This window comes from Prinia subflava, chromosome 24, assembly GCF_021018805.1.
Source record: "Prinia subflava isolate CZ2003 ecotype Zambia chromosome 24, Cam_Psub_1.2, whole genome shotgun sequence".
NCBI classification, from domain to species: domain Eukaryota; kingdom Metazoa; phylum Chordata; class Aves; order Passeriformes; family Cisticolidae; genus Prinia; species Prinia subflava.
The window spans coordinates 3,023,131-3,296,447 of NC_086270.1; the positions used below are offsets into that span (position 1 = coordinate 3,023,131).

The 273,317-nt window shown below is 53.0% G+C and overlaps 17 protein-coding genes across 29 annotated transcripts in view; 9 read left to right on the forward strand and 8 right to left on the reverse strand.

The window, feature by feature from the left end:
* Window positions 1-14,536: 14,536 nt before the first annotated feature.
* C24H1orf216 (chromosome 24 C1orf216 homolog) lies at window positions 14,537-18,208 on the reverse strand. The gene is made up of 2 exons (XM_063418959.1): window positions 18,081-18,208; window positions 14,537-16,759 (listed from the first exon to the last, which is right to left on the reverse strand). Exon 2 carries the CDS (start codon window positions 16,741-16,743, stop codon window positions 15,925-15,927), a length of 819 nt encoding a protein of 272 aa, XP_063275029.1. The 5' UTR covers window positions 16,744-16,759; window positions 18,081-18,208; the 3' UTR covers window positions 14,537-15,924.
* Window positions 18,209-32,446: 14,238 nt separating this feature from the next.
* CLSPN (claspin) lies at window positions 32,447-46,198 on the reverse strand. 2 transcript variants are annotated; one of them, XM_063418989.1, is made up of 25 exons: window positions 45,903-46,198; window positions 45,038-45,167; window positions 44,084-44,538; window positions 43,615-43,779; window positions 42,912-43,001; window positions 42,631-42,703; window positions 42,269-42,377; window positions 41,345-41,889; window positions 40,698-40,889; window positions 40,091-40,284; window positions 39,510-39,712; window positions 39,275-39,339; window positions 38,673-38,878; window positions 37,930-38,090; window positions 37,608-37,834; window positions 37,298-37,412; window positions 36,535-36,616; window positions 36,137-36,231; window positions 35,416-35,580; window positions 35,201-35,322; window positions 34,811-34,938; window positions 34,416-34,518; window positions 34,252-34,334; window positions 33,903-34,064; window positions 32,447-33,721 (listed from the first exon to the last, which is right to left on the reverse strand). In XM_063418989.1, the coding sequence occupies exons 1-25, from the start codon at window positions 45,939-45,941 to the stop codon at window positions 33,608-33,610; spliced, it is 4,023 nt and encodes a 1,340-aa protein (XP_063275059.1). In that variant the 5' UTR covers window positions 45,942-46,198; the 3' UTR covers window positions 32,447-33,607. The 2 variants fall into 2 exon arrangements, with proteins under 2 accessions (XP_063275059.1, XP_063275058.1); XM_063418988.1 differs by having other exon boundaries at window positions 43,615-43,782.
* Window positions 46,199-50,522: 4,324 nt separating this feature from the next.
* AGO4 (argonaute RISC component 4) lies at window positions 50,523-66,071 on the forward strand. Its single transcript, XM_063419172.1, has 18 exons — window positions 50,523-51,040; window positions 53,540-53,705; window positions 54,368-54,488; window positions 55,448-55,629; window positions 56,035-56,171; window positions 56,251-56,385; window positions 56,551-56,638; window positions 57,067-57,214; window positions 57,290-57,409; window positions 57,630-57,758; window positions 57,909-58,042; window positions 58,515-58,699; window positions 58,950-59,109; window positions 60,121-60,436; window positions 60,977-61,111; window positions 61,863-61,964; window positions 62,145-62,344; window positions 62,437-66,071. The coding sequence occupies exons 1-18, from the start codon at window positions 51,022-51,024 to the stop codon at window positions 62,543-62,545; spliced, it is 2,586 nt and encodes an 861-aa protein (XP_063275242.1). The 5' UTR covers window positions 50,523-51,021; the 3' UTR covers window positions 62,546-66,071.
* A 1,247-nt stretch (window positions 66,072-67,318) lies between these two features.
* On the forward strand, window positions 67,319-90,430 carry LOC134561840 (protein argonaute-1). The gene is made up of 19 exons (XM_063419174.1): window positions 67,319-67,491; window positions 74,404-74,587; window positions 75,300-75,420; window positions 75,551-75,732; window positions 75,982-76,118; window positions 76,220-76,354; window positions 76,622-76,709; window positions 77,811-77,958; window positions 78,061-78,180; window positions 78,985-79,107; window positions 79,516-79,649; window positions 80,853-81,037; window positions 81,187-81,346; window positions 81,633-81,723; window positions 83,365-83,559; window positions 83,684-83,818; window positions 84,700-84,801; window positions 85,655-85,854; window positions 86,272-90,430. The coding sequence occupies exons 1-19, from the start codon at window positions 67,467-67,469 to the stop codon at window positions 86,378-86,380; spliced, it is 2,574 nt and encodes an 857-aa protein (XP_063275244.1). The 5' UTR covers window positions 67,319-67,466; the 3' UTR covers window positions 86,381-90,430.
* A 2,433-nt stretch (window positions 90,431-92,863) lies between these two features.
* Window positions 92,864-126,888, forward strand: AGO3 (argonaute RISC catalytic component 3). The gene is made up of 19 exons (XM_063419173.1): window positions 92,864-93,173; window positions 99,692-99,863; window positions 100,863-100,983; window positions 101,497-101,705; window positions 102,821-102,957; window positions 105,025-105,159; window positions 107,266-107,353; window positions 107,470-107,617; window positions 107,883-108,002; window positions 108,459-108,581; window positions 108,757-108,890; window positions 109,321-109,505; window positions 109,773-109,932; window positions 110,555-110,645; window positions 111,447-111,641; window positions 111,975-112,109; window positions 112,666-112,767; window positions 114,167-114,366; window positions 115,355-126,888. Exons 1-19 carry the CDS (start codon window positions 93,155-93,157, stop codon window positions 115,461-115,463), a joined length of 2,583 nt encoding a protein of 860 aa, XP_063275243.1. The 5' UTR covers window positions 92,864-93,154; the 3' UTR covers window positions 115,464-126,888.
* A 166-nt stretch (window positions 126,889-127,054) lies between these two features.
* TEKT2 (tektin 2) lies at window positions 127,055-133,654 on the forward strand. 3 transcript variants are annotated; one of them, XM_063419177.1, is made up of 10 exons: window positions 127,055-127,382; window positions 128,606-128,777; window positions 129,155-129,280; window positions 129,916-130,121; window positions 130,591-130,734; window positions 131,233-131,347; window positions 131,679-131,786; window positions 132,158-132,301; window positions 132,495-132,574; window positions 133,260-133,654. In XM_063419177.1, exons 2-10 carry the CDS (start codon window positions 128,622-128,624, stop codon window positions 133,459-133,461), a joined length of 1,281 nt encoding a protein of 426 aa, XP_063275247.1. In that variant the 5' UTR covers window positions 127,055-127,382; window positions 128,606-128,621; the 3' UTR covers window positions 133,462-133,654. The 3 variants fall into 3 exon arrangements, with proteins under 3 accessions (XP_063275247.1, XP_063275248.1, XP_063275249.1); XM_063419178.1 differs by lacking the exon at window positions 127,055-127,382 and adding an exon at window positions 127,423-127,488; XM_063419179.1 differs by lacking the exon at window positions 127,055-127,382 and adding an exon at window positions 127,644-127,697.
* Window positions 133,655-133,786: 132 nt separating this feature from the next.
* On the forward strand, window positions 133,787-139,257 carry ADPRS (ADP-ribosylserine hydrolase). The gene is made up of 6 exons (XM_063419180.1): window positions 133,787-134,064; window positions 135,379-135,475; window positions 136,225-136,432; window positions 136,504-136,688; window positions 136,780-136,880; window positions 137,393-139,257. The coding sequence occupies exons 1-6, from the start codon at window positions 133,836-133,838 to the stop codon at window positions 137,683-137,685; spliced, it is 1,113 nt and encodes a 370-aa protein (XP_063275250.1). The 5' UTR covers window positions 133,787-133,835; the 3' UTR covers window positions 137,686-139,257.
* A 320-nt stretch (window positions 139,258-139,577) lies between these two features.
* COL8A2 (collagen type VIII alpha 2 chain) lies at window positions 139,578-169,759 on the reverse strand. 2 transcript variants are annotated; one of them, XM_063419176.1, is made up of 3 exons: window positions 169,658-169,759; window positions 149,170-149,360; window positions 139,578-144,809 (listed from the first exon to the last, which is right to left on the reverse strand). In XM_063419176.1, the coding sequence occupies exons 2-3, from the start codon at window positions 149,342-149,344 to the stop codon at window positions 142,888-142,890; spliced, it is 2,097 nt and encodes a 698-aa protein (XP_063275246.1). In that variant the 5' UTR covers window positions 149,345-149,360; window positions 169,658-169,759; the 3' UTR covers window positions 139,578-142,887. The 2 variants fall into 2 exon arrangements, with proteins under 2 accessions (XP_063275246.1, XP_063275245.1); XM_063419175.1 differs by lacking the exon at window positions 169,658-169,759 and adding an exon at window positions 152,581-152,803.
* A 13,883-nt stretch (window positions 169,760-183,642) lies between these two features.
* TRAPPC3 (trafficking protein particle complex subunit 3) lies at window positions 183,643-189,672 on the reverse strand. The gene is made up of 5 exons (XM_063418853.1): window positions 189,517-189,672; window positions 186,982-187,079; window positions 186,130-186,229; window positions 185,690-185,872; window positions 183,643-185,234 (listed from the first exon to the last, which is right to left on the reverse strand). Exons 1-5 carry the CDS (start codon window positions 189,556-189,558, stop codon window positions 185,115-185,117), a joined length of 543 nt encoding a protein of 180 aa, XP_063274923.1. The 5' UTR covers window positions 189,559-189,672; the 3' UTR covers window positions 183,643-185,114.
* Window positions 189,673-191,580: 1,908 nt separating this feature from the next.
* On the forward strand, window positions 191,581-195,769 carry LOC134561664 (uncharacterized). Its single transcript, XM_063418852.1, is given in 16 exon segments — window positions 191,581-191,635; window positions 191,638-191,864; window positions 191,866-192,129; window positions 192,197-192,357; window positions 192,454-192,613; window positions 192,760-192,930; window positions 193,011-193,102; window positions 193,179-193,336; window positions 193,420-193,523; window positions 193,618-193,842; window positions 193,944-194,029; window positions 194,216-194,352; window positions 194,513-194,602; window positions 194,706-194,914; window positions 195,048-195,254; window positions 195,371-195,769. Coding segments are annotated over 16 exon segments (2,619 nt in total). The 5' UTR covers window positions 191,581-191,595; the 3' UTR covers window positions 195,659-195,769.
* A 3,191-nt stretch (window positions 195,770-198,960) lies between these two features.
* Window positions 198,961-213,506, forward strand: MAP7D1 (MAP7 domain containing 1). Of its 2 annotated transcripts, XM_063419092.1 has the most exons (18): window positions 198,961-199,111; window positions 204,772-205,428; window positions 205,534-205,602; window positions 206,216-206,379; window positions 206,719-206,833; window positions 208,710-208,820; window positions 210,209-210,331; window positions 210,450-210,592; window positions 210,711-210,844; window positions 210,929-211,278; window positions 211,355-211,529; window positions 211,594-211,753; window positions 212,005-212,109; window positions 212,233-212,286; window positions 212,389-212,446; window positions 212,529-212,646; window positions 212,719-212,909; window positions 212,985-213,506. In XM_063419092.1, exons 1-18 carry the CDS (start codon window positions 199,054-199,056, stop codon window positions 212,993-212,995), a joined length of 2,796 nt encoding a protein of 931 aa, XP_063275162.1. In that variant the 5' UTR covers window positions 198,961-199,053; the 3' UTR covers window positions 212,996-213,506. The 2 variants fall into 2 exon arrangements, with proteins under 2 accessions (XP_063275162.1, XP_063275163.1); XM_063419093.1 differs by lacking the exon at window positions 208,710-208,820.
* Window positions 213,507-214,062: 556 nt separating this feature from the next.
* Window positions 214,063-240,417, forward strand: THRAP3 (thyroid hormone receptor associated protein 3). Of its 5 annotated transcripts, none has more exons than XM_063419088.1 (13): window positions 214,063-214,179; window positions 219,178-219,236; window positions 223,247-223,329; window positions 226,727-226,887; window positions 230,076-230,984; window positions 232,357-233,097; window positions 233,640-233,812; window positions 234,258-234,369; window positions 234,620-234,704; window positions 236,961-237,145; window positions 237,740-237,932; window positions 238,524-238,673; window positions 238,835-238,974. In XM_063419088.1, the coding sequence occupies exons 4-13, from the start codon at window positions 226,751-226,753 to the stop codon at window positions 238,847-238,849; spliced, it is 2,700 nt and encodes an 899-aa protein (XP_063275158.1). In that variant the 5' UTR covers window positions 214,063-214,179; window positions 219,178-219,236; window positions 223,247-223,329; window positions 226,727-226,750; the 3' UTR covers window positions 238,850-238,974. The 5 variants fall into 5 exon arrangements, with proteins under 5 accessions (XP_063275158.1, XP_063275157.1, XP_063275155.1 ...); XM_063419087.1 differs by lacking the exon at window positions 238,835-238,974 and adding an exon at window positions 239,301-240,417 and having other exon boundaries at window positions 214,064-214,179; XM_063419085.1 differs by having other exon boundaries at window positions 214,083-214,179; window positions 223,247-223,356; window positions 238,933-240,417.
* A 151-nt stretch (window positions 240,418-240,568) lies between these two features.
* Window positions 240,569-244,307, forward strand: LOC134561801 (uncharacterized). 3 transcript variants are annotated; one of them, XM_063419099.1, is made up of 5 exons: window positions 240,569-242,039; window positions 242,968-243,079; window positions 243,213-243,274; window positions 243,361-243,679; window positions 243,770-244,307. In XM_063419099.1, the coding sequence occupies exons 1-5, from the start codon at window positions 241,817-241,819 to the stop codon at window positions 244,092-244,094; spliced, it is 1,041 nt and encodes a 346-aa protein (XP_063275169.1). In that variant the 5' UTR covers window positions 240,569-241,816; the 3' UTR covers window positions 244,095-244,307. The 3 variants fall into 3 exon arrangements, with proteins under 3 accessions (XP_063275169.1, XP_063275171.1, XP_063275170.1); XM_063419100.1 differs by lacking the exon at window positions 240,569-242,039 and having other exon boundaries at window positions 242,699-243,274; window positions 243,770-243,833; window positions 243,907-244,083; XM_063419101.1 differs by lacking the exon at window positions 240,569-242,039 and having other exon boundaries at window positions 242,581-243,274.
* An 11-nt stretch (window positions 244,308-244,318) lies between these two features.
* Window positions 244,319-247,758, reverse strand: EVA1B (eva-1 homolog B). The gene is made up of 3 exons (XM_063419103.1): window positions 247,099-247,758; window positions 245,650-245,766; window positions 244,319-245,566 (listed from the first exon to the last, which is right to left on the reverse strand). Exons 1-3 carry the CDS (start codon window positions 247,175-247,177, stop codon window positions 245,154-245,156), a joined length of 609 nt encoding a protein of 202 aa, XP_063275173.1. The 5' UTR covers window positions 247,178-247,758; the 3' UTR covers window positions 244,319-245,153.
* An 86-nt stretch (window positions 247,759-247,844) lies between these two features.
* On the reverse strand, window positions 247,845-269,877 carry STK40 (serine/threonine kinase 40). Of its 2 annotated transcripts, none has more exons than XM_063419096.1 (12): window positions 269,763-269,877; window positions 263,628-263,740; window positions 261,594-261,713; window positions 260,520-260,605; window positions 259,908-260,051; window positions 258,549-258,776; window positions 257,699-257,751; window positions 254,739-254,854; window positions 251,449-251,593; window positions 251,064-251,183; window positions 250,707-250,791; window positions 247,845-250,061 (listed from the first exon to the last, which is right to left on the reverse strand). In XM_063419096.1, the coding sequence occupies exons 3-12, from the start codon at window positions 261,703-261,705 to the stop codon at window positions 249,843-249,845; spliced, it is 1,308 nt and encodes a 435-aa protein (XP_063275166.1). In that variant the 5' UTR covers window positions 261,706-261,713; window positions 263,628-263,740; window positions 269,763-269,877; the 3' UTR covers window positions 247,845-249,842. The 2 variants fall into 2 exon arrangements, with proteins under 2 accessions (XP_063275166.1, XP_063275167.1); XM_063419097.1 differs by lacking the exon at window positions 269,763-269,877 and adding an exon at window positions 266,818-266,970.
* A 1,016-nt stretch (window positions 269,878-270,893) lies between these two features.
* LSM10 (LSM10, U7 small nuclear RNA associated) lies at window positions 270,894-272,476 on the reverse strand. Its single transcript, XM_063419104.1, has 2 exons — window positions 272,382-272,476; window positions 270,894-271,500 (listed from the first exon to the last, which is right to left on the reverse strand). Exon 2 carries the CDS (start codon window positions 271,493-271,495, stop codon window positions 271,106-271,108), a length of 390 nt encoding a protein of 129 aa, XP_063275174.1. The 5' UTR covers window positions 271,496-271,500; window positions 272,382-272,476; the 3' UTR covers window positions 270,894-271,105.
* A 762-nt stretch (window positions 272,477-273,238) lies between these two features.
* OSCP1 (organic solute carrier partner 1) overlaps window positions 273,239-273,317 on the reverse strand; it is a 10,695-nt gene continuing 10,616 nt past the window's right edge. The window contains exon 10 of the mRNA XM_063419098.1: window positions 273,239-273,317. This exon is cut by the window's right edge and continues 271 nt beyond it. The gene's annotated coding sequence lies outside the window, so the exon portion shown is untranslated.

Sequence of the window (273,317 nt, forward strand, 5' to 3'; positions counted from 1 at the left end):
TATGGAATAGGAAAGGAATGGGTGCATGAGGGTGAGCCCTGGGAAGATTTGGGGAGCCCAGGGGGGCCTGGGGAGCAGGGAAGGCATTCCTGCATGGAGTAACAGGATTTAGTGGGACTGAGGACAGCGGAGCGAGCCAAGCCCTTGGCTGCCGGCCGCAGCCCTGGGGCGCTGGCTGGGTGCAGGCTGTGCTCTCACCATGCTCATGTCCCTCTGTGCCACCCCAGTGCCAGTGGTGGCACCTCACAGTGCCCTGGTGCTCCCTGTTCATGAGCAGGGACAGCGGGTGCCCCCAGCACCCTCCCCAAAATCGGCCACTCAGCACCTCACCAGCAGAGCTGTGCTTCGTTAACGATTCTGCAGCTCACTCTCGCTGCGTTAGTGTGCTGATCAGGCGGGCTCGGAGATGGGGAACAGCAAAAAAACATGGAAAGAAAAGAGAAAGAGCAGCCCAGGGCTCCAAAGCAGCTGAGGTGTCAAAGACAGAGATTTAATGAATGTGCCTGCGGTTCACCTGAACAGATGAGCATGAGCTAGAAGGAGAGAAGGAAGAAAATGGAAAAAAGGAAGGATCATTTTTCAGATTGGCAGCTCCCCTCCCAGACATCTTTTAACAAGAGAGGGGGAAAAAAGGCTTTAAAGGGCCAGCCAGCTGCTTCCCTGTGTTGTGGTGGGGACCCGGGTGCTCTGCACCCATTACAGGGGTCAGGCTGGGTTGGGGCTGTGACTCCCAGCCCCCCATGTCCCCTCAGGTGCTGTGGCACCTGGGTGCTGTGGGACCATGGCAGAGAGAAGGATGGGGAGCAACTGCTGAAAAAGGAGAGGAGGCAAAGCTGCTAGCTCACCCATCCCTGCCCCATGGAAAGGCAGCAGTGTCTGCCTGCACAGCCTCTCTGTGCCCTGAACAGGGCAATAAATGGGGGGTTGGCAAGGGCCAGCCCAGGACAGCGGCTCTCCCATGCCCAGAGCATCCAGCACACCTGGGCATCCCTTGGGCCCCAACACTCAATGGCTGGAGTTCCCTCTGCTCCATTGCTTCTTCCAGAAGTTGCTCTGGGAGCCTGGGAGAGCCTCAGTTCCAGAGTTTCTTCACAGTTTGGCAAAAGAGAGACTTTTGCTCCAGCTCCTTTTCTGTAACTATTTGCCGTGCATAAACCAACAGTGTGTCCAAGCAGTTGGCCATCAGTTGATCCAATGCCTCTCTGTCTAGTGGGAACAGTATTAATAAAATACTGTATTTATATAATAAATATTAATGCAATTTTATTTAATACAATTGTATTAAGTGCAATGTGTGATGTGTCCCAAGCCAGCAGCTTCCCTCTGCTCCTTCACATGAGGACCCACACCACGAGTCTCATTCAGACATCACTGCTGAGCTACATGGGTCTGTGGGAGCAGGGACAGGAGTAGTTCAAAAATAAAACCAGCAAGGCCAGCATTTCCCCATTGTGTTCCTGTCCCTCCCAGCTGGGTGCTGGGACCTCTGTGTCCCCCCCAGCCCGTCCCCCACTCCAGCACTGTGCCAAGCACTGCGCTTGGCTGCCGCAATTAGGGCGATCTGGGTTTCTTCGTAGCTGCAGGACAATGTTTTTGGAGGCAGGACTTTGATCTTATTTCCTAAGAGTTTCTCTTTCCCTTCCTTTTCATGTGTATTTTCCCTGGGTTTTGTCTCATTACTCAGGTGAAGGCTGATGTTCCCCACGGCGGCCGTGCCGGAGCCGCGGTCCCCGTTCACCCCCCGCCGTGGGGACCCGCAGGCTCGGGGACGGGGCATCCTCACGTCCTGGAGCAAGTTTGTCCACGGGCCTCTCCTGGGCAGAGGCTGCCAATTACGCTCAGCACGCCGAGCTCTGTCACATCGAGTTCTTGTCAGGGAAAACATGGCACTGGGGTCCTCCCTTCCTCTGTTTTTTTGTCTGTTGTTGCTTTTTTCTTGGTATTTTTAATGATTTCGCAAAGGAGCCCTAACGACAGAGATGAGGGCACTGCCCAAGTGCTGCTCTGGAGAGTCTGGGACTGTCACCCCCTGGCAGGAGAGGATGGGGACAGGGACAGCCCTGCAGGAAGTGCCACCCAAGTCCAGGCAGCCACAGGGCGCTGTCAGTCTCTTGAGATGTGCTGTTGGCTCAGGCCTGAATATCAAAGTCATCCTGGATAAATAAATAAGTAAATCTTGTCCCCTGAATATCAGCATTTCTTCTTAGAGCAGGCCCAGCCTTCTTGCAGCCGTAATCCTGCCCAACACCAATCTCCGATTAAAACTCCAGTGCTGAGTGAGTCGTAATTCTCAACACCTCAGGGCCATTTTATTATTATCATTATTTTTTTTTTTACCCATTAAAACCTGTTTTCTCTAAATGAAATAAAATAGGGGCAGAGATAACAAAACTCATTGCTTTTTCATATATATATATACATATATATATATATATAAAAGAAAGAAACATTTTGCATTTAAAAAAAAAGTTAATAAATGGCCGAGCCCCAACAGATGGGGGTGTGTGTGGAATTTGCATTTTTCAGATTAACATGCACGAGCGAAGATAGAAAACGCACTTGCCTGGGGGAAATAATTTGAGAAATCTTTGCATATTTTATTTAAAAGCATGCCACGTTAGGCAGGGTAATAATGCAGAGCGATGGTGATTAGGTTAGGCCTGGAGGGATTGCAGCCTGGGACCCTCCCTCCTCTTGATCCGGCTCATCCTTTCGCCGAGCCCCCCTCAAACCTTTGGTGTTACAGCCCAGACACCCATCCCAAAATCCAGCCCTGCTGGGGTGTTGGTGGGTTTAACCCCATGGATCCATGAGCTGCTTCTCTCCTCACTTCCAGGTGACAAAAGGATGCTGGTTTAATTTCACCCCAAGCTCCCGAGCCATGGGATCCCCACACGTGTTGGTAGAGGGAGGGAATCCCCGCTCTGGGTTCAGCCCTCTCACAGGTGAGGTGTCTCCCTGGGGCTCTGCAGATCCCCTGGGATTTACAGCACTCCTCAGGAGCAGTCAGGGGTCCCAACACCCCAATCCCACAGGATGCTTGGGACATCACAGAGGTGGAGTTCAGGTGTGGCAGCACCGAGGTCCCGCTTCTGCCAAATCATTTGTGCCATCTCCTGTTTGATGCCAGGGAGCAAATCAGGGCTCATCCCTAAAAGTGCTGGGGACACTGCACATGGAATGTGCTTTAAAAATTCATGGACTTTCCTGAGGGGTTCAGACAGCTTGGGAGAAATTGGGTGATCTCTCATAACCGCTAACAGCCTGTTCATGGCATTTATAGAGCTCCAGTCCTCTGAGCTGAAAGGTGGATTTTCTCTCATCCCACAGTGAGGAAGAGGAAGGTGAAACAAGCCCAGCGCTGGGTGCCAGTGGTCCTTCAAGACACACTTCTCCCAGACAGCAGAAATGGGCAGCCTGTGCCCTACTCCAGGGTCACAACCCCACAGCCATCAGCTCTCAGGGACTGTGTTGCTCTTCAATTCCACCTAAAACACCAACACCAGGGCAAGGATGCTGCTCTGGCCTTGAAAATATTATTCTCCTTTTTAATGTCAGCCTCTACAGTGTTTAAAACTTAAGATCTTGTTTGTCAGATCTCTTTCAAGCTGAGATCTTGCCACCATTCAAGAAATTCTTCATCTGGGGGTTTCAGGGAAGACAGTGCAGTGGAGCAGAGCTTGGAGCAGATCCCGAGCAGCCAAACCAGTGGTGGGCACTGCCCATCCCTTCCCAGCCATATCTGGGGGGGGTCCCAGGTGCTCAGCAGCCCCAGTGCTCCTCAGAGCCACCACCAGCACCTCCAGACCCAGCTGGAAATACGGCAAAAACCCTGGCAAAACCAGGCCCTTGGAAAGCTCCTGCCACTTCCCTGGCTTTGAAATCTGACCCAGAGCCTGACTCTCTCCCTGTCTGCTCCCATTATTAATAAACTTTGAAGGGCTCCCTTCTGTCCTTAATGAGATTAGTGTTATTTTCATGCATTGCTGCAGGGCAAAGGACTGAAAAAGTGGCTGATCTGTAAACTAAAGGGTGCTAATCTATAGAGGGTGGGTCCCCCATTCTCATGGCCTCGGGGGCTGGGTGAGAGTAATCAATTAAAAGAGGGGATTAGAGGTGCCGTGGTCACCTACTTTATTGAGGTCACCCTGACACCCTCCCAGCTCAGGCACACGAGGGTCCAGCTCAGTCATTGAGGCTCTTAGAATTAAAAAAGCCTTAATCACCAGCCCCTGTTCAGGCTCCGGACCCAAAGGAGCAGTAGGGAAAATCTGTTGTTAATATATTAATGGGCACAATTTGCTTAGTGGGTCTGTCTGGGCTTTGTAAATTAATGCTAATTCAAAGCTCAACCTCACTGTCTTGTGGTTTGTTTTTTGTTTTTTTTCAACTTTATTCAAGTGCCTTCTTTTTGCCAGGAACTTGGGGAGGAAAAAATACTCGACCTGGCCAAATAGGGAGTTGTTTCTGCTGTGGTTTCATAGATGTTTTAAAGGCAGATTGCTTAAGGAAGAAAAGGATGGCCTTGTGCAGACTGTGTCCAAACACAGCTCCAGTGGCCATAATTGTGGAGATAAGAGATTTTCTCTCTGAGGATTTCCTTACCAGAAATGCCTTGGGCAGCTCTGGGCAGGGATTGAGTCGCTGCCCCTGTGTCCTGTTAGCTGTTGGTTAAAAACCAGCTGCACCGTGCATGTTGTACTCCTGGGATTTCTGTCCTTCCCTTTGGATCACAAATCTGTGCCTGAAAATGGCCCAAAGCCCTGACCTGCCCCTGGCCCATCTTTGGGGACAGGAAAGAGCAGTTTGCTACAGGACCGGGGCTCTGACAGTAATTAAAAGCCTCTTTGCAGCAAGCAGGAGCCTCAGAGCATCCAGCGAGGACTGCAGCACACCTGAGCCCTGGGGGATGCAGCTCACACCTCACCTGTCCTCCAATGTCCTTCCCCTGGGGTGTCCCAGCCACCCATGGGACATCCCACCCGCCTTGGGGACACCCCAGGCATCTCCCAGCACTGAGCCCAGCAATTCTCCCCGCAGCCAAGCTGTGCCCCAGCAGCAGCCTGTGCGTGGTGGGCGTGGGAAGCCACGGTGGCAGTCAGGGGTGCCACTGTTGTCACCCGCAGACGTGGCTGGGTGGCACCGTGCTGACACTCATTCGCCCTGAGCCCGTGGGACTTGTCGCTGCCACCGTGACACGTCCCCCGACACCCGCGGGGTCCCAGCCCGCCCTGCTCCCTGGCAGGGACCCTCTGATGCGCCTGTCCTCGCCTCCACGTGCGAAAGAGATGTCACTTTGGGTTTATCCCCAGCCCCGTTGCTGTCTGGGTGATAGTTCTGGAGTGCTAAAGGGATTAGCAGCCGTCTGCTGAGCCGGGCACGGCGCCGGGCTCGGGCTCATAACGCACAGAGTGTGAAAATAATTGCCTTAATTTCAAGACCAACTTTAGACAGAGGAGGAAACATGCTGTGGGGGAGATGGTTCCTTTTCTGGGTGCTGGGGGAATGTCAGGCCCACAGGAAGGAGTTTTCCATAAATTGAGGATGGGCAGCACGTGCAAGGAGCCAAGACTGTCCTGGATGCCTCCAGGAATTTGGGGTGCGTGGGACAAAGAGGTGTCCTGTCCAGTCACTGGTTCTGGTGATTATAAGACCACTGGTTTTGTATGGAGGCTTGTGGCTCACCCCATCCCTGCCCCAGAGGGGAGATTCCCCCTGCACAGGGCCTTATACTGGGAATGTGGGCACCTGCTCCTGGCACGGAGCTGAGCTGGGAGCTTGGAGGCAGCAGCCATTAGGGAAAAGCAGCTGGTCCAGTGACTCATGGCACAGCCTTGGAAGGCCTCAGGCTGGGCAATTTAGGAGCTGTCATTTGCTGTGAACACTTTCTGGAATTTTGTGTAGAAACAGGAGAAAGAAAGAGTTTCTTTGGGCTGGAGATGCCACTGGGGACACAGAGGCTCTTGCTCCACCCTCAGCATCTCTGCTGAGCCCAACATCAATCAGCTCCCAACATCCCACCTCTTCCACAGCAGTCACACCAGCCCGAGGACCGGCGCTGCTCCCTGGGATGAGGGACAAGGATGAGGGACAAGGATGAGGGACAAGGTCTCTGCCTCACTGCCTCCACCCCACCTCCTGCTCCATCCCCTGGAGGGCCGGATGCCCCGGAGGGCTCTGGTGGGCCGGGAAGGGGGGACAGCCCTGGGCACCCCCAGCCCTGCCGCTAAAGCCCGGCGTTGGCAGCGGGTTTAATCCGCGCAGCGCCGCTCGGGGCTGCATTGCCATGGGCAATGCTGGATTAGGGACCGGCCGCCTCACGCCTTTGTCCTCCCTTTGTGCAGCATTTTGCTCGCCTCTGCCTTAAACCTTGTAACCATTTTGCTGCCTTTTAAAACCAGCTTGAATAGGGGGTGGGATGCAGAGGGGGTGCTGGGGAGAGGGGCCGAGGCTTTGAGGTTGAAGAGAGGCATTCAGGCTGCAGCTGCCCCGTCTCAGCACATTCCCCGTGACCCCCACGGGCACCGCCGCGGCCACCGAGCAGCATTGGCAACGCGGCCGCTCCGGGACAATCCACCTGCTTGCTCGGGACAAGCACTTTCATGCCTATTGGGATTAGAGATTTTAAGTGTCGTTCCAAATTGTGCGGATAAACAGTCTTGTGAAAACTTGTTATCGTGGGGAGACGGCCCCGCCGCCACCCTCCGTCCCCGGCCTTTTGTTCGGGCAATTTTTATTGCCGGATTGGATTTGATGAGGTTTAAGGTTTATTCTTAGGACTCCATTGAAGAGCTGATCCTTTGTCTCCCGCCGTGGAGCGTGAAGAATATGAAACGTAGGCAAAAATAAATCTGCTTTTCACACATATTAGCCCCTGGTACACGCGGGGACCACCAAATGCAGCTGAGAGCAGCAGTACCCCCAGCCCTCCGCCCCAGCCCCCGGCTGCACGAGGTCACTCTGGCCTCCACACCCTCTCCCCAATTTCTGTGGTCCCCTCTGAGCAGGGACAGACCTGGGTGGTCACTTGTGACCTTCTCCCAGCACAGTTCTCACTGCAAGAGCCACCCAGGGCTGCTCTGCTGACATGGATTTAGGAGGTGTAAAGATCCCAAATGGTTGTGCGGGGGAACATCCCTCCCTGCCCACCCCCCCAAAACTCCAGCCCCACAGGCAGGTCAGTCCCTTAATCGCTTCATTTGTCACCGGTGACTTCAGGAGAGATTAATCAGCAGGGTAATTCCTGAGGAAAGGTTGCTCCAGAGGTTGCTTTCATTTCAGAGGAGCTCCCTGCAAATTTCACCTTTACTGCAGGAGCCTGCCCCGACACGCTCCCAGCAGCTCCGGGATGAGCCCATGCCCCGGGCTCCATCCCCACCTTGTCCCCTCAGCCCAGGCTGCTGCCGGGCACTGGGTAAGGCTCGTGCCTGGGCTTTGAGCTGGCGACTCCTGAGCAGCCTCCAGGGCAGTTTTGGCAGCACCAGGAGCCAGCAGCAGGCGTCTGGCACGAGCTGAGAGGTTGAGTTTCTGGAAAGTCTGGAGCTGGAGGCAGAAAATCATGCAAAATTTGGTGCATTGGGCTTGTTCCAAGAAAAAAAAAACAAACTCAGGGCATGGAAAACTTGCGCAGAGCTGAACCAGAGCAGGGCTGGCCTGGAGGAACTTGGCTGGTTTTAATCCACATCTTTCCTGGTGGTTTCCAGTCCCTGGAGGTCTCTGGACCCAACTTCCCCATCTGCCAGGTCCCACAGCTGCCACAGCCTCGTCCTCCACTCATGAGGGAGGTGCAGGCTCTGGCGTGGCAGCACCAGCAGGGATGCAGCCTCCTCTGACAGGACTCGGAAAGAGCTGGCAAATGAGCAGGATGGGATTTAGGATGCTTGGAGATGGATATCCACTGTCTGGATGGTTGTCCCACCATGATATATCGTGGAAGGGGTGGCAGAGGAGGAGCTTGGCTGGGATGCCCACACTGGGGTCATGTCCTCAGGACATTTATTGTCCCCCTGTCCCACCAGACAGCCCTGGGCAGGGTCTACATCAGCCTGTCCCCCATCCACCACATCGTTTCCTGCTTTGCATCTAGTGAGATGATTCCCCAGATACCCAGGGATGTTCCAGCTCCTCCTGTTTGGATAAAATATCGGTAATTACACGCATGCCTAATTTGAATTATTTCCACAGCGCAATCCTGGCGCTTTGGACCCCACTGAGTAACGTGGCAGGAGACTCCTTCCTCAACAAGGAGATGTGGGGTGGTGGCGCTTCTGCTTCTGGCCTGGGTGACCCGTGTGGCCATCAGGTGACCCCCATGGGGTGCCAACAGCTCATTCCCAGCACCCAGAGAGGGTCCTCCCTCTTGAATGTACTTCAGGTGTCCATAAAGATGAGTGGAGAGGGGGATTTGACATCTGCTCTCAGACCTGCCGTGGGTGTCCCCCTATTGAGGGTGTGGGGAGTTAATTGCTGTGCCCATGGCCTCGTTTGTTGCCACAGAGCTGACAGATGCTTTCCCAGCCGCCACGCTGCTGTCACAAACTGTGGGGCTGGTGGAGAAGGTTCTGGGTGAGTTTCTTTGGCCCAGGCTGGGTAAAATGTCAAATTTGATTCGTGTCATGGTTCCTTCTGGCCCCGCAGTCGATGAGTGCAAAACTGGGGCTGGATGGGGAACAACAACTGGTTCATCAACTGTTCAAGGTTTTAAAACTTGGTTTTCTTCCAGCGTGCAACCAACCCGAGTCCTTCAGAAAGTTTTCCATGGCAAGCTGCCTGCATGTCCCGAGGAGCTGGGGACAGAGCATAAATCTCCCCCAGCAGGTGGAAGTTTTTGGGGTGCATATCTCAACCATGAGCATCTCCAGCCCCCCATTTCCTCTCTGCTGCCTGCCCACGCTGATCCCTGCTCTGGCAGGTCCCTGCCCATGCTGCAGGGCACATTCTCTCTGCATGGTGGGTTTTCCTCAATGCAGGGGTCTCTGCAGCCCCTCGCAGCCCCTCGCAGCCCCTCGCAGCCCCTCGCTGTCACATTGTGTTATTTGCTCATGAGAAGTGACTGGTGAACCTTCTCCTGCCATTCCCCTGTCTGCAAAATTCCCAGTGGCCACCCAGCACTGCCAGGGCACCAGAGGGGGGTGCTGGAAAGGGGACCCCAGAGCTCAGCACCCATTGCTGCCTCCCACCCACCAGCATCTGCAGCGGGTGGCTCCAGGATTGGAGAGGGGCATTATTTGGGGATTAGGCAGTGACACCTCAGGTGGGATTCATGCTCTGATGCCCTCCTGGGCACCGCCCCCCCAGGTTCCTGCCCATTCCTGCCTTTGTGGGCACGGGTCTGGGCAGGGCTGAGCCCCTTGTCCGGGGCATAGCAGCTCCCCCCCCTCACTGTTTCCTCCAATTCTTAATTCGTTCTCCATCATTTTTGTCTCCCCCTCCTCCCCCTCTCTGTCTCAGCTGCCTGATGAATGAAGGATGGGTTTTTAAGCCTTTTTTGCCCCCAAGGCCTGCAGCTCTGGCTCGGCTGCTATCGCTGGGATAAATGCAGCTTTTGGGCCCGGAGCAGCATCCGTCGGAGCCGCGGCCCCCCGCGCCGGGTTATCAATCCCCACTCAGCATCGCCAGCGCCGGGCTGGGTCCTCTCCACTGGGAGCCCTTTTCCTACCCTCTGGCCACAAGAAAGACCAGTCTGACTTAATTCTGCACAGTATCAACACCAAACAGACTCAGCCCAGCACTACTGGCTTTCCTAATTCGGCTTTGTATTCCTCGCTTTTCATGAATTTTTAAAAAGTTTCCATTTCTCCTGGGTTTTGGCAGGTTTGTTGGGGTGTGTGTGCCCCAGTGCTGGTCCTGCAGCCTCCTCCTCACTCTCCTGGAACAAACAAAGGAGGCAGAAAATCAGTTTGGGTCTCCTCACCCTGGGAAGTTTTTGGATGGGTTGAGAAACCAAGTGTGCCACGGCTCAGGAGATGAAAGGGCCGGCGTGGTGATCGCATCCAGAGCTTGGGTCCTGGCACAGCCGGTGCCACAGTGCCACTCCTCCCTCCAGCAGCACTCAAACGTGAAAATACAGATGGCGCCACTTGCAGGGCAGGGCTGGAGCCATGGGGGAAGGAGGTTTGGGAAGGGAAAACGAGCCAAGCCCTCAAACAACTTAAAAAACCCAAATGTGTTTCTTTGTTGTTTCGCTCTGTTGTTGGTGTGAAATGCAGCCTCCATCCGTGACTGGGAGCTGGAAGCTGTCTTCTCCCCTCTGGCCCTGTCCAGAGCAGAGAAATTAAGGCAGGACAGAGGAAAATGGAGATTCCAAGATGGAAAACATAGATAGGGTCTGCGAATGGAGCCAAGCCAGGCACTTCAGTTTAAGTCTAAGCCTCACTCCACCACACCAACTTGAACTTTTGTCCACTCCCAGTGGTCCACAGAGAGCTTGGAGACCAGTCTGGCCATCCCAGAGGCTGAAACCTGGGCCCAGTCTGCACCCCAGGGGTTCCTGTGTGCAGAGGCTGGCAGTGGTGACACTGCAGTCCCACCCATGTCACAGAGCTGGAGCCCGTCCTTGGCAGCCCCCAGCCCCACCCCAATGTGCAGCAGCCTGTGGGGAATTTTGTGCCCCCATCCTGGCCAGGAGGAGCCAGCAGCCTCCCCCAGTGAGCCCCTGGGGCTGCACAGGGCTCGTTGTCTGTCCAGGCAGAACCTTTGTTTTTAGCCCTCAATCAAACACCCATGGACAGACCGTGTGTGCAGCACTCGCATTATTATCCTCTTGAAGGAATAGAATGCAGCACTGGGGCTTTTGGGATTCAACCCGATGCTTCCAGGGCTCCAGATATTCCAGTGCTGATGCTGAAAGCTGGGAAGGCATTCCCTCCAGCGAGACAGCCACTACATCACCCGGGACCGTGCGAGGAAATAATGATGTACTGCTGGCCTTGGGGCACTCTTTGCAGCTCGATTGGCCTCCCTGGCAGAAGAATAACCGAGAGTTTATTGCCTCTCTTCCAGTGATCTTTACTCCCAGCTGTTTTCTCAGGGAGGCCTGGATCCCCATACCTCATCTGAAGAGCTGCTGGTGAGGCACTGAGTGGGTTCCTGGGCTGGTTTCTGGGGTGGGGCTCTGCTCTCACAGGGGAAATCCTGCCCCACCTCTGTCCAAAGCAGAGGATGATGTCTGGGACCCCTTTTCCCCTCCTCCTGCATGTGCAGTGAGCTCCTGGAGCAGCAGCAGCCTCAGCCTCATCCCAAATGGACAGCATCCATGTGCTTGCTCCTTCACACCATGTCCCCTTCCCCAGCACCAAAACACCCAGTGCATCTGGGCAAAGCCCCTGCAAGGGCTCCAAGAGCCCATTTCTGACTTAAATCCCACCTTCCTGGGCAGGAGAAAGGGAAAAGGAGCCCCTTCATGCCAAAAGTTGGTGATTCCTAGCTCCTGGTGCTGTTTACAGAGGGCAGAGGTGAGGTGGTGGCAGGTGATTTTTTCCCCCTTTCCCTGGCCCTGATGCAAACAGCCCTATTGCTACGATTCCTCTGTCATTAAAATGTAAATGAAAACAGACACAAAAACAATCTGAATTTCCAGCCGAGTTGCTCTTGCTTAATATTCTACCCCGAAGGGGGATGTGCGGAAGCAACAACATTTCAAAGGGAATCATTAAAGAAGGGAGGCTCAAACTGCGTTTCCATCAGATACCGCGGCTGAGCCCGGCACTCCGGGTCCCGCCCATCCCAACGCCGCTGGAAAGGACGGGCTGGAAAAGGAACCATCCAAGCCAGGGGGAGGAGGATGCTCACACTGAGCGGGGCTGTGCTGGTCACACCCCAGCGTGGCCCAGTTCTGGCTGTGGATGGGCAGCGGTGCTCCAGGTTCGTGTTTCTGGCTGCGGTGATCAGGCTGGGATGATGCCCAGATTTTAAAGCATTCCAAGGTTTTAGAAATAGCCTGGAAGGGTATCAGGGTTTGCAATGTGTCCTGACGCCTCAGCAAGGTGGGGGGAAGGTCCTGGTATTCCAAATCCTGCCTCCCACCTTGGCCACACCAAGCTCTCTTGGCACTGGTGTGGCTTTGCTCTGTTTCAGGCAGGAGGTGACTGTGTTCCTTCTGTATTTTACTCTGCCAGTGTGAGGCAGTTAAATATAAAACATCAGGGAGTGAGAATAGCCTGAAAAATCCTGTGAATGGTGGTTTTGTCCCAGTGGCTGCTGCTGGAACAGGAGGGATGCACCAAGGCTCAGGGCCAAATGTGAAATCCCAGAATCTGCCTCCAACCCTCCAATTCCCACTCCAGTGCCACTTACCCAGGAGAAAGAACCCTGGATGGTCAAGGAGGATCTCTGTGGAGAGACTGGAGCAGCAGGACAGAGCCCCCCTGCTCCCCCCCATCCTCCTGGATGTCCCAGGCAGTGGCAGGTGCTCCCAGCACGGTGGCACACTATGGATCCTATAAGGGCTGAGCTCATCTCTCTGGGCAGCCTCACTCCTCCATGCCCCAGGGAGCAGCCTGGGAAGGACGGTGACAGTGGGACAAGGGGTGCCCAGGGGAGTGGGAACCCTCACCACACTGGGTGCTGCCTGGATGTGACATTTGGGCTGAGGGGAGCAGCTCTGGCTGTGCTCATCGTCCCAGCTGGGAGCAAGCAAAGCCCTTTTCCCACTGCAAACCAAACATGTGGGATCTGGAAGTCTTCGAGACACAATAATCAAGGGATCCTGGGATGCTTTAAGTGTGTCCCAGTCTGGATCTCTTCATAATGGCCTGAGATGATTAATTTTCTTTTGTACTTGCATTGCAGCAGTTATCACATCATTCGATTTTATTTTTAAAGACTTTTTTTTAAGCCCAAAAAACACTGGAAAGGGTTAGAGCGGATTCCAATTACAAGGTAAAATATTTCCCTCCAAAGCTTCATAAATACTTGATTTTGGTTTAGTGCCATTCTTTTAACTTTCAAAGCAAGGCAACATTTGCCAAACCTTGCTTTGTGCAATAAAACCGGCCCAGCATCACAGGGATTTGATATAACAGTAATAATAAACTTTCAGAGGAGGCCTAAAAACCAGAGGGGCCGTGGGGAGCCCCAAGCCCCAGGTTTCTGCTCAGACCAGTTGCAGGATCCAGATCCTGCTGGTGGCATTCCCACCGACCTGGGGGTGTTTAGGGCTGGAGCATTTCCCTAAAAGCCAAGTTAATCCCTGTGTGAGGAGAGAGTTCAGCTCCTTTACAGAGGCTTGGAAATCCCTGAAAATGGAGAAATCCCTGCCATGGAGTCCTGGGTGAGATCCCTGTCCCAGCCCTGTGCTGGTGCCTGCCTGTGGCACCCATCCCACCTGACTGGCACCCAGAGGGGCTGAGCACGGGGTGCAGGGTCAGAGTGTCCCGGGGGGTCAGCCCTGCCCCCTCCAAGCAGGCCTGCACTCAACCCTGCAGCATTTTGTGCTTTTATTGTTTTTCCCCCTGCAATTGGTCGGGTTTTTAATTAATTCCCAAATCTCGTTTGGGGCACGGGAGCTGGGGGTGGGAAAGCTCTGTCTGAAGTTGATTTTGCAAATCAGTTCTGGCCATCTCCAGCCAGGACCTGGGGCAGGAGCATCGGGCTCCCAATAACCAGGGAGGAAGCCTCTTGTTGCCAGAGCAGATCCACCTCTTTGATGTGCTCCCGCAGTTATTCTTTCATTTCTTGAGCAAATAATCTGGATTTTCACAATATTTACCTTGGAAATAATTATTTGTGTAAAGCATTTGACCAAGATAAACAGAGAATCTCTCAGCCTCGCTGCGGGGCTGGGAGGGCTCATGTTCCCCCAAACCTGACAGAGCATGGGCTCCATGGAAAGTGGATGAAAAATGGGCTCAGACAGGAGCACCCCACATCCTATGGAACCCCTGAGGGCTCAGACAAACCTCCTGGCAGCTCCAGCTGTAGGCCACGGATGAGGATGGAAAAATGTGGCCACTCTGCCCTTCATGCCTTGCTGTGTGTGCACATGGATCCCTGAATTGCATCCCTGGATTCCCACAGATTCAGAGGCTGGAAAGGAGAAGCAGGAAGGCGTGGGGGGAAAGGTGAGGGAGGGTTCAAAGGGCTGCTCCAGCCTTGGTTTTTCATCTCTAGTTAATCTCTGTGAGGCCTGAGGCAAAGTCACCTTTGGGTCAACACTCAGGTGTTGTTATCTGCCAGCCCCATCACCCGGAGCTGCCCCCAGCCCTCCCCACCAGCAGGGCCGCAGGGCAGGGTGCCAGGAATTTGGGAATCCAGTCCCCCCAGTTCCAGCCACATTCTCCTAGGGCAGAAAGTAAATCCTGCACTCAGACTGCACCCCTGCTGCCCCTGGGAGAGAGGGGAGGAGCAACACACACCGGTGTTTGAAAAAACCTTAAAAATTGAGCCTGGATGAACTGCCAGAGCTGGCACAGCATGCCCAGGGATGCAGGGATGGGAGGAAGGTGCCAAGACCTGTGCCTTCGACCTGCCCACAGTCCCAGCTGCGCTCACTCCAGCCTGGCAGGCTTGGGAAGGGAAAGGAAGAAACAAATCCAGCTGGGGCTCAGCTCCTTCAGCTCCAAGGCTTTTATTAAGGTGTGCAACATGCCCACGATCACAGGTCTGGGATAGGACAGAGGCAGCAGGCGTTGGACACGAGCGAGCAGAAGGGAGGGGAGGGCAGCACGAGCCTTGGGAGAAGCTGCCAGAATCCTCCAGAGCTGGCACAGGTTGTTTTGATTTGAGTGCACCCTTCGCCACCAAAATGTCCTTTTGGGAAGAGGATTTTCGTGGATCTCCTCAGTTCATCCCTGGGAGCAGCCCCAGGGGGAGCAGAGCCTGGCTGTGCCCCATGGGGGTCACGGGTGGGCTTGGCCATGGTTGTTTATCCACAGTCCAGGGGCACCTGGTGGGTGGTGGGTGCCAGGATCTGAGCAGGCTGCAGGCTCTGCTGTTTGCTGGGCTCCTGGTGGAGCAGCTCCTCTGATGGGAGGGAGCAGCTTGGCTGGGAGGATGGAATCCCTCATCACCCTCCTCTGCAGATGAGAAATGGAATCAGTGCCTGGCTTTGCTTGGCAACAGGGCAGGATGGGGAGTGCAGACCCCTCTGGCTCAGCCCTCACTGCCCACTGCTGCTCCTCCATGTCAGCACTGGAATGGAATATGTGTCCTATGGATGCACAGCAAAGCACAGCAAACACACAGCAGCTCCTTTTCCATCTCTAGTTAAGACAATTGTTCTTTGGGTTCTGTGTACAGCTCTTGCTGGATAAAATGCAGATTCAAAAAAAAATATTCTCTTTGCTCTCAAACGATAAATTAATATAAACACCAACACCACAAGTTCATGAATAGCTTTGGGATCATGCACTGAGTGAGAGCATCGCCCACAGCAGACAGACGTGCACACACACATAGACCTAAATTAACTTTTCTCTAATACTGACATTAAAAACATGTATTGGTGTTGGACCATTTGACTCAAATTTACTTTTCGGCATTCTGAGGTCACTTTTCAGAATGATTTTTTTTTTCTCTCTCATGGCCCAGGACACCTCACTCTCACCAACAAGCAGAAATTACCAGGGCTGGGCTGTGGCTGCACCAGTGCAGGTGGGATGTGGGGATGAAGCCATCCCAGCACTGGTGTGGCTAAGCCAGGCTCAACAATGGACTAGACTAGGTTTAAAGATGAGCCTGGTCACCTCGGGCTCTGCAAACCCCACGGTCCTGAGGTCAGCTCAGCCCAGTGCCACCCCAGACCTGAGTGCAGGACAAAACAAATTCCAGCGCAGAGGGGTAATGGAGATGAACACTTTGGGGACTCCTGGCTGGCTTGGAGAGAGATGGGAAGGGCAGGGTGGGCACCCAGGGGCCCGGTGAGTGCTTGGCACAGGATGGAGATGCCACCAGCCAATGCCACACCATCCAGGGGCCATCCACGCCTCAGGGGCCAGGGGCAGCCGCGGCAGCGAGGCAGGCTGGGCCCTGCTGCATGCAGCGGATCAGCTCCTTGCGATTATCCAGGATGGTGTCAAAACTCTCCTGCAAGCGGTTCTGCTGGTCCACGACTCTCTGCTGCAGGCTGTGGATCCAGCGCAGCAGGGCCAGGCGCCGGTACATCACCAGCTGGATGTGGTGCTTCTCCTTCTCCTGCTCCTTGAAGCGCTCCTTGTCCTGGAGGTGCTGCACGGCCTCTGCCAGAGCCGGGAAGAGGGTCCCCAGCTCAGGCGCAGCCAGCCCTGCCTCAGGGGGGCTCCTGGCTTGGGGGGCAGAGGCGGGAGGGTCCCAGGTGGTGCTGCAGGTGCTCTCGGGGCTGTCGATGCTGAGGGAGCTGCTGGCGTAGCCGTTGTCCTCTGCAGGGGAGCTCGGGGGCTTGATGCATCCCCCGGCCTCCTCCTCAGCAGGGTTTTGTCCCCCTGCCCCGCTGACCTCTGCTCCCTCGGGGGGGCTGCGCACCCCCTGCTCGGGGCACACGTCCCCCAGGCCCGGGGCGGTGTCCCTGAGCCGGCCCTGGACCATCTGTCTCTGCATTAATAACAGCAGATTATCAGACGGATTTGCGGTGTTTTCACTCCGGCTGGAGCCCTCCTCGGGCGGGGACCCCGGCGCTGGCTGGCTCCAGTTCTCGTTGCTGTCACACACCTCTCCCACGAAGTTGGAGTTGGAGTCGGGCCCGTGTCCGGCCCCTGGGATGGCCGTGCCCGGCCCTGGGCCCCCCCGGCCCTGCTGGAATGGGGGGTTTGCTGGGCACACAGCAAACATCTCGCCGGTGTCCTGCCTGCAAGAGAGACACGGAGCCGTGACACGCCTGAGGGCACCTGGGCTGGCACAACCAGAGCTCAGGGTAGCTACAGCAGGGGAAAACATGCTCTTAAATTTATTTACTTCTTTAAAGGTCCTGGACCTATCGTGGGGTCAGCATTCCTGGGTGTTTGACTGCTGCTCTCAGCATGTCCCCATGCAACATCATAGAATCATGGAAGGGACTGGGTTGGAAGAGACCTTAAAGCTCATTTAGTTCCCATCCCTTGCCATAGGCAGGGATGCCACTCATCCAAGGGCATCCTCCCACCTGATGCAGAAGCTCAAGGAGCCACCTCCCATCCCATCTGTCTCCCCTGAGAGCTGCAGTCCAAGCCCATGTTCCTGCAGCATCCCTTGGGGATGCCAAGGGGCATCACGGGGCACAGGCACGTGCTGCTTGCTGCCAGCATTTGGGCTGTGGCAGATGCAATTAATTCCATGCTGGTAAAGGTGTGTTTGGAAGGAGATGCTTTCCCAACAGCAATAAATTGTCTTTCAGCAGCTGAGACTGCCCGGACTCCTCTGCACAACCTCTGTCTCCAGCCCTGCATCAGGATGTGGGGCTGACCTCCACCTGCGCCCAAACCAGGTGACCCCACTGGCCTTCCTTCTCTGCAGGACTGGGAACAGACTGGCCCAGAAAAGGAAAGGTTATCCCACCTCCCCTGCCGGGTCACGGGCAGCGAGAGGCGCTCTCGGAGCCCTCTCCGACAAGGACGCGCCCACAGGAATGGCAGGAAGGAACGCATCGGGTGTCCCGGGCTGACCCCGGACAGCGGCGGGGCAGCAGGAGGGGCGCAGGAGGAGCCCGTGCCCAGCTCAGGGTGCTGCCAGAGGCCTGGAACCCCGGGCCCCCCGCACTGACACCTGCTCGGTGCAGGGCTGGGTGACACCCCCAGAAAACCCCGCACAAGAGCCGCAGCCCATGGGAGCGCTTCCCCCGCGGGCTGCTCTGCCGGGGGGCCGAGCCGGGGAGCATCTCTGCCCCGCAGAGCCCCGCAGAGCCCCGCAGAGCCCCGCAGAGCCCCGCAGAGCCTCCTGCGCCCCAGCCCCGCCGGGGATCCCGCTGCCCCCGCAGAGCCTCCGCAGAGCCCCCCAGAACCGCAGCCCGGCCAGGGGCGGGCCGCGACCCCCGGGAGCCGCGACCCCCGGGAGCCGCGACCCCCGGGAGCCGCGACCCCCGGGAGCCGCGACCCCCGGGAGCCGCGACCCCCGGGAGCCGCGACCCCCGGGAGCCGCGACCCCCGGGAGCCGCCGCCGCGCTCCGCTCGCACCGCCCGGCCCCGAGCACTCACCGCCCCGGTGCAGCCCCGCTCCGGCCCCGGTCCCGGTTCCAGCCCGGGCTCCGTGCGCTGCCGCCGCCGCCGCCGCGGGTGGGAGCGGGAGCGGAAGCGGCCCCGCGTGGGGAGGTGTCACGGCCGCACTTCCGACGGCGCCGGCGGGGCGGCTGGGGGGGGACGGGGATGCTGGGAGGGGATGGGGATGCGGGGGAGGACAGGGATGTTTTGGGGGGCAGGGATGTTGAGGGGGGACGGCAGGGATGCTCGGGGCCAGCGGGATGCTTGGGGAAAACGAGGATGCCCGGTCCTGCCCGGTGCCCCGCGCTGCTGCCCGCTCCCGCTGCCGTGACTCTGTATCCCTATGGGTCCATGGTCACCCACAGCATCCCTAGAGAAACTCCCTCCGTTGTCCTCCAGGGGAAAGGGGAAAACTCCCAGCCGTGTCAGGGAGAAGGAGCTGGAGCCCCCCGGTGCTGGGTGGGTGCTGGTGGGTGCTCCCGACACGGGCAGGGTGGCTGAGTTGGGACACTCTGGCTCCTTCCCACCGGCCCGAGGGTCCCGTGAGCCTCAGCAGGTCCCCGTGGGGATGGGGATGGCGCTGAGCGCTCAGTGGGTTCTTTATTCCCCTCGCCCGGAGCCGGGGTGTCCTCACTGGGAAAGAAAAAGGCTCAGGAACATCAAACGCTTCCCACGAGCCCCCGCCCGGCGCGGGGGTCACATGAAGCACCGGGAGCGTCTCCGGAGATAAAAAGAGGCTTTGTGGGGCTGGGAACCGCGGTGGGGGCAGCCACACACTCCCCAGTCACCCCCAGAGCTGCCCCGGGCAGGGATGGTCCCATCTCCTGCCGGATCACCCGATGGGCCCTTCCCTGTCCTCCCGTGAGAGCTCCGGGATAGACCCGGCACCGGCATCCCGAGAACTCCACAGCTCAGACCCAGGCTCGGTGCCTCTCAACTGCCCCGGGAGAGGGAAGGAGGAATGGAGGTGCTTGCAGGGTGGACTAAGATCTTTTTGAAAGCTCTGGGTTGTTGGAGGTGGGATGTAGGAGTGGGAGAAACCCTGAGAGCAGAGGTTCCCCCATGACATTGTGAGAGTTTAGAGCAGTGGAATATGTGAGTGATAAATATGTTGTTTTGATTTCTCTGCCTGACAGGCCCCTTGACAGCTTCTCCTGCTCCTGGCTGCTCCAAAGGCTTCAACAGCTCCATGGAGGAGCAGTCAGAGGGGCAGGACCAAGAGCTGTAACTGGGACACTTGGGCTGCAGCTCCAGGGGAAACCTGGGATTAAAGGAACAAACCCTTCCCGTCACACAGGAAAGGCAGGAGCTGACTCAGGCATCTGGGAATGGGCAGGACACAAACAGGAGTTTGGGCTTAGTTCAGCCTTTGCCATCAGCCCAGCCTTTGCTTTGTGCTACTCTGGGCTTCACTCCCATCGTGGCCTGAACTCAAACAGTGAAATTTTCATCACTGAGAGCACAGAGGGAATTTTGATCCTTTCAGGGACCTTCTCCCCTGGTTTACCAAGAGGCACATCCCAAACAGGCCTTTCCCATCTCCAGTTTAGATTTCAATAGCACAGAAAACCATGAGTGCCACTGGAGTTTGGCTTCAGGGCAGAACAGGGTTTGCTCGTCTCTCAGCTTTGCTTGTCCCCACCCCAGGAATCCCCGCAGGCCAACAGGAGCTGGAGCCTGCTGCAAACCTGCTGCCCTGGCTCTGGCTCCACTGGATTGGGGGGTTTGGGGTTCTTCCCCCAAATGCCAACCACAGTGAAAGCCAGGTAAGTTCTGGGCTCACAGAGGGATCCAGGAGTTTTTAGGGGTCTGTCTCACTGGGATTTTGCACTGGTGCAGCTCAGGTTCAGCCCAGCTCCTGGGATTGCCTGTATCTGATGGAGACCATCAGGATTTGCTGCTTCCTGCTGTGAAAACAGTTCCGTTCCTCTGCGAGCCAGTGTCCCCTCAGCCACAGTTGTCTCTTGCTGCAAGGACCTGCCTGTGGGGACACTCTGGGGAACCCCAGAGCAGGGAACCCCAGCTTGGGGCACAGCACAGAGGGGACATGGGGACACAGGGAGGGCTGGTCTGGTCCTTTTGGGGACAGTTGGAAAGGGCAGGTTTGGAAGTGGAGGGGGCTCAATGATGGACTTCAGAGTAATCTTCCCCTCCCCTTCCCCCACTTTGTTCCAGAAATAAATTAAAAGCTTTCTCTCCAGGAAATTAAAAATTATTTAAGAACGCTGAGCACAGGACTTGATGCGCTGGGGTTTTGGAGCTGGGGACGCTGGGCTTGGAAGGGAGAAGGGTGCTGGGTGACCCACTGGAGCTGCTCCAGAAGGCACTGGCACAGATTACTCCACCAGGGCCATTCCCTGGGGCTCTGATGCCGTGGCCTTCCCTGGCCTCAGGGCCTGTCCTGGCTGGGGGAGCCTCTGTGACCTCGCACCAGCAGAGACCTGGCGCCATCACAGGGACGTGCCAGAGATGGGAGCGTGGCACTGGCCATGGAAATCATCCTTCAATCCCACTGCCTGTGCTCACCCTGCTCAGGGCAGCCGCCGTCTGCTTCTCATCTGCCGCGCGTCCTGCTGCAGCGTGCCACGGGCCACGAACCAAATTGGTCCCAGAAGGAGCCCTGGCACTTGGCCCCGTGCCTGCATGACATCAGCCCCTGTCGTGACCACAGCCAGTCCTGACCCCTCTGCTGGGAGGGAGGCACCAGAGCTCAAACCTGCCCTGGGCTGCAAGGTGGGCTGGGGATGCCTTGCTGGGAGCCGGGGGTGCAGGAGCAGGCCAGTGCTGGGGCTGCTGCTCCTCAGGTTCTGCCTGCAGCCCCCCTGCCCTCTGCACAGAAACACCCCGAGGATCCCATCACATCCCTGAGAGCATTTTCCAAATGCTTCTGGAGTTCTGGCAGCCTTGGGGCTGTGACCATTCCCTGGGAAGCCTGGTCAGTGCTCCACCACCTTCTGGGGATAGAACTTTTTCCTGCTAGCCAACCTAAACCTCTCAGTGATGCTCGGATGGGCTCATGCTGGCATCTTCAAGCCTTGAGCACTCCAGCACCAGCCCAGGTCACAGCTCATCCAGAAGCCACCATCCCACCCATGGGCTCATCAGTGCTGAGATGGGCAGCTTGTACCGAAAGAGTTAAGGGCAAAACATTGCAAATACAAAAAAAAAAAAAAAAAAAAAAAAAAAATTACAAAAGAAAAAAGTGCCCTGAACCACATGCGACCTAACCTCCCCAGCGGCTCATCTGAGTTTAATAATGGAGGAGGGAAATCTCCCAAAAAGCTCTCAGAGAAATTAAAGTAAACAGTGTGCTGACCTCCAGCCCGCACTGCCCCGACGCTGACTCGCTGGCCACGGCGCTCTGCCTGCCCTGGCATTCCCTGTAATTGTAAACACATTCGGGTAAATACAAGGGGAGGGGAGTGAGGGGGCTCTGGGGAAGAAGCTCTCCCCACTGCCAGCTGAAATTGGGGCTGAGCATTGGGTCAGAGCCAGGGGTGACGTCTCTGGGCAAGGTGGCCATGGATGAACCTGGCTGTGAGGGGCTTCACAAGGACTGAGGATTCAGGTCCAGCATTGCCAGTGGGATCAGGAACCACTGGGACCACCATGCTGCCCTTTAAATTTTAAAAAAATTAAATTTTTTTTATATTTGTGACTGCAGAGCTGGGGCTGGAAAACCTCGAGTTGGGAGCAGTAGCAGGTCCTGCAGATGGAGAGAGGAAGAGGAGGAGGATGCTTTTAACAGGTTTGTTCCCTTGGCCTCACAAAATTTAAAAACAACGCTCTTATTTTCATAGCTCCATAGGTCATTTTTTTTAGGCTGAGGAAATGAAAAGCAACCCCAGGCTGTACAAGTGCTGGTGTTCCTCTCTGGAGAGGGCCGGAAAAGCTCTCTGGAGGGAAGAAGCATCACTGCCAGCCCAGCCCCATTCCTGGCCTTGCTCCATCCTCATCCCCAGCCCCAGCTCTCACGCACAGCATTCCACGGCCTGCATTTCTCACAGGTTTTTCTGGGGAAAACACCACTTGAAGGCTGGGGAAACGGCAGAGGGGGCTGGATCCAGGTGACCCTGGTCCCCATTCCCCAGCCCCTCTTGGTCCAGCTGCCTGATGTCTACCTGTAACTCGAATTCCTTTTCAATCAGAATCAAAAGCAGTGGCAGATGCGCTGTATTTGGTGAAAAATGCCAGGAATCTGCAGCCAGATTGGATTTCAGAGGAGCTGTGAATCCCAGGGAGGCCAGCCTGGAGGTCAGAGCCTGCTCACTGCAGCAGCTCCCAGCCCCAAAAATCAGCCCGTGGGTAGCACCGGAGGAGGAGGAGGAGGAGGAGGAGGAGGAGGAGGAGGAGGAGGAGGAAAGGGCTGCAGGGCCAGGGAGCCCAGCGGAGGTGTGATGAGCCACCAGGGATGGGGACATTGGGACACGCAGCAATGTCACCCAGCGGGGACAGAGATCCCCCTTGCCAAAGCACTCATACTGAGGAAGAATCCTCCTCACTCTTTGCTTTCCTAAAACCGCCCCAAAAATGGATTTCTCTTGGCAGGGCTGTGCCAGGGGAGCGGGGCTGGCTCCCGCTGACGTTTCCTCTGCCGAGCCACAAAAGGGGAATATCGCTGCCGACTCCACCCCTCCCATCAGAGCGGGACCCAAAAATCACCATTTCCTCTTGGCCTGTGAATCACTAATAAACTCCAGACAGAAAGGTCCGATGAGGAAATTGTTTGGGAAATGGGAAGGACGGGGGAGGGACGGGCGCTCGCCGCAGCCGGTGCCTCCGGGTGGCTTTGCCCCTCGGCGTCACCTCCCAGAGCCGCGGGCGGGTCCCCGCCTTGGGCTCCTCAAATCTGCTCCAGCCACGCTCCCAACCCCGCCTGGCTGCAGGCAGAGCTCTCCAGGGAAGGATTCGGGGATGAAAACCTCGAAGCATATATTTTTTATTTGTGTCCCCTGGCTGTTCCGAGCCCGCGGCGCGCAGGGAAACATTCCCGCGGGATCCTGGCTGTGTGTCCCTGGAAGGGACATTAATTGGTCATTAATTGGGGAGGGGATGTGCAATTTGTGCTGCAGTCCCGACCCCTCGGAGCCGCGGGATCGTCCCCTCCCTCCCTGCCCATGGAGCGGTGATGCCCCCGCAGCTCCCAGCACCCCCCAAGGGCTGCACACTTGCTCTGACTCAGAAAGGCTCCACATTTGGACCTCATAACGCAGAAAAAACGTCAGGATTTTGAAATTTCAGCCTTGGACCCAAATCTGATACATTCCAGAAATGCTTTAATTTATCCCTTTGTCACAACATTCAATAAAAGGTTTCATTTCAGCTGCGCCGCTTTGATTAATAACTGTAACAGATTCTAACCTGAAGGAATCCTCTGATATTGTGTCCATGGAAATTAAATGTTTGATTGCACATAGTCAGGATTTTCTGATGTGGAAACAGCTCCACTAGAAAACATTGAACAAGCTCTAATCAAGAAACACTTTGAGTTATTTTTCCTTCACCTATAACAAGTCAAAACATCTGTTAAAAATTAAATCAGAGCACAACTGGCTAAGAAAAAAAATTAAAATTTGGGGTGTAAAATGAAATGACTGTCCATGTTGAAGCCAGGTGGGATGGCTGGATGTTGGCTCAGCACTGGTGCAAGGAACAGGGTCCCCATGGGGGTCCCACAGCCCATCCCCTCCTGCCCTGGCATTGTCCAGGTGCCACTGTGCTTGTCCCTGTGTCCCTGTGAGCTCCACACCACCAGCACCTGCCACAGCTACCTGGGGATGGTCACTGAGGCAGCAGAAGCCACTTGGCATCCCCATAACAAAAAAAAAAAAAAGGAGCAGAAGGTGAATTTTGGGCTGACAAGGATGTTTTCCATATGCTTGAAATCCTCTGTGCTTGAGTAAAAATGGAAATACTGGGATTTCCATTCTCTGGGTATATTTTCCTTTCTCTTTCTTCCACTTCCACTTGGCATGGCAAGGGCTTCACATCTCCTTAAGCCATGAGAGAAGGCAGACGGATGGGAAGGAAGAGGGAAAACCAAAATCCCATAAGAATTTGGGAACTTTTCCACGGGGATCATGGCTGGCAACCGCTGCTATCCCAGCTGTGCCGTGCCACAGGTGCCCCCGTGCCAGACGGGGAGCGGTGGCACATTTTTGAGGTCAGAAAGCAGAGTTTTCACAATTAGAGCGGCATGCCAAGATAAACCCTCACTTCCTGGCAGATCCATTCCCAGCAGCCGCTGTCCCAGCGAGACGGACCCCGGCGAGGGGCTCTGCTGGCGGGAACAGCCCGGCAAATTCTCTCTGCATGGGTGAAATTCCCTCTGCTACCGAGGTTATTATCTCCCAACAGGAACCAACAATATCCTTTCATTTAGGCACTAATTCGAACAATGTGCGCCGGCCGGGGGAGGAAGGGCGCTCGCTGCTCCGGAGCCTTTGAAAAATCCAGGCAGGAGCCAAAGCAGAGGGAAAACAAAACCCTGGGATGATGTGAATGGCTCAGCAAGGCAGGGCAGGGAGCAGAGCTGGTGCTGGTGCCACAGGATCCAGCCGTGATGCTGGAAATATGGTGCTGCCAGTGCAGGGCATGGCACAGGGGCACACAGGGCACCAGGCACCTTTGTGCCAGCTGCATCCAGGGAATGTCATCCTTCAGGATGTGCTGGAGCCAGGAACTCCATCAATGGGGATTTTGCCCTCCTGCTAAAGTCACCTTCTTCACTAAACCAGTGTGTTCAGCCTCACGATTCCAATTCCTGTTGGGCAAAAGGGTGCAGTAAAAGACTTCTAAACTTTTTGTACCACAAAGCTCACAGGAGGCATCAGGAAAAGCTGGAGCATGTAACAGAATGGTGAAAACATCCCAATTTCTGTTTCTCAGGAGCAAACACAGCAGGGGAAGGGAGCCCCCACCAAGTCACCAAGTGGAGTTTTTCTACCTCACTCCAGCACCCCGGAGCTGGTGGCCATGTCCCACGGGCTGTGCCCACCTCACTCCCTGTGGTTTGTGATGGGATCAGTGTGGTTTGGAACTGCTCTTCAACAGGCATCTCTGCTGGCATTGTCTGGCAGAAATATCCCCATCCTCATTCTCATCCCCACTCCCATTTTATTCCATCCCATTCTCATCTCCAGCCTCGTTCCTGACCTTATCCCCACCTCCATCCCTATCCAGGTGCCTGCAGGGATGCAGCCTCCCATTCCCCCTGGCTGTCTCAGTGCTGATCCCTCCTGGGCACACCTCACGGGGGTTTCCAGGGGAATATGGGGGGATTCTCCCCTATTTACTCTTGGAGTGCTGCTGTTAGGAATATTTGCTCCCGTGTGGGGACAGCAGGCGCGTTCCTGACAGGGATATCAGGAACATCATCTAATTGATTACATGGGAATCGCTGCTGGTGGAAAGGGAAGCCCTTGCCTTGCTCTCAGTGAATTAATTTTGCTTTTGCCATTCTTGGCTGTGCTCAATTAATCTTGTAAAAGTGATAAAATTTTAGCTCACACTTCACTCACGGGGTACCAGGGAGGTTGGTTAATCACATGAATCATGGAATATCCTGAGTTGGAAAGGATCCACAAGGATCATTGAGTCCAGCTCTTAGCCCTGCACAGGACACCCCAACAATCCCACCCTGTGCCTGAGATGGTGCCCGAAGGTTCTGGAGCTCTTAGCCCTGCACAGGACACCCCAACAATCCCACCCTGTGCCTGAGATGGTGCCAGAAGGTTCTGGAGCTCTTAGCCCTGCACAGGACACCCCAACAATCCCATCCTGTGCCTGAGATGGTGCCAGAAGGTTCTGGAGCTCTGGCAGCCCTGGAGCTGTGACCATTCCCATGCCCAGCACTCTCTGGGGGAAGAACCTTCTCCTGATATCCCACCTAATTCTCCCAGCGATGATGGGATGAGCTCCACAAGGAGTTTTCACGGCCACCCAGCACTCAGGCCACGCAGGAGCCACCATCCCACCGGGATCACCCCGGCGCTGAGCGGGACTCGGGGGTGCTGTCCCCGCCGGAGGGACCGCGGCCACCAGGATGCAGGATGCTGCTCCGGGAGCTCCGGGAGCCTGGGCTGTGCCCAGACAAAGAGCGGCGGCCCCCGGCAGCTGGCGAGGGGGGACGTAATCCCACAAAAGTCCTGCTCCGGGGGGCTCAGCGGGAGAGGAGAGGGACACGCCGCCGAGCCCCCGCCGCCCAGCCCCGCTATTGACTGCCTAAACAGTTCTTTGGTGATTACAATGTAAATATAGCTTTTCATGGAGTAAAGGCCTTTTATGGGATCCACACACACTTAACCACTTAACCCCGGCGACAAAAAGAGCAGTGAATGAGCTGTTTAGAGGCTGCTCGTGCAGAAAAGAGGGGCCTGAATAGGATTTGGGGATCTCTGTGTATCAATTGCTATGCTCTGGGGGCCCTCAATGGGGCTTCAGCGTTCGAGCATGTGCCAAAGGGCTCCGTGGGTACGGGTGGGGTGTCAAAAAAGAAAAAAAAATAGAAAGAGACGAAAAAAAGCAGCTGCTTCTCTTTAATAAAACAATGATTTATTCATAGCAACTTAGGGAAGGGGCAGGGGGACACAAGGACGTGCCAAATTGATGCTCATCCTGCTCCACACTCCAGAGGGGCTGGGAGGATGAGCCTGCCTGGGGAGCAGGAGGGTGGAAACTCCCGGAGCAGCCCCTGGGGACCTCTGGGGCAGCCCACAGGGACCCCAGAGCAGCCCAGGTGGCAGAACCAGGTCCCGCCGCAGCCCCAGGCAGCTGATAGCAGTGTCCCCGTGGCTCCCCTTCCTCACCCCAGGCACTTTTGGGGACTACATGAGCTGGAGGGTTGGGGACACCTCTCTGCTTTCCCTCTGCCACAAGGACGCCTTTGAGGTTGGTGTCATCCCCAGCCCAGGTGCTGCAGTGGGGCCAGGCAGGGCTGGCAGGAGGCTCAGCCTGAGATCCCCCATGCCCAGGATTGAGCATTTTGGGCTGGGAGCAGGGAACAGTGCCCAGGGCAAAAGTCAGGGGTGCAGGCACCCCTGAACAGCCACTTGGCATCTGTGGCAGGAAAGTGGCATCTGAGGGACACTGGTGGGTCCTGTCCCCACTTTGTGGGGCCACAAACGGGATCATACCAACAGGCTGATGAGGCACAGACCGAGTCTGGCCACGGCCCTATTTTTAGGCCTGTGCAGATGGAGGGATGAAAGCGGAGGGGGAGGCAGGGCAGGAATGGGAATGAAAGACAAACAAACGCCAAGCAGATGTTGGGAGCAGGGCTCTTCCCCTTGCAGGATGTGGCTCCCGGCAACAGCGGCTCAGCCAGCCCCAGCCCCAGAGCTGGGGACTGTGGGGGACCAGGGCAGAGCAGAGGGGGCAATGTCCCCTTCTGGCCATCCCCCATTGCTGGGGGTCATGTTGGTCCTCCAGGGCAGTGGGACACCATCAGCCCCGTGCCCTCAAGAGAGGCCTTGCCAAAATTTGTGTGAGGATTTTGCTGTAAGGTCCTGCACTTTCAATTAAAATCACCCCTTGGCCACCGTGGCTTTAGGGAGTGGATCCAATGCCTGGCTCACATGCCAGCCCGCCAGCACCAGCCTTGCCAGCCTGGGGTCACCACCAGCACCACGATGGGATTTGGTTTGGCATCTCCAGTTTCCATTCAAGCTGTGTCACTCACAGCCTTTCAGCAGGAGCCATGGGCAAGGCCCAGCCACTGGGACATGTCCTAACCCTCAAGACTTGAGCTGGGTGCTGGCTGAGGGGCTCCAAACCCAGCTCCTCCAGCCCTGCCTTTACCCCTGCAGATGTTCAGGGGTCTTTGCCAACCACCCTGATGCCATTTAATCTTCTTCTCCCTTTGGAGCGTAGGGGAGGGACAGAGCGACCGCTGTGGGTGGGGCTGGGGCTGGTTGCAGTCACACCTCAGGAGATGTAACCATTCTTTGGGGCTGGTGTCACCCCAGCTCTGAAGATCACACACCTCAGCAAATCTGCAGGTGGAGCAAAGGACACCCAAAGCAGCCCAGTGCTGCTGTGAGCTCATCCTGAGTGCAAAATTTGGAGATTTGCACCGCCAGCATCGCCCTCACATCACGCAAAATGGGGACCACATGGAGGGTTTAATTGAGTTAATTATCTTCTTACAGCAGTGGCCAGATGGGTTGGTGTTGCCCTTGGCTGGAGGGTCTGTGCTGGCACTGGAGGAGCTGGGATGTGCATCCTGCTGGGAATGCTGGCTGTGGTCACCACGGCTCTGCCACAGGGATTGGGATGGGATGGGATGGGATGGGATGGGATGGGATGGGATGGGATGGGATGGGATGGGATGGGATGGGATGGGATGGGATGGGATGGGATGGGATGGGATGGGATGGGATGGGATGGGATGGATGTCTTGGATGCCAAAGCCTCTCTGTGGATCCTTGACTGGGAGGCTGCTGAGAGGGGCTCATTGAGGCACCCCAGTGCTGCCAGCCAGGGGGCTCAGGGTGTCTCAGTGACCCCCAGCCATTTCCCTTTCCAGCACAGTGCCAACCTGGAGCTGGCACTGGGAAAAAGCCAGCCCAAGTGGCAGCTCCTGAACTTCACATTCCCAGGCACAATTAGGCCCCTCTGCCCCATCCAGGCTTACTGAGGAGGAGGTGGAAGGAAGGAAAAGTCATTTTTTTTCTCTAATGTGGTGGTTATTTGGGAAAGGTTGAGGGTTTCCTTCAGGCTTCATGTAAAGCAGGACTGTGGAAATGCCACCTCTGGATCCTGAGCTGTTGGAAAGGCGGCATTAAAGCCTTGGTGGTTAATTATTCTTCCTGCACAGAAACGAGTGTCTGTGAAGTGGTAGCTGGAAACTGCTGGGCAGTGCAGGACGATGCTGCAGGGCAGGGCTGTGTGCCCCTACAGGCTGAACCTGGCCTGTCACAGCAGCCACAGCCCTGCCAGGGTGGAGTGTGAGCTCTGGGCTCTGTGCAGCATCCCCATGGCAAAGGTGAGGCCTGGGGTACCACAGGTGGCTTTCAGGCTGTGAGGACACACGTGGACTTGCCCCTCAGATACTGATCCCCTGTAGCCAAGTGCATAAACACCATCAAATATTGAAAATCAATGGGCCACTGCAAGGGAAGCAGCACAGAACGTGTTGCATGAAAACAGCCCTGAGGAGCAGAGAAAAATATTAGCTAAAAATAAAATTAATCTCTTGCAAAGCTGTAAGATTTTACTGATTCCCCCTCCCCCCACACACACCCTGCAATCTTTTATGTCGTTTTCTTTAATTACAGCTGGTTTAGATCTCTGCTGCCTGGAGAAGCAGAGCTGGAGTCAGCCCTAAATTGGGCTTCTGGATGATACAAGAGAAAATAACAACCCCCAAGGACTGAACGTCTGTCTGCACGGAGCACGCGCGGAGCTGGAATTAATATTAATGACTAATAGTTAATACAGAATGAAACTTCTGCCTTACAGGTCACCCACTAAACCCTGCAGGTGCCACAGAGCTTTTTCTGTGCCATGAGCTTGTCTGGGCTGTGCACAGGCAGGAGCAGCCCTGGTCCTGCCCTGGGGCACAGGGAGGGTCACTGGTGGGGGCTGCTCCAGGTTCAGCTCTTGGCAATCAGCAGCAATCAGTGTCCAACCCATTAGTAACAGAGGGCTCTCGCTTTTAGTGCATTTCTTTTCTATTTCTGTATGTCTTTGCATTATCTGTCCCCTTTCAGCCATCCGTGCTGCTCTCCATCTCCTGTTTTTCCAACAAGAAGATCCAAAGGAGAAAAAACCAGACACCGAAAAGAGTTACCTGCTCTGCTCCTAAACCCAACTAAAACATTTATTTAGGCCCAAAACCCCACCCCACCCATCCCTGGGGAAGGGATGCTCCAGTCAGTGAGCAGAGTGAAAGCCAGGGAGGGTAAATAATTGTGACATGGCTGCTCTGGAAGACACCCCCGTGGGTGCCTGGGGCTCTTTTTGTCCTTTAACCCTCATAATGGGTCTGGGACAACTGATGAGAGGCCCGGGACAGATGAGGTGCAGAGCTCACATGGTGAGTGCTCACCAAACCTGCTCCACGCTGCTTTTCATGTGTCCACTCCAACATAATTTTTCACACGTTGGAAATACAGATGATTTTAGCCTGGGTCCATCTGGTTTCCCAAATAACCTGTCTATTTGATAAATAACATAAATTAAATTAGACAAGACAAACAAATAGTTTTTTTTCTCTCCCCTTTTCAGTCTCTCGGCAAAAAAGGGAAAGAAAACATAATTCAGTGAGTGCCTTGAGCCCTGAGGAGCCGTGCAGTGGCGGGAGCTGGGATTATAAACGTGTCTGCAATGTCAACCTTTACCACTCACCTAAGGCCACTCCTCCCTCTGCTTTTAAGTCCTTTTTTAAAAATTCCCCATTATTATTTAGGTTCCCAAAAGCTCATTCTCTCTGCAAACTCAGCAGATAATGCTGTGTATTAGCAGCACTGCTCTTATCAAGGCTCCCGTGGTCCAGTCAAGGATCAGGAACTCAGAGCCTGTGGGTTTTATTCCTCCTGTCCCCTGTGTGGGAAAGGGAAACTGAGGCACAGAGAGGTGCTGTTATTAGAGTTATCCAACTCAAATAAAAATTTTGGGCTGCAGCCACTTCTGCATCAGAGTCAAACCCAAACATCACTGATCACAGCTCTCAGCTGTAAATCCTCTGAGCCATCCCAAGGCAGTTAGGGGAGAAAAAAGGGAGGGAAGTGGAAAAAGGGGAATCAGCTCTTCTTTCCGCCCAGGACAGCCCTGCAGACAGCATTTCACAGAATCACTGAGGTTGGAAAAGACCTCCAGGATCATCGAGTCCAAGCTTTGAGCAGCCTCTGCTCACGCTGAGCTGCAGCAGTGCCTGGATGCAGGAGCCTCATCCCTCAGCACCCTGAGCCGTTCCCTCCTTCCCAGCCCACTCCTGGCACTTCTAGAGCAACCAGGAGGATTTTCCTCCCCGTTAGCACAGCAGCCTCACGTCCATGCCAGGAGAGGGGAGCTGAATCAATACCTGAAAATGAGAAGGCAAAGCTGAGTTAATGTGCCCGACAGGAGCAGGGGGCAGCCCTGGAAAAGCTGGAGGCAGGAGATGGGAGCAGGGCAGGAGCACAGGGGAGGGTCAGGCTCAAGCCCCCAGCTCTGGGCATGGTCTGGCACAAAAAGAGCAGCAGCATCTCAGCACAAGGCTCCACTCTGGCTTTGATATTCCAGCTCCCACAGGACCTGTGCCCAGCCTCCTCCCACTGCTGCCTGGCATGGAATATGGAATTTTTAGGGTGCAATGCAGAGCTTCCAGCAGCAACTCACAAACTCTGAAGTACTGCAAAGGTGTTGTGGGGGAAATGCAATCAGAAACTTTCCCATTCCGTGTATTTCAATTTATAAGGCTTTTCAGGCTCAATGGAATTTTTTTACCCTTGGCTCTGGAGCAAGGAAAATGTATTTTAAAGGGAAAATTCTACAGGGAAAGCAAAATAAAAGCCATAATTATGGCTAGTAGTATGTGCTGAGAAGCCAGGAAACCACCAGGACTCAGTCAACCCTCTAAAAATGCTCTTCAAGCTACCACTTTCTAATGCAAAAATGTAGCAATTATAGGTCTCTATAAATTTAATCCCTTGCAACGCCAGAGCATGGAAAACTGCAAGAATTTCCCCTGGAGTCAAGACACAGTTTAAGCTTTAATGATTTTGCCTTGCCCCTGTGCCACAGCAAGCACATTCTCTTGCTGCGCTCTAGTGGCAGAGCAGGAGCAAAATTCAGGGAAAATGCTCAAGTTTAGGGCTTGAAAGTTTTTACCCAACAAATCTGTGTTGAATTAGTTCAACTTTCATATCAGTGAAACATTGATAAAGAATTAAGTGGATGTTCAGAAATCTTTTAGCTACATGGTCCTTCAAGGAAAGTCTGATAATGGAGGAAATGTCATTCCTCTTCCCTAAACCTCCCATCCCAAATCCAGGTACAATAATCATTAGAATTATTATTCTAATTATTTCAGTGAACTGAAAGACACTTCTTAAGACAAGGACAAAGTTTTGTCTAGGAACTAAAAAATCCAAAACCATTGAAGCAGGAAAAAACCGTATTCCTCAGGCCAAGGATTTTATGCAAACCCAAGTGGAAGACTTGAGGAATTGAAAATCCACACTCCAATAAACACAAGGGGTTGTTTTTGTTGTATTCCAATATTATTGCAGCTGTTCCTAGTGAAGGGCTGAGTTGTGGCTACAAAAAACCAAGGCAGCAATGAAAAAATGGACATAGAAATAAAAAACACTGGGAAAAAAAAAACCCAAGACATGTATACAACTGAGTGAAACCCTATAAATGAATTCTGACTCCAAAATTAAAACCATGTTTTATTGTAAAGTTGCACTTGGATTAGTACCATAATTCTTTATAACATACTGTACAATAAAATATTTTACACACAGCACACTTGGGTGTGTGCTCAAGATGTTACAAAATTTACAGCTCAGACACTTCAAAGGAGTTGCACATCAAGTTTGTGACAGTCCAGAGATGTTTAGTCCTAGAGCAGGACCCTGTGGCACCATTATCTGCTCTCCAACGTGTTCAATTTGTCATCACAAATATCAGGAATGCTGGACACTGGCTCAAGTTTCTCTCATTGTTTAGAATAGTTGAGAATGATGGTTCCTTACACATTCCCTCATTCTAGAGCAGCCCTTTCCTCAGTGGCTGCTCAGCAATGGTTTCTCTTGGATGAGAGCAGCTTCCATGAAAACAGAATGGATGGTTAAAGATAACCTGAGGCAGCCCCAGCAACTTCCCCCACCAATGCAAATAAAACCCCCCAAAACTCCTTTTCCTCCCCCACACGTTACTCACATTTTTCCCTCTCCACACACACATCCATCTGCAAGTTTAAGGACATCAACAGTAATAAAAACTTGGAAAGAATCCCTTCTCATATTGCCTCAGAAGAGACTGGTACCCTTTCCACCAAGTAAACATTTCAAGGATAAATTAGAGCTTCTTAAAAGGCAAAGCTTAATAAATGCTCAACGTGAAAGAAAATAAGACACTGGAGGGAGCCACAGCTAAAGCTTTGTGCTGCAAGTGTAAACAAATGTCCTGCCATGGCCAACACTGCTTCATTCTTCTCCCAGAGCTGTAGAAATTCCTCTTTTATTGTGCTTTCAGCTACCTGAGGTATTTTCTTGTCACATAAATGGCATTTCCAGGTGGAACTGATACCTCTGCAGCACCTGTGAGGACAGCCCACAGCAGTGGGAGTTTCCTTAATGCTTGGGAAAGACCAAATCAGCATTTCATTCCAAACCAGGAATGGATTTTGTGCTCTCATTTGCCACAGAAGACTGAGAAAATCCAAAGCACAAAACCACTGCCTGGAAATTACTGGAACTACTTGTGAAAGAGGCAGCACCCAATTTGCTTCCCTGCCTGGTGATTTTTGGCAGATTGGCAAAATAAACTGCAGCTGGTAAAGAGAAGACAGAACCTTTGGCTCCAAACAGGAATATTCAGCTCTCCAAGTACTGGAAAATGCTTCTGCTTTGACTGGTTTCCTCTGAGCTTTCCACCCTGGGCCGCTTTGCTGCTGATGATATTGCTGCAGAAGGGCCTCTCTTCTTCACCTAAGGGCAGTCAAATATATTAGAATACACAACATGTCAAAAAAAAGTCTAAAATCTGAGTTATGAGAGAAATATTTGGTGTGAGAGCACATAGGGGATATTTAAACCAGCAGTGCTCTTGGCAGATTTCAGTGCCTGTATATTCAAATAATCTGGCAGCACTTGCTACCCAAATCTTTACCTGAGGTTTTGATTTCTCCTTTGCCTCTTCACTCTTCTCTGGTGAAAGTGTATGAAAGACAAAGTTCCTTGAATTTCGAGGGGCATTTGGATTAAGATCTGACATTGCTGCCAGCTTCTGAAGGACAGCTTTAGGTCTGTTCAAGAGTGACCCATTTTTTATCTGAAAGGCAAAGAAAAGCTGCATTAAACCACTCTCAGGAAAGAAGGCAGGTTGCTTAGTAAGTTACTCTTCAAAGAAAACATTCTTTACTCACACATTACAACAACACAAACCAGGAGTGCTCAGAATTCAGGGGCAGCTGACTTGGCTGTGTTGGGAAATGCCATTTTTGAGGATTGGTACCCACCTGGATGTCACTGGCAGGTTTGAAAGCCTCAAACGGGTTCCTGGGTAACAGGGTTGTGTCTTGTACCACCACTGCTGGGCTGGCTGGCAGAGACATGGGGGAAAGATCAGTTTTTGAACTCTTTCTTTCTCTTCTATTGTCACTCCAATAAAAATCAAGCTCACCTTTCCTCTGCAGGGACTTGGCAGTCACTTTTTTTGCCAGCTTCATGAATGCGCTGTCTCCACCAATTTCTTCCTCCTCTTCCTGCTCTTTATTTTTTTCCTTCTGTAGCAGAGAGAAGACAATTGAAAAAAATTAGTATTAAAAACGGACATTTCATTCAGTATTTTAAGTAGAGTAATTCTTTTCTTTATGTAAATTAATTTTTATTTACTTTCTACTGTAAGAGGTTATTGTAATTTCTTAGATACTTCATCATCCTTGTTCTATTAATGAACAGCATCATGTTCAGCTGAGAAATCTGACCTCATACTGAAGTTTAACTTGAGGAATGAACAATTTCACATCCAGCAATGATACAGAGACTGAGCAAGCCTTTCTAACAGCTCACCAGTACCTGCTCACGAAGCCACTGCTCTCGCTCAAATCGCTCCTTCCTCCACTTCACTTCTGTCTCATCAAACTCTTCATTCTCCTCCTCGTTATCTGAATCTCTCTGAAACAAGTCCATCTGGGAAGCAAAATCTAGGCAACAAAACAAGGTGGTCAGCTCAAAACAAGGTGGTCAGCTACCAATTTTGAAAATGGAGGCTGGTAAAAAACAACAAAAAAGAAACAAAAAACCCAAAATCAATCAAACAAACAAGGCAAAAAATCCCCAACCAAACAAAAAACCAGAATCATACCCCCTCCCAGTATTGAGGACCAGTAAATGCTACTTCACACACACACACAAGCTCTGTTTTCAATCCTTGTCCCCCTCTATTAACTCTGGAGCACAGGTCACCTATGTTTTTCCATCTGAACCTCCTGGTCCTGCCCGGGCCGTCGCTGTGCAGGTCCCCATCCAGCAGGTACCGCTCCTGGTACAGGCGCAGCTGCCGCTTGTCATCGTCCAGCATCGCCTTCCTGCCAGCACAGCACACAGGGACACCTTAATCCAGGGTCTGTCCCACAGCCAGGGCCCCACACACCCCCAGATCTGCTGATAAAGGCACTGACATGTGGAATTTCTGGATTTGGTTTCCTAATTCCGCCTCGTTTGGGAGCTCCTCGTCGATGATCTCCTCTTCGTATTCGTTCAGGTCTTCGCCGTCGTACTCGTCCTCGCTGCCCACATCACTCCCTGACAGCTCTGCCTCCTCCTCCATGAAATCCTGCAGCTTTCTGTGAAAAAAAATGAAAGAGTTCAGTTTGGGAGCATAACAGCCATCACACAAATCTTCTGAAAGCAAGATTTAGCTTTTGACATGAAACACACACATTTCCTAAGGATGCATCGTAATTTCTCATGTAATTTTTGGAAACACCAAGCTTTGAGTTCTTGCACATTTACACAAAAGGCCTGACACCGTGCACCACCCCAAATCATTGTCACCCACCAGATTCCAAAGATGATGCCAATAATTGCCAGCTCTGTGTTTTACTTGCTAGAACAAATAAGATCTTAAGACATAAAGAATAACAACAATATTCTTGCATCCCTTTTTTTAGTCAAAAAAATGTTGCACTGCTTTTATTGTGACTTTTTGATTTCCATCTATAATGAAAATTATTATGGAAATCATAAGCAACACAGTTAAATTCATGCAACATAATAGCACCAAAGTAAAAAAATCAGACCATATAAACATCTGCTGGAGAGGGAATGATTCCAAACTAAATTTCTAGTGCTATTAGTATTCTATTCTCTCTGGTAATTAAGATTTTAAAAAATAATTACAGTTTTTTCTTCAAGCCCGGTCTATGTCTCAGAATTTCTTCTTCTTCATCACTCATTTCTGCCTCTTCAGCAGCACTATCTTCACTTTTTTCATCCTGTCAAACAAAGTTTTCAGAAATAAGGATTTTCTGAGAGTGGATTGCTTTGTAATGACAGATTTGTCTATTCTTCAATTAATAGGACACTAAAATATCAGGTCTATTCCAGTGGATTTGCATTTTTCACTGCATCATTATGTTAAAGAAATCTTTAAATGATCCAAAGTTTGCACTGAAAAATGTTTCAGTAGCTTGTTATGGAAGTTGTGGTACTTTGCATTGCTGGATACATTAAAAACCCAGAAGATAAATGGAATTATCCCTTTTATCCAGCAGCTGCCTCGCTCCCTCACTTCACACCTCTTCACTTGCAAAGGCCTCATCATCTGTTACAAGCTGAAAACCACCAAGTTCTTCTTGTTCCTCCTCTTCTTCCTCTTCCCTAGGGAAAACATAAATGGGAGAAAGGAGTTTTCAATTTACCTCCAGTAAATCAAGGCAAAATTTCAATGGACATTCAGCTGCTGTTAGGCAATTCCCTGTGAGTGCTCAGAGGTACAATCTGCCAGCAGCATTCAGCTATAAATGCCCTAAATCCCCATTAGAGTTGATGTTTTAAGACTTCAGGCCTTCAATTGCAGAAACCATGGGACAAACATTAATTTCCATTGTTTTTTACCCCCTCTCAAATTCCTCTTGCATCCCCTTAACTTTCCCACTTATTAAGCCCCACTATGCTTTTTTCAGGCAGCCATTTCACTTTCCAATTTACTCAATAAAAAACTCCAAGTATCCAACTTGACATTTGGTTACAGCAGCCCAGAATAGACTCCAGAAGTCCCACTTTTAATCATCTTTTCTCAGTTTAATAAAAGTTCTTCACTGTTTCTTTCACTATCAGTGAAAGACAAAGATTTCCTCTCACAGTAGCTGTGGGAAACAGTTTATGCTGCCAATTAAAGAGTAATTGCTGAGCAATTTGCAATATTCCTCCCCTTCACCTCCAAAGCAAAGCACACTTTCACTGACAGCAAATTGATGCTAAACAAGAAAACATTTCTAAGAGTAAAACAAGAGAGTTACTAGAATTAACTTCAGTAAATTTTAGGAAAGCAATGCTAACCTGTCTGTGGGAAAGGAGCCTGAACAGAGCTCCAGAGCCTCAGCCATTGGATCTTCTATGTCACTGTATTTTTCTGCCTTGGAAGACACTGAAGAAGCCCATGTTGGAGAGCCTGCTACAGAAAGAAATAAGAACCCAACTTATTTCTGCTCTTAGAGTGTCAGAGAACACCCTAGAAATAAAACTGCATATCCTCCCAACAAAGACAAAATTCCACACATGGCATCAGTGCCACAGACCTGAAGTTACCTCAGCTAAAAATTTTTACATCAAGTAAGCAGCAGAGCTGAAAAGAGAATTCAGGACATACTCTGAGACACGAATTTTCCTGAACAAAGATTGAGCAGTTCCTCCATGTTCTGCTTTTTGATGCTGCTGGTGTTTGGCACGTGCTGGACTTGGCTGCTGAACTGTCCAGAACACAGGTCCAGTAACTCATCCATGTTGGCATCCATGGCATTCTCATCCATGCTGGCCAGTGGCAGCTGATGCTTTGAGGACTGGTATTTATTCCTGTGTTGTCCAACGTTCAAGAACCTGAAAGAAAGGCTGGAGTTAGGAAACTCTTGCTGGTCTGCACATCCTATTTCTGTGAACAGGCACAGGACACCATCCCTTACCCCATCACTCACCCATCTGCATCGAGCAGCTGGCTCTGAGTGTCATCTTCCAGGGAAAATTGAAATCTTGACTCCCCAGCCCCTGGAAATAAACTCTTGGGCTCAGGAGAGGCATTATACAGGTCCTGGGAATCTTCTATGGGAAGAGAAGGCTCAGAGGTCTTTCCCGAGCTCTAGTCAAGGAATACAAAAATACATAAGTTTTTTAGCAAGCTTAAATTTAAATGCAAGGGGCACTGGAACAGACTTCTCAGAGGAGCTGGGGATGGATGCTCCATCCCTTAAAGTGTTCCTGGCCAGGCTGGATGGGGCTGGGAGCACCCTGGGACAGTGGGAGGTGTCCCTGTCCATGGCAGGGGATGGGATGAGAGGAGCTTTGAGATTCCTTCCAACCCAAACCATGCAGGAGTCAAATTGTGTCCATGCTGCTCCAGTATACCACAGGAATTCACAGATATCACATATTGTGTAGCCCATGTAACCATTCTTAAAAACTATTTTTATGATGCATATATTTTATATATAAATGCCAGATAATAGTATCTTTTCTTTGATGCTTTAGAATATAAGTTCTGTAATGTGATTTTTATCCATTCCAATGTGGACACAAACCCAAGGGGCAGTTTGCCCTTCTGAAATCTTACTGATACCAAAGTCTGGTTTGATTCTTTTGATAGATCTGACCATCAGGATAAAATACATTTATTTACTTCCCACTGGTCGGTATAACACACAGCCAGGACTGAGAACCTCACCTTGGAAGTAGAGCTGATAAAACTTGTTTTGAAGGAAGCTGGGGAGGGTGACCTGAACCCCCCTGCTGCAGGTAAGAAGCTCCCTCCCCTGGAGGCCTGTTTGTTACAGGGCTGGTAGGAAGGGATCATGGAGCCAATGAACTCAAAGCTGCTGTTGTGGCTGTTCTCCTTTGCCAGTGTTGGGAGAGAAAATGAATCATCATCCTCTGGAAATAAAAAAAAAATAGTGCTTAACTTTTTGTGTGTGTGTAATCCAGTAAAACCTCAATGTAGTATTTTTCAACACTGACACCTTGCAAAAAACTTATTTTGTGGGCATGTTGGATTTCCTTCTTCTCACAGGATGCATATTCCACTTTTTTACTTATCTTAATGATTTCTGACATTTCATACCTCTTCCAGGATTATTTTGAACAGTATTTTTTCCCTCTGGTTTTTTCAAGCCCACCCATTTTTCATCAATCTAAACTTTTAACATCATACTCTATAACTATATACAGGTGACGAAATAACAGAAATACTGAATACAAATCTTTAATAGAAAATTTTATATGCACTAAGTTAAAAAAAGGCAATTATCTAGGGCAATAATTCTACTTTACCTAACTTAGTAGGTCCTTTGTCTACAGTTTCTTCCATTTCCAGTTTTTCATCAGGAAGAGAATATCTGCAATTCATAAAAATTTTTTGCTAATAAATTTAGGATGAATTGCAAAAAACACAAGGTAAAACAAAAATACTAATAAAAGGCATTTTAAATAAAACATGCTGTTTTACACACAGGCTGTTCCAATTTAAAATTTCTCAGTCACCACTTCTAAGGCTTGAATTACTTACCCCATTTTTGAGGAGCTGTCCTTAAAAAGCATCAATGTAGACTCTGTTGAAGGATGTTTTAGAACAGAATCACCATGTTCAGACTTCTCCAGCTTTTCTCCATCAATTGATTCTTTGTCGGTTTCTTTATCATCATCTCCAGTGTGTTTCTCTTCTGTATCTTCATTATCTTCCTCTGCTTCATCAAGCAGGAATTCTGATTTCTAAAAAACATCCCCAAACACAGCAGAGATATAATGATTATTGTCATGGCAAACCCTACCCCAAGTGAGGCCCAGCCAGCAAGGAGGCAAGGATTTATAAAAAGAGGAAGAGACATCAAAATCTTTTAAATATTTCTATTTGGTTTTAACAGTGTTTAGACAAATAAAGAAAACACTCATGAATTCAAGGTTAGACAATCCAAACCCTGAATATGCCAATTATAGCATTTTTTTAGCTTCTAGAGGAAGAATTCTTAGCAATTTCCCCAATTAGTTGTGTACAAAAGTCACATTCCATTGGGAAGAGGAAGAACAGAGAAGCTGATGAGGTTATGGAAAAATAGAAATATTAGGTTATAGGAAAAATTGCATACAGACCTCGTGATCACCTTCTTCTTCTTCTTCCTCCTCCTCCTCCTCAGACTCATCTGTCATCTCTTCCTCCTCCTCCTCTTCCTCCAGCATTTCCTCATTGTCCAGCTTAAACAGCGCGTGCCGCTTCTGGCGCTCCTCGGTCCTGCGGATCTTCATGGCCTCCTGCAGCTTGGCCTTCAGGGCCTGGAGCTTCTCACCTGCACAGGAAAGGATTCAGGGAAGGGTTTGGGTTGGAAAAGACCTTAAAGTTTACCCAGTTCCACCACTGCCATGGGCAGGGACACCCTCTACTAAACCAGGCTGCTCTAACCTGGGCTCGGACACTTCCAGGGATGGGGCAGCCACAGTTTCTCATGGAAGCATGAAAAATTTAAGGAACCAATCACAAAGATCTGATTGAGGCTGTCCTACACAGGCCACTGCTATTTAAATAGTCTACCAATTCTTTTTTATTAAAGCAGGGCTATCCATTAGGGGGAACATACACAGTACTCTTACATACAGAGATCCCTTCCCTCTGTATTTTGTAGGGCAGCATTGGGAAACAGAGCATGAGAGAGGAAAATAAAAACAAAAGTGTTGTCCAATTCAATCCTTCTCCCTCACCAACCTGGCTTTGTGTGAACTGTTTCCTCCAGGCTGTCTGCAGCCAAAACTGCTGGCACCACGTCTGCTCTCAGCTCCTCTTTGCCATCAGGTGTGGTTTCCTTACGGATAATGTTCATGTTTATGGCCCGTTCTGCTTTGCATTTCGATGTCTGGAGAGTGTGCTTCAAGAAACGTGCTTTCAGGGCTTCTAGTTCTTTAAATACATATTAATCAAATCAATGTGATAGTGTGTAAAAGCACTGATTGTTAAAAGTTGTAGTAAGAGTAGGTCTTGAGCTTTTTTTGCCCCCAAAGTTTAAAAAAAGGATAATTTAAAAGCTAGTTTAAAAGCTAAATCTTGAATACCAAAATATTTGCAAACCCATTCTATTTGACTAATAATAAACCACCACAAAATATTTTTGCTGTAGCTTGCATTTAATTAATGCTAGCTAATATTAAATTATCTTACCATTGACTACCATTTGTCCACAAGACCTCAATTCACTTCCAGCCCAGCCTCCCAGGCAATTCTAAATTTCTGTTAACATGTCTTAAAGAATCCACACTAGTAAGTGAATGTGCCTGACTGTTCCATCACCTATAAATTTCTGAATTTACCAGCCAAGCTCAGATCAACACTGCTTAGGGCTACAACACAAGTGATACCTTTATTGGAATCAGCTTCATCGAGGTTTATGAAGGATTCCTTGTCAGAGCAGATTCTTGGCTGGATGGACAGGTCTATTCCCAGTTCACGAAGTTTATCCAGCTTGGATTTCCTCACTTTTTCAGGTTGTGCCACCAGTCCAGGGCCCATTTGTTGACTGCTTGTTTCACCTTGTACATGTGGTGCTGTTTCCTCTCTTTCCATGAGGGCATCTCCAGATGCTGGAGGAATTTCCCTCTCCTTTTGCTCATCCCCATCAGTGCTCAGGCAGTTGGAGAGCTGCTGTTCCTCTGTGTTATCATCACTTACAGTCCCTTTAACTGCATGAGAGTCCTCCCTGTCCTGCTCAGCACAGTCCTCTGGCACGTTCTTCCTCTCAGCAGCAAGAGGCTCAGTCACAGCAGCATCAACATCTCTGCCCAGGTTCATTTCTGGTTCAGCAGCTGCTGATTGATCACCTTGAACTGGCCCATCTTTGCAATCCTTGCTCAAGTTCCCAGTGGCTGCAGATTCTTTGTTTAGGGGCAGCTGGTACTTAGAGGACCTAACAAAGGCAGAAAGAAACCACCCATGGTTAGTGTGAAAGGGCTGAGGACAAACTGAGAGCAAGAAACCATTTCCTAATTATTCTCATTAATGTGTAGGAGGAGGTGAAGGACAGATTATTTGGGTTCAGCTTAAATCCCATTAAAGTAACTCTGCATCAGCAAGTTCCTTCCTATGAGTTCCTCCTGGCCCTGATCACTTCAATAGTATGACTCTGTCAGGAGAGCAGTATTGCCTGATGTTAGCAATTATATTCTCCTAATTTCCTACTTTTATGGATTTAAAAGAGCCTAAGAAAGTCTAGTTATCCTCAAAAGAAAAGATAGAGATGCTTAAAGTTTATGAAAAAAATGGATGAGGAAGGTTTAAGTCCTTACTTCAGAAGGGCCATGGCATTTCCTTGACATGCTGGTCGAGGTCTGTTCTTGAAGAATTCATGAACACTTTTGGCCTCAGGCACATGATATGGGAGAGACACAGATGATTCTGCCAGAGAAAGATGGTGAGAGAAGATTTAAAACATCATCTGAGACCTTTATCTGATAACAAGTATCTTTATTTTCATTAGTTACAAAAGTACCCTTAGCAGATCCTTCAATAAAAATGGTCTTGTACCCTTCAAACCTCAGCAAGTCATGTTAGGTCAAAGAAGGCTCTAACCTGGGTAAATTCTTTAAATTTGTCCTCTGAATTTCTGAACAGTTTATACCCCTTTACACATAAAGAATTTAAGTTTTACCTCTAATAAGTCGTTGGGTCTCACTGTGCAGTTGTTTAATGGCTTCTTTACTTAACCTTGCTGCTTTCCGCTCCTTAAGGGGAAAAAAGAAAAAAGGCTTCTGAAGCCAGGAAACAAAACATGGGGTTCTTTGTCTGCTTCTTAAATAGCTTATTTTTCCCTTCCAAACAGAAAGGAGTTAGGATCCAGTTTAAAAAACAAAACAAAACAATACTGTGCATACAAAAACATTTTAGTCATGACAAACAACAATACAGAGCTTTAAAAAGATGAAGACTCACCTTCCTTTTTGGCTCCTTTAATACAGGCTCCTCATTCTCCTCATCAAATACATGTTTGTAGCCTTCATCATCAGGAAAACGTTCTTTGTTCTGTGGAGCACAAGAAAAAAATTCAACGATTTCTATCGATACAGTGGCACTTTCAAGGGCAAACACATCACAAATAACTGTACAGAACTACCACTGGTCAGCAAAGCCAGCAAGTGTATTCATAAATCAGCACAAACCCCACACAAGGGCGGATTAAAAAGCTCCTACTCCAGCATTATCTTTTTAACTTGCCAGGACAACATTCCTCCATCATTAAAAACAAAAAAAACCCAGGAGGATCTCCTCTCTTCTGCCACAGCAGTACAACTCCACCATGGTTAAAGAGAGTTTTAGAACCTGCTCAGGTACAAATTCCTACTAAATCCAGTAATCATGGAATGATTTGGGTTGCAAAAGACCTTAAAGATCATCCCATTCCATCCCTGCCATGGGCAGGGACACCTTCCACTGTCCCAGGGTGCTCCAAGCCCTGTCCAAGCTGGCCTTGGGCACTTCCAGGGATCCTGGGGCTGCCACAGCTTCTCTGGGCACGCTGTGCCAGGGCCTTCCCACCCTCACAGGGAACAATTCCTTCCCAATATCTAATCTAAACCTATTCTCTATCAGTTTGAGAGTTCATTTACAATAATTTTGCATCACAGTCAGCTGGTACCTTGTACTGTTTTATTTTGTTTTTCACAGATGCTCGTATGGATTCCAGGGACTCTTCATCCTCAAGGGGTTGATCATTCTCCTCTTCCAAGCCATTATCAAAGAGGTCCTTGTCATCCAGAAGACATCCACTGTCATTGAAGGGAACCCTCTCACCACCATCCACCTGCTTCCAGAAGAATAAAATATTCATGTGATTCCCTTCAGAAGATCCCTTTGGTTCTTTGACATTAACTTAAAATGGCATTAAATCATCAAGGGTTAGGTTTTGTACTTCCTTGAACTGCAAATTTAATGTATTGAACTGAAATGAACCTGCAGACTCTGCAGGTTAGACTTGCATGGTGTTCCATGGATCCCAAACCTGCTGCAGGAACACAACACTGAAGCTTTGGAACAGAATAACCACAAGCAATAATAAATTGAGTTTAGTTGAGAAATTATCTGAGGTTTTCTGCCAAAATACTCACCTCTGCCACAGGTTTCTTTGCTTTTCTCAGCTGTTTAATGGACTCCATTATTTTCTCCTTCTCCTTCCTTCTTCTGGATTTTGCTACAGCTTCTTTTGCTGGCTCCTCTCCAACATCATGCTTATGTTTATGCTTTCTGTACTTTTTCACAGATTTTAGAGGTCTCTCCTCTTCTAGGTCACCCTCAGGCAAGCCAGATGTCCTGCCTGTTTCAAGGTTTTCAATCTGGTCACCAGTGTCACTGTCATCACTGTCCAGCAGAGCAGGGCGGACCCGGTGGGATTTCTTGTTCTTTTCAGCAGCAATATTCTCCTTTTCCTCCCCATTTTCCTTGTCTCCACCCAAAGCATCTTCCTGCACAGATGAGCCTCCATCCTCCCCCTCTTCACTCTCACTGTCCTGAAGCACCTTCTGGTTTTTTGCTTTTTTACGCACAAAAATTTCCTCTTCTGAATCTGGCAAAACACGTGGAAATAAAAAAAAAGGAAGGTGCCACAAGTTAATTAACAAACAACCAAATTTACATCGGTTAAATGTGGTATATGTCATCACCTACAGCAAATGAGCTTGAGCTCGACTTTTCAAAATCCACTTCTCCCCAGAGAACAGCATTTAATTAACCCAAATTGATGTAAAAGGTTTCTAACCTTTAAAAAAAAAGAGAAGGCTGAAAACCCTTCACTGTAGTGTCTTGCCTTGAAATAGTAATGAAAATTACACTAAATAGATTAAACAAAACAGGAAAGAAAGTGAATAAATAATTAAGACATATCCCATTCAGTCCTTTTCTTTCTGTAGCTCAAAAAACACTTCAGAGGTTTAAAGATGCTTGCTCCCATTCCAAGCAACAGAAGTTTGGATTCCTACAGGTCAAGCAGTGACAACCTCCTAAAAGGTATTTATGAAACAAAAAATGTAATGTTGGAGAAAAACAATCCATGGAGTGTTACAGACCTCTGTCCTCAAAGGACACTGCGCCCTTGCCAAGGGGACCAGGGGAGGTTGTCTCACAGCTGCCCTGGCCACTGTCAGAGTCGCTGTCCAGGGGTTTCTGCAGGTCTGGGTTTAAATCCACCAGTGAAAGCTACAAAGCAAAATATGATTTTTCTTAATGGGGTAAATATTGTTTATGGAGTCCTGATTGCTGCCATCCAAATTCATTCCAAAGCCTTGGCTAAACCCTCACACACGATGAAATCCACATTCATTCTCCTTATAGTCTAACTATCAATGCTGGTATTTACATGCTTATTAATATTTATTATTATTGACATTTACCATGTTTATCAATACAAATGACTATTCATACTAATACGTGCGAGTTTGCACATCAAAAGCACAACTGACATTGCCTGATGTGACTGTATTCAGAATGACCGAGCTTAATTCGTTATTTTATTATTTATTTATTTTTAGTGAGAGCCGTCACCGCGGCCCCAGCAGCCCTCCCAGCATGCACCGCGCCCGCGGAGACCGGCGGAGTGCGGCCTTCCCAGCGTGCCCCGCGGCCGGCAGGGCGGAAAAAGGGGCATGCTGGGAGTTGTAGTCTGCAAAGAGGGGCGAGACCGGGGACGGCGCGGGACCGCCCGTGAACAAGGGCGGCGGGCAGGAGTGGCTGATGGCTTACTGGCATCGCCACCGGCACTGCCACCCGAAAAGACACCGTACCAGAACGGTTACTGGAACCGCCACCTCCCTCGCTGTCCCTCACGGGCCTTCCACCTCGCCGAGGAGCCGCAAGGCCGCAGGCACTCACGAGCTGCCTCCGCCGTCAGCAGCCGGCCGGCCATGCCGAACAGAGGAGAGCAGCAGGACTCACCTCAACAGGGCCCTCCGTTGTTACCGGTAGCGCCGCCATGGCCCGCCCGCGCTCCCGCCGCCCGGGGACCGCTTCGAGCCTTCGCGCGCTGCCCTGGCCCCGCCTCCGCCCGGGATCATCCAATGATTGCCCAGAACAGCTCCGCGAGCCCCGCCCCTACCGCCTTGATGGGCGGGGTTCCGTGAAGCCCCGCCCCTCCGCATGAACCAATCGCGGCTCCGCTCTCAGGCCGCCCGCGCGCACTATTGCGCCGCCTGGCGGTGGGGGTGCCCCGGCGCCCGGGCTGAGGCGGGACCGTGAGGGGACATGGGGGAACGTGAGGGGACATGGGGGACCGTGAGGGGACATGGGGGACCGTGAGGGGACATAGGGGAACGTGAGGGGACATAGGGGAACGTGAGGGGACATGAGGGGACATGGGGGAACGTGAAGGAACATGAGGGAACGTGAGGGGACATGGGGGACCGTGAGGGGACATGGGGGACCGTGAGGGGACATGGGGGACCGTGAGGGGACATGAGGGAACGTGAGGGGACATGGGGGACCGTGAGGGGACATGGGGGACCGTGAGGGGACATGGGGGAACGTGAGGGGACATGAGGGAACGTGAGGGGACATGGGGGACCCTGAGGGGACATGGGGGAACGTGAGGGGACATGGGGGAACGTGAGGGAACATGAGGGGACATGGGGGAACGTGAGGGGACATAGGGGAACGTGAGGGGACATGAGGGGACATGGGGGAACGTGAGGGAACATGAGGGAACGTGAGGGGACATGGGGGAACGTGAGGGGACATGAGGGAACATGAGGGGACATGGGGGAACGTGAGGGGCTGAAAAGGACTGTGAGGGACCGAGACGGTACGAGAAGAGACGCGAGGGGACGTTGGGGGCGGAGGAGGGCGTGGGGGACTGAGAGGAGTCGTGAGGGCACCAGAGTGGTGAAGGACCAAGAGGACTCGTGAGGGACCGAGAGAGGACGTGAGGAGAAGTGAGGGCTGGAAGGGGCCATGAAGGGCCCAGGGATTTACAGCTCTGTCAATTACCGACATTGTGGGGACGGAGCTCTGCTGCCAAAACATTTCACGTTGTTTCATGGGTTAAACAGAGCCTGTGTTTCGTTTTGATCTTCGGGATATGCTACATGTCGTGTCTCTGGGTGACCGTGCGGGTGAGAGCACACTAGTCGAGCTCATGGATATTAGATACACACAGCTATTACTGTCAGCAGTGTCCTATTTACAGAATAAAATACACGCATTTTCCATTGGCTGCTCTACAGACATACTCTGAGCCAACCCCACTCATGATAGATGAATGAAGGCTCGAACCTTTTGGGTAAATTCTTTCAATTTCTTTCAATTTCTCCCTTGAATTTCAGAGGATTTAAGATTTACCTCTCATAAACCATCAAGTCTTATTATGTAGTTGTTTAACAACTCCTTTACTTAACCTTGCTGCTTAACGCTCCTTAAGGGAAGAAAAGAAATGCTTGTGAAACAAGAAAAAATTACTGAAAATACCTAAATCAATGAAGAACTACTCAACAGATGCAAATCACTTCATACTTCACAGATTTCACAGAATATTCTAAGTTGGAAGGGACCCACAAGAATCATCAAGTCCAACTGGAAGGTGAATGGCCCACACAGGGATATTCTAGAACAGAGTCAATCCAAGTATGAAAATATTCTACTTTATCCTTTTTTGCTACATTTAATTCTGTAGTTCTTTTGCAAGTAGCTGGAGTGGGAGCCCTAAACTGGGGTGAGCATCAGGGACCCTGATCTACAATTGGGGTATTTGGCAGTTTTTTCATTATTATAGTTATTTTGTAGAATATACTGCTACAGTCAGGTACGAGTATTGACCTTCCAAGTCACCCAGTGGGAATCTGCTATCTCTGAAGGTATGTTCAGGGGAAAAAAAGTGTTTGGGTGTGTTTTGGTCAGTTTTTGGGGTGTTTGCTACCAGCCATGGTTTTGTCAGGGACAAGAAGCAGAGGGACTGATCTACCATGACAGTTCACATGGAGCCAACAAGCCTGAGAACAGAGGAAGTGAGAAAAGCAAATATCCATGAAAGCCACCACAAACACCACAGTTCTGCTTTCTTCTAGCTGCTGCAGGAACTACAGTAATTATTTTAATAATTGGTGTTTAGTAACAGGGCGACAGATGCTGGCTCTGCACAAACCTCCTCAGGGCTGGGCTTTCATTGCTGCAGCAGGAGGAGAGTCAGAGTCAGCTGGCAAGAAAAAGGTGGCAGAAAGATTGGCCTTATTAGGTAATTTCTGATCCTGGGTTGTTGCTCATACCTGGCACACAGAGGCAGGCATGGAACAGGTAAAATGTTTGCTGTTAAGGAGGTTCTAAATGTAATAAAGACTTTTAGCACTGGATCAAGCCTCATAGTAAGACATTTATATTATAAAAGCTAGTTTAGGAATCTGGTTTTTTTACTAAACAATATACTCCTTTCCCAACTTGTAGCAGATGAGGTGTTTAGAAGGAAATCCTCAGAACTAATCCTGTCATGACTCTGATCTGTCATTCCCAAATCCAGTCTTGTCCCTGGAAATGTGGCTGTCTTCAATGTAAGGGTGGGTTAACATAGAGAAATAGAGTTCTGACTGCTGTAGCAGTTGGGATTTCTCAATATGTGTGTAATATTTAGCAAGTTAATTGAATCTATAATGCAGTGAGTAAAGGCTTTAGTTATCACACTCAACATCTTACAGGACTGAGCCTTTGTGTTGCACATTTCTTGAGACAGAGATTGTATCTTTGGTGGGAGGTTTTTTTAAAGTACTATTTTTGTAGCCCCACATACGTGTTTTTTATACATAGATACGCTGAATAATAGCATGGAAGGGTTGCCAGACGCTGTGGAGTTTGTTGCTCGTCTGGTAAAACTGTTTTTTTTCTCAGGTGTTCATCAGTTCCTATCAGGGAATTATGAGAAAATCTCAGATCTATATAAGAATCCCAGATTTCATTTCATTTTTAAATAGATTTTGATGTTTCAACTTGGAAAAGATCAGCCCCACAGGTTAAAAAAGGCAAATAAAGTGGACTCAGCATATATTATTTATAAAATGTTTTGACTTCTGATTTTCTGGTGAGTCAGCAGAGAGCTGTTGGTTAAACAGAACCCAGTGGGTGCACAAGGGAGCAGCTCTCTAAAACAGCATAAACTGCTTAAAAAGGCAAAAAGCCCCTGGGCTCTTTATTTAATGGCACATGGCTGGAATTGTTGTCCCTTTAAAAGAGGAGAAATTTATTTCTGTGAAATTTATTTATTTATTGTCTGTGGGGGTAGGGGGATATGGCCTGGTCAGCTCCTGGGTGATGCCCGTGATTGTGCCTGCACTCGTGGATGTCCAGGCCTCACAGACCATCAGCCATGCTGTGCCTCACCTGACTTGTACAAATCCTGTTTTGTCATGTGTTTTAAACCCACTGAGGCTGTTTAGCTGGTACGGGGAGTTATTGAGGGTGTCAGTAATTGAGCAGAGAGAATTCCCTGGTTTTGGGGAGCAGTGGAGGAGTGGTAAAGCTGGAGAAGTACCACTGTGGGCAGGCAGGCAGCATCAGGGTAGCTGTCACAGAGTGAGCATGGTGGAGTTCTGGGTTAATTATTCAACCTGCACAGAGGTGTTGGGTTTGGGGACAGAACAGGAGAGGTACAGACAATCCCCTCCTTCCTGGGGGGGCAGCAGCTCTCACCTCTACTGAGGCAGCTCTGGAAGGGCCACATGTGTGAGATGGACCCTGGGAAGAGCCAGCAGATCAGGGAGGGAATCCTGACACTCAGCCCTAGTGAGGGACATCTGAAATGCTGTGTCCAGTTCTGGGCTCCTCAGGACAAGAAAGACAAGGAGATACTGGGGGGGGTCCAGCAGAGGCCACAAAGATGATGGGGGGTCTGGAGCATCTCTGTGTTAAGGAGAGACTGTAGGAGCTGGGCCTGGTTATTCTGGAGAATGGACAGCTGAGAGGGGATCCCATCAATCCATACCAACATCTCAAAGGCAGGTGCCAAGAGAATAGTGCCAGACTCTTTTCACCAAATCACAAAATTGTTGGGGTTGGCGGGGGCCTCTGCAGATCATCCAATCCAATGCCCCTGCCAAGGCAGGGTCACCTAGAGCAGGTGACACAGGAATGCGTCCAGGTGACTTTGGAATCTCTCTGGACAGGGAGACTCCATAATCTCCCTGGGCATCCTGTGCCAGTGCTCGGCCACTCTCATGGAAAGTTCATCCTTATGCTAAGGAAGCGTTTCAGTTTATGGCCATTGCTCCTCACCCTGTTGCTGGGCACCACTGAAAAGGATCTTTTCGCTGGTGCCCAGCAACAGGATGAGGAGCAATGGCCATAAACAAAACCACAACATTTCACCTTAACATGAGGAAGAACTTCTTTATGTTGAGGGTGGCCGAGCACTGGAACAGGTGTCCAGGGAGGGCGTGGAGTCTCCCTACCCGGAGACATTCCGAGCCCACCTGGACGCGTTCCTGTCACCTGCTCCGGTGACCCTCCCTTGGCAGGGGGTTGGACTGGGTGATGTCCAGAGGTCCCTCCGAACCCTCCATATCCCGGGATTCCGCGATTCGCAGCCGTCACCTGTTGCGGCCGCGGGGTCGCGCGGGCGGCGTGCGCGCTCCCGCGGGCGGGGGGGGGCGGCGCGCGTGCGCGAGCCGGCGGCGCCGGGCAGCGCGGAGCGGCCTCTTCCTCCCTCCCTTCTCCTCCTCCTTTTCCTCCTCTTCCTCCTCCTCCTCCTCATCCCCGTCCCGGGAGCGCGCTCGGGCGCGTGCTGGCGGCGGCGGGGGCGCGCGCGGGCTCGGCGGGGGCGCAGCGCGGGGATTGTTCGCGCCGCCGCTCGGGGAAGCGGAACGCGGGGAGCGCTCCCCGCCGCGCCCCCGCTGCCTCCTCCTCATCCTCCTCCTCGGCCGCCGCCGCCTCCCGCCCCGCCGCCCCCGTGTCCGCGCCGGACCCCCACCCCGCCGCCAATATTCCCGAGATCAAGCGCTACGCGGCGGCGGCGGGGCCGGCGGCGGGGCCCGGGGCGGGCGGCGGGGCCGGCGGCGAGAGCAGCGAGGCCGCCACCGCCGCCATGGAGGCGCTGGGACCCGGTGAGAGCCGCGGGGGGGGCGCGGGGGCCGCGGCCTGTCGGGCCGTGACAGCGGGGGAAGGAGGCCGCGGGCCCGGCGGGGCTCCCCGGCAGCGCCGGGGCCCGCTGCGAGCGCTGCCCGGTGCGGAGGAGCCGCCGCGGGTCGCGAAACTTTGCGCGGGTGTTGCGGATGCCCTCACGGCCCCGCTGCTGCCGGGGCTACCGGGGAACGCGCCTCGCCCTCCCCGGGGCGAACGGGACGGGGCTGGGAGCGGGACAGAGCCCGCGAGGGGACGGGGACCGGCAGGGCTGTAGTGTCACAGCGATGCGCGCCCTGCAACCTGTGCAGTGCTAAGTTTTATATTTGACATTGAGCTATTGCTGAGAGTTTAAGGTGATACTGTCTGAAAATAAGGCTGTTTATTTCTTTAACAAACTTCGCTTAAATATTTTTTGCATGTGGTGCTTTCCATGCTTATTCCATGATTATTCTCTCATTAAATGCCTGCAGAATGTATTTCTAGCCCTCAGTGGCCTGTACACCTCACCCATCAAGTTCCCATTCAAACGATTGGTATAAGCAAAGTGATGTTAATTTTGGTGTGATAGGAGACGTTTATTGACACAAAGGTGCAATTCCAGAAGAATCCAGAGTTTGAGGTAGTGAGGGCTGACTCAGAGCCTGCTGTATGTGTGTGATGTATCGTGGCCTCCCTGAGTTCCAGCTGGAGAAGCAGATCCTCTTTCAGTTTTGAAAAGTGCTTCCTGTCTGAAGCAATTCTGTTGAGGTGCTTAATACATAATGGTTGTGGGGTAAGAGAAATTAAAATATAACAGCACATACAACCCTTGTCAGACTGATCAGATAAAAATCCTGTGATGCCAGGGCAGCCTGGCTTCAAATGGGAAAACAGTTTTTAGCTGATTCTCTAGAATCCTTTGAGAAATAACTTTAGGAGGGAGAAGATGTAAGTTTTATCTCCTTTGGTCAGAACAGAGGGCAGCCTTGCTGTGCGCGTTTGCAGAACTTGTCAATACCAAGGGAGGAAAATGGGTAAATATAGTTGTCATTTAATCTCTTGCAGGAGGTCAGTGCCTGCACTTCCTTCAGACTAATTAGCATGGGATTAATGGATCATCTCTCGTATCCAAATAAGCACAGCAAACTTTGATTGCCCTCAATGATTCATGCTTGTCAAGGCAGCTGTAGTTTTTTTAAACACTAACTGTGCCCCACAACTGGTGTGACCGTGACGGAGCATGATCCGTTCAGACGGGTGCAGAGCCAGGAATGTGTCCTGTGGGCTGTCTGTCCCCAGCAGCCCCCTGCCACTGCAGGACAGTGAGCTTCAGCTGCCTACATGCTCTGTCTTCCTTCTGCTTAAAAATATTCCACACCTGGTGTCCTCAGGTTGGTAATTTTATTTGGTAGTGCAGTTGCCAGTGGATGGCTTTTAAATCCAGTGTGGAATCTCCTGGGATTTGGTCCTGGGTTTAGTTTATGGTTGTGTTAAAGTTTATTGCTGCACCCTGAAGTGTACCCAAATAGGAGTCACCTGCCTTTCCTCTCTCCTGGTACAAACTCTGAGACTTTGAGTTACATGGATGCTGTGAAGTTATAATGCTAAATTTGCCCTAAGTTTTATGATAGGTTTATTATTGCATTCTAGTGAGGCTGCTTGCCCGCTCCTTTGCTACTCTACAACAGAGGGAAGACACTTTGATCACACTGAGCCCTGCTCAGATATAGACAAACCCATGAAAATATACCAATGTCATTTGCTTTATGTGCAGTGTCAGCTGAGGCTCTGATCGATTTAAAAAATAGTCAGTTTAATCTCGTTAACATGGTATCTCAGATCTTAACACTTTGAGGAGGGTAACTAAAGGCTTCCCTAGTGACTAGCTTGCATGTGAGTAATGCTTCCAGGCCTCTAATAATTTCCTCCTTAGATCTGTTCCTGAAGATCTTCTTTTGTCCCAACAAAATATCACTTCCATGTCTGTAGGAGTCCATAGCTGTCTAATGCTTTCTCCCTTATCCCTCTACTTAGAGAAAAGCCTAAACCTTTCCTCACTTCTGTCTTTACATTGGAATTTTAAATTGGATCGTTGACATCTGAACTTTAGGTCTGTAATGAAAACAATGACAAAATGTGGCTTTTGTGGCTGTTGGTTTGTTTTAGACATGGAGGTAGGGATGTATTTATTTTTGCATTACATGAAAATACATAATATCTGTATGGTTGCATTCCCTCTCAGGACTCTGTGAAGTTCTTAACCACGGTCATGAATAAATGCCACTAAAATTAAAAGAATGATTTATGGCACCTACCTATACATGCTTTAGGGAACATGTTTTTTACCTTGAAGTTCTGAGCAGCTGGAAGGCTGAGCCTCTTTGAACGCCTCAGAAAATTTAAGAATTCTTCCTGCCCATTCAAACAGTCACCCATAGCACACCTGAGGGGTGCATGGAGTGGGCTATCACATCTCATACATATTTATTTGACTTTCCCAGGGCCCCCTACAAGCCTTTTCCAGCCACCCCGGCGCCCAGGCCTGGGCACTGTTGGGAAACCCATCCGGCTCCTGGCCAACCACTTCCAGGTGCAGATCCCCAAGATTGATGTTTATCACTATGATGTAGATATCAAACCAGAGAAACGCCCCCGAAGAGTCAACAGGTAGGAGTTACTTAATAAAAGTTTATTGATTTAAAAGTGTATATTTAAGTGTATGTTCCTGAATGTAAGGAAGCTGTGCATCCTAGGAGTTCTCCATCTGCTAAAGGCCTGTTTGTGTTTGTACTGTGGTCAGCAGTTGCTTTTCAGTGAACTATAATATTCTTGCAATTGGCCTGTAATCTGGAAGGCTCTGGGAAATGTACTGAGCATTGACCTCCAGCTGGTTTTATTTTACAGTCTACAAGTCAATGTCCCTGGTAATTGTTCCACAGTCTGTTACACAAACGTGTAGCAGCTGAGGGGAGCATTTCAGCTTGTAGATTTTGGAGTCCACACGTGGATCAATCCACAGAGCGTTCCCACCCACCCCAAGGCAGATGCTTGTGTCTGCTCCTGTGTGTGAACATCTCTCCAGGTTCCTCTGCTTGTTTGAGCTGTAGCTGTCAGCACAGACACCTGTACAGACACCTGTGTGTGCCAGTCAGGTGTCTTAACCTGGAGGTGACATTCACAGCTTCTGCTGTGACCTGGGGGTGCTTTTGTGCATTATTGTTTTTCATATCTTGCTCCTTTAAGAAAAAGTGAAAAAAATAATTTGAAATTGTGTAAGCCCATTACTGAATTTTCTGTTTTTCCACTTAACTCAATGAATCACTGCCTAGGGAGGTGGTGGATACGATGGTGAGGCACTTCAAGATGCAGATATTTGGGGATCGGCAGCCTGGCTACGATGGCAAGCGGAACATGTACACGGCACACCCCTTACCCATTGGCAGGGACAGGGTAAGTGTTGCTTTAAGTTTCTACAGGAAAACTGTTACAGTGTCATTTGAAAAGTGGTCTTTTATTGACATAAACCCAAAATACTGTCACACCTATTAGTGTAGTCTTGGAAATGACAGACATGAGCAGTCAGGGTCTCTAGGAGCTCACCGGTGTTTTACTGAAGTTTGTGTCTTTGGGTTTCTTAATTCCCAGTTCTTCAGCTACAGAATATCACAAGACATGACAACTATGTTGTGCTCTTATAGCTGCAAGGAGACTTTTTTCTTTCACCCTGATGGGAACTTCCCTTTTCCCTGTTCTGACCCTCATTCTGTTGCTGCATGATCAAGTCATTTTAGCTGATGATGACTCCAGTTGGGTTTGGTTGTGCTGTGGAGATGCGATCTCCTGTTCCGTGGGAACAACCAGATGAATTGTTCCTTGAGTTTGGACCCCAGCTCTAAAATTTCACCCCATCTACTGATCTCCCAAGGGATCTGGTCATTGCTGTGCCTTGGGATTGTCCAGGATGAGTTCACAGTTTTTCTCTGTGCTGTGGGGTGTGAGAATCATCCCATGAGCTGTGCCAGAACTCTGAGATTTGTGTTTCCCAGCAAGTCTCCTTTTTGACCAAAAGGTTTTCTTGCCTACCCATTTGGTTCACAAAACATCTTGTTATTAATTGGCTGACTTAAAAAAATGACTCACCGTTCTCCAGAGCTTTGATGTCACCATACTAATTACTGCTTTAAATTTACATTTAAAGATGCTTCAGTGCAGTTTCTCAGATGAATAAATGACAAACTTTCAAAGTCCTGAGGGAACCAATTGTAATATTTTAAGGTCATTACACAAACTAATAATCAAAAATACAGATTCAAAGGACACCTAGGAGAAAACTGTACCATTGCTGAGTGTTGTGTCTGTCTGCAATCCATAATAAAAGCCTGTGCTTAATTTTCTTGTGCCCATGGCAGGTGGATATGGAGGTTACACTTCCAGGAGAAGGGAAGGACCAGACATTTAAGGTTTCCATTCAGTGGGTGTCAGTTGTCAGCCTTCAGATGCTGCTGGAAGCTCTGGCAGGGCACTTGAATGAAGTCCCTGAAGATTCTGTGCAGGCACTGGATGTAATCACACGGCACCTTCCCTCCATGAGGTGGGTACTTGTGGGGCTTTCCTGACTGGATGTGCCTTCTATCCATCTTAACATTTGTGTTTGTTACCCCTTGCTGCTGCTCTGCTGCTCTGCTGCCCATTACACTCCTGTGGTGGAAGGGATGAGGGATACAGCCATGTAATTCAACACCTGCCTTACAAATTTGCACTAGAATAGGGAAATGTGATCTGAACTGAGGCCTTGTGTCTGCTGGTCATGTTTCTAACAGGAATTTGCTGTACCCTTTCCAGCTGCACTGTCAGAAAAGGCTTTGTGTGCCTGCTATAAGTCAGCTCTGACAGTTATAACATGCTGTAGAAATATGTTTTAAACACCATAGTGTGAACGTAAAAAGTATATTGGGAAGAAATGATCAGAATATTCATTTTCTTTCTTTTTTTTCAGGTACACCCCTGTGGGTCGCTCCTTTTTCTCCCCTCCTGAAGGTTATTACCACCCCCTGGGAGGGGGCAGGGAGGTCTGGTTTGGCTTCCACCAGTCGGTCCGTCCTGCCATGTGGAACATGATGCTCAACATCGATGGTGTGTAGGAGATCCTGTCTCACTCATGTAACAGAGTTCTTTGTGCCTCCCAGTTAATTGTCCTGTCTTATTATCTTAGTGTCAGCGACTGCTTTCTATCGTGCCCAGCCTATCATTGAGTTCATGTGCGAGGTCTTGGACATCCAGAACATCAGTGAACAAAGCAAACCTCTGACAGACTCCCAGCGTGTCAAGTTTACCAAAGAAATCAGAGGTAAAAGCTTGTCCTAAAGCTGCTGCAAGAAAATACTGAAACCTGCTCATGCTATGTTATAATGAAATTTTGCAAGGCACATGGAGAACTGGGCTGTTCCTTTTTGTTTTCATCCTCTTCAAAGGTGATTCCTGTCCCTGAATTTATTTTCTGTTGGGTTTTCAGGTCTAAAAGTAGAGGTTACCCACTGTGGCCAGATGAAGAGAAAATACCGAGTTTGCAACGTTACCCGGCGACCAGCCAGTCACCAGACGTACGTATCAAGCACTGCCTGACAGTTCTTAAAATCTTCAACCTATTAAATATATCTGGAATATATTTGGTATATTGTTTATGCAGGAATAGTTGATTCTGGAGGTGAGGCAGCTGTGTGGCTTTACAGGAATGTTTAGTCCTAGTGGAGATGAATAGTGTGGGTTTTGACTACTGTTTTATTTCCTTCAGCCCAGGAAAACTGAGCTATATCCTGGCTTTTACATGCAGTTATCAAAAGCTCCTATTTTTAAAAATAGCTGAAATACAAGAAATTTAGTATATAGTCTAAAATCTTTTCATAGAGAAGAGATTCAGTAACTAAGGAAAACAGAGATTTGCTAAAGGTAGCACGGAATAGTTTTTTCATACCATTTTTTCCTTTAAAAACATCTGCCAAAATCTAACCAGAACAAATGTCATTTCTAGGTTCCCTCTGCAGCTGGAGAATGGGCAGGCCATGGAGTGCACAGTAGCTCAGTATTTTAAACAGAAGTACAGTCTGCAGCTGAAATACCCTCACCTGCCCTGTCTCCAAGTGGGACAGGAGCAGAAACACACGTACCTGCCACTGGAGGTAAGGATCCAAGTCCTGCACTGGGGGTGTCCTCTGTTAAACGGTGTCACAGCACCTCTCCCTGCTCCTGTGCAGGTGTGTAACATTGTGGCTGGCCAGAGGTGCATCAAGAAGCTCACAGACAATCAGACCTCGACCATGATCAAAGCAACAGCCAGGTCTGCCCCAGACAGGCAGGAGGAGATCAGCAGACTGGTGAGTATTTTTCCAGCTGCACATTCTGTGTGTGTCACTTCTCATGGCTTTTCCAAAGCATTGGAGCAGATGATTTGTTCAGCAGCATGACCAAGAGAGAAGTTTAAAAATCTGTCTTTATTGAAACAAATCCTTCTCAACAGAAAGGCTGTTGATGACAAAGAGGGCAGAGTTACCTGAAGCTTTAGTGTAGTGACATCAGTACTTGTCTTGTCCCCAGGTGAAGAGTAACAGTATGGTTGGTGGGCCTGATCCCTATCTGAAGGAGTTTGGAATTGTTGTCCATAATGAAATGACAGAGCTGACAGGCAGAGTTCTGCCAGCCCCAATGCTGCAATATGGAGGCAGGGTGAGTTTCCATGTCTTGTAAAACTCCTTATCCTGAGGTTATTGAAATTCATGAGGTGTTTCGTGTATCTTCTCATGAGGCTTTCTCTGGTGGGCTACAGTCAAAATGGAGCAGCACTTGATTTCTAATTTGCCTTTGGTTTTTACCTAGAACAAGACTGTGGCCACACCAAACCAAGGCGTGTGGGACATGAGAGGGAAGCAGTTCTATGCTGGCATTGAGATTAAAGTTTGGGCTGTTGCCTGTTTTGCTCCTCAAAAACAATGCAGGGAAGACTTGCTAAAGTAAGTATTTTCCTATTTATTCAGGATTCTATTTCAAGGTGTATTTTTCTTGTGTTTCTGAAAGGTGATGTGTGGTATGAATTGATTTTCCCCTGCTCTTCAAATTACACCACAGAATCCTAAAGGAAGAGGTTCTGTGAACCACTGATTGGTAAAAATCATGGTTGCAATAATGCTCAGATAAATTAGGTGGATAAGTAAAAATTTACCAGAGCATCAGTATTAGTTTGGGTGTCTGCCTCAGGATGTTCATCTCTGTATATCTATTTCTGTAAGGCTTGTAAAATTACAGAAGCTGATGACCTTCCTCAGAGAGGATTAAAATCGTACTAGTGAGTTCCTGATGGGGGTAGAATTGCTAAAAAATAATTACTGTAGTACTGTGAAATAGCAGAAACAGCGTAGATCTGGTTGATAAAACTGATGAGTGAACCATAGTGAAAAGGCCAGAAAAAATCCACTTCTATTTCAGGAGTTTCACAGACCAGCTGCGCAAGATCTCCAAGGACGCCGGCATGCCCATCCAGGGCCAGCCCTGCTTCTGCAAGTATGCCCAGGGTGCAGACAGCGTGGAGCCCATGTTCAAACATTTAAAGCTGACTTATGTTGGCCTGCAGCTCATCGTGGTGATTCTGCCTGGGAAGACGCCTGTGTATGGTATGGAGAAGGGGCTGTAAAGTGATCAGGAGTTGTACTGCAAGTGGGTGGTAGGAAGGAGGCAGAGGAGGCAATGGGTTCTCTTCAAAAGGGTGTTTTGGAGCTGGCTTGTCAGGCCTGGTTGGAGAAGTTGTATATTACCAAATAGCAAACTGAACCTTTGTTAGTGAAGTTTCAAGGATCTGAATTACAGTAACATTTGAAAAAAAATAAGAGCAAGCAGGAACCACTGCCTTATTTTCTGTCACAGCTGAAGTCAAGCGGGTTGGAGATACTCTTCTAGGCATGGCCACACAGTGTGTTCAGGTAAAGAACGTGGTCAAAACCTCACCACAAACCCTGTCCAACCTGTGTCTGAAGATCAACGCCAAGCTCGGAGGAATCAACAATGTTCTGGTACCTCATCAAAGGTGAGATCCAATCAAAAGCTCTTCGTAATGTCTGCATTGTCAAGGAAAATGGTGTTGTTTTGTTATATTTGCTAAAAAGATACTTTTCAAAATAATACATGGTTTAGAAATTCCCACAGTTTGGAGTGGACAGTGGAGGATATATCTGCATTTGGAGTGTTCCCAGTTAGCTCTGAGCCAAGGGGAGTCAAAGCCAGCCAACACTCAGACACACCAAACTCACCGAGTTTTTTCCCTGTCTCTTTCCTGCCTTTGGATTCACTCAATGTACCTTTTCCTCTTGCAACCTCCAAAAGCATCCTGTGTTTGCGTCCAAATTGAAAGAGAAGGAGTGAGGAGGAGTGACTTGGAATCAATGCTTGTAACTCAGTCTGCCTTTGATCCTGTCCTTGTCACTTTCTGTTCTTTCTGGACTGTAAGTGCTGTAGGTACAGAATTTTGCCCTTAAAGACTCAGAGGTTTTAATTCTTAATTTAATTCTGTTCAGTGCTTTGGATGCACCTTCTTCAGCTGTAATTTTTCTTTTATTCCTGGCCCTCTTTCTTTTTGCTGTTCTTATTTATTATTATGAGTTGGTAAGAAGCCACCTCTCCTCTCAAGTCAGGGTGAGGAAGTTGGGTTTATTTAGCCTGGAGAAGAGAAGATTTTGTGAAAACCTCGCAGCACCTTGCAATAGCTGAAGGGGCCAACAAGGAGGCCAGAGAGGAACTTCAGTAATGGCTTCAAACTGAAAGAGGGCACATCTAGATTAGAGATTAGGGAGAAATTGTTCCCTGTGAGGGTGGTGAGGCCCTGAGGCCCTGGCACAGGTTGCCCAGAGAAGCTGTGGCTGCCCCATCCCTGGAAGTGTTCAAAGCCAGGCTGGACAGGGCTTGGAGCAACCTGAGATAGTGGAAGGTGTCCTTGCCCAGGGCAGGGAGTGGACCTGGCTGGGCTTTAAGCTCTTTTTCCAACCCAAACCTTTCTAGAATTCCATGATTCTAACTAACAAACCTCAATCTTACCAAACAGGCCCTCGGTGTTCCAGCAGCCAGTGATCTTTTTGGGAGCAGACGTCACTCACCCTCCGGCCGGGGACGGGAAGAAGCCGTCCATCGCGGCCGTGGTGGGCAGCATGGACGGGCACCCCAGCCGCTACTGTGCCACGGTGCGCGTGCAGACCTCGCGCCAGGAGACCTCCCAGGAGCTGCTCTACAGCCAGGAGGTGATCCAGGACCTCACCAACATGGTGAGGGAGCTCTTGATCCAGTTCTACAAATCCACTCGCTTCAAGCCCACGAGGATCATTTACTACAGAGGGGGAGTGTCGGAAGGACAGATGAAACAGGTATTGAGTGATAATTTCTTGTTGCTTGTGGAAAGGGATTGATATATAGTTATGTGGATTATAAGGGATTGGATCTTGGAAAAACACATTTATTTATATGGATTATCACAGAATCACTGGGTTGGAAGAGACCTTCAAGATTGAGTCCAACCCAGCCCTAACACCTCAACTAAACCATGGCACCAGTGCCACATCCAATCTTTCTTTAAACACATCCAGGGATGGTGACTCCACCACCTCCCTGGCAAACCATTCCAGTCCTTTATCACTCTTTCTGTACAAAACCTTTTCCTAATATCCAACCTCTATTTCCCTTGGTGCAGCTTCAGACTGTGTCCTCTTGTTCTGTCAGTTGCTGCCTGGAGAGTTATTATACTTGTTATTGGAAAAATAAAGTTTCCTTGAATTGTCCTGGGCAAGCACAATGTACATTTACCAGTCTGATTGTGTCCCTTACGATATGGCATTTGTACACAGGTTAAAAAAAGAATCAAATATCTACTGAATTCATCACATAATAGTTAAATCTTCTGCTTGTAGGTAGCTTGGCCAGAGCTGATTGCCATCCGGAAGGCCTGCATTAGTTTGGAAGAAGATTACAGACCTGGAATAACCTACATTGTTGTGCAGAAAAGGCATCACACCAGGCTGTTCTGTGCTGACAAAACTGAAAGGGCAAGTACTGACTCCATGAGGGGGAGGAAAGTGGGATTGTTTGATTCAGTGGCGTGGGATTTGTCTTGCCCACTAAAGCTGTAAAGCAGCAGCAGTACTGGGTGGTAACAGGCTTTCTCTGCCAAAATAACCAGTTCCTCACTTTTTTGTTGCTTTACATCAGATGGAACAGCTTGTTAACTCTTTTGGAATAGGTATGCTTGGTATTCCAGTATTTGTGTACCTGGATGTGTGTCCTGGGTTTTTATAGTCCAGGATTGCTGATGATGAGCTGACCTGGCTGTTGACTCTGTTCCCTGTTTTGTCTCCAGAGGCATCTAAGATGTGCTTGTAGCACAAACCCACAGGCCAGCTGAGGAACCTTCTTTAGGGAAGCACTTGATCTGAGGTTTGCTTAAAAACCCAGATCTCTGGGGTGTGAGAGCAAACAAGGATACGAAATAAATTTATCTCAGGAACCTGCATTTTCAGATCCTGAATTACTTGTGTAGGCTTTATCCCACTCTGCAGTTTTAATAGTGCTGGCAAGGGTTTTATTTTCTTCTGATGACACACCAGTCGGATTTGGCGAAGTTTCTAAAAATGAATTCACAGAGAACATTTTCATTCCTCCTGTGTAAACGGCCTTTATATTTTTTCACCTTTTCGAGCAGTAAATTCTCCAGCAGCTTTCAATAGAGCCTACCTTTGAAAGCATTTTGGGGTCACTTCCAAAAAAGCCCACGGACTAATAATAAACCTTTCTCACTAGGTGGGTAAAAGTGGCAACGTACCAGCAGGCACTACAGTGGACAGCACCATCACACATCCCTCTGAATTTGACTTTTACCTCTGTAGCCATGCAGGAATTCAGGTAATGTCAGCTCTACTGTGCTCAGGCTGTGCAGCTAAATCCTTGTAGTTGTCCCCATGGGAAATGTCACTTGTTTTTGTCACTTGGCAGAGTCAGAGTGTGTCAGTGCCTGCTGGAAGGTGCAGCCTGCAGGTACCACCTCTGTTGCTGTCCAGCTGACTGCTCACCTGTTCTCTGCAGGGAACCAGCCGTCCCTCCCACTACCAGGTGCTGTGGGATGACAACTGCTTCACAGCAGACGAGCTGCAGCTGCTGACGTACCAGCTGTGCCACACGTACGTGCGCTGCACCCGCTCCGTCTCCATCCCCGCGCCCGCCTACTACGCCCGCCTGGTGGCATTCCGGGCCAGGTACCACCTTGTGGACAAGGATCACGACAGGTAAGGAGTGTCCCCATCGTCCTGGTAAGCAAATAGGGAAGCTGAGCTGTGCTGTTTGTGCCGGGTGTTGATGGGTGTGTGTCTGCCCACAGCGCTGAGGGCAGCCACGTGTCGGGGCAGAGCAACGGCCGCGATCCGCAGGCGCTGGCCAAGGCCGTGCAGATCCACCACGACACCCAGCACACCATGTATTTCGCTTGAGAGCACCTGGGAAGATGAGGCAAAACAACAACCCATGCAGTCCTGAAGCGTTTGGAAGCCTCCTGCTCTCTCCAGGGCAGGGGGATTTCGGACTGCCCACTACCAGCAGCTCCGGACAGTCGCACTGAATCTGTTCTTCACTGCAACGTCTGATGCACCAACACAATTGAGCCATTTGTTTCATTGTTTTCTGTACTAGAAATCCATAGACTTGTCTTTTCTGATGCATTGGACTGAATTTTTACCTCAAAAGCGCAAAGGCCGATCATCCTGAAATTTTTCAAGGACTTGGCACGAAAGGTTTCTATCAAATCTTTTGCTAGCTGTGGTTTTTCAGTTCTCCTCATCCCATGAGCTGACGGTGACTGCTGCTCTGTCTCCGTGCCCTGCTTCGTGAGTATGATGTGATGGCAAAATGTTTTATCCAGCTCGCTGTAATCCTTCTGTCGTGTGGGGCCATAGATTTTTTAATGGAGATTTTAGACTTCACTACTGTAAATGCCTTTTAACGAACATAACTTTCACAGGTATTGCAGTTTTTTGTCAGTTTTACTAATTATCTTTTTAATCTCTGCAGACTTGGGCTGCAAAGCAATTGCACTATACTGCGAGTTAATAGGTGGTTCTTGTTCTGTGAATGTGTAATATAACCAATAGTGATGCCTGTCAGTAGATTTTAATGATAATGGTTATAAATAATACTGCCATGGTATCGTAACAAGTACTGAACCATCATTTCCCCCCTCTAAAAATGATAAAACAAAAAAAAAAATTTAGCTTTTAGGTATTTTGCAAACTTTTACAAAAGTGCCCACTTTATGCTGCTGTGTGGTTTGATAAATCTAAGTGATTTTAAAACTTTTTTCTCATAGAAGGTTTAACTTTGGCAATAAATCTTTGTTTTTTAAGCCCCCCCAAACAGTGTAATTTTCTAGCTGAGGATTGTGCATGAGTTTAACCAACATTCTCGTGTCGTTTTCTGAACACACAATTTGGCAGTTTCTGAAACAAATTAGAAAAGACGCATTTCCATGCTTTTTTTAAGAATTATTTTTAACTGTTTTATATTCACTGTTGGTGTCCTGTCTACAACATTTTTTATAAGCTTGGAAACTGGGTGTTCCATGTAGGAAAGGCCAATGTGTGCAGTTGAAATGTATTGTGTGCCAGGCAACCTGAGGACTTGTACCAGCATTTTGAACTGTTTTTTTTTCCTGGGAATCTGGGTTGCCCACACAACTGCATTTACAGCATGTTGAACCCGTGTGAGTCTCAAATGCTGATTCTGTCCCAGCCTAGAAATTAGGGTTTTTAATCTGCTTGGCTTTTTTCAGCTGCAACCTGTCATCCACAACAGGGACCTGGTTTCCCTGGTACTCCTGTAATCCACGAACGTAGTAATTTAAGATTAGATTCCTTACTGTATACCTGAGTTAGTGCAGATTAAAGCTTATTCCTAAACTGAGGAGGAGTTTGAGAAGCCCAAGGATTGCACTGTGGTCTCTGATACTCGTGTGGGGTTTGCTGCTAAGTTGTCTGCTGTCCCAAAGCTTAGGAACCAGCCCCCTCCAAATTTCAGCAATAGGAAATGCTGTTTCCTTCAGTCTTTAAGCTTGTAAATAAATGAAAGTTTACATTTCTAAATGCTGTTGTTTTCAGTTGTACCAGAGTACACTGAACATCTTCAAACAGTTTTATAACCTTCTTGCCAGTAGTACGTCTCATAAATTAAGTTTAACCTCTTTTTATTTCTGTTGAAAATGGGACTGAAGTGAACCCTGCTCCTGGCACATGCCAAGACAGGTTTAGATTGAAAAAAACAAAAAGCTTCTTTTAAGTTTTTTAACTTTTTTTTTAAAGAATACCTCACTTGTGTAATAAAATCAGGACATGTGGGTGGGAGACTGACCGCTGCTTTTCTCAGTACTCGTTCAGGGAGAAGACACAAAAACCCTTTTTAGAGTGAACTCTTGACTGACCCAACACACACGGAGAGAACTTTGGCACCTTGAAAAGCACCTGAGCACCTGTCGGAGGTGGTAGGATCCAAGATCCCTGATTTGAGTTTGTGCACTAGGAATGGGGCTGGTTTAACAAGGGTGCATAAAAAATGAACTTTATCACCAATTCGTTGTCCAGTGCCAAGCACTCCTGGTTGAGACTGAGGGAAGGGAGAGCCTCTCCTTGGTTTGCCTGTGGCTGGATATTTGACCTCAGACCAGGCGGAGCATCAGCCCCTGGTGAGCCCTGGGCCAGCACCCGAGCAGGGCTGGTGTGAGCCCACCCTGGGCACAGGGCTGGAGTTTAGGGGGAAAAGCACTGAAGTTCAGGATGCAAGTTGCAGCAGTGCTGCCCTAGGCAGGTCTGAGCCCAAGTCTGGAGGACTTGAGGACCTGGGTGAGCCCTGTGGGCCTGAGTGACTCGTTCTGCATGTGTCAATCAATGGGAAGATGTGCATTCTGTAGCTGTAGTTTTAGGGTGTTTTGATTTTTGTTTTTTTGGGTTTTTTTTATAAATAAAGCCTGTTGGCCACTGTTTAGCTCTGTGGTGTGAAAGATTTTAAATGTAGCAAAGTTCAAAGAGTTGGGGAAGGGGATGGTTGATATATATTAAATATATATATATAAAAAAAATGGGGGGAGGGGGCAGAAATCCTGTTTTCCACCCGGTTCTGCTTGCTTTGTCCCTGCTGAGTTCTGGACAAGCTCTGGCAATCCCTGGTTAGCCTGTCTCCACAGTCTGGCTCTTGAATTGCTGTGAGTTCCCCAGGGCCGTGCCCGGAGCCCCACCCAAAGGGCAGAGGTGGGTGCACAGTGGGTGCCCACCCTCGCTCGGCCCTTCGGGTGGGGAAGGGCCCTGGTTCAGAGCTGGGTCTGACACCCCCGACCCCTTTGTGGATGTGCTGTAGGAGTTTTTCTTGCTCAATAGCGAGGGAGTGACTCTGCTTTCATTTTCAGAAGGCAGGGCCAGAGGGCATTGGATCCATCCTGATCCTGATCCACTGCGAGGCTCTTTCCCTGTGCACTGGAGGAAAGATCTTGCACTAAATATCACTTACAGATTTTCTTAGACCTTGCTATTGACATTTTCATATTTCTATGTCTAGAGGCTGCAACTTCAATGTAAAATGTTTGCATTTGTTCAGTTTGACTTCTGATGTAATTTTTTGGTTTCTATATTGTTAGACTTGTAATGTTTCAAATGGTATTTTATTAACTTTGGACTGGATGTATGTCTCTAGCAATACGAGGTACTTTCTAAACTGTCCTGGGGCTCACAGCCCCGTGTCGAGATAAGATGCTGGTCGTGTACAATTGCAATGTATTTTTTTTTTTAGCCTGCAGGGATATTTTGTGTTCATGTGTCCAAAATTAATAATAATAATAAATGGCATTCTCGTGCCAAATGTTCTGTTTTTCCTTATTGCTGTCCAATAAATGCAATGTACAGAGTGAGCAACCAATACTGTTGCCTGTAAACAAATGTCTTAAACTATTTAACTTTTAATTAAAACTTGTACACAATGTGTCACCTGTGGAACTCATTACCACAATATAGCTATTTCATTTGCATTAAAAGTTTGCAAGTAAAAGAAATATGTATGGGTGACATCTCCCAGGATCCTTAAGGAAGCCGAAATTTCAAACCCCAGGGGCAGGGTTCAGAATGGGCCTGTTTTTATAATGTTTGGGAAATTACAGAGAAAATTTGGTGTTCATGGACTGTACCTGCCTGGACAGGGGATTCTATATCAGAGACATGGAATTAATAAATACAAGAGCTGTTAGCTCTTTCACCTTCTCTATGTGAGGTGAGGATTTGTCTCCTCAGACAGCTGCACTGCACTATAAATACTGCAGGAAGGACTGGAAGAGCTTTTGGAGGAGGCCAGAGTGTGGGAGCTGGGACTGAAAGCAGGACAGGGCTGTCTGAAATGCCCAGCACCTCCTGCAGCCCCGCGTTAGGTGTCAGTTCTGTTTGCAGGGCACATCCTGGGGCTTTGGGCACGGAAACCTGAGCTCAAGCCCCGAGGTTTGCTCATCCTGGTGTCTTCCAAACATGATGTAAAGACCTCTTGGACCAAACGGGAAGCCAGGACTGAGTGATGCGTGGGATTCTGTGCTGTCTGTGCAGCTCTGACTCCAAAATCCCATCTGGGTTCTGCTCCAGCCATTCTCTCAGGACAGCAGGAGCTGCTGCTCCTGCTTCGGGAGAACAACACGAGGCGGGAATGCTTTGACAGCCTCAATTCCTGTGGCTTTCCCAGCCAGGAACACACACCTGGGCCCGTTGTGGGAATGATGCTCCAGGGGTTTATGATGTTATTAACAAAGTCCAGACACAGGGTCGGGATTTGCGCTTCCCGGGAAGGACAGGTCAGGGAGGGAAACGGGATGGAAAAGGGATGCTCTGCCCGGTTCTGTGGATTTAGAGCAGGGCCAGGGGTAATTCCTGCCCTGCTCCTGCCTGGCGACACTCGGGGCACTCCAGCAATGACCGTACAGCGGCCGACACACGAACTGGCGCTTCCTCCTCGGCCCAGCCGCACAAAATGAGTTAAAAAACAAAACAAAACCAAAAACAAAACAACGTCGACGAAATAAATATTTATGGCATCGGCGCGGCGGGAGGCCGGGGCGCTGGCGGGCGGGCAGCGCTCTGTGCCGCTCCCCGGCTGCAGCGAGGCCCCGGCCGGGCCCCCCCCGCCTCCCTCAGGTCCCGCTGTCCCCGCGGGCCCCAAGATGGCGGCGGGGCCGGCGGGCGCCGCCTTTGTTGCGCGCGGGGCCGGGCGGCGGCGGCGCGTGCGCGCGGCGTGAGGGGCGTGAGGCGGCTGCGGCACCGGCCCCGGCCCTGCCCGGCCCCGGCCCCCGGCACGGCCCTGCCCCGGCCCCCGGCTCGGAGCGGCGCCCGCGTGGATGGGATGGAAGCGGGACCCTCGGGCGCAGGTACCGCCGGCGGGGATGGAAGGGGGGGGGTCGGAGCGCTGCGCGCCGGGGAGCGCCGAGGGGGCGATGGGGGGTGAAAGGGATGAGGCCGGTGGAACGGGGGGCGGGTGTGCGGCGGGGGCCAGGGGGCCTCGACCGGGTGGGGATCGGGGCGGGGGCTGGGGGAGCGCGGTGGAGGGGTGTGCGGAGGGGACCGCGGCGGGTGGCGATGGATGTGGCGGCGGCGCGGGATGTGCGGGGGCGATGCCGGGGATCGGGGGGTCTGAGCAGCGGGGCTGCGGGAGGGGCTGCGGGGCCGCCGGGCAGACGCGTCCCCCGGGTGCCCCCAGAGCAGCGGCGGTGCGGGCGCAGGGGAAGGGGCGATGGAGGGACCCGCAGAACCTCGCAGGAGGGGGCACAGGGCCGGGGTCACGTCCAGCCGCAGGTCCCCACAGCGCAGACGGAGCCTTGCTGAGGGGCCTGTTTTGCACAAAGCAGCAGCAGCATCCCCTAGATCCTCATCCTTTTCCCCCAGCTCCCATTCTATTCCCCCTACCTCCCACTCCCATCCATCCCCCCGTCTGCCATTCCACCCCCCTCCCTGCCATTCCATCCCCCCAGCTACCATTTTATCCCCCTCCAGCTCCCATTTCATCGCCCTGCTCCCCATCCATCCCCCAGCTGCCCGTTCCCCGAGTTCAGGGAGCGGGGCGCAGGCTGGAGCTGGCGCGGGGCCGGCGGCGCCGTGTGCCGTGACAGCACGAAGCGTCTCCTCTGCCGTGCCAGGGCATGCGCGGAGCCGGGGCTCCGCGGGGCCCCGTGGGGCCGAGCTCCGGAGCCACCCTGGGTCCCCTGCCCCAACCTCCGCACGGCCGGCTGCGGGGACGGGAGCAGCTGGCAGTGCCCTTCGTGCCCGGCAGCTCCGCGGGGGTTTGGAGAGCTGTGCCCTAGGCCATGGCATCGGCTGCTGCTCGCTCCTGTGCCTGGTGTGAGCATCGCCAACTTGCGCTGCTGAGGGATTTTGGTGCCTAAAATAAGGCAGAAGGAAGGACGGGGTGATGGAGGCGCGGCTCACTGCCCTGCTGAGGCACGGGGTGATGGGAATGGGGAGCTGCTGCCCTTCCGAGGGACAGGGCAATGAGATCGGCAGTCACTGCCCTGCCACCTCTCTTGTGCTGGTGGGTTTGCCACTCGCCATAACAAATCAGCCTGGTGAGATTTTGACATAAACCTGCTGAGTGTTTGTAAACTTCAGTCCTTTCCTACGATATTTACTTTAAGTGTGGCAGAGAAATCTCCCTGTTTCTGTGTTACCTTCTGGCTGCTGGTGCTTTGTGTTTGGGCTGATTTATGGCCTGTGAAAGCCGTGATTTGGCGGCACCGAGGGCTTTGCCGGCGCCTTGGGGCGATAGCAGCGCTGCTGCCTCAGGGCCATGCAGATAACGCTGCGGGCACCCTCCCACCCCAGCCTGAAATGATGCTCTTAAGGTGCTTTAAAAGAATCTCTTATGTTGGGATGGGGATGCACTCAGTGGACAGGTTTGGATTTCAGTCTCTGGGCCTGTGAGGGCTGCACAGGGAGCAGGGCTCTGCTACTGCACCCTTGGGAGTTTCCTCTTGTATCGCCAAATTTGTCTGGGGGATATCTGCCCCCACCCAGGTTCACCCCGTGGGCAGGGGACTCATGAACTCCATGTCATCAGAGCTGCTGTGAATCCTACCCTGCTGTGGCACTCCTTTGCTTGTGCCAGACCCTGAGAATGGGCTGAGCTTTGCATGCGAGCTCTGATGAGGCTGTGGCTTACCAGGGTAATAAAGCAGAAACTGGTGTGTAAATGGGCCCTGGATGTGCCCAACATGAAGATGACTGGAAAGGCAGTGGGAAAACTCAGGACATTTGACCTACAGGCAGCACTCAGGGAGGCACACACATGCACTGGTTCTAAAAACTATTTTCCCACAACTTTTAGTTTTCTTTATTCCTTGCAAACTTCCTAAAGGCTGTTAATCTCAACCGTTGTCTTCCTGTGCTGAACCTTGCAAAAACCCCAAAGCTGCTCCGTCTGTTGGGGCTCTTTATCTTCAGGAAACACGAAATTGCGTATGCCTGGTTCTGGGACGGGATTAGACTGAGAAACAAAGCCAGGAGAAGCACCTTGCCTGGAGACACAGCACGGATGGTTTATCTCTAAACACTCTTTGCAGCCTCTCCCTAAACCCTGGGAAGAACAAAACACAGGCAAGTTATTAAGATGGCAGACACGAGGAGGAAGCCAAATCAGGCAGAGAAGCTGCTCCTTGGGCAGGGTGATCCGTGCAGAGCCACGGGCGGGTTCAACCTCCGCTCTGGGAGCCGGTGGCACTGCAGGGCTGCCGTGGGACATGGAGAGGAGCTGGCGTCGCTTTTGTCCTGTCCCTCCGGCACTGGGGGCTGCCTTTGTCTGCGACTCCTGGTTCTGCACGTCCCTGGCTGCTGCCTGGGCAGTGCAGGAGCAGCAGGAGACCTCACAGGGCTGGGCAGGGGGTGTCAGCCTCCACCCGGCCCAGGCACCATTAGCGGGGACCCCGGGGTCACTGTGCAGAGTCACACAGCCTGGATGTGCCACCTGGTGTGTTCAGCAGAGGTGCTGGCATTTGCTGTGCCCGTGCTTCTCAAACCCCATCAGAGGGATGGAAAAGAGAACTGCTGGACAGCTGAGGCCAGCTTAGCAGGACCCTCACAGGTCAGCTCATGATTGAGCCGTGTCCACACTGCCAGCATCACCACACCGCTGGCATCACCACGCTGCTCTCCAGAGCCAGAGCAGCTGGGGTACAGTCCCTGCATGCAGGTGTGATGGAGTTGGCACCACTCTTGCTGCTGTTCCTTATGCTCTGTTGCAGCTCCTGCAGGTTCACACTCCTGCCCGACACAGCCTGCAGGACTGCACATCCCAGGGTGTAGGGACACCTATTTGGACAGGCAGGTTTATAGCTTGCACTTTAGGGTGTCACCCGTGATTTCCAAATGGGAAGCACAGCAGTGTCCTTTGCAATGTTTAGTGTAAGGTTACAAAGAACTCAGCAGCTTTCCGATGTCAGTCCTGTAGTATAACAATTTAGAGCCCGTTTTTGGCTCATTTTTTAATGTGCAGCCACTCCAGTGTAGGACAGGAGCAGCTCAGCCTCTACCCTCAGCAGCCAGGCTCTGGTGCACAGACAGGTATAATGCCAAGCTCTGACGCCTGCAGATGCTGCCTCTGTCCCGTGTGTGCATCGCCTGCTGAAACTCAGTTTGGTGTCAAACCAAAAAGCACCCACAGCTGCATGACCCTGGCAGGGCTCAGGTCACTCGGGAGCGAACAGGCGGTCTGGATTGGCAGAGCTGAGATGGGGCTTTCTGAAGTCTGGGCTGCGTGGAATGTGTTGGTCTCTGCTTGACGCTTGGTTTTGAAGGTGTCGAGCTTGGAGATTCGGGAATGCCAATTGCTCACCCTCCCCAGCAGCTGCCTTTCCCACTGGTGCTGCCCCTTGCTTTACTCCCTGACAGGGATTTCACTTCCCGGGGGGGCTCTGGGGTGGTTTAGGATGGGAGATGTCTCAGGTGTGGAAGGACCATCCGCTGGCATATGTTGTGCCCCGTCTGCAGCTCTCTGATTCCCGGCGGTATTTTGGCGGGTGGGTGTGCGGAGCGGGGCCGGCGAGGACCCGCCGCCGCCGCCGCAATAAAACTCCCTTTTGTCTGGGCCCCGTTCCCGCGGCCCCTCGGCTGAATGCGGCTCTGGAGAGGATTTCAATGACATGGTAATTTCATGCCGTCCCACCGGCGGCTTCGCCCGGCGCAGGCAGCTGTTGGGTAGCGGGTCATGTTCCCCAGCTGTTACAATAAATAACAGAAACAAAGCGTATTCCAGCGCTAATTACCTCAAACTTGCTTTCACTTCGGTGGCTCTGCCCTCGCCGCCGTCTCTGCCCACGGTACCCGGTGCAAGGGCGTCGATGCTCCGCCGCCGGCGCGTCCCCAGGGCACGGCTTTGTGTGCGAAAGTCTGTGATTCCTCCCGGGCCGCGGAATTTCTAATGGCAGCGGATTTCATCCCGCTCACTGGCCGCATTGTGCTGCAGGAACAACACTCACCCTGCAGCCCCCGGCCCCGGCGCCCGCATTTACATGACAAAGTGGGAGCCTGTGCAGCTTCGCCATGGAGAGTCGAGGTATGCAGGAGCCAACCCCCCCATGCAGGAGCCCCCCTGTGTGCTGGAGCCCCCCTGTTTCCTTGCACTTTAGGTAGTTTTTTAACGAGGCTTCTTCTTGCTGGCTCCTTTTCTGGTGCCCTGAGCCGGCTTCAGGCAAGAGGTGCCTGGGGATGACAGTGGAGCTGTCTGGGATTCCTTGGCAGCATCCTCTGAGCCAGGAGAAGGGTGGATTTCACTGAGGCAAATCATGGAGGGAGCGTGAGTGGTCCAGAGCAGGAATGTGGCATGTGAAAGGATGAGCCCAAGCCTGCATGTTCACCAAAGGGTTTTGGGGTCTCTCCCACCTGGGCTGAAGCAGCCAAGGCTGGGTGGGAGCCTGGCTCACATGCTGGAGGTGCTGCCTGGGCAGCTGCTTTGGCTTGTCACATTCAGGGACTGTGTGTTGTGGTCACCGAAATAAAACTCTCTGAGTCAGCCCAGGGGTGAACTTGCCCATCCTCGATGCTGGTTATGGTCCTGTCCTGGTCTTTGCAGAGATCTCCTGTACCATCAGGTGCTGCTCCCTCTGGCCACTCTGCCCGTTTATCTTACCCTGCATTTGCTGTATTTTCTGTGTTCCATCAAAATTCTGAGCCAACTTTTGTGTTGCTGGAGGCTGGCTCCTTCCCTCACCCGTGATTCATGAGCCTAATTGTGGGGTGTTATGTTCATGAAGCATCTGGGGATCCTCTGGCAAAAGGGTTTGCATGGTACAGCCTTAGTTTTGGAGTGACTGAAGCAGTGCCAAGTGTGGGGCGAATTGGTCACACCTCTGCAACTCCTGCCAGCCCCTAACTGGCTTCAGCTCCTCTTGGGCACCCAAGTGCCACTGAGCAGCTGTCAAGCTGTGGCCACTGCCCTGTGTTCCCTGTGGGGAATCCGTGGGGTTACCGTGGGCACATGGAGATGCGCGTGGTCCTGCTCACATGCAGCTGCCAGGATTGTCTGGGGGTGAGGTGATCCAGAGGAGGAGAAGCTGTGGGTGCTGCCCTTGACATGACTGCAGGAAAGGCGGCAGAGAGCTGCTGTCCCCTGACAGATCTTGCAGGTGGGCGGTGTGGTTCCTCACTCAAACTCAGGAACTGGAGGCTCCAGCAGCACTGGCAAATACCTCTCTGCTTGTGAGCCATGATTTAAAAATGCATCAGCTCGCAGCCAGGGAGCTGGCCACTGCCAAGAAATGTTAATCATGTGGAGACATGACTTACACTGGGAGCAGCTCATCTGAAAATCAGTTCCTTCAAACGAGCTGCTTCCGAAGTGCAGCGCAGATGTTTTCGGGGGTGGCTGGCAGTCACCCCCTCCTGGGGAAGCTGTGGGTGCCTGCAGGGTCTGAGCTCTGCAGTGGACTCGGGGATCCTCACCTTGCTCCAAGTCCTGTGCTGGCTTGTCCGAGGAGGTGCTGGGGCCAGGTGAGCCCAGGTTTGGGACTCCCAGCAGATTTTGTGTCTCTTGAGCTCCTGTTGCAGGGCAGAAGCAGGAGCAGAGGTTGGCTTTGGAGAATTAACTTCAGCAGTTCAGCCCTTGAACGCTCACAAGAGTTTTCCAATCCCCTCAGTGTCCTGCAGGACTGGTGGCTTTCCATGGGCAGGAAAAGTCTTGCAAAGTTTGGGTGCAAAAGTAAAAGGCAAAATTGAAGCTTAGTTTGCTGCTCTGCTGTTTATCTGCTTCTGATATTTTTAGCCTGGAATGGAAATTTGGATTTAAAAAGGAAGTGGATGGGAGAAAGGGGTGCTAAAAGCACCATGTGTTCAGGAGCTTGAATTGGAGCTGGGTTGCTGTCTGTGGGCCGATGGGGACAGTTGGCCGCGCAGATGGAGCGCTCTCAATACCCCCACACTCCATCCCTGCACTGGCCTGGCTGGCTCGGACCTCACGGTGTTTGAGGAACAAATAAAAGGTGCAGACTGGGAGAGGTGAAGATGGGCAAAGTGGGAATGGGGCAGGAAGGGCAAGGCTCACCTCAGACAGCAGCGGGGTGGAATAACTCCTTGGCAATACTTTAAGATACATTTGAGTCTGAGGGTGCTGTTGATTTAGAAATGCAGCTCAGTCCTGTAGCCATGTGCTAGTGCCATCCTGCAACTCCACAACTTCATAAGTGAGTCTGTGTAATGGGAATTGTGGAAAAACTGGTATTTCCCTCTGTAGAGGTCCCCACACTGCTTCAAGTGGGGATTTGGGATTGGTTTGGATTTGGGTTTTTTTGGTTTTTTGCAAAACCCAGCAGTTCAACAATTGTGCAGTGCAGATGGAACAATGCGTTTCCTGTTTCTTGTGGCATCCTCCCTCCAGCAGTTGGAATTTGCTGGGGAATGGAGGGGAAACGCATGTGTCTGTATGTCCCTGCTGACAGAGTATCCAGGGAATTGCATCCCCTTGGAAAGGGGCACCATGACAATGGAGCTGGTGCTGCTCTCCCATAGCAGGTGGCAGTGCTGGAGCCTGTGCCAAGGGAGTTGGTAGGGCCATTGTGTCCTGGCACTGCCCTTCAACAGCTCGGCTGGCACCAGGGCTCCCCAGATGGTGCCCAGGGAAGCTGCTTCCTGGTGTGCTGCTCTGAATCCTGCCACTGCCACCTCCTGCCAGGAGGAGGGGTAGTGGGAGACCTTCCAGTTCAGGGTGTGGTGTTGGAGAGCGCTGTGACTCTGTGAGATCTGTCTGTCTGTCTGAGTGTGGGGTCCCTGGCAGCCCTCCTGACCTGTGCTCTTTCCCACAGCTGCAGGCGCATACCTGCCCCCCTTGCAGCAGGTGTTTCAAGCACCACGTCGGCCTGGGATAGGAACTGTCGGGAAGCCCATCAAGCTCCTGGCCAACTACTTTGAAGTGGACATTCCCAAGATCGATGTGTATCATTATGAAGTGGATATCAAACCCGATAAATGTCCACGCAGAGTCAACAGGTAAGGCAAGTATTAGAGGTTTGGCACTTGTTCCCTGCTTCCAGTTTCCTAGTGGAGGCTCTATAAGTGCCTGTCTGTGTCTTTGCAGTAGAAGCCAGTTGAGCATTATAACAAGGGTCACAGCAGTGGCAGGGGTTATGGCACAGCGTGATGCCCACAGGTGGCTGGACCCCCCAGCCGTGTTTGTGCAGCAGTGCTGCTTCCTGGCCTGGGAGCGTCAGGGGTCCAGAGCCTCAGCACAGTCCCTGCTGCTCTGAAGCAGCTGTGCTATTTTGGCAATAATCCCTGATTTAAAAATAGCAAGGCCAGACCTCAGGCCATCGTGTACTTTTCTTTGTTTTTCTTTTTGATGTGCTCTTTGCTGCCTGTCCCCTCCTGCCCTCGCAGCCTGGGGAGCTCTGTACCCCGAGGGCCGGCGAGCAGATGCTGCATGTGCTTTCAGCATCGAGTCACACTGTGCCATGAACACTCCTCCTTCCCCCCAGTGCCAGGTACACTCCTTCTGCCAAAGCCAGTGTACTGAGCTGTGGGACAAGGCATGTGGCTGCTTGTCCAGGGGCTTTCCTGCCCCAGGGGTCCCATCTCTGCTCTCAGTTGCCCCAGGGAGAGAGGCTGGGGTGGCCTGGGCAGGTTGCAGAAGGTATCAGGCTGTAAAGAAAGCAACAAAACAAACTTCTCCCTTCTCTTCTGCCCCTCTACCTTGCCCGCGTAGGGAAGTCGTGGAGTACATGGTGCAGCACTTCAAACCACAGATCTTTGGTGACCGAAAACCAGTCTATGATGGGAAGAAGAACATCTACACTGTCACAGCCTTACCCATTGGGAATGAGCGGGTAAGAGGGGGCAGCAAGCTTCATGTGGGCACTGTGACCTTCCTCCTGCCTGGGAAAGACCACCAGAAAACGATCCCACCTCATCCCTGTGGGGATGCCATGGTCACTGTCCCTTCCCTCCTGCACCCAGGTTGACTTTGAGGTGACGATCCCGGGGGAAGGCAAGGACAGGATATTTAAGGTCTCTATCAAATGGATGGCCATCGTGAGCTGGCGCATGCTGCACGAGGCCCTGGTCAGCGGGCAGATCCCCGTCCCACTGGAGTCTGTCCAGGCGCTGGACGTTGCCATGAGGCACCTGGCTTCCATGAGGTACCTGCTGAGGGACAATGGGGCTGTGCCAGGGAGGGGAGGGGACTGCTGCCCTTGGCAGCCTGCTGTGGCTGGGACTGGCCTTGACAGTCATTGGAGGAGGCAGCTGTGCCAGTCGTGTCCTTGGGTGCTCCTGCAAAGGAAATAGAAGGGGTGATGCAGCTGGCAGGGGGAGTGCCAGCTCGGAGGTCTGGGGATGCTGGCATGGCCCCAGTGTGTGCCACTGACATGGTTTGTCCTGGTTCACAGGTACACTCCCGTCGGCCGCTCCTTCTTCTCCCCCCCTGAGGGCTACTACCACCCCCTGGGAGGGGGCAGGGAGGTCTGGTTTGGCTTCCACCAGTCAGTCCGGCCTGCCATGTGGAAGATGATGCTCAACATCGATGGTGACGTTATTTCTCATGCTGGGGAGCTGCAGTGGGAGGGCTGGGTGTGTTTGGGAAGGCTGGTTGAGAGCAGAGACACATCCGTGGTGTCTGTCCCACAGTGTCAGCCACTGCCTTCTACAAAGCCCAGCCAGTCATCGAGTTCATGTGTGAGGTGCTGGACATCCGGAACATCGACGAGCAGCCCAAGCCCCTGACGGACTCACAGAGAGTGCGTTTCACCAAGGAGATCAAAGGTAGAGTCCCCAGGGAGCCGTGGAACCTGTCCCCGACACTGGCTGTGGCTTGTGTCCCACCCAGCCCCTGCAGTGAGATTGGGGTACAGGGCTTGCACATTTTAAATGTCTTCTGGGGCACCACTGCCTCCCTCATGCTATTGGTGGGGTATCTGCAAGCAGCAGGTTAGTTAAGCAAGCTGTTGGCAGTGTCCCGGGGAAAGTGGGCAAAGGGAAATTGCTCCCATCTTCACCATGACTGTGCTGTGTCTCCCTGTCTCATATCAGGTCTGAAGGTGGAGGTGACCCACTGTGGGCAGATGAAGAGGAAATACCGTGTGTGTAACGTTACCCGACGGCCAGCCAGCCACCAGACGTAAGGCGGGTGGGCAGATGCCCTTGCAAAAATTCACGCTCTTCTCCTTGTTAACAGCTGCTGGTGTCGTTAGGGAGAGCTGCACAGGAAGCTCCAGTCTTTGATGGCAAAAGGAGACGTGTCTGGGGCTCTGCAGCCCTGTGCCATGTGTGGAGTGGGATGCAGGGAGATGGGAGTGCAGAGGATGCTGTGTCTGGCAGGCGGAGTGCGGCGGCGGGCGGGAGCTGACACGCCAGGAATTGTCCTAGTTTTTACCTCCGGGTTTGGTTTTCTTCATTCTTAAAATAGTCACTGCCAGAGCAGAGATTTTGTCAGGGGCTAACATGAGTGTCTGCCTTGGAATTTTTTGTGTGTGTGCCTGGGAGCAGGCTGGGCCTGAGCACCTCTCAGTGTCTGCTCTGCACCAGCATCCTTGGGTTGCAGCCTTGGGGCTTGGCGAGTGCAGGAGGAATGTGGCACCTCGCTGATGTAGTCAGCCTGGCTCTCCTGTAATTTTGGTTCTCTACAGAATATCAATTCTGTAGGGTCAATTCTGCATTTTCATGGAGCTCTTTATGGAGCTGGCAGCAGCTGGTGCTGGCTGAGGATGGGTATTGTGCTCCAGCTGTGGGTGTTGTGGCACATCTCAGCCCTGCAGACAGGAAGTTTGATTTTTTTCTTCCCCTGTTTTTGAAGGGAAATGTTCCCCTCCTACCTCCCTCTGCCCACCCTGCAACTGCTGCCCTGTACCTGGAGAGGCCAGTTAGCCTTTCCCTGGAGCTCAGTTCAGCTCCCAGGGAGGCACAGAAGCCCTCCTGACTGCCACTGTGCTGTATTTTTGTGCCCAATGATGGCATGCGTGGCATGTCCTGCAATGAACAGTTGCCCTGATTAACTGGATTAGTGAGGGAGAGCTTTATTTAGGCACCTCAGTCCCACACTGGGGTAAGAGTATTCCTGAATCCATTTCTGAAAATACCACTGTTGTGCTTTTTATTTTGTTGTATGGCAGCTCAGGGTGGGAGCCTGGCAGCTCCCTCTTCCCAGCCACAGTACATGGTGCCTGGGGTGTGGAAGTGTCTGTTCTGAGTAGGTGCATCCCTCGTGTCCTGCCTCTGCCAGGTTCCCGCTGCAGCTGGAGAGTGGTCAGACAGTGGAGTGCACAGTGGCTCAGTACTTCAAGCAGAAATACAACCTGCAGCTGAAATACCCTCACCTGCCCTGTCTCCAGGTTGGCCAGGAACAGAAACACACGTACCTTCCCTTGGAGGTGAGTGTTGGCACCTGTGGTTTGGGGCTATACTTAGCTGTGGTCCCCTCGTGTCTTACCTGTCCCCAACACATGGCTGCTGTCTGTCCCCTCCCTGTGCAGGTGTGTAACATCGTGGCAGGCCAGCGGTGCATCAAGAAGCTCACGGACAATCAAACATCAACCATGATAAAAGCAACAGCCAGGTCTGCCCCAGACAGGCAGGAGGAGATCAGCAGACTGGTACGTGACTCAGGCCCCGTGGGGAGTGGGGTTAGGGCTTGGCACCAGTGGCAGGTTGTGGCATTGTGTCCTAACCTGCCTGTAGGCTTTGCCATGGTCCTGCCCCTCAGCTGCTCTCTGGTGGAGAGCTGTGACCTGCTGAGAAAGTGTTAGTGAGGTTAATGGTGGGGTTTTATCCCTCTCTTCCCACTGAGTCCTTGTGCACAGGTGCGTGTGTGTATGGGATGGACACTGGCACAGGGGAGCCTGGCTCAGAGGAACCATGCACATGCACATGCAGCAAATTCAGGCCCTTGCACTGATGGAACCTGACCCAAAGGGAGCTGGAACTAAAAATGGGAAACAGAGACATGCTCTTGGTGTACCTGGGCTGCAGTACAGGAACTCTGTCTGTGCCTGGCCACTGTTCAATGGGGCTGTCATTCTCCAAACGCTTACATCTGTGCTTTTAAAGCCAGGGACATTTGGTATTCCTTCTGAGACTCTTGATAAGTTTCTTGCCAGTCTGAACCTTCCTGTTGAAATCTTAAATCTCAGGAGCAGGCCTGTGCTGTTAGTTGCACTGGTTAGTGTGTTTCAAAATCAGTTTCCCGTGTGTGTCAGTTTGCAGGAGAGGGTTTGGGCCTCAGTGTTGATCTGCTCACCTTGCCCTGTCAGAGCTGCTCCACCTGCAGCTCTGTGGAGAACAGGGCTTCGGGTGCCCACATTTCCAAAGGGCATGGAAAGCCCTTTGAAGGGCTGAAGCTGCCTGGGATGCAGCAGTTGGTCTTACTCCCTCCCCATGGCCTTTCCTTCCCTTTGCAGATGAAGAATGCCAGCTACAACCTGGATCCATATATTCAGGAGTTTGGGATCAAGGTGAAGGATGATATGACGGAGGTGACAGGGCGGGTCCTGCCAGCTCCCATCCTGCAGTATGGAGGCCGGGTAAGTGGGGCTGCCTGGGCTGGGCTGCACTGTGCAGGAGATGCTGTCACACCCAGAAACACTGTTTCTGAGCAAAAGTTGTGTTACCTTCATGTTAGAGCTGGAATGTTTTATCAAAGTACCTCGGCTTTGTGTTTTTTGAGTTTTTTGCAATATAACTGGTTCTGAAAGTTGTAGCCAAGAGTCATTGGTGATGAGATGAAGAGGAGAGGGGTGCTCAGCATAGGGCAACTCGGGTGAATTTTCTGTCACTGCTGAGGAGCTGAGGCTGTGGATTTCCCATTGCCAGGGAGTCAGCTCCAGCTCCAGCAGTGGGCCAGGGAGCACAGCCCCAGCCCAGGCGGGGGCTCTGGGGCTGCGGGGCCGGGCAGGCTGCGGCCACGCTCTGACCCTCTGTTTGCCTTGCAGAACCGGGCCATTGCAACTCCCAACCAGGGCGTGTGGGACATGCGAGGGAAGCAGTTCTACAACGGCATTGAGATCAAAGTCTGGGCCATTGCCTGCTTTGCCCCGCAGAAGCAGTGTCGAGAGGAGGTGCTGAAGTAAGGAAAGGGGCAGCCCATGTGGGTGGGGGAAGCCAGAGGGGCTGTGGCTCCAGAGGTGGCCACACTGCTGCTCGCAGCTGGGGACTGTCCAGCATCATCAGTGCTGGAGCTGCAGGGAGCTCCACTGCTTGTGGTACCAGTCTGATGTGGGGTGTCCAGTTCCTGTTGCTCTTGGTTTATCCAGAGAGCCTAACTGTTTGTTCCAGCTGCAAATGGTCCCTAAGCCAGGCTGGAGTGAGTACCTGTGAGCTGTCAGTAGCTGTCAGTCAGGCTCTCCTCGATCTGTTCTTTGCATCAGGGAGCTGCAGCATTGGGAGATGAAAGTGCAAGCTTTAAAGCTGTATTGAACTCTTCTAGTCTGAATCTCCCCAGAAAAAAGGGGTTCTGAGGATTAAAAGTTTCCCCAATAATCTGAAATTATGTAATTCATGTAGGAAGCATCCTAATTTCCCATAGTTATTACAGAGAAGTTTTGGGCTTTCAGAAAAGCTTTAGTGGTTTAGAGAATATGTTTCTGTGACAAAGTGATACAGAGAAGGAACAATTTTTTTGGTTTAGGGAAATGGTCACTTTGATTTTGGATTGTTCTGGGGCCTCAGGTTTCTCCTGACTGAGAGTGGATGCAGTGAGGTGGGCGTTTGGACGTCTCTTCTGGATGTTTGGCATGGTCATTGTCTGGGGTTTGGAAGAGCTCAGAGTGTCCATGTCTGCAGTGCCTGGGTGCAGGTGGGAGTGACACTGCATTCCTCCCATGATCCCTTTGCAGCAGAGCTGTGAGCCCTGTGTTCCCTCTGGCTGTCACTGCATCAAATCAATCCTTGGCATTCCAAAAATCCAGAGTGTGGCTGAGTTGTGGTGAGTGCAGGCTGGCATCAGCTTTGCAGTCACCTGGAAATCAGCTGTTGCAGGCAGCAGCTTTGTTCCCCACTGCTCCAGCTTCCTAAGGGAGAAGAGCTCAGCTCCACTGCATTAGAAAGAGTCAGTACGTGGGTGAGAGGGCACCCAGAGGGGACAGTTCAGCCCTGACACGTGCTGGTCTTGTGTTTCCTGTGCCATACATGGGTGCCCTAGAGCCACCAACAGGTGATGTGATGGCCCTGTCTGTGTCCCATGGTGCAGCACTCGGCCATGGGCTCCGTGCTCAGTGGCACAGCTGGCGTGCAGGGGGCTCGGGGCTCACGGCTTCTCCTCCTGCCACAGGAACTTCACAGACCAGCTACGCAAGATCTCCAAGGACGCCGGCATGCCCATCCAGGGCCAGCCCTGCTTCTGCAAGTATGCCCAGGGTGCAGACAGCGTGGAGCCCATGTTCAGACACCTCAAAAACACCTATTCAGGGCTCCAGCTCATCATTGTCATCCTGCCAGGGAAGACGCCGGTGTACGGTGCGTCTGGGGCGGGCACAGAGAGAAGGGCTTTGGGCTGGCTCAGCAGGGCTGGCTGCTGCAGGGCTCTCTCTCCCCATTCCCGAGGGTGCTGCTGGAAGTGGTGCAGGCTGATTGCCTGTGTGCTCACCTGCTCCCTCTGCCCGCAGCCGAAGTGAAGCGTGTTGGGGACACTCTCCTGGGAATGGCCACACAGTGCGTCCAGGTCAAGAACGTGGTGAAAACCTCCCCACAGACCCTTTCCAACCTCTGCCTCAAGATCAACGTCAAGCTTGGCGGGATCAACAACATCCTTGTGCCTCACCAGCGGTTCGTATGGCCACTGCCTCCCATGGTTTTGGGGTTGTACCTCAAGTTCCTTGTGGTGCTGCCTGCCTGGCTTTACATGGAGAAGAGGGGGCCTTCATAAAGTAGCTCACTGAAATGGGGGTTTGTAACTTGTTTCACCTTGTTGATAACAAGCTGTTGATGTGTCCAGGCCAGAGCTGGAGGTCAGGAGATATCCTTGATATCCTCTGCTCATCTCCATTGGGTTGTACATCACCCTGAGATGGCCCCAAAGGCTGATTGCTCGTTTTCTCTCCTCTCCCACCAGCTCTGCTGTCTTTCAGCAGCCAGTGATCTTCCTCGGGGCTGATGTCACTCACCCGCCAGCAGGAGATGGGAAGAAACCCTCCATAACAGCTGTAAGTTCACAGCTTGGTGCCCAAAAACCCTGCAGGATGCAAGAGCTCGAATGGGACTCAAGTGTCCATGTGTTAGTGCTGTCCCCATGATGACACTTCTCGGGGTGGGCCCCTCGTACCCTGTCAGTCCTGGGAAGTTGTGTCCAGTTCCCCTCCTGCCTCTCAGCAGCTTTTGGGAGCCGCGGGGACACTGGCAGCTGCCACCAGATGGGGCTCGTGATGTGCCGGTCCCGAGCATGGCCCTGAGACTGCGGGGAGCTTGGTGCTGCATGGAGTCATCCTGGGACATCCCTGTCCAGCTGCAGCCCTGCAAGGACCTTCCCCCTGCTGGAGAGCTGGGGTTTGGGACATGGCAGAAACTGGGAGCCCTTTGTGGAGGAGAATCTGCCTTCTTAATAATGAGCATCCATGGAGCAAAGTGCTGCTCAGTACCAGCGGGGCCAGGGACAGCTTGTGCCCTCCGTTGGGCTGGGAGACGCTGCCCTGTGCTCGTTGCCATGCAGGATAGGCATGTCAGCATTTTCCTATTAAGTTCTTAACTTTCCAGGACTCACAGCTCAGGTTTTCCTTGGCATGCGTCTTTGGAGGAGTGTTTTTCTTCTTAATTAGAAGGGGTTGGGAAAGGCTTTGGGCTGTTTGCTGTAGGTGTGGGTGGGACAGAACAGTCTGTTTCCTGGCGGCAGAGCTTCCCCTCTGAAAATATCTTTTGTGGTTTGTGCAGGACCACGGGGGCTTTTTTCTTAATTTTTGTGAAAGCTTTTTTGAAGCTGCAGGGGAGGAGAAGGGTAGAGCCTTTGGAGCAACTTGACCTTGTCCTTGGTGTGTTGCTGATTAGACAATAGCAATGGGTCTGTGGCTGAAACTAAAGCAACAGTTTCTATTGTACTCAGGGGCTCCAGTGGGGGAGCCCCAGCCTCAGAACTCTGTTTGCAAAGTGAAAGTGTTGGGGAGGGCAGGGGCAGCAGATTCACGCTGCTGAGGATGTGGAGTCTGTGGTGCTTCCCCTCTGCTCAGGGGATGGCACACGGTGCAGTCAGGGGATGGCACATGGTGCAGCCACTGCTGAGCGTGGGGGGTGAGGCAGCTGGGTGGGTGTCTGCTCTCCAGCATGGGCCAGCACTTGAGTCACTCTGTGTCCCCAGCCCTGTGTCACAGCCAAGCCCAGCTGCCCTGATCTGTTGCTCTGATGTGTCTGAGCTCTGCCTGTGCTACAGTGGGAACTCCCTGCTTGATGGCTGCCACGCAGTGACTCAGCCCACCCTGGCCTTGGGCAGCCCATGGTTGTCTGGGGCAGCCCCCTTCGCTCTCACTGCCGGGCAGAAGTGAAGCAGGGGCAGAGCAGGAGCAGTCCCCCACAGCCACAGCATTCAGTAGCACCAACCAAAGTTGTCTCTGGAAATTCCCACAAGTGTTTAAAAAGGGCATGGCAGAGTGTGACATCAGGATGTGGCCATGACCAAGGATGTCCCTTTTGGGCACTGATTGCCTGTACAGTATTTGCTGTCCCATCTGATCTGTGAGTTCAGGTGCTCTGCCCATGGCCAGCTGTGCGTGTGGGAAGCAGGTGGAGGCTGGGAATGTCCCACATCCCCTCTGTCATTCCTGGTGTAAGGCATGGGCTGGGCCTGTCTGTCACTGCAGGTCGTGGGCAGCATGGATGCCCACCCGAGCCGGTACTGTGCCACGGTGCGCGTGCAGCGTCCTCGCCAAGAGATCATCGAGGACTTGTCCTACATGGTGAGGGAGCTTCTCATCCAGTTCTACAAATCCACACGCTTCAAACCCACCAGGATCATCTTCTACCGCGATGGTGTTCCTGAGGGGCAGCTCCCACAGGTGAGCAACCCTCAGATCCCTGTAGGCCAGCAGGGCTGCACCAGCTCTGTGAGGTTCCTTAGGGTGCCCAGGGACAACTGGGTGCTGGTGTGTCCCCTCATTCTGTGTGTCCTGGCCTCTCCAGATCCTTCACTATGAGCTCCTGGCAATCCGAGACGCCTGCATCAAACTGGAAAAGGATTACCAGCCTGGCATCACCTACATCGTCGTCCAGAAGAGGCATCACACCCGTCTCTTCTGTGCAGACAAGAACGAGAGGGTGAGTGCTGCAGGGTGCCAGGGCTGGAGGTGGCTGATTCATCCCTGTCTGATGGAAGAGCCAGCCCTGGCTTTGCCGAGGGGAAATCTCACCACTGGCAGGGAGAGCTCGTTCTGAATGAAACATGCTGCTCAGTGGGCTCCTGCAGCCACATGGATTAGTCTGCTTCTAGAACTCCAGCCAGCTGTTTGCTGTTATTATGAGTTACTGGGTGCTGATGATCCTAGTGACTCTTGAAATAGCCTCTGTCAGCTTGAAAACATCTGTTGTTTTGGTGATAGCTGGAGTTGCTGACATGACAGGCTGAATAACCCTTGCTTGCTCACAGCTTGCTCATGTGTGCTCTGCAGTAACAGTGATTGCTGTCACTGTTCCTAGAATTCATCTGAATTTAATAGTCAGATTGAGTCTAACCAGACGGCTCCACACGAGCAGGAAGATTTAATCTTGGGAACTAAGGACAGTTTTTGATCAGGATGTAAAAGCCCCAGTATCTTTGTGGCACAGACTCCAGCACATGCTCTAAAGAGATCCCTGGAGTTTTGCTAATTTAATCCTCATCTCTGTAGTAGGATGGGCCCCTGCCCAACCCTCACCCTGCTGCTCTCTTTCCCATGCTGTTGGCTATGTCTCCGTGTCATGTCTGGTGTTGATGCCCGCAAAAAATGCCAGCAGGTCAATTTGGGCAGGAAGCAGAGTGGGATGAGCTGCTGCTGCTTCTGTCCCCCCTGAATGGGCACTTGTCTGTCTCTACATCTCAAATGGAGATGGGGACCCTCCACCATGGTTCTGAGGTAGGGCAGCTGTGGTAAGGACAGTGCTCTTGGCAACTGGAAATAACCAAACTCTGCAGTGCTTGGATCTCTTTCTATTCCCTGCAGATTGGAAAGAGTGGGAACATCCCAGCAGGAACAACAGTGGATACCAACATCACCCACCCCTTTGAGTTTGATTTCTACCTGTGCAGTCATGCAGGCATTCAGGTACTGTGCTCCAGTGCTGGCTCTTGGGATGCTGCTGGGTTTTTGGCTGCTGTTGCAGACTGTGCTTTGTGCATTTGTCCTGGCCCTGTCACAGCCTCCCTTTAGCATGGAGATGTGAGCAGTTGGATTTGAGGATAGTTGGATCTGAGCTGCCACTGCGGTGGTTTGGCAAGCAGGTGCCGGGTCCGTGCTGCTGCTGCATTGTGTGGCACGTACTCAGTTTCTCTCTCGGAGCCAAGGGTCTCTGCTAAGAGATTTTCCTCCTTCAGAGCAGCCAATTCAGCAGCTTGTCAGCTGGTGTCTGAGCGTGCCGGGCTTGCCAGGGCGCCGGGTTGTCAGCAGGGACCTGCAGCCTGGCCGTGGGTGGGAGAGCCAGGCCAGCCGTCCCTGCCTGCTCTGCAGCTGCCTGGCTGCAGGCAGCCAAGATTAGTCACAAACTGGACTGGAAAAACTGCACTCGTGTAATCTGCAGCTGCTTCCAGAAGGGAGGCTGCTCAGCTTCCCTTCCCCAGTGCAGACAGTGGGAGCTGGCCCGGGTTGGTGGGGATGCAGTGGGGGATGCAGTGGGGGATGCAGTGGGGGATGCAGTGGGGGATGCAGCAGGGGATGCAGGGGCCTGTGTGGCACAGAGGGAGCAGGCGCCAGGCAGCAGCATTAGTACTGCTTTGCACCTTGATGCCAGTGGCTTTCCTGCCTCGCTGCCGTGTAGGGTTCTCACAGCAGGGAAGCACAGGCATCCCGCCTGCCTGGGCTGGCTGGCAGATCATTTGGAGCAGGGAGGGGCTGATGGGGATGCAAGGCAGCTGCATCGGGGTGCAAGCAGCATCTCTCACACCGGCCCCCTCCTCCCCAGGGCACGAGCCGGCCGTCCCACTACTACGTGCTGTGGGATGACAACCGGTTCACGGCGGACGAGCTGCAGATCCTCACGTACCAGCTGTGCCACACCTACGTGCGCTGCACCCGCTCCGTCTCCATCCCAGCCCCAGCCTACTACGCCCGGCTGGTGGCGTTCCGGGCGCGGTACCACCTCGTGGATAAGGAGCACGACAGGTGAGGGGCATAGCCCGTGGCCTTCCGAGGGCAGAGCCAGGCATGGGCAGGGGACCTTGGTGTTTGAAAGAGTCCCAGAGTGCTGCACCAGAGCCTTTTTAGGGGAAGGCCTGCATGTAGCTGCATCCTCGTAAGGCCCAGCAGAGGGGGAACGGGGATTAAGGAGGGTTAAATCCTACCCTGAGCTCATCTCAGGCTTGTGGGAGCATTCCTGGGGTGTCTGAGCATTTCCAGCTGCCTCAAGGTGCTGGAATCTGCAGTACAGTCATGGTCACCAGCATGCACAGCATCCCTGTGCCCTGCAGTGAGGTGGTCTGTGCTGCCTGCACTCCATGGATCCCCATCTCCAGGGGAGTTTCTCAGTGTTTCTGGGGGGAAAATATGAAATAATTACGCAGTGATTTCCTTGATTTTCAGTGGCGAGGGCAGCCATATATCTGGACAGAGCAACGGCAGAGACCCCCAGGCCTTGGCGAAGGCTGTGCAGGTTCATCAGGACACTTTACGTACCATGTACTTTGCTTGAAAGCCTAACTTTTGTTACCTCACTCAAGAAAGCTTTCAGATTTGTAGGAGCCATACAAAAAAGGAAGCATTGGGACACCTTGTTTTTTTTTTCCAATGAGAAATCACTGCAGGGCAGGCAGTGTCGACTCGAGGCAGGAGACCAGCACCACAGGACAGAAAGATCCAACACCTTTGTAGGATTGGAAGAGACTGATGATGATTATTTTTTTAATTTTTTTCTGGCTTTGCAAAATTTTGACCTGACCAAACACATGAAGGCATTCAAGGGAAGGGATAAAACTCCCGGGAGGCAGAAGCAGGTTTTCATTTTTAAGATGCAATACTAGAGACTCCTGACTGTGAACTGGCGGCTTTGGTCCTCCGTTGCCCACCAGGCGCTGGTAGGTATTTTTTGTGGGTGTTGGGGGGAGGGGATTTTTAGAGCCTTAAAACAGAAGACTAGATTTATAAAACTAATATTTTAGATTATGAGATGCTTTAATGGGTTGAGGGAAAAAAAAACAAACAGACAACTAGTTTATAGGAGAATTGTAACACTAACAGTTCCCTGCCCCCGAGTAATTCCCCCCGGATAATGTAAGGCACCCTAGCACTTAGCTCAGAACTGAAAACTGTCTTCCTCGTGTTACAAGCTAGTCAGCTGCTGCTGCTCGAAGCAACAGTCACAGACTTTTCCATGGGTGAGTGCCTTACTATGATGCTGCAAAATTTCAATGTTTTTAATCTTGTAAGGAAACTAGTAATCTTGTCTTGATGGTGGTCCATATTTCCATCGGAAGGAGTTAATTTCTATGGTCCTCAGTTGCAGTTTGTGTCAGATCACGACCTCACGGTGGTTAAACCCCATTGAAAGATGTGCACTTTCATACAGGACACGTTTAATGGCTGCTGACCCATTTTTGTTTCCAATGTACTACTTGTTATTTAAAACTGTTTCTGACAAATGGGGGCATCTCCATCCCATGAGGATAGAAAGTGCTATCCATATTTTTCTTTCTTTTTATTTTTCCCCCCTGAATTTTTATGATGGACACCGGGATTTTTTTACTAAACATTATTTTTATACGATATCGAGTCTGTTGCCAAAATCCACAAGTCATTAACATTCTCAGAGTTTACATCCCCGCACTTCCTGAGGCTGTGTGCTCACGCCACAGCTCTCCAATGTTTCTGTCCGATGAGTGCAGCCTGTGCTGTGCTGGGTGCTCCACAGTGCCCATTGCCCCTGTGCATTTGGCACGTGTCTGCCTGGGCCGGCTGCTTTCCCACCTACCACATCCCCACCTCCAGCACCTCCAGGCTCTCACCCTCTCTGCTGCTAGGTTTTGCTGCTCTCTGTGTCATGGTATCACTGCTCTCATGCCCAGGGTTTTTATTCTGAAAGCACACCAGATTGTTCCTTAGAATGATGAAATCCCTGTTGTTGTCATGGGGGAAACTCCTGATTTGTGCTTGTACCAGGAAAACAGCTTTTTTCCCCACAGGAACCTGGTCACTGCTTTTCAGAGCCGTTTTGCTGCACAGTGACCGTACGCACGGTGCCGGGGCCATGGTGGCAGCTCAGTACCAATATCATCCGGGCACATTATCTGGGGTTTTTTCTATGAAAGTGTTCACAGCGCTTCCTTCGAGAGACAAACGAGGCACACGCTCCTGCCACGCTCTGAGGGGAAGAGCTCTGGTATCATTTTCCTGCCGAACGCGTTTCCCAGGCACTGCCCCTGGCCCGCGCGCGGACAGAAGCACATCTACACCTCTTTGGTTTGTACTTTCTGACGTTGAAACTTGCCTTGCCTTCATGAAAACCACACCGCTCGTGTTGGCCCATTGAGCTGTCCTAACCCCGGGAATTCACTCTTCCCGTTTTCTTTTGGGGCAACGTGTTTGTGAACAGTGACAACATCACTATGCTATGCAAACTAAGTGCTGAGCCCACTGATGTCACATTTGGTGAAGATCCTACGTTAGAACAGTCCTGTTTTCCTCAAGACCACAGTGTTTGGTTCATATCCTCCTTTGCACCTTGTGTCAACCTCCACTGCTGTATATCCTCAAGGTGACGGGGAGGAGACCAGGAACTATCTGTGGTCAGTAGGTAGGGAACTCTTAGGAAGGCTTTTAGAGCGTAGGGAACACATCAACACTAAGTGTCAACATGAGAAGCCTACATTCCTCTACACAAGTGCCTGCATAGTGACACCAATCAGCACCTCCATCTCATCCTCCGAACTCTGGCTTGTGTTCATTGAAAGCAAAACAATCTCAGAGGGGCTGTTCCCGCTCACCTGGTGTTAGAAAGCTCCTCATTAAGAATAAAATCGGGGTCAAGGTCAAGGTTCTCTCTGCAAATCAGTTTGTTCACCAGCATTACACCGGAACGCACCTGGCTGCTGCTCTGCAGTGAGGGGCAAAGGTATTTTGGTTCCTTGTTTTTATTTTAGTGTTTTAGTTGGGTCTAGAATTCTGAAATGTCTTTTAGTAGCTGTGGCATAGCACGTGCCATTTTTAACCATTTGAAAAGAGATAGTGTGGGCATTTACAGAAACAGCTTGTTGCTCTGTAACAATTTTTTTTAACCTTGAGACTTGAAATGTAAAATGGACCTTTAAGATTTGCACTCATTTGTAAGGTGGCTGTTCATAGAAAACTATGAATGAAGACTTGCTGATGTAGCACCTACTTCTAACAGCAATTTTAACTACACAAAAGCTTCACAGCTTCTGAAACTCTCAGCTGTTGACTTGCAGATCGTGTTCTGCCCTTATTTCACCCTCTGCGTTGGGTTTTCATGGTTTTGGATAAACAAAAAAGCCAAACTCAGTAGCTGCTGTGCCCTTTAAACCCTGTTTCCACTTTGAAGAAGTTTAGAGAGGTTGGAGTGCCCCGCATGTTTTCTATACCGGACTATGCACCGTACCCTCTCTGCGCTCTGGCATCGGCATTTCTCCCCCTCTCTTGTCCGAGATGCAAACGAGTAGCTGCATGTTGAGGTGCGTTTTGCTGCCTGTAGCAGATAGGTGTTACCCCAGGCACAAATCAGGATCTGTAGTTAGCCACAAACCCCACACGGGCATCCCGATCAGCTCCGAGTCTCTGCCTTCTCCACGCGCACGAGTTCCACCTGCGGCTGGACGCGCCGCAGCGTGCACGCGGTTCTGTGGGAAGAGGAGTAGCTTTCATTTACCTGTTGAATGCTGTTGTTTCCCTTATCTCATATCTGAACAGAGTGGGGCGGGAGGGCTGCTGTGCCCTCTCCCCGCAGCTTCCAGGGCAGTCTGGGGTGTTCTGGGATCGCACACGATGTCTCAAACAGCCCAAGCATCCAGCGTTGCCTCGCGGAAGGTTTTCTTCTTGGAAAATCAGTGTGAAAGAAAAGAATGTGATTGTTTCAGGAAGGGAAGCCAGACAGCAGGAGAGCAATAAACAAGTGAAATTCATATCTTGCCTGAGTGATTTGCACTTCAATAGTTGTGAAAGAAAATTTCCAGGACTCCAGTGCTTTTGTGTTCGATTTCCAGCCCCTTTCGTACCTCCTTTCTATGAGCAAGTGTGGGACTGTACATAGGGTGTTTACAGGACGCTCCATTTGGGTTGTTATTTTTCTTGTGGGTTTTTTTTTGCTCTAGCTTGAACTCTGTATGGTCCATTTGTTAAATAGCCGTGAACAGTTGATGTACAGTACTTACTAAACAAGCAGCAGCACAAAACTTATTTTATTAAGAAAATATGGCTTATATTTTAAAGGTTGAATATCAATTTTTTTTTGTATGTGTGGAATTAAGACTGGTGAAGAGTAACAAAATCCTTGGATTAGGCCAAAAGAAAATACTGTAAGATCCTAACCACCTCTTTATTAAAGAAAGCAGTATGATTAAAGAGCTCCAGAACATTGTATTTATATTGGATTTGATTTAATTGCTTTTGTGGATTTCTTTTTTTTTTTTTTTGCCTTGGTCCTGATTTTTGCTTGCAAGTTCGACTTTGCAGTCCCAAGTGTCTGTTACCCTGTAACTGTTGGCAGAAGACCTAAATAAAAGCAATGTGAATATGTTGGGGTGACACTCCTGAGTCACATCGCGTGGGGAAGGGACATCCCCTCGGGAAAGGCTGGGGACAAACAGGGAAACGTGACTGGAGCTGAGCTGAATTGCAGCAGACACTGCAGAGGATCCAGCACCTCTCACTGCCCAGATCTCAGTTCAATGACAGAAACACTTGAGCAAACAAATGTGCTTAAAACATCTGGGAATACAGTACGATTCCACTTTTTATTAAAATGTCACCTGAGAACTGATTTTGAGCTCCTGGGTTATTAGAGAACAGAAATGTACATTAAATTCTGCTGTTCCTCCAGCCTCACCAAGTGCTTCAGGGGCTCTTGGCTCTGAGGTGCTTTAAGGACACATTTCAGACTCCTTTTGGATTGAGGTTAAACTTGATCCTCTGGGTTTGTGCACTGCCTGTTTTGCATTTCCCATCATGTTTTACATTTCCCAGCTTTGCAATTCTTGCAAACATCCCAGTCTTCTCCAATGCCAGCAGCTTATGGTTGAGTTTTAGGGTCCAAAACTGGAGGTTGTTTGTCATCCTCTGAGTTCTTTGTTGGAGGAGTTCTTTGTTTTACCTTACAAAGGTGCAGGGGCAGACCTTAAGCCAATGAATGATTTAGCAGTTGAGCTGTAACTGGGTTTTTGAATAATGCCAAGGAATCTTAAGGAAGTGCTTGTTAATGGCATGCAGGCACTCGTTAGTTAATTTACCTAACTGCAGCACCAGAAAGTTCTGTCCTGACCTGGGCACCTGGACAGATGCTGCACACATCCAGCTGCTTTATGGGTTTTATCACCTATTTTAAATGATTCCTACTGCATAACAATCTTTAGCAGTTTTAAAGGGGCTTTTTTCTGTGTGAGGTGCAACAACAAATCGTGCCTTATGCAGCTGGGTCTGGAGTGCTGGAAAACAGGTCAGAAAACTGGTTTCAAGTGTTAGATTGGTATTTGAGCCCCAGCCTGGTGCTGATTACAGTGCCCGAGCTGTGGGACCAGATGTGCTGCCCCTGAGGGATGTGAGTTTGCAGAGGTGCCTCTCTCCCACGTATCTGCTTCATCCTGGAGATCACATTTCCCACTCCCGATTTCAGTTAAGGAAATATTCTCTATGTTACCTTTAATTTGCATGGGTTTAAAATCCTTACTGTCACCTGAAAACTAAATTTATGCTTTTAAAGATTAATTCAGCGGGGAATCTTCAAGATGGTAATTCTTAATAATGACCCTGAAATTTAGATAATGGATCTTTAACTTCTGTTGGTCCAACAATTCCAGTTCTTCAGTACCTTCCCAGTTGTTCCCCAGGGGAGGGGCCCCTCTCAGTACCAGAAAAAGTGACGTTGTTTCTTCACGAGTAGCAGGCTCAAACCCACTTGGGTGAGTCCCAATATACTGTTCTTACCAAAAAATGATCTTTTGAGGGCCAAGAAAATAAAGCTGTCACTGCCTGACCCAGCACTGAGCCTGTTGTGTCTGTCACATTCTAATCTCTTCCCCGCATGCCATTTGCCCCTTTCACTCCTCTGCTTGTTTGGTGCCAGTTTGTGTAACAAACCCGTAATGGAGTGGTACTGAACATCGCTCAAAAAGTCTCAAAATATGAGAACAGGGCAAGCATAAGCTCTGAATTTGTGTTGATACAGTGATTCATCGAATCGTGAATCATGGAATATCCTTAAATTGGAAGGGATCCACGAGGATCATCCAGTGCAATGCCCGGCCCTGCACAGATACCCCAACAATCCCCCCCTGTGCTGAGAGCGCTGTCCAAACGCTCTGTGAGTTCTGGCAGGCTCGGGGCCGTGGCCTTTCCCTGGGGAGCCCGCTCAGGGCCCGACCGCGCTCCGGCCCCGCAGCGCTGCCCTGGCCGGGCTCGTTCCGCGTGTCCCGGGTCCCGAGCGGGCCGTGCCGGCGGCTCCCGGCGCTCCCACCCGGCGTGTCCGTGACCCCGCATGGGAACACGCGGGCGCCCCCGGGGCCAGGGCGCGGGGGCTCCTCTGGAGGGTTTAGTGAGGATTAAGCAGACATCAGCTGAGTCCATTGGGGATCGGGCTGGAAGCGCCCTCGAAGCCGCCGCACAAGGCAGCAGCAAGGAGAAAACGCCGCAGACATAACGCGTTCTACTGAAACACCACAACACTGCGGGGTCGGGAGTAACCCCCCGGTGCTTCCGCAATGACTCCCGATGGGCTCATGCTGTGCTATCCCGGCGCAGGCGGGCGGGGCCGGTGTCCCTGCCCCGTCCTTCCCGCTCCAGGACAGCGGCCGGTGCCTGCGGGGCTCCCCCCGCGCTCCCCCGGCCCTCAGGGCCCCTCAGGGCCCCGCCGGCTCCCGCCGCCTTTCCCGCCTCCCCCGGGCTGTTGCCGTGGCAACCGCGCCGGCTCGCGCCCCGCCCGCTTCCGGCGGCGCTTCCCCTTCCCCCGGAAAGGAAGGGGCGCGCGCGGGGGCAGGGGAAGCGCGGGCGGGATTTCCGGCGTGCGGGGCGCGCGCGCGGCGGGGCGGGAGCGGCCGCGCGAGCCGGGGCTGCGGGACGGCCACGCCACTTCCGCCTCCGCCGCCGCGTGAGGGGCCGGGACCGCCGGGAGCGGCTCCGGGAGCGCCGGGAATTCCAGGAGCAGCGCCGGGAGCGGCCCAGCCGGGAGCGCGGCGGAGGAACCGCCGCCCAGCGCAGCCCCGCGCCGGCCGCCGCAGCCCCGAGCGGCTGCGCCCCAGCTCCATGAATGGAAATCGGCAGCGCAGGTGAGCGCGGGCCCGGCGGGGCCCGGCGGGGTCGGGGAACGCGCCCCCCGCGCCATCCCCCTCAACTCCCGGTGTCCGCCCCGGTGCCGCGGGGCAGCGGCCGGGCCGAGCCCATCCCGTGCGGGATCGGGCGGGAGGAGCTGAGCCCCGCGGGCAGGGCCCCGGTACCGGGCAGAACCGGAGCAGAACCGGGGCCGAGCCTCTCCGTGCCGGAGGTGGAGGAGGAATTGTCGGTATTTCATAACCGGTGTGCCCGGCTTGCGTAACCCGCGCCGTGCCGGTGCCCGAGGGACGGAGCCGCAGAGCCCGGCGGGACCGGGCAGCGCTCCCTCAGCAGCTCCTGCCGGGCGCACTCCGGCGTTCGGCCCTGGCTGTCCGCACGCTGAGTTCCAGCGCTGATTCCTTTGCGGGAGCTGCTCCACAGCATCATCCCGGGGTGCTTGGTGCTCGGAGAAGCTGCGGCTGCCCCGGCCCTGGGTCGTGTCCAAGGCCAGGCTGGACGGAGCTTGGAGCAACCTGGGCTGGTGGAAGGTGTCCCTGCCCATGGTAGGGGTGGAATTAGGGTGGGCTTTAAGGTCCCTTCCAACCCAAATCGTTCTGTGATTCTATGAAAATCTTCACATTTTGGCTGTTTGATCCTTTCGCCAGAAAGCACATGCTCGGTATTTATCAACTTTGTGGTTTAAATGGATTTTGAGGGTCGGAGAAGGAAGTTCTGTTTCAGTTTTTCAAGATAATTTATTCCAAGTCCGGCAGAACAGCAGAGGAGGGTTGGGCAGTGTTTAATCAGCAGTTCCCTCGTTGTACCTCAGTGGCAAAGGGAACATCCAAAGCCACCTGGAGTTCCATGTCTGTCACTTAAATAGGTACCACAGGAGGTAAAAATACAAGACTGAGACTGAAGGTGTCAACACAAAACGTGCTTTCCCATCTCCAGATGGAGATCCTTTTCTAACATACTTGGAGATTTAAGGACAATAATGGATTTGGCTGGAAAAGCTCCCTACCTTAGCTGTTGCCTGGCTTGAGGTTGTGCTGGGTTGAGAATACTTTAAGATGCAGGATTTTAACAATCTGGTGGAATTCATATGATGCTCTCTTACACGGTGTTAAATAAACTCTAATTATAACCTGGTGTGGTTGTAGTTGTCTCCTGATAAGCAGATTTGCAAGAGGAATCTGTAAAAAAACCTAAACCTGTTTAGTTTTCCTTTGGAGTGAATTTACCTATTCTTAGGCTGCATTATGCTGGATTTTAGCAAAGCTGCTGCAGAGTATTCCTTGTGGACTTGGGCAGTGTCCAGCATGATGGATGGTTCTCACCGTGTCTGCTCTGTGATGAGGGAAGTGTTAAGTGCAGTGTTCACATTCCAAGTCTTGGGGCATTGGAACAGGAGGACACAATCCATCCTTGGTGGAACAAATGAGGATTAAAGCTCTGTCTTAAAAGACACTGAGATTGTGCTTTGTTTTCTGTGCATGAAGGGAAAACATGAGATAAAACAAGCAGAGAGGGGAGCAAAGATTGATGTGTGAATATCCCTGGAGTAAATGTGGAAGTGCCAGGACATCTTGGGTGAAGCAGTGCTGCAGGTGATGTCCTGTTTGTGTGAGAGGCTTAGGCTAAGGAATCTGGGAAGTGTTATGGCTCTGCTGCTCCATAGAATTTGAACATCACTGAAAACAGGAGCAGGATGTGAAGGTGGCTGCTCAGGGCATGGGTTGTGGTGAGACCAAACTGAAGAACAGCAATAAAATGTTCAGTGGGGAAAAGGACGTGAAGGAAAAGCTGCTCTTGGCACAGGTCAGGCATTGTGCTTCCATCAGGAGAATGTTCAGTAAACTTCCAAAAGGCAGGGAGATTGAACCAACAGGGGATGTTTCGAGGTGTAACCAAATCGTGTCAGTGCTGATTGTCTTCTTTCCACGTCCTACATTGTTCTTTCAAAGCTCACAGCTTTTTGTGTTAAAAGTGTTAAATTGTGTTGGATTGGGGTTTTTTTTAATTTCAGTTTTTAATGAAGTAGTGCAGGCATCTTTAATGTTCTGTTTATTTTCCATACAAACTCTGGCAGAGAAAATCCAGAGAAGTGGCTTTACTCTCTCTTATTCAGAGTAGTGATTTGGGAGGCCCATTAAAATCCCGTTTTTGTGGGTGTGGTAGAGCAGGGAAGGGGGTGATTCATAGTTGCCTTCAAAAGTTCTTCTACTCTGAGATACAGTGGCAGATTTCCTCTGGAGTTGCTGTGGAAGTTGTTTGACTCACAGTATGAACTTTACAAATTGTTTCATCCTCAGAGCTTTACTTCCTGAGGGATGAAGGTATTAGAGTATTTCTTGAGCTAATTTTTACCTTCCTGATTTTGGTCTGTGGAAATACCTTCCAGGGAAAACTCTTGCAGGGTTTGTGTGGGCTGGCACATTCTCCTCTCCCAGAGCAATTGGGTATTAACTTCACTATGTGCTTTTTTGGGCTTAAAGCTTCTTGCATTTAGATTTTTTAATGGTTCGGAAGCATTGATTGTCTTTTAAATTCTCCCAAAACACTTCAGTGTGTTCTCTGTAAATCCATTAGGCCAGAATGAGTTACCACACCAGTATTTGCCTGTACAGTTGGCAGTCGCAGAGCACAACATCAAAATGTTGGCTTTTGATGAGTTTAAACATGACTGAGTATCCGAAACCTTGAAAAACCCAAACCCTAAATTGCAAGGAGGAATGTTTAGAAAACATGGATTGCATTACTCATAAATAATGTAATGCCACCCAGCAAGGCCGAGTGACAGAAATGAGGCAATTCATGATTTCTGGCAGACGGAGCTCGATCACTGAGGCCGACTTTTGAATCAAATGTTCCTAAGTATTTTTTTAATCCAGAATTAGGTTATTTTTTGCCAGTGATCAGAGTTTCTTAGAGCCCTACAGGCTGGGCCTCTCAGTAGAGGCAAGGGGGCCTGTGAAAGGGAATCTTTTATTTTTCCCCCTCCGTGGAGAGCTCTGGCTCTCCCCAGTGCAGCTCCAGCCTGAGGCAGGGATCGGTTCCACAAATCTGCCTCGTGTTCCTCAGTTGTATTTACCTGCTCAGGCCTTGATGATGTGTTTTGGGCTTTTCCAGCACCTATCCAGTTGAATTAGAATTGTTGTATAAACAAAAATAAAACCACGAAGTTATCTCTGTTGATACAGTTTGGCTGAAGCCACAGTGGGGAAGAGGATAATTTTTTTCTGGAAGCTTGGTGCAAATGGCCCTTTCTGTGAGGAAATCTGCATTTCCTATTAGCATCCTGCTGGAGATCAGGGCTTTTCTTCATTCTGTAAAAACGTGGCGTGTGCCAGAAGCTGCAGTTTTTCGTACAATGGTGTGTTGGAAGCATTTGCAGGTTTCTGAGCTCCTGCTCGTTGTGTTCAGGCTTTATTCCGACAGGGCTTCTCTGGTTGCTAGGTAGGTGCAGCCAGGGTTTGGATGCAGGCCAGACATGTCCGTGTGCTGGCTGGGCTGCCGAGGAATCGCTGTCCCTTTTGGCTGTGTTTAAGCTTGATTGGAACATCGATACTTCCATGGAAGAAAAGATCCTCACTCAGAGCTCATTGGAGCTCTTAGAGGAACTTCCACAGTGGAACTGGGGGAGCTTTAAGGTCCCTTCCAAGTCAAACCATTCCATGATCTTGAGATGTGCTCCCTTGCTGTGCAAAAGCCTTCCAAGAATGTCTGAGACACCAGTCTTAGCTCCTGTTTGTGTGTTCATTGTTTTTTGTTATAAATCAGTTGAGTTTTAGTGCTGGGAACTGAGCTGGTTTTATGACTTGAGCTCTGCTCCATCACACTGAACAGACTTGGTTTGGGGATTTTCCTTGGATTTTTAGGAACATCCTAGGCATATCTCTGAAGGAAGGCTACAAGAAAGATGGAGAAGGACTATTTACAAGGCCTGGAGTGACAGGGGAAGGGTTTCCCACTGCCAGAGGGCAGGGATAGGTGGGATATTGGGAAAAAATTCTTCCCTGTGAGGGTGGAGAGACCCTGGCACAGTTTGCCCAGAGAAGCTGTGGCTGTCCCATCCCTGGGTAGTGTCCAAGGCCAGGTTGGACAGGGCTTGGAGTGACTTGGGCTAGTGGAACTGTCCCTGCCCATGGCAGGGAATGGGAATGAGATGGGCTTTAAGGTCCCTTCCAACCCAAACCATTCCATGATTCTTTGGTATGTACATACCTGGGGCTGTAATGGCAGAGTATATTGGTTTCTTTAACACAAAGAAGTTTCTCCTCTCAAACCCGTGGGCAGCTGAGCACTGCAGAACTCTCTGGAAGCACCGAGGAACTGCTCCATCCCCTGTGGAGGAGGTCTCAGTGCTGCTGCATTGGGAAAGGGTTTTGAGCCTTGACCCACTTTGTTTTTGCAATGGTTTAAAAGGACTCAAAGGAAAGGATCTGCCACTTGGGCATCCTGCACTCGGTAGAATAACAGTATTTTGAATATTTTTGGTTTGTGTGTTTATTTCCATGGGCTTGACACAGGACTTAGGCATGAGGTTGGGTGAGTCACCGATGGATTGGCGGCGGAACCGTCCCCAGAGCGTCGCTGGTTCTTTGTGTTTTATTGGGGTTTGACTCACAGCTTTGAAGCCACTGACACAAGACTTCCACAACAGAATCTGGCAAGTCAGTGTCTCTTGAAAGCAGCGACTTCTGAGTGGGTGCTCCTGTATTTGGGCAGCACTGGCATACTCATGTTTTTAACTTCAATTGTCCAGGGGAGCGTATGATTCACACAATAACAGCAAAATAACTGAATTTTTAAAAATTACACCTGAACAGTGTGTATACCTGCATTTCTGATTCATTTATTGGTCCCTTAATTCCTGTTTGCCAGAATCTGGGTTCTAACTTCTTCCAGGGGGAGCGGGACACACAAGGCTGACCAGACTATAAGAACCTTTTTAACGTTATCTTTATTTCAGCAGTTTTGTTAGTCTTTGCAACAGATAGGAATTAAATATAAACTGTGCTGTGTATGTCTTCAGAATATTAAAATGAGCTGTTGACTTGTTTATGCCACTCAAATGTTTAGTAGTAACTTCTTTTTGCTTATGCTTATATTCTGCAAATATAGCTGGAGTAAATTCTAGGGCTGCTTTTACTCATGTGAGAGTATTAAAATGAAGAAGAAGTTGAAGAGAGCAGATGCTTGGAACAAGTTTTGCATAAGCAGAGTCTGTGAGCGGGTTTTAAATGATGCTTCTTGGTTTCTGTTTTGTTTTATCTTGTGGCTCCAAGCCAGCCCCACTCAGAATTTTTCAGCAGTTTTCTGGGGAGAGCCAGACAAATGTTACAGAGGAACTTGGCTTTGATGTTCACCTGTTCTCAGGACATGATTTCCTTCGAGATAATACAGGGTTTTTTACAGAAATTATGGAGATTAATCAAAAGCAAAATAAAAAACATTTTTCCCAGCACTTGACATTTTAACTCTGCTATGAAAACGAGTGGGCTGGAATCGCTGCCTGCGTCACCGAGTGGGAGGAGAGGGGAGAACTTTGCACTACCTTGCTCAAATGCTCTGTAAATCAGGACATTTGTACCACGAGTAACTTCTTAGAACTCAGACTACCAAGCATTTTGGGTTTGTTGTTGTTCCTTAACTGGAAAGAGGTATTTTGAAGTGGAAATACCAGTAGAAATTCTGGGAAATGGGCTGTGTTTACTACTGCGTTTGGTTTGTAAGGCATGAGTAATGCAAATGTTGAGTGCAGGGTTCTCACCTAAATGACGCAAAGCAGATTAAATAGATGAGAATGGAACAAATCTGGGCAGGCATTTTAGCTATTTTTCAAAATTCCCATCAGTGCAGATTTGGATGTTTCTCTGAGCAGTTCTTCTCTAGCCTACAAGTAATCAAAGGTTTTACAACCCTGTCTTAATCTGAGTCTTTACTCTTCTGGCAAATTGGCTTTATGGGGGCAGTTAGATGGAGGTAATGGTCTTACTCTTCATCCATTTTCAGCCAGTAAAGTTCAAGAATAATCTGTCTTCCAAGACTAAGCTGATATTGGCACTTACATGAAGAATTTATCTCAAATCCTGTGCATCAGTCCAGAGCTACCTCTGTATTTTTGTACTCTGCAGCCACTTGGTTATTACCAGGGTGTTCAGAAAACTTGTAAAACTCTCTGCATTATTTTTGGGGTAGTTTTTGTTTAAGGGGGGGTTTTTTGTTTGTTTTTGTTTTGGATTTTTGGTTGGGTTTTTTTAGGAAATCTCCTAAATAAAGCCTCCTGATTTTATTCATGCTGATCACTGAAGCTTATGAATAAGAGAACAATCTAGATGTAAACGGAGGCTTAAGGATTAATAATGGGCAAGCATTTGTTTGGAATTCCATGGGCAGCATGCTGTTGGAGACAGCTGATTTCCTTTCCTTGCATGTGCTGGCTCTGGTGCCCTCGTGGTTGTCCTGGGAGCTGTTTCAGGGGATTGTCTGTGGTGCTTTTCTCCTAACCCATGGGATTTTTCCTTCACAGGACCCGTGGGGGCACAGCCCCTGCTCATGGTGCCCAGACGTCCCGGCTATGGCACCATGGGCAAACCCATTAAACTGCTGGCCAACTGCTTCCAAGTTGAAATCCCAAAGATTGATGTCTACCTCTATGAGGTGGATATCAAACCAGATAAGTGTCCTCGGAGGGTGAACAGGTGAGAAGATGCTTTTTGTTTTGTAAATTATGTCAGTGGGAATGTTGAGTAACACCAAGAGCTGTAAAAGGGAGAATTTCTTTTCTTTTCCCCACTGGGAAGTGAAAGTGCTGCTGCTCATTCAGCTTTTAGAGGAAGTCAATGTTTCCTATCTTCCTGAAGTATTTTGGGTTAATATTGCCTGGCCAGGACAGGGTACCTGGAAGCTGCTGCTTTGCAGGAAGGCTGGTAAATTAAAGTGTTTCCAACACCAAGACCTCCCAAAGAATTCAAATCCCAAAAGCTTGTTACAGTTGGAGGTGTTCCAAAAGTCTCGTTTTATCTACTGCTTGCATTGAGAAGCATTTTTGTATCAGGTGAAAATTTCATGATGGTTTTTCAAGCATAATTTCAGTGCTTGTATCATGTTAGTCTTAATTGCTATCAATTTATAATAAAACAAGGGAGGCGAATCTATAATTGTATGCAAATTGTATCAGGGTTTTACATGATTTTGTAGAAACTCAGATTATTAGGGACTTAAAGCCAAGCCTTTTTTGTTTGGGCATCTCATATTTTTAACCAGTGTAGGCAGAATTCAGAACTCTCATCAGCTGAGGAGCAGATAAACATCACTGCAGACAGTACAATGAACTGACAGAGCTTCCAGCTGGGGGTTGTGCTGGTTTTTCTCATTACCACTTGGTGGGTTTTTTCCAAGGTAACAGTGTTCTTATTATCCATAATAAAGACAATGCAAAGGCCTTGGGCATTTCTAGGATTTTGTGAAATTATTTCAGTACCAATATTCCTCAATATTTGAGCATTTGCGTTTATTCTGTAGTGTTTATTTATTTGGTTAAAGTATGTGAAGCACCTTTTGAAATAGCAGTGGGTGTTTATAATTCACTCAAATATTGTTTATTGCAACTACTTCAGCAAAACTCCAGGGAGTGGGAGCCAGCTCAGGTCTGATCCTTCTTGAGAAACATCTCCAATGTAAATATTCCCCTTTTCCAGGGACGTGGTGGACTCTATGGTGCAGCATTTTAAAGTGACAATATTTGGGGACCGTAGACCAGTTTATGATGGGAAAAGAAGCCTCTATACAGCCAATCCACTTCCTGTGGCCACTACTGGGGTAAGATAACTGGGTAGCAGCTTCATAGGAAAGGAGAAAACCCAACTTAAAATATTCCTGATTTCAGAAAAGCTGGAAGTATCTCACAGTTTCTGTACTGAAACTGAGTCCTTCTGATATATTTCCTGCAAATTCCAGTGTGTGTAAATGTTCATGTAACAGTTGCATTCAGAACTTCCTGTAGAATTTAGTAGCTGCTTTCTACAGCAATATCTATTAAAACATTTCATTTTACAGACTGTAACACATGATCTTGTGATGAATTGAAAAAACAAGCCAGAGTTTTTCTAGAATGTATTGCTTTATGATTTGAGGTAACAAAAAGTTATTTTATCCTCTTCTGCTTGATCAGGACCCAGTTCTCTTCACTTTGTGCATTTGATAATGTACTTTCATCAAATGTGCTGCATCTTCAATATATGAGTTTTTGAGTCTCTGGCCCAGTTATGGGGAGGAGTGGAATCTCAAGATGAAAAAGCTGCTTTTTATTTCTTTCTTTTCTCCCCTGCCCAGGTGGATTTGGATGTGACACTACCTGGAGAAGGTGGAAAAGATCGTCCCTTCAAAGTGTCAATAAAGTTTGTTTCTCGGGTGAGCTGGCACTTGCTGCATGAAGTTTTGACAGGAAGAACCTTGCCTGAGCCTCTGGAACTAGACAAACCTATCAGCACTAACCCTGTTCATGCTGTCGATGTGGTGCTACGACACCTCCCTTCCATGAAGTAGGTTCACTGTCTTCCTGCAGTCTGTCTTTACCTGAAGTATCCCCACTGGGAGATCTTCATCCCAATTTCTTCACAGGTTGAAAGAGAAAAACTCCTCATTCCCCTTTGGTGAGCTGAACGGGGAGCTTGTAGCCAGTCCTGTACAAGTGTTTCTGTAGGCAAAGCAGGTGATGTGTGCCTTGGAAAAGATCAAGAAGCAGCAGGCATTTATAACAGAACCTTCATTGAAATGCAGAGAGGGTCCAGTGAGCTGCAGCACTGCTGTCCTGGCTCTGCTCAGCTTGAGCCAAGTGATGCAGTGCTGTGAAAAGCATGAGTTTCTTTAATCCATTGATACACTGGCACCAGCGCACACTTCTCATGTCTGAAATACATGGCTGGGACCTGTCCTAACAAAGCCTCGTATTTCTTATTTCATCTCAGAATCCTGAAATTTAGAGAAGGCTGATTTAGCTTGATTTGGTCAATGAAAGTTATTTTTGAAGTTTGTTGGCTTTAGGCAGCTCTGATGGATTTCACTGCGTGTAGCTGACTCCTAAAAAATGTGGTTTTGTGGAACCCAGTGTTCCTCAGCCTCCCCAGATGTGAAGATGTTAACCTCTGTACTAATGCCTAAAGCAGTTGGAGGCTCAGGAGCAGCTGTTTTCTACCTGTGAGAGAAACATCATTTCCTCTAGTTCTTTATTTCCCCTATAGTTTTTGCTTCTCTCAATGTATCTTGTATTCAGAAGTTCCCTATGAAATAGGAAAAAATGGTATTAAAGGGTCAGGCCAGTATAGACAAGGCTGTTGAAAAGACTCTGCTCTGGTGGAAATTCCACTTTCTTGAAGCAGAAGATCAGGAAGGGTAAGTTAACTTAGTTCTTGATTTGTTGTAAAAACTGAAAGTGGTTTGTGCATTGCTAAAAATAGTAAATGTTTTTGTCTAAATTTGAAAGCACTGCAATAGCAATAGAAGCATTCAGGGTATTTTGTTTGTACTTGCTTCTTGGCACAGATTGCTGGTGCACAAAATGCCAAAAAATAATAATGCTGTGTGTTACAATCTTTGTTCCATGAATTTTATGTTTGGAAAGCAAGAACATAAATGTTTGGCCCACCTGTTTCACCAGGTACACCCCTGTGGGCCGCTCCTTCTTCTCAGCTCCAGAAGGCTACGACCACCCCCTGGGAGGGGGCAGGGAGGTCTGGTTTGGCTTCCATCAGTCAGTCCGACCTGCCATGTGGAAAATGATGCTCAACATCGATGGTGAGTGGAGATCCAGGGCTGAAATTCAGATATATATGGCAAAGAATGCCTAGAAATTCTAGTCTTTTTTTCCTTGTGTTTGTCATTGTGTCAATGTTTGAGCAGAAATATAGCTGCTGTATCAAAACCAATATCCCTGCATAAGAAGGAATTGCACAGGGCTTGTTTTCCTGCTTAATTTCAGTCCTGGTGCATCCTCAGTGACAGAGGCAGGTTGCCTGTGTCTCTGTGCAGCTGTACACAGCGAGTGGTGCTCAGTACTTCCAAGAAAACTCTGTAAAACATACCCCAGCCACTTCTCTGAATAGGGCTGATTGGGATGGCCTTTCTTATGCAAAAGCAAAAGCTGTGCAGCACTGTTGAGTCCCTGATGAATGGAGCTGAGATCCTCTGGTGCCTGTGTCAGACTCTGCGTCCTGTGAGCGCTCTTGACTCTCCTTAGTTGTAAAACCCTCATTGAAAAGTGTCAGTGGTGGAGGTGCAGGTGCTGCCTGAGGTTTTTTCTGATTCACATTCAGTTCTCACTGTCTTTGAAATGCTTTATAAATCCAAGGTAAATTGTCTTGCTCTACACTGAGCACTCCAAGTCAGGTTGTGTTTAGCATCTGTCTTGGAGCATAATAAAATATTGCAGATGTTCAGCTGTCTTGCTGAAAATTTGCAAGTCCACATGTTCTGGTTGACGTAAATTGTGGGTGATTCTTGTGTGACTGAAGTCACACAGTTTGTTCTTGTAAAATTGCCTTTCTAACAGCAGCTGTGGTTTAAAAAAATGAATTAAAAAATCTCAACCTGTCCCAGAAAGAACCAGTGCTGTATCTATATGCAAGGTGCTGGGAGAACTGCAGTTCAGGTAGAGGAGGATGAATTTACACCAACTGATGATGTTACTTTGTGAGGGAAGTTTTTCTTACCACCATTAGCAAGTGTAGTAGTAACTACTGGAGCAGAAGTTTTTCACTCCTTTCTGTGAATGAGAAACTTTAAGCCCTTTGTAAGTGGTGATTCAAAAAGCTGTTGTTCTGTTTCCTGATTTGAGGCTGGGAAATTATCTTCAAATCCCATCACTGGAGGTTTTTCAGTTGTTTAGTTGGATGAGATTCTCCATGAAAGTGTTGCCATGGGAGACAACCCAGACACTGCCAGGGTGGGGACAGTGAGGACTTGGGGTCACTCAGAAATCTGGAGCAATCTCAGGCATCCAGAGGTGTTGGCTGATGCATCGTGTGAGGCTGCTCAAGTGACACATGTCTGAAGAATGTTGGGTTGTATGAGCACAGATGTGTGGCAGGTTTGGTACATGAGATCTGGAAAACTGAGAAATGCTTGTTGAGTATTTCTTTTCTGTTGTTGCCATTGAAAGTTTTAAATGTGTGGAACAGTTTGTTGGAGCTCTATCTCATCTCACCTCACCTTTCCTGCCAAAGGTGTTGTTTCAGTTGCTTATAACTTTGTCAAGAAGGTAATTTATGACCTTCCTTGGATGAAATAAGTCAGCTGTTCTGCTTAAAACCAGTATATTTATTGTCCCTTAAAGTAATTGTATCATGAGCATATGGGGAGGGTAAGAGATTTGAATAGATCAAGGGTTACACCCCCCACTACACCAACACAATTTGTGTGCAGTCAAAATAGCGCTCAGGTCTACACCAGATATTATTTCAGTAATTGAGCAGATTGTGTAATTGACAAAATTATATTGCGTGTTGAATTATGTTAGCTTTTAATATTCAAAAGTCTTCGCTAGAGAGGTATTAGTCCTGTCTCTGCAGCTTCATACAGAGGTGAAAGAAAATGTCTCTCTGGGGCATTGCAGCTCTCTAGAAATAAATGTTCTCTGGGGGAAAAACCCTTTCAAACTCCTGAAATTCCAGGTAGTAGCAGGATGACTGTGCTGGGCACAGATGTGTCACTGCTGGCTTTTCGATATTTTGTTCTTGTAGAACTCTCTGTTCTGTTTCTAAATGTGCCTGAGGTTTACGTGGAATTCTAAGAAATATTGATGTGTGAACTGCTTCACAATACCTTGACTGGGGTTTTTTACACTTAATATTTTGCTCTTTGTAGTTTCTGCCACTGCCTTCTACAAAGCACAACCCGTAATTCAGTTCATGTGTGAAGTCCTTGACATTCATAATATTGATGAACAACCAAGACCTCTGACTGATTCTCATCGGGTAAAATTCACCAAAGAGATAAAGGGTGAGTAGAAATGGGTTGGTTTTGTCCCAGGCAACACAGTAAAGGTAATTCTAAGGGAATTGTTTTAACTGGAAGCCTGGTTAACATGCATCAGAAGGGCCTGGCACTGCCAAGAGAATTGTAGTTTCCATGTGTGTAGCTCTAATCCTGGGAGAAACAATGTGGCTCTGCAGAAATGGGAGCTGAAAAACATTCCCAGTGGCTTAGAGGGAAAGAGGGGACACGTTGTTCATTGCCTGGGCAGAGGTAAGTGGTTGGTGCCAACCTCTGCTAACCCAGGGTCTCTGAGGCCACCTAGAATTGTGTGTGGGCTCCTGCTTTTCAAAGTGAATTGAAGCCTAAAATTGATTCTTTGAAAGAGTGTTGTTACAGTGAATTCTAATAGCTGATTGCTTTGTGGAAAAACAAGTACCACTTGCAGCTGAAGGCCAAATTCCATTCCAAAGGAATTGCATAAGCTGCTGGTTTGAGTGGTTTCACTCCATATATGCTACTTGGGTTTGTATTTTCCCATATCCTTCATTCCAGTGTAATTTGCAGAGAGAAAAGCCATGAAGGAGCTCAGCTCTTAGACACTTGATGCAAGAGTAGACTCTACTGAAATACTGGGCAGCTAAAAAGTAAATTCGAACTGTAGTCATAAAGGGATGTGCTCACAGAAGAGTCATTACTGAAAAAAGACTTACAGGAATTATTTTGCACTAGTCCTAACATGCCCCCTTTTACATCTGCCTGTCTTTATTCTGTAGGGCTCTGGAGATTAAGAAACTGCCTCTGCTTGATCTCAGGTGCCTCAGAGGCTCTGCTACTGTAGTCAGAAAATATGGAAAGCTGTCCCTTTGCTCTCAGACTTGTCTTTGCTGCTGTAGAGTCTGAGAGCTCGAGCCAGGACGTGACCATGAACAGCAAAACAAGCCCTGCATTAGAGCTGGCTGTGTTTGAGCAGCTCTGGGGGAGGGCACTGCCTTGGTGTGTCACAGCAGAGTAATGACAGAGCAGGGAATGGGTTCCAGGTATTCTGTTCATCAGCCCTTGCCTGTGGTCACAATGCCCCATGGTTTCTTTTCTCTGTTTTCTCTTAATGCCGTCTCAGGGCAGTGGTTGTTTATTTTTGACTGTGCCATCCTCTGAGTAATACTGATTTTCTTGATGCAATTACTGTTGTCAGGGAGCAGGGAGGTACAGTTAGTGCTGCTTTGTGATGTCTGTGTCCCCAGTAAAATAAACACTGTCTGCTACCTGGGGCCCTGATTTTGAGTGTTCAGTTGTCCACAAGCCACAGGAAGCTCAACAGGATGAGCCATCCAATTGCTCTCTCAAAGGCTTTACTACTAGACCTCACTAGTATTAGACTTTACTACTGGAGGTGAATCCTTTGAGTACCAAGGCTCTGTTTTTAGCTGCTTTCTGTCCTGTGGGGCTGGGGAAAGACAGCAGCGTGTGGATGCTGTGCAGCCCTCGTGTGATAAGCTCAGTGCTCCCAGCAGATGTTGAGGCTGCTCTGTGTGAACAGCACAGTCACAGCAACAGCCCCCAGAGCCTCTTGGAGCTGCCACTGTCATGATTATCGTGGGCAGAGAGAAGTCTGGAGAGGCTCTGGTGTGTGGGCTGGGTGCTTTGAGACAGGATGCTCAAAATGCAAAGTTAAACTTGGTCAGTGAAATTAAAGAAAATTGCAGGCTGAATGTGGACACAAAGCTGGGGGGAAAGATGATGAAGTAAAAACCTGGTTTTGTCCTTTTAATTTCAATTACATTGGAACTGGTAGTTTGGAGAGATGTACAAGATTGAGAATGAGAACATGAGGATATGGTGAAAACTGCAGTCCAGGTTCAGTCACTGCTTTTTAAATGAAGCTGCGAAGTGAAATTCAGAAGACACTGAACATTAAATATTCTACATCATGATTTCTTTCTGAGGATAGTAATCAGGATTAGTCAGAACTCAAATTATAATGGAAGTAAAAATGTTTAGAGAATAATAATTTCTTATTATTATTCTCTAAGCAAAGACCCCAAAGCTTTTATGTTCTATCATTTGAAACTTTGTGTCTCCTGTATATATGTTTGTAGTTACAGCATCATTTTTTTTGATGCTTTTATGCAGGTCTAAAGGTAGAAGTGACTCACTGTGGGACAATGAGAAGGAAGTACCGTGTCTGTAACGTAACGAGACGGCCTGCAAGTCATCAAACGTAAGAGCATGAAATGTGTGATGGTTTCACACTGACTAACAGGACCTGATAGTTCATTCATTTTGGGGTGATGCTGTTTGACAGCTAATATTTTACTAAAATGTCTGTCTTCTCAGCTTTCCTTTACAGCTAGAAAATGGCCAGACTGTGGAGAGGACAGTAGCACAGTATTTCAGAGAGAAATACAACCTCCAGCTGAAATACCCTCACCTTCCTTGTCTGCAAGTGGGACAGGAACAAAAACACACCTACCTGCCTTTAGAAGTAAGAGCCTTACTCTGATAGATCAGCTGGGTTTGGGTGGGTTCTGTGTTTGCAGAACATTAGCAATCTATGCTCTTTGCAATACAAGTGTATTTACAGTTTTACATGTTCATCACTCTTTAATTGCACTAAAGTTTGTCTGCATCCTAAAGTGCTTTGAAGTGTAGAAATGTGAGAAAGAGCAGGCTGTTGCTCAAACACATTGGTGGTTTATAGTGATCTGAGTGCTTCTGGTGTGAGTGAATGCTCCTGGTTTCCCCTGCAGGTGTGTAACATCGTGGCTGGCCAGAGGTGCATCAAGAAGCTCACAGACAATCAGACCTCGACCATGATCAAAGCAACAGCCAGGTCTGCCCCAGACAGGCAGGAGGAGATCAGCAGACTGGTGAGTGCTCCAGTCCAGCTCTGTGGGACACTGGGCTGGATTACATCCATGCAAAACTTCCCAGTCTTTTCATTCCTTCTGTCCTTTGAAAGATCTTAACTACTTTTTTTAACAGGATTTATTTAAAATGGCTTGCAACAATAGCATGAGTACAGGCTCTTGCATTATCATCTCTACACTTAATTTACTGTGAGGAAATGCTCAAAAAAATGCTTTTGCATGAACAAATTGCAAATGAGCACTTGAGTAATGAAGGGAACAGAAACCATCTCGTCCAGTATATCTCATCGTAGTAATTGTTTTCATTGGGGATGGGTTGAGAGTGTTGAGCAGTCAAGTCTGAGCCTTTTTCAATGAAACTGTTGTAAGAACACTTCTGCAACATTCCTATTAGCCTATGCTTTGTTATATGGATTATAATCAGATACTTCTGTAACATGGAAACATCTCTCCTAGGTGAGAAGCGCAAATTATGATGCAGATCCATTTGTGCAAGAGTTCCAGTTCAAAGTGAGGGATGAGATGGCCCATGTGACAGGACGTGTGCTCCCAGCCCCGATGCTGCAGTACGGAGGACGGGTGAGGCTTTGGCTTTTCCTCTGCTTTCCATTTTGAGGAGCAATTTCCTGTACACTTTGACCCTGCAGGGATCAGATTTCGAATAATAAACTCTTCTTTGTTATCCTGAAACTGCAAATAGCACCAGCTGCTTCTTTTTCAGTCACTTGAGTGTCTGTTGCTTTTGTTTCCCCAGAATCGAACCGTGGCAACACCAAGCCACGGCGTGTGGGACATGCGAGGGAAGCAGTTCCACACTGGGGTGGAGATCAAGATGTGGGCCATAGCTTGCTTTGCAACACAGAGACAGTGCAGAGAAGAAATTCTGAAGTAAGGCATGTCGTGGTTCAGGCTTTGGACTGTTCTCCTAATGGAGTGAAACATGAATGTAGGATTAAAATGAGCATTTTGTCTGGGTTTAATGTGAGATGTTAGGGTGAGAATCCAGGCCGGTTTGCTTCCATGCTGGAAGCTACAGTCAAAACACTGTACTGGGTACTCTGTGAGATGTCTGTCCTGTGACATCACTGTATATAGTCCCTTCTGACATCGTGAGCAAAGTACTGAAGGTGTCTAGACTGTTTTTTAGCCCATTCTGGCCTGTGGTGTTTCACAGCTGTACAGCCTTCCTATAACAAACGTTTTAAAATGCTGCTTTAAAATCTGTTTGGGATCATCCTTTGACAGTTCTGTCCCTTTATGCTTTGGTTATTGTGTACTGTTGCTGCTGCAAAAATCAAAAAAATCTCCTCCTCTGCAGGGGTTTCACAGACCAGCTGCGCAAGATCTCCAAGGACGCCGGCATGCCCATCCAGGGCCAGCCCTGCTTCTGCAAGTATGCCCAGGGTGCAGACAGCGTGGAGCCCATGTTCAGACACCTCAAGAACACCTATTCAGGGCTCCAGCTCATCATTGTCATCCTGCCAGGGAAGACGCCTGTGTATGGTAAGGGCACACCTCTGTTTTTACCTGTTTAGTCAGATATCTTGGGAGAAATATGCTGCCAGCATATGTTAAAAATTACTCAGAACGTTCCTTTAGGCGTTAGAAACAACTGTTTTGTGTCTGAAGGTAAATTGGAAGCATATCTGAGTATGCAGATAGGTTAGAAGTTACTGCAGAGTATGTACACTGAAATTATTACTTACCTAAGATGGAAATGCAGCAGTAACCTCAAATGGACTCAAGCTGTCTCCTTGTATTTGCTCCCAGCGGAGGTGAAGCGCGTGGGAGATACGCTGTTGGGGATGGCCACACAGTGTGTTCAGGTCAAGAACGTCATTAAAACATCTCCACAGACCCTCTCAAATCTGTGCCTGAAGATTAATGTTAAACTAGGAGGAATCAACAACATCCTTGTACCTCATCAACGGTAAGAATAAGGAGACTGCATTGTGTTTTCTTTTAACAGATGTGGTTACATTTGCTACTTAGCACCCAAAATTTAAATGTAGCCAAGTTAAAATATTCTTCTGATAATAGTACGTGGTATTTGAAGTAGAATTAAATTCCTTCCAGCACAGGTTCAGAATGGTGGTTGGCCTGTGCATTAGGTCTTTAGCCAAGGTTCTTGTGAAATGTTTGATCACTGTCAAAGTTGAAATGAGGAACAGTTGTGTGAGGAAGAATATTTTAAAGGCAGTGTAAGACCATCCTGCTGCTCAGGTCCTGGAGAGCAGTATAATGTGTGTGCTGGTGCTGTAGCTCAGTGGTGCCCAGGGGACCCCCTGAAGCCCCCAGCAGTCCTGCTGTGCTGAAGCCCTGGGGCTGCTCCCCACCAGAATCACGCCCCAGTTCTGGCAGTGTGTTTGCAGTGTGTTTTGGGCTCTGCAGGAGAGGGTTCCAAGTTCACCTCTTGTTCACAAAGATGCCGTTGTTGAGCCTTGGCCCGGGTACCTGATAAGGCTGAGACAGAAACAACCCCCACGGTGAGCAATGACCTTGTGGCAGCTCTTCAGCTATGAGTGTGACTTAGCACTTTTTTCTTTTTGAAGACCTTCTGTGTTCCAGCAGCCAGTGATCTTTTTGGGAGCTGATGTCACTCACCCTCCAGCTGGAGATGGAAAGAAGCCTTCCATTGCTGCTGTAAGTTTTATTAAATTTATGTGGTGTTTTTTTTCATCTTGGGTAAATGTTAGAATAGTAAATGCGATTCATGGACTATGTCTGTATCAAATATCTTTCAGGGCTTATGCCAGTTCTTTGTTCACATTCCCAATGATATTAAAAATCATGTATTTAAAAGAAAAAAACTGCTTGATACTTCAGAGTGGCTCCTTAGCTCTTTAATTTTTAAATCAAGGTAAAATGGCATTGTTAAATAATATATTTCTGCAGAAATAGCCTCAAGGAAATAACACAGCTTAGTGACATTAGCTAGTAACATTTTTTGTCTTTTTTAAAGGAGAAAAGTGTAATTAAAGGCCTGGTTTTGCAGAAATGTTTTTGATATTTCTTACCTTTTGTGTTGGTACAGTCCAGGAACTCAAGGTGGTGATTGGAGGCTTGGTCAGTCCTCTCCTACCTCGTCCCCTTGGTATTTTAGTTGTCATTGATTGCAGTTATGGAAACTGCATCTGTGTTTAAAGTAACTAAGGGAAGCTGAGGTTTTCCTCAGTGTAAAAGGTGAGAAAACATCACAGAAAAATATCTATCTGGATTATAAAAATATGCCTTAGTGAGAAGCCAAAATCTGCAGGTGCATTTCAGGATGCTTGGGGGCAAAAGGTGTTAAACCTGTACCAAGTACAAGTTCCTGTTGAAAGTGTTACTCTGGTTGTTGTTTAGCACAAACACCTTGTACTTGCCACACTTGGCTTTTTTGTTTTTAATTATTTTGGTGTAGATCTGAGCTCTGAAGCCTTCCCTGCTGCCCTCTCCCTGCAGGTTGTAGGCAGCATGGATGCCCATCCCAGCCGGTACTGTGCCACGGTGAGGGTCCAGCGGCCCCGGCAGGAGATCATCCAGGACCTGGCCTCCATGGTCAGGGAGCTGCTCATCCAATTCTACAAATCAACACGCTTCAAACCCACCAGGATCATCTTCTACAGGGACGGGGTCTCGGAGGGACAGTTCCGACAGGTTTGTTCAGTTGTGGGTTTCTTGAAAGATTCTGTTACTCTGTAGTAGCTGCAGGTCTTGTTTTGTGCTGTTTGAGTTGCTTACATTTACACAAAATAACTGAGACTTCAGGAGAAAATTTCTTCATCTTGTTGGGTAAGAAGAGTTGCAGCTGTTTTCCTGTCTGGGAAGGAGAACTCTTCAAATTTGGGAAATCACACACCTCTGTGTATTTTCCAAGATTACCAGTTCTGTGCTAAAGCTGTACCTACGGTTAGCTACACTGAGTTGGTGGCATTGTGTGTAGAATAAAGTGGAAGGAAAACCTAAATCCCTCTGTTCTTGTGCTTGTAGGTTTTGTATTATGAACTGCTGGCCATTAGAGAAGCCTGCATCAGTTTGGAGAAGGATTACCAGCCTGGAATAACCTACATTGTGGTGCAGAAGCGACATCATACACGGCTATTCTGTGCTGACAGAACAGAAAGGGTAATCACTGCCCTCTGAGGAGCCTTCTGGGAAAGCTTTTAGGCTGCTGGGGAAAATATTAGCGTGGGCTTTTGTCCATCTGGTTGAATGTGCATGCAGGGAAGTGCTGATTTGATAAAATGGGGCCCCAAATTGAAAAATCATTGACCTTAAGTATGTTAAAATCCCCCACAACATCACATTTGAGCTGAAGTCCATGTGACTGCTCGGGACCGATCTCCAGCAGTTGTAACAGAAGTACAAAATGGTGGAGCCTTTTTTTCCTGAATTAGTCAATCCAAACTGAAGCTGACAATTCTAAACACAAATGTCTGTGCAGCTCTTCAGTCTGAGCCACAAAGTTCTGGTGTGCTGGAGGTGCAGTGCTGTGTAAGGTGCTGGAGAGCCATCCAGTGTCCTTGTGAAACCTCCAAGGCTGATGTTGTGGCACATTCCAAACAGTTCTGTGGCACTTCATGTGCTGAAACCTTGCCAGTGGTGAATAGAAACTTGTATTTTTCATTACAGTCGAGCTGTGTAAACAGCTGAGGCTGCACTTACCAAACCTCTTCTCTAGGTTGGACGAAGTGGCAATATTCCAGCTGGGACAACTGTAGATACAGACATTACACACCCCTACGAGTTTGATTTTTACCTCTGTAGCCATGCTGGAATACAGGTATGGTTGCTTTGTGTAAGTAAATGTGACTTTAGAACACGTTGTTTTTCTCCTTTTTGTGACACCTGTTTACAAAGAGTTATTCAGCAGGGAAATGTTCTTTTAGCTCTGTTTTATCTGAGATAAAACGTTATTGTGGGACTTTGAGAATGATTTGCTTAAGAGGTGGTCTATGCTGCACATTTAAATTTGCACTGATAGTAAGTGGTGCTTTTTAAAGTTTGATTTTTAAAGAGGTCATTTTATTTTGTAACATTGTGAAAAAAATATTTCAGCTTCTATCAGGTTATTGCTTAAAATGTAAAAAAAAATTTTGCTCTTTAAATTTTTATCATGTGAGTCTGACCACATTGTCATCAGTTTTGTTTAGGTTGGCTGGGCATGACTTCTTTTCCACTTTTGAATAATTTCAATGGGTTTTTTGTCAGCCTTCACACTGTGTCTGAGCAAGCTGGTTTTTGGCCCCTTGGAAGAAAAATTGTATCAAAGTTGAAGCAGAAATGCTGGGTGTAGTTGCAGCTCATTGTGCTTAATATTACAAGGCATAAAGAACCTCAACTAAAGTGATACTTCAGATATATTTGTTTTAAAAAGAGAGACTTGTAGCTTGGCTAAAGCACAACTATTTACCCAATTCAGGTGTACTGTGAGATTTGAGTTTCTAGAGTTTATATTTGCAGTTGGGGAGCTCAGGAACTGGGAGGATGTAAAAGCACTGGTTATTTCTGTGGGATCTTTCTCTGTGAGAAAGAGTTTAATTGAAGATAAGTAAAAGGTGCAGTAATTGTGGTTTAGTCATTTTGGAAGCACATGTTGACCACTGAGGGTTATGTAGAAGGGATTTTAACCAAGCAAGAACATTTAGAGCAATATAATCATGTCGCAGACAAGAACAGGCACTGCGGAAGATTTTGGAATGTAACAGAAAGGCAACTGGGACTCTTCCTCCCCCTCATCCACAGAAATAAGCAAAAAAGTCCCTCTAAAGTATGCAACTCCTCCTAACTTCAATAGCTTTCCATCTCCCTACTAACTCTAACTAAACCCACCACCCCTTTGTGATGTAGCAAAACCCCTTCAAATATTTAACTCCAAAATACAAGCTAATAAAATGCCATTTTAACATTAGGGTCAATGTTTGTCTATAGCCCAAACAGCTAAAGTAAAGCTCAGCCACCGTGCTGTCCTTTGAAACCAAGTCGCCTCGCCTTCTAACTAAAAGCAACATAATCATGTGTTAGATTCATCTTTAAATATATTTAAGCCTGACATAAAACTGAGCTCATTTGGCTGCTGTTCCGAAGGAGTCCACACTAGATACCCTGACCCTTTCTGACCATCCAAACCTGTCTTGTTCATGGAAACCCAGAGCAGTGACCCTCCATCCCTCTCTCTGCAGGGAACCAGCCGTCCCTCCCACTACCACGTGCTGTGGGATGACAACTGCTTCACAGCAGACGAGCTGCAGCTGCTGACGTACCAGCTGTGCCACACGTACGTGCGCTGCACCCGCTCCGTCTCCATCCCAGCCCCAGCCTACTACGCTCACCTGGTGGCATTCAGAGCACGCTACCACCTCGTGGACAAGGAACACGACAGGTAAATCACAGGCTGTGCTCAGGGTTTGGTCCCCACTGCTCTCCTCTGCTAAAGTCACCTGACTGTGGGTGATTCCTGCTGGTCCCTGGCTTAGTTTTTGTTGGCTCTAGGGCTGATGTTAAGATCGTCGCTCCTGGCAGCTGCTGCTCTACATCAGACCAGAGTGGGTTGGTGGATTCTACTGAGTAACACTCAGATTAAAAGAATTCAGTTACTGAAGTATTTTGTTATGGCTTCGACGTGGTCTGAGGGAATCAAGCCACGGATTTAATTTTTTTGCTTTAGGATCGGAGTAGTCATGAATGAACCAAATGTTAAGTGCTTCCACTTATCTAGCTCTGTACGTCAGAAGTATTTTCTAACCTTCAAGCCATCAATGTATTTATAAAAGGCTTATTTTTAGATGAACAAGCTGAGCAGCCATGGTGATTTGTCAAAAGCCTCAAGGTTGCTGGGTGAATACGAGAGTTGATATTTCTCAGTGTCCAGTTCTGTCACTGGTGCTGTGTTGGTGAAGGGTGTGGAGAGTCAGTCCTATGGGTGGCAGCTGGGGGGCTCAGCCTGGAGAAGAGGAGGCTCAGGTGGGACCTTCTCAGTCTCTACAGCTCCCTGACAGGAGGGTGCAGCCAGGGCTGGTTGGGCTTCCAGGGAGCAATGGACAAGTCAAGGGGAACCAGCCTCATGCTGTGCCAGGGGAGGGTCGGGTTGGACATCAGGAGGAATTTCTCTGTGGAAAGGATGGTGAGGCATTGGAAGGGGCTGCCCAGGGAGGTGGTGGAGTCCCCATCCTTGCAGGTGTTCAAGAACAAGTGGACATGGCACTCAATGCTCTGGGCTGGGTGATGAGGCTGGGATCGGTCACAGGTTGGACTCGACCTTAGAGGTCATTTCCAACCTCAGCAATTCTATCCAAGGGATACAAAAGCAGCTTTTTGATCCAAATTAATACAATTCACAGCCCTGCCTGTCTCTCCCTCGTTCCCTGCAGTGCTGAAGGGAGCCACGTGTCAGGACAGAGCAACGGGCGAGACCCGCAGGCCCTGGCGAAGGCTGTACAGATTCACCAAGACACCTTACGCACGATGTACTTCGCTTAAGTCAATGACCCGGGAGACACTCACCGAGAGGAGAACTGAGAATTAAGCCACATACAATGTATGTTTCCAGGGGGTTGGTTTAGGGGCTGTGCCTCCCATCGTGCTGGAGCTGACGCTGTGCAGGGGCGAGAGGCTCACCCTTAAATTGACACGAGGAAGATTGTTTACTTCATCCAGGAACACAGCACTATTATGCAATATGAAACCAGCCAACTGCTTTTTTGGGGCGGGCTCCCGTGGGAAGCACCGCCATCATTTTTTTTTTAATTATTATTTCTCGTAGTTTAACCCTCTTCTGCCTTTACCTCAAGTTGCTCGGCAGCACAACTATTGTTGCAAAAAAAAAAAAAATAGTAATAATAAACTAAAATCTATTGTGTAATTTAAAACAAAAAAACAAACCACCTTTTAAGAACAATCACAGTGATTGTTTGGAGAAGGGAAGTGTGCAAAAAAGAAAATAAGTTTTTAACCCCCGTGCATTGAGGAATCTTTCAGTATTGCCATCGAGCATTCGAATGTGAACATATCCAAGTGCATTGGAATGTACAGCACTAGCTAGGAAGCAGTGAGGGGGGGAAGATGTTTTGCACACTAATCCAATAATTTGAACCTAATTTAGCCAACGGCTGCCTTTGTGTCTTTTCTCACAGCTTTGGAGTTCTCAGCTCCAAGAGTTCCCTTTCAAAAGCAATCCAAGAAGCTCGTGGTTCATGTGCAGGCAGTAGTGACCCAACTCTTCTTGCTCCCTGGGGGAATTTACTAAAGCTGCTGTTTTACCTAGTCCAAAAGTTTCAATTTTTTCCTATCTGGCAAATCAAATCTGTTGAAGCTTCACGTGAGATCTGATGTCCCAGGATTTCTGGGATGACATACAGTAACCACCAGAACTGAAACTTTAGAGCTAAGGTCTTTTTGGAAAAAAAAAAAGAAACCTGCTACTTTACTTGCTGCCTCTCACACCTTAATGTGATTCATATGTATGTGTGTTTGAAGTTTAGCTTCCTTTTGTTTCTTTTATATTTATTAGAGTAATAATAATGCTTTAATTTAATTATTACAGAACATATGGTCAACATCAACTTTTATTTTTTAGAAATGTAATCATGTTTATTTTTAAAAAAAAAAGAAACTGACAACTTGTTTTGCTATCTTTTAGTGCAATAAGCATTCTAAAGAAAAACTGTGTCCATTGAGCTGTACTGAAGCAGTGTCTGTACCACGGACTGTGGGAGAATGGACACCTCCAGGATTTTAAAAGGACAAAGTAAAAGCCTTAATTTTGAAAGGAAAGTTTTATAGTCAGAAGGAATCTTGAATTTTCCTTTTTTAAATCAAAAAAATATATAAAAAATGCTTCTAGACTTCTGCAAGCTTTAATTGTCGCTGCAGTCTTTTGATTTAACAAAGGAATTGGCCTTATTTTTGGCTTTGAAATGTGGAGCATATTTGAATTAAATGGACAGGGTTTTGTATTAAGATCTCAGTTTTTACATGCTTAGTTAAACCTATTTGACATCAGTAAAATGTCTGGGATTAATAAAAGTTTTTAGGCTTTTTTCCTCTTTGATAGTGACTTTCCTTTTAAAATTAAGTTATTGGTAACTTCATTTCACTTTGCAAATAAAGAGGGCTGGGATAGTTCTAACATGTTAAATCACCGAAATGTGAAACAAACCAATGGGACTCTTTCATTCCACTTTAAAACCAATGTTTAAGATGTCAGAGACGAGCGTTTATTCAACGAGGGGACTGGGGAGTTTTGCACTTTGTAAACTCGTGAACTGCATTTTTGACTGTTTTTATTTGCACTGGTTCATAGTATATTTACTGCAGCTGTTTGTATGGGCATTGCTGTGATCCCAGCCCTCCCGACCTCCACCTGCTCTCACATGAAAACCTGGTTGGTCTAAGTAGCTTCTCTCCTCATCCTCACCAAATCCGCTGTTTTTGCCAATATACTGTATTTTGAGCCTAAAATCTGAGCCCATTTTGCTTCACCAGGCATGAACCCCTCTTTTTTCTGCCAGAAAAACCAAGTACTGTATTTTGTGCGTTTTGTATATTGTATGGAAATGTCCGTAGTGCTGTTCACAACACTGTCTGCAAGAGCTTTACTAACAGCTGGTGTAGATACCTATCTTATCTCTTCAAATCAAGGAAAATAATGTAAAATACTAACTTAGGAAAGCTAAAAATGCACTGGAAACAGTGGTGGGGGTTGGGCATGGCTGGGGGTGCTCAGAGGGGAGCTGGGGGTGGCTGGGGACCCCTGGAGCCTGGGGGTCCCAGCTCAGAGTCCCTGTGAGTGCCTTTGGACACGCCTGGTGCAGGGAGGGGGCTGCAACAGAGTCCTTTGAGCAAGGTGATTTCTCAGTGAGTCTTTCAGATGTTTTTTCCCAGTCTGTGACCTGACACTTTTCTCCTAAAGCTCTCTAAAGTAGCAGTGTGCCGTTTGTAAAAGGTTCAGCTTAAGCTTTATACAGAAATTTCTTTTGAAACTGAGAACTTTTTTTTTTTTTTTTTTGAACAAAAACTATTTTACAAAGAGTTCTTGTGGACTTCTGGCATTTAGCTGAAAATTCCTTTTTACAAAGCCTTCTAACTCTCCTTTCAAAGCCGCTTCTCATACTGCCCACGCTCGGTGACTTGGATTTGAGAAGCTTTTTTTGCTCACTACTTTCACCAAAAAACTAAAGAAACTTCATTGGCAAAGTGACTTCAGTTGTCAAGGTAACATTGTACCTGGTTTTCATGTGAAGAGTATTTGGAAGTTTTAATCTCTCTTCTTGGTTTTGCAAATATCTACGTCAAGTGCCGATACTTCTTTGTATTACGATATCAAGTTACTGACGTTGTGAGGGCCACACATTTATGATGCTGTAGCTGCTATATTTATTTAAATGGAGATGGACAATTACTGCACTAAGGAATGAGGAGAAAAGCAAGGAATCAAGGTTAGTTAGATATCTTGGTTTTTTTTTTCAAAAGAGAATTAATGGTGTGAAATATCAAGTGTAACAAAGGGTGCTGTCATTTTAACTGAGATTAAATAGCCAGATATTCTTCTTTTGTTTAAAAACATATATATTTTGATGTTTGCAGTTTGGGGGTGGGGGGTCGGGATAAATGGTACCTCATCTGTGGTGGCAGTTTCCAGTATATTTTCAGAGTATATGGATTTCTTTTATTTTTGTACCTGCTCTCCTTGAAAAAGAAAAAAAAAAAAATTCTCAAATTTTATGTGCTGTTTGAGGAAATCTTGAGTGGCACAGCAGATCCCCCTCTCCGGCCAGGAGCTGGCTGTGGATAGTCCAAAGAGGGACGTGGGCACAGGCTGATGGCTTTTCTTGCTTTGCAGACACTCGGGTTTCTGCCTGTGGAGAAAAGCAATTTCTGTCTCCTCAGACACTGCACCGAGACCTCACTTGTACTGAACAAGTGCCACTAAGTGCTCCCGTGGTGGGGACACCCCCAGGGCATCACCGAGCCCCTCCTCACCCAGCCAGCCCTGCCCAAACCTCCCCACCTGGCCACTGCTAGATCCAGAGCTGGAGAGAATCACAGAATGTTTGTGGTTGAGGCGTTAAACTCGCGACATTTGCCAACAGGAGGAGTGACTCCACTGTAAGTCGCCTTTTTTTCCCTTTCTAGGGATTTGAGCCGTGGCCATTTGACTCAGGATCGCTGTGTCACTGTTCCATGTGTCATCTGGTTACACGTGTCCAAAAAGTTATTTTTATAGGATTCATTCCGGTGTTCTTTTAGGAGTTTGGCCACAGAAATGGTTTTTCAGGAGTAAAATGGGTTTCTGGAAGTTGTCAGTCAAATTATTTCAAGATGCTCTTGGTCCTTAATGAATTTCACTTCTTTATGTAGAAATACTTGTCCTGTAAAATGCTCAACATGAGATACCATGTAGTCTGCTGTAAAAATTCCAGCTACAAGTACTGGTTTTCTACTAGTCTTAAAGTTCACTCTGATGAAATTCCAAGCTCAAGCTTGAGGCCTTTTTTTTTTCCCCTTTTTCTTACACCTTCTTCATATCTTGTCCACTTTTGGTATTTTCTCTGTTTTGTGAACTGAGGGTTCAGAACCTTACTCAAAGCACTTTTATAACCAAGGAATCAAAAGCTCAGATTATGTGTGTTGGACCTGTAAATTCAGTTTTCAAAGGTGGTTGTTTCTAAATGGCCATCGTGGTCTCTTGTCAGGCCAGGCAGATGCTCTGTCCCTTTCAGTGCTGTGGAGTTTCATGACTGCTACTGGCAGGTTGATTGGATTTAGTGAAAAATTCCATAGGGGTGTCAAAGGGAAAGATTTCTGTCTGTCTTTTCTACCCAAAGATGGTACTTTAGGTTGATGCTGTGTGTTTGGAATATAATTTTTGGTTTGGCACATGTTGAAATCAAACTTCACTTAGCCAACTCACTCCTTGTTTTTGTAAAATATCGTGGTTAGAGCTTGAGCTCTTTGATGCTTTCTGCTGGTAGAAGATTTTGTACTTTCTGTAGTTGAGGTATGAGCAAGACGGATACAGGATCCTACATCTTACCTCCCAAGCAGAATCTTAAAAATCCTGATCCCCGTGACACTAAAACCCAAATTGTTGTCCCCTGAGTAGACAAAGGTGCATATGGAGGGGAAGGAGTTGGAAGGGAGAGGCGTGCGAGGGAAAATATCAAAGCATTGGTTTGGCAGGAATGAGGGTGTTGGGGAGGCTCCATCCACTTTCCATCCCACATGCCCTGGCCTTTCACATCCTGTCTGAGGTACCCCCTCACCTGACACGGGTTGTTACCGTAGGGTCCTTTTCAAACAAAGCAGTTCCACTGTTTAAAACTTGGAGTGACTTTTATTTTTTTTAAGCAAGACAGTCCTCAGAAAGTGCCTTTTTAGAAGATGGTGCTGTAGATTTTTATTTTCCAGTTGTACGTGGCTGCAAATTTAAGATAAATTGTTGAAAATGCCAAGCGTTTGATGGTATCTTTTAGGTACTTTCAAACATCAGCTTCTCTGAGTCAGGACCAAGAATAACCAGGAAGGTGTTTTCCTTTGGAGGGAGAGGCATTGAGGAGCGATCACCAAATTCAGCTGCTGGGCTGGGGTTAGGTTGGGTTTGGTCAGTGGGATTTACCTCTTCATATTGAGGGGGGCTGGGGGTTTGGGGTGTGGGAGGAGCCGTGGGGACCGGACTGGTGCCGAAAGGAATCTGTAAATCCATCTTCTCTTAGGGGAAACACGATCCTAAAGATGGAGACAAACTGAAGAGGGGTGTCTTAGGAGGATGTGTTAAGGGTGGCCTGGGAGATGGTTGGTCCTCACATGGCTTGTGTGTGTTTGGGATGGATCTCGGGGTGTTCTGGTTGCCAGCTGGGAGCTGGATGCTCTGGATGGGAGCTGGATGCTCTCTGGATGGGAGCTGGATGCTCTCTGGATGGGAGCTGGATGCTCTGGATGGGAGCTGGATGCTCTCTGGATGGGAGCTGGATGCTCTGGTTGGGAGCTGGATGCTCTCTGGGTGGGAGCTGGATGCTCTCTGGGTGGGAGCTGGATGCTCTCTGGGTGGGAGCTGGATGCTCTCTGGGTGGGAGCTGGATGCTCTCTGGGTGGGAGCTGGATGCTCTCTGGATGGGAGCTGGATGCTCTGGATGGGAGCAGTTTGGTAGCTGGGCGTGGAGGGGATGGGTCCATGGTGGGTTTGGTGAGCGTTCCTGCAGTCAGGAAAAGCTGTAGACTAGACTATTAAACACTGCACCTCAGTAACCTTGTAATGCTGCATAAAGTAATAATAATAGCAAAGTTGTGCTTTGATGACACTGTAATGTGCTTGCACATGCCTGCAAAAAACACTTCCCTTTCCTTTGGTATCAGTCTGAGTAGCAGTTATGGGACTTTTCTTTTATGATGAGCCTTGTCCTTTGCTGTGGTGTTCCTGTATATTTATTGGTGGTCTGTGTGCAGCTCATAGGTTTGTGTGTCTGCTCTGTGTGTTGCTTTTAACACTTATTTTTAGGCAGGAGAAGTTTCTGAATGTTTTGGTTTTCTTCTCCAAAGAAAGTTGGCTTAACCAGTCGTGTTTGAGAGGAGACAATTAACCCGCTTGCCATAGACAAGTGCTTCACTGGTACCTTGTTTCTCTACAACTAAAATGATTTTGTGCATTTTATTACTGTTTATAGCGTTGGGCATTCAAGATGTGAAATAACTTGATGTCAGGATATTTTTGAATATCAGGAGCTTAACCACAGAACTCACTGAGTAATTCCAAGTGGTCTCTTTGCAGGAATCTGTTCATGCCCAGACTTTTTCTGGGAGTAAGCAGAGCTTCTGGACATCATCAATGAAATCCGTGGGGTTCAGAGTCCCAGCACTGGGCAGTGCCCGTGCTGAGTTGCCCACACCTCGTTGTTGAGGGGATGCTGCAGCTCCCCAGGCACAAGTTGATTCTCTTTGCTCTGTAATTTCTTCTGATTCAAGTTTGAGACATGATCCAATGTCTCTTGTAGCTTGTACCAACTTTCTTGTCTTATTACAGTGCCCAATGCCACTGTGTTGGTATTTAAGCTTGCCGTGATGTTCAATTATTTTATATTTCCAATTTCTCAATGTTACTAGGCTGGGGTTTAGAAAGCATTTTTCAGTCTAAATTCTGAGCCAAAACTGTGTCTCCTGACCCTTTTAGTAGTAGCTGTTTCTATCTTTTAGACTAAAAAGGGCCAAAAATCTTGCACCATCAGCTTGTTTGCAGCAATACTCTCCATCTCCTCCCCTGCCTGTCAACCAACTGCTTTGTTTCTCTCTACATTTAGCTCGTACTGAACCTGTTGAGTTTAGAAGTTGCTGCCTCTTCTTTCTGTCGAAAGGAATGAACTTGCACCTGATGAAGCAGTTTTCTGTTGGACACAAATCTCTTGCCTTGGTGTCCCTGAGCTGCTACATGCAAGGTTTAATTCCAGTAGAAATATTTCTGTTGCAGTCATTGGAGGGTGCATGATGGTTTAAAGTATCCAAATTAGATAAGAGCTAGCAAACCACTGAAAAAAGACATCCTTAAAATACTTTAAATTTAAAAAAAAAACAAAAAACAAAAACAAAGCAAACAGCAAACCAAAATACCAAAAGCAGCAGCTGCAGATGGACAGGGAGGACCTCCTGAAGGAGATGGAGAACCTGTGGGACATCAGGATCTGTTGGGACAGATCTACAAGGGAAAGAAAAAAGTGGAAGAGACAGAAAGGGCAGACTCAAAGTAACAGAGTGCAGTAGAAGTTATTCAAACTCCTTTAAAAATTATCAAGTGGGAAAATCAAAACAGAATATTGATGCTAATGAAGAAGCAGCAGAGCCTCCTTTGCCTCCTGTAGCAAATAAAAAAGCAAAACCTGACAGCTGGTGTTTTCCTTCAGTACCTTTCAGTACTTGAAAAGGCCTATAAGAACAAGGGGGGTGAACTTTTAGGAGGGCCTGTTGCCACAGGATATGGGGTGATGGTTTTAAACTGAGGGAGGTTGGTTTGAATTAGTGTTAAGAAGTTTTTTACTATGTGTATGATGAAACACTGGTTGCCCAGAGAAGCTGTGGCTGCCCCATCCCTGAAAATATCCAAGGTGTCAGGTTGGACGGGGCTTGGAGCAGCCTGGTCTAGAGGTCCCAGGTCACAGCAGGGGGATTTGTCTGGGTGAGCTTTAAAAGATCCCTTCAAAACCAGACTACTCTGTTATTCTGTGACTGCTAATTCAAAAACTAATATATATATAAGGGGAAAAAGCATGTTGTGTGTATTTTTAGGGGTGCCTGTTGTTCTCCAGGACTGTGTTGTGAGCAGGTGGCAGTGCCTGTGACAGCCGCCCCCTGAAATGAAACTCTGGTTTTGTCCAAACCTTGGAATCCTTGGGTGAAACAGATGCAGCTTCCAGTGGATCCTCTGGTTCAGACAGCACCAACCCAAGGGGTTTTGTGAGCAATATGTGGCCCTTCTGTAGAACACAGATGTCCTGGGAGATTGCTGGGTGCCTGGGGGTGTGCCTGGCTCCCAGGAGCAGCAGCAGGCAGGTGTAGAGGTCATTTTAGCACTGTAGCACTGCAGTTGCCCTGCTCTTACTCAGCTCTTACCTACCTCCCCATTCCTGACCAGTCCCTCTCCCTCCACTCCTGTATGGAACTGGCCATGCTGAGGATGCTGTGGCTGCCTGCAGCACAGCTCAGCTGTGCATGTGAGGGTGGGATGGTGACAAAAACCTGTAGAAACAAAGGACTGGGTAGGAGGTGGGTGGGTGTCAGGGGAGCTGTGATCAGCTCACGCCTTTCAGGGACATTGATGGGGACATCAGACATGAGCTTGGGTATCCTGAACTGTTTGTGTTGGACTTGAACTCACTGAGAGCAAGTATGTGCCTTTTTCTGACCAGGAACAGAGCTGGAGAAACCTGTATTTGCATTGCTAGGATGGTTAGTATTTTTCTTGAACTATTTTTAAGGCTCAAAGTCCTTGGTCAGAATTGGTTTTGTGTTGAATTACTTAATCAAAGTGAGCCCTGAATTATTTGTGAATTAGAACTACCCAGAGAGGAGAAGCTTTTAAAATAAGTGGTTTCTGGAGAGTAATGTCATCAAATAAACCTACTTCCTGGTAGACTTGCAATTTTTTAAAATAAAATTTAACCTTGATATGTTTATCTAATGAGAATCATTATTTCTGCCTTTATTTGAATGTTGCCTGTCCAGTGATGTCCTCGCTCTTTACTGTGCTCCTGCAGCTTTCCATACACTCCATTGCCTCTCCCCTCTCCATTTGGAGGTTGCAGGGACATGTGGAATGTTGTCCAGTGAACGTGGGGAGCAGTGCAAAGCTCTGACTCAGTGGGAACGTGAGGATTAAGCATCACAGATAAGTTCAAAAAGCAGTTTGCCAGCAGTGAGGGGTGGTGATGTCTGGGAACAGAATCGTGTGGTCTCTTGGGTGTGGAAAAAGGAACAATCCCCCATCCTCTGACACCAGGTCCCCGCTGTAGACACTGCACTGTGCAGAAGTAGGCACCTGTGTGCTTAGATGCCAGTTTGGGCTTTAAGCTGCTAGAAAAAAAATGGATTTTCAGACCAAAATGGAAGAGGTTTTCCAACAGGTTCTATTTGAAGCTGTTTTAGACATTGGCAAGCTGTCCAGCCAGGAGCTCTGGAACCAGCTGGTCTGAAGCAGGTTCCCTTTCTGACCTGGGGGAAATGATTCTGCCTCATTTCTCATCTAGAAAACGTTTGTGATGATTCATGTCGCCTTATGAGAGTGAGTTACGGGGTGATCTGAGGGTGAGCCTTGTTGTGACAGTGGTAACCTCATGATACAAACACGTGCACTTGTTGCACGTTTGCATCTTCCAGTGAATCCAGCTGGTTTGGAGCTCATCCCTGCTGGGAGCTGAAGCTCTTCCCTCCCATCCTATTGCAGCTCTGACCGAGGCTGAAGCGGGGTCAGTCCCGTGTTTGCCATCTTGCTTTCTTTAAACTAACCCATTTGTTGTAAAACAGATGCTCAGAGGGCAAGTTTATTTAAGAGAAAGGGTTTTTTGGTCTTTTTTCATTGCTGAGAATTACACAGGTCTTTCAAATGCATTTGGCAGTTGGAAAATTAATGCTATAACACTATCTAGCAACACAAAAATATGGCTGTATATTGAGTTTAGGGCCATGCTTTGCCCATAAATTATAGATCCACAACCCATTTCAGTACAGGTGTGCAAAATTAGCTTTTAAAATAGTTACTAATAAACTTCCATTCTGCTTACACTTGCAAATCTCTTAAATATCTTCAAAACCAGTTTCTTTGATAGAAAATACATGTCTTGGTAGGTAGTGTCCACTCAGATGTAATAGCAAAGTGATGCCCACTGGAGCAATGCTGAATTTAAAGAACTTTTTGAAGTTTTGGAACCTGATGTACCAGCAGAGTGAAAACTTGATTATTGCTCCTGAAGTAGTGAAGATAATTGAACGCCAACAAAACTTGGTGAAAGGAAGAATGCCAGAGATGGAGTTTGGCTTCTGGCAATTTTGCAGTGCAGAATGGCTTCTTCTGGGTACTCGCTTTTGTGCATCACTTCTCTCCTGTGGCTATAGTGTTTACTTTTTTTTTGAATTTGATTTCTGTTTTTCAGTGAAATCTTCTCATTTTTGCAGTTTTCAGTGTTGAATCTCACCTAGAGACACCTACATGTTATTTTCCTGTAGAAAAACCTGCTTCTAGCTCGTTGTGTTTGGTGTCTGTTTGCAGGCAGGTGTGAAAAGTGAGCTGCAGCACAGCAGTGGGGCGGGCAGAGCGAGTTTTGGGTCAGAAATGTTGGTTTTACAGACACTGGTGTACAGATCAGCATTCCAGGGGAGCAGTGACACTTTGGGCTCACGGGGTAAGGACCTTCCCAGCTGCTGTTCTTGTCTCCTCCCTTGGTATAAGCAGTTCAGCTCCCCAGGTAGCCTCATGGTGGATAAACGGTGCTTGATGGGGAAAAACTGCTCTGTTCACGTGGCTGGAGGTGTGTGATTGTGGACAAGGACATTGTCTGGCAGCAGGTGTTACTTCAGAGCTTTCACAGTAATTGGTAGTATTTGGTTATGAGCCAATATTAAAGGATTTTCAGAAGAAGGTGGCTCAGGTGGCATTGTGTGTGCAATAAACACCACTGGCCAGTGAGCTGTGTTAGTTTTGGAGACTGCTGGAAGCAATGTCACACATAGAAATTTTGCGTATTTAATGCCATGTGTTTAAATTGTTCAAAAAAAAGAAATAGTCATGCTGTTTGGGATTCTTTTTCTGAATAAAATTCTAAGAAACCAGTCTGGTGGATTGATCCCCTCCCGTGTGTCTGCTCTTTCTCATATGCTGGTAACTGCTCCCCTGTTCTGGTCTCCCATTGCTTCGGCAGGAGCGTGAATGTGTTCCCACCGTGAAGGTCCTGGGGGCTTTCGAAGCAAAAGGGAAATGTTTCAAGAGTAAAACAGAGCTGAGACGTTGCACAAATAGATTGTAGATGGATGGCAAACAAACTGGTAAAAGCCTTTATTTTTACTTAACCATCTTGACCATGTGTGCCTCTTTGTACCGTGGGCTGCAGCCGTGCGGGGTGGGAGGGAACGTGTCGGTGTTTGAGATGTACTTGCTAAGCAGAAGCCGTGTCCTCTGCCCCTTCTCCCTTTCCGGACAAATTGTTCTTGCCAAAATTTTCTACCTGTTGCAAGAGTTGCTTTCCTTCCAGCACAGTAAAATGTCGACTTCTTTCACTGTTCCTTCCCTCTCGTAGGCATCTGTAACCTCTGTACGACTGTGTATAGGACACAGCAGTCATCGATCTCTGCTGGCTATAGATACCATCAACTTGAGTGTATTGTAAACGAACTGTATTCATTTGAAAAATAAAATTTTTTTTGAAATGCACAGGTGTGAGACTATTTATACTTGCACCGTTTGGATTTATTCCCAAAGCAAGGAGCACATGGAGGTGTTGGTGTGGGTGGTGGGATGTGGAGGGAGGCACCAGGCACATCCACGGACAGAAAACCATTTACTTTTGGGTTTTTTTTTTTAATTTTAATGCCATTTACCTAATTTGGAAAAATAATTTTTAAAAGTCAAGAGCTTGTTGAAGTGCCCACAGCCATCTTGGGGCTGGATGGCTGCTGTGGAAGTGGGAAAGGGCTCTGGAAGTGGGCACCCCCGGCTCTCTCCTGTTTTGTGGGTCGTTCCGTGGGATTTTTTAAACAATATTATTTGAAACATTATTCGTCGCTGCTTTGGACGCTGCTCTGCTGCGGTTTTGGTGTCCCTGTCACCGATACCCGCCCAGGAGCCGCCGCCGCGCCCGCCGGCAACGGCCCCGCGCGAGGAGAGCGGGGAACGGCGGGGAGACAGCGAGGGGACAGCGGGGATCGGTGAGAGAACGGTGAGGGGAGAGCGGGGATCGGTGAGAGAACGGTGAGGGGACAGCGGGGATGGGCCGGGATCGGTGAGGGGACAGGGAGGGGACAGCGGGGATCGGTGAGAGAACGGCGAGGGGAGAGCGGGGATCGGCCCGGAACAGTGCGGGGACAGCGGGGATCGGCGGGAGCGGTGAGGGGACAGCGAGGGGAGAGGGGGAATCGGCCGGGAACGGCGAGGGGACAGCGAGGGGACAGGGAGGGGACAGTGGGGATCGGTTGGGAACGGCGAGGACACAGCGAGGGGAGAGCGGGGATCAACCGGACAAGGTGAGAGGCGAGTGGAGGCCAGCTGGGAACGGTGAGTGGTGAGGGAGGGAATACCAGCGGGAATCGGCCGGTAACGGCGAGGGGAGAGAGCGGGCCCGGGCCTGAGGCGGGTCGGGGGCACGGCCGGTCCGGAGGAGCCGAGTGCCCTGACACGGGCCGGGGTGAGGCCCCTTCCGAGCTGGCGGCTGAGCCCTTTCCCTCCTTCTCCCCTTTCCCTCTCTCCTCTCCACCTGTGGTCGGGCCCCTGTGCCCCGCGGCGCTTCGTGCCCTCCCTCCGGGCTTCCTTCCCTTGAGGAGTTCCTGGGCTGCGCATCCCCGTCAGCCCTCGGTGTCCGGGGCTGTGCTCCAGCGGGGCTGGGGCAGACACGGGATATCCTCAGGCCAAGGGATTCTGTCCCAGAACTGCCCCTGACCGGGGGTTTGGGCACCTGCAGCCCCCTCGGGAGCTCCTCGGACCTTCTGGAGTGGTGTCTGCCCGTCGTGCTGGGTAAAAATGGAGAAGCCAAAACACTCTGCTGTTCCTTCAAAGCTTTGGAGTCCCCTGGGGTCACAGCCCTGGCTTGAGCCTTCAGCGGCAGCACAACAGAATCAGTCACGTCCTCGGCAGTTTTTGTCCAAGCTCAGTGAATACCATATGGAAGCCGGTGCTGTGAGCAGCACCTTGTCCCTGCAAACAATTCCATTCCTAGGGAGGGACAGGTGGGACAGGTGTGGAGGGGTTTTCCCTCTTGGTCTGGGGCAGAGGACGGCTCCCATCACCTGCCCTTGTTCTCCCCTATTTTAAGGACATGTGTCTGCATTAGGCCAGGTTGCAGCTTGCTGCTGCTTTTCTCCTGTAGTTTTTGGCTGCAGCTCCATTTTGGGTGTATTTCCATGAATAAACACATAAATCTTCCTCTCCCTTTCAGTCACCTGTTGAGCGAGATGGCCTCGCTGAGTGTAAAGCCGGGCCAGCGCTACACCTTGCCGGACTGGCAGAACAACTCCCTCCTCATCTCAGCCAACGCCGAACAGCAGCGTTACAATTCCCACCAAGTCCGGCAGGGAGGACGAGTTCTCCGCAATGAAACCGGCAACCAGGTGAGCCCTCGGGCACGGGGGCTGCTCCCGGCTTTGTCAGCGTGGTGGGCTGAGGAGAGGGTCTAGATTTGGGTGTATGGATGAGGGAATAAAGGGCTTTATGTGTACAGAACATGCTAAATGTGGATATTTACTCTCTGTAAACCCACCTGCAATGATGTACCTCTACTGTCACAAAATCCCCGAGTGTGTTTCTCACATTCACTGCCACTCACGTTGTTCTCTGTGCTCTCCATTTGTGTAAATGACTGTGATTGCAAATGGGAACGTGTTGTATTCCTATGAGAGGCTCAGTCAGTCCTGAAAACAGGGTAAGGCTTCAGCAAGATTCACAACTACAATTATTAAAAAAGTAATGGCATTTTTTCTAATTCCAGGCAAAATGGGATGAGCACAAAAGCCGAACCCAGCTCAAGGATCGCATCGCCAGTGTGGACAAATGGAGAGAGGCCCTGGCCAGATGCCTCACAGAGATAGATTCGGAAATTGATGCCTTAATCAAAGTATGTTGGGAAGGCAGATGGCTGGAAATCTGCCTACACCCTCAACATGGGATGTGAAATAATTGAGGCTTGTCTTGTGCAATGGGCAAGTCCATCTGGAGTTCAAGGGGGGCTTCTCACTAGATATATTTATATATATATATGTATATTTTATACTGAGATCCATATTCGATGGAATGGCTTCCTGGAAAACAAACCACTGTGTTCTTGGCTGAGCCAAGCCATGTCATGCAGCTGTATATTGCACGCTCCTGTTTGGATTTCTGGGTGGATTTTGTCATTTGGACTTTTTATAAAGCTCTGAAGGATAATAAGAAATATGTTAACACCATATTTTAAAAATGTTTGGGTTTAAATAGAGAAGAGCAGTGAGAGATCTCTGATACTGTGATTTCTAAACTCAGAGGCTGCTGCTGCTTCTGGAGTTGTAAACCCCCAGCAAGGTGTGATTCCCAATGCAAATGCCAGGTGTAGAGGACTAAGGCTCTGGCAATTTTTATTCCAAACTTGATAAAAGGTTTCAGAACTGTAAAGACATTGCGAGTCCCTCTTAATGATGGCATGGGTGGGTTCCCTTCCTTTCTCTCTCCCATCCCTAAAAGATCCCCCCCACACCTCTTGATTGCTTCTTCCAGGTGAAACAAGCAGCAGAAAATGCCCTCCAGGCAAAGAACTTGTGTTTGGATGTTGCCATTGAGTGCCTGACGCTCCGTGAGAGCCGTCGTGACATCGATGTTGTGAGGGATCCTGTGGAAGAGGAGCTACTCAACGAGGTGAAGGTGATTGAGAAAACCAAGAAAGAGCTGCAGCAGAGAGTGGAGGATGCCTTCAGACAGCTCTGGTGAGGAGTGACAGCTTTTGGTCCATGACTCTGCTCTGCTTGCTTGGCCCCAGATACTTAATGTGCCTCTAATGCCACACTGAGATGGTTGGGCAGGCAGGGAACCACAGAGGAACCTTGGATGATTTTCAGGGTGTGGGGTTTGGCAGGGAAGGGGGTGTCAAGGACAACTTCACAAGCACCCGTTGGAAATTTTGTCCCAGATCTCTTGTGCTGCCTGCCTTAGTTCAGGAATCAGTGGCTATGAGGTGTTAAAGCTCCCAGCCCTGATTCTCTGTGGGAATCCTTCGCAGCTCCATTCTCCAGCCAGGCAGGCAGTGCTGGGCAGGTCGGGCCCAGTTCCCAGGGAGGGTGGGAGTTCATCATTCATTTCACAAAGGTGACTGACGTGGTGATGAAGGCTTGGGGAACAGTGAGCTGCTCCTGCCCTGGGCCTGCTCCCTGCTGACTCCAGCCTGGCTCTCTGCAGCCTCTTAAAGGAAGCTCGTCAGCTGCTGGACATGGACCACCGGCACAAGGTGGAAGCGATAGAACTTGATCAGCAGTGCATTTCCTTCAATCCCACCTCTGGCAACATCTCCTTCAAGGTCAACCCAACACGGATCCCATACGGGTAAGGAAAGAATCTGTCCTGGCATGGCCAGATCTGCCCCCAGCCCTGGGATGCTTTTTCCTTTCATGCTCTGTCCTTCCAGGCTTGATGGGAACAGTTTGGAGAGAGCTCAGAACAGAGGTTGGCTGTGGCATGGGGAAGCCACAGACTTTTGGAAGATAGCTAAATTGTCACCACAAACCCAGCAGGGGGCAGGTGCCCTGCCTTCCTCCTGCCTGGCTGTAGGTGACACTCAGCAGTGTGGTGTCACCTCTGGCACAGTTCAGGGGGACCTGCTGCTCATTTTCACTTGCCTGGCATTCCCTTCCATGGTTTGGATGTGACCCTGGGTGGAGCAGATGTTGGGCCTGGTGGGGTTCAGTCTCTGAGGAGATCAGGCAAGATGTGACATCCAGCTTTCCAGAATCATTTTGTGCTGCCATCCTGGCCTGCAGCAGGTGGTTCCTTTAAAATGTCTTGCAAACATTCAATTTATTTTTGTAACTGATTTGTTCACAGAACAACTGCACTTAGTGAGTGGGAACAGAACAGCCGTTGCAACAAGGAAAATGGTGAGAGAGAAATAAAAGCCTCAATTGATCTCCGAGGAGCAATCCTACTTTCCATTGCCCAGGTAAACTGCTCCCTTGGTCCAGAATCTGTGGTGCCATGCTGGATCTGGTGTGGGAGAGTGGCAGGCACATCTCTGGATCTGTCTGCCCTCCTGGGTTAAGCAGGAGCTTGGTTATGCTGCAGAACTTGCAGCAGTCTCAGCAGGCTGGAGGACACGTCCCTGCCCATCGATCCCTGCCTTTTGGCTGCTGGGGGAGTGTGACCTGTACACACGTGGCAGCAGCCAAACCCGGCTGGTTTTGCTCCTGGGCTTGTCCCAACCTTCCAGGCACGGCCTGGGGTGGACACAGACACCTTTCAACCACGTGTGACTGGAGCTGTTCTCTCCTCAGACAAACAATGAGCTGGATGCTCAGCGTACAGCTACAGAGTTTGCACTGAGGAAGAGGATGAGAGACATGGAAGCAGCCCTTAATGAGCTGAGATGGCAGGAGGAGAATGTAAGTGTTGTTTCTTTGGTCATGGACTACAAGCCTGGCTGGGAATGGAATCCCAAAGGTTGTTTGTTACATGGAAAATGACTCGGCCTGAGTGTAGATTTTATATGTTTGCTGCTCAGTGGCACACAGACAATCCCAGCAGTCTCCCACCTCTCACCAGTGCTTCTCTGGCAATGCTAGGCAGCACTGCCAGGTTTTGGCCTTTTTATTTCACCCCTTTTCTCAGCTGCACCATCCTGGTCCATTTGGAAGCGGTGGATTCAGTCTTCAGAAGCCCTTGAGTAAAATCTATCTAGCAAAATTCCCAGACACATGGGGGCAGTTTCCCAGTGTGAATCCCAGGCTGTCCCTCATGACACATCTATCCTTAGACCTTGGAGGAGATTGCTGAAATGGAGGAGGAGATCCGGCAGCTGGAGGAAGACATCCGGAAGAGAACGCTGGACCTGAAGGTGGCTCACACCCGCCTGGAGACGCGCACGTACCGGCCCCACATTGAGCTCTGCCGGGATCAGGTACCTCACCTGGCAGGGAACTACCCGGGAAGGGGGCTCGGAAAAACGTGGATGAGTTTTGGAGCAGCTGAGCAATTGATCTTACAGTGACACAGCAAAGCAAGGAAATCATGTCAGAGCTGGGGGAGAGGGAAATGAGGGAAGTGTGGCCTTTGTCCAAGCCCTGTTAAGCGCTGTCCCCTCCTCCCTGCAGGCTCAGTTTGGACTGACAGACGAGGTGCAGCAGCTGGAGCGGGCGATCCGTGCGCTCCAGCAGAAGCGGACAGAGTCACAGTGAGTGTCCTGCTGTCCAGGAGCAGCAGGGCCCAGCGCTGCCCTGAGGGGACGTGGCTCTGGTGTCCCTGCTCTGGGCACACCTCCAGCACCTCCCTGTTGGTGCTCGTGGTCCTTGGACTCATAAGGGCAGCAGTGTTTGGGCTTGGTGGGCGTGGGGTGCAGGCACAGGGGGTCTGTGCTGGGAGGGGAATGGGGCTCCCATGGCCCCTGCTCGACTCGGAATTCATCCAGGCTCTGACTGTTCCAAAAGGGACAAAAAAGAGAGTGACAAGGAAGGAACAGAAGTGCTGCTGTGGGCTGACAGCTCCCCGGGTGCACATCTCTTGCTGCCCTCCCAGAGCAGTGTGTGGGCTCGCTATTCACTGCCCAAAACAATGAGTATCTGATGAGTTTGCTCTTTGTACAGGGCCAAATGCTGCCAGAAAGGGGGAAACTGGGCGTTTCCTGTCCAGTTTAAAATCATGGAATATCCTGACTTGGGGAGAGACACGCAAGAGTCACTGAGATCAACTCCTGGCCCTGCACAGGACACCCCCAACAATCCCACCCTGTGCTTGAGAGCATTTTCCAAATGTTCCTTGAGCTCTGGCAGGGTTAGGGCTGTGACCATTCCTGGGGAGCCCGTTCCTGGGAAGCAATGCAGCATTTGATGCCAACTCCTGTCCCCTCTGCTCATTCCCAGGGATGCCTTGGACGCTCTTTACCGACAACTTCACCGCATTCGGACCGATATTGGCTACAAAACCAATTCTCTGCAGCTGGACAACAAGTGCATGGACACCCGGAGAAAACTCGTGGTCTCCGTGGAGAAGTTTGAGCCAGAGGTCGACGCTGTCAACCGCACCAGGGACCTGCCGAGGAAAAGTCAGCTGGAGCTGGCTTAGCGCGCCGGGAATTGTGCAAGCGCGGGGGGAAAGCTCCCGGTGATTCAGTTCCGTAGCGAGGACAAGCGACATCTGCGTCGCGTTTGGGGAGAATGGAATTCTCCTCCTAGTTTATTTTATAACTGTCTGGCCCTTGGATGATGTTTACAGCCTCCCGCGCTCTGAGGAGATTTATAAACAATAAAGGGCCTGTCCCCAGTTGTCATCCGCGGTGATTAAATCCAGCTGGATTCCAGGAGGGATGAAGGGAACAGCCGGGAGTGCTGTGGGCACCTGGGTCCTCCGGGCCGCTAGGGGGCGCCGCAGCCCCCTCGGCCCTTCCGCACACGCCGCCCCCTGGCGGCCCGGGGGAAGAAGGCGCCGCGCGCGGCAAGATGGCGGCGGCGGGCCCGGCCTCAGCCCCCGGGCGGCTCCCGGCACGTCCCCGGCCCGGCCCCGCTCGGTTCCGCGGCTGCTTGGCCGGGGCGTTGTTGGGGGATTGCCTGGGAGCTGTTTTCGAAGGCAGGAGCGTCGTGAAGCTGCCGGAGCTGCTGAGTTTCCTCAAAGGGCTGGAACCGGCGCCGCCTGAGGAGGGAGGGGAGGCGGCGGGGAGCGCACGTGGAGGTGCGTGTGGGGAGCGCGGCGGGGAGCGGGGGATGTGCCCTGGTCCCTCCTTCACACACCCCGCTGTGCACGGCATTCTGCACCCCGGAGAGTCGGGTTGGACCCCGGCACTCCCCAGAACCGGGCTGTGTTTGTGTCCCACTCGCTCGGCATCCCCGGGACCGGGCTTTGCCGTGTGCCCAACCTGCAGAATCCCCAACCCCTCTGCTGCCCGAAACGTGGGTGCCCCCAGCCCTTACCCCTCACCGGGCTGTGGAGCATCCCGCTGTGACTGCCCTGGCTGCCCCGTGCCCTGCTCTGTCCTGTTCCCCTGTGCTGAGGGGGTCCAACACCCATTCCTGATTCCCTGGGGATTCCTCAGGGACATCGCTAATGCAGAGGGATCCGTGGTTTGCTCTGCTCAGCCCGTCCTGCTCCTGCTGCACTGAGCTGAGGTGGAGTGTGCTGTGAATGGGTGTGGCAGTGCTGGAGCGTCAGCAGGGAGCAGAGGTACCAAAACTTGAGCAGGAGAAGAGTGAGAGAAGCACAGAGCTGTTTTTTAACTCTCAGGAAATGATTGCAGCCTTCCGGTGCATGAGGGGAGTCTGCAGGAACGATGGAGGCTATTAACAAAGGCCTGGAGTGACAGGACATGGGGAATGGTTCCCCCTGCCAGAGAGCAGGGTTAGATGTGATATTGGGAAGGAATTCTTCCCCTTGAGGGTGGCAAGGCCTGGCACAGATTGCCCAGAGAAGCTGTGGCTGCTCCATCCCTGGAAGTGTCCAGGGCCAGGTTGGACAGGGCTTGGAGCGACCTGGGATAGTGGAAGGTGTCCCTGCCCATGGCAGGGAGTGGAACAGGATGGGATTTAAGGTCCCTTCCAACCCAAACCATCCTGGAAATCTGTGATTCTGTGTTGGCCTGACTATCTTGTCCATATATGCCTCTGGATGTCAGACTTCTCCTGGCTGTTACTAATCTTGGAGTATATTCTGTGTCATTATAGCTGTGGATGCAGCTCCCTGGCTGTGTCTCCTTACTCTGACAACCATGGCAGTGTCAACTGCAGAGTGCCAGGGAACTTAAATCCCAGACAGGTTTGGGTTGGAAGGCACCTTAAAAAATCATCCAGTGCCACCCCCTGCCATGGGCAGGGACACCTTCCACTGTCCCAGGCTGCTCCAAGCCTGGCTTTGGACACTTCCAGGGATCCAGGGGCAGCCACAGCTGTACCAGGCAACTTGTGAGAGGCCTTGGAGACGAGGGTGGTGCTGGCAGAGGGCAGGAGCAGTCTGTCCCTGGCTCTGGTGTCACCGTGTCCCCTCCCGTTGCAGAGTCGCTGCCGTACACGGACGACACGGCCATGAGCAGGTCGGTGGTGCAGTCACTGCTGGCCAAGAGGGAGTTCGATGAGGTTGACATGGCCAAGAGGTGAGGATGAGGCTTCCTGAGGGGGTAACCACCACTGAGACTGTCTGTGGAAGGGGACAGGGGCTGAGGCAGACTAATTCTAATTCTAATTACTAATTTTTGAAAGGGAAGAAGTTAGGAAAGAAGTGGTTAATCCTTTAGTCTGTTGTTGCTTTGCCGTGCCTTGGACTGTGCAGCAGCATCAGCTGCAGTGTGGAGTCCAGAGCTGCCTTGACAGGGTGTCAGCCTTGTGTGCGTTCACCTTTGGGGAGGATAATGCTTGGAGATTCCAGAAACATTTTGTTTCATGTTTATTTGTGGCTATTTATGTTTGTACTGCCTTTAATTCAGCGAGGGAATGGGAGTGAGCTCAGCTTGACTCTGTTTATGATCCGTTTCCCTGATGAATCCGCAGCCCTGAGAGCATTTGGTTCCACTTAAGGGAAAGCATTTCTTTGTTTAGAAAACTCTTCCATTGAACTTGAACAAAAGACTTTCCTTGTGGCTGTGACCCACGGAAATGTTTCTAGTTTGCTTCTATTTTGAGGCAGAGTTGAGAGAGAAACAAGTGGGTTATGGAAGGTGATGTTTATACATCCTTCTTTCACACTGTTCTTTGGGAATTGTTTCCCTGCAGAACTGAACCACTGAGCCCTGACTGTCACTGATTTACATGTGTGTTATTAATTCACTTTGGCAAGAGGCTTCATCCTGTCACAAACCCCAGTAACAGAGCGAACCCCCGGCTGTTTCCCCCCTGCCCACACCAGGTTTGCTGAGGAGTACAAGAAGGAGCCCAACAGGGGCTATGGGATGGCCGTGGTCAACGTCTTCAAGAAGCTGCTGAGCCCCAAGTGCAGCGACGTGTTTGAGCCCGCCAGAGCCCAGTTCAACGGGAAGGGCTCCTACGGGAACGGCGGGGCCATGAGGGTGGCCGGCATCTCCCTCGTCTACTCCGACATCCAGGATGTCAAGAAGGTAAAATGGAACATTCTGGGCTTCTCTGGGTGTCCCAGGAAGCTTTGCTGACCCCGGGGTTTCCCTGGCAGTTTGCGAAGCTGAGCGCGGAGCTGACCCACGCCAACTCCCTGGGCTACAACGGGGCCATCCTGCAGGCCCTGGCTGTGCACCTGGCGCTGCAGGAGGGGCTCAGCAGGGAAACCTTCCTGGAGCAGCTCATCAGCCACATGGAGCACGTGGAGGCGGATGACAAGTCCCTCAGTGATGCCCGAGCGTGAGTAGCTCAGGGAAAGCCCCAACCCTGCTGTGGTGGTTTGTTCTGGCTCTTCACCTTCTCCCCTTTTCACTGCACTCTCTGTTTGCAGGCTGGGATTTGAGGATTTACCATTTTCCAGGCGTCTAAAGAAAATCAAGGAATTTTTGGAGCTCAGCAATGTTCCCAAAGCAGATGTATTGTTTGAGTTGGGTGAGTACCTTTCTTAGTACAAGCATTAGGAAAGCTGGAAGGCAGACTAACTCAGCAAGCCTGGTAGATATGTGTTCCTCCAGATTCCTCTTCAGTCTGTGCTGCCTGTCAGGCACAGAACATGCTGGAAAAGCAGCCTGTGCTCACCAGTCAGTAATTCTGAATTTCCACCCAGTGATTTCCTCTATGTATTGATAGATAAAAACATCTTGCTAAGGGAAATTTACCTTGCATAATGTTTCTTAACATTCCAAGATCTCTTAAAGGCTTTTGGGTCATCCTGTTCAATGGGAATGAGTAGATGTGTTTGGCCAGGCTGTACTGGGGTAACTGGGAATTGCTCTGTGGGATGTGAGTGGTACTGGGGAACTGGGGGGTTTCTGAGGGACAAACTTTCGCACCTTTTCCTGGTAAAATCCATGACATGGCTATGGAAATACACTGGCAACAGCGAGTTGCAGTAGGAAGGGAAAAGGAAGGAAGCACAGAGGTGCTGACGGGGTGTGTTCCAGGCAACGGCATCGCTGCGCTGCGCTCCGTCCCCACTGCCATTTACTCCTTCCTGCGCTGCATGGACGCTGATCCCGACATTCCTGAGCACTACAACGCCCTGCAGAGAACCCTCATCTACTGCATCTCCCTGGGGGGGGACACGGACACCATCGCCACCATGGCGGGGGCCATCGCCGGCGCCTACTACGGGGAGGAGCAGGTGCCGCCGAGCTGGGAGCAGAGCTGTGAGGCTTTCCAGGAGACCCAGAGGATGGCCAAGGGCCTCTATGAACTCTACTGCCAGCGGCTCTGAGCTCTGGAGCAGCTCCAGGCTCTCCTGAAGGCGAAGGGAAGGTCAGCTCTGCTCCTCTGTCAGACCCAGCGCTGGGCCCGTGCCATCGGCCAACGCCAGCGAGCCTCAGCTGGGAAGGGTTCCTGCTGCTGGGAGCCAGAGCCAGCTTGGAAAAGAGGGGACATCCTCTTCAGCCATGGATCAGCAGGGAAGTGGCTGCACTTGGACAGTGGGTGCAGCTCCCCACGTGTGTGACTCATTTTCCATAGGATTCTGCTGCTTGCTTTGTCAACCATTGTGCCATTTGTCATTGCAGTTACTGGTGGGTGTCTGAATCCATGGACTTTCTCAGTTTTCCTCTGCTCCTGTGTCCATGGGCTGTGTTTTGCTGGTCAGTGGCTTTGGGAGTCTCCACACCCCTGGTACAGCAGCAGGTCATTCTCAGCTGGCCAGATAAGGGATGTCACAGGAGTCACCAGAGAGACCTGGTGGCCCAGGTTGTCACCCATGCTGAGTTGGGATAAATGAAGCACAGATTTCCAGGGCCTTAAAGGCACAATGAGAAGGGCCAGAGAAGGAAGAAAGCATTTCTTTGCATTGCTGATGGCTCTGTGAGACCTTTGATGTCTGCAGACAATCCCAACTGGCTCATTGTCCCTGCTGGGAAAGGGTGTCACTGCTTGCTGCTCCTCCTGTGTCCTTGGCCCTGTGATCCAACAGGCACCTGCTGCACTTTGTGCCCTCTTACACAGTTGCTGTCACACTGCTGCAGCCACTCTGTCTGCTCCTGTGCTCCTAATCCATCCTGTATTTTTAAAGTCCTGTATATGCCCAAAGCACCAAGTGAGATTCCTGTTTAATTCACAGAATACCCCAAAATGAAAGGGACCCACAAGGACCATGAGAGTCCAGCTCCTGTGGAGTGCAGGTGGTACAGGGGTAAAATGCCTGGTTCTGCTGCACTCAGTCACAAAAGTGACTTAAGCAGCATGCAGGAGTTAATTAATCCCAGTCACAGCCTCTATACTTGGTAAAAGTTGCCCTAAAATTAAATGGAAAGGTGGGTTAATTGGGGACATCAATATTTAAAGAAGGTGTTGCTGGTGGCCAAGAATATTCTAGCACAGCTGTGTTCCAGAATTTTACATTTAAAACCTTTTCCTAGCGGAGCTGGTCAAAAAGGGAGAAACAGCTTGGGAATGGCACGTCTAGAAAGGGTTGGGAGCTTTTTAATAATTGAAAACAAAAAGTCATCATATGGAAATGTTTATAAACTTCAATGTGACAGTGTAACTCTTGTTATTTCTCCAGTATGTCTTGTGACACCAGGAAGTGGCCGTGGTGCCAGCACGTGGTGGCTGTGTCAGGCTGCATGCACATGTGGGAATCTGGCTGCCACAGGTCCTTCCAGCTTTCCCTGTAGTCTGCTTCCTTCAAGTGCCAATCTTTTGTGTGATGCTATAATGAGTTTTCCTTGTATAAATGGATTCTTGTCCTGGGAACATGTGGAATTTTGGTCTGTTGTATATTTTTGTATTGTGCTGCAGATCTGAGCTGTAAAATACCAGGTTTTCCATATTATTCTGCCAGAGAGGCAACCAGATTCATGTAATTATTTAAAAGAGGTATTTTTCTTTTAAAGCAACTTTATAATTTTAAATGTTTGGCACTCCTGACAAGCAAAGAGCTCCTGTTTAAAGACTAGATCTCTTTGGGCCTGAATTCAGATGTGTACTAAACCTTTCAGTTTCCTTGGAAAGAAGTAAAATCCCTGAGTTATCTTTGTTAACCTTGGAATGAGCTTTTGAAGGTGCCTGTGTGTCAGCCAAGCTTCCCTGGAAATTTTGGCTCTGCCAGGTGAGATCAGGTGGGAAAACACATTTTCTTCTCTTTGTGAGCCTGTGAAGGTGCTTTACAGGTGATTCACCAGCCCTGAGTGTTCCTGACTCGCTCAGGCTGGAGGCTGGCTGTGCACAAGGTGTGTGACGGAGGATGAAAAAATAATAATAAAAAAAAAAACCAAAAAAACCCCCCAAAAAACCCCAAAAAAACCACTCAAGGGAAAAGGAATTCCTAAGATTTCAACTTGAGTCCCTCAAGTTAATAATCACCAGGCTGAAAGGATCTGGGTTTCAACCTTTTCTAAAACTGGATTTCTGGAGACAGGAGTCTTTTCCATAATCACAAGAAACATGCAGTAACTTTTTGCATAAGGATGTTAATTAGGGAATCTGCTGGTAATGAGTGAGATTATTTGAGGTGGAAATAAACTGCAGGAGAAGAATATGAGACAGGGCATGTCCCAGGACAAAGCACAGCTGAGCCCACCTCTATACAATAAGTTTTATTGATGTTTGTCAATACAATCAAGTACTGCAGTTTTAGTTGTGAAGAGCAGGTCAGTTTTGGGTCACAAAGAGTGCATTTTAAACCAACTTTTACTAGGACAGTGCATGTAATAAGTATTTACAAAACTAAAAACCTCTATATACTAGGTTAGAAATGAAGATACTAGAGGCAAATTTAAAAAAAATAGTAAGAATTTGTATATAAAAATGCACATTGTAATGCAGTTTTCAGCATTAAAAATAGACATACCTCATCCAACCCAACCTTTTCTATTCTTGTGATTGAAACCAAAATCCCACGCGCTCACACACACGACAGAAAATAATCCTTTCTGCTGGCTAATATGTACTCAGTATTCCAGAAAAAAAAAATCCTTCTGGAGAGTGAACAGCCTCCCTCATCCTGTGCATCGTTTTTTTTTTTTTTAGCCTAACTATGTGCGTGTAATATCTTTGCTTTCCATTAGTGTGTAAATGTAAGAGGTTAAATAGCTGCGAGGGGTGATTATTGGTTCGCTCTGCACGTGAAGGGAAAGTGGAATTACAAAACAGTATCTACAGCACAAACCTAATCTGGGGGTGGTTACAGTGAGGAGTTTGGTCGTTGCTTTTTGCCAGCTCAAACAAGAAGTTTGGAATGAAGCAGAACAGAACAAGAAGAGATGGGCTGTAGATTAGGCACAGTATAAATAAGTTGCTTTGAGGAGCAGGATGAAGCTCCCACCAGGTGTGGCAGCTCCTGGCCCTGCATGAGGCTGGACCAGCTCAAATCCCTCTGTTCTCCACAGGAAAGGAGACAAGTCCCCTCCCAGCACCCTCCCGTACCAAACCTGGGCTTGGAGAAATCATCTGAGCTTCCACTTTTTATTTTAGGGACTGTTCTTGCTGGGAAATGCTCCTGTTCCTGCTGGGAAATGGCCTGTTAGGATCACAACCCAAATGGTCCTGACCCTGCCCTCAGGAGTTAAAAACGTCCAGTGGGATCAGACACCTTTCAGCTTGAAGAGTTTCATCTCTGCATGAAACCTGCAGCTTTAAGGGGAGAAATTCACAGGGAGAAGATCCCAGGGAGGGGATACACAGCCCCAACAGGCAGGGCCCAGAGCACTGGCCTCCAACTGCAAATTTCCTTCTTGTGTTTCTTAATATCAGGGATAGGCAAGTTTTTAAAAGGAAGGCCTGAATGGCAAGAGGCAGAAACACAGGACATGCTTGAGGACAAAACAAACAAGCAAAACAGAAATAGGAAAAGAAAAGTTGTTTAAATATCTCATAGAGTCCATCTGGAAAACAAGCCCAGTCCCAGTCTTGCTACGTTTCTTTGGCCATCAAACAGGCTTTAGGAAAATGCAAAGGTCAGAGCTGGTGACCAAATTGTTGCTGTTTCTCAGGGATGTGCCTTTGCAGAGGGACATGCAGTGGGATATGACACGGATTGACTTCAGCAGCAAGCTCCTGGCCTGGGATGAGCAGCATCCCCGTCCTGGAAGTGGCAGTCACTGTCCTACTGTGAGAAAACCTGCAGAGCTGCAGGATCTGTGTTGGGCAGTGCCATCATGCCTAGCCCTGAGCCCTGCAGCTCATGATCAGTAACGCTCCAAGCATTAGAGAGACAAAGTGGTAACAACAGGGAAATGTTGATTTCTTTAACCTAAGTCACAGAGTGGCTCTGGGGCTGGTGCCCTGTCACAGGTACATATTGCACTACACTTGTAAGTGATGTTCTTCAATGGGTCATAGCACCGTGGTGAAATCACTGCGTGGAAGGTTAGAACCAGCACTATTTTTTCTTAATTCCAAGATCCCCAGAGAAAGGGGGGGACACCAATTCAAGAGTTCACACATCCCGAAATAGTGAGACAGGAGAAGCAAGTTGTCCATCAGTGGCACTTCCTTATGTCACACCAGCTGGCAGCACCATGAGCTGGGCTCACAGTGCTATCCTTGTGTGGGCAGAGATGCTCCTGAGGCCAAGCAAGTCTTTGGGCTGCAGAGACAGACGGGACAGGACCAGCCCTTGGACTTCCCAGCAGGTGAATGGAGAGAGCAGATCGTTGTTCATCGTGAGGGTCCCAGCTTCCCTCACCGCCTTTGGAACCAGTCGTGGCATCCTCCCAGGTACCAGTGCCTGGATGATTTTATTCCTAAAGGTGCTGGGGGAGGGGAGGGTTAAAAATAATATTTACTTCTTAGAAGAAGGTGCTTATGCAAAGTGTTCCACTCTTTAGGATTATAAATCCAACCACACTGAATCCGGAGTGAATCGGAGAGACTGCCCCAAAGCACAGTCTGGAAAAACAGGCATCAGCATGCCTGGAACTTGGGCATCTGATGGTTTGGAAGGGAATTTCTCAATCCAGCGTGGATCCCTGCTGCTGTACGGGTTTGTGTAAGTGCCTGGGACCCTGTGTTGGTTGCCAAACACGCCAGCCATGACACAGCTGGATTTATTTATCTAGCATTCCAAATGGGATATGAGGGCACGTGATAGAGACCACGGGGCTATGGTCTTCCAGCTGACCCTCTCTGGATCACAGAGCCAGATCCTTGCCATCCCAAGCGTGTTCCTGTGTTTGATGTCCAGTCACTGGGGTATTTATTCCAAATATGCTTTGTTGAGGAGGTCGGTCCCCTCCCTCCCTTCTCCCTCCCCCCAAAAAAGAAAGATAGATGGATAGATGTCTCTTTCCCAATTACCCTCTTGACTCATGGATCAAACAGCGTGAAGCAAGGTCCCATGACAATGTCTTGCGCGTTCTTCCCAGTGATTCTTCTTTTTTGTATTAATTTTAAAACACTTTTTTATCAAAAAAAAAAAAAAAAAAAAGACAGTTTATGGCTAAAGTGGGTGAAAAGGAAACGTGCCCAACAGCCGTTATGTGGGGCAGAGCAGGAACCCGGAGAAGGAGGAGTGGATGTATTCCGTGGAGTACAGCCCGTTGGCCTGGTCCGATGGCATTTGTACCCACACCTGGTCGTTCTCCTTGAGTTCAAGCACGGCACTGCCCGAGGCCTGGTCCAGGTACCCCTTTTTGTACTCATCGTAGGTGTAGGTGGCCGGCACGTTGTTCTTATACAGGGCCACCCAAACGTTGGTCCCTTTGACGTGCACGTGGTAGGCAAAGTAGTAGATTCCGGACACCGGGCAGGTGAAGATCCCGGTGACCGGGTTGTAGCCGTTGTGCCCGTTATACAAGGTCCGGTCAAACTTGACGGGCATGCCGGACGCGGGGAAGGGCGAGGTGAGGATGGCAGTGAAGGCGGGCGCGATGCGGGCAGCGAGCTCTCCTCGGCCGTACTGCGGCTTGCCCGGCTTCCCGTTGCCCAGCACGGCCCCCTCCACGCCGCCGTCCGGCAGGTGCAGCCCCGCGATGCCCGTCTCGTCCAGCACTCCTGGCGCTCCCGGTGGCCCAGGTGGCCCCGGTGGACCCGGTGGCCCGTTCAGCCCCGGCGTTCCTGGCAATCCCGGTGGGCCGATGGGTCCGGCCATGCCAGGCTCGCCGGTCTTCCCCTCGCCGGGAATGCCAGGGAGCCCAGGCTCCCCTTTCAGGCCCGGTAATCCCTGCGGCCCCATGGGACCGGCAGGTCCTTGCAATCCCGGGATGCCGGAGGGACCCCTCAGCCCCGGCTGCCCCGGGATCCCACCGTCCCCTTTGGGCCCGGGGCCGCCCGTTAGTCCAGGCACCCCCGGAAGGCCGATGAACCCCGGTTCACCTTTGGGGCCCGTTGGGCCCGGAGGTCCCAGTGACCCGGGCAGGCCCCTTTCCCCCGGCACCCCCGGCTTCCCCGCGAAGCCGTTCGGGCCCTGGTCACCCCGCATCCCCGGCATCCCCGGGGGCCCGCTCGGCCCCACGTCCCCCTTGGGCCCGGGCAGCCCGTGCTTGCCCGGCAGCCCCATGGAGCCCGGCGGGCCCGGCGGGCCGATGATGCCAGCAGGGCCGGGCTCGCCCGGCTCCCCATCAATGCCGGGCTCCCCCTTATCGCCGATGGCTCCCTGTGCCCCGGGCTGCCCGCGGTCTCCTTTCAGGCCGGGCATGCCTGGCTTCCCATAGCCCGTGGGGCCCGGCAGGCCAGGGAGCCCGCGGATCCCGGGCTCTCCCTTCGGTCCCATGGGGCCCTGGATCCCCGGCACCCCCGCCACGCCCGGGACACCGATCCCATCGATGCCGGGGGGTCCCCGCGGCCCCACGGGGCCGGGCTCCCCGGTGACCCCCGGCCCGCCCGGGGGACCCATGTCCCCCTTGTCCCCGGGCGCGCCCGGCCGCCCATCGAGGCCAGGCTTGCCAACGCCGGCGGGCCCCGGCGGCCCCGCGGGGCCGGGAGGGCCCCCGTTCCCCCGGGGCCCCGGTAAGCCTGGCTTCCCCACGCCGTTCTCACCCTTCATCCCTCGTTCTCCGCGGGGACCCGGCTCTCCTTTAGGGCCAGGCTCTCCCCGAAACCCGGGCAGGCCGGGGCCGCCCTGGGGACCCGGCTTCCCATTGACAGAGAGGCCGGCCGGCCCGGGCAGCCCCGGCGGGCCGGGAAGTCCCCTCGGCCCTTGCTCCCCACGCATGCCGGGCTCGCCCTTGGCTCCGGGCATCCCTTTCATACCCGCCTTCCCGGGGAGCCCGGGGATGCCGGGTTTGCCAATGCCCGAGAAGCCGGGGGGGCCGGCGGGCCCGGGCTGGCCGTGCATCCCCGGCTTCCCCGTGCCCGGTTTTCCTGGGTAGCCGGGGGGCCCGGGGGGTCCACGCGGGCCAGGCTTCCCCGGCGGTCCTGGCTCCCCTTTGAGGTCCATGGGCAGCATGGGTGGCATGTCTGTGGAGAGAGGAGACACAGAGTCACTAGAGCTGGTGGTGTCAAGGAGTGTCCCTGGGATGTTGGAGCCAAGGGTCTCTGAGTGGGCTGAGCTTGAAGGGGGACCCTTCCTCTTAAACATGACCACAGCATCTTCCTGAGCTCCCACATCAGCTGTCCTGAAGCAAAGCCAAAGCCCAGAGTTCTCATTCCAGCTGCACATCCCTCCATGACATCAGGTGACACCATGGAAGGTGCCAGTGCCTGCTGTCAGCTGTGGCAGGGTTATTTTGTGATGAGTTACTGCAGGGTGTTTTTGGAGCTGGATTCAAACCTCCTGCTGCCTCACTTCCCAGCGGCCTCGAAAGCACCGTGGGATTCAGTCACTCCTGCCCGGGCTCGACTGAGAGGACGGCGACAGAGCGAGTGAAGACTGAGGATAATCCCTCACCCCATCCTGCAAGTCCAGGGCCTTGGGAGACCTTTAATCCTTTTGGATTAAAAAGAAAACTCTTGGACATGCACTCAAGAGCCTGAGGAGGCAATGGGTGTATGGGTTAGGCCATGCCCACAGTGCTTGCTGGCACAGCTCCCGAGTCCAGCAAAGCAGAGAAAAACCAAAAAGCAAAAAAGCTCTGGGGATGGAGGAGAAGCCAAGAGCTGGGAGGGAAGTGCAGCCTCAGCTCCGTCCAAATGAGTCAGCCCAGCTGGGAATAGGCCGCAACCACTTGACATTTCAAGAATTTATTGAGGTCTTTTGCAAACGGATATAAGAAAGAAACTAATGGGCTGAGAGACTCCAAAGGCAAGGAGAGGCAGATGACATGGCCACCACAGCTCAGCATGGAAAGCACAGACGTGAGCATAAATAACTCCTCCAGGCTGGCCCAGGCAGGGTGTCACCTCCCACGTGACACCAGAAAAGGGTGAGAAACAATAAATCTGACAAACTCTTTTTTGGGCAGTTTGAAATGAAGGAAATACTCGACAGTCACATGTACACAGGACCATGATGAGAAATACGAAAGGCAGAGGAAAGAGTTGTGACATCTTGGGTGAATTTAAATCAAATCTGCCCAAGGGAGATCATTCCAATTGGGAAGAGATTTATGAAAAGTTCCTGGGATAGGGATGGATGCTGCCTGGGGTGGGAGCATGCCACAGTGCCCAAGGTCTGCCAGTCTGGCCCCCTCAGTGAGACCAGCTGGGCTTTGGGAGCACGGACACACGTGGTGCTGGGATCCGCCAGCACAGAGATTTCCTCAGTCAACGGGAAAAGCTTATGGGAGATTTGAGACACGTGAAAAGAATAACTGTGGCAGCAGCAGGCACAGCTCCCGGAGCATCAGAGGTGGCTTTGCCTGCCCTAAACACAGCGATTAGCTCTGGCCCTTCCCAGCCCGGTGCTGCTGTGTTTTTCTTTGGGTAATGGAAACATTTTTAGAGCTTATCTAAAAATCAAAGCCTGGCCCATATCCTCAGCTGTAGCTGCTGTCACTTGGCTCTCTTGATGAAGGAAATACTTGTCTGTCATGACACTGCCACTGGATTTCTGCAAACTTCTGCTCCTCACCCCAGAAAACAGGGTGGGAAAGAGGGCAAGGGAGCTATGCAGTGCTGCACTATTTCTGGGGTTTGGATTATTCTGGAAAAAAAATTCTCCAGAAAATTATTTCAATGTGTTTTCTCCCCCCACTTTTTAATTTTTTTTCTTGCAATGGTTTGAAATGAATTAGTTTTCTAGGTCATTTTGCATGGAATCAGAACAAGGATCTACATCTGAGCCCACGAAGGAAGGAAAAAGCACACACACACTCTCTCACACAAGGCAGTGGAGAGAAACGCCAGGCGGGAGCTGCCAGCTTGCAGGCGGCCAGAAAAGCAGACGGGAAAACCAAACCGGGGCCGTCAGCGGAGAGAAACTGGGACACTGCAGCCCCACTGGTGTCCGATTTCAAAAGCCCATGTCTCACCACAGACACATGTCTCGGAGCTCTGTGCTTCGGAGCACCAGCGTGGGGTTCTGTGTTCCCCTCGAAGCATGAGCTGAGCTGCCCTGAATGTTAACGTGGGGCAGCGGGAAGGGGACGGGGCAGGAATGACCCCTGGGAGCTCCCACCACGGATTGTTTCACCTCCTGAAGAGCAGGGACACGGCAGGGAGGGTGCTGCAGCCCCTCTGGAGCTGTGTTCATCCCAGTAAGGACCGCTCCTGCCTGCAGAAGGGACCCAGCAGCACAGACCGGCCGGCAGAGGAATAATCCAGCAGGATGGGAAGTGGTTCCCAGCCACGAGCAGCCAGCAGCGGGTCTGGCCAGATGACACTGCAGGAAGGGGAGGTTGGCTGCTCTGTGGCGGAGCCCAGCCGAGCTTGTTCCAGAGCTGCTGCCAAGCCCTGTCTCGTGAGAGAGTTTCGCAGGCTCACAGGGATGCTGCGTGGGATCAGTGTTTTAGCACCTCTCATGCTGTCTCCCAGCAGCGGGTGCCCCAGCACAGCACTCACTCGTGGGTTTACCTGGCTGTATGGCAATCGACATGGTCTAAATTAAGCCAAAATAAACCCCAATGTGCAAATCTCTGCTTCAATGTTCTCAGCATTTCAGCATTTAGCAGCATCTCCTCCCCTGAGCTCCCTTCTGTGCTCTGGGGGCAGCTATTTTTGGGCGAGAAAAGGTGTCTGGCACCACGAGGAAACCTCACCAGATGGCACCTGGAGGAAGGAGGGAACCCCCTGCCCCCCAGGCGGGGTTGCAGCCCCGCGGCCAGGCTGGGGCAGCCCGGGGGCCCCGGCAGCTCCCGGGGGTCGGGGTAACCCGCGGGGGCACGGCACAGCCCCGCGCCGTCGCGGCGAGTCAGCTGAGCTCCCCGAGCAGGGCAGAAGGCCAGCAGGGATTTTCCTTGCCAAATTAGAGGTTAAGCAGAGATGGGAGCTCGGTGGGATCCAGGAGGCACCGGCTTCCCCAGCTGCCTCTGTGCGGCCCCAAAGCCGGTGGCTCGGGCTGCAGCTGTCCCTGCGTCCCCCTGTCCTGTCTCCCACCTGTCCTCTCCTTCCCAAGGGTTTTAGAGGGGTAATATCCAGGGGACTTCTGTGCTCTGCCCTGCCTCAGTGTCCCCTCTGCCTGGTCTAACCTGGCAGAGCTTGTCCAAACCCCTCCTTGCCCCAGCCTGGCACACTCGCTGCTCTCCCTGCTACAGGCAGCATTGCTCAGAGGCAGTGCAAGCCGCTCCCATGCATAGGAAGAAGGAAAAAAAAGGAAGGGAGAACAGCAGGGAGAGATTTGAATCCAGTCCCACCAGCAGCTGAAGTGTTCCTGTGCTACGCTGGAAGGTTTTGGCTCTGGCTGGGATTCAGGGAGCAGCTTTACAACAGCTGGGAAGGGGGCAGGGAGGGGGGGCTTGTAGCACACTTGGGCTCCAGGTTTTGCTGTGTGTTTTCTGACACATGTGCTGAGCTGAGCTGCTGATAAGCCATTCAGCCCTCCAGTAAATCAGCCACCGGTGGCCCAGCCTTCTCCAGTTTCTCCTCCCAGAGCCAAAACTTCAGCTCCTGGGAGGGTCCAGGTCTGTGACAACCCGTGGGGAGGCTCTGGTGGCTCTTCTCAGGGGCCAAGCACCAACCTGGCAGGTTGGATACCTGAGCCCATCCCGTGGTGGTGCCAGCACTGGGGTGGGTGCAGGCAGAGCAGCTGGGGACAGGAGAATACAGAAGGCTGGGGGTGCTGCAGCCCCAGCTGTGCAGAGCAATGACCCTGGTGCCTCGGCCCCTCGGGGTGCACGTCACTCAGTGGGGAGCGATTTAACACGTGTGGAGTTTCTGGTCGCTCTCTCTCTGAGGGAGGAAATGTCTCTCTCCTGCTCTTCCCTCGCCAGGCTGGGTCTCAGCTCCAGCCTTGGCACTCTCTCCTTTCCCAGCTGGTGCAAAATGCAGACAGGGAAATGGAATAGGTGGAGGAGTGGAAAAAGCCTTGCCAGGAAAGCTCAGGTTTAACAGCAGGGAGAGGCAGAGACGGCGAGCGCTGGGGTTTCTGTGCCTCCTGCTGCTGGGGGTGGGCAGGACAGTAGGATCCAGAGGCTGCAGGGTCCCCTGTGTCCTCTGGCTCCCTGACCAAGGTGCCCTCCCAACCACAGCAAAGGACTTCACGTCTCTGCTGAACCTCTATCCATGTCCATCCTGTCCTTTTGCAGTGGGTTAAAGACCCAAATGGTCCCCCCATGCTTGGCCAAAAGTGTTTGGGACAGCAGCACCCTCAGCTGTGCCAGGCAGCTCCCAGGAGCTCTGACCCTGAGGGTAGAGGGTGACAAATGCCCAATGGCTGTGAGGTGCCACGTCCCCTCCCCACTGCCCCGTGTTCTCCCACAGCCCCACAGAGTGCGTCCCTTACCCAGGTACTGCCCTTTGCCTTCACGGAACGGGGGTCCCAGGGGTCCCTTCACCATGGGCTGCATGTACTTGACTTGAGCGTAGCCGCCCACGCCGCCTCCCGCGGCCGAGCGAGGGCCCATCACCGTCACCAGCGTCCCCAGCGTCACCAGCAGCGCCGCGGCGTCGGGCAGCATCCTGCTCCCACAGCTCCTGCAGGCAAAGCAACAGGGACAGAGGTTGGGCACGCACCCTTGCCTCAGGAGGGCCAGCTGGGAGCCTGAGAATGATCCCCGTGGCAGCGGGACTCCCTTAAATTTGCCTTTTTGTGGGTCAGAGATATCCCGAACGTGTTGCCCTTCCCGACACACCACAGCTGGAAGATGTGTGGTAAATACAGTTTATGGAATAGAATCCCAGAATCACTGAGGTTGGAAAAGACCTCCAAGACCATTGAGGCAAACCTGTGACTGATCCCCACCTTGTCACTAGCCCAGAGGACTGAGTGCCATGTCCAGTTGTTTCTTAGACACTTCCAGGGATTGGGACTCCATCACTTCCCTGGGCAGCCCCTTCCAATGCCTGACAGCCCTTTCCACAGAGAAATTCTTTCTGATGTCCAACCTGAACCTCCCCTGGCACAGCTTGAGACTCTTCCCTCCTCTTGCACCACAACCAGACATGGGGGTGCCCAGTAGAGTCTTACAGAATCTGCCCTGAGTGTCTGTGGTAACTCTCACATCCCTTATACATTTTTAACAAACATAAGAAGAGGAAAAAAGGCAGATGAGACCTGCAGCCCACTAAGCCCAGCATTGCTGTCACATCCCTCAAGTGTGACAAGCTCCTCTCACAAGACCCATGGCCCCTGTGGGAGGCGCAGGCTGCCACTGCCAAGCCCTGCCTTCCCTGGGGGCAGCTGGTGGGTGCTGAGCTCCCCAAGTGGGTGCTGAGCCCCCCAAGTGGGTGCTGAGCCCCCCAAGTGGGTGCTGGGCCAAGCCCACGGCGTGGGAGGCAGAGACTCGCGGCGTTTGTGGCTCAACTGCGGCGCTTCGCGGGCAGCGCTGGGAACTCGCGCGGAGAACGAGGGATGGGACATGGGAGCAGCAGCCTCAGCCTTAAGTGCCTGTTTATTTAAAATAAACCCCCTTTATAAATACCCTCTTCCTGCAGCAACTCTCCCTGTCAGCTCCACGTGCGGAGCTGCAAACAGATTGATTTGCAAAGAACATTTATTTTCGGAAGCTTAACAAACACGTGACGCCAAAGAGCTTTTTGCTGCTTTTCCTCCTTCTCGCAATAATTGACCTGTGGTGGTTATTAATGAGAATTAAGCTCCTGGCCTGTCCTGCCAGGGAGCAGGGGCAGGGCTGCTGCATGCCGGGATTTCATCGGAATTTCCTGAATCGCTTTTGCTGAAGCAGCAGTGAAAAAAAAAAAAAAAAAAAAAAAAAAAAAAAAAAAAAAAAAAGCTGCAGCCTAGAGAAAAAACAACCCAAATTAAAACGAAATTAAAGCAAATTAAGTCAAGGGAGCAGGGAGTCCTGGCATGGGATTGTTCCTGATGCCACAAGGGCTTGGCAGGTTTTTGGAGTCTCCAGGGACCATAACAGCTGCTCTTGTGCCTGGAAAATGGTCTGGGAGTCAGCTGAGGGCTGGAGGGGACAGGGCTGGCCCTGTGAGGATGCAGGTGGCTGTGGCAGATGCTGGAAGAGGAGCTCTGCTCTGCCCCTCTGACCAGAGCTGCAGGCCCAGAGGGGTCTCATCCTCACTGAGACACCCAGAGCCGTGGCTGTGGGTCGGGTGGCACTGCCAGGGACACGGGTGACAGCCACCCCTGGCCTCCTTGGCAGCACGGCCGGGGCCTCGCCGGCATTATTGTTTTTCTGTCTTCAGGGTCGAGGAGAGGAACGCTTCTTTTTATGAAGCATTATTTTACAAGGATTTGTTTAAGGGGAAAAGAATCCCATTTTAAGGGATTGCAGCTGTAAAAATACAGTTTCTGTTAAATAAAAGAGGAGAACAAACCCCTGAATCAGCTATTTACTTGTTTTCCTTACCTGGTATGACCTCTGTGCCTTCATCTCTACCTCCCTCCCTTCCTAGCTCTCTCCTCTCCCACCTGGGCTGGGTTCTCCCCTGCTCCTCCCCTCCACTGGGCTGTTTTCTCAGGATGCTGCAATGGGAGCAGCACCCTGGGGTGGTTCAGAGTTACTGCTGGGTGCTGCATCCTCCTTCTCTGAGACCTCAGCCCTCGGAGAGGTGTGGGATGCAGGGAAAACAGCCAGAGGGAAGGGAGAGGGAGGATAAAAGAATCTGACCACGGTTTTGTTGTGTATTGGATGTGAAACTGAGTTCCCTGCTCTGTGTCCTGTCACCTTCTTGATCCAGACAGATCATTCCAACTGCCCCAGTCTCTGCAGAGCAACGGGGGGAGCCTGGCCTGAGCCCCCCAGGTACACATCCCTCAATAAAAGGGGTCTCTGGTGCTCTGCTGTCCCCCCCAAATGTGCCAAGCATGGGGCAGGAGGCCTCCTGCTACCCGCACTCTCCAGGCAGTGATTTAATAACAATAAAATGGAAACATCTGGAGCCTCATATGATGGATAAAGTGTGCACAACGTGCTTGTGGAGAGGCTCTTTCATGCTTGAAATCTCCTGTGTTATGAACTGATAATTAATCACACGGAGCAGCCACACGACGCTCCCATCTCGCCTGGCAGGTCGCTGATCCATCATGTGTGGCTACAGACAGACAGACAGATAGACAGACAGGGGTCACCTGCCCGTCCTCCTGGGGGTCACCTGCCTGTCCTGAGCATCACCTGCTCATCCTCCTGGGTCACCTGCCTGTCCTCTTGGAGTCTGGGGTCAAGAACTTGCTCCTGTGTGGCCAACAGAAATCCCACGAGATTCATTTTTTTTCCCACTTGGAGCAGGGGAGGTGCTTTGGGGGTCACAATTGTAGCCCCTTCTGGCTCACTCCCCTCTACCTGGGCACTGCAGCCACCAGGCTGGGCACTGTCCAGCCAGGCTGCTGTCCTTCAGAGGCAGCTCCAGCCCCCCCAGCGCACTCCAGTACGACCAAAACCATTCCTTGACGCAAAGCCAAGCCCAGCAGGAGCTGCTGAGCCAGGGGGGTTCATACAGGGGCAGCACTTGAGGGGTCCATGCTGTTCTCTGGGGATGCTGGAGCAGGATGGGGCCCAGCAACACCCCACAGCTCAGTTCTGGGGGGAGCAGGGCCCCGACCCAGCACCGAGACCCCTGGCACGGCTTCAGAGCCGCCGCCGCCACGCTGACGGTGCGAGTGTCAGCTCCCCTGGCAGGCGGCGAGCAGACGTGTTAAAAACCCCTGGCACGCCATGAAAGCACTGGGAACAGGGAAAAAATCTCACACTTCAACCATGAGAAAAGAGACAAGAAATGTCACCTTGTTCTCGCAGGAAAACAACCAGCCCGTGCCGCCTCCGTCGCTCCAGAGCTGCTCGTGGCTTGTGCTGGGCAGCCTGGTGGGCTCCCAGCATGTTCCTGGCATGGTCCTGGTCATTCCCAGTGGGAGAGGGCTGCTGCCCCCCGCACTGCCCCACTCTCCCCCCAGAGCCCATGTCAGCACTCCCATGCCTGTGGACTGGGCAATGTTCCTGTGAACACCATGGCCCCGCTTCCCCACGGACACGGCCAGGGCTGTTGGCTGAGCTGCAGCTGATTTATGGCCCCTGTTACTTAAATATTAATGAAGGGCCTGGCCGGCCCCGCGCCTGCTCCCTTTGAGGCTAATTATTTTTTAAGTCAATATATGTGATCCACGGGGGATCTGCCATTGTGACTGAAGGTCGGCACAACGGGGAACTTGGATAAAGCCGGCAGTCAAAGCGTGGTCAGTTTGGGGCACAGCGTGTGCCTGCTGGCACTCACCCCAGCTCCGGCCCCACATCCATCCCAGGGCCACGCCAGCCCCACAGAGGGCTCAGGGATGAGGCAGGATGGGGAATTTGATGCCCAGGCCCACTGATGAGGCCTCATCCCATCCTGGTCCCTGTCCCCATACCCATTTGCTGTCCCCATACACATTTGCTGTCCCCATCCTCTTCCCCATGCCCAAGCCTGTACCCATCACAGACCCCATTCTGTGCTCTGGGATCACAAGGCACAGCCACCTCCTCTAGAAGCCGTGGCAGAAGCTGGCCCTGGGCTGGGGGAGAGCAGTGGGAAGCTTCTCGCACTCTCCCGGGGTAGGGGGGATGCAGGGGAAGGGAAGCACCGGGAGCAGCCGCCGCGTGTGGGTGGGCTGGAGCAGGCGGGCTTGGCCGCCGCCGTGTCCCATCGAGCCGCTCCATCCTCCGGTCATTTACAACAAAAAATAAAGCAGGGAGGATTTCCAAGCCCAACACGGGGCTGGCCCGGCTCCAGCGGGAGGTCGATGATTTGCTTTGCGCTACACATGCTTTAAAAATAATAATAAACCGAGTCAAAAACGAAAAGTGAGCTATGAAGAGAGAGAGCAGCACGTTGTTTCCGCAGGCCAGGCTGCGAAAGCCAAAGGCATCAGGGAGCAGCAGCTCGGCTGAGCAGCGCCGGGGCGCGGGGGAGACTTGGCACCAGCCTGTCCTTAACTGCATGACACCTGATCCCATCCAAGGCTGCTGTACGCGCTGCCGGACCCGGAGCCGGAGCCGGAGCCTCGCCCGCCAGCAGCCCAGGGAACAAGAAAACATTTTCCTTGACGAAGAAAAAACACCCCACCCCATCTGCAGGGACCTGCTCCCCGTGCGGTGCCCGCGCCTGGCTCTGAATGGAGTGGGACAGGCATGGCATGGCATGGCATGGCATGGCATGGTATGGCACGGCATGGCACGGCACGGCACGGCACGGCACGGCACGGCATGGCACGGCACGGCACGGCATGGCATGGCATGGCATGGCATGGCATGGCATGGCGCGGCCGTGGCTCACGCTGCCCGCAGCCGGGGATCCGGGGGTCCCGCGGCGATGCCACCACCAGGGGCGGTGGCACCACTTGATCCCGCGGCCGCCGGGTCGGGGCTCAGCTCAAGCGGATTAGTGACCCCGGGCGTGTGTGCCGGGAGCGCAGCCGCAGGTCACGGCTCAGGGCTTAATCCCTCACCTCCAGCTGTCAAAACTCCTCGGGAGAGCCGCAGAACCCCCGCGATCGCTGCCGGGGGCGTGCGCGGGGCTGAGGCCATCCCTGAGGAAGGGTGGGCACAGCGAGACTCAGGCAGAGACCCCCGGGTCACCACTGGGGCCAAGATCTGGGTGGAAAACTCTGGCTCGGAGCTGCAGGAGCACCAGGATCCTGCCCGGGGCATCCCTGAGCTGCTGCTGCTGCACAGATTCCCTCACAGATAAACAGCTGGGAAGTGACCCAGGGAGGTGAGTGAGACCCAAGGGACATGTCCCCCCTCGCCCTGGCCCCAGCTGAGCGTTTCTGCACCCCAGATCCCCGGTCCCACTCCCCCGCCAGCCTCCACTCCACCGAAATACCAGAGCTGCAGCATTAATAGCAGGGTTCCCTGCCAGGTGCATAGTTTGACCAGTCGAATCACACATGCCAAACCACAGGTATTTTATGAGACGTTTCCTGTTATGAAGACATTTTTGTGGGGATTCATTTTTTTCCTTCCCTTCTTCTTCCCCTCTCCTCCTCCTCCTCCTCTTCCCAGAGGGATGGTGGCCTGTCCAGGGGGCAGCTGTGATGCTGTCCCTGAGGGCTGGAGGAGCAAAGCAGTAGCCAAGTGCCAGAGCTGGGCTGCAGCAGGGATGAGGGTGCTGAGGATGCTGGAGGGTTCCATCCCCTCGGCTGGAACCCCTTTCCAGGGGACTGCACAGGGGCTGTGCAGGGTCCAAACTGCTCTGTGAACCCAGGCTGATGCCATGACCAAGCACAGACACTTGTGCCCGGATCCTGGTGTGGGATGTGGAACATTTTCCCCGACACCATGGGGAGGGACAGGGGCTGTGAGCTCTCCAAGGACCCTCTGCTGGCTGTGCCAGCCCTGCCCTGGGGGACGCATCAGTCCTGGTGGGAGCAGTGGGAAGCAGTTGGAGTTTTCCTGAGGGCTGCAGCTCAGACCCACCTTGCTCTCTCAGCTCCTGTGCAGAAACGTTTTCTAAGGCAAGGGGTGTTTTGCAAAGAAATCTGCTAAGCCCGGAGGGTCCCGCAGGGAGCGATTCTCGTCTCAGGGAATTTGCAGGCAAGTGGCCATCAACCGCAGACATTTAAACTTCCAGCCTCGTACTGGGGTCACCAGCTTCATCATAATGAGCCCTCTGGGGCAGGGTCCTCAGGGCAGCTCCCTTTGGGGGGCTGCAGGCTGGGACATGTGGGGCAGCAACGCTGTGGCTGTCCCAGCCCTGCCCACCCATCCCACAGGAAGGGGACTCCTGCTAAGGGGGATGCAGTGGGAGCCCATAACAACATGGGTGGCTCTGGGTGCAACAAGGAGCCTCAGCAGCAGCACCTCAGCAGCAGCACCTGTTCTCCCAAAGGAAAAACCTGCTGGCCTCACACCACAGTAAATACAAGCTCCAGAGAAGTTAGAGCTGGCAGCCCCCAAGGTGGCACCCAGTGTCCCAGGACAACTGGTCAGCAGCTCGGTTCCTGGCAGCCCCACCACGGTATCCCCACCGTGTGGTTTTCCCTCTTGAGCTCTCCACTCCTCCCACAGCACCTGCCCAGGTATGACAGCAAATGTGTGAATTGCTGTGAAAACATCCCCTCCTGTCTAAAACACCAGGAACATCCTCCATCCCTGCCCCAGCTGCTCGGACAGGAACCTGCCTCGCAGTGTTTATCCTAACAGTAACTTTATTTTAACGTCAGAGTTTGAAATCCTGTCTCCTTGGTTTTGTTGGGTCCTTTGATCTCCATTTCCTCTCCTTTTCCAGCTTTTTAGCAACCCCCCAGGTGAGCCTGGCTGGTGCCAGCACTGCTGCCTGTGCCTGCCTGTCCAGGCAGCTTCTGAGCATCCTCTCCGCATTTATCCTCCACAAAACCCCTCTGGCAAAACACCCGGTGAGACCCCCTTCACCTCGGAGCTGCACCCCCTCGGGGGAGACTCCTGACCCCCAACAAGACCCCGGTTGGGGACCCCCGGCTACACCAGCCCCTCCCCAGCCGCTGTGACCCTCCCGGTGTGACCTCTCCCCTGCTGCCACTGCTCGCTGTCCCGCCGGGTCGGTCACAGCCCCTGGGGACAACGGCGTGGCCGCAGGTGAGGGGACCTGCCCGGAGCGGTGCTGGGGCTCCCCTGCCTGGGGTCAGCCCGGGCAGGTGCCGTGTGGCCGGGCAGGGACGGTGTCCCCCCGCCGCCGTGTCACCGAGCCGGCCCCTGCGCCGCTCCTGGGGTTAACGGGGGAAAAATATTGTTTATGCTTCTCTAATATCGGCCTTCTGTTTTGCATTTGCCGTTTCTTCAAAGATAGGGAGCCGCCTCTGCCAAGATTCCAGAGGAGATATCCTCAGCAATGCCGACCGCGCTCCCCACCGCACTCAAAGAAAACAAATGTCAGGCCAAGGATTGATATGAAATAGTTTAAAAATGAGAAAAAGCTGCCTTACAGCTAGGTTTACATTAAAATAAATTTCAGGAGCGGGAGCCTCGGCTGTGTCTCTCCCTGGCGGGCGGTGCTGGGGGATGGGGTTACCTGCCGGGGCGGTGTCTCGGCCCTGCCTTCGCCTCGGTGACTCCCAGCCCCGAGCCAGCATTGGCTTCCCCATCCCCTCACCACACCCATCCATTCACCGTTTCTATCCCCTCACCATCCCCATCCCATCCCCATCCCCATTCCTATCCCCATCCCCATCCCATCCCCATCCCCATCCCCATCCCCATCCCCATCCCCATCCCCATCCCCATCCCCATCCCCATCCCCATCCCCATCCCCATCCCCATCCCCATCCCCATCCCATCCCCATCCCCTGCTGCCCCCAAGGCCATGCACCATAAAGGAGCACTCCTGGCACGGCAGCCGTGTGCAGCTGCTTCCCCCTTTCCACACCCAGGGAAGGGGATGGAGTGCACTTTTCAGGCAGTATTTATGTTACTTAATTTAATTTAATTTCTGTGAGCTGATGTGAGACCCCAGCCAACCCGAGGTGTTCAGTGGAAACTCTCACAAGACACTCCCATATCCCACGCTCCTGTCCTGCACAGCCTGATGCTCCTGGCTGGATTTCAGATTTCCCCTGTGCCCATTTTAGGGGCATCCTCTCTGCCAGGCTGCATTCCTGGTGCCCCACAGCACCGTGGGGCTCCATGCCCTCATCCCAATGGACAACCCCCATCTGTCTTTCCATTGGGACTGTTGTGGGTTGTGCAAAATCAAGCTGATTTTTCCATGGAATTTTGTTTGGAAAAAATTTGCCTGATGCTGTCACAAGATGTTTCACCATTGCTGAATCAGCTGCTTTGATTTTTCAACTTGCAATTTTTAATTTTTTTTTTTTAGTTTCCACATTTCCTTTGTCTTGGAGCTGACAGCCTCACAGGGAATTCCAGTGGCCCTGCTTTCCTGGGGATTATGCCAAACCCCCATGCCCCAGGATCCCGTGCAGAAGCAGCAGAGTCCCACAGGACAGCTGGGTGACATGTCCTGGGGAACATGAGGTGCCACTCAGTGTCCCCATCTCTCTCATTAACCATCATTCAACATCACTTAGTCCCAACGTGCCACCACCCAAAGCCACACTCTCATTTCCAGGCTCCAAACTTCCAGTTCAATTGAACATCCCACTGATTTTGCTTCAAAAGGTTGCAGAGCACCCCCCTTGCCTGGACCTCTGCACCCAAAAATGTGTTTATCTCCCACTGCCCTTCTCCTCCCAATGTGACACCAGCAGGCAGCTCTGCCCTGCCCAGGTCACACAGAGTCTGCAGAGCAACCAGACCTGCCCAGGGCAGCCTAGAGGGAAATGGTATGGATTTCATGTGCCCCACATCACCCCAGAGGAAAAACCTCTTCTGGACACACAGGATGGAGAAAGGAGAAGCTGGGACAGTGCTGGGAACTGACTAAGAGAGGCCCAGAGGAGCCAGTGACCTTCACAGCTCCAGAGCATCTGCCTTGGGCGTCGCTGTTACCATTGACCCTTTGCCAAGCAAAACTGGGGACTTGGAGCTCCAGCGCCAGCGGAAAGCAGTGCAGAATATATGGAATATTTTCTCAGTAGGACTCATTTGTTTCTGTTAGAGACGCTGGCCCTGGATGGACACGCAGCCAGTGGTGCTCAGGGCTGGCTCCATGTCCCTGCAGCTTCCCAGGGGACTGAGGATGGGATGGAATCCGGTCCCTCGGGGTCAGTCCCTGGTTTTGCACCCCTGTGCTCCCATCTGGTACATTCAGATGCTCACATTCGGAAGCACTGGGGCACAAAACTGGACACTGAACCCGGGGACAGGGAGACACTTATTACAAAACCTTTTGTTTTGGCTTCAAGCTGGAAAAACACTCAGCTCACTCCAAGTTCTCCTCTGGGCTGTGTCATGTGGGAATCTCCCTCGGTCTCTGCTCGGGACCCACTGCCCAGAGGGTCTCCTCCTGCCAGTGGCACGCTGCTGAGCCTGGCCAGAGCCCCCTTCCTTGGCAAGGGGGCACCTCCTTTTTTGGGCACAGGTGCCAGGAGGCTGCCAAGGTGCTCAGGAGGGAGCTGGCAAGGTTAGTTTGCCCAGGGAACCCCAATTGTTATACCAATCATTTCCCCATGTTAGTAGCAGACCCAGACCCTGGGAAGAGACCCAGACCTGGGAATAGATCCAAACCTTGTGATCAGACCTGATCCAGGGATCAGACCCAACCTGGGGCATGTTGTTGCCTTTAGGAAGTGGTGGGTGCATGGCAGCCCCAGTTTGGGCAGGTGCTGGGCATCTGCTGTAGGTGTCACACTGCCACTCTGGCCTGGCATTGCTGAGCAATGAAACACGGGGAGAAAATTAAATTGACCTATTCAGCCCATTTTTCTAGAGGAAATTATTAAACAAACCCCAAAAAACAGAAGAGAAAAGATGCCCAAGGAACCCTTCAGCCTGGGGTTGGTGTGGGAAGAGGGCAGGGAAAAGCTCTGGAGCAGAGATGGCAGGAGGCAATTCCTGGGGAGGGTGAGGTGACAGCCCCTGCCGTGCCTCGAGTGGCTGCAGAACCCACCTGGGACAGGCAGCCCCAGCCTCACCCCTGCTACAGCAATAACCGGGATAAGCAGAGCTGGCAGCGATTGCAGGGGTGTCTCAGAGAGACCTGGGGCTCCGCAGGATCCCAGCCCATCCCAGCTGCCCTGGCAGGGCTCAGCCAGCACCAGGCACGCCCACGGCGTGGCCGGCTCCCGGGAGCTTTCCTGCACAAGCCCACGGACATTTTCCACCGCTTTTACAGCGAGAGCATTAAAATCCTGTTTTCCGAAGGCTCGGCACGTCGAAATGTCAGGCCCTGGGTGGAATGCGGCGGGGGCGCGGTGGGAGGAGGGCTCTGGTTGCGGCTGGGCGCCAGGAACCCCCATCTGTGCCGGCCTTTGCCCCCACGGGAGGCAGCGGGGGCAGCGGTGAGCGGAGGCGGCTGCCTCGAGGAGCCCCAGACAGGGTCCTGCCCCTGCACTTGGCTCCCGGCACTGTCTCCTGCCCACTGCCGGGCTCCTTTTGTTGGGAAGTTACGGCTGCCCCTTCCCACGGCCCCCGCTGGGCTCTGCCAGGGCCTGACCGTGGCCCTGATGAGCCAAGGGAAAGCAAATTCCGTGCCAGGCCAGTGTCCCACGGCCTGCGGCCACTCCTGCCCGCACCAGCCCAGCGCCACGGCGCCAGCACCGTGTGCGGCCGGGCAGGGCGGGTGGTCAAGCGGCGAGGCCAGCACTGTCCTGCCGGTTCTTCAGCATCCCGAGATGACCAAGGGGCCACTTGGTGGCTGCCAGTGTCCCCTCTGTGCAGTGCCAGCACACACCATGCCCTAGGGATGCTCCCACACCCAGCCCCTGTGGCAAACTCATCTTCGGGCGTGGTTGGTGTGTGCTGCCTGCTTCTGGACACCCCTGCTCGCTGTGGGACAGCCAGGCCTGGGGAACATGTCCCCTTAGGGGGTTGGTGGGAGCAGGGACACAGCCCAGCTGGCCAGGGCAGCGTGTCAGGAGTGGTGGGTGCTAGTGGGGCTGGGGAGGGGGACACAGGGACTCTGTGCAAGAGTGGCCAGGATGGGGCTGGAAAAGTGGGGAGAGCCCCGGGGGTCTCCCGGACACAGCAGCCACTGTGTCAGGGTGGTGAGGCGAATTCAGGAGCTTCCAGCACCACCCAGAGAGGTGTCCGACGCTGTTATTTATAAACCCACTGGCTCCTGCGCAACTCCAGCCTCTCACATGCAGGAAAAGCCCGTCGGAGCCAAGACAAACAGAGCCAGCAGCATCCCCGCACAGTGGGGGCAGCACCGAGCGGGACAAGGATGCTCCAGTGGGACTGCCCGGCCCTGGTGGCCAGAGATGGCCGTGCCCTGGCACCACGGCCCCGGGGCCGGGCTCCAACAGCACAGGCTGCATCATCCAGGCAGCTGCCCTTTGTGTGCTGGCTGTGCAGGGGCCCTTTGGAGCAGGTGGGGGATGCCCAATGGGATCCCCAATTCTGCCCCCAGTGCTGGGGATGCTGCATGAGCCCAAGGGCAGAGAGGGATGTGAATTCCCACAGCTCCCATCAAGCATGAGGGTGAGATCCAGCCCTGTGTGAGGGGCCAGAAGGGCTGCCCCTGGATGGATTGCCCCAGCCCTGGCTCCAGGGTTATTGTCAGTGTGTGCCAGGGATCTAAGTGTGACAGGGAATTCAACAAACCCAGAGCTTTGCTGGTCCCAGCCCAGGCTAATCCCATAAGATGCCCCGTCAGCACAGCCAGCAAGGAAGGACAGCAGCTCCTGCCCCTGCCATCTCCCCCAAGCACCTTCCAGGGGCAAAGCAGAGCCATGGCCCCAGTGCTCCTGGAGGGCCCAAGGTGGATGCAGACAAAGGCTCTGCAAGCGCCAGCCCCAGCTCCAGCTGCTCTGGGGACTCGGCTAATGGGGTCCATTTGCTGGGTAGTTCTTGGAATAACAAATTGTATCATCCAAAAAAGCAAAACCACAAAAGGGGATCAGCTTGCAGCTCAGCTCACAAAAGCCCCTTGTCTGGAGGCCCCCTGCGCCCCCCAATCTCCCAGAGAAAACTCAATTGAACCAAAATAAACAGCACACCCCGCCCTGTGCTCCCACGCCCCACGGCAAACTGAGGATCAACCCGACCCTGCGGCTGGCAAACGCCATCAGCCGGGCACCCGGCTGTGCCACCCGGAGCTGGGGCTGCTGGCCACTCCTCTGGAGTGACATCCAGCCAAAACCGAGCTGCCTGGTGCTCGGAGGGCTCTGGCCACAGTGCAGACCCCAGAGCTGTTCCATCTCCCAGTACATCCCAGTTAGCAGCGAACACATGGAGGGAAAGGGCAGGGCTCGTGCAGGCACAGGGAAGATGAAGCCATGGATTTCCCTGCAGCAGGATGAAAGATGAGGGTTGACACCTGCTAAACCCTCGAATCCCCCTACTCACCCCTGCCAGCTTCCTGGCAGGCTGGAGACCACTGACCTGGTGGGAAGTGGAAGTTTGGGGCAAACAAGGCTCCCAGCACGGCAGGGATGATCCCAGCTTGCAGAGGGACCAGCTGGACTGACCCATTGGCTCCCTCTGGTTTCTAACTCCTACAGGGATGTCCCCTGTGTCCTCTCATTCTCCAGGGTCACCCAAGGTCACAAGCTCCTGTTTGCATCCTAAGAGGACACAGTGGCTGAGATGCTCATCTGGGTCCTGTCCTGGGAGGCTGCAAGAGGGGGAAGGTTGAAGGGAGGGGAGTTACACCCGTCCCCAGTGGGCAGGTCTCCAGAATTATGAGGTTTTTTGAGCTATTTCTCCAGTTGGGATTGGACCCCAAGGACTAAACTCCATCCCAAGCCAAGAGCCCTCTAGCAGCAGCCCTGAAGAGATCCTGCCTTTGGGAAGGTGCCCTTGCCATGCTCCAGTGGACAGAGGTTTGCTTCTCCCACAGCTCTGGTCTTCACACCTTCTCCTGCACAGCAGGAGCACCAGCTCCCAACCCTTGTCCCCACACTGCTTCAGCCCCCAGCCCCAATCAGGTATCCCTAGCCCCAAAAATCACTTGAATTATCGGCAATCTGAGCAGTTTTGCTCAACTTTTGGGCCAGGTTCCACCCCTGGGCCAGCTGCTACCAACCAGGGGACTCAAGCAGACAACCTGTGATGCCCACAGCGTGCAGGGACAGCACCGGGCACCGGGATGGGGACGGTCATGGCCACAACCACACCCTTCACAGAGCTTTGGGGACAAACCTGGCCTCCCACAGCTCCTGGGAGCACAGGGCAGGGTGGGACTGCTGGAGCCCATGCCTGGCTGTTTCCCAGACGGTCACTCCAGCCTCTCTTCCCAGCCGGATGCCTCCGGGAAGCCGAGGGCGACCCCGCCGTCACGGCCCATCTGCCGCGGGTAATTCGCCGCCGGCCCGGCAGCGCTCTGGCTGCATTCCTGCCCTAAGTACCGCGGATTTGCTGTGCTTTATGAAAAACGAGAAGAATGTTTTAAATGAAATTAATTCTGACGAACCCAAGATTTCATAAAAGCACTGCCCGGGCATGGTTTGGCACAGGCCTGCTCTTGTTCGCTCTAGTGCCTCCCTGGGGGGAGGAAAATACCAGGCTTGGCATAAAATAATTACAGACTCCTTGTACAGCTCAATTTATGGCTGCTTGAGGAGTGCAGGGGTCTTGTCCTGGCCCGTAGCTGATGGTTGGCAGTGACATCACGTGTGGTCTTTAATGGATGGCTATGGGAGGTGTCATGGAAAGGACCATCAGCACCAACTGTGCCGGAGCAGTGCCAGACACCTGAGTGTCCCACACCAGGCCTTGAGGGGTCACCCACACTGCCACATGAGCTGCCACTTCCCAGCACGGCGCAGTGTTGGCACGGACAGGGTCCATTTGTGGAGTGGACGTGTCTGTGCCGGCGGTGGGAAGGAGCAAGCGGACGATCGGGAAGCGGGCACGGAGCCACCGGTGCTCGGTGCGGCCCCACCAGCTTCCTTTGGATGCAGACAGAGGAACTGCTGCGGCCCTGCCCGGCTCTCCCTTTCATCTTGACTTTAAAAAGCCACTAAATTAAAACCATAAAGGCACCCAAGCCCTGGAGCGACTCTGCTGTCCCGCTGGCCCCCGCGCCGGGGGATGCTCGGCAGGACGCGGCGCTCGCGCGCAGCAGGAGCGGCTCGCAGGGCCCTGACCTTGTTATTTATGTAACGCAAAGCTCTGTTCCTCTGTTCATGCACTGCCATGAGCCACATGCTGAGACCCCCACAATGTGACCCTCAGGGGTCTGTGGGTCCATGGCAATCACTGAGCTTTGTGTTCCTTGAGCTGCTGTGAGGGGCGGGGGGTTGGCCCAGCTCCACTCTGGAGCAGGCTCCCTGGGGATGTGATGGAGTCAGAATCCCTGGAAGCATTCAGAAAACAGACGTGGCACTTCACAGCACAGATTAGTGGGCATGGGGTTTGTGGCTGAAGGTTGGGCTTGAAGGTCTTTCCCAGCTTTAATGGTTCTGTGTGTGCCCAGGGAGGGCAAGGTTTGGGGTCTGCCCTTGACCCAGGCTGCCCACCCTGGAGCTGTGAGCTCTGCTCCCCAGGGTTATCAGCTCAGCCCCAGGGGGCCCAAAGCATCTGAAATTAAAGGCAAAGCAAAGACAAAGGTATCACCACTGTAATCCAAACCCAGGCCCAGGTCAGGATCTGCCTGTGGGTTGTGAGTGCCAGACTGGCAATATCAGGAAATATGAAGAAATAGCAATAAAAGTCGTCTTGTTCTTGTCCGCTGGCTCACAGCACATGGAGCAGTGAGAAATACCTCTCTGCAGTTGTTGACAATGCATGTTTGAGGCTGGAAATATGCTTCTCTGGCAAAAGCCCACATATTTAACCCCGGTGGGCACCGGCAGCTCACCCTGTGAGTCCAGAGCAGGGCTTCAGGGAGGGCAGTGGAACTTCCCAACCTGCCTGGGCACAGCAGCTCAGGAGATGCTGCTCTGGCCGCTGACACGGAGCAGGATGTGAGGGTGATAAGTGTTGAGTGTTGAAATGAAAGCTACAGTGAGAGCAAAGGACCTGCTGCAGCTCTGTGCTGTGCCAAGGCTCCCGCCGCGTTATCAGTGCTTCCCTGAGAACGATGCCTGTGTTGTCCTGACATTAAATATTCTCCTTGTGGTGATCCATATCTCCTCCATTTCAGTCGCAGCACCCGGACGCTCCAGCCCTGATGCACACCCTGGATTCACACTCTCAGCCCTGGAGCAGAGCCAAAATCTCCAAAGGAAAAAATGCAGCCAGAGCTTCCAAGTTTTGTGGTGAAACCACATGATTTTGATGGGAAGCCATAAATCAGTCCCAGGCTCTCTCAGCCTCCGGTAACTTCTTAAAACAAACCTAGGCTGAATTCTGGGTCTTGTAATGAAATCTGAAAGCAGGTGAATTGGCCACAGGGTTTGTGCATCACCACAAGTGAGTGCACGGAGCAGCCTCGGCTGCTCTGGACAGCCCTGACTCCTAAGTAGGTTCAACTATCCCACAATTGTGGGGCACAACCAAAGCATCTTCCACCTTCTGGTAATCCAGGACAGAAGTCCTTGAGTGCTGCCCAATCCCTGCAGCACTGCTGAGACCTTCCCAGCCCTGGGGGCAGGGACACCACTACAGCAGGGACAGGGAACATCCCAGCAATGAGATGGGCAGGACCTGCTGCCCTGCCCTGCCAGGAGAATGGGCATGGGGAAAGGGGTAAATCCTCGTGTGGCTGCAGGGCTGGGGGCACTTCCCTGAGGTGGTCTGGCCTCAAGGCCGTAGGTTTCGGCACAAAACAAAGTGAAGGCTCTTATTTGGCTAATGTGCCTCCGAAGAAAGGCTCTATCCTTGTTTGCTCCCACTGCTGCATTGTCTGTGGATAAAGACAGGGATAGCTCTCATCTGATACGGCAATATCATCTCGCCCATCTGGACAGGGCTCTTTACAAGACCCTGCTTTAGAATTTAGATCCCTGGGAACTTGGAAGGCAGCAGTGAAACAAAACCCTCCACCAGAACAATAAAGAGGCTCTCAGCGACAGCCAGAGCTCTGTGGGGCAGGCACAGGAGCGCTGCAAGGTCCCAGGGGTCCAGCATTGCCAGGCTGCTCCTGTGTGCAGCAGGTTTGCAGAAATCTGCTGGTTTGGGGCAATTTCTGAGGCTACATCCTGCCCGGGGAAGGCAGAACTTGGGCTGAGAGTGCTGTGAGAAATAAGGACTCAGGTTTTTGGTGCAAAACAGCCAAGCTGGGCAAGGCGTTGCATCAGCCACTGCAGCCACAGCAGGTGGAGGTTGAAGTCGTTGTCCTCCTCCCTGACTGCTCCTTGCCAAGCCCTGTCCTGGATGGAGGCGCCTGGAAGAGCCTCTGAGGACAAACATCCCCAGATGGGCCAGCGGGATGGGCTTGGCCCCAGGGAAGGTCACAGAGACCAGACCTGGCTGCTCTGCAGGTTTTGGCTGCGTTTGCTGCCTGTGATCTGGAGCTTAGCTTCATGAACTCGGCTGACACTGGGGCCAGAGGCCATGGGAGCAGTCTGTGGCCACTGGGCTGAGGGAACAGCAGACACCCTCACACTGACACCTTTGGCTCCTTTCCAATCTCATCCCACTTTTGGTGGCACCCATCTCCCACCTGCAGCCCCCAGCCAAGCTTGGGAGGCAGCAGCCATTGGGAGCTGTGGGGTCCCTGCTGCTGGGATGCTCCGGTGAGAACATGGGAGAAAAGTGGCTTTGGTGAAGAGTCCAGCTCCTGCAGCTCTCTGGGGCAGACAAGCAATGCCCAGGGGTGAGCCAGGCTTTTGGGGAGCAGAGCATCACATCCCACCAGCCGCGCCAGCCCCTGAGCCCCCCCTGCCCCGTGCAGATGTTTCCCGGAGCGCTGCCATCCCTCCAGCCCTTCCCGGCCGGGATGGATCCCATCGCTTTGAAGTCTGCAGCCGATGTGCAGGGTTATGCAGCCAGAGCAGACAGCCCTGGGGAAGAGCCAGGCAGCCAGGGATGTGACTCAGGAACGGCTCCGGTGACAGGGGGAAAAGGAAAAGCGGTTTATTATGTCTGTGCCGGCGTCCAAGTCGCCAACGCAAGGAAGCAAAGTGCAGCTGAGCCCTGAGCAGGAGGGGAGAGCTGGGGGGTTGGTGGTGTGGGGTGTCACCCCTGCCCCACCAGCCACCCTGAGGGTCCCAATCCCGCTGGATTACTGCAGGACACAGCCAGGTTCCAGCAGCACCCTGCCCTGTTCCCCAAATGTGCAGCACAGGGAACCCCTGAGTGCAAAAGAGGGAATGGGCATGCGTCAATGTCATCTCTCCCCACCTTTGTTAAGGCAGTTAATTACCCTCTCTAATTAGCTGTGACAGAGTGCAGGGGGGACTGGGGATGCTCAGAGTCCAGCACGTGCCCAACAGACTCAATGGCCTGCACCCTCTCCCACAGGGAAAAAGGTGGGCCTGGGAAACTGAGGGAAGACAAATGCAATTTGGAGTCTTTTTATCCCTCCCTCTTGTGAACTATGAGATTTTACTGTCAGAGATATTTTCTTTACTGCAGAGGAATGGAAACACTGCTCCTTCCGGGGCTGTGGACAAGATGAAATAGGAGAGAATGACAGAGGGGTGTGTGGGGACAGGCAGGACCAGCCCCACTCCCTCCCCAGGGGGTTAATGCCTTTTGCAGGTGCCACTGCCCAAACCCCCTCGATCCACCATTGTCACAGAGTGTGAGGAGCCCAGCTACTGCCAGCCATGGTGCCCAGGGCACGTGGAGGAGGTTTTGTCCCTCACATCCCAGATCCAGAGAGCAGACAGAGCATTAAAACCAGGCGGTTTCATCTCCACCTTCCCTGGAGAGGCTGCACCGCCCGCCAGCAGCCGAGCGCTTGGATGCACCACGCAGCGCCGGCGTCCCGTGATGGATCAGCACTGAAAACAACACCCTGCTAATCTGCCTCCCCAGCAGCCATAAAACTGTCTTCCCAGTTCCTTCGGAGAGGATTTACAGTGGTTCAAAGCATCCTGGAGCAGCGGGCAGAGGTGAGAGCTCCCTGCGGGTGCTGCCCCCTCACCTGGGGCACCGTGTGGCATTGGGGTGATGCCCCCATATCTTGGCCCCCAGCCACTCCACTTGATTGCCCCCAAATTAACGCTGCTCATTAGGGACATGGCAGCTCCCCTGAGCGGGTCAGTGACCCCAGGGTTATGCCTGACCCCAGGAGCCCCTCACTCCCCAAAAAGGCCCTCTCTGGGCTGTTCCTATGCCCTATGCTGAGGGCAAACAGGGCAGGCTCTGCCCCGATGGGGACAGCTGGTCCTGCAGCTATGGTCACAGCCTTGCTGACCATCACTCGAGGGACAGCACCTCGCCCAGCCATAGGCTCACCAAGAGGTGGCTGCTCACCCGCCCTGGGGCTTTCTGAGGTGTGACCCTGAGGGCTCTGAGCTGCAGCCCCCGGGCACAGCCCATCCCGGGCCCCTCTGGCACCAGGAAATCTTCCAGCACTGGGCACAGGGAATGGGAGTGCTGCCCCTCTGCTCCCCCTGCTCCCTATCCAAGTGGGAAACCGAAAACCCAACGCAAGGCGAGCTGTGCTGAGCCCCTGCCAAGAGCCACGGACAGAAATATCCTTGATTTCACCAAGGTGTGAATAACTTTTGACACTTCTAGGGCTTATTGCCTTAAAAAAATCCCCCCGCAGTCCCCATTCACACTCGGCAGGACTGTGTTTCATATGAATGGAATATATGAATCACTGCAAAGAATTTAAATGCTTCCCTGTACAAAGAAATGCTCCCTCCCCGCCTCTGTGGCCGGGCTCTGCACAGCCTAAAACAAAGGCATGGCAGGAGACGGGACAAATCCCGATCACCAAACTGCTGCCTCCGTGGACAAGGGCAGCCTGGCCTCTCAGTTTGTCCCAATGCAGTGGGGCAGAGACTCCACCACTCATTTCAACCCACAACCAACAGCCCTGGCCACAGCACTTGTGGTTTCCGAAATCCCAATGAGCCCCTGACAGCTGCTGGATTCACATCTCTGTGTGCTGTTTGCCTCTGCTCCTGTTTCTAAACCCCCAGTTTTCACATTGGAACAGGCAAAGCAAATTGCTTTATTGCCATTCCTCTGCCCAGTCTGGATCTGGGACAATCCACCGCCCCACTGCTGGGACATGGGGTCAGCTGGGCTGATGGAAACCAGGCGAGTCTTCCTGCAAGAACCTCTCCCATTTTTTAGCAGTTCGGGTTATGCTGCTTCTTTTCCCTTTCGACAACAGGGCAAGGAGGAAAAATGTAACTGGAAGCCTGGTGCAGCCCCGCTGCCTTTCCAGCTGTGATGTTTCCCCTGGCATTGCTGCCTCGGCTCCACACACACGGTTGTGTCCAGAGCCCCAGAGGAGTGAGGAAAGCCAAGATGGGGCTTCAGGCACCTGGGTTACACTGGTCCCTAAAAGAGCAGGCACAGGACAGCCCCTGTGCCCCACCACAGCACTGCCCCTGCCCTGGGGGCTCGCAGCCACCAGCCCTGCTGCCAGGTCCGTGTCCTAAATTCGTAGGATCCGGCTCTGAAAGGAGCCGCTTTGTTTCCCAGTATCCCTCGCAGACGGATCAAAACTGCATTTTTACAGAAGCAATAAAAATCCCAGGAATTCACCGGCCTTATGATTTATTAAACATGTTCCTTATAGCAAAGCTGCCCATAGATGAGAAATATCTCCGGTAGGTTATTGCCTGGCCTGGGGCTACCGTACAGGGGGGATCTCTCCTGGCTTATTGGGAATGTTCAAAGCTGGAGAACCTGGTAGCTCAGGAGTCAATTAACGGCAACACTCTTCAAAAAAAATCAGCACCTTGTGTTTCCCAAGGTTTTTGTGGAAGTGCCAGTATCCGGGAATGGTGCCGGTACCCCGGTGCAGATGTTGGGAGCTGCGGGAGGGGACAAGACTCCAGGCAGGGCTGGAGCAGTGAGTGCCAGCAGTGGCCGTTCCAAAGGTCACGGCACTTTCCCCAAAACACTTTTGTTCTCACAAACATATTTCCGAACAGCAGAAAGAAAGGGCTGGGCACTGGGAGACGGCAGAGGCTCTGGGGAGGATTCCCTGGGAATGGGACGTGACCGAGGTGGGTCAGAGGAGGGAGAAAGGATGAGAAAAGGTAAAGCAGAGGAAAGAGGGCTCAGACCTGCCCGAGGAGGGATGGCTGGAGCGTCCTGCGGTGTTCCTCGGGGAAAAGGCACCAGAACAGCGGGACTCGTGACTGGGAAATCCACGGGATCAACTCCCGCCCAAGCCCGGCGCAACCCGCGGGATGCGCAGGGGAGCGGGACCAGGAGCGGGACCGGGAGCGGCGGAGCCCTGAGCCCATCCCGGCGGAGCGGCGCGGACCTTACCTCACCTCCCCTCGGCGCGGCGGAGCGGAGCGGCGGGCACGGGCGGCCGCTGGCGGGAGCGGCGGGCCGGGCCGGGCCGGGCCGGGCACCCCGCGGGGCGGAGCGGGGCGGGCGGGAGGGCGGAGCGGGGCCGGGGGCGCGGGAGGTGCGGGGGATGCGGAGAGAGGGATGATGAGCGGGATCAGAGGTGCGGGGGATGCAGAGCGGGACCAAAGGTGCGGGGAGTGCGGAGTGGGGCCGCGTCGGGGCGGCTGCTGCGATTTCTCTCTTTTCCCTCTTTTTTTCCTCTCTCCCCTTGGCGGTCCCAGCCCGGCCGCGCCGCTCGTTCCTCCGGCGCAGGAGGAGACTGCGCGCACCGCACCCCCGAGAGCGCGGCCCCTGCCCCCGCCCCCCCGGCCCCTCCTCGCCACCCCACGCGGGACAGGGGCCCGTGGGCTCGGCCCCCCCAGACCCGCCTGCCTTTCCCGGAGCAGGGATGCCCTGCGCAACGGGGATGCTGATGTCAGCAATAGCAGGCACAAGGTGGGAAAAGAGCCCCCTACATCTGCAGAGCCCCCAGGCCAGGGTGCTGCCTGCCCCTGGGATGGGGTGCAATGGGAACCAGCCTTCTTTCCCCTTCTTGGCCCGTTTGGCAGCCCAGGCCCGGAGCAGCGTTGCCCCCATGCTCACCCAAAACCATCACCCACTTCCTTTGTGGACGCAGGGTCGCAGCACCTGATGATCCCCATTTCTGTGGATGGGGGAAACTTCACCACCCTGAAAATCCCATTGCCCTGGGCAGAACAATTTGGAAATGTGATGCCAGTGCTGCCGCATCCTGCTGCCTCGCGTCTTTGCACAGTTTTAAATCACACCCCACGACAGAGGTGCCCCAAACCCCAGCAGAGCAGGATGCCTGCAGCCTCCACCTCCCACCTTTCCCAGGCACCGTGTGCTGCCCACGGGCGAGGCGGGGGAGCCGCGGTGTCCCGCTGGCAGCCGCGTGCCTGGCACAGCCGGGACAGCGCCGGCACCGCCGCGGCTGCGGGCGCGGGGGCGCGGGGCTGCAGGGCCCCGGTGTGCCCCGGGAGGCAGATTAGGGTTGCTCAGGCAACGGGCACGGAGAAAGCCCGTCGGGATGGAGGCCGCTGGGTGCACAAGGGTGTTTGTTTTCTGTATTAAGCGCCTGAGCAAGGGGGGCATCAGACAGCTAATCCCCCCTCAATGCCTTCCCCCGGAGAGCAGCCGCCGTGGGGCCGGACCCTGCTCCCAGGAATGCTGATGTGCTGTGCCCTGCGCGGGCGGATGGGGCTGGGATCCCCTCCGTGCCCTGAGCGGGGCAGAGCAGCCCCAGGGCTGCTCCAGGTCAGGGCTGAGCCGGGCTGAAGCACGGCACACGGTGACTGCTTGGGGACACAGCCCCGGCGGGGTGGCTGCTGGCAGCACCACCAGTTCCTGCAGTATCAGCTCTCCTGCCCACGCCCTTGTCCCACCTGCAGCACCCGGGCACAGGGCAGAGCGTGGAGGGGCCTCCGCTGGCAAAGCAGTTCCCACAGAAATGAACCAGCCTTGTTTAACCAGAGCTCTCACTGGCAAAGCATTTCCTCTGCTCAGAGACACATTTGCCAGCACAGACATTCCTCTGTCCCACAGAGCAAACCATCGGCTGCAGCCTTGCTCCGTGCTGGCCTCTGCTCCCTGTCACTGCTCCTGTGCTGGCTCGTTCCTCCTCAGGCCTGTCCCTTCACCAGGCTGGAGCCTGGGCTGCAGCCATGGCACCCTGGCCATGCCACCTTGGCTGTGCCACTCTGGCTGCTCCTGGCCAAGCACAGGCTTCTTCCTGCTGCCCAGCAATGCTCATTTTTGCTCTGGGGTCCTCTAACCCCTCACTGGGTTCTTTCTTTTCTTTCCTTTTCTATCTTGTGGAGTTACAGCTGCTTCTGACTGCAGCCCTCAGATCCTCTGGTTTGGGTGCTGGTGCACCTGCCCACTGGCAGAGAACAAGGAACTGAGAATATGAAGGACTTGAATAAACATTACCAAGCAACACTTGACCCGTCAGTGTGTTATCAGTATTGTTATACTAAAGGCAAAACCCAGCTCTGTACCAGCTGTTGGGAAAATGACTATGAAATTAAGTCTATTCCAGCCCAAAAGGTATCCAGATGTGAGCTCACATCTCGCAGCCCAAGGCTGCAGCAATCCCAGCTCCTCGTGCTGAGCAAGAGAACAGCATCCCAACTCACCCAGTGCCATAACTCTAAGTAATTCATCCTGCTTAAAATTTATTTACTTGAGCTAAACAACTGATACCTCTCAGCGCTGTGCTGAGCCACTGCTGATGGATCTCCATCCCAGTGGGAGAGGGAAGCCGGGCTTAGAGCGGGATTTAGCGGCTCTGCTGCCTGTATCCCCTGGCAGCTCTGCTGTGCCAGGGCTCCACGGTGTCCCCTGCATTGTGCTGGCCCTGCCAGGGCCACACGTGCACCGCTGAGAGCTCCAGTGCCACAGCAGCCCTGGGCACTGCTGCACCTCAGGGTCCCAGGCTCGCTGCCTCCCAAAATCCCCGTCCCAGCCATGCCGCTGCTCCACACAGGAGTAACGAGAGAGAGGGAGGAGACATAATTCAATCTAGGGCTGAAAAATGCCTTAACTTAATTTTGGTGGGTCACGGACATAATCGAATCAGCCCCGTGCATTGGAATATCGTTTCCATGTTTCCACAAAGAGGGATAATTGTGCTCGGAAAACCAGCCCTTGGTGCTCTGCTGGCAAAATGTGCCATGGGGGTGGGAGGGGGCCAGGAGCTGGGCTGGCAGTGCCGAGCTGAGCCGGGGTGTGCTGCTGTGCCCACTCAGGGTACTGGCATGGGGTGACAAGGGCAGATGAGAGGCTGGGGCATCACCCTGGCTGTGCCAGCAGTGACATGCAGGTGAGAGGTGGCCGGGGCAGGAGGACACCGGGCAGGGAGTGGCAGTGTCGGCGCAGTGCGGGGCGAGCCCCAGCTCCGTGTGCAGCGTGGTGCCAGATCCCAGCCTTCGGGAACATTCAGTGATGGATTAAATGCAATCTGACTACCACTGTGGGAGGTTGGAGAGAATTACTTCATACAAATGCACTTCGGAAAGTATTTAGAGTCAAATTTTCAAAAGCCCCTGAACGATTTAAGAGCCAAAATCCCATTTTCCAAAGTCACTTAAATGAGCAAGAAAAGATCAGTTAAGAAAACACGCGAGCAGCCGGGGCCTGGGGGGACGGGCTGTGGTGGCCGCGGGTGCAGCACCACGCCACGAGCGGCCACTGCAGCCCTTACCCCGGGAGACACGAGGAGGCATCGGCCTCAGCAAACATCCCTGCGTTTCTCCCTGAGCAATCAGCCCGGGATGGGGCAGATGGAAGGGAATGGTCCCGCTGGGGTCGGGGACAGCGCCCGGCTCAGCAGCTGTGGGGCCACGGCTGCCACCTCCGGCTCCCATCGCGGACCCCGGCGGGGCAGGGAGGGTCCCCGGCTGTAACGGGAGAAGGCAGGGCTGCAGCTGGGAACCACAGGGCTCCTTCCCTTACCCCACAACCGCTGCAGCCTCCTAAAAGCATCTCCAGTTCCCCGCTCAGCATCCTAATGAACCGCAAGGGCAGCTGGGACCCTTTGAGGCAGCAACCATGGAGACTCAACCCCCCCAAAGAGCAAATCCCAAAGCAATTAGCTTTGCAAGGCTCGGCCGGGCTGGTGGAGGTTCCACATTCCTCGGTGGCTGTAAAGCTCTTTACTGGGATTGTTTTCCTGCGTGAGCCCTGCCCGGGGTACACATGGTGGCTCTGGCTCCCAGCACCTTTGGTGCATGCCATAAAAAAACACCCTCACGTTGCCTTTGCTGGGGCTGAATCGGAGCGAGTTTATACACTTCCCCCAATAGAAAGCAAAAAAAAGAGGGATCTGAGACAGAATTCTTGCTCCAGGATCCTTTACAATTCCTGGAGGACATTTTTGGAAAGGGAAGGGTTGTATTTACTTTGGCAGCTGATTCTGCTCCTATATACATATGCATGGAAAAACTGCACTCACCTACGGTTTCCAGGGCTCCCTTGTCTGCAGAGCACCAGCCCAGGTGGTAGCTGGCGGCCCTCGGGCCTCTGTTTGGAAATGGCACGTGGAACTGGAAGCTGAAATTTAAATCTCTCCCCAGGGCAGCCCCGGAGGCTGCTGGCTCTTCCCGGGAGTGCTGGAGGGGATGCGGCAGCCCCGGAGCTCATCGCAGCTCAACACAGCCGAGGCAGGACCGTCCCTGTGATGCCCCCATGTGCCCCCACCACCCCCTCCCCGGGCACCTCTCCCCACCTGCACCTCCAGCCTTCCCGTGGCTGCTGTGATTAATTCACTGACAGTGGGGTTGGAATAAATCCACTCGTTGGCACGTTGTAAATTCATCACGTGCTGGGGACGCACATTCCAGCCCACCATAAACACCCCTGGCTATGAGCTAGTAAATCTGCCTCCAGAGCTGTGGATGAATGGAGTCCCTGGGTCCTGGAGGCTGCTCCAATCCCGAGCTGGGGTGACCCCACAGCACTCAGCTGTCTCTGAAAGGAGCTGGTTCAAGAAAGGGGCTGTCAGGAGCAGGCTCACCCAGCTGCTGTCACCTTCCCAGTTTGTGTCCTTCCTCCCAGTGCCATTCCTGCACTGGTGGTGGGGTGGGTGCTCCCATGAGTACTGGGGACCCATCCCATGGGATGAGGGCAGACTCTTGCAGCCTGCCTGGGAGCTGCCCAGAGCACACAGGGGAAGTTGCTGCCTTGGTGCTCTGCTGAGCTGCTGAACGTTTAGGCAGTAAACTAGCTGTAAAACAGAAAAAAAACCCCAAAACATTTTATTATCCACCAAACAGCTGCTGCTTCATTTTATGGGGGTCATTCTCTGAGGAGGTCAGGCTGGCAGAGCAGAGACATCAGCCCAGGTCTTGGCAGGCTCCACGCTCCTGGCACGCCCAGCTCAGCTCCTCCAGCCCCCATCCATCCCCCAGCACCAGGCTGGCCCTGGGACCGCCATGGCATGGACAGGGAAGGGCAAGTGTGGCTGTAGGGTTCTTATCAGCTGCACTATTGCTGGGGCTGCCAGCAGGTCGCCCTGGGGAGGGGCTGTGGGGTCCCTGTTTGGTGGGTGCTGCATCCTGCAGAACTCTGAGATGCGTCTGCAGGGCCAGACAGTCCCTGAGCAGCTCCAGAGGGGAGGGCAGGGAGGGACACCAGGGCTGGTTCCCATCGCCTTCCCCAGGAGAGGAAGCTGGGGCACAGTTCAGCATCCCTTTCCCAGAGGAAGCCAAGTGCTCGGGATGTGGCACTGCCACAGGATGCAGGTGCCATCCTGGCGGGCTGGGGCTGCTGCACGGAGCCTGTTCCCCCTGCAGAGCTGAATGCAGGGCTGAGCGTCCCTGGGCAACACCAGGGATGGTGTCCCCATGGAGGGATGACCACCAGGGACACACAATCATGGGGACGTGCCAGATATTGCACTGCTGATCCCTTTTCTCATTCTCCATCCCTTGTGTCCCCGTTGCCCGTGCTGGTGGGAGCTGTGTGCTCCACATGGGCCCATTTTGGGGACCCTGGGACATGGCTGGTGCCAGCACTGGAGAGGGGACCTGGGGACCTGTGTCTGCCCCACAGCAGCACCATGGCCCAAGAGCTGCAGGCAGCTCCAGCCTCTATGAAATAATTTGTTATTTTAGTTGTAAAACAGTAAGTGGCCCCTTTCCAGGAGGAGAAGGGAAAAGCCAAAGGGCCCCACTCCTGCTAATGACTGAACCAGTCAGTCAGCATGGGCAGGACTGGCATGGGAGCAGCACCCGCCTCCCTTGTGCCCCCTCTGACACCCCTGTCCCCCCTCTGATACCCCTGTGCCTTCTCTTCCTTCCCTGTGCCCTCTCCACTGCTCTGGAGGGACATAAAGGCTGAGCTGATGATTCATTTCCAGGGCTGCCACCTCTCAGAGGAGCTGCTGTCGAGGGCCACGCTGCCACAGTGCTGCAGTGCCATGGGCTGCAGGGACACAGCCTGCCTGCACGGTTTTCATCACGGGCTGCAGGGGATCCTCCCTTTCAGAGGTGACAGTGGAGCTCCAGTGGGTCCAGTACAGCACCAGTGCCCCAGCCATTCCCCAGCCGTGGCTGTCACCAGGACATTCCCAGGCACAGCAGTGAGGTGACAGCAGCACAGCATAAGCCAACCAAAGCTGTCACAAACCCTTTGTGCCCCTTTGTGCCAAGTTTCCCCATCTGAGCTTCAAAGGAGATGGGAAGCCCCAGGAGGGAGGTGGGGATGGATGGGACTGTGCTGTCCCCTAGGCTTAGTGTGGGTGTCACTCTCTTCTTGGCATCTCCCCTGCCCCCAGGGATGGGGACACCTGGAATGTCCCCTCCTGTCACTGTGAGCAGGAGCCCTGGGGTGCAGCAGGGTCTCAGCAGGGCCCTGCTCAGGGATTTGACTCCCCAGCAGAAGCAGTGCCTGCTCTGAGTGCTGGGTACAGACAAAGAACCCAACTCCTTTTCTTCAGGGTCATTCCCAGGATCCCAGGCATCACTCCCAGAGTCTGGCAGCACCGTGAGCAGGGCTCCAGGGCTCTGCGGGCAACACCCCTCCTGCTGTCAGGTTATAGACTCGAGTCCTCAAAAATGCAAAAAATGCACCGGGAATCAAGGTTGGCCCGAAGAGTTTTGATCTCCCCGCTGTTGCTGCAGCGTTGCTGTAAGTGCATCCAGATGGCTCAGACCACACAGATGCAGCGCCCACCGCCACCGTCACCCTGGGCCACCCCGTGCCACCCCGCTGGGTCCCCTCAGGGCTGGGGGAGGTGACACAGGGCAGCAGAACACGGCAGGGTGAGCTGCACAACATTGGGGTCAGCCCAAAGGGGTGGCACTGGGGTGATCTGTCCCCCAGGGCTGGTGGCTTGTCGTGTGGCTTGCAGGGTGGCAGGGCTATGGCCCAGCTTGTACCTGGGGTGAGGGGGGGTGACCTCCCATTGCTTTGCTAAATGTAACAGAGACCTGAGCAGCTGAATTTCAGAGCAGCTGCTGAGAGGTGATGCTGAACTGTGTTTCAAAAGCACTGGCTTTGTCCCCTCGGCTCCAGTGCAATCCCTGCACGGCCCTGATGGGCTCCTCAGTGTGTCAGGTCCCTGCCTGACTCTGACTTCACTATTTCAGTGAGCATTGCTATTGCCAAAACTTCCAACAGGAGGGACGATGGTCGTGGTAGTTTACAGCAGGTGAGGGTTGTGCTTACAGGAAGCTGGGGCAGGGCAGACCTGTGCTTATTTTGGTGCTTTTACTGCATCTCAGAGCTGAGGAGGGAGGGATGGAAGGATGGAAGGATGGAAGGATAGATGAAGGCTGGCAGAAGACACCTTGGCCCCAAGTTGTTCCCAGAGATGACTGGTCCCAGCTCGGTGCATCTGTTCTGGCCCCACTGAGGGCACTGCTGCCCATCCTCCTCTTCCTGCTCCCCAAGATCTGATGAGCAGGTGATGCTAAATCAGCCAAAGGCTCGTTTTGACCCACAAATCACATTACTCATGCTCAGAGCCACAGTGGGAGCAGGGCTGGTGGGACAGTGCAGGTGCTTGGACATGGCCAGGGGTGCTGGAGTGGGCAGAGGGGCACAGGCAGGGCTGGGGGTCCCTCCGGCCCATGTGGGGTCCTCCAGAGCAGCCTGGTGCTGACTCCTGGTCTCATTCCTTGCAGGAGTGGGGAATGTGTTTACCCAGGGCTTGCTCCTTAGGGAACAAACCCACAGCAGCTTTTGTCAAAAAGCAAGAGCATTTCTAGGGAGTTCAGAATTTCCTTTCCTGAAAGCCAGTTCCCAGGAAGGAAAACATGTTTTGAGCAAAAACCGATGCCCAGTTCTGTGTGGTTTAGCCCAGAACAGAAGAGACAGCGTTGACAGTGACAGTGCCTTGCCCAGCTCTGGTCCTCCCCACCGAGGACACCAGGTCCCCCCATGCAGGGGACAAGGGGCTGCCCCCAGCTGGAATCACCCCAATGCCAGCCCCTCTGCCAGCATGGGGTTCACATGGTACCTGCTGGGGATGCTCCCAGCATCCAGCTTGTTCTTCTCCATCACCTGGAGCAAGGTCCTGGTCCCATCCCTGCTGGCCTCCTCGTCCCTGGTCTCAGCTGAGCACCCACAGGCCGGTGGCCGTGCTCCCCCTCCCCTGCACTGCCCACCAAACCGAGGAAGTCGCAACCGCAGAGCTCTTGAAAGCATTTTTTTGGTGGAGACCACCGGTACTGAGAGATTAAAATTGCTGTTGTTTCTTCCATTACTCAGCTTTCCTGAATTATGGGGTGTAATACTCAGGGAGTGGGAATAATTAGGGGAGAACAATGGCAGGCTTGAAGGCTTAACTATGCCTGTGTGGTACTGCCGGCCAGGCCAGCCTGCTGTCACATTTCTCTAGGCCTCCATTTTCCACAGCTTGTGCCAAGCCCTTTCCACTACGGTACCCGCTCAGGCTTCCTCATTCCTGGGGCTCTGCTCCCCGGAATGTCCCGGTTAATGCTCGGTGCCCTGTGGATGAGGGAGCCCGGGGGATGCAGGAGTGTGAGGCAGAGGGATGCTGAGCCCTGGGGTAAAGGGATGATGTGGGAGTGAAGGAGGCTGGGGGGATGCAGGAGGCCAAGGACAGCCCCGTTGCCTTTCTGTCCCCTGCAGGCTCCTCAGCACGAGGCGAGCAGAGGTCCCACCAGGTCACTGCGGCGTTCCAAGCTCGAGGAAGCCGCTGGATTTCTCCCCTTGGCAGGGAACACCCTCCAGCTCCTCGGTGGCATCTTGCTCAAGAGCCTTCCCAGCAATGGGCCGGCGCTGCAGGGCCTGGGGAGCAGCGACAGCCCCGGCCCAGAGCTTGGGCAAGAGGCCACAGCGCTGGTCCCAGCCCCGGGCAGGCGCTGGCTCCAGCAGGGCACGCGGGCAGCCGTGGGGGGCTCTGTGCCTGCCATGGGACAGGGACAAGGAGCCACAGCCCAGGGCAGAGCCAGCCCAGCGCCTGGCAACTTCTCCCTGTGCTCTTGGATGTCAGCGCTAGCAGTAATTAAAATAAAATCAATATTTTTTCGCTGTAAAAAGAGACATTGTTCTGGCGAGCACTTTCCCCGAGTCAGCTCCTGTGTCTGGGCGACGGGCAGGGAGAAGCCAACGGGATCCTGAGGCTGCAAGGAACGTCTGGGGCTTCAATTCGTTCAGGGAGGGGACTGGTTTTAAATTTTCAAATTGTTTTCTTGTTTCTTTATTAAATGAACTGTTTGGAAGTCTTGGCTGCAGCCATGCCTGGTCATCCATCTGGTTCAGTCCTGCTTGTGGTGAGCCACTTGCTATAGCAGGAACAGGGTGGGGTTAGGGATGGGATCAGGGACAGCCTGGCTCATTAGGTCTCCACTTTAATTAATGTTTTCTGGGCAGGTGGCTCCCGTTGAGCTTATCAGAAACCTGCTCTCCTCCCAGAATTCCTGATCTCTCAGGAGCTCCTGTTTTCTCTCACAAACAGCCTCAAGACTTTCTTTTTCTGCTGAAAAACAGCCTAAATGGAATCATCTTTTAGTTACTGAACACTTCGAGGAAAATTCCCTTAGCTACCAATTGGGATTGCGGTGAGGCTGGGAATTCCCTGATGCCTGAAGTCAGTCCTCTCACAACCCTGTAACCTTTGAGCTCTCCTGGGCTCCAGCAGCTGTGCCAGGATCTCCCTCAGAGCAGAAATCCTCTTGGAGCTCATCCTGTCTGTGATACCCAGAGGAGGAGGATGATGATGGAGCCTGGGCTGATACCCCCCACCCCACGGGGCTCTACCCTTCACCATTGAGAAGATGCAAAATGTGAGTATTTTTTGAACTCGAGGGGAATTTCTCACAGGGCTGTTCCTTTGTGCAAGCTCTTTATGTCCATGTGTGTGCACGTTATGGATGTTGCTACTTTAGATTTATAATTCAATTAGAGTGATGGTTATAGAAAATCCCATTTGAGTCATTCTTTATGAGTTAAATTATTCAATTAATCAGGTGCTGCTATGGCTGTGTTAATGAGGTATTGTTATGATTAAGAGTTGGTAAATCCTTTAGACTTAATCCACTGATCCAATCTGAGGCTAAATTTAGTAAGAGGATCCTCTCTGTGCCTGGTGACTCAGCTTGGGAGTGTCCCTTACCCCCTTGCATTCCTGACTTTTTCCTCCCTTCCTTTTTCGCTCCCCATTTCCACCTAAATCATTGTAGACTGCTTTTAATCCTATTTTTCTTGGTGTGATTTATCTACACCATAAAAAATAGAGTGACAAAATTATATCAAACCTGCTTTTGCCAGCAATTCAGCCCCAAACCCCTCATTCACCACAGGCTCAGGAAAAGAGCGACCATTCCAGAGACTCCCTTACTCCTAAGCCACAATTAAAACTATTTTAAAAGAAAACAAACATTTCTCATTGAAATTCCTGCCTGTTTCTGGCTCTCTCTCGTTGTGGGCCAAGGCTGTTCAGCACCAGCAGCTTCCCGAGCTGCCTCTGGGCAAACTCAACATGCTGGGCTCTCCAAATCCTGGCTGCAGCTCGGAAAATGGAAATTTTCATGTGGAAATTCAGGAAGCCTGGAGTGGCACTGCCCTGCTGCCCCAGGGTGCAGTGAGCTCATGGTGTTTGTGGTGCAAAGGCAGTGCCTGAGCTGTTCCCATTCCCTCCAGCACAGTTTGGGGTGGATCCCGGCCCCACAGTGTCCCCGTGCCACATCCTGTCCCACTGGCAGGGTGGCTTCCAGAGGGGAATGGAGGTGCTGCTGGTGGGGCAATGGCTCTGTGCTTTGAATTATTGGGGTTTGGGGGAGAGGGGTGGAAGGAGATATGGGGGACTGGACTGTCCCACGTGGGGAGAGCACTGGTACCCTCACTGTGTCATGCCATGGGGCTGGGAATGGTGGTGTGGCTGATGCCACCTCCTTCCCTGAGACTGGATCAGCCCTTCCCTTGCAGCTGGTGAAGCTGCCACTGCCTGAATGAGGAACAAAGCACCACGGAGAGCCAGGAGCACAGACCTGCCCAGGGGCAGGGGGACACTGAGATGAGTCGTGTCCCTGTCACAGCCACTCGTCATCCCTGCACGTGTTTCTGCTGGCCTGTCTGTGCCGGAGCGAGGATAATTTTCCCTGCGTTTCCCTTTGCCCAGGACCCGGCAGCCGCCTCCGGCGCAGCGTTGGCTTTCACAGGGCTGGATCCGCTCCGCAGCCGGGCAGAGCGTGGGAGGAGGGTGCCGATCCCACTTAGGAAACACAAAACAATAAAAGAGGAACAATGGAGCTTCCTTCCCGTCACCCCGAATACCAAACGCCACCAGAATGTGGCTCAGCTCCGAGCAGCTCTGCCGGGGCTGCTCCTCTGTCCTCTGACCCCAAGGAGGAACTGCAGACACCTCCTCCTCTTCCTTGCCCTGGCAAAGGATGCTGCGGGAGGGCGGGTGCCAAGGAGCATCGCCAAAGGGCTGCCCTGACCCGGCGCTGCTGCCAGAGGCATTCCCAGCTTTGGAAACTGCGTTTGGGCCAGGGCAGGGGGTACAGAGTGGCCGTGCCTTGTGAGAGGATTTTGTCTGCTGCCTGCGCTTCCAGGGTAGCCAAACACGTGTTGCAGCCGGCCCAGGGGCCCAGGAAGGGTTATAAAAACATCCAGGTAGCCAAACTCGCCAGATCATTATCAGCCAGAGAACAAGTTCTCATGGATTTGGTGCCCTTGTGGTGCCAGGCATGAGGAGATGCTCAGGGAGGACAGCCACAGCTGGGCATCTGGGGGGTTGGAGCTGCACCTCAGTGGTACCACATCCCGAGTATCCCACACCACAGCTGGATGTGGCAGGTGCTGAGGGACATGGGGACAGAGCCCCCTTGAGGGGCTGCTCCCTGCCTGTCCCTGTTGGCTCCACCTTGGCTGCTTGTGGCCACCGGCACTGTGCCAGCCCTGCCAACGAGCCCTTGTGGGTGAAGCATCCTTTGCACAGCCTCAGCGAGTGCCCAGCACCCTGGCCAGGCACATCTGGCTGAAAGCTGTGGGAGCTGCCCCAGCAATGAGGACACCAGCCCGGAAACTCTTCTTTCCCAGAGAGATTCTCTCGTCCTATCCAGGATCCTCTCCTGGCACCATCGCTGCCCCTTCAACAAGTGCTGGATTGTGAGGTCTGGACAGTGCCCAGGGATGTCACCCACCCTGTTTTGGGTGACAGGAGCAGGGCTGGGAGCTCTGCTTCCCACTGGAGAGCAGAGGAGGGACCACCTGGCTCGTGGCTGGGGCTCTCCACCAGCCAGGAGCAGCAGCCAGGTTGTCCAACATTGGCCAGGTTGTCCCCACGCTGGGGACATGAACTGGTTTAAACCCTCACCCTGGACTCTGTGAGTCACACATTGACCTTCAGCTCCTGCCAGTGTGCTCCGCCAGCCAATGCCCCACTTTCCTGCAGGAGAGGGACACGGGCTGCAAAGCTCCTTCCACCTCTGCAGGCACTCCACCATCCTGCTGCTGGGGCAGCCTGGGGTGTGGTTGGGACACGGTGCTGTGGCCGATGCCACCACGGGGTGCTCAGGCTGCTGAGGGCACAGGGGGCTGCATGGGGGGCTCACCCCAGGCACGGGGGTCCCACAGCGTCGCCCTCCAGCCCCGCTCCTTCCCCATGTCCTGCCTGCCCCCCTTGACTTGTTGCTATTGTCATCTCCAATATCACGCAGGGATGTGAGAGGCTGGAAGTCGCCTCTTTTCCTGCCAGGTTAAATCGCTCACTAGGAATGTCTATTATTCCCACAAGTCAACTTTCCCCTCTGCGGTATGTGTCAGGGGTCAGGGCTGGCACCACATGAAAGCGACGGGTATTCAATAACCGAGAGCCGTGGAAAGGCTTCAGTCCAAGCCCAGCCACGTTGGGGTTTATTGATGCAGATGCCTTTCCCCATTTGTTTCCTATAAACAGCACATGGTAATATTTAGTAGGTTTCAAACAGAGCTTTTTGCATATTCTCCCTTGTCTGCAGCGAGCTGCTCAGTAGTAGACAGTTTTAATTTACTTAATGCAATTTCTGCTTTTTGTTCTTCCAGAAGGTCTGGGCTGGTTTTGACCCTGTCGCCCCAGCAAATTACTGTAATTCCCAAGGGGCTGGGAGCAGGAGCCCGGGATCCATGCTCTGCAGGGGTGAGGACAAGGGATCTCACTCCCCCCAGACCCTCTGGGACGCAGCCTCAGGAGCCGTGGGTGCATGTTGGGGCTGTCCTGGCTGGCTCCTGCTCCTGGCCAGGCCAGCAGCACGTGGAGCTCGCCAGCTCCACAGAAAAAAACCCACTTTATTGCAAAAGCTGCCACTTCCCCATCCTCGGGGCTGGCAGAGGTTGGGGCACAGCCCTGGGCACTCAGTGCCTGGCATGGAGCATGGTGACCCTGGAGCAGGGAATGCCCACAGCACGGAGCAGAGATCCCACCAGAGCAGGGCTCCTGGGGAGCACCTACACAAGAAAGGGAGGCATCAACTGCTCCTGGAGCAGCCCTTGCTGTTCCTGTCTCCACACTCCTGGCAGCAGCACCACAGGGCCGATGCCAGCCGTGGAGCAGCACTGAGCTGGCAGCAGTGGAGGCTCAGATGCCCCTCCAAGTGATTTTTTGCCACTGTAAATGCCCACAGGGTTTTGGCTCTGCAGCAGCTGCTTCAGGCTGGGGCAGAGTCCCAGCCACTGAGCACACAGTGGATTCACAGACCTCAAGCCAGCCACACTGAGCGTCTGCCCCCAGTCCCTCCGTGTGTGGAATATTGGGCAGGTTCCTCCAGGCAGCAGCTTCCAGGCCCGCCGGCAGCCAGGAATTCTTGGTGCAGTGCTGCCTTCACCCTGCCAGTCCTGGGCACCTTGTCACCACTGTCACCCTGCCAGCCTCAGGCAGGGCTTGAGCCCCTGCTGCCACTCCCCACCAGCACCCACCACCAGAACACAGGCAAGAGGAGACCAAAGAATTGACACCGTGACTCTTTTAATGCAATTACTTCTAAAATGCAGCTTTAAAGTGACTTGGAATGGTCAACAATGAGAAATAAGGGATGGTTTTGAGGTCTGCAACGTGACCATGTGGCACCTCTGCTACCAACACCCACCTGCCACCGCTGGGCCACCACCATGCCTCTGACTGCTCTTACAACCACTCACTGTCCCTTCACAGGGCACGTGTCACAGGGCATCCAAAGGGACCCTCTGGGGCCAAAAAAGGGACAGGGTAAACCATCCAAGTGCCAGATGGCTCCACATTCCTCCAGAAAAGCCAAAGAAGAGCAGCACGAGCAGTGGGTTGCTCCCTCTCACCTCACATTCGGGCATCAACCAACACAAATTCTGGAGCTCACAAGGACCTCGAGGGGCTGTGCCTTCATGCTACGTAAAGTGATTTGGGAACCCAATGCCTGACTGTGCTCTCTGGCTCTGGGTGGCAGAGGAAGATGATGTTCCAATCTCTTGCTTTTTGTTATCTAGTAATTCTTTATGTATTTATTTTTCAGAGCAGCAAGTGCCAAGTAACTGGGAAATTCTGCTGTAGCCTGAACACCAGTGAGAACAAACTCGGACACCGCCTTCACACCATGCAGCCTTTACATCCCCCAACAGCACAACAGAGCCTGAAATGTCTTTGACACCTCAGCCTGAGTTTGGTTCTCACTCTGTGACTCCCCATGCAGACCTGGGCTGTGCCCACTGTGGAGCACCACTGCCATTTTAGCTCCTCTTTCTCCATGTAAAATAGTTCCTGCTGCTTCACTGGAGTTTGACCTCCTCCCCTCTTGAGAGGGGAGTGGTGAAGCTTCTAGGGGACACTGGAAAGGCCATGGGACTCCCAGATTTCTGTGGTGCCACGGCCTCCTGAGCAGAGCAGCCCCAGCCCTGGTGCCAGCACTCCAAAAACTCTCCTCAGCCACCCCTTTGGATCAAGCCTGCATTTGCCAGTGACTTCAGAATCAAGTGCAGGAAGCCAGTTTGATCTACAGAAACACTACACACATCTCCAAATGGATTTTAAACACCTCATTTAAGGAAGGACAGGGTTTAGCAGGGAATCATTGGGCTCTTGTAGCTTGGTCTCCAATTCTGGCCATCCGACACCGATGCAGATGGGAAGAGACCCGAGCTCTCCTGGAGTCTGAGGAGTTGTTCTCACACAACCCAGGTCACAATTGGAAACTGAGTGCAGGAAGCCCCCAGGGGGATGGAAAAGGACATCACCTGATGAAAAAGCTTCAGAATGAACCTGGGAAATAAACACCAACCAGACAATGGTCTTCTACAGAGGATGGAAGTGAGAGTAGAAGAAAATAACATCTGAGATAGTCAATGAGTCAGTCTGAGTGTGCAGGGGCAGGAGATCCCTATGGATCTGTGAGGAAAGCTAATGGCCAAACCCAGCTGGTCCCTGCAGTCCCCAGCGAGGTGGGGCCGTGGTTCACTCCTCCCCAGCTGGAAGGTTGTCTTCAATCCTCCTGATGAACTTCATCCGTATTTCCGTGACGCTGTCGCCCTTCAGGGTGTCCTGGACAAACTTGACATCGACAGCCATCTGCACCTAAGTGAGGGAAGAGCAGAGAGGAGCTGGTAACTCCCTCTTCACAGCAGCTTCTCCAGGGACTGAATGATCCTGGAGCAGCAGCTTAAGGGCTCTAAGGGTGTGACATGGCATACAGGGCTCTACATAGCCCTAAATTTGAGACACAGCTGTTCTCTTGTCCTGACCAACTCCCAGCTAGGGCTCACAGCAGTTGCAGAGTGGAGTTTCATACAAACTCAAGGAGATACAAGTGCTTGAACTTGGGTCATGAACTGAAGGGGCTCAGGCACCACCTCTGGGCCTCAGCTGCCACACCTGACAGCAGCCAAGTGCTCCTGCAGCTCTGTCCTTCTCCGGGAATGCGTTTCAAGTCCAAAGCAAACCCAGAAATCACAAACACGGACCAGAATTCAAGCATCTGCTGACTCCTGGCTATCCACACACCCATCCCAAGGGAAGAGAGATGTGCTCACCATTTCCAGGGCACCTCGCAGCACCCCACAGAGCAGGTTGGAGTAGATGAGGGTGGAGTGGTTGTCAGGGAGCTCCACAAAGTCCACCAAGGGGTTGTTTTCCAAGATCAGGGAGAACTCATCGCCCCCAGGACTCCAGTTGGTGATGCTGGGAGTGATGCCCAGGTACATCTTAAATGCAATCTGTTGTGGCAAACAGGAGGAACAAGGACAGGTGAGGCAACAGCACAGCTTTGATCTCTGTAAAATTATTCAAGGGGTCTGCAAACATCTCTCCTTTCTTCCAATTCCCACCAGCCAGCGGTACTTGGGCTAAAGCTTTTTTTTTCCCTCCCCAAAATCTTCCTCAAACCCTCAGAACAGTCCTGTGAGTAGCAAATATTCCATCCTCACGTGCAAAACCCAAAAAAAAACTGGCAAAGCTGTGCCTGGACGTTTACCTTTGCAATGACATCTGCAGTTTCACGGAAATCGTGGCATCTCCCAACATTGGAACGGGCCAGGAAGTCCTCGATGAGCCGGACACCGATGTTGTAACCCCTGCGAAGAGACCAGGGCAACAGATTTAGAAAGACAAGAAATGAAATGAAATGAAATGAAATGATAAAAATAAAATTAAAAATAAATAAATAAATAAATAAATAAATAAATAAATAAATAAATAAATAAAAATAAAAATAAATAATAAAACATAAAATAAAAAGTAAAAAAGAAAATAAAAATGAAATAAATTATAAAAATAAATAATTAAACTAAAATAAATAAAATTTAAAAATATGAAAATATAAAATATGATAAAATGTGATAAAATAAGATAATAAAAAATAAAAAATAAAACAAATAAATAGAATAAAATAATATTAAAGTAGTATTTAAAATATAAAATAAAATACTATAAAATACGATAAAATAAGATAATAAAATAATAAAAAATAACACAACATAAAATAAAAATTAAAATAAAAATAAAAAATAATAATTAAAATAAAATAAAAAATAAAATTAAATTAAAAAAAAATAATAATAAAAAATAAAAAAAAAAAAAATAATAAAAAAAAATAAAAAAAAATAAAATAAAATAAAATAAAATAAAATAAAATAAAATAAAATAAAATAAAATAAAATAAAATAAAATAAGCAAAGTCTAATCTGAGGAATGTCAGTGTTAAATAACTTCAGGCTGCCAGGATTTTGCTCCCAGAGCAGCGCGCAGGGCTGTGATCCCTGCTGTGATCCCTGATCCTGCACAGCTCCAGCACAGCAGATCCACTCCCACTCGTGCACCCACTCACATTTTGTCCAGCTGCTTGTTGACGTCGTCGTCGTTCTCGTAGTCCTTGCAGAGCTGGGTCACCAGGGCGCCGTAGGTGAGCGTGAACAGCTCTGAGTTCTGCGCACAGGAAAAGGGATTCACCCCCAGAACCCACCCGGCTCCGCTGCCTCCGTGTCCGGCCCCTGGGCACCGAGAGGGAACGGGGACCTGTGTCTCAAAGGAATCTGGTGCTGAATAAGGAGAGATCCCAGCTCCAATTGTGGCAACAACTTCATTCACCTTGGAACAGGGTTTGGAGGAACCCGGTCTACTAGAAGGCGCCCCTGCCCTTGGCAGGTGGTGGAACTGAGTTTTGAGATCCTTTTCAACCCAAACCACTCTGGGATTTTGGGAGAGAGTCCAACACCTCCTGGATAGCTGGAGGTGCCACGCCAGGGCCCTGAATTTATCTCAGCCACTGGCCTAGAGCTGAGATCTGACTCAAACTCTTCCCTCTGTTTCATGAACATGTTACAAGCAGGCAGTGCCCATCAGGCTCAAGCTCTGGTCCTTCTAACAGGCCCAAAACGCTCCTCCAGTCAGGGATTTATGAAATTCTGTACCTGGAAAAAGGACTCATCTGGTCCTAGAAAGTTGTCCAGGCACAGAATTTGCTTCACAGATTGAAATCAGCTCCTCAGACCCAGACTAGGCTCAGGGAGGCCAAACCCAGGCCAGCTCAGCACTCAGGTGCTGTGGACATCCACTCTGGGACTGGCCAGGACCACAGTCACTCATGTTTTCTTTGCACAATTGTCAAATTTGCAAAAAATTTGCAAAAAAAAGGGAAAAGTTCTCCTCTCCCAGCCACTACCTTTGATTCTCACCCTTAAATGGTGTCAAAGAGCATTTTTGGGAGCCATTAAGCCAGACCAGTGATTAACAAGGTCTGCAGGCTGCAGAACAAAACTCTGCAAAAGGAAATGTTTTGGGGAACAAACAAACCCCCAGCACTGGTTTCTGCTGTCAGTTTTGGCATGCAGAGGGATCACAGGGGCTGACCTGGGATCTGTCACCTACCATGAGCTGCAGAGAGGCAGAAGGTGAAATGAATGGCAAATACCAATACTAGAGAATGAAAGCAGCAGCAGGCAGGGAGGGAAAAGAGACAAGATCAGAGTTAAGTGACAACACAGATCACCGTAAGTTCACACAAAGCCACAGCAAACACAGAGGAAACACCCCCAAACAAATAGAAATTGGGTTTGTAGAGGACACAGGGAATTCCACCTTGTCTTGTTCCTGGATTAGGAAAAAATTCTTCCTTGTGAAGGTGGTGAGGTCCTGGCACAGGGTGCCCAGAGAAGCTGTGGCTGCCCCTGGATCCCTGGAAGTGTCCAACTCCACACTGGATGGGGCTTGGAGCAATCCAGGATAGTGGAAGATGTCCCTGCCCATGGCAGGGAGTGGAATGGGATGAATTTTAAAGCTTCAGGTATAAAAACAACCAAACGGGCTACTTGGAGCTGTTGCCCCACTTTCAATCTAAAGAATTGACACATTATTTGGGGGTTTTATTTAAAAAAATTGCTTTCCTCTCAGAAAACTAAAGGATGGGCAATTCACATCACCAGAAGGACAAGGTGGAAGTTCCTTTGGCTCAGCTGGAGTCAGAGACTTGGCAGAGAATTTAACAGACATGCAGAACAGATAGTGTTGGTTTTAAGAGTTTCAGTGGTTTTAGTAAAGGCAGAAGTGGAGAGGGGATGGGGATGGATGGAGGGAATCCAGCTGTCCCCAGCCTGAGGTGCTGTCACTGTGTGAGGCCATGGTGGTGTCACCTGCCACCATCAGCCCCAACACACCCAGAGCTGATCTCACTTATTGCTGAGATGCTGCTATTAAAGGCAACTTAAACTGTTACCATAAGGCAAACTCCTAAATTCAGATTTGGACAAAAAAAAAATCATTTTCAGCCCATTTGATGTAATTGAAGTGCCCAAAGCTTTGCCAGTATTTTTATTATTTGACACTGCAGATCACTGTACAGTCTCCACATTACACATCTGCTCTATGGCTACGGATGTGTCAGAACTCCAGTGAATTAATAAAATTCTGTACATAATCGTTGTATTTAAGGAGCTGAACCCCTAGAAAAGAATCCCCTGGGGTGTGGAGAGGCAGGAGGGGGCAGCTAAGCCCGACCCAGCACCTCCTCACGACCAAAGAGGGAGAAAACCCCAGATTTTATTTTTTATTACTTATTTTGCATTAAAAATTAACGAATTCGACCTGGTTTGACCCAGCATTCGAGTTCAGCTCTGGAGCTTTGGGCTCCATCTCTCAGTTCCTGACTCAGCCGGGCTGATAACGCGGAATGAGCTGGAGAAGGGAAGCGAGACACGCCAGGGAAGCGTTTTGGGTGCGGACCTCCCATAAACGGGAGCGCCGCTGCCGCTGATTGCTGCCCGGCCCCGCCGCGCCGGGCACCGCGGGCCGGGCCCGATCACCCCCGCCCCGGGCCGGTTCCCCGGGTGTCCCCGCCATGCGCTCGCCGCGCCGGCCCCGCCGTTACCATTTTCTTGTTCTCGGTGCCGCGCCCGCCCTGTCGCGACATCGTGTCCGCCCGGCCCGGCCCGGCCCGGCCGCTCCGTCCGCCGCGGGGCACCAAGGAACCCCCGGGGCACCGCGGGGCACCACGGGACACGCAGTCCCCGCCGCGGCGCCGTCCGCACGCCGCACGCCCGGCTGGACTACAAATCCCAGAGTGCATCGCGCGGCCACAGGTTCGCTGACGTAGCCGCCAGGCACCGACCAATCCCGGCGTGAAGCAGGGTCAGGTGATGGCAGCGGCCGCCGCTAGGGGGCGCTACCGCCCGCCGCAGCCGTGGCGGCGCCGCCGTCGAGGCCGCGCTGGGCCCGGCCCGGCCCGGCCCGGCCCGGAACCACCCCGCTCCTGCTGCCCCTCCCTTACTTCTCTCACTTCCCTCTGCCCACCCAGGGACGGAATGGTGGCCCTGGTGCTGCTCCCTACGGTCGCTCCCGGTGCTGCCGGCTTCCTGCAGGCCTCCCCGCGGCCCCCCAGCCCGGCTGATGTTGCCGGGTTAATAACTCCTCATGAGGCATCGGCAGAGCAAGGGTGTCGCCATGGGAAAGGGGTCTCTCCTGGTACCTGGGCTGGGCTCCCGCTCCCACCTCGGTCCCACACTGCCACCTTGGAATCGGAATAGAATGGAATATCCCGAGCTGGAAGGGATCTGCAAGGATCGAGTCCAGCCCCCGGCCCTGCACAGGACACCCCAACAATCCCACCATATACCCGAGAGCATTGCCCAAACGCTCCTTGAGCTCTGCCAGGGCCAGGTCCTGTCTCTGTGCCTTCCTTGCCCAGCTCCAGGGGCTCAGCAGAGGCTGATTCTGGGGGAAGGGGCAGCTGGTGTCCGTGGGTGGATGAACCAAGCCTTGTGCTGGCAGGACTGGGCAGGCTTAGAACCTTAGGCTGCAGTTCAGAACAGAAGCAGGTTTCCACCCTATGAGGCCTGCAAATGGCCCCGCAAGAACAGAGCAAAAGACAGGGTGTCACAGAAACCAGCCTGGTTTGGGGCTGCAGGAACTGCAGGGAATATTCCCTGGAAGAACCCAGCTTCCCTTAACCCTCCCAAGCCAGACAGAGTGTGCTGGGCAATGTTTACTTATTTATCTAATCTCCTGTTGTTCATTTATTTATCCCGCTATGTCCCTGTCCCGGTCCTGTCACTGAGCGAGTGCTGGGGTGGTTTGCCGGGGGCAGGACATGCTCTGGGCACAGGGGGACCCCCACTCCTGCTGGCTGCTCAGGAATCCAGCAGCTGGGAGCTGGCTAGCTGTCACCGCCGAGCAGGAGCGTGGGGACAGGCTGGGCTGTGGTGACCTGCTGGCATTGCCTTACATGGCTGCATCCCCGGGACGCCACCGGCTGCAGGGCACCGGGCCTGGCACTGGGCTGGGGGGCTGCCAGCAGCACCTCCACCGTGCCAGTGAGCTGATGGGCTGTCTGTGCTCCCCGTCTCCAGCTCTGCAGTGCCAGGTCCCCTCCTGCTCCCAGTCCCAAATGCCACCTTGTGCTCTCCGCCACAGTGGCCCCAGTGTGCTGCTGGTCAGTGGAAGTCATTGAATCCTAGAACACCCTGGCTTGGAAGGGACCCACAAGGACCATGGAGTGCAGCTCCTGCCGCTGGCACAGGACACCCCAACAATCCCACCATGTGTTTGAGAGAGCAGTCCAAACACTCCTGGAGCTCTGGCAGCCTTGGGGCCGTGCCCACTCCCTGGAGAGCCTGGTCAGTGCCTGATCACCCTCTGGGGGAAGAACTTTCCCTGATACCCAATGTAAGAAGACACCGTGTCCCTGGTCACCGCAGAGGTCCCTGGCAGTGTCCCTCCGTGCTGAGCTGGGGGGCATGAGGGGCACACAGGGCACCCGCGCTGGCATCTCAGTCTGTGTCCTGCCGTGTCTCTGTGTGCCCAGTGAGCACACGGAGATCCTGCCCAGGTGGAGCCGTTACTGCTCCCCGGCCCCGGGCAGGCTCCGAGCCGGCCCCGCTGCAGCCGAGGGCACCGACAGCCAGTCTGACGGCGCCGGGCGGCTCTGCCGGTTGCCGCCCGCACACGGGAGATGCTCCGGGAGACGGGTGGAACCCAAACACCGCGACCTGGGCTGCGCGGGCCTCGGAGCTCGCCGCCCCTCCAATACAGACCCTGATCCTCGAGGTCAATCTCGCAAATCGGCCCAAGGGCCGGCCGGGATTTGGCAAAGCCCCGGGCCCGCCTGGCCAGTCCCGTCCTACCGCGCTCCGCCCCGTCCGGTGGGCGCAGGAGCGGCTGCAGCGCGCTCCGCCCCGCCGCGCCCATCGCGGGGGCCTCGGAGCGCCGGGGCCGGGCCGGGCCGGTCCCAGCCATGCTGTGCAGATCCCGGGAGCCGGGCCGGGCCATGCCGTGCCGATCGCGGGGTCCGAGCCGTGCCGTGCCATGCGGGGCTCTCCCGGCAGCGGCGCTGGGGCTGCGGGTCCTGGTGCTGAGCGCGGCGCTGGGCGCGGGGGCGATCCGGGCTCAGCCGCCCCCCTTCCCTTTTTGGGACCCCTCGCTGCCCTGGCAGCGCCGCCTCGACGACCTGCTGGACCGGCTGAGCCCCGCCGAGCTGGTGCTGCAGGTGAGGGGGCGGCGGGACCCCCCCGGGGCCCCCGCGGTTCTCCCCGCTCAGCGCCGCTGCCCTGCAGGTGGCCAGGGGGGGAGCGATGGGGAACGGCCCCGCGCCCCCCATCCCGCGGTTGGGCATCGCGCCCTACAACTGGAACACGGAGTGTCTGCGGGGCGACGGCGAGGCACCTGGATGGGCCACGGCTTTCCCGCAGGCGCTGGGGCTTGCCGCCGCCTTCAGGTACCAGCACTGGAGACCGGGCGTGTGGGATGGCACCTTGTGAGACAGGTTCCTCCTTGCCTAGGCCACCCTGACACCCCTGTGCTGTCCCCACAGCCCCGAGCTCATCTACCGTGTGGCCAACGCCACGGCCACCGAGGTGAGAGCCAAGCACAACAGCTTTGCTGCTGCTGGCCGCTACAGTGACCACACCGGGCTCAGCTGCTTCAGCCCTGTCCTGAACATCATGAGGCACCCACTGTGGGGGAGGAACCAGGTGCCAGCTTGGGCGGGTGATCCCTGGCTGGGATAAGGCCACAAAGGACTGTGGCTGACCAGCTGGACATGGATGGCCATGGCCTGCCAGGCTGTGGGGATGTGGGGACAGGGCTCCCAGAGGTGACCTGCCTGTGTCCCGGACAGGAGACCTATGGGGAGGACCCATTCCTGAGCGGGGAGCTGGCCCGCAGCTTTGTGCAGGGGCTGCAGGGCCAGCACCCCCGTTATGTCAAGGCCAGCGCTGGCTGCAAACACTTCAGTGTGCACGGGGGTCCTGAGAACATCCCTGTCTCCAGGCTAAGCTTCGATGCCAAGGTGAGCACAGTGGGGTGGAGGGTGTTAAAGGAACAGGGGACACTCCAGGTGCTGACCCCACCCTGCCTTGGTGCTCGCAGGTGCTGGAGCGGGACTGGCGCATGACCTTCCTGCCCCAGTTCCAGGCATGTGTGCATGCTGGTTCCTACAGCTTCATGTGCAGCTACAACAGGTGTGGAGCGTGGCAGGGGCCACGTGGGCTGGGGGCAGCCCTTGGCATGGCCACTGCCCCATCCCCTCTCCAACAGGATCAACGGCGTTCCTGCTTGTGCCAACAAGAAGCTGCTGATGGACATCCTGCGTGGCGAGTGGGGGTTTGATGGGTACGTGGTGAGCGACGAGGGGGCTGTGGAGCTCATCATGCTGGGGCACCACTACACACACAACTTCCTGGAGACAGCAGTTGGTGAGCTCACGGGCTAGGCGTGGGGTCAGCCCCAGGCATCGCACAGCCGTGATGGGAGTTCTCCCTTCTCCCTGGCATGGCAGCCTCAGTGAACGCTGGCTGCAACCTGGAGCTCTCCTATGGCCTGAGGAACAACGTCTTCATGCACATCCCTCAGGCTCTGGCCATGGGCAACATCACGCTGCAGGTGAGCTGAGGGGAGTAGGGCCAGGGGTGTGGGCAGAGAGCCTGGGCTGTCCCTGCCAAGCACAACTGAGGTGTTTGGGTTGGGGTCTCCACAGACGCTGCGTGACCGAGTCCGGCCCCTCTTCTACACACGGATGCGGCTGGGGGAGTTTGACCCCCCAGCCATGAACCCCTACAGCTCCCTGGACCTGAGTGTGGTGCAGAGCCCCGAGCACCGCAACCTCTCACTGGAAGCTGCTGTCAAGAGCTTTGTGCTGCTGAAGAATGTGCGGGGGACGCTGCCCCTGCGGGCCCAGGACCTGTCCGGCCAGCACCTCGCGGTGAGCCCCTGCAAGGTGGCAGGCAGGGGGATGTGCTGGCTCCACACCCATGGCACACAGGTGTCACAGGGCTGCTGGTGCCACCCCTCTGCCCTCTGCAGGTGGTGGGTCCCTTTGCTGACAATCCCCGGGTACTGTTTGGGGACTACGCACCAGTGCCAGAGCCTCAGTACATCTACACTCCCCGGTGAGACAGCGTGGGTCCCACCTCATGTCCCACTCTGGTCACTGTTCCCCTCTTCTGGGCACTGTCCAGGGCTGCTGCTGGAGCTGCTTGGCCCTTGGCTGGTGGCCAGGGCAAGGGGGCTGTCCCCACTGTGCCCCGACCCTGGGGCACAGCTGCCCCTGTGTCCTCTGTTCTTCTCTGACGCAGGAGGGGGCTGGAGATGCTGGGGGCCAACGTCAGCTTCACAGCAGGCTGCAGCGAGCCACGGTGCCAGCAATACTCACGGGCAGAGCTGGTGAGGGTGGTGGGGGCAGCTGACGTGGTGCTGGTCTGCCTGGGGACAGGTAGGTGGGAACAGGAGGGCACTGGGTGGGCACTGCCAGGGGAAGGGAGTGCTCTGGGAGACAGGGAGTGCCCATGAGCCACCTCTGAGGCAGTCGGTGCTCCTCTGCCCTGTCTGCCCACAGGGGTGTAAGAGCCTCTCCCTTGGCTGTCCCCACCCAGGGGTAGATGTGGAGACAGAGGCAAAAGACCGAAGTGACCTGTCCCTCCCGGGGCACCAGCTGGAGCTGCTGCAGGATGCTGTGCAGGCAGGTAGGGGCTCTGTGGGTCCTCAACCTGCCCAGATGCCCCCCATCCCTGTGGCCATCCCAGCAGTGCCACTACAAGGCCCTCAGTGACAGTCACCTCTCTGCAGCCGCTGGACGCCCCGTGATCCTGCTGCTGTTCAACGCGGGGCCCCTGGACGTGAGCTGGGCACAGGCACATGACGGCGTGGGGGCCATCCTGGCCTGCTTCTTCCCTGCCCAGGCCACCGGCTTGGCCATTGCCAGGGTCCTGCTGGGCAAGGCAGGGGCCAGCCCGGCTGGCCGGCTGCCGGCCACTTGGCCTGCAGGCATGCACCAGGTAAGGGCAGGGCTGCTTGTCGCATCCTTAGCCTTTCCCTGCCTTGGTGGCTGGAGCAGCTGTGGGATGCAGGGCTGGTTCTTGCCTGTGCCTGCCCAGCCCTGCCCTGTTCCACTTGCCCCTTGTCCCACAGGTGCCACCGATGGAGAACTACACCATGGAGGGACGGACATACCGCTACTATGGGCAGGAGGCCCCGCTCTACCCTTTTGGGTACGGGCTGTCCTACACCACCTTCCACTATCGGGACCTGGTGCTGAGTCCCCCAGTGCTGCCCGTCTGTGCCAACCTCTCTGTATCTGTGGTGCTGGAGAACACGGGGCTGCGGGACAGCGAGGAGGTGGGCACAGCTGCTCTGCACTGAGCTGCCTGTACAGGGTACAGATGTGCCCGAGCTCCCCCTGCCAGGGGACTGCTGTGGGGTACCATTGTCCTGACTCCCATCCCTCCGTGCAGGTGGTGCAGCTGTACCTGCGCTGGGAGCAGTCCTCCGTGCCAGTGCCCCGCTGGCAGCTGGTGGCTTTCCGCCGTGTGGCCGTGCTGGCCGGCCAGGAGGCCAAGCTGTCCTTCCAGGTGCTGGCCGAGCAGCGCGCGGTCTGGGCGCAGGACTGGCGCCTGGAGCCCGGCACATTCACCCTCTTTGCTGGTGGGCAGCAGCCAGGACAGAAGACACGGGCGCCCTCGGAGGTGCTGAGCGCGCGGTTCAGTGTCACCGGCACGGCTCGGCCCTTACGAGGGTGTTAGCGGCCGTGGTGGCCTCAGGGTGCTGGCAGGGGGAAGGGATGTGAGCTACCCTGTGTGCCGTGGGCAGTGTGGTGGTTCTCTGCCCTTGCAATAAAGTGCTGGTGCTCCGTGGCAGCTGTGTGGGGCCTCCCCTCCATCCTCCCAGCACAGCGCTGGCATCTCTCCGCAGCAGGACCACACTGCTCTTGCCGTGCTCAGTGCTCTCACCGCCCTCCCATTGCTGTCCCACCCCGAGGTGCTGCTGCAGCCCCACACCCTGCCCGTGCCCCACACCAACCATGGGGCAGCGGCTGCCCGGCCCCGCGTGTGCTGCGGCCACACGTGCCTGCGCCTCCCGCTCTATTTATAGCTGCCGGGCTGCTCCAGCGCATTCCCTGCGCCGAGGGAACGGGTGACTGGCAGCCCTGGGAGGCTCGGGACAGCATGAGCTGGCCGTTCTCCTTCCCAGGCAGGATCCAGGGATTGGCAGGATGCTGCAGGGAAGGGGGCAGAGATGCAGTGGTTGGAGTGATCAAGCCCTGTGCTGGCCTGAGGTCCAGATCCAACCCTGCAGCAGCTCAGGGGCTGTGGAGCAGCGCCGGGATGCAATTCCGGCAGCAGTGCTGGCGGGGAGCCGGAGTTGGGCAGGAACTCCTCCGGATGGTGTTGAAAGACTGTGATCTCCTCCAGCCCCGAGGCCGGAGGCCAAGGTGGGGGTGGCGGGAGCGCGTGGGGCTGCCCAGGCCTGACCCCATGACATCAGGACACTAATTACAGATGCGGCTTGGGATAATTACAGAGCAGGCGCGAGCCGTGGCAGGGCAGGGCGCAGCCCGCTGTGGCTCAGCCCATTGCTGGCCCATTTGTCACTGACACCCACAGGGGATTGTCCTGCAGCAGCCGGGATTTGCCATGGGCTGTGGTGCAGCCCCATGGCAAGATGCTGGGGGTCTGGTTGTTGCCCTGACGTGCTGCCGGTGATGGGTTCCTATTGCATCCCTTCACCCCAGGACAGGACACGGGGACAGACACCCCCACTGCTGGGGAGTTTGGGAATCAGCTGGAGTGTTTTGGGGACAGGGATTCAGATCAGCCCTTGTGGGCACCATGTCACAGAGCAGCAGGGTGGGAGCAGCCTGGGGCCAGGGCAAAGTCCAGGGGCTGAGGAGAGAGTGGGAGCAGGGGGATAGGGAGCAGGTGGAAATGGGTGGGATGGGATGTCCCACACGGTACTTTGCTCAGAGGTGCTGGTGGGGTTTGTTTGCCATCCTTATCCCTGTTTGCTCCCAGACTCACACAGCATCAGCTCCTGCTGGCAGGGTTGAGCTGTGGCTGTAGTTATCCTTTGACTTTGGGGTGCTGATCCCTTTGGGTCCCTACAGTCAGTGTCAGGGCCAGGTGCTGATCCTCGGGGTTCAGCCCCCTGCCCAGACTGGCCTGATGGAGCCATGGCAGCTCCAACACATCCAGTGGTGTTGCACCCCACACTGCAGGGCTGAGGAGCACAGGGAGTGCTGGGGCACGCAGCAGCCAGGGCTGGGTGCCGTGCTCATCATGAGCTCATCGGATTTTCCATCAGCTCAGGGAGGGCAGCTGTTCCCAGCACCACGGGAATGGCGGGGCTGGACCCAGAACCCCAACAGAGGGGGGCTCTGCCTGCAGCAGAGTGATCAATCAATTCCTGCTTGTGTAAGCCCATTGACTTGGGCTGGCATGGCATTCACGAGCCCTCTCATGCTGCACTGTTGGTGCATGGATACAGGCCCTGAACACCCATGGTTGCCCCTTCCTCTCTTTGCCCTCTGCTCCAGACTGACCCCACTGCAGGCAGAGGGACCATGGACATGGCTGGATCCAGTGCCAGGCTGTCCCAGAGCCTTGAGATGTTCATCTGCTCCAGGTGGTGCTAGGGGACCCACAGGCAAAGAGGCTTTGGAAGCTGCCCATAGTCACCCTTGGAGCTCGTCGTGGAGTGGCTCCAGTCCCACTCTGCCAGATCCCTCGTGTGCCATGGAAATAGGGGGCTGTGGGGCTGCTGCAGCCCCTTGGAGGCTCAGCCATGCAACAGTGTGAGTGGGGCTGTTCCCCTTTCCTGTCCCAGGGAATATATTGGCTTTGTGAGTTCACTGGGACATTGTATTCTCTGCCATCCTCCCGCGGTGCCCAGCTCCCAGAGCTGAGGCTTGGCCATGCAGCATTCCCTGGTGGGGAGTCAGCTGGCAGGTGAGGCTCTGGTAGTTTCAGGAAGCCTCTGCCCTGTCTGAGCCAGGTGAGAGGGTGCAAAGCTGGAGGCTGTAGGAGGGTGATGACTTTAGGGTGATTTGGGGTGTAGGGCTACCCCTGCAGCATCACGGAGTGGGGCCGCCCTGTCTGCTGAGGAGGTCCCCGTCCCTGAGTCAGGGGAATGCACTTCCAAGGGAAAGGGCTGGGATTTCGGTAAACCTGTTTGCCTGGTAGGTGAGGGAGAATGAGTGGCCGGGGATCTCCTGGCCTGCGGTGACATCATCCCCAAAACAGGCATCTCTGATGGGTGCTGCCCGCAGAAAACGAACTTTGTTCATCCACACACGCAGAGCCGGGAACTCTGTGGGATGCCTGGAGCGGGCTGGCCCCGTGGTGGACAAGGACATGTCCGTGGTGCCCCTGCAGAGCCTGGAGCCGTGTTCCTCCCACTGCTGGTGCTGCCCACTTGTCCCCTGCCCCGGCCGTGCTGCTACATTCCCGTCCAAGCAGTGCCGAAAGGGGTTTCAGGGCTGAGCGGGGGCCGCTGCTCCTGCCGGGGAGCGGGAGAGGCCTCCGTTGTCTGCCGGTTACCGGAGCAGGGTGGGATGCGGGGGGCGGGGGGAGCCCCGAGAGCGGGGGCGGCTGCCGGCGGTGACTAAGGCTCACGTGTGGCGGGGAACGGGGGAGCGGCAGCTCCAAGGCCTCTCCGACAGCTGAGGTGGGGCTCGGAAACGGGAAATCGGTGTCTTTTTGGGGTGCCTGAGGCTGGGGCAGCTGCTCCGGGTGGCGCTGGCTGTGCATCGCGGTGCTGCTCGGGGCGGGGCGCCTTTGCTGCGGGGCCAGCTCTCGTGACCGGAGCATCGTAAAATGTGTGTGCGAGCCCCAAAATCCGGGAGAGCAGGGGATGGAGACGGGCGAGTGGCCGAGCAAAGCTCGGGGATGCTGAGTACTGCGGGAGCAGGCAGAGGGGCAGGCCCGAGGCGGGGGTGACCGGCGCGGGGTCCCAGCCGCGGCTGCGGGAGGAGCAGCGCCGGGTCCGGGCTGCGGGGCCGCGTCTGGAGCCGGGGCGAGGCGGAGCATCCCCCGGCCGCTCCCCCCGGCCGGGGCCGCGGGGCCGGGGCGGGGAGCGCTGAGCGTCCTCCCCCGCGGGCCGGGGGGAGCGGGGCTGGGCCAGCCCCTGCGCCTGCCGCGCCATGGAGCGGAGCTGCGCCGGGCGGGAGCCGCAGCCCCGGCCCCAGCCCCAGCCCCACGGTAAGGATCCGCGGCGGCACCGGCGCCGGTACCGGCTCCGGGGGGCGCCCGGGCCCCCTCCCGCACCGCGGGGCCGCGGGGAGTCGGGGTGCGGGATGCGGCCCGGGGGTGCGGGGTCTGCCGGGGGGTGCGGGATGCGGCCCGCCGTGCCCGCGGGGATGCGGCGGCCGGGTCCGCGGAATGCGGCGGAGCGGGGCGGCGGCCCGGGGAAGCGGTGGAGGAGCCGGGAGGGGCGAGGGGGGGAAACGCGCTGCCGGGGCCGGGGCGGCTTCCCGGGAGGGACAAAGCCCGGGCACGGCCCTTCCATCTTGGGGAGGGCCGGAGCGGCCCCGGCCCCGCCGCCGCGGGGGGTGCAGGGGGGCTGCCCTTGGGGAGCCCCGGGGGTGGCGGCGCCGGCGCCGCCCGGCTCGTCCCCACCGGCCGGTGGGCGATGCCCCCTGTGGGAGGCACCCGCTGCCCCCCACCCGCCCGGGGCCGCCCCCGCCCCGCCGCGTGGACTCCCGGCTCGTCCCGGCGGGGCCGGTCCCGCTGCCCCGGGATGAACCGGGGAGGGCGGCGGCGGCGGCGGGGCCGCGCTCGGGGCCGGGGTTGGCGCTGCCTCTCGGGGCTCCAGCGCAGCGCTGGCTGTGACTAAGCAGAGCTCCGCGGCGGAGCCGCTTCCCACCGCGGGAGGAAGAGGACAGGCGGCTCCCCTCCCCCTCGGCCCCAGTGCTCCATCGCCCGGGCCCGCGGAGAGGGAGGGATGGCTGCGGCTCCCGGCGATGCTGAAAACCGGCGGCTCCTGCGCCGGCTGCCCGCGGGTCCTGGCATCGCTGCCCGAAGGACGCGTCCTGCGCCAGACATGTTGTCTGAGTCCCGCTCTCTGCCTCCGCCGCTTTCCCGCCCGCTGTGGCCTTCCTGCTCGATGCTGTCGCTGCCCGGGGACCAGGGCTGGCTGCTCCCGCACACCCTGGGCTCCCCGCACACCCGGGTGGGTCATTGGCTGCTCTACTGTGAGCACAGAATGGTGCTGAAGGAGCAGGGGCGGTTTTGCACCATGTCCTCCTTCAGGGACCATCCCTGACCTGTCCCATGTGGGTGACCTGCATGACTGGGCAGCCTGGCCTGTGTCTTGTGTTGCTGCCTAGAGCGGGTCAGAGCCTCCAGCAGGGATGGGATTTCACCAAAGGGGCCAGGACCCACCCTGTGTGGGGCAGCCAGTGGCACTGGAGGCCAGAAACCCGTGAAGGGCAGCCAGGGCAAGGTGTGACCAGAGCTGCCCAGGTGGGCAGAGGGATGCAGTGGATAGAGGGATGAGGACCAAGGCAGGGAGGAGGCAGAGGTTTGTCCTTGTCCAGGTTTCCCCCAGCTTCTCCAGCCCTTCTCCCTTGGCACGGTGGAGAGGGAGGGTGAGCTGGTTGCCCGCCAGTGCCTGTGTTTGGGAGCAGCAGCTCGGGAGTTCTCCCAGCGCGGGAGCCGCTGCTGCGAAACCGTCAGAGCAACGTGATGCGACGTGCAGAGTGGTGATGTGACAGTCCCGTGGTGCCATGTCCAAAATAGTTAGCACAGCTCTGGCTCCTTGGAGGGCTCTGAGCAGGGTCGGGCAGCCCCACAGGCAGCCTGCTGGGAACTGAGCTGGATCCTGCACTGCCCCAGCCTTGGTAGGTGCCACACGTTGTGAGGCACAGGACCTGTTTTTTGGGGGGTTCTGACCTGCTCCCCAAGGGGCTGGATGCTGGCAGGCGCAGAGCCCCATGCCCTGCCTTCCAGCCAGGTTTCTGTTTCCCAGTGTGATGCTAGCAGACAGGTTTTTGGGAGCGCGGCTGGGCTGGCTGCCCTGGGCACTGGTGGCGCCGCAAGTGTCGCCCCAAGGACGAGGGCACCTCCTGTCGCCACTGCCAGCGTGCCAGATGGATGGTGGGCAGGTGTTCCTGCCCCTGCCCTCGGCCTGTTTGGGGTTGTAGTGTGGCCAGTTTGCTGTGGGGGTGCTGGGGCCAGCAGCAGCTCCAGCTCTTTCCTTCACGTGTGTTTTGAACCCTGGAAACCCCCTGGCCTCGCTCTCGCCACAAGATCCCAAGTTCCCCTTGTTGCTCCCCAGCTCAACACGTCAGTGCTGGCTCGGCAGTGCCGTGGGAGCTCAGTGACCCCTGCCCTGACCCGGGGGCTGGTGCAGTTCCCCCGTGGCTGCCCCCCATACCCCTATCCCAGAGCCTTGGCAGGACACGAACCCTGGGAAAGGGGGCTGGATATGCCTCTTTATCCTGCCTGGCACCTGGCTGTGCCCTCCCAGGGGCCCTGCTGCCTGCCCCCTCCTGCCCTGCCCCAGCCTGTCTCCCGAAGCAGGGCTGTGGGCAGTGGTGGGGCACTGAAGCCCAGCTGGCTGCCAGCTGCTGTTCCCTGGCTCCAAGCTGGCGGGGAGAGGAGCCAGCCACGGGTGACAGTGCCCATGTGCCTGGGGACAGGCTGCAGGTGGCTGTCCCCATTGGGGACAGGGTGTCATTGCTGATGGCGGCTGCCAGGGTGGCACTGGGCACCTCTGAGGTGGGGACTGCTGGCATTGCCCATGTCTCCCTGCCCAGGCATGTGAGCCAGCACTGAGGGTGTGTGTCAGTGCCGTGCCTGCAGGCAGGACATAGTGTGTTGGGAATGTGCTGTGGACATTCCAGGGATGTGTCAGGGGGACTTGCTCACTGTCTCTGTCATTCAGGTGTAAGGGTTGCTGCAGCACAGGGCAATCCCAGGAGCTGGGTGGGACAGGGCGGGGCTCAGCCCCAAGGCATATCTGAGTGTTGAGGTGAGAGCGGGATCAGGGGCAGCACTGGGGCTTGGAGCATCCCAGTGCATCCCACAGAGCTCTGGTGGCCTCAGGTAGAGTGGACACCAGCACCCACAGAGAAATTCCTGCTCTGCGGCCACAGCTGCCTTCCTGCTCTGCACCAGGACCTGCTGGCAACAGGAGACCGAGGGACTCATCCCCATGGGGCTGCTCTCAAGGCAGGGGAGGCAGCTGGGAGCAGCTGCACCAGGGAGGGCCTGAGGGTGTATTCCACACATGGATGTCCCCATGAGCTGTGGGGAGCAGCCCTGCAGGGCCAGCAGTAGCTCTTTGGGCTGGCCTCAGGGTCTTTTCCTTGGCACAGCAGGGACTGGTGCAATGGCCAGGGTGGCTGGGCACTGTGACAGCAGCACCTTTGGGTGGCTTTGCACTGCTCACCGATGACCTCCACTGCACCATCAGCCCTCCTCTCCTGGCCCTCCGGGGCAGGGGCAGGCCCTGGCTGGGCGCTGGGTGCTGCACAGGGAGCAGCCTGTGGCTGCTCTGGCTGTGCTGCGAGAGGGAACACAAGGATACAGAGCTGGGGGGAGCTGAGGTGACATCGGGCGGGTGCCCCCCCGTTCTTATGGGCAGTGCCCTGCAGGGACAGTTAACGAGGGCCGCTGGTCCGAGCAGCGCCCGCGGGCCTCGATGTGCTCTCGCTTCACGGCACCGGGGATCTGCCTGCGCCTGGCTGAGCATCCCTGGCCATGTGCTGGCCAAGGAACCTCGCTGCACCGGGCACTGCCGGGCAGGAGGTGCTGCTGGTGCTCGCTGGCACAGGCACCATGGCCAAGGGGACCCATGGGAGGAGCAGGATGGGCCGGGCAATGCGGCGTCGAGGGCAGCACCTCGCCCTGTGCTGGGCACGGCGCTGTCCCGGTGGCAGCAGTGGGGTCGGTGCCATGCAGGCTCACCCGGGGTGGGTGCTGCAGGGCAGCCGTGCCTGCGTGTCTGGGGGGACGGGAGCTAATCCATGTGGAATGCCCTGGCCGGGGGAGAGGGGACGCCCGCGCCGCCTGGGCGCAGGCAGCGTTGGGTTTCAGGGCAGCTGCCGTGCTGGAGCAGCGACAGGGACAGATGGTGGCAGGGCCGGCCCTGCCCCACCTTGGGGGTCTTGGCTGGGCCTGGAGGTCTTGGCTGTGCCCCACAGCCCTGCCCTGGCCACAGGTGCTGTTGTCTCTCTGGCCAGTGGGGCATGCCCAGGGCTCTGTGCCTGGCTGTGGGGGGTGGCAGGAGGCACCCACTGTCCCCTGCCAGTGCTCCTCACTCGTCCAGAGCTCTCTGAGGTATTTCCATCTGCTCAGGGGATCAGCCTGGCCTTGGTGCTTTCACTCGGCCCTGTGGGCAGCACTTGGCTGTGCCACCACAGTGGTCCCAGGGTCACCTCTCCCAGCTGGGACACAAAATGGTGACACTGCAGGTGCCATCCTGGGATCTGGCACCTGCGAGCTGCCAAGCCCTGCTGCCCGTGGTTGCCCATCTGAGGCAGCCCTGAGAGAACAGAGCAGGGGATTCCCCAGTCCCAGCCCCTCATCAGACCGATGGCTGCCTCGCAGGGCGCAGCGCTGGGACATGGGATGTGCAGGATCGGGGCCAGGGGATGGGCTGGCTTCCTGCAGCACAAAATACCCGGAAGGTCTGCGGGGGGGTCGGGCTGCCTGTGTCCCCACGGAGTCCAGGGTGGGGGAACCCTGTTGGCACAGCCCTAGCCTGGGGGGCTGCAGCTGCACCCCCAGCCCCTCTCTGGGCACCAGGGGACCTGGGGTGTGCCCGTGCTGTCAGTGCAGGGGGCTGGCAATGCCTCTTTGGGTAGCCTGGGCTGACCCTGGCTCGGAGCACTCCAGCCTGGGGTGGATGAGAAGGCGTGGGGCGGGTCAGGAGCTGTGGGGCGGGTGAGGAGCGGCGCCGGCCGTGTTTGCAGAGCCCACACTTTGCCCCTCGCTGAGGGTTGTGGAGAGCTCTGCAAACACGGCTGAGCCAGCTCGTGACATCAGCTGGTGGTGGGTGCTGGTCGCTGGGGTTCTGCCATCCCCCTGGAGCCGGGGGCTCACCCTGCAGCAGTGCCCATGGGGCTGGAGCTGTGTGTCCTGGGTGGGTCATTCTGGCCAGCAGTGACGGTGCTGCCGCTGCGTGGGGGTTGGAGTTGGGATCCTGGCAAGTTCTGAAGGGTTTGTTTGCAAAGAACTGATAATGGGGGCCAGGGTAGTCACCACCACTGCTGTCACTGAGGACACTTCCACCTCTACAGAGGGCACGTGCCATGACATCGCCAGGCACTGGCACTGTTGGGATGTGCTTAGGGCTCCCTTGGGGTGCCCAGGGCCATCCAGAACAGGGGAGATCCCCCTGGCTGGCCGGCCCCACGCGGGGAGGGGGCTCTGTCTGGCAGCCTCGTGTGCATTCCTGGGCCATGAGTTCATGGCTGCGAGTCCATGGCGCGATGGGGGCCACGGGCTGTCACGGTGACGTCAGGCCCGCGCCCATCCTGCCTCCGACTGTGCCGCGGAAGTGCTCGACGTCCTCGTCCCCTTGGGGAGAGTGGCAGGGGAGTGTGTGGGTCCCTGTGCCCGTGGGGGGTCTCTGGCACCATGTCCCCCCACGGCAGGGCCAGGCGGCAGCTGCCAGGGGATGAAGGGCAGCTTTGTGGTGGCAGTGCCTGGTGCAGCCCGGCTGTCCCTCTGTGCATTGTGCGCCCAGCGCCTGGCACCCGCTGCGGGTGCCCCCAGGATCAGCAGCAGCAGCAAGGCTGAGGTGGGGTCCCACTGCCCTCCCTGAGGCTCCTGAGGGCTGTGTTTGGGGAGGATGGGTCTTCCACAGGCTTCCCCAACTGAGTGACCTTGTGTTCTGCTCTGCCCTCTTGCAGGGAAGCCGCCATCCCCGATGGGAGACAGCATCCCCCCGTCCTCTGCACCACCCCCTTCGCCCGGGGCTGCCCTGCAGGGAGAGCGCAGCCCCCCGCAGTGTGACCGGCCCAGCCCTCCAGATGTCATCCCCTCGGAAAAGACCGTCCCACCCGTCCCTGCAGCCATCGCCCCCTCTGAAAAGATCGTCTTGCCCGTCCCTGCAGCCGTGCCCCCTTCCCAGCAGCCTGTCTGCCCCCCGGCAGTGATGCCCTCTGAGATCAGCCCCCCGCAGCGTGACCGACCCGGCCCTCCAGCCGTGGCACTGCCAGGACAGCCTGTGTCCCCCAGCCCTGCCACTGTGGTCCCCTCAGCACAGAGTGTTCCTCCCCGATGCGACCGGTCCCCCCCCGGACCCCCCAAGCCGCCTGGGATGGAGCACCCCAAAGAAGAGGCACTGCCCCACACCGCTGGCCAGCCTGTCCCCGTCCACGCTGCCACTCCTTGCCCTGCGGAGACGCTGCCCGGTGGGAGCCAGCCCCCAGCCCCAGCTGCCACTGAAGGGGCCTCTCCTGATGCCAAGATCTCCCCTGGTGCCACAGCGGGGCCCTCAAAGGACGTGACCCCCCGGAGCAGCCGCCCCTCACCGTCCCCTGCCGCCAGCCCCCGGCCCAAGCAAGGTGGGTGCCAGGAGGTTGCAGTGCTCCAGTGATGCTGCACGCTGTGGGCATTAATCGATGCCTGGTGGGGCCGGGCAGTGCCCTGATGGTGTTTCCCCTCTGCAGATGCCCAGAAAGCCCAGGCAAGGCACAAGCAGGCGAAGGAGCGGCGCGAGGAACGGGCCAAGTACCTGGGTACGGGGCTGGGAGGGAAAGTGGATGAGGGGAGGCAGGGGCTAAGGAGCTTTGCCGGGTCATGGGCAATCCCATTAGCTGTGGTTAGCTGAGCCCGGGCGGGAACTGCGGTGCTGGCAGCTCTGCCCACCAGGCACACCGCTGACCCCTAGGCACCCTGCTGACCCCCAGGCATGCTGCTGACCCCCCCAGCACACTTTTGCTCCCTGCTTTGGAAACTCCCCGGGTCTGTGCAGGTGCCAGCAGCCCTGGTGCCTGGCTCTGCCGTGTGCAGGCAGCCCCAGGCAGCCCCACAGCGGCTCGGGGCAGCGGGCGAGCGGGGCCCCTGCGCTGCGCATGGGGCCTCCTTGTCCCCGCGCTCTTTCCACCCTCATTCCCCCATTGTTCACCGCGCGGCTCGGCGGGCTCCCGGCGGGCTCCCGGCCTTCCTTTTGTCCTGGCCCAAACCCCTCCCTCGCCGGCCGGCCGGCCGTGATGCTGCCTGCCCCGCAAGCCCGGCCGCGTGCCCCGGCCGCAGCCGGCCTGCGGCCCCACGCCACCGGCATGGGCACGCGGCCCCACCACGGGGCTGCCCAGGGCTGTGCCTCCGGTGCCACCCCGCTGCCCCCCGCAGCTGCCAAGCGGGTGCTGTGGCTGGAGAAGGAGGAGAAGGCCCGGCTGCTGCGGGAGAAGCAGCTGGAGGAGCGGCGCAAGCGGCTGGAGGAGCAGCGGCTGCGGGCGGAGAAGCGCCGGGCAGTGCTGGAGGAGCGGCAGAGGCAGAAGCTGGAGAAGAACAAGGTGGGGATGGGGATGGCTGTCATGGGTGCAGTGGACAGGGGGCTGGGGCAGCACACGGGATGCAATCCCTGAGGAGTTCTCATGGCTCCAGCAGCCCTTCAGGAGATGCTTCATGGGCCCTTTGGGAGCTGCCCGTCCTCCGCTGCGCCTCCTTCATGGTGCAGAGCCTGCGCTGTGCGCAGCTTCTTGGCATGTGTGCCCTGGCCAGGGCAGGCATCGCTGTCCTGTCTCCCTCCAAGCACCCCCATCACTGTGATGGCCTCGTGCTGGGAGGCTCTGGCTGGCCCCAGCCCCGCTCCCACAGCCTCTGGGCTCAGCGTGTCCCTCTCCCTCGGGCAGGAGCGCTATGAGGCAGCAATCCAGCGGTCGGTCAAGAAGACGTGGGCAGAGATCCGGCAGCAGCGGTGGTCCTGGGCTGGGGCCCTGCACCACGGCTCCCCCGCACACAAGGACGGTGAGTGCAGGGCTGGGCACAGGCACCTTGGGACCCTGTGGCTCTGACAGCGGTGGGGGCAGCTGGGCATCTCTCTGCCAGCCCTCAAACCCACTTCAGCCCCATTGGTGAGGTCATGCTGCCATCACTCTGGGCTGTGCTGGGGACTGATGGGGTCCCCTGGCTGTTGCCTGCTCCTGTGGATGTAAGCAGAGGCTGTGTCCCAGTCCCTGTTCCACTCAGACCTGCCTGGGGGGCAGCCCTGGCTGCCTCAGCATGCCATGGCTACGCTGCCAGGTCTCCAGCAGCCGTGAAGAGCCCCTGGCCCCAGGGGCTGTGGAGCTGCACAAGGCCTCTGCAAGCTCTGGTTTGGGTCTGTGCTGCGGCGTGTCCCTTGTCCCCCAGCTGGGTGGGGGCAGTGCTTGGCCCCTCCAGGTCCAGGATGGAGGTGACTGTGGCTGTATGTGTGGCTGCAGAAGCTGGTCCTGCTCCTTGCAGGCTTCTTGGGGACACCTTGGGGACACGATTCAGCACTTGGACATGTGGAGGTCTCCACTGTCCCCTGACTGCTGTGCTGTGCTGGCAGGGGCTGGCACTGTCTGGCAGGGATGGTGACACAGAGGAGAGCGCTGTGTCCCTGGGAACTGTCTGGCCTTCATGTGCCATGGGGCAGCTGTGGTGGCCCTGGCTGCACCTGGCCAGGCTGTGTACAGCTGTTGTGCTTCTGGCTGCACCTGGCCAGCTGTGTACAGGTGTTGTGTGCCAGGCTGTACCTGACCAGGCTGTGTACAGGTGTTGTACTCCTGGCTGTACCTGACCAGCTGTGTACAGGTGTTGTGCTCCAGGCTGTACCTGACCGGCTGTGTACAGGTGTTGTGTGCCAGGCTTTGTTGTGCGTACTGGCACCGTGTGCCCGGTGCCGTGTGTGTTCAGGTGTTGCGTGCCCGGCTGTACCTGGCTGGGCTGTGTGTACAGGTTCCATGTTCTGGGTACACCTGTCTTGGTGCCGTGTGTGCCACTGTGGCTCATGGCACACTCAGGGTGTCCGTGGTGCAGCACCTGGCAGGGTCTGGCAAGGGGACACCGTCCCCTGTCACTTCCAGTCAGGATGTGCTGCTGGAGCTGCTGCCAGCTGTCACCAACCTCCCACCTCCACTGTCCCTGAGCTTCCCTGGCTGTTTTGTCCAGAGGAGCCCAGCCAGGGTGGGGAGATCCCAGCTACCTGTGCAGGTGCTGCCAGCCACCAGCACTGTCCTGGCAGTGCCGTAGTGACCCAGCACCGGTGTGATGTTGTCTCGTGTCTGTCTGGACCTGCTGCCCTCACCCTGCTCCCCCAGGGTGGATGCTGGCCTGGTGCTGCCAAGGTCCCCGGCCACCCGCTCCGATTCCCAGGACTGTGGGAAGACAGGGCCTGGGAGCCCTGTGTTTGTTGTAGCAGGGCCTGGGAGCCACCCTGGCTCTCTGAGGATGAGATCCCTGCATGATCCCAGCATGACCCTGCAGGGTTCAGACACTGCCATGCTGAATGCCAGTGGTGTGTGTTGTGTCCCACTTTGTGCCGTGTCACTGGATTCCAGCATCTCCTGTCGCATTCTGTGTCGCATCCCTGGATTCCAGCATCTCCTGTCGCATTCTGTGTCGCATCCCTGGATTCCAGCATCTCCTGCCCCATTCTGTGCCATGTCCCTGGATTCCAGCATCTCCTGCCCCACTCTGTGCCATGTCCCTGGATTCCGGCATCTCCTACCCCATTCTGTGCTGTGTCCCTGGACTCCAGCATCTCCCCTGGTCCTTCCACTTCTGCCCCAGTGCCCTGGCACGGCCGTGCATGCTGCATGTGGGGGGCCTGGCCCCGGCCCCGGGACCTTAATGCCCTTGTGTCTTTTCCCTCCTCCAGGTGCGAGCCGGTGCTCGGTGTCCGCTGTAAACCTCCCCAAACACGTCGACTCTATAATCAACAAGCGGCTCTCCAAATCCTCCGCCACCCTCTGGAACTCTCCCAGTAGAAGTAAGAGCCCTTTGCGTTTGCCCCAGCGCAGGGGGCACAGCCCGGCCCCCGCCCAGCGCAGGGGACCCCCCGATGCCAGGGTCCCCCCGATGCCAGGGTCCCCCATCCCCAGGTGCCCGCGGAGAGAGGAGAAGCCGTTTGCTGTTTGCGGGAGGAGGCTGGAACCGGCCGGTGGCTCCTTGAGGCTGTGTGGGCTGGGAGGAGAAGGAAGAGGAGGAGGAATGGCTGGGTGGTGGCAGCCCCATGGGGCACCAGGACGGGGATGGGAGCCTGGCTCCCTGCCCCAGGGCAGCTCCAGTGGGTGCTGGTGCAGCCACAGAGGGGCTGCCTGTCACCAGCCCTCCTGGGGCTGGGCATGGTGCCAGTGTCCCCACAGGCTCTTGGGGCAGGGTGCCACGGAGCTCTGTGGCCGTGGTGTGACAAGGTCGTCCCGGCCCTGGGAGCACTGCCCAGGGCTGCAGCCATGCTGGAGGGATGTGTCCAACAGAGGGATGTGTCCAGTGCCGGGGCTGCTGTTGTGTTTCAGGGTTGCCTGGTGATGGGCGCCTTCCCGGACGGGTATAAATAGCCAGAGCAGCTGACGCCGCTGGCTGTGGTGACGCAGGCAGCTCCCACCGCCCTGTGCTGGGGCTCAGCCCAGTGACAGGCACCTGGGGGCTGCCAGCACTGCCTGGCTGGGAGCAGCATCTCCCTGGGCCCGTGCCAGACCTGCCACCCTGTCCCCCTGCAGCACCCATGGCTCTGTGCTCTCCCCTCCTGGCAGCTGGTGCTGCCCCTGGCCTGACACCCGTTGGAGAGGGGCAGAGGGGCCCTGTCTCCGTGGGTGTTTCCCATGCGCCGCGGGGTGTTTGGTGACATGCCACAGGGCAGCCAGTGGCAGCTCTGTGTCCAGGCATCGCCGTTCTGTGGGTGCTGTGAGCCTGGCCTGGCTCCTGGGGCATGCTTGGTGAGCCAGCACAGCTCCTGTGAGGGCACACTGTGGTGTCCCTCGGGCAGCTGGCACGTGCCAGGGCCTTGGTCACACAGGGCAGGGGTACAGAAGGGTGCCATTGCTGGGCAAAAGTGGGGAGGCTGCTGTCACCAGGGTGGCACATGGCTGTCACCAGGGTGGCACAGGACACAAGGACACCACTGTGGTCATGCCACAGCACCGTCCACATGCGCCGAGCCGCCCACCAATGCCTGGGCTTGCATGGCCCTTCATCCTGCTCAGCTCTTGTGGCCATGGGGACCCCTCCCCAGCACAGCCCAGCTCTGGGCACTTCTGGAACTGTGCATGCGCCGTGGTACTGCTGCAGACACACGGCTGCCCCTTCCACCAGTGGCTGTGGGGGCAGGACTGGGACCTGGAGGTTCGTGGTGCACTAATGGCCCCTCTCCCTCCCCAGACCGGAGCTTGCAGCTGAGCCCGTGGGAGAGCAGCATCGTGGACCGGCTGATGACGCCCACCCTGTCGTTCCTGGCGCGCAGCCGCAGCGCTGTGACGCTGGCTGGGAACGGCAAGGAGCAGGGTGAGCCCCTGGGGGGTCAGGGACACGCAGATCCTGGCACAGGGTGAGGGAGCCTGGAGTCACTGAGGAGCTGGTGCTGGTGCCAGCTCCATCCTGACCCTGGTAACTCCTCCCCCAGTGCCTGTGTGCCCCCGCTCAGCCTCTGCCAGCCCCCTCAGCCCCTGCCACAACCACCGGCTGCCGCACCGCTGCTGGGAGCGCCGGAAGGCGGCTGCTGCCAGCCCTGATGTGACGCCGCGCCGCAGGACCGAGCCCTCGCCCGTGAGTGCCACATCCCGCAGGGACCCTGGGTGCCAGGGCAGCTGTGGGGCACGGCGTGGCTTCCTGCCAAGCCCAGCACCCAGCGCTGACGCTGTCTGTCTGTCCTTGGCTGGAGCAGAAGAAGAAGGAGAAGAAGGAGAAGGATCGGGAGAATGCCAAGGAGCGCAGCGCCCTGTCCCGTGAGCGCAGCCTCAAGAAGCGGCAGTCACTGCCAGCGGCGCAGCCCCGGCTCCTGCCTGCGGCTGACAGCAGGTCGGGACCCTCCACCCTGAGATTCCCAGCCCCTTCCCCCCACCTGGGGGCTGCCACTAACATGGTTTCTTGCTCTGTTTGCAGCCCTGGCCCCAAGAACCGTCCCTCATCCCCTGCTGCCCCCAAGAACCGTCCTTCATCCCCTGCCACCCCCAAGAACCGTCCCTCATCCCCTGCCACTCCCAAGAACCGTCCCGCATCCCCTGCCACCCCCAAAGCCCGCCCAGCATCCCCCAGCCCAGCCCTCGGCTCTCCCCACAAGCCGCCCCTGCCTCGAAGCGCCCATTCCTCCCCCAAGGTGCGGGCCAGGGCCCGGGAGGAGCGGGGGGAGCAGGAGGGCCAGGCGAAGGCAAGGGAGAGGAAGGAGGAGGAGCGGGGTCCAGCACCCCCAGCCCTTCCTGAGCCCCCCAAGGTGCCCGCAGAGCCAACAGCAGGTGGGTACAGTGCGGCTGGGGAAGCCGCAGGGCTGGGAGCAGCCAGAGCAGCCCTGACATTTGCTGCTTCCCCCAGCCCCTCCAGTCCCTGCGGCCCCCGGCCCTGTGCCAGCCAGCCCCCCAGCCAGACCCCCCGCCGGCACCACGGACCGAGAGGAGGCTGCCCGGCTGCTGGCGGAGAAGCGACGCCAGGCCCGGGAGCAGCGGGAGCGGGAGGAGCGGGAGCGCCGGGAGCAGGAGGAGCAGGAGAGGTGGGTGTTGTCCCCCTGGCCCCCGCCCTGGCCTCCTGCCGTGCTAAGGGCCCCCTCCCCGCAGGCGGGTGCTGGAGGAGCGGGCACAGCGGGCGGCCGAGGAGCAGAGCCGGCGGGAGGCCCTGGCACGGCAGCGGGAGGAGGAGCGGCGGCTGCAGGAGGAACGAGAGGCCCAGGAGAGAGCCCGGGCTGAGCGAGAAGAGGTGGAGCGGCTGCAGAGACAGGTTGGGGTTATGGAGTGTGGGGGAAAGGGGCTGCAGGGGATGGGGGACAGAGGCAGGGACGTTCTCCTGTGATTCACTTTCCAGGGGGGTAAAGGGGTGAGAAATAGCCCAGCCCTTCAAGGCCCAGGGTGGCAGGAGGGAACACGGGGCAGGGCTGTGCTGAGCTGTCCAGGCAGCACATCCCCATGGTCCCTGCCCCATCCCTTTCCTCCCTGTCACATCTCATCCGTTCCTGCCCCGCTGTGGCACAGAAGGAAGAGGCCGAGGCGAGGGCGCGCGAAGAGGCCGAGCGGCAGCGCCTGGAGCGGGAAAAGCACTTCCAGCGTGAGGAGCAGGAGCGGCTGGAGAGGAAGAAGGTGAGGGTGGGGGGCATCTCCAGGCACGGGGCGTGGCAGGTTTTTCCCTGGAGGGGATCCTGCCTGGCACCAGGGGCAGGTCGGGGTGGCCAGGACTGTGTCTGAGTCCCTCTGTGACTGCAGCGCCTGGAGGAGATCATGAAGAGGACGCGCAAGTCGGACGCAGCAGACACCAAGGTGGGAGCCTGTCCTCTGTCCCGGGGCACTGGGGACTTGGGGCACTCAACAGAGCCCTCCTGCCCCGGCCTGCAGACCCTCACAGCTCTCCTGTCCCTGCAGAAGAAGGACGACAAGAAGGTGCTGAACGGGAAAGCAGCCGAGCAGGAAGATGTCCCAGGTGTGTGGGCACCCCAGGCCTGCTTCCCCCAGCCGTGGTCTGGCCCAGGCCATGGCTGAGCCAGGTTCTGCCGTGTCCTCAGGCCGTGAGAAGCACCTGGGGCCAATCCCGAAGGCAGAGGAGCTCCCGGAGACAGAGACCCCAAGCGCAGGGACGCCGGGGGGAACCAAGGGCTTGGGGGGTGAGGGGCTGCAGCCAAGGTGAGCACGGGGACACCGGGGGCAGGCTGGGGGTGGCGGGGCTGGGGCTGATCCCAGCCCTCCATCCCGCAGCTCCAAGGAGGCAGCGGCCCTGGTGAACGGCGTGCAGCCCGGCAAGCACGAGAACGGCTTCTCGGGCACCGAGGGCTCCAAGGAGCTGCGGGATCTCTCCCACCACGGCGGGAGCCCCAGCAGCATCATCCCCTTCGGAGACAAGGAGCCCTTCCTCAAGCAGGCCGTGGTGAAGCCGCCGCAGGTCACAGGTGAGCGGCGGGAGGGTGTGGGGGCACGGTGCTGTGCACACCCCGGCTGTGCCCTCACACTGCTCTCCCCTGCAGAGGTGCTGTGAGCGCCTGCCCGATGTTCCCAGGGATGCTGCCCATGCCCTGACCCTGGCAGCCCACGCAGACCCGTAGCTGTCGTCAGACCACGACCCTCGCTGCTCCAGCCCCGGGGCTGTGGGAACCCCGGCGAGGACGCCTGGCTCCTCTCTTTGTTCTCGTTTTTATTTCCTTTTGTTGGGTTTTTTTTTATTTTATTTTATTTTAAATATGCACCTTATCAGACTGACAGCCCACCTTCGCAGCCCGCCGGAGCCGCCCCAGACGTGTGGTGTAATGATGTAGTTATTTAACTCGCTGGGTACAACGTCTGTGAATACTGTAAATAGAGCCGGCCGGGCGTGGGGATGCTCTGGGGGGCTCGGGGGGGGCCGTGTCACAGCTCTCTGTCCCCACGTTCCCCCGCATGTCCGTGTGTCCAGTGTCCCCGGGCCCGGCCGGCGCCACGCTGCTCTGTGCCCTTGTGACAGTGTTATGCATCCAGACAACCTTTGACAACAATTAAAAGTGGACAATGCCCTCGGCGTGCTTCTCTGTGTCCGGGGAGGGGACAGGGCGGGTGCGTGCCCGCAGGGCAGGACAGGGCCGGGCGCTCTCCCGGCCCCCTCAGCAGCGGGGCAGGTTCGCCCCCGTGCCCGGGCTCGCTCCTGGAGCCCTCAGCGCTGCGCACTCCCTCAGCTCTGCCCCGGCGATGGGGGAAACCTCACGCCGGCGGCCCCACCCGTAAGCAGGGCCCTGTCCACGCTCTGCTAGGCCCTCAGGAGCCGCACGTGGGACAACCCGGGAGCCCGGGGCCTGCACCATTAGGGTTAGATGGGAGGGACCTTGCGGGGCGAGAACCACGCCGCGCCCTGGCTGCCCTGCGTGGCGGAGGAGGCCGGGCCGGGCCCGGCTGGGGGGACGCGCCCCGTCACCGCCCCGCCGCCATTTCCCGCCCGCGGTCCCGCTCCCCGCCGGAAGGGCTGCGCGCACTGCCGCGCCACAGGCGGAGGCGGAAGTGACGAACGGCGCGCGCGGCGCCCGCCGGGAGCCGTAGTGCGGGGGGCGGCCGGGCCGGGTGAGTGCCACGCGGGCCGGACTACGGCTCCCGGCGGCCCCCGCGGGCGGGCAGAGCGCGCGCGCGGGCCGGAAGTGCGTGAGGCGGAGGCGGAGGGGGCGCCTGGTGCGGAGGGGCCGCGGCGAAGCGGCGCCGGTGAGTGCAGGGGCACCGGGGGGTCCGCGGGGTCCCTGCCGCGCCCCGCCCGCCGCCACCGGGAGCTTCCCTTACCCCTCCCTCCTCCCCGGGCCCTCCGCAGCCCCTTCGCCCCGGCTTTGCCCGTTCCCCCCTCCCGCCCCTCCTGGGCCTCACCGCGGCGCTGCTCCCCCCCTTTCCCGGTGTCCTGGCCCCGCATGTCCCCGGGCGAGGCTCGTTCGCGGCTCTCGGGACCGCCCTGGCCCGGCCCCAGCGGCGCCTCGTGGTGGGCCTGGGCCCGGCCAGGCCTTGGCGCCTCCTCGCGGCCCCGGGGCCGGTTGGGCCTTCCCGGCCCTTTCTCGGAGCCGCTCGTGTTCCTCTGTCCCATTCCCGGAGATCCTTGTCCTCCCCCGCTCCTCTGGGCCGCGCCCCTTAGGTTCCCCTCCCCGCGTCGGTCCGTCCCGGAGGGCCCATCCCGGTGTCCAGGGCTCCGCGTGCTGCCGCGGCTCGGGAGGCGCTGGCGGGGCCGCCGAGGAGCGGGCGAGGCCCGGCAGCTCGAGGGGGCCGCAGCCCCGACCCCGCGTCCCCGGGTGTGTGGCTCTCCCACCGGCGCTCAGCACCGCCCGTTCCCCGGTGCTGCAGGGAGGATCGGTTCCTTCTCCTTGCCCGCTTTGCGTTTTGCTTAAACGTGAAGTTTGGCTGAACTTCAGGCGATGTGGCAGAAGAGGCATTGCAGTGGCTCAGACACACGTGTGAAGCCTGAGTCTTCATTTTCCGTGTGCTGATAAAGGCTTTTTGTGCTAGTTCGTGTTGTTTTGGGGAAATGAACGTGTTTGAGGTTTTTACAAATGCATTTCAAAGTCTGTCCAAGGTGATTGTCACTGTAGTTCCTCCTGGGTGGGTTTGTGAAAAGGGACATGGTAAGTCTGGAATAAGCAGTGCTGCATAGAATCACTGAATCGTGAGATGATTTGGGTTGGAATGGACAATAAAGCACTTCCTGGCCCACCCCCTGCCATGTGCAGGGACACCTTCCACTGTCCCAGCTTGGACACTTCCAGGGATGGGGCAGCCACAGCTGCTCTGGGTAACCTGTGCCAAGGCCTCAGCACCCTCACAGGGAGGACTTTCTCCCTAATCTTCGATCTAAACCCATTTTCAGTGTAAAGCCATTCCCTTGGGAGGAGCATGTGAACTCAGGTGTGTGATGTGTATGCCACAGCATCCTCTCAGGACCTGTCAGAGGTGGGGGAGGCTTTGATTTTTATGTGTGCAGTGAAGTGCCAGGTGTTGTGGCACAAGAACAGGTTTATTGCTTGAAATGAACAATTTAAAGCCATTTGGAAGATGGTCTGGGCTGTCTTGGTGGTGGAAGAGCAGAGCCTTTACTGCTGTGGCAGCACAGAGGCTGCAGGAGTGCAGTGGATGTTCTCAGGCTGCTTTTCCTGAGAGCACAGTTAAATCATCCAGTTACTCTCTGGAAGGAGTCCTGAGGATTCCCTGTCACAGGGAGCGAGGGCAGATGCTGTGTCAGAGCTGATGGTGTGTGACATTTGGGGTGGGTTTTACTGTGCCCTTGGTGGGTGCCGGGCTGGGAGAGCTGCTCCCAGGGGCTGGGTGTCACAGCCTTGGCTCCACTCACTGAAAACGTGTTTCAAAGCTTTGTCTCTTGATTTCCCTCTAAGGGAGTCAGCTGTAGGCACAGGAAAGCAAGTGCTAAGACACAGCATGGTCTTCCATGGTTGCTCTATGTCCTGCTCTAGAACTTCTCAGGTGCCCAGCATGGAGTGAGGAAATGGCTGGCTTTGTGACCTCTCTTTTGAGTTGCACAATCTCACAGTGGATGAAAGGACAAAACAAGAAAGTTACTTTAGAGAGCTTTTGCAGATGCACGTTTGTGTATCATAGGATCCTCTGGAGGGTCTAGGGCCTTGTGATTTTTGTCTAACATTTCTTGGGGTGCTGCTACATATTTTTGAACTGCATCCTTTCTTCTAGGAATTATTGTCCCTACTTCAGCAGGAACAGGGAGGGCAAGTAAGAACTTGATTTGAGCAGTTTCCTCCAATGTCCTTAGGCAGCTGAAGGTTGGGAATGCTGCTCCTGAGGAGGCAGTGCCCCGGTGGATGGGCCTTGGTGTCTATTCCACATGAATGTGAGTTGAAAATGCTCCAGTCTGGTCACAGGGGGTTGCAGAGTTCTGGGGTCTGAACCCTTCCCCTCCAGCTGGGGGTCCTGTCTGTGGGATGAGGGAGGTGCAGGGCAGCTGAGGCCTTGCTGCCCCTTACCTCATTTTCACATTCTTTCCATCCAGAGATACAAAAAGGAAACCTTTTACCTGTCAGGTTATTGCAATGGGCGCTCAGCATTGGAAGGGAGGGGCTGCCCAGGGCGGTTTGGGTCCCATCCCTGGAAATGTCCAGGGAACACCTGGATGTGGCACTCAGTGCCCTGGGCTGGATGACAAGGTGGGCATCGATCACAGGCTGAACTTGATGATCGTGGAGGTCTTTTCCAAATGAATCTGTACAGAGATGACCTGGCCCTGTGAAGGAGGTGCCTTTCCAAGGTGCTGTAAAGAGCAGTGGTGCCCTGGCTGCAGCGTCTGCCCGGGCTGTGTTGGCAGCAGCAGGTGCCAGCAGCGGTGGATCCCTGCCCCTGTTCTTTGTCTGCAGGAGTTCTGCCTGTGTCTCTGCTGAGTTACACCCTGGTGACTTCCTGCTGTTTTCCATTCTTCCTAATTCCCTGCCTGGGAATTCCCTTCCCATTCCCTGTATGTCTCTGGAAAACAGTTCTGCTGTCAGTGCTTCAGCAAGGGCTGTCTGGGAAGGGGCTTCCTTGGGCACGGGGGTTTTGGACCAGCCATGTGCCCTGACCTTCACTGCTTTTTCATGGAAGTAAGGCTTTGCCATGTGTGTTGTAAATAAAATAGGTATTCTGCTGATGGGGTTATGATAATATGATATAATAATAATATAAGCAGACAATATATGTCTGCTGCTTACTGCAGCTCATTTAAGTCAGGAATGTGTAAAGTATTAAAGAAAATGGTCATTTGGGTCAGGCCAGGCATGTGGGCTCACAGTGAGGTGTTTGAGGCTGCAGGAACGCTGGTGAACACTTTCTGACATGGGTGTTGCTATTAGAAAACAAAAAGGTTACAGTTAAAAACCACCAGCATATAGAGTAAGTGACAATCCTTGCACATCAGCAGATCTAAATTTGGTTTACCTGCTCCCACTTTCTCTGCTGTCAAAGAAATGTTGCTTTGGGAGGCCCAGGGAGCGCTGAGCTGGACTGGATAAGCCTGAGGATACTTTTTGTTATAAAGCTGTGCTGTTCCCTAGTTGTATCCCTGAAGGAATAGAGCGGATTTGCCAGAAGTTTGAGTGTTTTTCAGCTCACTTGGCTTTGTCTTTGTGAAATGACAGTTTGTCGTGTTGGAACTCGTTAATTGTTTGAGCAGCCACGGAGCCCTTGAACTTTTTCTCCATTTCTGGAAAAGTTTACAGTATCCTGAGCTGTTTTTAATGGCTGCATGTGCCAGGGCAGGGACGTGGGGTTTGGGTCGTGTGGTTTCTGGAATTACGGTGGTACAGGGAGTTCTTTAGTGAGGTAGGAATTTCAGGATATTTAGCCACACAGTTCAGGCCACAGGCACTGGGAGAGAGACGAATGGTGGTGGTGGTTGCAGAAGCTGTTCTGGCTCCCTGGGAAGCTGTGCCAGGCTGTGTGACAGCTACTGGTGGCAGTGGAGCTGTGCCTGTGCCCCTTGAGCTGCCCCTGTTCCTGGATATGCTGCTGTACAGGCCCGGAACAAGGCTTAAACTGCTCTGTGGGATTCTGCAGTGGTCCCAATCTGAGGAAGTTGTTAAATTTGGCTGTAGCAGCTCATCAGGTCTTTGTTCCCGCCGGTGCCAGGACAAATCAGTGCCTGGGAAGGAGCCGGTGCCATTTTGTTTCCGGATGACAGGCTGGGTGTGCGGGCCTGGAGTCTGGTAAAGGAAACATCCTTCCCCTCCCCTCCTCACACAGAAACTGTGTTAGGAGAGCCTCAGCGCTGGGGGTGTCACTGCTGGGAGCTTGGAGAAGTGAAGAGTTCCTGCTTAATTTAGCTTTATCATGTCAGAGCTATGAATAGTGAAATCACGGGATCACATTTCATGCCAGCTGGGAATGGTGTTTGCGCTGCCTCACTCCATGGTAACCGGAAACTGCCAGGCCAGAAAAAAAAGAGTGAAGCTGGTGGCACACAGAGATGGCACCGGGCTTCACCGGGGGTTTGTTCTCACCCAAGGAGGGGTTTTCTGTCCGTGCCCTTGCTCCTGTCACACGTGAACACAGCTTGTGCCTCTCCAGTGTCCTGGAGTGAGGCCTGTGCACAGCTGTGCTCACTGCTCCAGTGATCCCAGAGCAAGTGCCCTGCTCACAATTTCACCTCCACATTCGTCACCCGGCCATTTTTAGCCTGCCATGATTTACAGGGCAGGGTGGGTGTGCAAACCCCAGGGAGCCTCCGCTGGGAGCGCAGGGTGGCTCAGCCAGGCACTGCTCCTGCTGCTGCCTGGGTCACTCCTGCCTTTGGCTGAGTGAAAACAGGGCAAGGAACACCCAGGAGTGTCTGCTCTGGGAGCACTAAAGGTGATGGGGGGCTGTGGGGTGTCAGGTTGGAATTCTGTCCTCCACTGAGGACTGAGGCTCAGCATTAATGATGTTAACTAACCTGTGCCTTAACAGGGGGCTGGACATCTGATACCAGGTGGCATGGTGTACATGCTAATTTACACCTGAAATAATTACAGTAATTGCTCCTGTGGGGCTGTGGGTGAGGTTGGTTTCCCAAGTTAAGACCTGTGTATGCACTGTCTGATTACATGAGGTTATTTTGGAGGTCTTTTTTTCCTGGGAAACGGTGCTGGGATGAATGGCTGAAGTCAGAATCCATTCCTGTGCTGCTAAAATAAGAGGATTTGCTGGTGTCTGGTTTGGTTTAAATTTGATTTTCCTTTCTTTACTTAGGTCAACTACTTCTAAAGAAGCAGTGTTTAGAACCAGATTTGATGGGACATTGGTACAAGGTACGTGAACACAGCATGGAAAATTGTTCAAATAAGCTTATTCCATATGTACAGGATTCCTGTGGACAGGTATTTCCCTCTCTTTTGAAGTCTGGCAGAGTGTAAGGATGGCCTGGTCTGGTGCCTTGTCCTTACAATGCCACAATTAATAAAAAATTTAAAAGAACTTTAAATGTTATACCAGGTCATGGAAATCCTTTTCCTTGTTTCCCCCTGAGGTTGTGGGATTCCAGTTAAGGTAGAGATACATGAAGTGCTGGCTTGAGAATATGTGAGTAGTTTTGCTTTTTTCAGCTTATAAACAAAATTTGCTGGAGTATTTGTATTTCCATGGGTTAAGTGTGTGGAGAGTTGTAATCCCTCAGGAGATTCTGTTTTGGCTGTAACTGTACTATGTATTGCAGAAGAAATTCAAAAGAGCCCCCAGTCAAACAGTTTTACTTGCTGTTTATTTGGAAGCAGAACTTCCACGTTTTTTAAGCGTGCCTGGAGCCTGCTGGGCTCCAGCTGAGAGGATGGAAATGTCCTCCAGGGCACAGTTCATCCTCCCTTTGCTGAGAACTTCGCTTACACACAAGTTTGAATTCTTTGAGTTAACTGATTTGTGATTAGTTTTCTTAAAGAAAGTAAGTTGGATCATTTCTTGCTTCTTGTGGGGGTCCCAAAACTCCAGGCATGGATTCTCAGCCCCCCCAGCAGTGTTGTCAGAGCATCAGCAAAGCTGCTCAGAGCAGTAAGGCTGTGCTGTGAGAAAGCCATCAATGTGGGGAAAGACCTAATCTTTCTGCTTTTCCCAAGCTGTGTAAATTTGGAAGGAAACAGCTGATGAAATAGGTTTTTCCTTTTTTTTTTTAATTATGGGTGTTTTCTTCTGTGTTTAACAGAAATTCCAGCCACCCAACTTCTGTAACAAAACCACCTAGATTTCTAATCAGCTTTTTCTTGGATTGTTTCCTTGAGCTCCCTGTTACTTAACTGTCTGAATAACAACATATGACTTTTTAAGCTCAGACATTTGTAAAATAGTGTCTCTCAAGTAGCCAGTTTCAGAAAAGTCACTGAGTGGGGTTTGTAGCTGGTAAAATTATTTGGAAAGGAATTGTTCAGCACTACAATCTGCAGAATAAGTCCTTTCCAGAAGAACCTGTAAATACTCTTCCAGCCATTCCATAACCTGCTTCTAATAACCTGAATCCAGGACTGGAGCTCAGGGTTAAACATTTTTTAGGGATTACTTTAATGGTGTGAAAACCTAAATGTGTTTGAAGGAAAAATCTTAATTTTGAAAGCCCATAGACTAGAGAGAAATTGAAACTGATGCTGACAAATTTGTGTTTCTCTTGCTGTGGCAGAATAATTCTGGATTTTTCCCCCAAGTGTGTTTAGCACATGTTAGAGTAGAACACTCTGTTTTGTGGTTGGGTTTTTGGTCATTTTTTTTGGAAGTGTTGTCTGGGACATTTTTTTCTGAGGATGTCGGTAGGGGTAGTTGTAGCTTTAGTTAATGTCATAATGTCATAAATCCTCTGAAAACACACTGGCATTGGATATGGGAAGAGAAATCATTCTGCTTTTTGTTCCCCCAATAAAATTTGATTAGAATTAACATTTTAATTTGCTTTGCCCTGGCTGGCTGTAGGAACTGTGCAGGTGGCTCCTCCTTCCCCATAGTTGTTCTGTTGATATCAAGAACATACTGAAGGTTTGGTCTTGCACCAAAAATTAGCTTGGAAAGGAAGAATCTAGTAGAAAGTGAGGTGTTAAGAGTTGGGTTCTGAGCTAACAAAAATGAGTCTGCTCTCTGCACTGTCTGCTGCACTTCAGGGATGTGGAGAGAGCTGCATCTCTTTGTAAGCTTATTTTTGCAGTGATTGTTGTTGCCTCATTGTACACAACACACTTTGTCAGGTGCTTTGTGGGATTATTGCTTTTTTTCAGAACGAACTAATCTTGTTTGGGTTTTGGGATTTGGGATTAGGAATTGTGGAGCTGGCAGAAGGAGAAATATTTTTTTTTCTTCCCTGATAATGAGGGGTGTTGAGCAAATGAAGGAGCAGTTCAGCTGTTCCTCCCGAGCTGAATGTCTGTGCTGGTGACACCAAATGGATGCCAAGAGGCTTGGGCAGAAATGTGCTCTCTAATGAGGTGCCACCTCATTTACTTTGGGCCTCACAGCAAAACAAACCACAACAGCTTCACTCAAATGCTGCCCAGTAAAAAGCAAATTTTTGTTTTCCTACAGCACTTCTAGAGAGCTCTCTACAAATGCTTTTACAGAACATTTAATATTTATGAGCTGAGTGTTCGCAAACACCGTGTGATAAACGGAAACCACTGTAAGGAATTTCAGCACGCTGTGCTTGTGTCTGAGGCATGTACACAAACCATGCCACTGCTTCCAGGTGTTTTGGGGTTTCTGCTCAGATATGAGCACAGACAGCTGCCTTGGCAGGGAGGTGTGTGCTGCATTTCCCTCTCCAGGCTGGCCAACTGCGGTGCCCCGTGTGCAGGATCCCCACTGGCACCTGGGCATGGAGTGGGCACAGCTGAGCTTGTGCCAGCTGCTCTGGGCAGGGCTGCTCTGGGCAGGGCTGAGATCCCAACGTGTGCTGCCTGAAAGACCCTGAACAAAGGAGTGGAAGATGGAAAGGGTCACAAAGTAATACAGGCCATTTGGAAACGGAGCGAATTCCTGGAATAAGATGTTTTGACAACCAGCAATGTTTTTCGTTTGACCCATGACTTGGCACGTGGAAATGTTCTTTACAGTGTTCTGGGATAAGAAACTCCAGGACTATGATTTCCACTTCAGCAGAGAGCATTGAGCACGTTTCCCAATTTCCTTTTGCTATCTGGAAGAAAGGTTTGCTACTCCTGCCTGTTGTGTGTTGACTTGGTCCTTTTTCTGTAGTGGTGCTCTAAGTACAAGAATAGTATTTTTCTCCAAAGGAGAATCCATATTTTGCTCTGGATGACACCTCTGTGTGTGGGATTGTACCAAAACTTGGTGGTATCAATGGTGTTTGGGAAATAGGCAGAAAAAAAACCCCAAGCTCAAGTGTTCTGTCAAAAAGCAAGAAATACTGGGTATGGCAAACTCCTTCTGCCACTGTGGAAGGCTGAAAATCAAAGGTGTTTGTAAAATATAAGTTGAGATTTCTTTTTAGGTACATTTAGACTAATGGACAAGACAGCAGTAAAAATAATAAAAAAGGTCTTGGCAGGTTGTTCTTTGTGGCTTTTTCCTAAGATTGATAAGCAGGATTTAAAAATCACTCAACTTTGCAACACTGCCTTGGGTGAGAACAGGGCTTAATCACTAGAAAAAGGTTTCAGGGCTACTTGAAAACTGTGCTTTTTCACTGAAGTAAGGAGAAGAAATTAATAGCTTTAAACAAATCTCTTTTATGGCTGAACACAGAGTAAGTGACATTCTTGCTATAAGATCAGAGGTTTAATAACATGGAGTAATTTCTGAGGTTGTGTTTACTGTTGTTTTCTCTTCTAAAACCTCCACCCCTCCAGCAATGCATGGAAGGATTCTGAAATATAACTGTAGACCTGTCAGAAAAGCTCCCAGTGGCTCCCTTGGATGACGGCGATATGCTGATGGATGAATTGTCAGGAAAAGAATTGTTTCTGTTGGCTTGTGGATTCCTTTAACAATATGGGAAAATCCTTAGTCCTGAGCCCAGTAAGAGCATTCAAATGGGCTGAGAGAAATGACTCCAGCACGGCTGTACAGGTGCACTGCCAGATGTGTGGCACAGCAGGTGGGATGGGGCAGGGGAGGTGGAGCAAGGAAGGAAGAAGACTTGAAAATTTCGAAAGCGTGAACGATCATTTTAAAACCTCTATTTTCCATAAAAGTCCATGAAAAAATTTCTGGTCAGCTGTGGTGTGTGTGCTCTCTGAAACACTGGGGATCTGATGAACCTTAGGGCAGCCAGGTCATTTCTGGTGGCAGTACAGCAATGCATGTACAAAGGTGTATTTTCTTCTCATTTCAGGTTTTCTTCCTGATTTCATAATTGACAAAGCTGAGACGGTGAAATCTGACTGAAGGGTGCAAGGTGTGAGCCTGCTCAGGCAGGTAGGCACAGCAAAATATTCTCAAGAGGTAAAACTGGCTGTCTTGGGATTTGTAGTAGATCATCTTATATCACTTCTTTTCTGGGCATGCTGTAGGTTAGACTGGTGGTAAAAATCTGCTTTCATTGATAATGTTGCTGTGCAAAAAATACGAGCAGGTTTAGAAGAAAAGAAAATAGCCTTGTGTCTTAGAATGTTTGGGCTTGGCTTCCCAGGTAATTGCAAAATATAAGAGTAAAGTAGATCAATTTATTGAAAAAAATCCTGCATGTCATGGAAGAATTAGTACCTATTTTTGGTTTTTTAATGTTATATTGACTAATCTTTGGATTTATGCCCTGATGGTTTTTGGGAGAAGAGCGCTGCTTTCCCCAGATACCATAACTGGCTAGATTATTAAATGTCACTGATCTAAGTGTTAAATTCCATATTGTGCCATGTGCCCTCCTCCAGCTTTTGTTCCTTGCTTGAGCATTGCAGTGATTTCAGTCAGAGGCCTTAAAAGTTTTCCTTAACTATTGTGAACATTTAAATTCCAAAGCTCTGGAAGCTCATGGGAGTGCACAGCAGTGGGAAACTCTCAATGGTGACCCTTTTTTATTGCTGTGGAGCAGAGCTGTGCTTCTCTTTTGAGCTCTGTCAGGAGGTAAAACATTAACTTTCCTGCCTCTGTTTCCTGACAATTGTTTGCCTTCCGGGCAAAGTCCATCATGGAGCTTTAGTGGGAGCATTTGCACCTCTATTGTTTCCATCAGTGATCTACTGGATTGCCCTGAGGATTTGGGAATGGGGAAGGCAGAATTTGCTGTATGCAGTGTGGTTTTATGATGAACAAGCTGTCAGGTGGCTCTTTCCCAGTGGATGTTTTTGGATGGGAGACTGCACTCCTTGGGAAGATCTGCTGGACCGATTAGAACTGGGCCTGCAGAAGAAACAAACCAAAAAACAAAAGTTGAAAATTCCTGGCAGTGTTTCCAGCAGTACGTGCCCTCCAGATGTGTGCAGTCATGCACATCTGGATCAGGCAGCAGCATCAGCCTGGTCCCTTCCCAGGTGCAGGAGGAGCCGGTGTTGGGGGTTCTGGAGCTGTAGGAAGGACGAGGGACTCTGGCAGGGCAGATTAAGGACAAGTCCCCATAGCACTGTGCAAATGCCTCTTCTTGCAGCCCCTGCTCAGCTCCGTGGGCAGGGGAAAAAATAAGAGTGGCAAGGGAAAAATAGGAATGGGAGGTCAGCAGCTGCTGCTGTTCTCAGAGTTTGCCTTTGCTTCACTTACAGGCGCCTCTTTATTTAAAAAATATAAAATCTTTTTATGAGAACAGATGCTTTCAGAGCAGGGTATTTTGCTGAACATATTTTATCTGATTCAGTCATTCTTAAAACTAAATGTGTATCACAGTAAGTTTACAACTGCAGCTAACTGAGGGGAGCTGATGTGACTCCAGTGTGCAGTTTGTTTAACCTTTTGAGTGCTGAGAGAGCATAGCAACTCTGTTTCTATCCCAGTAGGAGTTACTTCATGTGTTAGGAATGAACCCACTTTAAAGTGTTGGCAGAGATAAAGAATCCAAGATGTGAGCGTTTGGCACACATTGCACACACCAGGGTGATTTGCCTGGGAAGTGCTGTAGATCAAAGTGAAAGGCAAAAACTATTAAACAGATCAAAGTGGTATTTTTAAAATCTATTTTGGGGATTTTCTTGGGACTTCCTGAGAGTTGGTGCCACGTACTCTGTATCTTGCAGTAGTTCCTGTTAACATTTTTTTCTCCTCTTCCATGTTTTGGTTTCCAATGCTCAGCGTTGGATTGTTGTGGGCAACAGAGTAGGAAGTGTTGCAGGAAGTGGTTCAACAGACATATTCTGTGAATTAAAAGGATATACTTAAAAATTATCCTTTCACACATTCTTTCCCTGAAAATTTACCAAGCACAAGAACAAACTTCAGTTCTCAGTGACAGTATCTTTTGATTTTCATCTCTGGGGCAACAGGGAATAAAACAACATCTACTGTTTCCTAATAAAGCAGGAACATCAATTTTATTATTTCTTCTGCATGCTTTCTGATGTGGAATATATTCAAATACTTCAGTTGAATTGATCTAACATCTCGAGTATAGTTAAAGGGAAGAACAGGAGCATGTAACGTGATTTTTTAACATAAAAGCCAACTTCCCATTTCTAGCAAGTGCCATTTCTGGTGATGAAACACCACCCACTCTCCCAGCAGCTGCTGCTGTGCTGGGCATTGTGTTTTTCCTGGAAGTGCCCTGGCAGAAGCTGAAGCCTTTGGTAACCATATATGTAATTTTGGAGAGCCACTGGAAGTGAAGGCATTGCAAGTCAGTCCTCTGGAATTTCCTTAAAATGGATATAACAGCCGCACTTGATCAGTTGTGTTTATGTACCTGAATGTCTCTATTTTTAATCAGTGGGTAAAAAAAATACAAACTTTGTACTAACATAGTTCCTTTTTATTTCTGGCTCTTTTTGATTAGTCATTTTATGTGGGAAGTTTGTTGATAACTTTTCAAATATACAATTAATGCAAATTTTGCTCAATGGTAAAGGAGAACAGATCAGGGAGGGTGTAACTGAAAGATTTGTGTGGTCAGACTATTCCCTGAATCATCTTCTAAGGGACTTTCTAACCTTTATGTGGCTACATGCCTGAAAATAGCCCAGGTAATTCATAATTATGGCTATTTTGAGTCATTTAGTGCCACAGTGTAATCTCTGCTGTCTCTGAATATTTGGAAGGACATCTGATTTATTTTGGCTGCAATGGAACTCCTGGCTGGGTGATCCACTCTGGTGACTGATCACAGCAACTGCAGGAGCTGCACAAGCAGAGAGGACAGGACTGAACCTGAGCAGAGCTCTGCAAACAGGGTCACGTTCCTGTGTCTTGGAGTATCAGCTCTTTTTTGGTTACCTCTGAAAGTTTAGATAAAAGTTTAAGGGGTGGGTTTTTTGATGGTAAGCCTTTTTATTTCTTCCCTGTCCTTTAAAGCAGTGGCAGCTGGCTGCACAGACAGGGATGTGGCTGCAATTACATGGGATTTTCACTCCCATGAGTTAGTTTGCCTCTAGAGGTGTCCTTGCCCCTTCCCATTTTTGCATTGGTGCTTTCAGCTGTCACACTCTCATTTGTGATTACTCTGGGTGTAGAGCCTTTTATTCTTTCTGCAGTTTTTTCCTCTTTAGACTGAAATAAAGCTTCTATTCTGAGCCCAGCACCATTCATCTGTTCCTAGCAGGCACTTCAAACATTCCTATTTCCAGCCTTATCAAGCTCCACGTCCCTGGGGTCTGTCAGCCTGCCAGGTGCTGCCCGTCCTCTCCTACCAACCACACGCTTCATTTCTCAAATATTTCTGTTTCCCTGTTTCCCTCAGGTGCACTGACAGGTGCTTGCAGAGATGTCTAAAACAAACAAATCCAAGTCTGGATCGCGTTCCTCGCGCTCGAGGTCCGGCTCGAGGTCCCGCTCCCGTTCCTTCTCCAAATCCCGCTCCCGTTCCCGCTCTATCTCCCGGTCGAGGAAACGCAGACTGAGGTGAGTGTGTGCAGCCAAAGGGTGGAACGGGGCCTTTCCTCCCTTGCAGGTGGTTTGTCACTTAGCTCCTTTCCAGGGAAAGGCTTTGATTAGATCCCAGGACAGATAATGTCCCGTGTCTCGGTCTGTTTCCTGCCAACCTCTGCTGTTTGGGTGTTTTCAATCGCTAAGGAGAATAAATTGTGAATAAATAAATAAATTAGGAGAGTATGATGTTTGTCAGCACAGTCTTGTGCTGCACGTCTTTCTTTGAGACTTTAAGGAGTCTTTAATATAATGGATTCCAGGTTTGAGGGGTCTTTGCAAATGTGCTTTTCCCCTCTTGAGAAGTGAATTTAAGCAAGTTTTGATATCAATTTTAGACACTGCTGTGAAAGGTAGGGACGATTCTTGATATTCCCTTGGCCCTCCCCTTGGCATGCAGGAGCCAGGTAACAGGGAAGGTCCTCCTGGAGGGATAAAGTGGATAAAAGATAATTTTGCTGCAGTTAATTTTAAGAAATGATTAATGTGTGTAATAGTTGTTCCTGTCTCCCTGAATTGCTCCTGAGCAGACCAGTGACAGGCTTGTCTTCCCTGGATGTCATTTTTTTCCTTTTCTCTTGGCTAAGCATTCTGCATCTGGCAAAGCCACTGCAGTTGGATGGGGTTTAATGGTGTTCTCGTGCCTTTTCCCTCATATGAGTAACACGTATTCTGAAAACCACTGGGCTGTGAGCACATACAAGTGTTACCAGTTAGAGATCTTAAAAATACAGAAGCTTTAATGAATGTACAGTTGGAGAAAGAAGGACATGACAAAACTAAATTAGAGGCGGAGACTTGAGTCCAACTGAGCCCTGTGCAGGAGGAATGCTGGAAGATCCGTGCTCATTTGGGAATCTCTCCTAGCTCTGGAGGAACTTGGGCAGTTGAGAAAAAGGCACCCTCTGCAAACACGATTGCTTCCTCTGTGCTGCTGCTGAAGCTGCTTTTGCTTTATAAATAACGCCTTTTTTATTAAAAAAAAAGGAGTCTAAATGGAGGGGGTCAGTCCAGCCCAGCCCCCCTGCTTGGCCTTGGGATGTGCTCTAAGGTAGGTCTGGTGGGATCTCAGCATAAAAGGCTGTTGCTGTGTACTTCAGGATGCACCACAAATTGTTTTCTTCTTCTTTTGGTAGATTTGCTGTTTCTTCTAAGTTACAGTGCTGTGTTGGAGTCTGCCTAATATCTTCTGCTTTCTTTATGACTTTATTTCTCACTTCTTGTAAATGCTGAGGATTTAGTCCTGGAGCGGTGCAGTGCCAACAGTTCTGGGGGCTGGCACAGTTGGGGGAATTATCACTTTTGGTGTTTCTTTTCCTGCATAACTTTTACTGTATTTTTCTAAAAAGATTTCTGGTAAATAGTCTCTGTAATTTTTGGAGTGAAATCTTCCTGCTGCAGCTTCTCTAAAGCACTAGAACAGATTTTGGAAGCGTCGTACGACAGGTCCGTGCTGATAATTGATCACAGATGCAGCAGTTGTCTGAAAATTGAGCGTCTGTGTTCCTCATGCCTTGGACTAGAGCTTGTTATAACTGGTCCTTGCCTCCTGCCTCTCTGCTTTTCCTTCTGGTCGCTGTTGTTTGAATGAAGAAGTGTCTCAGATAAGTTTTTTGGTTGTTTGAAGGATTGAAAAATCTGTTAAAATGGTCATTAAGCTGTTTGTTAGCAATGGTTGGAGCATGAATAAGAGTTTCCTGCTAAACTGTGACCTGTTTGGTAGGAGGAAGAAATTAAAACAGAACTAAAGTTCACCTCTGACTGCAGGTGTGTGCTAACCGTGTAGGAATTCCAGCAGCAGGTTGTTCTCCCTTGGTGCTGGGGGTTTGGAATGTGAGAGGTGAGGAGCAGCACTGAGATCCATGTGAGGAAGTTCATGTCCATTGGAGTACAACCAACGTGTGTGTCAGAGCCAGAGCCTGGAATGCAAGAAAGGGCTGTGGAAACTCTTCCAATGAATGTTATTTACTAAAATTCCATTCGGAAAAATCTTCTATTTCAACTTCCTAGTTTGGCCAGTCCTTCCTGTAGCTCTGGCATCTGAGCTGCAGTGGGACCTTTAAACAGTTACGCAACTGCAGCAGTTTAATGGGGGAGGCTGTTGGGACAGTTAGCCTCTGGAATCTGCATTTTTCCGGGGTTTCTAAAGCGTTCTTGGATTCGGATTTTGTGGATGCAGGCTGGGGTGTCCACAGCGGCACCTGGCGGTGCCTGGTGGAGGTGTCCCAGCGCTGTCCCTGCCCGGGGACTCCGTGGGATGGAGCCATGGGGATGGAGCCATGGGGATGGAGCCGTGGGATGGTGCCATGGGGATGGTGCCATGGGGATGGAGCCGTGGGATGGTGCCATGGGGATGGTGCCATGGGGATGGAGCCATGGGATGGAGCCATGGGATGGAGCCGTGGGATGGTGCCATGGGGATGGAGCCATGGAATGGTGCCATGGGGATGGAGCCATGGGCATGGTGCCATGGGATGGAGCCATGGGATGGAGCCGTGGGATGGAGCCATGGGATGGAGCCATGGGATGGTGCCATGGGATGGTCATCATGCACCTTTGGGAGTTAAACCCATAGGGCAGCGGGCCCTTTGCCCCACTGCTGCCCTGCTGCTCTTGAGGTGTAGCCATTTATTGAACTTGCTTGACAAAGAAGAGAGGTTTCATCTGGATTATCAGAATTTTAAACTGCATCTGAAGTTGGGACAAGAGAGGGAGATTTGGGGTCTGTTCCAATAACAGTAGCCTGATTTGCATTAAAAATACTTCTTAGGGGTGAGGTGTAACTGTGACCTTGAGCTGTTAAGGGCTGGGTGCTTGAGATCTGTCACTTTTTCTGAACCTGGATAGCAGCCATTTTCATCCCAGCAAAACAGAGAGCAATGTGTGCTTATCATGGTCTCTGCAATGATCCTGAAATCAAATATTTGACAGTATCACAGGTAGAAGTGATTTCCACTGCAATTTATTCACAGCAGAGTGTAATACCTCAATCAGGTAAGGGTAAACCAAAGAAATTTCTTTTAAAAGCTTAGAAATGAATTTTTCAAAGTCTTTTTTAAATAAGTCTTCCAATAAAAAGTTGTGGCAGAAGAATAAACTCAAAAAATAAATTAGAAAAAGAAGCTATAACATAAAATATCTGTGTAATTTTTTTTTTTAATCAGTTCTAGGTCTCGTTCAAGATCCTATTCTCCATCTCACAACAGAGAAAGGAACCACCCAAGAGTCTATCAGAACCGTGATTTCAGAGGCCATAACAGAGGATACCGCAGACCGTATTATTTCCGTGGGCGAAACCGAGGGTTTTACCCCTGGGGCCAGTACAACCGAGGAGGATACGGCAATTACAGATCCAACTGGCAAAACTACCGCCAGGCCTACAGCCCGCGCAGGGGGAGGTCGCGCTCCCGCTCGCCCAAGAGAAGGTCTCCTTCCCCACGGTCCAGAAGTCATTCCAGGAATTCTGATAAATCATCTTCTGACCGCTCGAGGAGGTCTTCCTCCTCCCGCTCGTCCTCGAATCATAGCCGGGTTGAGTCTTCCAAGCGTAAATCTGGCAAGGAGAAGAAATCGTCCTCCAAGGATGCGCGGGCATCCTCGCAGGCTGCGGGAGATAACCAAGGAGATGAGTCCAAGGAGCAGCAGTTCTCAGGAGCGGGGGCTCAAGATGCCAAGGCGTCCGAGGGATCGAAAGCGTGGCAAGATGTGAGCAGCTATGGCACGGGCTCCACGTCCAGAGGGTCGGTGTCGGAGCTGAGCCCCCGGGAGCGCAGCCCTGCCCTCAAGAGCCCGCTGCAGTCGGTGGTGGTGCGGCGGCGCTCGCCCCGGCCCAGCCCCGTGCAGAAGCCGAGCCCGCCGCGCTCCAGCCCGTCCCCGATGGGCTCTGCCGCCCAGAGCGGCTCCACCTCCTTCCAGGGGGGCTCCCACCAGAGCCCCTTCGAGCACGGCTCGGCAGGAATGAGCCCCACCAGAAAGAGCCCGGTGTGCAAAAGCCCCACACCCGTCAGCTCCCTGTATGGTGCTGCTCCGAAGGAGGAGGGCACAGCTCCCGGGGGAGGAGCCTTCTCCAAAAGGCAAGTGATGCTTTTTGTGGTGCTGGGTTGTTTTTTGGGTGACTTCTGAGGAGCCAGCTGCACATGTGGATGCTCCCTGTGAGCAGGCAAGGGGCTGGCTCCAGCTGGGGTGCTGTGCCAGCACACTGCCAGCTCTGGGCCTAGTCCATTCCAAATTATGGAAAAAACACAGCCCAGAGTTGTAGGAAGTTGGAATTGGTTTTCCAGCTTGGATAGTTCTAAAAATTGTATGTATTCTTTGCAAAAATATTCATAGCCCATGAATACTTGAAGTGAAGATTGCCCAAGGAGATTTCTTGGCAGCTGGAAGCTCACATTTCCCAGTTACATACATGTTGGTTATAGACATTTTTAGTGTTGCCTTCTGGAATTGTTAGGTACCGTAAATTAGAAGAAATTAATTAAATCCTACTGCATATCCTGCTGCAAGCAGCCTGAGGCAGGTGCAGCTGCAGTGCTTGTGCCAGTATGGGTGGGTAGGATGAGAAACTAAAGCACCAAATACATCTCTAAAATGAAGACAGCCTTCCATGCAGAAGGCATCTGCTTCCATCATTCTCTTGATTAGTCCACTGCAGATTGTGCCCAAAGGTGACACTTTGTTTTGAAGGATACAGCACCGTTCACAAGTGCTTTCAAGTCTTTATTGTTTTTAAAGATGGTTTGATCTGATTCTGTAAGGATGTCTGAAATTTAAAAGGGGAAAAAACTCTTTTGACTCTTTGGGCTTTCCAAAGCACTGAGCTGGTATCTGTGGGCTTTCCTGCTGTCCCACAGAGCCAGGGTTTTGATTTGTGAATGCTTTAAAACTGTTCAGATGCTATAAACCAGCTGAATTGTTCTCACTAGAAGTGTTTTATCTCTCCCAGCAGCATATTCTCCTCTGTTAACCTGTTTGCTTTTATTTGTGTTTGCAGTCTGTCATGAAATATTTAGCTTACCTATGAAACTTGCATCCCAAATTTGAAGTAGCTTTTGAGGCTTTTATTTCCAGTGTGTTGTTTAAAGCAGAACAGCCCAATTTGAAAGGTTTGATGTGTTGTTCTCCTGAACCAGGTTTGTAAGTAAATAAACGGAGTGGGTAAGATGTTCCTCTTTTCCTTCCAATGCATCTGTGGGTCAGCTGGGTTTGATTTGTCCTTGAGCCTCATTCCATCAGTTCTGCATATCCATCTCCTTGTACATTTGCTGAATTTAGTGAGAACAAAAGTCTGAATTCAGGCTGAGTAATCTGCTTGACATTTTAATTATTTTAGGGCCTAGAGGCAGCTTTCAGTACATGTATAGCTTGGTGTTTTTTGAAGTTTGAACTGAAGAATTGACCTCAATGAGCTCTAATAAGAAACCTCTTGCAATGTCTGTTTATGATCAGGTATCTGGAAGAGCAGAAGACTGAGAATGGGAAAGACAAAGACCAGAAAGTAACAAATGCTGAGAAAGAAAAAAGTAAAGAGAAAGGGAATTTCTCTGAGTTGGGATCAACAGATGGAAAGGCAAAATCTGACTCGTATGGATCGAAAGCTGACTCGGAGAAGGGATACCGTGGCAGCCAGTCGCCCAAACGCTACAAGTTCAGGGATGACTTTGACAAGCTCAAGGTCCCAGAGTTCCACAAGGAAGGTCATTATGGGAAAGATGAAACAGATGAGCAGGACAAGAAAGACAAGGCAAAGGGCCGGAAAGATTCGGAATTTGATGATGAGCCCAAATTTATGTCTAAAGTCGTAGCGACTTCAAGTAAAAGTCAAGAAGAGGATAGGTCAGGAAAGTGGGAAGGTGTGGTGTTCCTGCCACCTGGAAAAGAGAAGCAAAGGAAACCTGATGAAATGGAGGAGGAAAGCTATTCTGAAAGATCCAAAAAAGAAGAGAGATCAGGATCCAAGAGAGCTGAACCTGGTCACAGAGGTTTTGTACCTGAAAAGAATTTTAGAGTGACCACTTACAAGTCAAGCCAGGAAAAAAGCTCTTCCCCTCCACCAAGGAAGGCTTCTGAGGTGAAGGAGAAGCCAGGCACCAAAGTAGAGGGGCTAACTCCTGGCAAATCCTCCTTTTCCATTACTCGTGAGGCCCAGGTCAATATTCGAATGGATTCCTTTGATGAGGACCTTGCACGGTAAGGACCTACCAGCTTTTGAGCAGTCTCACAAGTGATGTTTTTTCCTGTTTCTCTTCCTGAGATCCCCATGTGCTTGCCAAGTGTGAGGAAGGCTAAGCAATATTGCATCACAATTTGTGGTTTTTGGGAGCTACAGATTAACTTTTTCCTAACCTTTGCTATGACTTGATGTAAGATTACTTTAGAATGCTCTGGGAGGAGCCCCAGATGGAGTCAGGTACTCAGTGGTTTCTGACTGAGTGAAACTGAGGTGTGCAGGGGAGCTACTGTGCTGCTTAAATCCATTTGATTCTCTGCCATGTGTTTTACTACTCTTATTCTCCATGCAGCATTAGAATAGTGACCTGAGTTATCACAGTAACGTGGAGCAGTGTGTGTAGGGATGTTTAAAGGAGCTCCTTGCTCGTGCTTTTGAGTATTCAGTATCCCTACTAACAACATAAACCAGCAGGAAATGGTTTATACTCCTGCAGGATTAAACACCTTAAATTGCTCCCCTTCACCTCATTCTTCTGTCTCATGGGCTCTTCTTTTTCCAGTCCCAGTGGAATATTGGCTCAGGAGCGCAAGCTGTGCCGGGATCTTGTGCACAGCAACAAGAAGGAGCAGGAATTCCGCTCCATTTTCCACCACATCCAGTCGGCTCAGTCGCAGCGAAGCCCTTCTGAGCTGTTTGCTCAGCACATAGTGACTATAGTCCATCATGTAAGAGGTGGGTCAGGAGTCCCTGTGTCCTCAGGAAAGGTTCACTCCTCCCTCGCCCAAATAAGCGGGGTTTGTGAGCTCAAAATGCCTGGAGTTGTTGTCCAGCAGATATTCCACTGATGAGAGCAGCAGCTCTCTTTTGATCATATTTATTTACATGAATACTCTTCTGCACAGGCAGAAAGTGTTCTTGTTTTTACCTGAGAAATATTCAGAGTTTGGGACTTAAAATTTGGAGTTCTGATGAATTTGTGACTTGCTGGAAGAAACGGTGTTCATTTCACTGAAACACCAAAAATTGAAGCTGCAGTTTGTCAGCAGCAATAGAACTCATCCCCACGGTGCTTCACTGAGCTGCACCTGGGTTTTAACAAGCTGTGGGATGGGTGGGCTTTGTCTTTTTACAAAACTGGCACTAATGCTTTGGTATTGTTTGTTTAAACCCCTGACAGAGCATCACTTTGGGTCTTCAGCAATGACACTGAATGAACGCTTTACCAAATATCTAAAGAAAGGAATGGAACAGGATGCAGCTAAAAACAAAAAGAGCCCTGAAATCCACAGGTTGGTGCCATTAGAACACTGTCTTAACATTGCAGAAGTATTCCAGATTTCTTAAACTCTGGAATAATTCCAGAATAATCAAGTATATAACTAGCTTCAGCCAAAAAAAAAACAAAGAAAAAGGAAAAATTTGGGGAGTTTTAAATACCTTTGGAAATACTGGTCTGCTTTAAAGGACATTTGATCTGAAATCTTCAGGTTCTTCTGAAGAGCAAGGTTATAGCTGTGTATTTTTTTTTTTTTTCTTTAGGAGGATAGATATATCTCCCAGTACTTTTAGAAAACATGGATTCTCTCAAGAGGAATCGAAAAGCTCCAGAGATTCTGGCTTCAAGGTGAACTGTTACTCTGATTAGTTTAATTCAACAAAATGAGTGCATTGGGCATGAACTTAACAGTGATGTTTTTGTTTAAATTACTCTCTACTTAAGTTTGTGTTTTTCTTTTAAGGATGGGCATAATTCTAAAAATGAACTACAAAGGGTTAATTTTTATTAAAAATGTATCAACAACCTTTGTGAAGTGGTTAGACTATGGTAAATGACCCCAAAGTCAATTGAGGTGAGCTTGAGAAAAAAGAGAGGATTTTTGGAACAAGTGCCCATGATGAGAGAAGAGACTTTTTGTGATATTTTTCTGCTTGTAAGTATGATTAACTCCATTGTTACGTGCAATTTTGCCAACCATGTTTTCAAAGACATGCATGTCAAAAAGAGGAAAGTAAAACTAAATGCTGAGCTAAAGCAGATACACTATTAAGCAGATGATAAATTTTGTTCTAACAACTGACTGTGCCATTTCTGTTGATTGCTGTTACTTTAACATTCAGCACTTGTCTTAGATCCAGAGCATTTGGGATTGAGTGTTTTAGCTTTGCTGAGTAGATGAATGTTAAGCCATTGCACTCACTGTAAACAATCATAAAAAAAGGCTTAACGTAAAAATGTTTGAGATTTTAACCTTTGTTTATTCACCTTCATACATATTTACATTGAAGAGATTTTAACCAGTCCTGCTGAAACCTTACTTGTTTCATATTTGTTTTCGATTTTTTCCAAACACACTTGTGGCTTGACATGGACGATGGTGAGATGGATTTGATGGGCCTGAACTCTGAGCATCAGCTTGGCAGAGTGTGTTATAAACGTGATTTCCAAACAGCTCGCCAGCCCTCCGTGAAACAGACGTGCCCTCCCAAACCCAAATAGGTGTTTGCTGTGCCACATAAGGGAGCTGCTGCCGATTTTGTCACTTATCTGTCATCCACCGTGTTGGGAGCAGTTTTATTCTCAGAGTAGAAATTAAAGCTCTTTGCCTGGGGAAAGTAGAAGAGCAAAATACCAAAACAAAATGCCTGCTCTCACTCCTGCGTTATTTGACATATTTATTTAAACAAAAAAGTGGTTAGAAACTCATGTAAGTAAAAAATTTAACAGCTAGAGAATTACTAATCCTTTTGTATTTAATTGAAGACGATTAATTTGATGTATGTTGCATATCAAGTTGTACAGTTCCCAGGATGAGTGTTGTGTAAATGCAGTAGCAATGGCTGAGGCTGGGTGTTGGTACCAACATGGTGTAAGCCCTACTGCTGCCTAATTGCCTGCTTGTCAAACCACAGCCCCTGTCACTTTGGGCAGGCAGCAGAATCTCACCCAGGTGCCACAGGGCTCAAAGGAAAACAACTGCTCCTTTCCCAGACAAACTCCCAATCCCTTCTTGACGTACCAATTTAAATACAGCTCAGAGCAAGCATCACCAGGTGTCTTTTATGTTTGTTTTTAATTAGCAATGTAAATTTAGTTTTAATTTCTCATGCAGCTGGTGGGTTTTTGCTCTGGGAGACACCAGCTTGCTTTAGCAGACTTGGCAGGACTGTGGGACACACACAATGTGTCTGTGGGGCTTTGTGGCACCTGTCACACGGTGCCCTCCAGCCCAGGGGAAGGAGCTGTAGGTGGCATCTGCACCAAGTAAATCCTCCTGACAGATGTAGTAACACCTCCTTATCCATGGGATGTTGGCCTTCCCCCAGACCCCTTGGATGCTGCCTTTCACTGGCCTCCTCCTGCCCCTTGGATCACTAATTTTGGGTAGCTCCAAGCAGCAAAGAGCTTTTCTTCTCCCAGAGTGTCACTTCTAGACCTGGGGATTAAAATCCCTCTGGCCCCTGCCCAGGTGAGACTGGGCAGCACCTCAGGTGCACCCTTGGGCCATCAGAGAGCTCTGCCACACTGTGCTTGTGACCCAGAATCAGCTGGATGGGATTCCCCAGTTGTTCACATCCTTGCTGGCTGTGGTGTACAATAAATGTCAGCTTCCATGTCTCCCTCCCTCTACCAGACTGTTTATTTTAATGCTGTTTAAAGAGGAGATTAGAAGTTTTAAGTATAGGAAAATTGAATTCTGACGAAGGCAGACTCACTTTAATAGTGCATTATTTGACATCTTAAAGGGGAATATTCATTAGTGCTCAGTTAAACTCCAGTTCTCCAGAAGTCTGTGCAGTCAGTAGCAAAATAAATGGTGCTGAGCTGGGGCCCTGCAGACCTCGTGTTCAACTCTGCCCTCCCTCTCCCCTGCGTTTGTAGGCTGAAGGGAAATATAAGGACGACCCTGTTGATCTGCGCCTTGATATTGAACGCCGTAAAAAACATAAGGAAAGAGATCTTAAACGCGATAAATCCAGGGAGTCGGTGGACTCGAGAGATTCAAGTCACTCGAGGGAAAGATCAACTGAGAAAACGGAGAAAAGTCACAAAGGCTCAAAGAAAAAGTATGTAGGAAAGCTGGTAGCCATTTCCTTGTGCCTCTCGTGTCCCTGCTGCTCAGGTCGGAGATGACAGCGTGTACAGCAGTTGTGCACACAGTTGTGCACCTGTGACACAACTCCTCCAGTGGCCTGAGCTACCCCTCTGCGTGTGGTCTCGCTATCATTGTATCTCTCAGAAACATTAAATAATTGTAAAAGGTAGATGGGAAAGCTCCATGTGGCAGGATGGGTGAGTCACTTTTCCTTCTTGTTCCTGTTGTGTCAGAGAGAAACAGCCATGTTAAAATGACTTGGCTTTGATGTTCGTTTAATCCCTTTCTGTTAGCTTAATTTTCCATTTAACTAAAACTCCGTGGATGCATGCTAAGCTGAGAGCAGATGGTTTAAACACCTTAGGAAGGAGCAGCAAGTTCCTTCTGGAGACATCTTGGGCCCTGTGTTAGAGCCTGAGCTCTTCCTATGGCTTTTCCTCTTGTGGTAGGAAAAGGAGAGCATGGCATTGATAAGAGGATGATAATGAAGTGCTTTTTTATCAGAGGGGTCACAGCTGAGTTCCTAATGCTGTTGTGTCCCACTCCCCTCCCTTCACTGAAACAGGAAACACCGACGGGTGCGTGAGAGATCCAGGTCCAGCTCCTCGTCGTCGTGGTCCTCTCATTCAGTGAAAGCAGAGGAATACCCCGAGGAGACTGAGGAGAGGGAGGAGAGCTCCACAGGCTTTGACAAGTCCCGGCTTGGGACTAAGGAGTTCACTGGTCCAAATGAGAGAGGAAGAGCGAGAGGAACCTTTGTAAGTGTCCTTCCTCCACCCCTGCCCCAAATGTTCCCCACCTGTGCCCTGAGGGTTGATTCTCAGAGTGGGCAGGAAGTGGCCACTCAGTTAAAGTTGCTCAGTTAAAGCTGCCCTGGAGGAGAAGCCCCCAGGGTGATGAGCCCTAGTGGAATCACTCCAGGTCTGGGGCATGATCCAGGCTGCTGGGGGTGTGCTGTGGGCACCAAACTCCAGATGGGAGGAGCACAACAAAGCCTGGAAGCTTCTGTGTATTGATGATGCTGAGCATCCTCATGGGCACGTGCTGTGCTTCCATTGGGGTTTGACCACACTCACGTTTGCAGTCCGTGTACAGAGGGGTCTCACGTGCTTGGGGTTACCCTGGAAATGCCCTGACATGATCTTCATCAGCTTTACAGAAAGTGTGAAAACCCAAAACCATGAGTGCCACGCTAAAGCTGTCCTCTTGCTTTAGTGACAGGTTTTAAAGGTATTTCGGATGGTCAGAGAAGGGATGTTGGCAATCTTGGGAGCCCTGGAGGCTGCCTGGGCTGGGAGGATGCTGCCTCTGCAGCTGTTCTATTTTCCCCCCGTGTGTTGCTGTTGCAGCAGTTCAGAGCTCGAGGCAGAGGATGGGGCAGAGGCAACTTTTCAGGCAACAACAACAGCAACAGCGGCGGCAACAACGACTTCCAGAAGCGCAGCAGAGAGGAGGAGTGGGACCCCGAGTACACGCCCAAGAGCAAGAAATACTACCTGGTACGTACCTGGTGCTGAGACACCCGTGTGCTCCAGGTGTGTCGGGGCTCAGGTGCTCCAGAGGTGAAAGCACCCGCGGTCACTGACACACCAGGTGAGGCTTCGGGTGACGCTTCACGGGCAGCTCGTGCCTGAAGAGAGCTTGTTCCTGCTCCCTGTAGAGTGGTTCCCATTAAGTGGATCCCCAAGGGCGGTGGCAGAGGCGCGGTGCAGGGCGGTGCCAGCCTGTCTCACCTGCTGTCCTTGGCTTCCCGTGCAGCACGACGACCGCGAGGGCGAGGGCACGGACAAGTGGGTGAACAGGGGCCGCGGCCGTGGCGCCTTCCCCCGGGGAAGAGGCCGCTTCATGTTCCGCAAGTCCAGCACCAGCCCCAAGTGGGCTCATGACAAGTTCAGTGGGGAAGAGGGAGAAATCGAAGACGACGAGAGCGGAACGGAAAACCGGGAGGAAAAGGACGCCCTGCAGACGACGGCCGAGTAGCCGCGGGCTCCGCGCGGCTCTGGGAGCCCTGGCAGGAGGGGAGGGGTCAGGCTGGTGCTGGGGTGTCAGGGTGATCCCCACGTGCTGAGCAGAGCCCTGGAGAGCAGCTCGGAAACGATCCCGACGTTGTTTAACTGCATTTCCAGAGTTCAGCCTCCCCAAGCACGGACTGGGACTGATCCATCATTTACGCTCGGATCCACTCCTGGAGTTTCTCTTCCCAAAGACTTCCCTTCTGGACTGGATACGGTCAAGCGCTGGGTGAGACCCCAGATTTTTCCCTTTCCTGTGACCTTATGGATGGTCGGTTATTTTTTGGTAACAGGCTTTGAGGACGATGTGGTTTTAGTTTGTGCCCACTTGACCCCACCTGTCCTGACATTTTGTTTCTCTTTTATAATTTGACCCAGTGACAGTCGGGGTTCACTCGCCCGCTCAAATTTTCCTCCCCTATTGTGTATTCAATTTTCTAAATTCTGCTTCTTTTAGGCCTTTACATACGTAGTAGCATCAATTCAGAGATAATTTTGGAAACTATTTTTGGTTCTTATAAATAAAAAAACAATGAAGCATGTGAGTAAACATCTAAATGTTCACTTGTTGGGACCAAACTGCTATGACCTTTTTTTTTTTTTTTAACTTTTTTTTATGTAACAGTTGAGTTTAGGGCCTTTTAAAAATGATTGTTTTCCTTTTATGTTGGAAGTTAACAAAATTAGCATGGTTTAAAAGAGAAAAAAAATACACCCTACTTCTGGCCACTGTTTGTGTTCAGTTATTAGGCCTGGTGTGTGCTGGACCCCAAACTGCTTGTAGCATTTGTGTCTCCTTCCTGCAGCTGGTTGTGACCCGAGTGCCCTTTCCAAGGTGACACAGTTTTCTAAGGAACTTCCGAATTCTTCTTGGGGAAAAATATAAATGGAGATGAGAATTTTTCAATATTTTTTATTAATCTTTTTATAAAACCAAAAGGCAGATTCCTCCTGAGCTGCTTGAGGATGGCCCTTAGGATGCATTTCTTTTTATCTTCTACTTTAAAGAGATTCTGGAGCAGTTTGTGGAGGGTTCCCTGCCAGGTCGTGAGCCTGGGCGGGGAGGCACAGCCGTGGCCGTGCTCCCCCTGTCCCTCTCCCCAGGATTGCTGTGCTGTTCCCCACACACCAGCTAGAGTTTGGTTTGTTTTGACTTGAACAGTTCCTGTTTAGCGAAGCCCCGAAGTTTGTTTATGCAAATAAAATACAATAAAATAAGTCGTAGGTGTAACTCTGCTTGGTTTGTGTCCTGAGTTGCCAGAGGGAGCCTGAAAGGACCAAGTGCCTGGAGCAACAGAGGAGCAGCTCCCTGATGGGTTTTATGCATTAATAGATCATTCAGCCCCTGTTTTGGCAGTAATGGCCTGGGGACAGTGGTGACACGGCCACAGGCCCTTCCCCAGCCCACTGCCAGCAGGGATTGTGTCACTGCACAGGACCAGCTCCATCCTTCCACACCCGAGCTCCTCCCAGCAGATCACGGGGACTCATCCCAGTGCTGGGCAGCTGCAGCTCCTTTTCCATGGCTGCCATCCCAGGGAGGCTGCTGGGGGCTGCTGGGTGTGCAGCCTTTGCAGGAGTTCAGCTTTCCTGGCTGCTGGGTGTGCAGCCCTTGCAGGAGTTCAGCTTTCCTGGCTGCTGGGTGTGCAGCCTTTGCAGGAGTTCAGCTTTCCTGGCTGCTGGGTGTGCAGCCTTTGCAGGAGTTCAGCTTTCCTGGCTGCTGGGTGTGCAGCCTTCGCAGGAGTTCAGCTTTCCTGGCTGCTGGGTGTGCAGCCTTCGCAGGAGTTCAGCTTTCCTGGCTGCTGGGTGTGCAGCCCTTGCAGGAGTTCAGCTTTCCTGGCTGCTGGGGTAGTGGTGTTGGCCAAGAGTTGTTGGGACAGTGCTGGGTTAGCGGCTGCTGCTTCCCTTCACAGCCTGAGGAAAGGGGTGCCCAGTGTTCCCAGCTCCTTGACCTGAGCCCCAGGGGAGTGCAGCCTCCTGGTCTGCAGTGGAACCTCTGTTCTGCCAGCCTGCTCTGCCCCACGGCTGCTTCCCAGCCCCCTCCGTGCTCCCAGGTATCGCTGGGTCAGATGCACTGGGCAGGAGGAGTATCCACGCTGTGTCCCGGACCAGGCCAGCCCTAGTGGTGTACCTGGCCATGGGGCTGTCCATGAGGATCCCTGGTGTCACACCGACCCTTCAGGCCCTGCAGAGGGACAGCTGCAGCCTGGCCACATCCATCCCCTCATGGTCTGTGGGTTTTGGCCCCTGTGTGGTTTGGGTTTCACTTCCGAGGGTGACAGAGCCGCTGTGAGAGCCGGGTGGGTGTGAGCTGTCACCGGGGCCGGCTGCGGTCCTGCCCCGGCGCCTCCCGGCGCTGCGCTGTCCCCGGCTGCCCCCGCAGCTCTGTCCCGCAGGGACCCCCAGTGCCAGCACCCCCTGACCCTGCGGTGGCACAGACGGCCCAGCCCTGCCCAGGGCCGGGGGAGGTGAATGGGGGCTGCAAGCCGGGGGTGGCCAGGGGAGACACGGCTCTGTGCCAGCGCCCGGTGCCACCCTCACCCAAACCATGTCCCACAGCCAAAGCCGGGACTCCCGCGGGCCTGGCCCTGGTGTCCATGCGGTGCTGAGAGCCTCGGTGTCCCGCCGGGATGGCCGAGCAGCCCCGGGGGCGGCCCCGAGGCGGGTTCGGGGAGCAGGAGTGCCCCGCTGGGGCACAGGGATGCGGTGTGGACCAGCACCGAGGTGCGCTCGGCTTCAACTTCCTTCCCGGCGCCGAGCCCATTTCCTCCGGCATCACGTGCGGGGTGTGGGGCTGGGACAGCCCGGCACGGCTCGGCTCGGCTCGGCCTCGGGGCAGCCCCACAGCAGCAGGTAGGGCAGGTAGGAGGGAGCAGCCGCGGCTCCGTGGGTCCCGCGCACGGGGGTCATCCTGACAGCACCACCTGTGAGATCGCAGTGCTCCCGGGCTGTGCCGTGCCCTGGGGCCCAGGAGAGCCACCAGTGAGGGGCTGGCAGGATGCTGGGCGCTTCTGGGCACCATCACCCCTGTGCCCCCGCAGCGAAGGAGCGCTGGGGCCTTGGACAGGGGTGTCTTCATCCCCGCAGCCCTTGGGGTTTCAGCCGTATCTATGGGTGGGTAATACCAGCACCAGTTTTGGTGTCTGCCAGGCCTCTGTGACAAAGGCTGTGCCGGTGGCAGCAGCAGGGACCAGGCAGCATCAGGGCTGCTGGCCCACCACAGGGACATGGTGACCCACCACAGGGACAGTGTGGCCAGCCCTGGTGACAGGGGGTCTGCCATGGTGACAGGGGGTCTGCCATGGGGACAGCAACACCTGCCATGACAACAGGATCATCCATGGGCACATGGCCTGATGTCCACGCCAGCGGGCTTGTCCTGGTGTGACCCCAGGGTTCAGGGGTGCTGCTGTGCCGTGGATGGCGGCGGGATGACATCCTGCCCCTGCTGCAGGGGAGCTTTGCAGCTGCCTGCTCCACCACACACAGAGGAAGCTCTGACCACAGCGGGGCTGGTGTGGGGCTGGGAGAGGCTGCAGCAAGGATCCTTCCCCAGCACCTGATGAGTCCCTTTGCTCCCTGGCAGCTGCAACCACAGGGAAGGACAAGGAGGGTGAGGACAGGGAGCGCCCTGGGTGAGCTCTGGGCTGGAGGACAGGGAAGGACAGGGATGTGCCTGGGACGGGCCCCTGGGCCATGTCACGAGCAGGAAGCACTTCCTGCCCCACTCTTGTTTGACAGTGCTGCTCCCAGCCTCAGCCCCACTCCTGCCTCTGCCCAGAGCTCCCAGCACCAGCGAGGATGGAACCCACCAAGCTCCCACTCACCAAGAGGATGGCTCCTGCTCCCCCCGTTCCTGCCAAGACCAAACCAGCCCCTGTGCTGGCCACCAAGTAAGAAACGTGGCTGTGCTGGGGTGTCCAGGGCCACTGTGATGTCACAGTGCCAGCACCGTACTTGTGGCCAGCCCTGGTGTGGGGCTGGCAGCTCCCCGGCTGTGCCACTTCACACCTCTGCTGTCCCCAGGCCCAGTGAGCCGCAGCCCAGCGCCTCAGCTGACATGGAGGGGGGCAGAGCCAGTGACCCAGGTAGGATGCAGGGGCCTGCAGGGGCCTGCAGGAGTGGCCAGGCCCTGCCCAGCCCCAGGTGCTGATTCCTGCTCCTTCTTTGGCAGATGCCAATGGCTTCGACACCGTGGCAGTCACCACAGCCAGGCTGAGCCACCCCACGGCCACACGGCCACGAGTGCCCGGCCAGCGGCCACCCAGCATCGCCCTGGGGAGCACGGGGGGTCCCCGTGGGGGGGAGCAGCCCCAGGGGCTGCCCCGTGCTGCCCTCTGTGCCCCTGTCCCCAGCACAAGGCAGGTGCCAGTCCTGCCATGGAGCACAGAAGGGCTGGAGGTGTTGGAGGGGAGGTCACTGGCCCTGGAGGATCTAAAGGCTGAGGTCCGGACCCTGCACATCCTTGTGGACCTGATGCGAGTGCAGCACCTGTGAGTGGGGCTGGGGGTGCCAGGGAGTCCCCAGTGGCCCCCGTTTGCTGCTTGTTCTGGCCCCAGCTGAGCCATCCTGGCGTGTTGCAGGCGGGACCTGCAGGACCTGCGGCAGGAGCTGTGCCAGGAGCGGGTCCAGCGCCAGGCGCTGCAGGTGAGTCCCTGGCAGGGGCTGCCTTGTCCTGGGGTCCCCTGTGCCCCCCAACAATCACAGCCTCTCCCCACAGGTGGAGATCGAGCGAGTGAGGAAGGGGCTGCCCTGTTAGCTCGGGGGGCTGTGGAGCCCACCCATGGCACGGGGCAGGTGGGTGGCACATGGTTCTGTGCCCCCCAACTGTGCTGCCCCCAGCCCAGTTCTGCACCCATCCGGTACAAATGCCCAGCCCACACCCAGACACTGCTCCTTGAAGCATAACAGCCCCTGGACCTATAGAAATTGTTTAAAATAAACTATTTTGGATACAAAGTGCTGTGTGGGGGTGCTCAGGGCACCACTGTTGGCTGCCATGCCCCCGAAGGGCTGGGCTGGTCCTGCCAGGCACAAAGGGTCCCACCATGGCAGAAGGGGTCCCACCCGGGCCTGTGGCAGGGTTGGGGCAGGGCCTCCTCCTCCTCCTCCTCCTCCTCCCCCTCCTCCTTCCCCTCCTCCTCCACCCCCGCACAGTTTCCCAGGCCAGCTCCAGTCCCAGCCCCAGCCCCAGCACATCCTGGCCTCCAGCCACTGGAGAACATCTGGAAAACATCTGGACCCTGCCGGCGCTGGCGGCGGGGGGGAACCATCCTGGGAAGGAGCTATTTTTATAAAGCTGCCGGGGAGGGGGCAGTGGGGCCCGGCACCCCGCGGGGCCGGGCTGGGAGCGGGGCAGGATGCGGCTCAGCCCGGCGGGAGCTGCCGTGTCCCCGGGGAGCAGCGGCGGGCTCAGAGTCCAGCGGGAACATCCGCCTCGGTCCGGCCGCAGGGCGTTGGGTCGCGGCGGGCGGTGCCGGAAAAGATCCGGCTAATTTTAGTGGGGTCAGGAAGGGAATTGGCTCGGGGAGGGGCCGAGAATGTCCCTGTGTCCAGGGTCCCCAAAACGCTGGACCCGGCACGCTGGGCTCGAGTTCGTGTACAACAGCACCATGTTTGTGGGGCAGGAGCCCACAGCTCACACGGACGTACAGCCCAGCCCTGCCCCACGGGGTGAAACCCTCGCCAGATCCTGGCTGAGCCGGGCAGCAAAGGCTGCCCTGTCCTTGTCCCTGTCCTCGCGTGTCCCGGGGCTGCTCGGCTGGTGCCAGCCGTCGTACCAATGGCTCAAAGTGCATCGTGTGCCCGTGACACCTCAGTCTGGCTCTCCGTGGTGCAGGGACAGTCCAAGGCAGCTCCGCCAGCTCAGGAGGCAGCGAGCAGCCCCCCTTGTCCTCCTGGTCCCTCCTGGCACGGTGTGGGATCAGCTGTGGGGGAGCAGGCACCGTGCCAGGGCCGCTGCCGGGCTCAGTAGTAGTGGACGCGGCCCAGGGTGCCGATGGTGCCGGAGCCCAGGATGTCGGGCTGCCCGTTGCGCCAGATCTCGCGGATGATGCGCTCGCGCTCCTCCAGCCGCTGCGCCCGCTCCAGCTCCTCGGCCGACGCGAACACGTTGACGGCCAGCGCGCCGTCCCCGGGGCCGTGGTTCTCCAGAGGGATCTCAGTCACCGGCAGCAGCGACTCAGACGCTGCACGGTCCACGGTGTCCTCCTCGTCCTCGTCCTCCTCATCGTCCTCGTCGTCCTCGCTGAGGTCGCCGGGGCGCGCCGGGGGCCGCGGGGAGGCCCGGCAGGACAAGCGCAGCACCAGCAGGCACAGAGTGAGCACCAGCCCGAAGCAGACGCCCAGCACGAAGTAGAGCCCGAAGCTCTCGGGGTTGGCTGCGGGAGGAACGGAGGGGGTGAGGGGCCTGCCCGCGCCTGCAGGGGGCCCGTGGTGGGCTCCGATTTGCGTCCTGGCTCACCTCGGATGTGGGCGTACGCGGCCATGCTGTTGCTGAGCAGCTCCATGTCCCTCCGGCGACTCTCCATCCTGTGCCTGGCAGTTCTCAGCGGCTCCAGGGACAGCACATGCTTGGCATCTGCGGGACACGGGCTGAGCAATGCTCTACAGGGGGCTGGGATCCTCCCAAGTCCCCTGTCCCTTTCAAAGCTGTGCCCTTGTGCACCCAGGGGCTCCTTGCTGAGCTCCAGCTGAGCAGGGGTTCGTGCCTGGGCTGGGCTGCTCCATCCAAGGCTGCAACCACACAGATGCCGAGCTGGACCCGTCTCACTCCCACCGCCCTGCGTCCTTCCTGAGGGCCCGGGACGGATACGGCTCCTCCTGGACACGGCACCGGGTGGATCTGTGGCACCGGGCCAGGCTCTCTGTGCCATGCCCGGCCACGGGAGGGGTCACGGGGCAGAGCAGGGTCCCAGCACCAGGCTGGTGCTGCCCGGAGCCGCAGTTGCCCGTGCTCATGTGCACACGTGTGCTGCACACACACCCTTGGGGCAGTGTCCCTGTCCCTGTCCCTGTCACCCTGTCACTGCTCTGGCCCAGCTCCAGCCTTGCCCTTTGCTGTGACACCCTGCAGTGCAGGGACAAGGCCAGGCACAGTGCAAAGGCCACCAGGACAGGACAGCGGTCAGGAGGAGAGGCAGGACAGCAGGAAGGAGAGGCAGGGCAGTGGGAAGGATGGGCAGGAGGACAGCGGGAAGGATGGGCAGCAGAACAGTGGGCAGGGCAGGGCGGGAGGAAATTTGGCCCTGGCAGGGGACGAGCTCATTCCCAGAAACGGCTCCAGGGAGGGAGGAATGAGGAAAGAAATGCAGAAAATGTGACACATCAGCAAAACCATCCCGGATGGTCCAGAGCTGAGGGGCCGCGGCACATCCCGGGGCTGGGCAGCCCCTCTAAGTGGGGCACCCCAAACAGGGCCAGCAGGGTCCCTAGGCGGGGCGGGTGCCCTCCCCGTGGAGCAGCTGCAGGGCCAGCCCCTGCCCTGGGAAGGTTCTGCTGTGGGGCTGGAGGTGCACAGCCCCACCATGGAACTCCAGGGATCCCCGGGGTGCTGATGAGGGCCGGGCTGGCTCTAGGGCCTTGTGGGTGCCCAGGCATCCCCAAGAGCCGAGCCCCGAGCTGCTCGGTGCTGTGTCCCCGAGCATTTCCCTGTCCCCAAGCCGCCGCTCCGCATCTGCAACCGCTACGTCCCCGCGGCCCGAGCTGTGTCACCGAGCCCTGTCCCCTCAGCCCCGTGTCCCTGCACTGCACCCCCTCCGCCAGCCCCGCGTCCCCCAGTGCCGGAGCACCTGAGGCGGGACGGGACCGAGCCTCGACAGCGCTGCGGCCGTCGGGGCCGGGCGGCCGCGGGTGCCGCGGTCCCTCAAGTGCCCGGTGCGAGCCCCACGCGGTGCCCGGGGCCGGTACTCACCGGGACGGGAAGGCGGCGGCGGCGGAGCCGCTGCACTTTGGCTGGAACGAGGGAAGAGAGAGCAGGGTCTGTTTAGCATTAACGCTGCAGCAACAGGAAATAGTTCGGAGGCGGCTGGCGGTCAGCGCTCCCGCCGGAGCCAATGGCAGCCCCGGCCGGGGCTGAGCGGGGCGCGGGGCCGGGGCTCGTCCCGCTCCCCCGGGACGCCACGCTCGGCCCTGCGGTGGAACCGCCCCGCAGCCGGGCCACAGGCGGCTTCAGGCTCCGTCCCAGCCTTGTCCAGCCTCGTCCGGCCAGGCCAGGCTCGGCTGTGCCCAGCCTAGGCTGGGCTGGCAGTGCCGGACCCACGGCGAGCCCTCCGGGCTGGGGGCTCAGCCTCAGCTCAGGCCCCGCGGTCGCCGTGGGTCTGAGGGGGCTCCGGGGCCGGTGCCAGCCCCACGGAGGTGGGGGACACGCAGGGCAGCCCTGGCTGAGCCCCACCGGCCGAGCTGTGGGACAGACCAGCGCCGCTGGGGCCGCACCTCGGGCACACGAGGCTCCGCATCCCCACTGTCCCCAGTGCCCACTGCAGGCTGGACTGGGCTCAGCGGCTGCCCCAGGGCACGGGGCCTTGGGGACAGGGCACTCAGGGACGCTGATCTGTGAGCCTGGTCCCCCACCCCACTCCTGTGCATCGCCCACAGCACATCAGTACCCCCAAATCCCCCACCCCGCCCTCCCAGCCCTGCCCTGTGGGGTCGCCGGGCTGTCGTATGAAGTTTTATTGCCGACATGCAGGAGTAGTTCCGATGTAGTACAAAAATAACGTCTTTATACAAATTTTTTTCCTCTTTTTTTTTTTTCTTTTTCTTTTTTTCCTTACAACAGGCTCTGTCCCGCCATGGCCCTGTGGCCCCCCATGCCCCCTGCACCACCCCCTTCCAGTTTGCCTTAGCACAAGTGGATTGACCGGTGCTGCCACTGCAGGATCCTGGTGTGATACAGCCTCAGGGAGTCCCAGAATATTGCTTTTTTGCTTTAACATTGGGGAAAAACAGTAAAAATAAAAAGGGAATGAGGCAGGAGAGAACCAGAAGGAGAAAGCAGGGCCCTGGTGGGGTGCTCAGGGGATCCCTGCCCTGCTGCTGGTGGCACAGGGGGTGATGGGACAGACCCACCATCTTCAAAATAAATAAGGCGAAAGAGTTGGGGCTACTGGCTCAGCTGGGGTGGTGCAGGGAGCTGGTCTGTGTTAGTGTTCACGAGGCCCTGCCTGGCCACAGGGCCTTGGCGAGGCACAGGCAGGAACTAATGCCCGACGTGGCCAGGGAGGTTCAGGTCCAGCCCCTGTCCCCACAAAGCCACTGCTGGGGTGGCCCAGCTTAGACCCCGTCCTCTTCCCCAGCCCGGGGCAAGAAAAGGCAACAACACGCTACAAACATCGGCCACTCTCTCCCTGCCCACGCCCGCTGTGCTGCAAGAGCTGGGCCCAGAGGGCGGTGCAGCCCCAAAAAGCAGGGCAGCCCCCCCAGCTCCAACCCTCCCTGCTCACAGGGCTGGCAGGAGGGTGATGCCAGGGCTGGGAGCAGCCAGGAGCAGGGAAGGAGGCAGCTGAAGAAGGGGCTGCCTTGAGCAGGAGCCCTGGCCAGGGCACTGGGAGCCCTGGGAGCTCTGTGTGAGAACAGTTCATCTGGCAAGACAGGCATCCAGTTCATAAATGAGGCTCAGAAACAATCGTTCCTGTTCTCAGCACAGGCCAAAGCTCTTCCAGTGGCACCAGGTGACAAACCAGGATGTCCTTCCCCTGCCTTGGCATGAGAGCAGAGGCAGCCCCAGGTTTGGGCTGGGATGGCAAGAAAAGCTGGGAACAAATACAGTAGAGACTTCAGCCAGCCCCTCCTATCTCTAGGTGGATTATTTTGGGAAGCTTTTCACATTATAACTCATATATTACATCTGTACCACAACTGAGGGGAGAAACGCTAAATCAGAATTAATGCAACTGTAACTGCACCTGGGATATGCTACTGAAAAATAAGATTAAAATCATAGATCCTTATCAACTAAAGGAATCAGTGAGAGGTGGGAGAGGGGGCAGGGGCCCTGGAGGGCCAAGTCCTGTGAAACCTTTGAAGTGAGGACAGGATCCGATCCCTGCAGGTGGCGCTGCCCCGACGACTCCTCAACTCTTTCCTGAGGCCGTGGCCGGGCTCTCGGGTCACTGCGGTGGCCACACAGGAGTGCCCAGCACGGCCAGCAAGGACAGAAACAAATTTGATGCAGATGAAGGGGAGTGGGAGGTTTCAAGAAATTCTGCCTTTCGAGAAACCCTGATAAATCCAAGCTTATTCAAACCACACGGAGCGGGCGCCGCGGGCCGGCTCCGCGCTGCACGGCCACAGCTCTGTGCCAGCAGCTTCACCCTTGGAAGTCTCCTCCTTTCCCACGGGCTTTGCTCGATCCAGAGAACAGCATGGTTAAAAAGACAAGAGAGGTAGATTACAGTCATGATTAAAAGCAGATTAGTCATCTAGGCTTCGATTTTAAAAAACAGATTCCAGAAGATGCCAAGAGGTTTGCTGCTTCCAAAACTAGCTTTTCCAAAAGTCTTCTCCCTCCGGAGCGGGTGTGAGTGCGTGTCCCTGGACAGAGCTTGGGATTGCTACATTATTCCCCGTCGTGGGACACCGGTATTGCTGTAGGCTGGAGCAGGCGAGGTGAGGGCAGACTGCAGGGTGGTGCTTGTGCTCTTGGGGCAGGGGAAGCTACTTCCGAAGGTACCTCTGGGCCAGGATGGCCGCGTCCAAAGGGTTCATGGGCTGCGCGTCGTGGCCCAGGCGCCGCACCGGGGGGATGTTCCCGAACTGCCGCTTCTGCAGGAAGCTCTTGGCCTCATGCAAGGTGTTCTTCTCCTCAGCCAAGAGCAGCTGCTGCCTCATGTAGTTCTCGAACTCGTACTGCGAGCACTCCTCTGTCACCTTCACCTGCAGAGACTGACCTGTCAGAGCCACACCTGGCAGCCCCACGGCTCCTCTGATGGGCCTGGGATAACTGGGGTCTTAATGCAGGAATTGAACCTGCTGCTGGCATGCAGGCAGGACTCCTTGTGAGCTAGCAGTGCCACCAGGGCACAGCTCTGGCCACCACAGCAGCTCTGTCCTGACATGGCTCATCCCAACCCTGCCAGCACCGAGGCTGCAGCTGCCTGACCCCTGTCCCTGCGGCACCACCACCGATCCTGCCCGGCTGTCCCTGGGCAGCCAGGCCACGGCCGGCACTTTGAGCATGAAACACACCGGCAGGAAAACAGGATGTTTGCTCCCATGGCAGAGCTCCCTGGGAGCCAGAGCCAACACTGCTGCCTCCTCCCAGCATTCCCAGCTGTGTGTGAGGGAGTGAGCGCTGCTGGGAGCGGAGCTGCTCTCCTCAGCTCCGGGGCGAGCTCACTTCCTGGCAGCCCAGCCAGCTGGATGTGCCTCTCGGTCCCAGCAGCATCGGCCTTTCCTTCCGCTGCACAACTCAGCTGTGTCCTCCCCACCCTCCCCTTCCCAGCTTGGGGACACAATGGGTGCCATCACAGACAGATTGGAACAGCAGCACAGAAAAAGCAGTTCTGTAGGAAAACCTACCTCCTGGGGGTTTTCAGGATTGGCCACTTGGTCATCTATGTCCGGCACCACTTGCAAAGGGCCGCTCAGCGAGGACATGGACTGCCTGGAGGAGAGCACAGCACTGGGATCCAGAGCACGGCACTGGCTCACCCACCCTCACCCAGCCCCAGGGTGATCCCACTGGCATGGCCATGCCACAAGCATTTGCACAGGGCTCTCCAGCTGTATCCATCAGCACACAGTGGTGTGGACACGTGGGATTTAAAGGCTTACTGCAGTTCCCAGAGCCTCCTCTGGTGAGGTGAGCCAGCCACAGCTGGAACAACACAGCCTGTGGCCAGAGACCGAGTGTCCTGTCTGTCCCCTTGCACGTACCAGGACGCTATGATGGAGCTGAGGGAATCCAGCACTTCAGAAGCCGTCAGCCGCTGCTGCGGGTCCAGGACCAGCAGTTTCCGGATCAAGCACACAGTGTTTTCTGAGACCCGGCCATCCCTGCCAGAGACAACGCCTGGTGAGCCTGGGCTGGGCAGGCTGGTGGCAGGAGAGACGTGCTGGGAGCACAGGCCAGGAGCCACCACTTCTCTGAGTTTCCTTCACCTTCCCACAAGCTGTCCCAGCCCTGCTCCTGCTTCCTGGTGTCTACTACACCTGACAAGAGCCTGTTGTCAGTGCTGCTGTGACCCGTGGGGTGCTGAGGGGAGCCCCTGCAGCCCCACAAGCCCCCCGTGGGCAGGCAGGAGGGGCAGGCTGTACTCACTCAGGGATGGTGTACTCGGCAGCCTTGATTTTGCGGAAGAGCTCCTGAGGTATGCTGTCGTAGAAGGGGAACTGGCCGTAGAGCATGGTGAAGAGCACCACCCCCAAGGCCCACATGTCGCTGGGCTTCCCACGGTATGGCCGGCCTGCAGGGAGAGGGCACACACAGCCTGAAAATCCTGGAAAGCACAGCCCTGGCAACCCCCTCACCTCCCACAGCAGAGGTGCTGAGTAATGCCCACACAGGACACTTTTTCTAAGCACTAAGCAAAACAATTAAGGCTTTTCATAGCATGACACCAAAGCTGCATCCTCTGCAAATGAGTAAATTGTCCATCTCCACACGAGTGTCCTCTGTTCCCTATGGAGCAGGAATAACCAAGGGCATCAGGCAGTTGGAACTGCTGTGCTGGAGTTTCCAGGTCAGTGTTCCTTGCACAGAGCCACCCAGCTTGCAAGTCTGGGTCAAGGGAGAGGGAATTCAAGGACCAGGGAGCACAGGGCACGAGGAGGGAGGAAAGAAGCCCAGGAAGGATAAGGCTGAGCCCATGCAGAAGGATCTCTGACAGTGATCTAGCACACAGCCACTGAAGCCAGATGTAAAGCCACAGAGTGTGCAGGAAGGTGCTTTCCTGCTCAAAGACATTTAGACAGACACTAGACAAACCCTAACCCAAGGCTGCTGCAGCTCCAGGATTCACCTGATGGAAATGCTGCTTCTAAGCCCCTTTGGTAACAATAATCAGCACTCAGAAGTACGGACAGGGTCACAAAATCAAACCCCAGTGCTACAGCACAGCACAAGACTCAGGGAGAGACTTCCTCTGACTCACACAGTGAGTCACTGCTGCAGCATTTGGTATTTGTACTAATTATTCTTTGCTTTATATGCTCAGAAAAAGGCACCTCTCCCTCCTCCTCCAACTTTTCCTGCTGTGACATTTCAGCAGCCATCCCTCAGCAGAGACAGCTTCTCCTGGAGACACACAACAATGATTAATTCCTCAGGCGTTCCAGCTTCCCCCTGCACAGGAGCACCGGCAACACAGAGGGATGCGCCAAGCCTGAAGGTGGTGGTGACGTCTGGGATGTCCTCAAGTAACTTCCCCCTTGATACTTGGAGGGGAACTGCAGACTGAGCAACTTGGAGAGAGCATTTTGGAGAGCACGGGATGGGCCCCAAGGGAAGGGCTGCTGGCAGACACTGGAGCTGGGTGCAGCACAATGGCAGCGAGAGCCAGGCTGGGCAGAGCAGGAGGAGTCCTGAGCTAAGGCTGTGCCTCGCAGGGTCTCAAGCAGCCTCAGATGTCAGAGATCAGCCAAGACAGACCCATGGCCAGGTACACCACAAGACAGCCCTTAGAAGGGTAGCTGGAGGCCTGGATAGATCAGCATCTCAGAGAAGAAAGGAGCAGCTCCTTGTAACCTCCTTCAGCCACTTGAGCCACAACTGCTCCGAGCTCCTGCAGAGCAGTTGGCTTCTATCATCCATCTGGTCACAAGGGCCTCAGGATATCCTGCAGAACAGGAAAGGCTTGCAAAAACCCCAAGATCCACCTCCTCGTCTGCTCCCTTCTTGGCCAGGAGGGAAGTGCCTCAAACCTGCCTGGCAGATCACGATGGAAGAGCTCGGCTACATTTACTGCTGCTGCCTGCAACCCTGACAAAGAGCCTCCTGAGGGGAGTCCACTGGGGCTGCATCTTCCAGGACCGGCTCCCCCTGAGGGCATTTCTGCAATACAGTTCCTTGGGATACCAGGAACAAGTAACTCATGTGTTAATGCCCAATATCTGGATCTACAAGAGGGAGAGGCTTTGCACGCACAGTCTCACCTGTACGTGCACCCTTTAACACTAATCTGACTCACCTGCACGAGAAGACAAAAACCCAAAATGGTGCCTGGGCCACTGCACTGACAACCAAGACCACCCCTGCCTGCTCAAAGACTGGTACAGGAACACAGAATCACAGAATCATGAGGATGGAAGAGACCTCCAAGACCAGAGTCCAACCCAGCCCTAACACCTCAACTAAACCCTGGCCCCAGTACAGACCCCTGAGGAACACCCCTGGTGCCTGGCTGCCAGCTGGATGCAGAACCTTCCCCACCATGGGGGTTCAGCCATGCAGGCAGTTCCTAACTCAGCAAAGAGTGCTCCTGTCCAAGCCATGGGCTGCCAGCTGTGCTGAGGGAGACAGTCAAAGGCCTTGCTGAAATCCAAACAGACAACATCCACAGCCTTTCCTGCATCCAACAGGCGTTACCTGGTCATAAAAGGAGAGTAGGTTGGTCAAACACAACCTACTCCCTGGCTGGGTCTGATAGCCTGGCCATCCTGTAGGTGCTGCATGATGACACTCAGTATAAACTGTTCCATTTCCTTACTGGGTACTGAGGCTAACTGGTCTATAATTACCAGGATCCTCCTTCCCACCCTTCTTGTGAATGGGCATCACATTGGCCAGCCTCCAGCCCTCTGGAACCTCACCAGTGAGCCAGGACTGTTGGTGGATGATGGAGAGTGCCTTCACAAGCTCATCTGCCAGCTCCCTCATCACCCTGGGATGGATCCAGAGATTTATGAACAGAGCAGAGATGAAAGCTCATGGAGAGAAACCTCCTGAAGCAACTGGACAGAAAGCACAGTTGTTCCTGATGGTCCCATGCACTGGGAACAGTTAAAGGCAGGAGGACACCAGGGAAAGCTGCTCTGTGCTAGAGCCAGACTCTGCTCAAAGCCTCTGCTGGAGACAAGGCACAGGCCAGGCTGTTGGAGGGGAAATCCAGCCCAGACTGCTCTGGCCTGCTGTCATCATTCCTTTAATTTTAAGTCACTCCTCTCTGTTGGTCCAGAAGCTGCTCAGAGGGTCACTAATTCCCTCCTGGAAGTGAGCAGCAGCTGAAGGAACTGGTGGTCTTAGTGCACAGCTGGAACACACAGACATCCTGGGGGTATCTGGACTGGCTGCCCCTCGACCCAGGGTTTTACCTGCAGCCTAAGGGAAGCCTCAGGAACTGGATTCTGACACTGGAAACAGAACATGTTGTCTGCAGTCAGACTCATTTGGGAACAGCCAGATTTGAATTAGCTTTGAGGTTCAGACAAGCCTTAAGAAAATAGACAGGCTCGCTCCTTCCCTCCAACTTTCCCAGTTGGAAAACTAGACCAAGTCTCCTAACTGGACCTTAACTAAGAGGCTCTCATGAAGGTACATATGAGAACACAACAGGTTTTATTTATTGTCAGGAGGCAGAAGAGAGTGAGATGAGTGTCGAGGAGAATTCCTACCGCTGAGCACGTCTGGGCTGATGTAGGCAGGGCTCCCACGCTGGTCCTTCAGCAGGTCATCCTCGCTCACCAGGTGCTTCCCCAGGCAGAAGTTGGTGATGGTGATCCGGTGAGTCCTGGGGAGAAGCACACGGTGTCAGGGAAGAACACAGCCCATCCTGCACGGGCCACACAGCACAGACAGCAAGGTGACTCCAGAACTGGGACTGTGACTGTGGGGCTTTCTGGGGAGTTTGATGCGCTGGGAGAAGACACACAGAGCTGTAAAATGAACTTTGTGCCAAAGGGGAGGGATTCCATGCTTGCCAACAAGGCTTGTAAAGGGGTCACAGGGGCAGTAAAAGCGTCTGTGACAACTGTGACAATGTCTGAGTGGCCTGTGTCAGCGTGGCTGTAAGCACAGGGTGTACCTGGCTCATCTTGCAGCCACACAGGTGCCTTGGCCAATCTCCCAGAAGCATCCCAGCCTGCAGCACCAGAGCTGCAGGATCTGCCCCAGGTCCTGCCTGACCACTGGAGGCCGTGAGTGTCAACAAAGCTGAGGTTTGTTTTAGCTGCTGATTCTGCCCTGCACTTCCCAGCTGCTATCTTCACACAGCATTTTCTGGGAGCTAAGGGAAAACAGCCTGTGGAAGCTGCCCTGTGCCTGGCCCCTGAGCACCGAGTGTTTACAGACACCAGAGGAGCTGCAGGAGTTGTGATCATACTCAGCACAACCACGTCTGTGTCACTACATGGGAGCCTGGTGGCAGTTCCACCTGATCCACAGGACTGCTCTCCACACAGGTGTGCACAACACAAAGCCTGATCAACACCTGAAAACCTCACACAGAAAAGGGAGAGCTGCAAGTACACAAAATTTCTTTATTAATTCACCCTTACCTCCCTATGGTACTGCCAGCTCCCATTAGCAATTTTTTCCAGTGAAAGTGAGCTAATTACAAAACTATTGTTCCATTAATCTTCCCTGTCATTCAGATAATTTGGATTTTAACTTAGAATGTAAAGGTGTGAGTACAAAAACACTGTCTGGAAGATTTCTTGAAAAGTATTTCACAACTAGAGCCCAAGAGAATGGATTAAGTCAGTCACAATAACCAGGAAACATTTCCAGCCAGTCTCACAGACAAATGAAATAGAACCAAGTGTGGGTTGGCCATGGAGAGCTGGTTATTAAAACAGACAGACTTGTGTTTAAGAAGTGTTAGCTTCAACTGTCAGGAGACTTCCCTGGCTGAATAACAAACTGCAGGATTTGTTAAGGATTTAAAAGACTAAGTGTTCTATAGGACACTAAAATGTTCAGAGTTGCTTGGTTCTATTTAGCCCCTGAAATTTGATCTAATCTGTAATCACCCAGCTCTTCCTGCACTGGCTAATGGGGAAACCTGAGAGGCTTTAATGTCAGTGGGGAAGGAGGTGTGAGGGAGCCCCGGGTGGGATGTGCCTGCCAGGTTCTTGCAGTGCCACATTGTTCCCTTCATTCCCTGCCCTGGGAAGGACCCGGCTCTTTGTGAGCAGAACAAATGGTTCTGCTCAGCCCCACGGGCTGCTCCTCTCCATGGAGATGGCTCTGACGCCTCTCCCACCCTTCCCTGTGACTCACTGCTGCACAGGCTGCAGCTTTCCCTCACCAACGCTGAGGAAAAGGCAAAAGCAGAGATGTAACACAAAGAGTGACTCTGGCAAGTGTGTTCAAAGCTTCAAATACCTCCCCCTGCCAGTGGGGCCCTGGGTGTAGCCCCATCGGTGGGGTGCTTCCCTGCACACTCAGTGCCCAGAAAAGATGGGAAGTTCTGCACAGATCCTTTAAAGCACCAACCTTTGTCTGCCTCTTCCAGCAAGGAGGAGAATCAAAGCAGCAGGCAGAAGAGATTTATCTTACAGCAGCTCTACAGAAACAACTTGAAACAACTTAGAGGTGGCCCTGAGAAGCAGCAGCTGCTGCGTGTGTGTGTGTGGGGGGAACCAAGAAGTTCAAGCTCTGTAGATAAAACCCGTTTTCTTTCAGTGTTAGGGAGGAGAGAGCAGCAAGCTGTGAGCCTAGGAAACCTGCAAGCTTTGTAGACTCAAAGCCTGCAGAACTCCAGCCTTCCCGCTTTTTATTCATTCCACAGAAACCCAGACAGTGTGAAAAGGATGAATTCCACTCATTCTTCAAGTTAGCACAAAATATTTAGTCAGTAATGTAATCCTGGAGAGCAGAGGATCTGGGCTGAACTAGGCTGCCAGCTAAAGAATACAGACCCCAAGGCACTGAGCAGCTCCAAAGTGCCACCAAGCAGAGCCAGGCCACCACCTCCTGCCCTGAGCTCCTGCTGAGCTCCTGCCCCTCTCCGGGCTGCTCCCTCTGGGTCTGCAGCAGCATCCAGCACCTGCCAGGCTCCAGAGGCTGCTGTCAAACCAGCAGTGGAACAAGGGAGCCATTTCATACACAAACACACACTGCACAGAAGTGCTTTTGTTTAGATAAGTCAATATTTCACTGCTAGCAAAAACACAGCAGTGCAGCAGTCAGATCTAACACTGCTGTGATTGTAGGACAGCCAGCAGGGCTGGGAATGCCTTTAGCATGATGGAAGGTGAATGATGGGAACAGAACCAACCACCACGTTTTTATGGTTCTTTTTAATATCAATAAAATCAGTGCTTCTCTTGCAGGTTATAAATTACTACAGAATTCAGTTTTCAGCAGCTGGAATCCAAAAGGAAGTCCTGACAAGGGGCCACTAAGCTAGGTGGGAAATGTGAACTACCTAGGTGGGGCTAAATTAATTTTTAGAGATTAATTTATATAACTTTGAGCTATTTTGTGTTTTTGCACAGCCTGCTCTCCTTTCCCTCACCCTCCTGCACAGGAACACCCAACAAGTGCTGCCTTTGGCTGTGTTTGTATTAGAAATTTGCTTCAAGGAAGAAACGAGCCTACTGCCAGACCAGCAGCTCTCCAGCACACTTACCTTTTGTTTAGCACCATGTTTCCTAGTTTCAAGTCTCTGTGCACAATATTTTTCTGTAAAAAATACAGAAGTATTACATGAGCAAAAGCCTATTTGTTGTAGAAGTATACATTTCATACTTGCACAAGAGCACTAAAAAGAAATCTTGCCATCTGCACTCTCTGAAATAATCCAGGTCAAGGTTTCAGGTCAGGTTTATGCCCTTCACTTTTGATTGTGATCAGGACAGAACAAGCAAATTTGCTTCTTTGAACACAAAGACAGACTTAGTGTACCTAAGAGACCTGAAACTGAAGTGTCCAGCCTTGGTTAGAGCAATCTGATGAGCATTCCTTTACCAGACCCACGCTGACTGCCCTGCCAAGGCAGGACACGTGTCCTGTGTCACAGGGGAACAAGTCAAACAGCAGCACAATCCATTTTTATTACAATAGTTTCGAGTTCATTGATCTCAAAACTTGTAGCTCGAGGCTCTGATCTCCAATCAATTCTTACACTGTGATTTATTTTGCTTTGCAAGGAAACAGTTTCTGTTTCCTGTGTTTGATCAGGCTCTTCTCTCCTCTTTCACTGCCCCTGTCTGAGGTTTACACACTGTGGTTCAGCTGACCTGCCTTCAGCCTGGCTGGCCCCTCTCCACAGCCCACAAACACCACATAATCACCCAGAAAAGTGAGGAGCAGGGAGGGAAGGGAAGGCACTTTAGGGCTTGGGACACGAGATCTGTGAACATCCATGCCCTGTAACCTGCCCACTGCCTGCCTCAGGAAGTTTTGAAGCATCTGCTATTCTAATGTGGGAAAACTTTGCCTCCCAGCACTGGAAGGGAGCTCTGTTTCCAACCTCTCACCTTGTGTAATGCTTCTACCACTCGTACCACGTCATAAAATATCACCACGGTCTCCCGCTCGCTGAGTCTCTTCTCTTTAATGACATAATGCTGCAGATTGATCAGATCTGCTGTTTTGTCACTGAAATCGTGAGCACAGAGACAGTCCAACACCAGGCAAATGCGCTTCTTCATCTTCCTGACCATCCTGTTGGCTTCCAGATCTTCTATGATTTCACAAGCTCGGTCCTGCGGGGAGGCAAACACAGCAGCAACCCCTCAGGGAAGCTCCAGGGCACATGCACAGAGCCTGGCAGAATAAATGACTGGATAACTGGGGGGTGATCTCAAAATAAGCAAATGCAATCACAGTGCTTGGTCTTTGTCCCCAGGTAGGATTGCAAAAAAATACAGGAGCTCTACTTAATGAATCACAGAATCCCAGATGGGTTTGGGTTGGAGGGAACCTTGAATTTCATCTCATTCCATCCCCTGCCATGGACAGGGACACCTTTCAGTATTCCAGATTATGCCAAGCCCTGTCCAACCTGGCCTTAAACATTTCCAGGGATGGGGCAGCCACAGCTCCTGTGTCTGTGCTGGGGCCTCCCACCCTCGCTGGAAGAACTTTTCTGAGGAGGAGGAGGAATGTAGAAAGCAGAGGAAATCTCTGCTCTTTATACACATAGAGACCTTGAGCTGAACCCAGGACAGCTCTGCAGCCTCTGGGAACAGAGGGATCCAACACACCATTCATAAGAAGAACAGAAATCTCAAGGAACAATTAGCAGTTTCTTCCATTACAGTAAACAAGACACAGCTGAATTGGACATTTGGCTTATTTAAGTGTTAGTACAGATGGTCTCAAGTGAAAAGTGTGTTGGCAAAATGTAACCAGCAAGTCAGGCAATACCAACACCCAAAGCAGTAATTGCTATCAGTCCCTCACATCAGTGAACAGCCCTAAAGTCACCAACAGCAACACAATCCACTCACACAAAAACTGTCCAGCCTAGTGACTGGTTTAACTTGCTGAAACAGTTTCTTGGCTATTTGTTCCCTCTTACAAGTCATAAACAGTACAGAGACCAGAAAGCACAAATTTACTTCTAAAAGGTGCTAATTAATTTGCCAGTGAAATGGCTGTTGTTCTGTTTGAAGGGGAGTGATGAGTGCCTGTCCTGTCTGTGAATTCCCACATTTCCCAAAATCCTGCTGTACTCTCCAGAGCTCCTGTTTGAAGCAGCAGTGGTTAACCTCAGAGTGCTGCAACCTGGACACACAAGAGCAGGGTCAGCACGAACTGTACATTAAACAAAAGCAGCTCAATCCATCAGCAATCCCTGGCATTGCCCCAGCCTGGATGGTGACCAAGTGTACCTGGAAGAGCCCGTGATGATGGACCACTCCTTCCTGGTTGTGGAGCAGGGAAAGAAGAGAATACTCCGTGTGCAGCAGCATCTTGCCCTGTCGCTCCTCCTGGGTTTCTATTCCTTTATCACCTCTTTCTTCTAAGGTGAGAATCTTCAGGAAAAGGGAAAATGCCTTTACAGTTCCCAGAGGCACACAAACGTCCCCAAGCCCTCTCTCATTTTTGGCATTCCCCTGTGTTTAACAGCTGGTGGAACTGATGGTTGTGTCCTTGCCACAGGCCTGTCTGAACTCAGCACCCTCCGTGCAGAACGCACAGCAGCAGCTTCATTAACATGGAAAGGTGGCTGCTTGCAAATATCCCTGTATGTCTGCAATAATTCCCTCCTGGAGCTGCCCCATTCAGCTACAGATCCAAGGGCTCTGGGAGAGCAGCACAGCAGCAGAGGCCTCATCTCAGGGCTGATCTGGACACAGATCTGTGCCTGGAAGCACTGCCCTGCCAAGGGGGAGCTGCAGCAGCTCTGCCCCACTGCACTGCTCCAGCCCACACCACTCACTCACTGCCCAAGTGCTTCTGCAGGAGAGCCCTGAAGGTCTGGGAGCCTGCAGTTTGCTTACCTTCAGCTGATAAAAGTCATCTGTCCCGTCCTTTCTTGCCAAACACTGAACAATACTTGGCACAGGGGAGTTACCTAAACGTGGACCTACAGCACAAAGCAGAAACAGACTTGTTTTCCCTCCAGCAGCAGTGACTAACCCGGGTTACATCAGCTGTCACCAGTTATGTTTGCTTGCACCAACTTCCCTTTTTTGCATGAGCTTGAGTGCATTTTCACAAATCTAAAGCCAAAAAAAAAGGGTCCTGAACTCTGAAACCTTTTGGGGTGTATGTTTCATTTGTTCCCTGGAGAAACATTTATCAAAGCCCACACATGGCCCAGCTGTTTGCAGAAATCCTAATTTCTGCATGCCTGAACCACACAGCTATTACATTCACAGCAACACCCATGGCAACTGTTACTGCCACACCTGGGAACACAGCTGCCACCTCTGCAGGGATGGCTCAGGGGTGTCCAAATGAGCCCAGATTCCAAGTTAACACACAGTCTCTACTCCCCACTTTAAATCAGTCAGCTCAAATCGATTTTCCATTGGTTTCCAATGATGTCTATGATTTTTGGCAGTTTATATAAGCAGTTCTGAACCAAGAACTATTCTAGCAACTCTCCAGAGCTGGCAGAGTAGCCTTGTCTTGGTACATACCACTCTAAGTGACCACTAGTGAACTATTAAGTTCCCCCCACACTGATGTGACAACACATTCCAGGTCAGTGGGGTTGTTCATCTCCCCACAGCTCTAAACAAAAAACTCCCCAATGAATTTGGTATTTAACAAAGTTTAAGAACAGAGTTAAAAAAATAAAACAACCCCCTCAAAAAAAACCTTAAGGGGGTAAAATCAAGATCTCATATTTCTCTCCCAAGCCCTGCCTGCCTTGCTGCACTGGCATCCCATGCCTGCTGAGCTTGGCCAGCTGCAGGAGCTCCCAGGCTGCTGCTCTGCACATCCAGCGTGCTCTCAGGTAAGACACTGAGGTACACACCTGCTTCCCTTCACTCCACAGTGCCTTTTGTTTCCAGTTTTGCCCCCAGCAGCCGCCCTGCCAGCTGCAGAGCCCCGTCCTTGCTTACCCAGGATGAAAGGACCTGCTCTCTTGGCGTTATTCCCAGAAATCCCCGCGCACAGAGCCTTTGCTTTAGCGGATGTTTCCCCAGCTCCTCTGTCCGATGCTCGCCGCTTCATCCTTGGCTCTTGAAAGAGAAGAGAGATCACATCTGATCAGCCACCGAGTTATTTTCTCCTGTTATCCCTGATTTCTACTGGAAGGATCTCACCTACGGATGCACTGGTGGCTCTGCCTACTTGTGTCTACACACAGCCCTGGTTCCGTGCTGACAGACCAGGGGTGGGCTGCAGGCTCAGAGCAGCTCTCAAGGCATAAATCAGCCTCGTTATTCAGGGCAACATTTCCTACAACAGTTGTTTGAGAGACATAGTGGGAACAAGTCAAGATAATTAAAGCTTGTTTTACAGCAAAAACAAGTTTGCAAATTAACATATTCCAAAAGCTCTGAAAGAAGATGCCCAAGTTAGCCCTGTGTATGGGTGGCTGCTGCTGCTGCAGCCTTTTGGGGGTTCCTCCACAAAGGATCCACATGAGGCATTGCAGCCACCCACTGAGTCCCTCAGAGGCTCCAGTCTGTTCCTCAAACAGCCAAGAATGCACAAAACTGACCACAAATATTAGTATCTTTTACCTTTCCCAAAAAGGGCATAGAAAACAAGCACAATAGTTATTGTGAGATTCAGTTCAGTTCACAATGTTTTTTCAAAAATGTATTTTTAGACTGGAAAAAAAGTCCCCTCTCTCTTTGTGTCTTGTTAGGCTCTGATCTTACTACATTTCAATCTACCTACATCCAGTGCAGCAAGAATTTGGAGTCCAGCACATAAAACCCTGTCACCTGAGCCTCCACATGCAGGAATCACTGCTGTGTTTAGAACTAACACACTATTAAATGCTCCAATTCCAGCAAAAGGCAACACTGGGGACAACATGTGTGTTTTCCTGCACAACCACTGCGGGCAAAAGAAACATTAGATCTATTAAATGTGAATCTCATGGTTTGCATCCAGGAATTTATTCAAGGTCCACACATCACCACTATTGAGCACCACCAACTAAAAACTCAACTACCTCCTCCTTATTCAGGTAGTGCAAAAGTCTGATTTCCAATGTACATTTTCTGCTCCTCAGAAATCTGAAGAGAATTTGCACAGCCAAGACCTGAAGGGCCAAATAAATCCAACACTTCCTTCTCTAAAAGTCTTGTTTCAGTTTAGCTGGAAAAGCACCTCTCAGGTGAGCTGCTGGGTGTGGTGTGAGCTCTCCACATCCATCACCTCCAGCCAATGGAAGCTTTGATCCCACTACAGCTCCTCTTCATCTCTAGATTTTGGAAAATGGCTTCAATGACTTTTCCAAACATCTACACATTCAATGTCTGTGCTCCCACTTTTTAAAGATACTTTGGGGGGCAGGTGAGAAGAGGAACCAAACACAGCTCCATTTCCTTACTCAAACCCAATCCCAGAAGTTCTTCCCTAAAAGGTTACTACAACAGACAGGGGAAAATACTTTCTGGGTTGCACCTATTTGCCTTAGAAGATCCCAGGTGTTTCACCACGTAAGAGATTGATAAATCACCTCCCTGTGAGTGCAGTTCACCCTCTGGCAGTCCCACCCTCTGTGGGGACACAGGCTGATCTCACTGCATTGATTCATCCAGCAGCACCTGTCCAGGACCAGCAACAGCCAGGAGATAAAGGGAGGAGTCTTGCAGCAGACTTTGCATCCCTGCACTCCTGACTCCCAGCACTTCACACCTCCACAGAGCAGTGTCACCATCCCAGTGAGCTGAACAGGACACGGTTCTGACCCCCACGTGCTCCTTGCTCTGTTCATTCTGTATCCATGACCCAACATCTTTATGAACTCCTCCTCTCCTTGTACATCACCACCTCTGATGGAAACTTGTGAGTAACATTTCCACTGGAGAAACCCCTGCACGAGAACTCTGAGACAAACCCATTGTGCAATCTGGGCTGGCTGGGCTTGCTGGTGCAAATGGTGTTACTGTAATCAAAACAACCCCAGGACTCACGTAGTTCAGCATCAACTGTATCGTTATTCTTCTTCCAAACTAGGTTTTCCAACGTCTCAGGAGGCAGGAGTCATCACCTTGGAGAAGGCTGGATGGGCAAAAGGTCGAGGACTCTGTAAAGTGAAATGAGATACACTTGATGCTGCAGTTCTGGATGATTCTGATAACACAGGATGCACTGAACCTTTACAGCCCCAAACATCTCTGTTTGTTTGGGCTCAGGAGAGGATTGAAGTTCCTGGTGAGAGAATAAAAGGGCTCTGGAAGTTCAGCACTGCAAGACAAACTCCCATGTTACCCATCTCCAAAGTGAGGCAGGGCAGACCTTTGGAGCAGGCAAAAACACAGGGACAAACACAGGCTTCACTTCAGGCCCCACCCTGCTGCCCCTGCTTGGGCTTAACAGCATCTCAAACACCTGACTGAGCACCAAGAGACTCCCTGCCACCACCAGCAGCTTTTTATCACACTAGGAGTTAAAAGAGTTCAGGTCAGACCAGGATGTGATATCACTGTCCCTGGGATGGAGTGTTTTAAACATGGGTTTGTCCTGCTTTTTTGCAGAGATGCAGGAGGCTCTCTCTCAAGACTGATCCTGCTGATGTTAAAATGACTTTTTTTTCTTTTCTGTCTTAAGAACTGTAAAGTCCCACCTGTTTGTGGGCAGATGCATCCCTTCCCCCAAATCCAAACTGAATCAAACCACCCTCCTTCCATGTCCTGCCATTGGAACAAAAATGGTCCCTCACACAGACAAAGTTACAAGTCTGGCATAAAAATTAATACTTAATTTTGATGTGACACATGGGATGCATCAAACATCTCACTGGAGAAGCCAGTCCAAAGCTTCTCACTGTGGCTTTAATAGAATTATGAATCAATTAATTTGGAGACCTAAATGTAATGTCTTTTAATTATGTAGCTTAAGGAAATAGTTTAATTCCTGAATTACTGCACGTCCCAGTGCCCGGTGTAACAACAATGGAAAACATGAGATGAGGAAACTGCTCTTTTCATCCCAGAATAAAGAACAAGCAGGTCCTGCAGTCCAGCAGTCACAGCTCAGAGCTGGAAAAGGCACCTCTGGGGCATGAGCAGGATTTCTCAGCAGCACAGAAACCACTCATGGCTCCAGAGCAGTTGATCCAGCCCCCACCACACTTTTGGGGGGTTCATCTTGCACCAAGGACACAACACGAGCTCAGGGGTGGTTACACTCCCTGTGTGAGGACTGGGAACCCAAAGAATGCTCGACCCTGCTGCTGTGATGAGCTGATTGTGGTGAGTGATGCAGTGGAAGAGCTGGGAACCAGCAGCAGGTGACAGAACCCAAGAGCACCTGCTGGAAGTTCAGGACTGCTGAGAAGAAGCTTCAAGGAGCTCACACCATTCCAGGGACTTTCCTCTGGAGCAAACAGATGGGAGACATCCTGCCACCCACTGCAGCAACATTCCTGCACAGCATTCCCTCCTGAAGCCAAAAGCTGTAGCAGCTGGGATGAAGCTGGAGAGCTGCTCCACAGGTTTTTGTTCCTCTCTGTGCAGTCTTCATGTTTGCAAAAATGAAGCTGAAAAATGGAATCACATGAGCAGCATCAGGCTGCACCTTTTCCCACCCAAATGCCACAGTGGGCAGTATTTACCAGTGACAGTTAATCCAAGGTCACATTTAAACCTTGCTCATGGAAAGTTCTGTTGGACATGACCTAAAAACCTCCATGAACAAAACATTAAATGGGTAAAAGCTGGAGCACAGCCCAGCTTCCTACATGGAACACCAGCAGGTTGGTGTCACTGCAAGGAGCAACAATCCCAGAGTTGCCTCACTCCTTCCCGGGCAGACCCGGCCAGGAATAGCTCAGACCCGAGTCATCAGCACTCCCAGGGACAGAGCCTCGGCTCTCATTGGAAAAGCTTCCCTGAGAACAGGCGGAGTTTGGATTGGGCAGGCCTGCAGAGGAGTCACTGGCTGGGGGATTAAAGGGAATGTTTGCAGGGCAGATCCCAAGGAAAGCAGGCTGTTGCATTAAGCGCATGAAATTTGGTCAAAAACACACCCCTTGTATCCCAGATGGTCCTCAGGGACCAGAAGCGCATCCCGAGACGTCAAAGACCAGGAAGACATCATCCCGCCCTGGGAGCAGGGAGAGGAGAGTCACCCATTAAGTGTCTCCAAGGGCTTTTTAGATTTTATTCCTCCTCAAAAGGTGAAATTTCTGCCCCCCTCATCCACAGCCCACCTTTATTCTCCCCTTCCTACGTCACACACAGCATGATCTAGGGGGGAAATTGAGCAAGAAAGTCATGTGTGGTAACATGTACTTCATTAAGCTGATGTGTATTTTAACATTTAAATGACCCTTAATTGGGTGAAAGTTACTTTCTGGACATAGTGTCCTTCAAAGTTTCAGTCACAGGACTTTTGTTTTGCTCTTCAGTATCAAACCAGGCCCATCCTGTCTGCACTGTCCCTCCTCCTGCAGCCAACTCAGCCTCCCTGACATCAGCCAGGCACAAATTCATCCCTAAAGATAATGTGGAATGCACAGGGGAAGCCTCAGCCCTTCCCTGGCTCCTTGCTCATCATCTCACAGGGCATGTGGGGAGGAGGGTGGGCTCCCCTCCTCTCCCTCTGCACTGCATGGGGGAGATTCCCTATGCAGGAATGTTATCATTACTGAAAGCTCTGGGAGTTGAACTGTTCTCTAAGAGAAATAATTATATATATATATATATATATATATATATATGTATATATAAAAAGCCCATTGGATGACTCAGTCCAGGCTGCGTTCCGCTGCGCTGCCCTTCCGGGAAGGGAAGCCTGCTCCCGAAACGGAGCCCTGACTCACAGGGTTCTTGGAACTGAGCTGAGACTCATTCAACTTCTTCCCTAAGCGAGAAGTTCTCTCAAAACCAGGCACAGAGTTTCTCTGCCCACAGGAGCAGGAAGGATCCCGGGGCGCTGGCGCAGCACGAGGGGCTGGGACAGCCCTGTGCTGTGGGAAAGGCACCCAACGGAGTCTGGACTGGCTGAGCTCTACAAACTGGGAGACAGAACCACCTCTGGCAGCCTGTGCTGACCCACCCTGCTGGAGATCCTCCTTCCTCAGCCCAGCCTGCGGATCAGCTGAATCCCAGGCACACGAACAGCACCTGGGAGCCCCTCTAGGAACCCAGCACACCTTACCTCCACCCACATCCAGCTGTGGTCAGTCTCCAGCTCCTCAGGGACAAAAAAGGCTTCCACAGGCCAAGTCACACATCAGGGAAAGCAAATTCCATCCCGGCCGCCCCCCCGGCAGCCGGGGAAACTCTGAAGCACAGGGTTCCAGTGCGTAATTACGGCGCAAGCAACAAGCCAGGCTTTCTTCAAACCCTTCTGATGCATCAACACATGAGATAGCCAAGGACTCATCTCTGGGAGTTCCCTCTTTGGTTACATAAACACCAACCTCAGCTTAACCCTTTCGTGCTGAAGCACAGGCCACATCCACCAGGAAAAATCCCCATTCCAGCCCACCAGCCTCACAGCAGGAGCCTGGAAATGCAGCTGCAGCACTTGAGGCTGCACTGCTGCCCCAGCACATGAGTCCCTGACCTGGTCTGTGCCTGCAGTCAGGCTGTGCTCACCTTCCAAACCCCACCACAGGTGAGGGGTGGGTTGTATGACAAAGTTTTATTTCTCATTTATTGCTTCTGACGCTATCAACATGCCATAAGCCCCTGCAGCAGGGCCTCTGTGTGCACAGAGTGCTGTGTGACCCACACACGTGCTGACACTTCCCAGCGAGGTGTGGCTGCAGTTTCTCACAGTGGTGACTCACCTGGCCCTACCTGGAGACAAAGGTGTTGAAGTTACCTGCACACACTGCCAGGCCTGTGCTACTGGGGTTTGCAGTATGACAACACACTGACAGGAACTGCACACTCACAAAAAAATATTCACCAAAATAGCCTGTTTCACACAGAAAATGAACACGGACACACAGAGCCTACTCTGCCCAACAAGAGCTTCCAGCTGGAGATCCCAGGCAGGAAGGAGACACACATTGTACCTGCCCAGAGCACCAGAGCCTCTGCACAGGTAACACCCCCCTGAACTCAGTGGGCAGCTCAGGCACAATCCCCAGGGCTGTCCCTATTCACAGTCACAGAATAGTTTGGGTTGGGAGGGACCTTAAAGACCCTTCCACCCTCCTGCCATGGGCAAAGAGACTTTTCATCATCCCAGGTTGCCCCAAGCCCCGTTCAGCTTGGCCTGGAACATTTCCAGGGATGAGGCAGCCACATTTCTCTGGGTAACCTGTGTCAGGGCCTCCCCACCCTCACAGGGAAGACTTTCTCCCTAATATCCCATCTAACCCAGCCCTCTGTCAGTGTAGAGTCAATCCTCCTTGTCCTGTCACTTGAGGCTGTTGTAATTGGTCTCTGTCCACCCTTCTTGCAGCCCATTCAGGTACTGGAAGGGGCAGTTGTGTCACCCTGAAGGCTCTCTTCTCCATGTTGAACAACCCCAAATCTCTCATGGCAGAAGTGCTCCAGCCCTCTGATCAACTTGGTGCCTCCTCTGGACTTGCTCCAACAGGTCGAGGTCCTTTCTGTGCTGAATCACAGCTCAGTGCCTGTGAGGCTTCCCTTGCCTGTTCCAAGCTCTGTGACATCCTCAGGGTCACAGCCCAGATGAACTTTGCTTTTAAAGAACACCATTACGTGATCAAACCCTCAGCATGGATACCACAGAAACAATCAAAGGATGCAACATGAGCCCTCCAGCAACGGGGAAATATATCCTGGATCCTGACTGCTGCCAGCCCAGGGCTCCATGCCAGCAGGTGTCCCTCAGGTCATGCCTCACCTGGGTGCCAGGCACCTCACCTGTGCCCCATTGTGTCCCTGCTGCCTCAGAGGAGCTGGCTGTCCTGCAGCATGTGGCAGAGGGGTGGTGGCTCAGCCCCACCACATCAGGCAATGGCCTCAGGACCACATCCAGTGACTTAAACTTGCTCATGTGTGCTCTTCTCTAGCTCCCTCTGGACTTGGGATTGCAGCCCCAGACCCCCAGCACACCTGTTCATACAACTAGAAAAGAACTGAATCCTCAACACTGGCACAGCACATTCCAGCACAGCCTGGGCAGGAGGGAGCAGCGGGATGGGCACATGAGGAACCCTAAACCTCGGTGTGAGGGGCTGGAGATGTCGTCCCATGGGGTCCCTTCCAGCAGTGAGACCTTTCACACCCTCAGTACTGCACGGGGGCAGCAGGGCTCCCAAAGGACACCAGAGAGGGACAGCACCCAGCTGTGGGGGTGGGAGGTCCCTCAGCCCCTCAGGTGAGCTCCCACGGGAGTGCAGGGCAGGGTCCGTCCCTGGCTCTGACACCTGCAGAAATTACTCACCCTCACTCAGAGGCACAGCCCTCACCTACTCACTGCTGAGGCACACCAGGCTCCTCCTCGGCACAGAGGTCCCGAAAGTCTAAATTCAAAGGTTCCTGCCCAGACTGGAGGCAAAACCAGCCCCAGTCACGGGCCGTGCCTCCTTCGGCCGCCCGGACCTAACCCGGTGCTGGCAGCCGGGCAGAAAGGGACGAACGAGCCATTTACCAAGGGGCCTTTTAAAACCCAGTCCCCCAGCCTGGAGGGCTGCCCCGGCCCGGTCCCATCGAGGCCCGGCGGACGATCGGTACCACCGGTGCCCAGACCCGGTGCCCGACCGCCCCCTCGCACAGTGGGACCGGGACGGTGACGGGTGCCGGGGCCACGTCCCCCGCGCTCAACCCTGATCCCTGCTTCCCCCCTCATTCACCGACGGCCCCAGGTCCCTCACCCATATCCACGGCCCGGCCCCGGTTCCCCCCGGTTCCCCCCGCTCTCTCTCACCCCTCACTCACCCATGGCCTGGCCCCGGTTCCCCCCGCTCTCTCTCGCCCCTCACTCACCCATGGCCTGGCCCCGGTTCCCCCCGCTCTCTCTCGCCCCTCACTCACCCATGGCCTGGCCCCGGTTCCCCCCGCTCTCTCTCACCCCTCACTCACCCATGGCCTGGCCCCGGTTCCCCCCGCTCTCTCTCGCCCCTCACTCACCCATGGCCTGGCCCCGGTTCCCCCCGCTCTCTCTCGCCCCTCACTCACCCATGGCCCCGGGCCCGGCCCGGCCCGGCCTCGCTCCGCTCCGGCGGCCGTCTGGCACCGGAAGTGACGCGCCGCCACCGCCCCCTGCCGCCAGCCCGCCCCCTGCCGGCCGCCGCCAGGACTGGGAAACAGCGGCGCTGATTGGGAGATGGCGACAGCGCGGGCAGTGATTGGAGGAGAGACCGGGGGGGGGCCGGACCGGTTTTGCGGCGGGCCCTGATTGGTTGGGGGGCATAGAGTAGAGAACTGCAAGCAGCGGAGGCTGATTGGCTGTGGTGCCATGAACCCGTCGCTGATTGGCTCAGGCCGGGGCCTGGAGCCCGGAGAGTTCGTGAACACGCGGGAGATTCGAACGCGCCGTGATTGGCCGGGGGGCGGGGCCTCTCCAGATGACCCCACCCACAGACACCGCGGGCCCCGCCCACAGAGCCCCGCCCGGCGGCACCGGGACCCCTTGGGTTGGGTCCCCCCGACTGAGACCCCCGGACTGGGACACCCCTGGGCTGGGATCCCCCGGACTGGACTCCCCCGGGCTGGAACCACAGAACCCCCGCCCTCTGAGCCCCGGGCTGGGAGCGGTGGGGTTGGAACCCTCCAGGCTGGACCCCCGGTCTGCCCTGTACTGCTGCCCAGCCCTAGACCCGAGCACACACCCCCAGGGCACAGCCCCCAGCTCCGCTTGCAGGGGCCACACGGTTCCGTGTCCCGCGGGGTCCCTGCGGGAACAGGCTCACACAGTTAGTGGTGATGGACGGGCAGGAAGCAGAGGAGCCAGCAGTGCCAGCATTCTGTGTCCTAGGTGAAACACCTTCCTGCTTTTTGAGGCAGACGGTGCTGCCCCTTCCCCTGCATGTTCACTCCCCTTCATCTCTCTCTTCTCACTGAACACTTCCAGATCGGTGGTCAGCAGGAAGGTGAGCATGGACCAGAACCAGCCCCTGCCCAGCTCGGCACCAGGGGCTCCAGCTCCCAGGGTAACCACACTGGTGACAGCATGTCCTTTGCTCTGTAGGCAGGCAAAGGCTGAGCCAGGGGCAGTGGGATGGCAGCTCTGGCAAGGGTCCCTTCACCCTTGGAGAAGAGGGACATGAGTAGCTGCCAATGGAACAGGAAATGAACAGAGAGATCACAGAGCCTTTAAGTGGTGTTATTCACTACAAAAAACAGTTCTGCTCCACTGCAGGCACCAGTGCGTGGAACAGCAGAACCCCAAGTCCTCAGGGAAAAATGCTCCAGGGCAGATGTCATGGGGTGGGATGGCTGACATGGAGGGGGCTGGCAGTTCATCAAAGGGCCATGTCCATCCCTGGTCCATCCTGGCTGCTGCGGGCAGCACCAGGTCCTCAGCTGTGCTTGGCTGGAAGGAACTCCCTGCGGCCCTTGTCACGGCCCCCGAAGTAGCGCACCCTGTGGATGGCCTGCAGCTGCTCCTCGATGGTGGCCCGGATGTCCACCTCGTCGGGGATGTGCACGTAGCGGATGTTCCTGCCGGTCACAAAGAGCTCGTCCAGGTGGGACACGGTGCCCTGCCTGTCTGTGAAGGTCACCTCGGCCAGGCGCACGTTCATGAAGGCGTCCACGCTGGTGACGCGCCCCGCGGCCGCGCTCTCGTCGCGCAGCTCCACGGTGGTGACGCGGCCGCGCAGCCCCTGCAGCAGGATCACCAGGCTGTTCTCGGCGATGGTGCGCTCCTTCAGAGAGTGGCTCACCTCCACGGCGGGGCTCTCCTCCATGGCGGCTGCGGGGGACAGGTTGGGGGACACCCACCCGCTGTGCCTCACTCGGACTGGTCCCTTCCCACGGGCCAACCCCTGCACATTCTGCTGCCCATGCACCAATGCCTGTACACACATGGATGAACCCCTATACACATACCTGAACATGGATGAACCCCTGCACACACACCTGCACATGGATGAACTCCTGCACACACACATCTGCACATGGACCAGCCCCTACACACACGCCTGCACACGGACCAACCCCTGCACACTCACCTGCACATGGATGAACCCCTGCACACACACACCTGCACACGGACCAACCCCTGCACACACACCTGCACACGGACCAACCCCTGCACACTCACCTGCACATGGATGAACCCCTACACACACACCTCCACAAGGATGAACTCCTGCACACACACCTGCACACAGACCAACCCCTGCATACTCATCTGCACATGGAGCAGCCCCTGCACACTGCCCTGGGCACGGAGCGAGCCCTGCACACCGTACCAAACCTCAAACGCTCACTTGCACGCACACACATCGCCCCTTGCACTCTCACCTGCACACGCATCACCGGTCACACGCCCACCTGCGCACTCATCTGCACTCACACCATTCCTTGCACGCCCCTACACACTCCCACCACCCTTTGCACACTCAGCGCACGGCCCCCCTCTCCCCAGTCGCTCCCATTCTCCTCGCCCACCCCCCTGGCACACCGCCCCTGGCACTCGTGCCCCCCCCACCGCACGCGGGGCTGCTTCGTGTCCCCCTGGCACTGTCCCTGCCCACAGCCCCCCTCCCCACTCGCTGTCCCCTCCGAGGTCCCCACGCTGTCCCCGTTCCCTTCCCCCCCCCGAACACCGGGGCCCCCCCGCGCACTCACGCGCCGGCGCCTTCCCGCGCGCTCGCTCGCGCCGCCCCGCCCCTCGCGCACGCGCGTCCCCGCCCCTCGCTCGGCTGGGAGGGGCGGGGCGGCCGCGCCCGCTCCGCCCCCAACGCGATGTCCGCTTGTCCCAATGTTCCCATGTCCCGATGTCCCAATGTTCCCATGTCCCGATGTCCCGCTGTCCCCATGTCCCGTTGTTCCAGTGTTCCCATGTCCCGATGTCCCGCTGTCCCCATGTCCCGTTGTTCCAATGTTCCCATGTCCCGATGTCCCGCTGTCCCCATGTCCCGTTGTTCCAGTGTTCCCATGTCCCGATGTCCCGCTGTCCCCATGTCCCGTTGTTCCAATGTTCCCATGTCCCGATGTCCCGCTGTCCCCATGTCCCGTTGTTCCAGTGTTCCCATGTCCCGATGTCCCGCTGTCCCCATGTCCCTTTGTTCCAATGTTCCCATGTCCCGATGTCGCAATGTTCCCATGTCCCGGCGTCCGCGTGTCCGAATGCCCCAATGTCCCGGTGTCTGCGTGTCCCGCTGTCCCCATGTCCCGGCGTCCACGTGTCCCAATGTCCCAGTGTCTGCATGTCCCAATGTTCCCATGTCCCAGTGTCCGAATGTTCCAATGTCCTCATGTCCCAGTGTCCGAATGTTCCAATGTCCTCATATCCTGGTGTCCGCGTGTCCCAATGTCCCGATGTCCCAGTGTCCCCATGTGTGGGGCTAACACTGATCTGAATCTAGGCTTCAGGCTCTGCCAGTGTCTGTGTGAAAGGCAGGCGAGCAACTTTCTCACGTTAGCCTGAGAAATCTTAAGGAGGAATCCAAACAAACCTTGGGAAGTGAGAAACCATCCGCAGGTGGTGTTTTTCCAACACGTTTACTGGCAAAAGAAATGTTTACAAAAGGGTGTAGATGCTGAATAACCAACCATGTTCTT

Coding starts and splice junctions, on each gene's coding strand:
- C24H1orf216 (XM_063418959.1), bottom strand. CDS start 16,743: ATGTTTGCTGTGTGCCCAGCAAACCCCCCATTCCAGCAGGGCCGGGGG.
- CLSPN (XM_063418988.1), bottom strand. CDS start 45,941: ATGGCGGCGCTACCGGTAACAACGGAGGGCCCTGTTGAG. Junction 40,890..41,344: donor TGAAGCTGATTCCAATAAAG/GTATCACTTGTG, acceptor ATGTATTTAAAG/AACTAGAAGCCCTGAAAGCA. Junction 36,617..37,297: donor GGCTCCTTTCCCACAGACAG/GTTAGCATTGCT, acceptor TGTTTTCCCTAG/GGAAGAGGAAGAAGAGGAGG.
- AGO4 (XM_063419172.1), top strand. Junction 54,489..55,447: donor TACCCATTGGCAGGGACAGG/GTAAGTGTTGCT, acceptor TGCCCATGGCAG/GTGGATATGGAGGTTACACT. Junction 58,043..58,514: donor TGCAGGGAAGACTTGCTAAA/GTAAGTATTTTC, acceptor CTTCTATTTCAG/GAGTTTCACAGACCAGCTGC.
- LOC134561840 (XM_063419174.1), top strand. CDS start 67,467: ATGGAAGCGGGACCCTCGGGCGCAG. Junction 79,650..80,852: donor TGTCGAGAGGAGGTGCTGAA/GTAAGGAAAGGG, acceptor CTCCTGCCACAG/GAACTTCACAGACCAGCTAC. Junction 81,347..81,632: donor ATCCTTGTGCCTCACCAGCG/GTTCGTATGGCC, acceptor CTCTCCCACCAG/CTCTGCTGTCTTTCAGCAGC.
- AGO3 (XM_063419173.1), top strand. Junction 105,160..107,265: donor ATTCACCAAAGAGATAAAGG/GTGAGTAGAAAT, acceptor GCTTTTATGCAG/GTCTAAAGGTAGAAGTGACT. Junction 112,768..114,166: donor GTAGCCATGCTGGAATACAG/GTATGGTTGCTT, acceptor CTCTCTCTGCAG/GGAACCAGCCGTCCCTCCCA.
- TEKT2 (XM_063419177.1), top strand. CDS start 128,622: ATGGCCTCGCTGAGTGTAAAGCCGGGCCAGCGCTACACCTTGCCGGAC. Junction 128,778..129,154: donor GCAATGAAACCGGCAACCAG/GTGAGCCCTCGG, acceptor TTCTAATTCCAG/GCAAAATGGGATGAGCACAA. Junction 130,122..130,590: donor GATGCCTTCAGACAGCTCTG/GTGAGGAGTGAC, acceptor GGCTCTCTGCAG/CCTCTTAAAGGAAGCTCGTC.
- ADPRS (XM_063419180.1), top strand. CDS start 133,836: ATGGCGGCGGCGGGCCCGGCCTCAGCCCCCGGGCGGCTCCCGGCACGT. Junction 135,476..136,224: donor GAGGTTGACATGGCCAAGAG/GTGAGGATGAGG, acceptor TGCCCACACCAG/GTTTGCTGAGGAGTACAAGA. Junction 136,689..136,779: donor TCCCTCAGTGATGCCCGAGC/GTGAGTAGCTCA, acceptor CTCTGTTTGCAG/GCTGGGATTTGAGGATTTAC.
- COL8A2 (XM_063419176.1), bottom strand. CDS start 149,344: ATGCTGCCCGACGCCGCGGCGCTGCTGGTGACGCTGGGGACGCTGGTG. Junction 144,810..149,169: donor AGGCAAAGGGCAGTACCTGG/GTAAGGGACGCA, acceptor CTCTCTCCACAG/ACATGCCACCCATGCTGCCC.
- TRAPPC3 (XM_063418853.1), bottom strand. CDS start 189,558: ATGTCGCGACAGGGCGGGCGCGGCACCGAGAACAAGAAAATG. Junction 187,080..189,516: donor GCACCGAGAACAAGAAAATG/GTAACGGCGGGG, acceptor TCCTGTGCGCAG/AACTCAGAGCTGTTCACGCT. Junction 186,230..186,981: donor AACAAGCAGCTGGACAAAAT/GTGAGTGGGTGC, acceptor GTCTCTTCGCAG/GGGTTACAACATCGGTGTCC.
- MAP7D1 (XM_063419092.1), top strand. CDS start 199,054: ATGGAGCGGAGCTGCGCCGGGCGGGAGCCGCAGCCCCGGCCCCAGCCC. Junction 212,287..212,388: donor CGGACGCAGCAGACACCAAG/GTGGGAGCCTGT, acceptor CTGTCCCTGCAG/AAGAAGGACGACAAGAAGGT. Junction 212,447..212,528: donor CGAGCAGGAAGATGTCCCAG/GTGTGTGGGCAC, acceptor CCGTGTCCTCAG/GCCGTGAGAAGCACCTGGGG.
- THRAP3 (XM_063419085.1), top strand. CDS start 226,751: ATGTCTAAAACAAACAAATCCAAGTCTGGATCGCGTTCCTCGCGCTCG. Junction 233,813..234,257: donor TATAGTCCATCATGTAAGAG/GTGGGTCAGGAG, acceptor AACCCCTGACAG/AGCATCACTTTGGGTCTTCA. Junction 237,933..238,523: donor GAAGAGCGAGAGGAACCTTT/GTAAGTGTCCTT, acceptor TTGCTGTTGCAG/CAGTTCAGAGCTCGAGGCAG.
- LOC134561801 (XM_063419101.1), top strand. CDS start 242,749: ATGAGTCCCTTTGCTCCCTGGCAGCTGCAACCACAGGGAAGGACAAGG. Junction 243,275..243,360: donor GGGCAGAGCCAGTGACCCAG/GTAGGATGCAGG, acceptor CTTCTTTGGCAG/ATGCCAATGGCTTCGACACC. Junction 243,680..243,769: donor CTGATGCGAGTGCAGCACCT/GTGAGTGGGGCT, acceptor GGCGTGTTGCAG/GCGGGACCTGCAGGACCTGC.
- EVA1B (XM_063419103.1), bottom strand. CDS start 247,177: ATGCTAAACAGACCCTGCTCTCTCTTCCCTCGTTCCAGCCAAAGTGCA. Junction 245,767..247,098: donor GCCGCCGCCTTCCCGTCCCG/GTGAGTACCGGC, acceptor CGTGTCCCGCAG/ATGCCAAGCATGTGCTGTCC. Junction 245,567..245,649: donor CGCGTACGCCCACATCCGAG/GTGAGCCAGGAC, acceptor TTCCTCCCGCAG/CCAACCCCGAGAGCTTCGGG.
- STK40 (XM_063419096.1), bottom strand. CDS start 261,705: ATGAAGCGGCGAGCATCGGACAGAGGAGCTGGGGAAACATCCGCTAAA. Junction 251,184..251,448: donor GCCGAGTACACCATCCCTGA/GTGAGTACAGCC, acceptor TGTCTCTGGCAG/GGATGGCCGGGTCTCAGAAA. Junction 250,062..250,706: donor ATCCTGAAAACCCCCAGGAG/GTAGGTTTTCCT, acceptor CAGTCTCTGCAG/GTGAAGGTGACAGAGGAGTG.
- LSM10 (XM_063419104.1), bottom strand. CDS start 271,495: ATGGAGGAGAGCCCCGCCGTGGAGGTGAGCCACTCTCTGAAGGAGCGC.